General features: G+C 41.9%; 1 protein-coding gene and 1 long non-coding RNA gene across 46 annotated transcripts in view; both read left to right on the top strand.

Moving 5' to 3' along the window:
• Positions 1-111,160, top strand: part of SOX6 (SRY-box transcription factor 6) — a 665,863-nt gene extending 554,703 nt beyond the window's left edge. For 30 of the 36 annotated variants that reach the window (XM_049099117.1, XM_035703772.2, XM_035703769.2 and 27 more), the window contains 7 exons: positions 22,660-22,809; positions 28,031-28,214; positions 31,271-31,458; positions 64,970-65,078; positions 89,999-90,232; positions 93,335-93,551; positions 104,349-111,160. In XM_049099117.1, the coding sequence (XP_048955074.1) occupies positions 22,660-22,809; positions 28,031-28,214; positions 31,271-31,458; positions 64,970-65,078; positions 89,999-90,232; positions 93,335-93,551; positions 104,349-104,652 (1,386 nt within the window). In that variant the 3' untranslated portion in view covers positions 104,653-111,160. The remainder of the gene's footprint in view (positions 1-22,659; positions 22,810-28,030; positions 28,215-31,270; positions 31,459-64,969; positions 65,079-89,998; positions 90,233-93,334; positions 93,552-104,348) is intronic. The other 6 variants (XM_035703767.2, XM_035703764.2, XM_035703788.2 and 3 more) reach the window with 2 other exon arrangements.
• Positions 111,161-145,442: 34,282 nt separating this feature from the next.
• On the top strand, positions 145,443-287,281 carry LOC125753247 (uncharacterized). 10 transcript variants are annotated; one of them, XR_007404602.1, is made up of 7 exons: positions 165,357-165,499; positions 206,139-206,225; positions 218,069-218,379; positions 220,859-220,919; positions 243,920-244,045; positions 282,416-282,564; positions 286,731-287,281. It is a non-coding gene; the product is annotated as an uncharacterized LOC125753247 (long non-coding RNA). The 10 variants fall into 10 exon arrangements; XR_007404601.1 differs by having other exon boundaries at positions 243,895-244,045; XR_007404600.1 differs by lacking the exons at positions 165,357-165,499; positions 243,920-244,045 and adding an exon at positions 145,443-145,572.
• Positions 287,282-288,358: the final 1,077 nt, after the last annotated feature.

Genomic DNA, 288,358 nt, shown 5'->3' with positions numbered 1-288,358 from the left:
ATTTTTATGTTACAAATGGAAAGTGAAGAAGTACCCATCAACATTGAGAATGCTCTAATTCTATATCAGTTCCAGCCTGAATGTTTATGATACTGTGTTTAGATGCTCTTCTCTGGCTCATACCCTGTTTTCTTGTTTGCAGTCATAAACACACCTCAGTGCTGTAGAGGAATGAGAGGGTGAGGTGGCTTTGCTAGGTAGGCTTGAGAAGTCATCATTTCTAATAGAGAGTTGAATAAAGAGTTGATTAGAGTGACCTACTACTAGCTACCCAATGGAGAAAAAGGAATGCACTGATTCAAAGCTTATTTCGAGGATGCCGACCATGGGGCTGTGCTTTGAGGGGAAGTGCTTTCTTTTCTCTTAATCAGCTTTCCCTCACCCCCTTTGACTTTAAGAGTGTGGTGGTCTTGGGAGCACTGTTACAACTGGGATTAGGTGACTTGTGTGCTAATGGAAAGAACTCTACTTTGGAATCAGAATCTTGGATTAGAGTTTCTGCTGTTACTTGCCATGTTGTCCTATTACTCTTTTTATTGTAAAAGAGGGGTAATGATCATTTTCAGAGTTGTTGTGAATAGTAAGTGGGATAAGGAGGTATGTATTAGATTTCATATATATATATAAATATATATATATATATATATTCATCAAATTAGGAAAAAACTTTCCAACATCCCAATAAGCAGTGAATTCTACTCTACCTTTGCTGCCTGAAGTGCTTCTGAGGGAGAGCTCTAATCTACCAGAATGTAAGTCACTGTATTCAGGGATTTTATCTCCTTTGTTTACTGTTGAATCCCTAATATTGCCTGGCACAGTACTTGGTAAAATGAATGAATTAATGAATTTCATCTTTGCTGGCTATCTGTTACCCAAATTGCTTTGAAACATTTTTCTTGGATATATTTGGTCAGATGCCCTGTATTTAAGGGGGCACTACTTCATATAAAGAACTTTTTATTTCTAGGTATGCTTCTTAAGAAAAACAGCTGGTACCAAGTGAATCCTGGTGGAGATTAAAGAAATAGAGGCAGGTCAAAGAAGGATGCAAAATATGAAGACATTTCCTAGTGTTTGGAAATCAGACTTGTATTCAGTGAAACATAAGAAGATTATACCTATACCTACCCACAAATGAAAACATTGGGTAAACTGGATTTTCTTTCAGAAATGTGATCTTTAGTAGGTCTTAAGGTAATACCTGGAAGTTGAGAGAGGATGACTCTTGTCACATATAAGCCCTGTTAATCACTGTATTTCAGTTATATGATTGATAGGATGTTCAGGTATACTCCCAGAGATGGTTTACTAGGAGCCCAGGACCTTGGAATTACAAAATTGATGTACTCCTTTGTCTTTCCTAATGAAAATTTCTACCAACATTCATTTACTCCAGCCTCAATAATAATCTACTCAACAGGGAGCTCCCAGTGTGTGAATACTTGTATTTAAACATACTGCCTGTAAGATGCAGTGATTTCTAAAATAGTGACAGGTATTTTTATTCCTTTTTTTTACCAAACTGGAGTTTCAAGGTATTGTTTGGTTCGTATCACATATTATATATCTGTATGTATATATGTAGTAAGGGGACTACCTTGGAAATCAGAGATCATGTGATTAAAGATACATTAGAAGGTTTGAAAGCAAGACATTCTAGTGTTTTTTAAAAAAATGTTTCACTTCATTTTCCAATCATAGAATAAGTCAGGATATGCAACATTTAGGAAATTTAAATCAGAAAAAGATATGAAATATTTCGACATGTCAGGTAACAGAATAGACTGAGCAGACAAAAGTGTTTTTAAAAAATCACCATATTGAAGTATGATTGACATACAAAAAGCTGCACATATATATTATACGCAATTAGATGAGTTTGGGATAGTTATACATCCATGAAACCATAGCACAAACTATGCTGTAAACATATTCATCATCCATCATCATCATCATCATCATTATCATCATTATTATTATTATTTTGTGTGATAAGAACATTTGACATAAGATCTACCATCTTAGTAAGTTTTTAAGTATACAGTACAGAATTATGAATCATATGTTCTATGCTATACAATAGATCTCTAACTGAAACTTTGTGCCCTTTGACTAATTTCCCCATTTCCCTTCCCCCAATTCCTGGCAACCCATTCTATTCTCTGCCTTTATGAGTTGACTGTTTAAGATTCCTCATGTAAGTCATCTTACACAGTGTTTGTCATTCCATGTCTGGTATATTTAACTTAGTATAATGTCCCACAAGTTCATCCATGTTGTTGCAAATGGCAGGATTTTCTGAATAATATTCCACTTTAACCCATTCATTTTCTTGATCCATTCATTCATCAGTGGGCATTTAGGTTGCTTCCATATCTTAGCTATTGTGAATAATGCTTCAATGAACGTGGGGGTGATGATATCTCTTTGTGAGATCTGGATTTCAGTTCTTTTGTATATAAGCCCAAAAGTTTCAGGTCTTACATTTGAGTCTTTAAACTACTTTAAGTTAATTCTTAAATATGGTTTAAGAAAAAGGTCCAATTTAATTACTTTGCATGTGGATACTCAATTTTCCCAGTGCCATTTATTGAAAAGACTATCCTTTCCCCATTAGGTATTCTCATTACATTTCTCAATCATATTTTGACTGCATATGTTTATTTCTAGTTTCTCCATTCTGTTACATTGCTTTATATATCTGTTTTATGTCAGTATCATACTATTTAATTACTGTAACTTTGTAATATATTTTGAAATTAGGAAGTGTGATACCTTCAGCTTTGTTCTTGTTCAAGATTGCTGTAGCTATTCAAGGTCTTTTGTGGTTGCACATGAATTTTAGAATTTTTTTTTCTATTTCTGTAAAAAAAACACCATTAGGATTTTGATAAGCATTGCATTGCATCTGTAGAACACTTTGGGTGGTATAGACATTTTAGCAATATTAATTCTTCCAATCCAAAAATATTTTAATGATATTTTAATTAAAAGGGATTGAGAAGCTTAGTTGGATGGATTCCCCTCATAGACATGACCCAGTGGAAGAATAAAACTGATTAATAGAGCTAGCACATAGTTAATACCACTCTGCCAATTTTCCTTTCTCCTTTATTTGTAGAAAAATTCATATGTTACAAGTATACATGTTTATACAAAATCCAACTGTAAATTCAGAGGAAATTTGTAACATTTCAAGCTTTCTGCAGTGATTTGACACCATCATGCTTTATTTGGACTGTTCTAGATTATTAGGATTAGGATAAAAACTGGATTCTCTTACATATCTTTTAAGCCTAAATAACACAAATAGTGGATTCTTTTCTAAATATAAGTAAACAAGCCCAAAACATGTATTCTGTACTCTGTACTGCTTGCTGTGTGGGTCAAAAAAAAAAAAAAAATTCATCACTGTCTGTTCCATCTTTCATTCCTCCCTTATAATTGTTGACATCAGTAGGGTCATCTTGAGTCTGATTGAGAAGAATTAATTTGGCCTTTCTTTTTTTAGTTTTATAAATACAAATTCCTTTATATTTATAATCATTTAATGTGGGGTTAGCTACGTATTTGCATTTCCTTTTCATATACTAAAAAATGGAGGCAAAGTAGAGCCAAATAAATTCCCCAAGACTTCCATCCTTTTGGTTTAAGGACTTAACTCAGAATTCTTAATTTCCAGGAAACTGCATTGATTTCCTTCCTTATTATGTACTTCTCTTATGTGTACAGCTGTAATACCTGTAACCAACCTTCAATGTCATAACATATAAATTAATCTAGACTATGAGCCTTAGTACCTTATCAGTGATTTCTCTAATGCTATTGGCCTTGAGCTGCATAAACTAAAACAAAAATAAATAAAAATATATATATAATAATTTATATATAAGTATATATATAAATTATATATAAATATATATTATTTATATATATATAAAAATGTATTGCTTAAAATATATACATGTGTTGACCCTCTCAAACCCTACAAAGTACAAACATACCGTACTCATTCAAAGTCTGTTTGAAATAGAGTTGTTTTTAATCTAGAAAATACATTTTGGGGAAATTTATCACATTTTCACTCTAATTCACTTATGCATTTAAATTAAAGTAAGAATGAATATTACAGCTTTTTAAATTCTTCCTCCTTGAAGTGACACTGTTACTTTGAATATGACTGTTTCAATGATATAACACTTATTGTATCTTAGAGTTGTATCAAAATCTGTTCTGGAGAGGGAGCTTATAAATGATCATGCTCAAGAAATTTGGAAAGGTATGAAAATTCAAACATCAAAAATTCAATCATTCAATTATTCAACAAATATTTATCCAGCACCAAGTATTATTCTAGACCAATGATCCTCAATAGGAGGCAATATTGCCCCTTAGGGTTCGATTGACAGTGTCTGGAGACCTTATTGATTGTTATGACTCGAGGGTGGGGGTGAAAATACTACTGGCATTTAGTGGGTAAAGCATCTGGGGACGTTGCTGAATATCCTACAATGGACAGGACCCCTCCACACCCCGACCAATAAAAATTATCCAGCCCAAAATATAGTCATACTTTGATTGAGAAAACCTGTTTTAGATATTGGGGAAATAGCAATGAATAAAACAAAGTCCTTGCCCTCATGGCATTTACATTCTAGTCAGAGGTGGGGAACGGGGAAAGAAACATATGATAAAGAGTTGGAGTTGCAAATCTTACTCAGCTTAACAGAAATATCCCACCTATCTATCTACATCTGAACCTAACCTGGATGGGCAGATTTTTAAAAGATGAGGCTTATTTGATTGTGCATCCTCAGCTCCACTTTGATCTTCAAAACTAAGAATTTTATTTTATTTTTTTCACTTTTTAAAAAGGTTTTATTTATTTATTCATGAGAGACAGAGAGAAAGGTGGAAACATAGGCAGAGGGAGAAGCAGGCTCCCTGCAGGGAGCCTGATACAGGACTCGATCCCAGGACCCCAGGATCATGACTTGAACCAAAGGCACTCAACCATTGAGCCACCCAGGTACCCTCAAAACTAAGAATTTTATTCTAGAAGTCATTTCAGACTAGAATACTTGCAATTCTTGTCATCTTTTCAGTTGTATTAAACACACCATATACTCTTTCAGTAAAGGAATATTATTTCTGACTATAATAGTATATGAGTCTATCTTTCAGAGTAAAGTAAATATGAAATTTGAGGAGGACTTGGGAACTAACTGTACATAGTTTTTATAGGATACTATTTATGGAGATCCCATAGGATGAGTGGAATCATTCTTGGCAGAAAATCTGTATTTGATGTGTGAATTGAATATTACAAAGGAAATCTGAATTTCTTTCTAAAAACAAAACCAGATATAAGAATAGTATGGATATTATTTATATGTATACCGATATACACATACCAACACATATGTAGTACATATTGTATAGTTTTTTACAGTTTAGTGAACAATTTATATTTCAGCTTTATAATAAATGTGCTTTAATATTATCCCCATGTTTTAGAAGAAGAAAGTGTGGCTCAGATGGATTAACTAACTTGAACCAGATTACTCATCTGTTAAACACAATAGGCTATCACAGATGGTTTAAGTGCATTTTAAAATTTACTTCTTGACTGGGATTCTTTGCTTTAAACTCTGCTGACTGATACATTGGAAGCACAGCCACCTGGAAGCTTTCATACACAACTTACTCCCCTCTTATAATATTCAAGTGAATTAAAAGTAATTTAATTAAATTACAAAAGGGGGAAATTTCAAAGTCAACATGACATTCTCAGGATCCCAGAGAGTTCATGGATTTTCCAAATTTCCAGCTAGCTGTCCAGAAGAAACTTCAAGCCTAATAGAATTTAACAAGGATAAGAAGAACTATCATGAAATCTGTCTTCTCTCATTCTGTAGCTTTCTTTTGAGGAAAATGCTAAGAATGTTTTTGCCGAGTGCCGGAGCTCTATTCTTGTGAGGGTTTCTGGGGCTGTCTTGTAATTTCAAAGTTTTGATGAGTGTCCAGGAGTAGCTGGGGAGTGTGTCCTTGCCCATCCCTAGCCTGCGCTGCCCTCTGAGCGTGTTCAGCAGGTTGCATGCCAGCAGAGGAAGCAGATGTTTGACCATACTGGAATGGAGCGCCTGCTGCATCAGGAGCTGAGGATTCCTCTTGACATCTGGACGTGGCTGGGTCGGGATGCCTGCCTCGGGCCAGGAGGCTGCGGGGGCTGTGGGGCAGAGAGCACAGAGTCTTTGCCGCTCTTTAAGCGATTAGTGCACTGAAGCAGCAATAATGTTGAATTATCGCTTGGCTGCGTTCTTCTCAGCAATCTTGGGACAATAGGAGAGTCAGGAAGGAGCCTTTACAGTAAAGTCATGTTCAGAGAGACAAGACTAATTATAGAGTATTAAAGAGCTTTATTTTAAGTGATTTCGTTTACAAATAGCTCTGGACAGTGTATGGAACTTTTTAAAACTGTAAACCCAATAGCTTAAAAAGACTTCTAATTGAAAGTGGCTAGGATAGAGCCATTATTCCAGCAATTTCCCAGTTTTAGAGTTTGGTCGAGTTGAAGATAAGGCGTCTGCTAAAAAGAGAAAATACACTAATGCCCATAGCCATTGGGGGCAAATTATCTAACTTGAGAGGAAGGCAGACTTTTAGGTAAGAGATTGACTGAATTATGCACTGGCTTTTACAGTTTTACTTTATCACACTGAAAACCGGTCTGCATTTGCTACCCAGAGCTGAAACCATCTGTTACACCAATTTCCTTCATGATATGTGTTATGGAAGCACAATGGATATAGAAATGGGTAGTTTAAAATATATTTTGTGATGAACAGTTAATGCATTATATAGTTTTTCCTCTTAGAATCTTTCATTAGTGAGACCTCTATATTCCAGGCAGCCTTCTTATAAACAGATTATGGCCAGTTGTGTTCACAGTAGTATACTGGAGAAGAACGCAGTGTTGCTCTCACTTAACCTCTCGTATTCTAAGGGGGTTATATTTAATTAACACTGGTGAGAGGCTGACCTGAGAGGCTGTGGAAAGTGATTGAGCTGCATTTTCCAAGCTCTGCTCGAGTCAGCTGGGAGAGAAATTAAAAAAAAAAATTAGAAAGTACTATTTTCTGAAATTCCCTCTAACTAAGCTGTATTTCAACGGGCCATTTAATGCTCAAATGGACAAAGGTATTACTTCAGTCATTGAATTGTATCAAACTCCTTCTCAGAGGCCCAGTTTAAAAACTCTGAAGGAAAAGTGGTTTAGCATCGCATTCTCAATGGAGTATCACTTGCTCTGCTTAAAAAGAAAAAAGCAAATACATTAAAAAGAAGAAGAAGAAGGCAGGAGAAACACTCGCTGTCAGTAAACGCAGTGGAGCGTGTGCCCCATGTGGTCCTTACTACACTGGAATTGCCCTCCAGGGCTTAGGAGTTCCTTAGCCCCCCTACAAAAAGATGCCGCTCTCTGCGGTGTGGCTGTTTACCTGCTCCTAACATTTTCTTCACGTCCAAGCAAGTGTGCTCCAGGACCCAGGGGGCCGTCTCCGGATAATGCACGGTTAAGTCATTGGCTTAGAGCTAACACAACCAGGAGAGAGTGAGAAGCTTTGTTGAGAAAATAGAAGCCTGGTTGTGACTGATTTGGGTGGAAGTCCTTCATTTTCCCACCCATTTACCAGTCATTTTAGTAACCAGCCATTTCTTAATCATTTTAATAAAGAGACATTTTTTAGTAGCAGAGTGAAATAGTCATCCATAGTTCATCTATATCCAACCATTCCGTTCCTGATTTTAGATCCACCTGTGCCACACCTGATTATAAAACGGCACCAAACACAAATAGACTTCACTCTGAAACAGGAAGATGACTGTATATCGTTAGGTGACAATTTGCCACCATGTGTTGGAGTGACATGCTTCCTCTTCACTCAGCAACCAGCTTGCTCTCTGGCATGTTTTCTGTCTATATAACAGTGAATGGCTTGAAAGTTTTAAGAAAGCAGTGCTTCTTGGTTCCTCAAGGCCTGTCAGTTAACAGAGCCATGTGACCAAAAACAAACAAACAAACAAAAAGCTATGTAACCTTGAGCTAACTTCCCTGCACCTCAGTTTCCTCATCTGTGAAATGGAGACAGTGACACTTTCCATATTGTAAGGGTTAAACAAAGTAACACAATCCCGTAGTCTAGCACAATGTCTGCTGCATGGCAAATACTCAATAAACATCATTTCTCTCCACACCCTTATACTAGTACCTCTCTTATTCATTCATTAGTTTAAAAAAATTTTTTTAAACATATACTACATGCACAAGCTGAGCAGGTTATTGACCTCTTATGGTAATAGCCTAGGGAGGAACTCAACTAAATGAGCAATGCTTCAAAGTGATAAGAACAGATAACATGTGGCAAATATCTTGGCATATATGTATATAAATATATCCACTTTCTGGTTGACCAAGCTGGTTGTGTGTCAGCTTTTTGAAATCTTTTTGTTCTAATATCGATGCCAGATGACTGTTCCTGAATTCAAAAAGCATAAGGCCCAGTGCAGCGCTCTTTAGAAAGAAGTGATGGCCAGGCAACAAATACGGTACTTTAAATTGAACTTTACACTAATCAAGAAAAAAAATGCCACCATATTGAAAGAAAGTCCTTCACAAATAAGCAATGAGATTGTAAACTGCATAGATTCCCAGAGCTGAAAAGACCCTCAGAGGCTTTGAGGGCCAAATCTTAACTCTACCATTGGTTCCATGAGCATGGGCAAATTAATCTTCATATGCCCAGATGCCATTAATTGGGATTAGGAATAATACTTACCCCAAAGGGCAGTTGTGAAGAATAAATATGGGAAAATCCTTATGAAAAGTGCTTTATACACTCTCAAGTATTAGGTAAAGCTTTTGATTTTACAGTTGAAGAGACTGAGGCCCAGAAAGATGGATTAACTTGACCAAAGCCACACAGCTTGTAAATGGCCTGGATTGGGGTATGCAGAATTGTGAGGCAATGCTGGGAAGAGCTAAATTTGATTGCTTCTTTTAAATAAATTTATAAAAAATGAATTGAACCAAGTCAAGATATGGCCAAGAGGACAGTATAGCTCATGTCTCTACCAATCTTTGGTGCAGGTGGATGGAGATGAGTTTTTGTAGAAATATTTATTTTTTGCAACCGAATGTACCAACCTAATGAAGAGTACCCTTAAAAAAATATAAAGCACATTCAAGTATAAGACCCTGTACCAGTCCTGATAGTAGTGATAAGGCCAGAATATAAACTTATATTAACATGAAAAAAAGGATTTATTATTTAATTAATTCACTCCTACAATAATTCCCAAATGTTTATTAAGTATCTATTGCATGTGGTAAGCATGCTTTTCTACTCAAGAGACACTAAGATCAGACCTTGATCTCTGCCCTCAGAGGGTCTACAATCTAGTAGACAGTGTGACAATTATTAAAATAGATGTGTATCCAGAATGAAAACACTACGGGAGGAAGAAGTGTTAAGCTCTGCCTGGGGCAGTATTGGCAATCTTCATGGATGAGATGATGTTAGAATGGAATCTTGAAAGGAGAGTGGAAGTTAAGTAGGTTTATGGGGCAAGGATACAGAGTGGCAGAGATAACAGAGAAGAGAAAAAGCACTCCAGACAGAGCACAGCATGTCTGTAGGTGTGGAAGCAGTCGTCAGCATGGCACATTCAGAAAACGACAAACAGTCTGGCACAGGCCAAGGATACCAGAGCAATAGTTGGTGAGTTTGGAAAGGTAAGCAAGGGGTCAGATCACCAAGTGCCTTTTACACCACACTTGGGAATTTGCAATGCATGTGGCAGACATGATTTTATTCACACTGTAAATGGTAAAGCGGTATAAGGTATAGCGAGCAACTTTATGATGTGATATTCCTCTATTAATTTGATCTCTAGTTTACATTTCCCATTACACTAGATTTAATAGTTAGGGAACTATGTTTGGTAAGATTCATAGTCCCTTTAGTACAATGGTACCCTGTGGCAAGTGAAACTATACAAATAGTGTAATGATACATGCAGAATAAACAAAACTGTTTAAGATTGAAGCAAAGCCAAGGTCCAACCATTTCCCTGGGATTTGGGGAAATCTTGTAATCTGAAGTTTGTACTAAACCCAATCATATTTAGCAATTGCTTCTCAGTGAATGCGCCCTGATGCTATATTTCAACCAAATGATGAAGCAAAGAGTAAAAATCTATAAAGAAAAGCTATAGTGCTTCTAATTGTGCAATTATGCCCCTTTCTGGAATAATAAAATGTTCCTTGGCGGAGGTCAGGATCTCTGCCACTGACTTATTTAACAGATCCTCTTAACATCTGTCCTGCAGACTGTGCACTTTATTAGCAGACAAGAGACCCAACAGACTTTGCCTGCTGTGTCCCTTTTTCACATTCACACAGCTGTGGATTAACTCAGACTTTCCAGAAGAGGACCAACCAGAAGGGATAGTAACGTTATTGGCTGATTCTAAAAAGATGGGAAAAAAGAGCAGAAACAAATGTTGCCCTAGTACAATTCAGTGTTTTTAGGGTGACAATTACCAGTCTGTTTTAAAAAGGAATAAAAGCAGCGATTTCACTAAAAAAGGAAAGTCTATTCATATCTGTGTGGGAACCTAATCAGGCTCTTGTTTCCAATGACGATGCCTCCACAGTTGCACCAGGTCTGCGACAAGAATGCTCCTTTTGTATGCCGATAATGTGGAAACGATAAAATTCCCTCTAAGAGACATATGTGTTTACATCATGAGATGTGTTATTTGACAAAATGCTTTGTTCTCCTCATATTTTCCACGCAGAGTTTCATGCTGGGTTGTTTGGCTGGAAATCTTTGATTAACTAGAATTAGTTGCTGAAATAAAATAGACACTTTTGTTTTATGAGTCCTCTTGCTGAGCTGTAAATTATAGTAAAACATATAAGGAGTGACAGAAAGAAGTGATGATTTGAACCTCTGACCCAGGACAGGCACAAAAACATAAGATTATTCCTTCAAAGAGCTGCACAGAGACATAAATATTTCACGGTCCACTCGGAATCGTGCCCTCTTAACAAACTAAAGCTGCGATTTCACATCATGTAATGAGAGTTTTCCAAAGGTGTTACGGGAAGCTTCCACGAGGTATTGAGGTTCTAAAATATCCCTCCCAAATTAGGACCTGGAATGCTTCGAGATTTTCTCTGTCCAACAATGGCCAAAAAAAGAAACAAGAACAGAACAAAGTTCCTGTTCCCTAAATGAATAGCCGAGGGTGGTTTCCCTGTACGAGAGAAGTGCCACATTTTATAAATCTTGAGGCTTCTCAAAGCCATCTTGGCCCTTAGTGAGACCATCCTAGTCTGTGAAGCAGTCTTTGGGTTCTAGTCTGAAGGAATGAGCTGGAAGGGAGACGTTAATAAAAGAACAGAAGCTCTGTTAGTCTAAACACTGCATGTGTTCTAGGGCTTGCTGTGCTGTTCATTCTGCTCAGGATTCCTTTACTTTTTTTTTCTTTTTGGCAAAATAATTTTCTAGGATTCTTTATACGTTTTAGTTAGTGTTGGATCTCATTCCAGAGCTTTCAGGTAAGCAGTCAAAACTAACTGTGATGGGTGTGTTAACTCACATTATTGTGGTGATCATTTCACATTATATACATATATCACATCGTCACATTGTACACGTAAGCCTGACACAGTATTATTTGCTAAGATCTCAATAAAGCCAAGGAAAAAAAATCCCTAATTGTTCCCAGTGATGGTGTTTCATGAAGTAGTAATTTGCAAATGCTTCCCTGCTGCTGTTTATCATGTTGAATCTCTCTCCCTTTCTCCTTCCTATCCTTGCTCAGGAGTTCCTGAGAGGCAGCAGATCCTCTCCGTCTTTGGATCCCTAATACATTTTTGCTAAATTGAATAAAAATGCCAGATGTTTTTCTGAGTAAGATCTTTGGAGTGATATCTCTTAAAGAGGAATATACTGAGAGGAATAAGAGCCTACAAGAATTGAGTCTTTATAGTGTGCCCTTCTTCTAAGTATGTCATGTGCATTAGCTCATTCACTCTGTACAACAGTCTTCGGAGTAGGTACTGTTATGTTTCCCATTTTAAAGATGTGGAAATTTAAGACCCAGAGAGATGAAATAACCTTGCCTTAGATTACATAGTTCTGATGAAGGAGTGTGGCCTCTTAATCACTGTAATGTCCTGCCTGTCACAGCAACGTATAACCCTTATTTTTCTACGTGTATTCTTTAGTCCTTTATATTAAGCATTACCTGCTTCATCTGCTATAAGGATTTTTAAAGGTGAATTATTGATACAGTAATCAGTATCAAATCTAGTGACAATAAAGTGTGTTGTGTGCTTATTACACACTTTTTGAATGATTTTTACCGTGGCTGCTACGGATAAGGTATCATTCCTTTCTGCTAATTAGGGAGTAAGCCATGGGTATTACTGTAGGATACAGATGGCATATTTACATACTGCAAAATATGCTGAACTTCTCCAATTGGCAATATTAATAATTTGCAGTTCAAAAAATGACAGTTAGTGTAGGTGGCTCTGAAACAGGGTAAAACATTTATTTGGATTTTAAAAATATAGAAGAAAATAAAAAAGGAAGTAAGAAGAGGACATTTTGTATTATTCCTTGTCAAGTTTACTTGATCACTTAAAAGTGAATTCAAAATACATCCTTATCTCCCTCAATATTTATTACAAGTGTACATTTCATGTTAATATCATTAACATGAAATTTCTGTTTAATAAATCTTTACATTTCATCATAGGTATGAATTTTGTTCATTAGCATGACTGTTGTGTTCAGTCTTCCATAGTCTCCTGAGAAATTAAAAACCAAGTTCGGTTTAAAAACACTAAAAACATTTACATATAATAAACATGTTTATTTTTAACCAGCAACATTTGTTCTGTCCTTTCATTAAAGTGAAGAAAAATAGCATTTAGAAAATATTATACTTTTGTTTCATGCAATTTTGTTTTTCTGAGTATATATATTTAATAATTTAAATAAAAACTTTTTTTTCATTGCGTACTCAATCATATTTGTCTTCATTCTGTTGTTTTGGAGGCTTCATTATGGATGGAAATCGAAGGGCATAGACGCTGAGCAGTTGTAGAATATTTTTCAAGCAACAGCATCTGGTTTCTTGGCAATCATCGTGGGCCAAGGCAAGGCAGTCCTGGCATACCTCCAGATTTTTCTGTGGGTATTGCTGAGGGATTTCCAGATCTGCCATATTGTTGTAATGGTGTTTCCCGGAAACTCAGAATGGAATCCGATGTCTGTTTGATGGTGTTTGAGACCTACATGATCTGGCTCCCTTGCTCTCTTTTTGATATCTGACCCATCATCCTTTGCCCAGCTCCCTCTGCTCCAGCCACACGGGGCTCCCTGTGGTTCCTCACATATTCCAAGCACAAGCATCTCTTTGCTTAGGGACATTCACCTACCCTTTGCCTCTGCCTGGGGTGCTATCCCCTGGTAGTGGCCTGGCTCCCTCCCTCCCTTTTTACAGGTAGATCTCCACTCAAATGCCATTTATTTTCGCTTTCCTGACCTTGTCCATATTTAAACACCCCCGTTCCCCATATCCATAGACCTTGTCACTTTATATTCAGCAGTGCATATTAGCATCAGATTTACATATCTTCTCTTGCCCTCTCCCTGCCCCAAAGCCATTGCTCACTTCTGTTTTCCCAAGTAATGCCTGGTCATTAGTAACTACTCAGTAAATGATTTTTGAATGAATCTGAACCAAAATTCACCTTTTGGTTACAAAGAAATGATGCTTTTCAATATTAGGAGCCTAGCATATACTCATTTATGAAAAAAGTACTTTATTGAACTCAACACATGTACTCAAATATATATACCCACTGAAACTTCCCTGTGACTTAAAGGCTATGGGAAGTAACATTTAGATTTCAAATCCACCTTCGGGACCCTTTGACGAGTTTTTATTTCCTATTGGTGGAGTCAAGATGCACTAGTTTACGGTTTCCCCCAATGAACTAAGGCCTTTGTGAGGAGAGAGTTAAAGGAGCCTTACGAATGCAAGCTGTACCACTTGGAGTGCATTCAGAGAGCTGGGGCTCTTCAGCGCTGCCTGCCCAGCTCTTGGAAACAGAAGGAAAACAGATTCATTCCCATAATGTCGATTTCCAACTGCCCTCATTATTACCTCTTTGAATATCTTGCTTTAAGAACCAAAGTACTAATTGTTTCAATGACTGAACTTCATTTCTGTAAATAAGGCATTATGTATTTCCATACTTTATTTGGCACCCTGAAAGAAAGATACCGGGAAGAAGCACGGAGAGACAGTTTTCTTATTAAAATTACTGGGGGTCACTTTGTGTGTACTGTGCAACTATGTTCCATGAGGAAAAGCTCTTCTGAATGCATTCCAATATAATTGCTGTAATCCAAGAAGGAATTCTGGTGTTTTGTGTTTTGTTTTGTTTTGTTTTGTCTTGTTTTGTTTTGTTTTGTTTTGTTTTGTTGGTGCAGCAGATGACTAACTGGGCGCTCAACCTGATGGATTCAGAATTTTTTTTTTTAAAGTTCTCTTCATGTGAAGGTAGGACCATTGACCTGAGCCTCTCGCCGATCTTTCTTTCTTTTCTTTCTTTCTTTCTTCCTTCCTTCCTTCCTTCCTTCCTTCCTTCCTTCCTTTCTTTCTTTTTCTTTCTTTCTTCTTTCTCCCTCTCTTCTCTTCTCTTCTCTTCTCTTCTCTTCTCTTCTCTTCTCTTCTCTTCTCTTCTCTCTCTTCTCTTCTCTTCTCTTCTTTTCTTTTTCTTTTATAGCTTCTCTTCTCAACACCCAGCATATTCTCCCCATGCCTCCCCACCCTGTTAGCACAATGGGTTATGTCAGAGGAGCTAGTCAGTGCTTGGGAAAATAGGCAAGAGGATCTCTAGCCAGGAAAACTCTTTTTTCGATTCATTTTTCTTTACTTGACATTCTTGAGCCGGCTGCAGGGGATAATGAAATGAATTAAACAGGTCCTGGCTTTCCAATGGCTTATGGTCAATGCTTGTCCTATTTTTCCTTTGGTTGTTGTGGAAAGGCAAATGGCTGAAGTCTCAAAGAGAGTAAAATAGGTCTGCTCTCACCTGAGACAAATTTTTGGCCCCTTATGTATTTGCATAAACTTTAATTTTAAAAATCTGAAAACACCTTCACATGATTATAATTACCTTAAGCTAATTACCGTAGTTGCATTTTCAAATTTGTACATTTTAAAACAAATATTAAAATAGAATTCTACAACATAAATTATTCTCGGGTGCCCAATAATTATTTTTCAAGTACATATAGGATCCATTTATCTTTTAGTTCTAGGGGAATTGTGGGAAAACAATGGTTTTATGTAGTCCAGATCTAGAGCTCTGATAAAATATACATATTCTATTTGCACTGAGTTCCCTAAGAGAATAGAGGACAAGGAGACAAGTCTGTGTGAACACCAGAGGGGGGCAAATAATGAGCCTGGGTTCTAGATTTCCTTCTATCTATTGCCTTCCAGTTGGTATTCTTATGCAAATCACCTTCCTTCCACTAGGCTTGAGTTTCCCTCATCTGTAAAGCAAAGGGATTGGATTAGATGATGTTTACAGTTCTTTCTCCTGCTAACATTGTGTTATCTGGTGTTCCCTTGCAAGAAAATCAGTGCATGACTTAATGAACCCACATGCTTATAGGTTCAAGAAAACCAAAACAGAGAAAGATGAATTCCATCTCTGGAGTTCCTTTTTGACAGGTGTGAGGAAAGGTATCCTAAGAAAAGGGTGTGGGCAGAAATGATAATGATTCCAATGATAGAGACAAGAAGGAAAATCAAGGAGTTTTAGTGGTTGGTGGTAACAGAGCATCTATTAAATGTCAAGCATGATGTTAGGTGCTAGAGACATAAATAAGACTCAGTCATTCCCTTAAGGAGCTTGGAATCTACTGGGAGATAAAGACATGAAAAAAAAAAAAAAAAACATTCCACAGACTACACAGGAATAGAAGAGATCTGGTGGGAGCACAAAGGAGGCAGGGGTCAGATAAGGCTTTAAGGAAAAAGTGGTTTTTTGACTTGAGATTCAAAAGATGAGTAGAATTTTTACAAACATGAGGAGTTAATAGGGAAAGAAAGAATATGGCAAGAGAAGCAAGGAGGCTGAGTTAGAAATTAGCCCAATACGTGAGAAGGGAGAGTGGTAGCTCTTCCCCCTATTCCTTTTCATCTCCTATCCCTACAGCCAATTTTCTTTGGTGTCAAATATTAGGGGTATAGCTAAACAAGTACCTTCTATGCTGAAAAACAAGGACTTCAGTTCTTTCCTTCCATAAAACCACAGCTATATTTCCTGGATCGTTTTGTTGACATTGGAGGTTTATGAGAAGTAAAAGTATTTGTGATCTCTTTCAAATTATTTTTAAGCTTTCTCTGAGCACACCCCCTCCACCAACCCCCGACCAGTCTGTAATGAGTTGTTACTGACATATTTTCTTCCCTGTGCTGAACAAGCACTAAATCATGCTGCTTAATTACCCCTGTCTCCGTTCCACCTTTTCACAGACTCACAGCTGAACTTGTCCAGCTTTATAGCATGCCTTGCTTGGTAGGCAGAGGAATGGTCATCAGCATTGTTTTGAGAAGGTAACAAAACCCAGGATGTCCCTGGAGAACTGAGCCAGGCTTGGGGCCTAGTGTTAGGCAGGATCAATCAAGTAAATAATGACCTTCATTTCCTTAAAGACACCCCTCACCCACCCTGCTTGTTTCCTCCAACATCTCCAGTTGCCCCCACTGCCCTCAGTAGTGTGTGGTACACAAGAACAGAACCTGAGTTAACCAGGGCTGGAGATATGGGGTTCCCAGATACTATGTGGAGTTACAGCAAGTGAGGTAACTATAAGGGTCGGGGTTGAAAGCTCTCAGTAGTACCTATCGAATCTGTTTTTATAGAATAGCATTTTCCTTCCCTTCCTTTCTTCATTATCCACCAATAGGCTAGTTGTGTTTGAGGGAAAATGTTTTTTTCTTTCTCTCTGGGCCAGATTCCGACAGGCCACTTTAAAATGCCCTTTCTAATTGAAATGACAAAACACAGGAGAATTTACTCCAAAGAGAATCTAGTGTGTGAAGGTGTGCCTGCTTTTTCACTGTTGGTTTCCATATACAGGAGCATACTGGTGCCAATTTCCATTTTGATCAAGTTCTCCCATTTCTACCTATACTCTGCATAGTTATTTTTACTTTATCCACCTATTAAATATGTGTCACTAGAGTATTTCGAATATCTTCTATTATGGCTCAAAGATTGGCTGCAGAAAGGGGTTGTTTAGATCACAATCGTGCCCCTTGCACCTTCAAGGTGGCTGGTGGCACCATTAACTCTTTCCATATTTGAGGACTGTGAGGTGCCATTTAAGAAAAAGTCACTGTAAGACATCTGGAAATACAGTTTGCTATTTGAGAACTCGGAACAGCAGCAACATCAGAATCTCTCTTCTCCTTGGACAATGATTCTTGTCTGGTGGCTAGAGACAGGAAATGGGTTTCATTATAATTCACTGTATAGCTTACTTAAAGCACATGGACTTTAAAGTCAGACTGACTCTGTAATAGATAATAATTCCCATTTTATATAATTATTTTGAAAACTAAATAAAATAATAAGTGTAAAATACCTGACATAGAACCTGACTGAGTTAGCGCACAATATATATTTGTTGAATGAACACGTGAATGAATGGGGGTGATGATTGAATGGCTGGATGAGTGGTTATGTGGTTATGTGAAAATCATGTGATTATGAGAATACAGGCCTCGCACTGTTTTTTCTATGGGGCTCTCTATTGGAGATCTTACATGATTTTATCACACAAAGTAGGTACATATATGTGTATATTTCATGTTATGTTAAGTAGTAGACTGTGACACCACTCATTATAATTTGACATGAATTTGGCTGTATTGGGGGTAAAGCAGGCCTCTATTCCCAAGCGCGATAGTGTTATAAAATGATTCTGACACGATAAAATTTTTAGATCCTGACTATAGACCAGTGTATATACTCTAAGGCACTCAAGAATTTCACCATAAGGCTGAGTTTTGTAGGACCTATTTGTTTTGTGTTGAATGTAAGTAGGCCTAGTTATTAAAGTATCACCAGGATCCAAATGCAAGATATGTTTTTCTTTAGGGCAAGTCTCAGGACACAGATCTCTAGAAACAGTACTAGAGGTAGATGTTTATGGATTTATGAGCTCTTCATAGGACTTAATCTAATTTATTTAAAAGATTGGTCAGTGAATTAGAGGTAAAGCACAGGAAAGATTCTTTGTGTCTTGGTTTTAGTTCATTGCTTTTTCTAGATACTTCTTTTTTGGTGAATAAAGTCTAAAATGATTAATGTGACCTATAAGACTCCACCCCTCTCCAGATCCTTCTCATGCCACTCCACCCTCACTCAACAGTCCTGCCATGTTGGCCGTTTGTTAGTTTCTTGAAATATTCTCTTCTTTTCTACCTCAGAGCCATAATAATCTTTCTTTTTTCTGGAATGTTCTTTATAACCTTTCCAGCTGGATAATTCTTTCTTAAAGTATCACTTCCTTAGAGAAGCTATTTTGATTCTCCAGACTATGCTAAATACCTTTGTTCAATGGTCTTTTGACATTCTGTATTTTTCTTTCTCAGCACTTAACCTAACCATAATTCATAGTTACTGTCTAAGCATTTATTTAATGTCAGTTTTTCTTTCTAGCTCCATTAAGATGAAGACTATTTCTGAGTCTCTTGTTGTTGACCCTCCAAGTATTTAGCATAATGTTTAGTTTATGGTAAGCATTAGATAAAGATTTGTCATTGGACAAATTCATCAATACTGGAAACGTACCTGCAAGGTGCAAAGGTTGGTTCGTTATATAGTCATTTCTACTTTAAATGGTAATGTTGAAATGAGAGCTAGAGTGTTCTTCTACTACCAATGCTAACTAGTTATACTGTTGTCAGCATGTTACTTCTCTTTTACGGCCCTCTGCTCATCAGTAGAATGAGGAGGTAAGACTAGACTAAATGATTTGGTGAGGCCCTTTCAGTTCTAGGAGCTAAGTTCATTTTTCAACTTACCAAAATCTTAATACTGGCTACTTTATTAAAACTGAACTAATAATATTAAAGGTGGAATATTTTTAGCCATAAAACAGTAAAAGCATTTCTTAAAGTGCTCTATAAAATATGAGTGATTTTATAATTTTGAAAAATATTTAGCTAGGCTCATTTTTGACATGTATGCCCTGCATATCTTTTATATATCTTGGATAAAGAAACAATATCCCAAACAATCATTGAACATTTTTCAAAATTGAAATGGAAAAAATCTATATTTACAGAAACAAGTCTTCACCAAAGTTTAAATGTTTATGAGACTTTGGCTAAGCCTGTTATAAGCTTTACTACATTGTTGGTTTTGTAAACCTCAACTGTGTTTGGAAATGAATATTCATCATTATCATCATTGTGACTGTGAACTATGATCTCAGAATCTTATGTGGAATGACACTTTTGTAAACTCTTATGTACTAGTTAATCAGAGTTTAACGTTTCTCTTTCCCAAACCATTAGCCTGCAAAGGAGTTTTTGAACTAAAGCTATTTATTTGAATAACTCATATTTTATGTTCTTCCAAAAAAGGATGCAGTAGCGTTTAAAGAATCTTTAAATTCATAAATAACTAGACTAAGAAGAAAAATTGGAATTACCCCCTCAGTTGCTGCTCAAGAAGTAGAATTTGTGTCAGAAAAGTTGAAGAGAGTTGACTGAAGCTAGCAGTTATTGAAAAGCTTTCTTGTTAACATTCTAACAAATGACTTCAAAAGAACCATTTCTTGTGAAACAATGTAATTTCATTTGGGCTGGGTTTATTTTCCTTTTATTTTTTTTTAACTCAACAGCATAAAATTATTTGTTGCATAAAATAAATATAATCATATATCACTTCTGCTGCTTCATTTATAGAGAATGTCTCTCGTTCCTAACATGCAGTGGTTTTATATAGTACGTTAATTCAGAAAATATTGATTGGTTAGCTCTTATTTGTGAGGCACTATTCTTGCTGCTAGGCACTCAGAAATTATCAGGTTGATTGTGACTTCAATAAGCTTACAGTCTATTGAGCATGACAAGACATAATTGCACAACTAAACACAGATTTTTAAAAAAGCGATAAGCACCCCAAGAAGGGGCACATCGGGTGTTTAGGATCTGTATCTTCTGTCTTCTCCAGGCTGTGTTCTTGTTCCAAGACTTTGAATCCTCTACAGCTTCTAACACAGAGCCTTGCACATAGAACATATTCAATTAATGTTAGCTTAGAAGATGAGCTGTCTGTGAAATCGTTTAGTAAACCTGCACCTATTCAACGAATGGCATTCTTTTTATCTAGGCCAGATCTGAAAGTCTTCAGTCTGAAAAGCATGGTACTTAGATCTCAAGTTATATGTTTTGTAAGACAAAATGTGACAATATTTACCTTTTGTGAGCACCTTCTATCTTTACTTTGGGCTCTATTTTCTGATTTTTATTTCAAAGCTTATTCTACTAAATCTTATCTGACATCCTACTGTCCAGTTTACCCAGCTCTGTAAGTTATATGGTATGTGGCGATGCTGCTTCTTGCTACTATCCTTGATCACAGCTTACAAGGAGCTCTGAGGAGTCTCAGCATTTCTGGGGTCTTTCCTCTCTTAGGCACAAACCACTAGAAAGGGATATAAAGTAAACGGTTATCAAAGCTTTAGAGGAAGCAATTAACATTTTTTCTAAAAAGCGGCTGTATTGTTCAATCTGAAGGCTTTCTGGATTTAGCTGTTTAAAAAATAGATTTGTTCCCGAAGATTTGTTTTTCTGCATTTTTTTTCACTAGTTGCAGTCCCCTGGAGGACTCAAAATTGAGTAAAATTGAATTTCTTCTGATCTTTGAATTATTGAGGGAAAATGAAGGCATAAATGATGTCTAAGGACTCTTGCCTCTCTAAGATTTCATGACTCTTTAATACTCAGTAGGAGGGCATATTGGTCATGACGCCAGATACTGTGTGGCCCACATTTTTTCAGCTCTCAACCATCTTCACTCCATTCAGTATAAAACTTTTCTTCAGTGGCTTTATCCAAGCAGAAAATTTTCAGAAGCTTCACTTGCCCCCCCTTCTTTGAAGACACCTGGCTGAATTTCAAAGGAAAAGGATACCACAGAGTAAAAAGGAAACAGAAGAGGCAGCCTTTTCTCTCTCTAAATTCTAGCAGTTTGACTGACTCTTACTTGTGAATTTTTCTTGCCACTGAGTCATTGCACACACAGAATTATGAAACTTTAATTTCTTTAGAGGCTTGTTATATTAGAAAAATTGTTCCAAAGAAAGCAACAATCATGACATAAGCACATCTGGCTCTTGCAAATTATTCTTTATTAAGCTTTCATTTAATTACATGTGCTGAAAGGTCTGTTTTTGATTACTGTAATTTTTTTTATTTGTCCATCTGAATGATAGTAATGCTGGAAATTACATACAAACCACCTGTTTTTTTTTCCCTTACTAATATGGCAAAGTTTGAGCTATTTTCTCTGTGGTTGATGAACTAGGAAGCTTTCTATTTATTATGATAGAAATATGACTATCAAGGTAATGGCTTAATCTCGATTATAAGAAGAAAAGAAAATATTTGAATGGAGTTTCCAAGCATTAAATAGTGTAAAGATTGAGGTATCTGAATTCTGGTTAACCATAGCAGATTAACACATTCACTTATTACCAATTTCACCCAAAAGCTAATAAGTCAATAGTTAAGGATTTGATACCTATGCTAGGAAAAAGAAGCTTTATTTTATTTTATTTTATTTTATTTTATTTTATTTTATTTCATTTCATTTCATTCCATTTCATTCCATTCCATTTCATTTTTTTGTCAAGAATATGGCTATATTCTCTTGAGGATTATGTTATATGTGGCCTAGAAATAAGACCCTGAGAAAACAGTAACTGCTGTTGGGCCTCAGGGATCTTGAGGGCAGCGTTCTTATCATCCAAAAGGATCAGCATCCCCCTGAGAAGTTTGGTTGATATTGAATAAGAACAATATTCTTATAGGAATCCCTAGGAAAGTTCAGACTAATTTCTTAGTTCATGAATATTAAAATCACATGAATGGACATACTGACATTTGAAGAACTTTTTACATCAATTTTAGGCACTAGAAAGAATGATAGAAAATGATTTAGTCAAATTTCTTTTTGTACCAAAGAAACTGAGTTCTAGAGCAACCAAGTCCTTTGTTCGGGTTCATAAAGTTACTGCTCAAAGGACCAAGAACAGGACAATGGCTCTCATACTAGTGCTCTTTCTTTATATTATTTGGTCTCTCTTATTTCCTCTTTAAAAAATAGTGAAAGAGAAATTGCAAGGCTGTCAGAGAAATAGTTATCTAACAATATGGTAAGTTTTTTGTCTTGTTTTGTTTTGTTTTGTTTTTTTGTGAAACTCAATTTCAGCTGCATTTAAAGAGATAATGTTTGTCTTCCCTGTTTTGCAGCAGCTCTATGCCGCTCAGCTGGCCAGCATGCAGGTGTCACCTGGAGCAAAGATGCCATCAGCTCCACAGCCACCAAACACAGCAGGGGCAGTCTCACCTACCGGGATAAAAAATGAAAAGAGAGGGACCAGCCCTGTAACTCAAGTTAAGGTACTTGCTTTGCAGGATTGTGAAAACAGTTTGGAAAACAGCTTCACAAGAAAAGTAGTGAACCAGACTGGGTTGGGAATAAACAGCAGGAAGCATAGCAGCATAAAGGAACCCCAAATGCTCCTCTTTATGGTAAACTTCATGATTGAGCACTGAGAAACAGGTGTTTCCCTTTTGATAACAATAGTGCCATATTGTGAGATCTTTACCTAAATCTGCAAATTCACTTCTCAAGAGTTTTTCCCCTTTGGATTCTGGCTTTTATTTTTTAATGCTCATTGGCATGAATGGCCATGGTTTTATTACCAGTCTTTGTCATAGACTTGTGACACTTTCTCTCGAAGTTTCTTAAACAGGTGGGAGCCAACTTACAGTATCAGAAAAGGAAGTTCTCAAAACTTTAGATTTAAAAAAAAGGGGGACAGAAAAGAATCTAATGCTGGACTTCGTATGGTTTGTTGGAATAATTCACGTGGGCTCAAATGAGCAGTGAGTGGTGTCATTATCTATTCATGCTTTGATGCCGTGTAGTTGTGAGAGGATAAACAGGCTCTCCCAGGTTACTGCTGGGACATTACTAGATGTCTTTCCTCAACTAATTTTCAGAGTCTTAAAATGTGGCACCCAGGAAGTATTTGGCAACAGAGGGAAATAGATGATATGTTCCAACTTTGTGCTGCAGCTGGTACCTATAGGTGGTACTGGTTGGTTTTTATAATATAGTTCAGAGAAACAATTGTTTTCTGTCATTGACTTATCTACTTAGAAGGGTATGCTAAGCAGAGATGTAATATGCCCAAAAGGGACTACATTTGGAGAAATTTTGCAATTATTAAATTTTCACAAGGGAAACTTCTAAGGCTAACAAACAGCATCAAATGCTATAAAGCCACTGAAATTATTTTATTTTTTATAATGTGCAGATAGGAATTAATTTCATGCCACCCTTGCTTTAAATTCTCCAAAGAAATAAATGAACATTTATGCTTTGTTGTTAGAAATATTGGGATATTACAATAGGCAGCTTACTTTTAATAAGGTAGCATTACTTATGGAAACAGCCTATCTATTTTGTGTTCCAAGAGTTTCTGTTTGTGAATAAGAGTCAGAACACTACAACTCAAACCAAGGCACTTCATTTAATTATAGTTGTTAGCATATGAACATATCAAGCATTATTGACTTGAGGTATTGAGTATTAGATATTTTAACATGAAAAAGTAATTTTATAAGTGACTTGGCCAAATGGAATCTTACCAAACCAAGCCTTTACTGGATGAGTAAAATGTTCCCTGGTTAAATTCAAGTTTACATCTGCTTTTACCATTCCAGCTTTGTGGGCCAACTGAGTTTTATTACTCACTTGACCACATGCAAATTCTTAGGGAGTTCTCTATATAATTTGACTTGACTATATTTTATGTTAATAACAAAGGAAACATTCCTTATAATTATTAGATTGTTTATCAAGACATTAAAGCAGATGTTTTAAATTTAAAAAAATAGCTTCTACCTATTATTGAAGAAGTTCGGAAGATAATCTCATGATTTGGTAATTGAAAGGATTATGGTCACTAAGATATGATTTTGTCTGTAATCACTGCTTTCCCTCTGTACATAACATGACCACATGACATAGGGCATAGTTTGCTGAAGGTAACAAAATTAAACATAGATAACCTATATACCTTCTTTTCCCTCAGAATTTTTATCTACTATAATTACCAACATCAGAAATCAGAATTTTTTTGTTCAAATTTCATTTCTACCACTTTTACCATCTGTGTCACTTTGGGCAAATTATTTAACTTATTTCAGCCTTAGTTTTCTGCTCTGAAAAATGGGAGTTAATATTGTGGGTCTTAAATCCTCTAGCATATAATGAGTATTCTGTAAATATAAGTATAGTGATGATTGTGATGATGAAGATCTGATGATAATAAAGAAGATTATGGTGATAGTGATAGTGGTTGTAATTGAAATATCTAGTTATATACTGAGAGAGATCCTAACTAAATACCTACGAGATTTCCACTTTTAGCCATAATGGAGGAACAGGGATCAGATTTAGTCTCCCAGCTTAAGCAACTGAAACACAGGACAAAATATATAAAACAATGATTTTCAGACATTTACAGTAGGAATATAGGACAGTGATTCCTGAGAGAAGAGAAACAAGTGAGGCAAGTACTATGATTATTCCAGCTTACTGTCTAGAGGTAGTTTCTAGGTCATAGTGCAAGGAAGGGTACACATGGAACATGGCAGCCTCTTTGAGTAGAGGGATATCATTCAGGATTTTGGGATGCCAAGGTAGATAGAGTTTGTGAGGTAGAGTACCAGAGAGGAGAGAGTTGTACACTGAGAGAGAGAGAGTACTGAAAATCTGTAGAAGATCCCCCTGTATTTAGCTGAGTACTGATCAGCCTATGTATACGAGGAAATTCTCTGAGACCAGGGAAAAATACCAGATACAGCAGGCAAAGCAATTGCAAGGTTCACAAAGGACTGAGGTTGGATTATATTCCCATTAGCCACAGTGGAAAGATCTTGGAACATAGAGGGTGTCAAGTAGTGTTGCCGAAAGGGTGTTACCTTAGTAATGGGGCCAAATTATCCCTAAATTAATGACTGCTCTGAACCTACCTAATATGCTTAAAAGCAAGCATGTTGCTTTTGTTCAAATTGTTCTGTGTCTTAAAACAAAGTCCACAAATATCTGAAAGAATACACAAACTCAATACCCAGCAATATAAAATTCATAGTGTGTAGCATCCATACAAGCAAGGAAATACAAGCAATAATGAGGAAAAAAAGTAAATCAATAGAAACAGACCCCAAAATGGCACAAATGATAGAATTAGCAGTTAAGACAGCAAAAACAGCTACCATAGGGTCACCTAACTATAGCCAAATGAAGAGGTAGGCAAATCTTCCTCCTAAAAAACATCCATGAAATTTCCATCAGGCCAGACCATGCTGTGAGAACCAATATCAAGCCTGCCATGATGAAAAGAAATTTACTTGATTGGGAGTTGGTAGATGCTTCCCCTGCTCAGTGCATTGTTGGCAGAAGTAGCAATGATTGAATTATAAAAATAAATAATCAGGGTATACTCAAAGCTGAAAAAAATAGATGTCATAAACTTTACATGTTTAAGAAGACAGAGGGAAAACGTGAGCATTATAAGACATGAAACACACCCATGGAATGTCTGGAGATAAGAAATATAGTTTTTAGATTAAAAGTATACTAGATTAGTACCGATGGGATTAGACGCCACAGAAAAAAAGATTAGTGAACTTGATGATGGAATGATGAAAATATCCAAACTGAAATACCTTAAAAAAGACTGTCAGTGTTGTGGGACATCAACTGGCCTATTGTATGCACTTAAAGCCTCAGAAGGAAAGGAAAGGAAAGGAACAGAAAAATATATTAGAAGAAGTAATGGCTGAAAATTTTCCAACTTTGAAGAACACTCTGAATTCAGATGTCTAAGAAGCTCAATGAACCCCAAATTAAAAAAAAAAAAAAAAACTTGGAGAAAACTAGATACCTAGCAAATAAATCACTATTGTCTAGAGAGGAGTAAAGCAACTAATCAGGCTAAATACCCTGTGGGTGCAGAGTAAGAGATGTAAAATTATAATCAAACACGTAAGATATTTTGACATGCACAGTGGATATAGTCATGTCTCCTATGTCTAAATATGGAAAAATGTACATTCCAACATAGATGTGCCAGATTATCTATTTCCTACCAAGATAAAAAAACAGAACACTATGTTATCACATGACTTATTTTCTCTGACAGTTTAATAGAAAAGGGATCTGGGATTTGGAGTCCAATAAACTAGAATTCAAATGCTATCCTTCCATGTGTGGCTTTGGACAATGACCTCTCACTCTGGCCCTTCCTCCTTTGTGAATTTAGAATAATACTGCCCAACCTCATAGACTTATTGCTAGTTAAATGAGCAAATATATGTGAAAATGTCTAGCACAGTGCTTGGTATACACCCTGGCTTCTCTGTGCATGTTGTTTCTATTTTCTCTTTCTAATCTTCCTCCCGAGAGCCTTTTCTGGCATCTCTTTTTGTCCTCCCTTAAACAATGACCATGGTATTGAAGGAGACAGGATCAGCTAGGGTCAGGCTCTCTTCCCAAAGGAGAGGATGTTCTGTTTCCAAGCTCTATTGTGTTTTAAAAGATGACATTAAAAAAATTCTCAATGCCTCCTCAGAAACAAAACAGAAATTAACATTTGCCGACAATTTTAGAACACAATAAGATAGGTCTCATAACTGAGCATTTAAATGACTATGTTTATATTACAACTAAATTTCTAAAATGACGAGCATGTTGTTATGTGTGTTTAATGGTAGGATAAATGAGAGCAAATAAAGGCAAGGAGTTTAGCTTTCAAGCTCCTGGTTACACTAGAATTACAAGTCAGATACTTGAATACTGTGCCCAGTATAGAAGGACAGGCTTCTTAAAATAGACATTCTGTAAATATACGTAGCAAAGAATATAAAGAGACATCACTTTAGACATGAAAAATAAATTACATATAGCATGGTATGTAAAACATAATTATAATGTGTGCTTGCTCTTTGCAAAAATTAATTTTAAACATGAATAGAGACCAGAATATAGACCATGAGGAGTGTCCACACCCAGAAAGCCACATAGAAGCCATGCTGTGGCATGTGGCTCCCTGGGCAGAGGCCCAGGAGAGCAGAAGAAGCCTGTGTTTTCATTTTTAAAGTACTTGCAATTGTTTGATTTAAAATATATATTAAAAAATTAGCTGCAGAGCCTATTTATAGTTGCAGGAACTTTTCAGAGAGAATAACACAAAAGCACTACAGAGCTGCTGAAATTTTAAATAATTCTTTGTAAATGCCCTAGGTTAATTTAGATCCTTGAAAACACATTAGGAAATTAAGCTGTAATGTGAGCTAATTCAGATTTTAATTTGGCAAAAAGAATGATCCAACTACACAGTTAATGTAAATAGAAGCATAACACAGGGAAATTAATGAGGTTTCCTTCCGATGAATCTTCAAGGAGGTAGATAATTAGCTTCTTTTGTTATTATTGTAGGAGAATGTGGCATTGTCTCTTAGGTGTAAAATAACTGTGGCTTACTAAGTGATAATGTGCTTCATTTGTCTTTTTTTTTTAATAATTATTTATGTTAAACTCTTGTAGGATGAAGCAGCCGCACAGCCGCTAAATCTCTCTTCCCGACCCAAGACAGCCGAGCCTGTCAAGTCCCCAACATCTCCCACCCAGAGCCTCTTCCCAGCCAGCAAAACCAGCCCCGTTAATCTGCCTAACAAAAGCAGCATCCCCAGCCCCATTGGAGGAAGCTTGGGAAGAGGATCCTCTTTAGGTAAATGGAAAGGTCAACAACAGGAAGAGATTTATGAATTAGGTAAAAGAAAGCTAACCTGTTCAGTGATGACTGAATCTCTGTTTCCAAAGTGTTCCTTAGTCCATGGGGGGAAAAAAAGTAAAAGTAAAATCCTTTCTACTGAAACATAACCCCTTTTCGTGTCTTGGGTGATTAGAACTTTTGGAAAAGGTCATAATATAAATCCTGCTGGGATGAGTTCTTTAGAGGCTGAGGAGTTCGATCCAGCAAATCAGAGACTTGGGGATTTCTGTGTTTGGTTAATGCTTTGCCACTGAAGTAACTCTAGGCAGATGAGAGTGATCATGAACCCTCCAAGGGCCTAGAGGGACCTGGCCTCAAAGCTGCCTGCCAAAAGTCCAACATTTCTTTGAAGTTTTATATTTTCTTTTTAAAATGTATGTGAATTTTACATCTTATCCCGTATTAGTTTTGCATTAAAACAAATGTGAATGACACACTTCAATGACATAATATGAAATAAAATTGATATCTGATAAGATGTGTCATAATGATCCTTGGGCTTCTTACACTCTCTGATATATTGCCAAGTATCACTAGGGACATTCATACCCCAGTGAGAAGTACAGAGGGAAAACATGGGTTTTGGCATCAGACAGACTTGGACTCAGAGCCTTTTCTTACTCGCTATGTGACCCTGGGAAAGTGATTTAATATTTTTGAACTCAGTGTCCTAATCTCTTAGAGGGGAATATTATTACCTAGCTCATAGGTTGTTATGAGAATTCAAAAATAAAAAGAGAGAGACAGAGAATTCAGAGAGAAAAATGTATATAAAATGCCTAACACAGTGTCTGGCACTTAGAAGGCATGTGATTTAAAAAAAAAAAAAAACTAGACTGAACCAACACCAACGCATTTACATATACAAGGGGAGTGAAACAATAAATGGGAAAGCATTTGTCTGTAGCAGAGTGCCAAATTAGTATTAACATGTTGTTACTAAGCCTCTTAATGTTCATATAAGACACAGAGATAACAAGGGATTGGGGACTTAGAGCTTCATTTCTTCATCACAATACCGTCCTTGCCTTACTGAGTCCTGGAGCTTAAAATGTTTATTATAATAAACAAAATAATATGTAAGTTTAAAAGTCATTTGTGCCTATCTTATCTCATTTGATTTTTCACAATAATCCTATGAGGTAGTGCATTTTTACCCTCATTGTATGACAGAGTAAACTGTGATTCTTACAGGTAAAATGGCTTGCCCACAGCCATGTAGATACTTACTAGTAAAGCCAAGACTAGAACCTGGGTCCTTTCACCTGAGTCATATATACTCAGTGCCCTTTTTTGTGAACTCTCAGTTGTAACATTTGCTGCACCATGTTGGGTTTGAGTGAATCATCTGATGGTGAGATGTAATTCTTCCTTGTTAAAATTTGGGACGTTAGGATCCATACAGCAGCAGCCTATTCTCATTTTGAGTCAGGACGCCTCTGCCAGGAGCTGGGAGGTTTTCACTCCAAGTCAGTGACATTCGTGTGAAAGAGAGAAGTAAGTCATTTCCAGTATGTGAATATGGTTGCTGGATTTTTGGAAGTTGTTAAATAAGAAAAAAAAAAAGCCAGCTTAAGGATAAATAATAGGCTTGGTCTTGAAATGACTTTAATGGCCTTTCCATTATCCACTTCTGAATTTTGTTTGGAAAGTATTTGTCCACTATACTGGGCATCTTGAGGGACAAAGATGACTAAGTCACAGGCCTGCCTGCTCTTATGAAGTTTATACTTCAGCAGGGAGTCTTTCTTAGTTCATAAGCTAGAAATGGGCTGAGGCAATCACAATTTTGTCCGGACAGTATTGAAGTGTTCAGTTTGGTTTTTATCAGAAAAGCTTCAGAGCAAAAGATAATGGGTTTTCTATAGCCTAAGATGTGATGGTTTGGCTATTAAACAATTTACTATAGATAGCCTTGGGAATTTTTGCTAAACTCATGCATATACACATGCATTGCACACACACACACACACACACACACACACACACATACACACGGTGTGGACTTGACCCATCTGGTTTCCTCTGTCCTGTCTGTCTGATGTGTATGCAGATACATACACATACATGTGCTGTGAAATGTTCATACCAGGATACAAGCAAGTGGATCACATTAAACTTTACCACAGCAGCTGAAATCGATTAGTCGGCAAGCCTTCTCTCTGTCTAAAATTGGAAAAGCTTATGTAAAGTATTAATTTTAACCTACAGTACAATGCAAGATATGGAAGAGAATTAATTTAATTTTATTTTTTCCCTCTGAGTTACATGGAGTATAATGAAAGTAAATATTTATTTTCACTTTATTTGAAGCTTTGTACAGATGTGAAAACCACTCCCACACATACAGCCTCACTATCACAAAGACAGGGAGCTGAGAGCAGTAGGTGTTCGGTTGGGGGTAGGGAATGGGTTGTCATTCTCTTGGTAAATAACTGAGGCAGCATGATGAGTAGAATGCTTCATTAACCAGCCAGTGATTGGGGAATGGAAAGTGCAGTATATTCCTTCCCGCCCCCTCTCTCCTGCAGTGGACATATGAACACACAGATAAAGATGTCACTAAAGGACACATGTGGCCTCATAGGATTTTTTTCTGCTAGGCTAGAAACAGCTTCCCTGCATTAGTATACCCAATATAACAGGTATCCTGAACAGATATCACTGTACCTCTACCCACCCCCTCCTTCCCTGCTATTCCCTCACTAATTGTTAGATCTAGCCAGAAAACACACACATACACACACAAAATTGGAATCTAGGAACTTTCCTTTGTGCGAAGGTAGGTTGACAGGGTCAGGATTAACTGGAGTGCTGGGGTATCCTACAAGGGCTAAGAGCTCAGCACAGCTTGGTTTCCAGGTGTTCTTGGCATAGTACTGCGGTTTTCTTAATAGCAAACATGCCCCTTCCTTGTTGGAGAATGCAGCATTTTCTAGCGGAGTGGGAATGGCAGTATTTTGTTAGTGTCTAACCCCATAAGCTTCTAATAATGCATCCTGTGTATACAGATATCCTGTCCAGTCTCAACTCCCCTGCCCTGTTTGGAGATCAGGATACAGTGATGAAAGCCATTCAAGAGGCTCGGAAGATGCGAGAACAGATCCAGCGGGAGCAACAGCAGCAACAGCCGCATGGTGTTGATGGGAAACTGTCCTCCATGAATAATATGGGGCTGAACAACTGCAGGAATGAAAAGGTAAAACTTGCTTCCTTCCTTCACTGGCTCTGCTGGACCCAGTGGCTCATTCTCATCTGGCTCTTTCCAGGCAGCCAAAGATTCTAGCTTGAGGGCTGTTTTGTATCACATTCAAGCATTACTGCCGATAAACACGTACACCCTTTCGCACTTACTGTGGGGTTGCCTCCCACATACCCAACCAGGCACCCAACCTGGCACCCAACCTACCTGCCTGTTGGCATCCTCTGTCCCATTACAAAAAAATTTAAAATGTTTTATAACAAAGGAGATATATGAGGTTATTAGAATAGAAATAGAATATCAGAATATTTAAAAAGAAGGAAGAAACATATATGCTCATGATGAGGGTGACTATATTACTCTGACTCACTACTGAATTTATTACTAAGTTTCCTATTAGCCAGGGCAAAAAATAAAACAAAGCAACTTACAAAACACATTCATTTATTTTTTTATTCAACAAATTATTTGTCAAGTGCTTATCCTATAGTAGACATTGTGCTAGGCACTGAAGATACAACAGTGAGCAAATCAGACAAAAATCCCTGCTCTCTTAGAGCCTCCACTGTGATAGGGGAGCCCAGGCCATGAAGAGATAAACAATTAAGTAGGTAATGTAATGTCAGTAATGTCAAGAGATGAAGAAAAGCCATGAGAGTAATAGAAGTGAATAGGGAATAGGGAGTTCCAGGGTGTTCTTTTATACGGGTTGGAAAGGACTCTCTGAGGAAGTGACACTTGAAGGAGACCTCAGTAAAGCCATGGTGCAGGCCATGTGAAGAGCCAGAGGAAGAGCATCCAGGTAGCAGGGATGACATGTGTAGAGGCCCTTAGAGTGTACCAGCTACAAGGAGACCCATGTGACAGAGAAGCACAAGAGAAGGAAGTAAAATGATAGCCTAGGATGGAACCTGCTAGACCTTGTAGGCCCTGGAAAAGATTTGCATTTTATTCCAAGGGTGATGGGAATCCTTAGATGGGTCTTATCCAGGGCATAAATATGGTCTGATATAGGTATAAAAGGATCATTCTGCCTAATATGCAAGAATGGACTGTAGGAATTTAAGAATAGATACAGGGAGACCAGTTGAGAGGCTGTTTAGTACACAGGGTGAAAAATACTGATTATCTGAAGAATGAATACCATCTAAAAAGGAGAGATGACAATATTTTCCTGGTGCCACTGTTCTTTGTTTTTCAAACATGAGAACTATATAGGGACAAATGAAGAGCATAGTGGGCAGTATCTTTGGTAACAGTTTGAGATTAAATTTAAAAACTTATTTCCATTCATATGTTTATTCAGTATAAGCTGAATATAATTTATAAGTTAGGACCAAGAATTTCTTCTTTGATTCCAACCCTGCTAATTGTAGCATAGTTCCTATGATAGAGACTCTATTCTTTCCAATAAACTTTTCTATTTCCGAAAAGGAGTTTTAAACTAGCATATAGAAAAAGTCATGAGATAAGTATAAGGTCATGTGTACTGTTACTTGAGTATTTGAATATATAGCTTTAACCAGGGTATTATTTTCTCTTTCTTTGTTTCCTCTTCAAAAGGTATGGGGATGTGATTTTGAATATATTAATTTCCTACAACTATACCAAATGATCACAAACTAGATGACTTAAAACAGCAGAAACTTATTTTCTCACTGTTCTGGAAACTAGTGTAAAATCAAGGTGTTGGCTGAGCCACAATCATTTCAGGAAGATTCCTTTCTTGCCCCTTCCTATCTTCTGATGGTTGCTGGCACGTTTTGCCATTCTTTACCTTACAGCTGTATCACTCCAATTTCTGCTTCCCTCTACATGACTGTCTCGTGTGTGTGAGTCTCAAAATCTCCCTCTTATAAGAACACAAGCTATTGGGTTTAGGATCTATTCTAATCCAATGTAACCTCATTTTCATTAGATTGTACCTGCAAAGACCCTATTTCCAATTACGTTCACATTCATAGTTACCAAGGGTTAGGACTTAAACATATCTTTTGCGGGGAGGGGAGGGAAGGGAGCACAATTTAACCAATTACAGTGGGATACAGAGCCACTGCTCATGTTAAATCAACCTCTCATCTTTGATTGATCTCCTATACTCTTTAGCCATTCTAGCAGATGGCTGGGGCTCGCAGGCTGGGAAAGAGATTAAGGGGATAGATACATGGTGGACTCCTCAAAGTATGAAGTGATCAGTCCTTACATAGATTAGGAGGCTTAGCTCTGGAAGTGTTGACTTCCCAAAGCTTAATGAAGAATTTTATTGTCAGTCCTCATTGAACTGACTTACTAAGGTTAGCATCAAACAATCAATGAAAAATTGGTCACTCTTAGACCCCTTTGCCTTGATTGATCCTCTTGGTGGGAGGTTCAGACCAGGTAGGAGAGAAACTCTTTGAGGAAATATGTGTCTTTTGGTTCCTGTTAATCCATAAAAGTTTATATTCTTGGGACTCATGCACATGCCAGTCACTGGTCCACTCAACTAGGTGGCAAAACCTCTCTTTAAGAACTGCCTGAACAGATTATTATATATACAGTGAGGTCTCAGGACCACAAGAGAAGAAGAGTCTTGCCCCCAAACCTCTTCTTCCATTCTGGTATTAGAGATAAACTGATACTATATTCTCAGTGAGAACACCATGAAATAACATATTAAATCTTAATGTGGATAATGTTACAAGATCCTTTTTGAAGCTCTGAGTAAACAAGTTTTAGCATAGAGATATTGAATGGGAAATTGGATTAACAACAACAGACTGGGGGCCATAAACTTAGGACTATTTTCTACTTTACTTTTTTGTCAGGAGTCAGTCCTAAAATTAGCCTGAGAAGTATGTCAATGATTTATTTGAGTCTTTTTTAAGTTATCAGTTTTTAAGTAGAAGTAATACACGTTCACTGAAAATTCTAATACAGAAAAATATATGGTAAAATTTAATTATCCTCCTCATTCCATTAACTATTAATGATTCTTAATGATTCAGAAGTTTTCTTTGAGTAGTAACCACCATTAGTGATTCAGAAATTTTATTTTAGAAATTTTCTTTGCATATATGAGGAAGTATTAATGAGTTTTGAAATATATATTCTCACTTGGAATAGTGACTAAGTTGTCACCATCTGTGTGACTTTTGGCAAGTTGATTATCCTCTCTAATCTCAGTTTCTTCTTACTAGGAGGATAGTAACCTGAGTTACAATGAAATAAGATGTATGTGAATGCACCTAATATGGCTCCTGGTTGAGTGGGCATTTTCTTACCTTCCCTATACCTTTTAACTAAGTCATGGGTGACCTTGAATAGAGAGAACAAATATACTATCTCAACACAATTAAGAGGTCCTCACACAATAATGGGAGGATCAGAAGGAAACAGATTTTTCAGATTTTGGCATTTTGGCTAACTCACATAGTTAAACTCCTGAGTTGCTACACGCTATGAAAACTTCAGGTTAATTAGGTTAGATCGGGATTTTTCAACATCAGCATTATTGACTTTTTTTTTTTTTTGCTTGATAATTCTTTGTCATGGGGAGGTATTATCTGGCCTCTACTCATTAGATGCTAGTAGCACCTCTCTCTTTGGTGACAAACAAAATGTTTCCAGACATTGCCAAATGTCTTCTATTGAGGAAGGAAGGAGAAGATGGCCCCTACATGAAAAATCACTCAGCTAGATAAAATGTATTTAGAATTAATACATTTCAGAAACTTCATTCTACAAAAAACAAATTATTTCATTTAAATAACCATTCTGTTATTAAATTATGAAAATCATTTGCTTTTGATTAATGCTCTGAATTAAATATTTCTTGGAAAAATGATCTAGAAATTTTTGTTCAGAATGTTCGCATAGAGAATCTTTAAAACATAATGCGAGCCTAGACATTTAGTTTGAGGGAGTAATGAGAAATAAATTCAATATTATTGCAACAACTCTGCCATTCACTGAAGGCCATCTGTCATCCCAACCAGGCCTGGAAGAGAGCATCCTAATCCATGTGCACCATACCTAGTAGTAAATTGGCACTGGGCATACCTTCTTCCAGCAATAAATCTCTGTCTGACACTGTGACCCTGTATTGTTGAATTTGTATCAGCTGGAACTGGAGTTCAAACTTAAGACACTACTAACTTCAAATACTACTGGTTAATTTTAAGTGTCATTCATTGACTTTTCTTAATTCACTTGGGAGGGAGAAGTCTGAGTACTGAAATAATCTTATTTTGCTTTGGAAGACATGGGAGAGAGACAAGATTAGATTTATGACTGAAAAAAATACTAATAAATCCAAAGTCTAAAATGTGTCATACTGAATATAATGGAACCCCTGAGGGTAAGTGACAAAGTAGTTTCTGCAGAACCAGAGAACTCTGATTTCCTGGTTGAAGAGTCTGTAGATGAAGTGTCTGTAGATGACTTTACTGGGGTTGTGTTTTGGGCACTGGAAAAGCCAAACAAATGGAAAAATCCATTATAATCCATTATGTATAAGGAGAGTTCACAAACTCTTCCTAATATGATCTCCCTCCCAGTAATTTCACTGTTTTGAGCATGTATTTTGTGGGTTTATAGGCTTTGTTGAGTTTCAAGAGCTGATATCTGTCCTTGCTTGTTAGGTTAGATGAAGCCAGAAGAGTAAATTAAGAACAGTATTATGGTAGCTTTGGCTCTCTTATAATCAAAATATCCATCTTAATTTTATGAGGTTCCATAGGATACTGCTTTTTCTTATGAGGATCAGATTTTCTTCTGAAGTCAAAGAAGGTAAATATGTAATGTGCAATAAGATAGGTGAAATGGATTGTGACAAATTCAATTTACGTGTCTTCAAAATTGTTCACTTCAGAATTTTCTGTTTTCTTCAATATAAAGATCTGTAAATTAGATGCATGAATTTGTTCTTTATAACCCATAGTACAGTTTTAGAGAATTTTTCACAGTGTTGTTGTCATAAAACCCTATAATTTATTAAGCCTACTGTGTCTCTCTCTTATTTGGACAGTCTTTACAAAGGAGTGTGTCACAGATTTGGGTTCCTTGAGAAGCAAAATGTGAGATAGAAATTAGTGAGCATGTTTATGGGGGTGTGCTCTATTTGCCATCCATGAAAGGAAAAGGACAAAAGCAGAATTGGTCTACGATGCAGTTTCAGTGAAGCCTCAGCCAACTATATGGGGAGCTTCAGGGGTGCCATGGCCATTCAGAATTGTCCCAAACTGGGTGGAGAGGGAGACACTTGTGTCAACCAGTCATCGGAAGAGGGCTACCCTGGGCAGGGGACATGACCTTGGCTGAGGTGACTCTCTTTAGCTGAGGCAATGATGAAGAGGGCCAGCAGCTGAAGGCTAGCTACCTTCAACATTCCCTCCAGCTGAGGGTATAAATCTTTCAGTCCTGAGGAGGGATCTGAGCAAAGTATCACTATGTCCCCTGTAGAGTGTTTTGTGACATTTAGTAACATTAGGTATGCATAAAACATGCTTCACATGTATGATTAAGTGTGGACAAACATTTACTACACAGGCATAGGGGCTCTTGTTTGTGTCTTTGTAACATATAGACTCATATATATATATGTCCATCTGAATATAAGTTTACCCATGGCATATTTCACTTTTTTGGGTAAATCCTGATTTTAGCACTTTAAAATGAAACATTTTTGGCTTGATTGGCCAGAACGGCACCAATGGAGTTGTTCTGGTTGGCTGTGTCACAGGATATTTAGGGTCTGTTAAATATATAGATTGTAGGGACAATAGACTGTAACGGCGCCTTAGGAGCTGTTATGCTCCATCATTTCAACACAGCCTCTGTGCGTGGATTGTGAGTGTCCTGCCAGCAGAAGTCTAAGTTACTGCCCTCAGCTTTAGCTTTCCACACCAAGAACACCATCCATCTTTATCCCTAAGTACCAGTGCAATTAGATCATATTATAGACTAATTGCTTACCAAATTTTGTTGTTTTGACATCTCTGAGATAGAAAGTATTTTAGTCATGACAATACACAGCAGAATTTTAAATAGGCTGCTTCTAAATGTCCTTAGAGCTCAGCTAAGGGCATCTGGCCAGAAGAGAAGTGAGGCAGAGTGGGCTGTTTCAGTGTTAAAGTGCGATCTGTAACTTCTCTGACCTTCCTGATGTTTGAGTACTGAATCGGTAATTGGCTAGAGCTTTCCTGCATAGCTGTTATGTAACTTGGGAATCTGGTTATTTTGCTCATCTTAATAATCTTGATGAGCCAGTAGATTGATTCCCTACTGATCAGAGTTGCTCATAAATAGGCAGATTACACATCTTATATGCACGTGGTCTGAATTGCTCTTCCCCTCATCTTCTGAGAATCTTTTAAGAAAAATGCTCGATCTTATCAGGTATCAAAGCAAGGACACTCCTATCACACTGTCTCTGAAGTACATTGATGGGATTAAAAGTATAGGGTGAAAGAATTGGAGGGGACACTACATTTGGCCCAATCCTTTCAAGTCACTGATGGGAAAACTGAGACCCGGTGGGTTCAGTGGGTTCCTAGTGGGAACCATGGTGGGTTCATGGCAGAGAAGGAATGAAATTACAGTCGCCCTGATTCTTAGACAAATGATGTTCTTATTTATAGAACTGTGCTGGACTCATTTATTAATTTCCTATGAGATCTTTAAGGCTATTTCACATGAAAGTATTTCTTACATGGCCAATCTCAGACCTTTGATGGAATAAAATAGTAAAAATAAATATGAACTGTGAAGCAGAAAAGCACTGAGTGCCCTGCTTCCTGAATACTTGTCACCCCCTGTCTGGGTAAGTCATTCTTGCATACCATCATGTCCATCCGTTCTGCCCCTGGAAAGTTATCAGTCAGGAAAGTGAAGGTTGAAAGCTGCTGATATAGACCAAGTGACAGAAGTGGAACAGCAAAAGAATTGGGGGCCACGTGGTAAATTGGAGGAGCACGGATATTGGAGTTGATTAATCCTGGGACTCAAGTTTCTAGGATTAATCCTAGTAGCATCCTATCCCATTCTCCTACCGTGTTACTTAATTAAGTTACTTAACCTCTGTGAGTCTCAATAAGCATACTTGGAAAATGGAGGTACTTACCCTTTCCTTGAAGGATCGCTTTGAGGGAAAACATATGTAGAGCATACACCTGATACAGGAGTCTCGGTTAGTATTACATCCTAACTTACTTTAAGACCTCATATAGGTTGTCAAATCGTTGTTCATTTTGTTAAATTTTCACTCTTTGATACTCTCCAGCGGTGAATGGGTTAACCTACTGCCCCCTGCGGCCACAAAATGTTTTAGACAGAGTGGAAGGTTATGGAGAAGCTAAGGGCACCTTCTCACAAAGTTAAGATATGCCTTTTTCTTTTTCATTCTTAGGGTAACCTGTATACACTAGCAGCTACCTGCCTAGAATCTGGCCACAACCAACATGATGATGTTCACATATGATTATATTAGGTATTACATTGTATTAGATTCCTAGAGAGCTTTTGTCCTTATTAATTTAATATATGTTTTCATATATTTCCCAAAACCAAATTTCAATCTATGATATTTGAAAATATTTAACCTGATTCTTGATAACTATATGCATTTCTCATGCCCAAATGATATTTTTTCAACCCATGATATATTTTTCAGCAAAATCATTCAATCACTGAGGTGCCTTGTAAACTTGTTCCTATTTGTTCAAAAAGGCAATTGTTCAATTTTTGCAAGTGTACGTTCTTGCTCCTCAACCATACTTTGCAAAAATATCAAAACAGTACATCAGTATTACACTGATGTAATACTGCCCCCTTTTATTGGAAATGAAAAACATACTGGATGTCTTCTGCTTCACATTGTCAATTGCCACAGCTCTTTGTTATTTATACAATTGATTCAGATATTCATTGTTGCATGACACTGTAGGTTCAGACAGAATATCAATACAGCCATACAACAATAAGTGAAAGGGGATTGCGAGCAAATTATTTAGCAAAGTATGTTTGGGATGAATGAGCTTCTTATACAGCACACAGACTAGTGAGGTTTTGTTGTTTCCAAAGGTGTACATAGGACTGGTTAAGCAGGGTGGTTGTTTTTGTGAGCAGTTGACTAGTATATTCAAGTACGTGCCTTTTTCTGTGTCAGCCTATTCCCAAGATAACAACTTGTACCTTGAGGGGTTTGGACATTAGAGATTTTGCAGTAAGGGGACAAATTCTAATTGTAACATCCTTATTTGCAAAGTAGAGCAGTTTTTTTTTTTTTTAAGTACCATTTATGTGGTACTTTTCACATCATGACAACATGTTTTTATAGTGCTTCTGGGCTTCAAAAATGGTGTTACATGAGTCTCTTAAACCTTTCCACATTCAGGGATGTAGATATTACTAGCCCTGTTTTGCAGATCAAGAAACTAAGACCAGCTCTAGATCGCTTTGCTCCAGCACTCTCTCTGTCCAGTGTCTCATTTGTTCCCTACATCTTTGTGAGATTGACAAGGCAATTTTAACTAAAATCTAAAGCAAGACATGCATCTGAGTTTCAAACATCAATTTTAATGAAGCGAAGGCTAAAATCATGAGATAGCTCTGCATATATATATATATATATACACACACAAACACACACACATATATATACTACTCAATGCATATTTCCTTGAAAAAAATATTTGTTTATCCTTGTGATAGTGTTTCTCTATTTCTCCTTGTGCTGTTTCTCTAAAACAGCATATACAGATCAAAAATCTTTAAACATTAGAAAAAATTTTAAGTTTTATTCATGTTAGATTTTACATTTGAACCAATAACATTGGGCAACTATGCAGTGCTGTATATAGATAGGCTCCTGGCTGAATGTAATCATTAAGCTCCTTTTATTTCTGTTGTCAGGGCTACTTGATTGGTTGCCTAGCTACTAGTTTAAGACCTAATTCATAAAAAACAACAACAAACTTGTTTGGCTCCTTACTTTTCTGCACGTTAAGTGGAAAAAACGGTGAGAATTTTTTTCTTACAAGATTTATAAGGCTTAAGATACTTCCTAGGGATAGTGGTGGGGGAAGGAAGCAAATAAAAGACTGTAAGCTTTTGTTTACAACAAGTGTTTTAAGTCAAAAGCCCATGTTCAGTTAATGGATCTCCCAGTGAAAGGGTTAAAATTTGATACAACCCAGTTAATAACTTCACATAAAGAGTTGTTGGTTGGGCATGTATGGAGCAAATTTACTAGCAATGAGGATTTTATAGACCTAACCTACCACAATGGCAGGTACTTTTTAACTCGATGGTCTCCATCGAATCTCTTCTAGAGCTAAACTTAGTCCTTCCAGATCAGCTATTTTCAACCTGTTTTGGTCTCAAGGGCCCTTTACACTCTTGAAAGTTATTAAAGATCCCAAAGACTTTTTATTTATGTGGGACATAGTTATCATATGAGGTATTAAAACTGAAAATTAGACAATAGATTTATTTAAAAATAACAACAACAACCCATTGGATATTAGTATAACACTTTCGAGCATTAAGTGTATTTTTCAAAATAATGAAATAGTAAGGGAATCCCTGGGTGGCTCAGTGGTTTAGCGCCTGCCTTCGGCCCAGGGGCATGATCCTGGAGTCCCAGGATCGAGTCCCACATCAGGCTCTCTGCATGGAACCTGCTTCTCACTCTGCCTGTGTCTCTGCCTCTCTCTCCTCTGTGTCCTTCATGAATAAATAAATAAAATCTTTAAAAAAAATAATAATGAAATAGTAAGAAGGACAGCTTTGTGTTATGTTTTTGCAAATCTCTTTAATGTCTAGCTTAGTGGAAGACAGCTGGACTCTCCTTTCTGCTTCTGCATTCAATGTGTTGTTGTATCACAATGCCATGTAGCTTCTGGGAAATTCCATTGTACACTCATTAGAGAATAGGCAAATAATGTCTTAGTATTATTATGAAAATAGTTTTGGTCTAGTGAACCCTCAGAAAGGGTTTTTGAGATTGCCAGGGGGGATACTTCAAATACATGCTGTTCCAGATCATGGAATACATGCACATATAATATGTGCTTTAATTGCATTCACCCTAACTTTAAGAATAGCCTTTACTGATCAAACATTGTGAACATTTAGAAATGATTATTGGTTTGATTCTGTTTGAAATAAGGGGCAAAAAAAGTCAATAAAATTTATAACTTATATTTATATTTTACCTTAATGCAAAAATAATTTGGAGTGGTTTGCAGTGATACATACAATAACACAAGATAAAAACTAGAGAGGAGATAGTGCACAAAAATTCTTCTAATACATATGTATGTAATTGCTAGAAATGGGCCACAGACTTGACCGTGAGCTTCCTGGTAACAAGGCAAAAAGGAGGTGTGTTATATAAATACATTTCTACTCTGTAAACTTTTCTACTATATAAATAAAATACTTTCTCAGGAGAAACGTGGGTTTTCTTCTATGAGTCTGCATAAAAGCTTCTCAGGAATGTTCCTAAGATGTTCAATTTTAGAACTATAGTAATTTTGCAGGCTGTTTCTTAACAGACCTTGTCATTTATTTTTTAGATCCATCCATTTTTACCTAGCTTTCTTTGTCTTAGTTTGGGTCTTATGACTGACATTGGATTCTTCATCCCATGAACACACTATTTTTCAATTCCATTCCATCTTAATTAAGTACTCACTATCTACAAAGCACAATATTGGACGTGTGTGGGGCCCTCAATCCTGGCTTTACCTTTATTTAGTGAATATCTCAGAGCCCTAGTTTCCTTATCTATAAAAATGTCAGAATTTGATAATTAAATGATGCAATATTTAACCTCCTAGTAAATCTCTTACATGTATGTATTAGGTGTTTAATAAATGTTACCTCCCTTCCTCCCTCGTTCATGGTCTCCATCCTCTCTCCTCCTTCTCTCCCTACTTTTTTTCTCTCTTCTATCTCCTCTCCATTCCTCCCTTCCTTCCTAGCTCCACCGTCCATTGAATAGGTTGTGGATAAGAGCAAAAGATTTGAAGTTAGACTGCCAAAGTTTCTCCATCTGAGAAATGGGAAAGTGCAGAGTTTTCTTTTTTTAAGATTTTATTTATTTATTCATGAGAGACACAGAGAGAGGCAGAGACACACAGGCAGAGGGAGAAGCAGGCTCCCTGTGGGGAGCCCAATGTGGGACTTGATCCCAGGACTCCAGGATCACGCCCTGGGCTGAAGGGAGGTGCTCAACTACTGAGCCACCCAGGTGTCCCAACGTGCATAGTTTCTAAACACAATAGGTTGTTGTGGAGATTGAATAAAATAATCCATGTAGCATATTTTGTCCAGTGCCTGCCATATAACTGGTAGAAATTCAGGCTAGAACAGATCATTGCCAGGTTGACGTTTATCTTTATAGATAATTGTGAGCCATCAGAGGTGCTCATAGATGGGGCATATTTTATCTGAACTACATTTTAAGAGGTATATCATGGCAATTTAAAGAAGGGGATTGGAGGGACCTTTAAAGAAATGTGGAAAAGTGAAAAAAGCTTATGTTTTTGACTCACACTGACTTGGACTTCAGATACTGGTTCTATCACTCACTAGTTCTATGACCTCTCTGAGCCTCAGTGTCCTCATCTGTGATTAATAATAATTAGTTCTATTGGTTACTGGGGAATTAATCAAGAAAGTATAAGCCAAGTGCCTAGGACCACCATACTTTAAAAACAACAACAAACCATTCCCCTCTCTTTTTTGGAGGAACTCCATTTGAAATTTATTTGAATCTCCTTAGATTCTTTAGAGCCTGTCCTGGTGTCATGGAAGTAGAACTTTTCCAGTGGAAAGACAACCAATATGCAGAGAAAGGATGTTACAAATGTGGTGTCAAGTGACTTAATACTGTATCACATCACATAAGGAAATCCATAAAGTAGTTCTTAAGAATTCTCAACCTCTAATTTAGATCAGTTCCACCTAGATGGCCTTTAGAATCGACTCAATCTACTAAACAATTTAAAATACCTGAGTTGCAGAAAATTCAAAACACATGTGGTCAGGAATATTTCAGTTATTTTTTAAAGTGCACATTAAAGACAAATATATATAGTTATGATTCTCAACTGAAACAAAAGAATTAGGTTTGAAATCATTTGATTGCAGAGTTTTTAAAGGTAAGAATTGGACCACCTAAATGACAAATCATCTTTTTAAAAACCTAGTAAAACTTGAGCGTTTAAGGTTGGATTTGGTTTAAAACACAACCTTAGCAAAGCTGAACATATTATAAACTATTTCCCTAAGTTCTCACAAAGCTCCTTGAGACAATACAAACTGCTTCCTAAATCTAACAAAGAACCTGTCTAGTAGATTCTAAATTTTAGGCTTCTCAGAGAAACATAAGCTAGCACTTGAAAACATGCTGTATTATTTTACTATCTGCATCCGTTGAGAAACTGGATCCATCTGCATTTCCCGGAGCTAGGAGGAAGGTGCTCTGCTTAATGGCTATGTGAACTTTCCGCAGGCTTTGGTGTCCCATTTCACAGATGCTGGCTCCAGTACTTCCTGAAGATTTTCCTTAGGGACCTCTGCCCTGAGAATGGGGATTAATGTCTACTCTGTTCTTGAACTTCTAGGGATCCTACAAAAATCCCATTATCAATTTCCATTCCTCCAGAATCATAAGGTGACCTCATTTTCTCTAATCCAACCTCTAGGATTTGTGTGGCTTCCCTGCCTTTGAGATAAAATGCTCCTCAAATATCATACTTTCACTCTATTGTTTCCCGAGAGCTTTACTTGCTGGCTGCAGTTTTAGGAACATGGAATAATAATAATAATAATAATAATAATAATAATAATAATAACCATCACAAAAATTCCAGTGTTTTCCATCGTTTGAAAAATATCTTTCACATTTTTATATTTAACTCCAACCCATTTTAGAGTTTTAATTTTTTTTTAGAGTTTTAATTTTTATCATTCCTCTTTGACCAATAAAGATGAGGTTCAGAGAGCTTAAATCATTTGCTTACATTCACACAGGCAGTGTCAGAGTTGAGGTTCTTCAGAGTTCTGTTTTCAAATCTCACATTCTTTCCCCAATAGCAGATGGACTTCACCTTCCTCCCCAGTTCAGCCTCTGCATGCACACTCCGATGGGTCCTGAACACCAGCTACCAGGCCCACATTAGCTGTGGCTCTACGTGAATGTGTGTGTCTGAGTGTGTGGTTTGTGTATGTGCTACATGTTGTGCATCTCCGTGAGTGCTTATGTGTACCTTTCTCATTGTGGGTATAAATTTGTGTGTTTGTCTGTCTGTCCATCTGTCTGTGGGATTCTCTGCTTCCTGTGCATAACTGTCTGTCTCTGAGTGTGACGTATGTGGGTGTGCCCACGACCTGTGTACATGCATGTGTATGTGTGTGTCTACATCCGTGGCAGTCAATGCCTGCTGTATGTCTGGCAGTGTGCATCTGTGATGTGCCCGTGTATTTGTCAGTATCTTTTTGTATCTGTGTGTCTGTCTGAATCTGTGTCTGTCAGGCTGGGTTTATGTGTCTGTAAGTATGTTGGCGGAGCAATGTCTGCATCCTTCTCTGAATCTGAGTGTTAGTCTGTCAGTCTGTTGACCTAAATGTGTATGTGTCTCTATGACTGTGTGTCTCTCTGTGTAAGTCTCTGCGTATGTGTTCCACTCTCTTCTCTGTATGGAGTTAGGTATTGATATACTTGATTATTTTTACTTTCAGCTTGGAGGCATAAGGCTGAGTACTGAGCATAGATATGAAAACTCTGCACATGGATGTGCTTTATGTATTCTTTCCATCACTGTTTCTCTCTCAGCATTGTCTTAAATCTGGTTGTCAAAAATGTGCCATTGGAAGCACATTGACAGAAGTTCACTTTTAGCTAAGATCCAATTTGCAATCTTTGACATTTGCAACTAAGATTAGAATTTCCCAAAGTGCTGTCTTCCCACTATGGATTGAAATGCTTGCTTTTATTTTTGGTGCAACCCTGATTTGCTCTTTATATCTTTTTATAAATGATGTCAATAGCATTAGTTCTGAAATAACACAAATGGTGTGTTGTGAAATGCATGGCCCTGCAGTGTTAGTTCCCCATACCTTGTAGGCTGCAAGTATCCCCTGTAGTTTTCAACAAGATCACTCTAAAATTGTTTCCTTCTCATATTTAGGACCAGCATAAATTTTGGAAAAGAAAAGAAAAACCATAAATTTAGAGTCCTTTTACCTATGTTGATATTAAAATATCAATATTAAAATTAATCTCAATTTTCCCATCTGTAAAATGGGGACAACAAGGCAAGCATCAAGGTGGGTTTGTTTGGTTTTTTTTTAAGATTTTATTTATTTATTTAAGAGACAGAGCACAAGCAAGAGACCACAAGTGGGGGGGGGGGGGCAGAGGGAAAGGGAAAAGCAGACTCCCTGCTGAGTAGGGAAATCTGCAACAGGGCTAGATTCCAGGATCCAGGGATCAGGACCTGAGCTGAAGGCAGACACTTAACTGCCACGCAGGTACTCCTATACTCCTATAAAACATTTTAGTGAACTCATATTAAAAATCATATCAGCTTATCAAGACCTTTTATCCTTTTAAGAAGATGAGTTTTCTAATTTAATAGCACTCCTATAAAGGGAGGTTAGTGCAAGTTTAATCTTTCTTGATTGTTGTAAAATAATTTTCCTGGGTCTAGGTAGAACTTTGGTAAGAAGAAGGAACAAGACCCTTTGAAATCAGTCATATCTAGACCCAGAACTCAGCTTCACAGACTAATAATCAGTGATCTTTTCGTTTTAACACCGTATATATTGCTAGCTGGGTCATCTGATCCTGTTACTTTTCTGGGCCTTTGTTTACTCACTTGGGAGGTGAAAATGGTGAATATACCATATAAGATTGTGGAAAAACTTAAATAAGATAATGTATGTGAGGTAAGGTAGTTGCAAACAAATTTTCTTCTGGCTCCTACTGTTGTTTGCAACCATATGACATAACAAGATGCTAAGCAGGACACACACACCATCTTATATATGATGTATGGGGCTTGTGGTGCTTGGGACTCAGATAAAATTGACTAGTCCTTTTTCTCCCTAAGGGAAAATATATAATGATCTGGGAGATAGGATAGATACCTAAAAGGGAACCTGACATCATGGGGTCCAAGTGCCAAATGAATGAAAGGAGCTGCAAGGTTAATTAAGCTCACAAAGATCAAAGGATACTCTTCCTATCAATGAGGTAGAAAGAGAGTTTCTATGGAGTGAGAAATACTTGAAATGCCTCAAAGAAAGACAGGCAGGGTGAGTATGGGGAGAAGAACAAGCAGGTAGGATCTAAGCATGAGCCTGGTGGGGCTGGGGTCTACGGGACAGTTTATTCAGGAGAGAAGCAGGCTCTGGGTCAGAGAGGGGCACGGTTCAGATGATGGAAGCAAGAGTTTATGTGTATAAGTGTGTGTGTGAGAGACAGACAGAGATAAGAGAATGAGTAACAATGACGGTAGTGGTAGCCGAGGTAAATTGAGTGTGTTTCTCCTTACAAATAGTCTTGTAGAAAGTCAACCTGTTTGTTATACTGAAACTGTAGAAGCAACTGATAAGGGGTGCCTGGCTGGCTCAGTCTGTTAAATGTCTGCCTTTGGTTCAGGTCATGATTCCGGGGTCCTAGGATCGAGTCCCTCCTTGCTCAGCAGGGAGTCTGCTTCTCACTCTGCCCCTCCACCCTGCTCCTGTGCTCTCTCTCCCTGGTTCTCTCCCTCTCTCAAACAAATAAATAAAATTAAAAAAAAAAAAAAAAAGACAATCACTGATAAGTGACTGTCTTCTCAGTAGGAGAAACATGAGGGTAGTAGAAGATTGTAAATCCAAATTAAAATACGAAGTAAGTAGCATAAGTATCATAGGCATTTAGGATGATGCTTTTATATAACAAATCTCATTTGATTTTCATTAAAATCTTATTATGCAATAGAGATTATTATTTCCTGTTAATCCACCGTTAAAGATTTTAAAAAAAGGACCAACCACGAGAATCATGGAGGTAGCCCTCGGTTCCCATGTCAGCTCCTCCATGGGTAAATCCTATATTTCCCACTGCACCATGCTGGTAAGTTACTCTGCTTAGCTTGAAAGAAGAGCCCAAGTCTCGATCTCCCACTAACATGTGGCCCGAAATGCTCAGTTACTGTTCATCGATTGCTTGCTTGTGGCTGGGACCAGGCTTTGGAAGAAGTGGTTATTCTTATGGAGATAAAAATTTATTTTCATATGGGTCTGTCTCCGCTTTTGTGTGTGTCTGGCCTTCCTCAGACAGAGGAAGCTCACATCATGGGACGGTCGCTTCTTACTAGATCTTAGAAGAATTTTGAAGCCCTTCTAGCCGTCCCAAGTTACTCTGCCTCCCTGCCACTTTGTCTTCTGTTCTGGAGGTTGTTGATCAGGTTCGCAGCCTGATGTTCTCTGTCTCTGCCTCCTTACATGTACGGGAGTTATTTCTCTCCCCTCCTTCCTCCGTCTGACCCTCCTTCTTTCCCTGACTTGCCATCTCTCTCCACTCCCCCTTCCCTTTCCCATCCTTCATCCTCTTTCCTTCCCTCCCTCCCTCCCTCTTGCGCTGATCTGTCTCCCACTCTCACTGCAGCCTTGCATCTTGCTGCAGTTAGGGTGCAGTCTCTGACCACTGGTAAAGATTTTTCTCCAAGCTCTTCGTGTTACAAGGGGTAGCTGCTGTCTGCCTACTTCTCCTGCAGGGCTCCAGAGTGTCCTGTAATGGCTGCATCCACCTAGCCTACTCCTGTGTAACAGGGGCTCCTGAGTGCACATCTCCAAGGGTAGGGTCTCTAAAATTTTGCATCAGAATTAACCCTGTGTGAAGAAGGTAGCATAGCTTAGGAAGGCAGAGACAACCAGCACAAATCAATTCAGAATCTCATGCTGATTTTATTTACTTAAATGGCAATACAGTAAGGTCTTAGACCTGGATACCTTGTGAAAGTTAAATTTATAAAATAAATATGGACTTACAAGGCTTTGGAACCAGCCCAAATCCTGATCTCCCTATCTCAAGACCTGGACCTAAAACCAAGTCAAATCTCTTAAGTTAAGCTGTGCAAAAGAGTAGAAGGAATGCAGCTTGGGTTAGGTCTGAAGACCTGTCTTCTAGGCCTACCCCTGACTGCTGACTATCATCTGGGTGGTCCTGGGGAAGTCTCGAATCTTACTGAGCCTCAGTATATTCTATAAAATTAGGATGACCACTCCTTACAGATGTCATAAGTGTATAAAAGGACTTAACAATTTATAAGATGCTGGTGGTCACCGAAGCTGAGTATGTGCCATGGTATGAGGGGAGCAAGGTAACTGACTCAGTGATTTCAGCTTAGAAGGGAAGTTTTATGCCTCCTTCCTCCTGGTTTATTGGAATGAGGTGGACTCAAAGCTGCCTTTGGCTGATAGCATAAATAAGTAGCATGTCATCACTTTTTTTTTTTGCCATAAATGAAATAATTTTTTGTTTATCATCTTTGTGGGTAGTAATTGGAAGGAAAAGATGTAGAAAGGAAATGAAATCTATCTGAAGTAAATCAGGTTCGTTGTACCAAAGATCTCTGGAGTTTAAAGGAAGCATTTTTTTTTTCTCAAAGAATTACCTGAGGACTAAGAATTAGCTATGCAGATGGATTTACTGATCAGTATAATACGATGAGATCACAACTCTGTGAGAGTTAATGAATTTCACCTGGTTTTATACAAACTGTTTTTCCAGAATCATCGCTGTGAACATATGATTTTAAAAAGTAATGTAATGAGGGGCACCTGGGTAGTTCAGTCAGTTAAGCGTCCAACTCCTGATTTTAGCTCAGATCATGATCTCAGGGTCGTAAGATGGAGCCACGAGTCGGGTTCCATGCTGGGTGTGGAGCCTGCTTAAGATTTTTTTCACTCTTCCTCTCCCCCTTCTTGTTCTCTGTCTCCATCTCTCTCTCTCTAAAAAAAAAAAAGATGTAATGAGACAAACATCTATAGATAATGTTTGAGGGAATATTTAATATTGATCTATCTTCAAGTAGAAACTATATTAAAGAATAAAGTTTGCAGTCACATCAGTTTATCCAGAAGGAGAAGTATGTGACTGTTTAGAACAATGGACACTGAGTCTTAAAGCAACTTGAAGTACAAAGATTGAGCACTGTAAATATAGTAGCGAGTCTTCAAGAGGAAACTAATATTTCAAATCAAGCTAGGTTCCTAAATAGATTATGTTGAGGCCTGTTTGTTTATTTGGTCTGAGCAGTCTAATCCAGCCCCTCCTAACATGTTACCAAAGATGGAACACAATCCACAACTTGAAGCCTTCTATAAATTATAGATTTTTAATATGCTAGTCTTGACGCAGGTCAGAAGGCCCGCCAGCCAGATCAGCAGTTTTCATTTTGCTGCTCTTTTGGTCACTTCAGCTATGGGAAATTAAAATTTTAATCATATAAAAATTGAATATGAGTTTTACTGAATCAGTGAAAGAAGATCTAGTCTTTTTTTTTTTTAAGGCTGTGCTCCTTTGTGTCAAATGCATAAAGTTAAGTAAGAGCTGTAATCTTAAAACTTTTTTTTATAATTGTCATGATCTTCTTTTCTGAAGGCATTAATTGGTCTGAAAATTCAAAATTAGAAATTCTGCAGAGGTTTAAAGACTCTGCTAGATGTAATGTTCGTGTGGGATGTTATTTGTTCCGTGAACAACTGTAGTTTTCTTTGAGGCTGTGCAAGTCCATCATAGTTAACAGTAGGCAATCCTGGGGAGTGAGTGGGCAATCTCTCTGCCCTGTGTTCTGCTCTGGTTGATTTTCCAGTTGTGCCCTGGTTCAGGCGGACAAGGGAGAAGGACAAGGATAGCCACCACCCGGCTTTCAGAACAAGCATGCGCTTGCTTATTGATGGTCCAGGGAGGCAGCCCTGGGAGGCGTTGCTTTTATTTCATTTAGGAATTTCTAGCTGTGGTCTAAGCACATTCCCTCTTTCTGTAGAAAAGGTGGTTTGATTACATCGAAGCCTTTGCTTTTAGACTGGGAAGTCAGATTTCTGGTTTTAAAATAATCTTCCAATTTAATTCCCAAGTTTGAATTATAAGACCAAGTTCTCATCTATCTCATCTAAATCAGATTTTCAGCCCCAATGCTATTACTATCTTGATGTTTAAATTGTTGAAACAAAAAGCTGAAGATCAGTTTCTGAGTTTTCAAAAAATCAAGTTGGTGCAGTCGCTCTACTACCCTCACTGTTGTGACCTAAAGCACACAGCATTTGAGCGTCTAATTTCTGAAGCCACCTCCCTTTTCTTTTTCCTAATACTCCAACAAATAAAAAGCTCTTACCCCAAATATATTTTAAATGTGTTTCAGTGTCTGATTTCTGAATGTGGAGACAGCAGCCCTTTCCTTTTTCCTAATATAATAACATCCAAGCAGCTCTACTACCCCAAATGTATTTTAAATGGAAACTATTTCAAGTTTGTGCCAATTAAGGTCAGCTGTGAGGAGCAGGTGATTTTTGTGTGTGTGTATGGCCGTTTGTGGACACGGTGAAAGGGCATAGCAAGCTCTTGCACCCATCTCCCCGTTCGCCGGCTCTCTGGTGACAAACGGCCTGATACGTGGTGACTACATAGCTCATTTACATCACGCGCATAATGTACTCTCTCTGGGATATTAGCTTCTCGGGGCTGGCAGTGTCGCCTAACACACACAGCGATCAGCACATTTTTTTGAGGCTGCAATAATCAGAGGAATGCAGCAGCGATGTCAGAACAAGGGGAAGTAACGTGGCATAACGGTGCGCCCATCACTGTCCTGTTGTCATTGGCCCTAACCAGTTCGGTTTCCCCCGGAGTCCAACAAAAGAGGCGTGGATCAAACAGAGTAAAACAGCGGACCTGGGGGCAAGAATAAGGCGTCTATTGGTGAGCTCCACATCCAGAGAAAATAGCAACTGCGGAGGGCCCGCAAGTGGCCCGAAAGCTTTGTGGGGCTCGGCACACGCTGATGCAATCTGCAGACAAGACGTGCGGCCTTTCACCAAAGTGCCTGGCCTCACTGCATCTCCAGGAAGCACTGACAGACGAACAAAGCCAGATACGGGAAATGAACTGAATCTCTAGAAATGCGCAGAACCTAAGTTCCTAATAAAATATTGTCTGCTATAGTAATAGCGTGCTGTTGACAAAATTTATTCTTAGCACACATTAACCTCTTCGTGGTTTTCGCACGCCTGCCAAAAGATAACCGTCCCCGGGCAGCTCTCAACCATACGGTTCAGGATTGCAGCCAGAGTTGGGGCCTGCGAGTGTTCTGCAAAGCAGTTTGCGTGCTGCTGCTCTGGGGTGTTTGCAGTGTCCCCACGTTAAGTCTTACACAGAAGTGCAGGAAATAATCGGAAGCCCAGATAGCACTGCAGCTGAATCTGAAATCCGGCTACCTTCCCTTTGCCCTCTCTAACCTCACAGCCCCGCACGCTGCCATTTCCAGTTCCTTTCCAATTACACCTGGAGGAGCGCAGCCTGCGTGGCCCCACGTGGCCCCCCGCGGCCCCACACGTGCCCCCTGGGCTGCAGCAGGTGGCGGCGTCCTGTGCTGCCTTGGAGCGCCCCGGTTCCTGCCCTTCACCTCCCAATGCGGAAACTGCCCCTGTTGAGACCCGATTCACTGCTGCAGGGCCTGCCCAGGCCCCCCTCCTCCCGTCCCCGAAGCGGCTCCTGCCCAGGGTCTGAGAAATGAAGGAAGAACGGTGGGGTATCAGGAGGGACCCAGAACGTTCTCGAGCTCGCTTCCAAAACATAGCTGCCTGGTTTTTAGGAACCGAAAGACACATTTGGGAAATCTGCATGTTCTTTCCAGTAGCTTTAGCTTTTCACCTTTAAATTTTGGTTGATGCACACCGCTCCCTCCCCGTGCACGGTTGGTTTTCTTTTTTTTTCCCCCCATTGTATAGCTAAAAATGGTTCTTTCTACTTCTATGTCACAATTTCTCCCTCTTTTTAAATACACTAACCCTTGGGGCACCTGGGTGGCTCAGCGGTGGAGCCCCTGCCCTTGGCCCCCAGGGTGTGACCCTGGAGACCCGGGGTCAAGTCCCGCATCGGGCTCCCTGCATGGAGCCTGCTTCTCCCTCTGTCTGTGTCTCTGCCTCGCTCTCTGTGTGTCTCTCATGAATAAATAAATTTAAAAAAAATAATTTTAAAGAGCCCTTTCCCTTGGTTTAAAATAAATAAATAATTCAAAAAATTTAATTATAAATAAATAAATGAATACACTAATCCTTGAAAGACACTGTGACATGATCAGAGAAAAGTTGCTGTTTTATTTATTATTTTTTTAAGAGATAGAAGAGTATTATGGCTACATTTGGGAATTTTTAATTTGTATCCTATTTAGTCTGGTGTGCAATGTGACACGAGTTAATTGTACGTTATTTCGTGGTAACTACATGTTAACTCTGTTGGAAGTAATGGTAATTATACTGTAATTGATATCAGTTCTCCCACATCTTTGGAAAACCATACAATTAACACATATCACCACAGTTGGGCACTATCTTTTGTCCTTTGTAATGTTGCCGTGTTGCAGTACTATTTTGAATAGGGCCCTAAATATTTTCTACTTCTTTTACACTCATTTAAAAATTTTCGATTTTAAAATGAGTTTTGCTTTTCATGAAATGAGAGAACTAGTTTCTGATTTTTAATTTTACTTAATTTCAAAGAAAAGTTCTCCCACAAATAATCAGACATAATATTGGGTTATTTTTATTTTTATTTATCTGAAAAGTCATTCATTACATCCCTTGACCTTAGTACGTCCTGTTTCCTGGAAGGAGGATAATAGTAGAATAAACAAAATCTTGACATCAAGGAGTTAATTAGTTTTGTTTTGTTTCTCTCCTGAAGAGAGGCCCTTTTCTTAGCAATAACCTTTGCGTTTATGTTACTTTGTTTTCAGACAGAAGAGGATTTATTCTGTGCTAGTGCCACCATAATGAATGCCAAAATAGGGAGATGAGGCATATTTATGCCAATTCCAGGCTAAGATGTCTCGCCTCCGATTTGGCCTTTCTTTCCCTTTCTTTTGTGTACCCTCCCTTTTATTTACTTTTGCCTGTAGTAGAGATGGAAGTTCAGAAGTAGCACGTGAAACCTTTTTGGCCAAGTGTGACCATGGCTTGGAAGGCTTGTTTGACAAATGGATTATCTTTGGATGATTTCCCTGAAAACATGAATAACTGTTCAAATGCTTTTTTATGACACTGCACAGTGATGTTACCACTGTATGCTGCACTGTAGCTCTCAGGAGAATAGAGTTGGGTATCATAGAATCATGTGATTTCAGAGCTGAAAGAAACCATAGAGATAAGTTAGTTCAGCTCCCTCATTTTACAGATGAAGTAATCAGGGCCTAGCATAGTTTGTAAAGAGCACATGTGATGCAGAGTAGTTCAGTGGAAGGAGCGGGAAACTGAGAGTCTGAAGGCTAAGAAGTGTGTTCTAGATCTGTTACTGATTGGCTGCTGGACTTTGGGTTAGCATCCTAACCTCCTTGGTCTCCGTGCTCTCTGAATAAAGAGGTCTTTACATCTCCTAGCAACAAAGGCTTTCACGTGCTCCCTACTTTACTTTTTTAAGATACATGTTATTTAGTAATACACATATTTCTTTACATTATAGTAAAATATCTTAGGAGATATGATATACTTCTATATCTCATAAATTAAAACAAATACATGGTAACATTTTTTCCATCTTTCGCATTTATGTTTTTGAGAAAAAAATCTTCAGATTTATCAACTTGCCAGCTAAAATCGAAATAGAAGGTATATTTTTGTGTGTTTTTTTTTTAAGATTTTATTTATTCATTCATGAGAGGCACACAGAGAGAGAGGCAGAGACACAGGCAGGCAGAGGGAGAAGCAGAGGGAGAAGCAGGCTCCATGCAGGGAGCCTGACACGGGACTCCATCCCAGGACCCCAGGATCAGGCCCTGGGCTGAAGGCGGCACTAAACTGCTGAGCCACCCGGCCTGCCCTAGAAGGTGTATTTTTGAAGAAAATATTCATTCTTGGTTTATAAAGCTTTGGGGTCTTTAACTTAAGTAAACTGCATCTGTGTTTCCACAATAATATTAAAAGGTATTCATTGTAAATTAAATAGGTACCTGAAATCAAGTACCTAGATTTTGAAAAAAAAAAAAAAAAAGAATTCCCAAGGTTTTTCTTTTAATGTTTTGTTTTGTTTTGCTTTTTGGTCTAAGACATTTGCTTAGCTGGTCATTAATTTTATTGTGACACTCTTTGTTCATATGATAAATGTTAGAATAATAAAGTCTTGCTGATGGTTTAAGTGGAGATAAAATTCACCAGTTTTTAAAATCATGTGTTCAATTTTGATAGTTCATATATTTTTACAATGAAACTTTTTGTGAACTTGTTACTGAAACAAACAGTTAATCAGAGAATATTCAGGAACAAATGTGCATCATGCCTCTCTGTAAATGAATACAAAGTTGGAAACCGCATATAAGAGTTGGGCTGCCACACAACTGGATTTGCTTAAATCTGAACACTTTATAACTCTACTTGGGAATTGCAAACTTATAAATAACCTTGCAATTGGTTAAAACCATATTAAAACCATATGAATGAGACAGAAAGCATTTGGTTAAGGGGGTTCAGTAAGGACTATAATCCTGATGAAACTAATTTAACTCAGTGGCTCCCAAGCCTAAAAGGATCTCATATCTTTAGCATTAACGCTACTTTACCATTTATCATTTGATGATCAGTGACAAGAGTCTAAGTGTACGTTACAGGAGATAGACAGGGCGCTGTCCTTGCCAGGGGTGTGGGGAGAGAACTTGCTTAGTTTGGTGTACTCTTCAAGTCCTGAGGGAAACTTGTCATACATCATTTGAGAATGTTTTTGAAAGCTCCATAAAATATCCACAAGAAGCTCTGCAGACATTCATTCATTTCAACAGGCATGTGCTGCATGCTCCTTCTGTGGTTACAGGGCATAGAGCCCTTGCTGAAGATAGAGGGTGGACCAGATACATTCCCACCTCCAAGGAGCTTCTGAGCCAGTGGCATTTTTCAGCATGCTGAAAGGTGATCTAAACAGCTTAAGTCAAACAATATTGACTTTATATCTTGCCTCAAGTGTGAATCTTTTGGAGTCTTGAAGACTTTGGCCACACCATCACAAGTCCTCTTTCCCTTTAACAGAGAACTTCCTTTTCTTGAAGAATCATAGATGATAGATAGATAGATAGATAGATAGATAGATAGATAGATAGATAGAGTCGTCAGCTGCTGCTAGATCCTAATCGCAAAAGCTTCCAGATAATTGTTTCTGAGGCAAGTAGGACCTCATATCTAAAATGTGCTGCTTTGCTGTTTGATGGTTTTGGAGCAGTATTGACAAGGGCCTTTTATGGCAGAAAAGGCAGAGGCAGCATTGTACTCGTTTCCTAGGGTTGCCATAACAAAGTACCACAATTGGATGGCTTAAACAAAAATTGTTTTCTCATAATCCTGGAGGCTAGAAGTTCAAGAGCAAGGTGCCAACAGGATCGATTTCTCCTGAGGCCTTTCTCCTTGGCTTGCAGATGGCTATGTTTTCACTGTGTCCTCACATGGTCTTTCTTCTGTGAGCACATACTTCTAATGTCACTCTCTCTGCATGTTTCCTCCCCTTGAGGATATCAGTCACTTTGGACTGGGGCCCCACCTAAAGGCGTCATTTTAATTTAATCACCTTCTTACAGGCTCTATATCCAAAGAGTCACATTCTAAGGTGCTAGCGGTTAGGGTTTCAATACGTGAATTTTAAGAAGACACAGTTTAGCCCCTAACAGTTATTTTCTTTGAGATTACGGTACCTAAGGGACTCCCTTGACCAAAGGTTTTATGTCTCTGTTCATATGGTTTCATTGAGATTATTGTCTCTAGAGATGTTCTTGTTTCTCTAGGGGAATTAAGCTGGAATTACTATGATTTTGTTTAACAGTTTATTCTGTTGTCCTTTCATAAAATATTGGCATTAGTAACTAATTTAAAGAATGAACAGCTAATGATGGATTGCTAAGCAATGTAAGGTAAGAATGTATAAGAAGAATATTAGAAGGTTGTGGTGGTGGTTGAGATTTTAGGAAAGATCCTTACAGAGCCCTTTTGAATAATAAGAACCAGCCAGACTTCCTGTATCTCAGTACCAGGCCAACCCTGATTAGGATATCACTCTGTTGTTCAACTGACATGCACACCTTCCTTTGTATTTATCCAGTTTTTAATCCTCTATATCTCACTGTTTTCAAAAAAGACCTGAAAATTAATTTAGGTTTATTTAAAAGTAAAATTAAAGTGAATGAAGAGACGGAAATAATTTTATCAGGATTATCAGGATTTAGCAACCAGAGTGCCTAGGATGTGCCAACATCATGAGAGGCACTAGTGAAGTATAGATAATAAGAGAGAGACACCACACCCTAAGGAGTAAGCTGGGGAGACGTGTAAACAGATATAGAAGCCAATTCTTGTAGCACCCTTTTCTATAAACATGATGTGGTGATGGAACAAGAAGAGGAAGTGATAATCTGTCCATGGAGCTGGGAGAGGGCAGTCAACAAAGGAGTTTGCCTGGGAGAAATACTTTACTTAGGCCTAGAAAGGACTAAGTATGATGCCGTCAGTAAAGAAAGGGCATGTCAGATGCAGATACGCAAGGCCATGTAATATCACAATTCTGTTGTTCAGGGAACTCTAAATAAAGTTCCATCTTATTGGAACAGAGAATTTAAACTTGAATGCATAGGACATAAAGCTGATGAGAAGAACAGGAGCCAGATCATAAGAGGTTGTACAGGCTATACAGAGAAGTTTGGTTTTCCTTATACAGATGATGGGGAGTACTGAAGGCTTGTAAGTACAGAATAATAAGATCCAGGTACTACATGGTTACTAGAGTTGAGATTTAAATTTAGTTCTGAGATGCTTAGCAACCAAGACAAAAAGGAAAGCAGTTTTTGTTTATATAGTTGCCTTGTTGATACAGGAGAATGGATATTGGCCTTTAGATCAGGACACTATCTTCATTAGTGTTTAGCTTTGAAACATTTAGCAAACACTAAATAATATCTTTCGCATAAGTGGATATTTTATGAGTTGCTTTATTTTTGCTAAGCACTCACACATATAATCTCTTATTTCATCATCACAACCCTGCGGCATGAGCATTTTCTATTTTATTTTACAAATGAGCAAACGGGCTCAGAGAGATCACATGGTAATTAAGTTGTAGAGTTATGATTCTAAATTCACCTCAGCACAAATACTGATCTAAATTTTGGTTAAGTGACTTAAATAAAATAGAAAAAAATCTTTCTGAAAAAAAAATCTTTCTGAAGCCTCACCTTTTCCTCTAGTAAAACTGTTAGTGATAGTAATATTCTCCTTGTAGTATTGGCATAAAGGTTAAGGAAAATATTCATTGGAAAGAGCCTTGCACATAGTATATGATCAGTAAGTGACCCTCTTTGCTACCTCCACTCCAATACATGTATTTATGCTATGGGGACAAACACAGTTGTAAAACTTAGCCCTTAACTAATTCATGAGTCCTAGCACAATTTCGGTGTTAAGGGTGTATTAAAAGCTAGACAAATTAATAGTTTTAGCTGACAAAATGTCATTTAACAATGAGGTTCGATAATAACCCTCATTTCTCCCAGCCAGAGTCTTTATTACCATGATTACTGACTCTGCGGCCATCAAAATATCACTATGAAAGTCAATCCCTGTGCCTCCAAAATAACTCCCTCCAAACAGGAATTGCCTTTTTAAAAGTATACGTGGTGACTTTCTAATGTAAAGCCTATATTTTTAATCCTTCACTAAATTACTAAATGTATTATAAAGGATATAAAATAAAGGCTAATAAGTGATAGAGCTTGTCAAATCAATAAAAAGGAAATCATATGTGTGCTTAAGTAATATTTCTTGAGAATCACATCATGGCAAGATATGACCAGGGCAAGGAATTAGAGCAAGTCTTTCAGAGCAAGATACAGACTCTCTCTCTCTCTGTCTCAACATTACTTAGCATTGTCCTGCTTAAGAGAGAGAGAGAGAGAGAGAGATTTTTATTTCAAAATGTGTACTGCTTTTTAAACAAAGCATTTGTGTGGTGGGTAGTGTCTTCTTTTGCCATATTTTGCAAAGACTTTGCAAAGATGCAAGTGCTAAATTGCAGAAAATTCCAAGTCAGACTCAAAAACCTCTTTTTCATAATAAGTTATATCATTAAATTGTATTCTTCTACTGTGTTCTTTTAACATTACTTACTTGTCTTTCTAAAATCTTTCTAAAAATCTAAAATACTTAAGATTTTTTTTGGATTTCCTTGTTTTGATTATTATTATATATTTTGCCCAAAGAGAGATCATCACAAGTAGAGTGTTGAGTCTAAACATCTCTATCACAAACTTGAAATATTAGAAAATTGGTAAATTGGTAGTTCTTGCTTCCTTGGGACACTCACTTGTAAAGGGTTTCTTTGATTTATGTGGATAAATCAATTATGTGGCCTTGTAAAACCTGCAAGTATTTATGGGCACTATTACTAAATGCTGTGTAAGATATATAGAAAAGGTGTCAGACAAACTGTTGGCTTGAAAAACCTTCTGGTGTTTCAGGAGGAGACTTGGAAGGTGCAGGTGAACCAAAGCTCAATTCTTAAAAATAATATGTAACCAGGGACCAATTATATAGGGAAGACTAAGAATTTTTGTATATCACAAAACAGGTGGCTCAGAGAGGTTACAGAGTTCACAGACAACTTGGGCTTTTCAGTATGAATAGAATTTGGCAAGGAGGAAGAGAGTAGGAAGCTTATCCTAGCAGCGCTGAGGAAGAACAAGGAGGCACGATCATGATGTTATTATGGGAAGAGTTTCTGCCCGCCCCAAGCAGAGGATGTATGATGGGAGAATTGTAGGAAATGGAATTTAAAAAGGACTTGAAAGCCAGGTAGAAGAAGAGTTTGAATGGAATGCAAGCAGGAAGGCGTGGAAGGTTTTAAATCAGAGCTCTGAAGCGGATCCCTGTGAGCAGTGTGCCTAGATGGACTGGGAGGGCAGTGCCACAGTCGGGCAGCCCAGCAAGGGGGTGGTGGCAGTGATCTAGGAGTGCGGGCAGGAGCGCAGGGGCCGTCAGTGATGACGGGATGCCAGGGGGCCGGGGAGGGACCAGTGCCAGAGACTCTGTGGAAGAGGAATCAGCAAGCCTGGAGAGGGACTGAGCGTGGAGGGATGAGGAAAGCAGGGAGGCAAATAGTACCGACCAGCTGGTATTGATGTAAAGAGGGCAGGAAGGGAGGCTGTGCAAGTGGAGAGCTGCTTTTGCAGGGAAGTCTTCACTCTCGGTTGGGGTAAGTTTTCCTGGGTTGCAGAGAAGCTAAGGCCTGGAGCTGGGGTGAAGTGACAAGACTTCTTTTGGGGAGTACTTAACAATTTAGGGCTGAGACACTGAGGATAGATAATATCTCAGGACATTATGCTGGCCTTCGAGAATTCCTCTTCATTGTGCAAGTATTTGTTCTTACTCTCAGAAAACTCTGCTTCAGGAGTATACAAGAATGCGACTGGTGGCGCTGCAGTAACTCACTTTCCCTACAAAATGCCTTATTATTACATAGTTGGAAGAAGTCTTTAATATTTAAATATGTCTTTTAGGATATAACAACAAAATTCTTATTTACTTACAAAAGATTCATGCCCAAATCCCCACATAGGAGATGGATGATTCTAAACTTGTGATTACATGAGCATAAAATTTTCTAATTACTATTATCTACATGCAGAGAGATATGTGTATATGTTATGTATATAGTTCTATACAATATAAAATATTTGTACAAAAAACATGTACAAAGATTCTATAAACAGACTCATTGAGCATCAGCGTAGAGTAGACTAACCTAAGGTCTTTTATATGTGAAAGTAACATGAGATAATTATTTTTTGTCCATTTTAACCACAGCATAGGTCATGGCCCTTTAGGTGTATGTTGTGGCTGTGGCTATTATGAATGACCCACATTCAGACAGTCTTTAGGAACCAGCTCTGACTAAAGATTGGTCAAGTACCTCTCATCTAGACCATTGGAATAAAATACATTACATCTTTGTCCAGTCACGTCTGCCTGTCAAACTAAAAATATTTGTTTGTAAAGCAACAAACAAAAAGCTTCTCTCTCAGCATTTACCACTTTCCACTTCAGACTGTAGAAGCAGGGACCGTTTGGAAGTCATTTGAGGTACGGCGTGGACTGGTCAGGCTTGGCAGCCCCGAGGGGAGGGTGCCCGGCACATCAGACATTCCACGTTGGTGTTTTCCTGGAGATGGTTGCCGTCAGTCACCTCCCGGATGGTTTGAAAAAGGCTTGTCTTGCTGGCTAGCAAACTGTTATTTAAGTACACAATCCACTCTACTACTGAAACAGTTTTGCCAAACTTATCCAAGTATTCTAACGTGCTTAAAGATGGTATAAATATCATTTATTGCCAGCAGTTTCCTTCAGACTATCTGGAATGTCTTCCTGCTCCCTGATCTAAGTGTCCCAGTTTACATTATGGCCTTTACTGCCTCTGTTTGATGGAGTGATCAGTAAAAATTTAATGACACTATAAAATAATAAAAATGTCATTAATTTACCACGGATCTCGGATGCGGTGGTTGTAAAGTTACATTAATAAACAGAATATTTTTTACAACAAAAAGCATTGTTACGGGGGAACGTATAAATAACACACATAAATTTAAGAGCAATTTTACTGTTAGCACACACATTATTATGGAATAGCCAATAAGTGTATAAAACATAGTATATAAAATTTTATTAAAATATACTGTGCACATCAAAAATTCAGCTTTTATCTAAGTGCAAAGAAAAGCCATTATTGTGTGCTTACTGTTTCATTGCTGTTCTTTCCCCATATCACAATTTTACATTTTGTTGCCAGTAAGAGGAAGTTGATTTTTTTTTCTTAGATGGAAGCAAGGCTCCGTTCTTTCAGTCACCCCAAATCCATTCTCTTTCTCCACCCATGCAAAAACAAAATTGATCAATCTTGCCATGGTAGGGAGGGAGAAGTTGCTAATTTAATGCAAAGTTGAAAATAATGCCCAAGGAGTTGAATGGTTTGTTCAGTGACTCTGGAAATAAGGGATAATAATGCAGCAGTCTATCTGTCATCAGTGAGGCTGCCCCGTCATTGACTCTGATAATATGTGAAGATGATGGATGCCAGCGTCTTGTGGCTTGTAGCATTGAACATTCATCAGCTCTCACTAAAGGGGGCTTTATCATTTCAATATCTTTACTTAATATGCAACATCTATCTCATACATCATAATTTCAAAGCACTTAGAGAGCCAACAGTCCTACAACACAGCAGGGCTGACTTTCAGACTTTAATTTTTTTCAATAACTTTTATGTTGCCTGCATGTTTTGTGACTGACAATGCATAAGTAAGTGTCTGATCACATCGCTGCATGTAAAATGCACATTTTGCCGTCAACGTGAAGATTGGGGACTTTCCTGGGGAGGGGGAGTTGAGATTCAATTAGCATTGAGCTATTTTGCTTACATCTCCAAAATATCTTACTTGGGAGCTGTGTATATTGTGAGAGCTAGTTCAAGTGCGTGGAAAAATCTGCGGTGAAGAACTTGCCTCTCGCAGTCTATATTTGGTTGACGTAGGGGCATGCCCATTGGCACTTACTGGCCAGGAGTCGAAGCCTCTTGGAACCAAAGAATCTTTGAGCGAATCTCCGTGCCCATGTCCACCTCCTGTATTCACCAGGCTCATGTTCAGCCTCACTGGTAAAACCTTTGCTTAGCCCAGCTGCCTGGAGCTAAGTTGTAGACATCGGGCTCTCTTATCTTATGGTTATGTGGCTGGCAAATAAATATTCTGAGCTATTCTTTGAAGAAGGAAATCTTCTGGGAGGCTAGGTAGAAATTTATATGAAAGGGCATGGCTTTGCAGGGTCCTTCTTTAATCTCAAACACAAGTGCTTAATATTACCAAATATAAAATGCAGCCCACTGCCCAAAACAATTTTTATCATTGATTTATTTTCTGCCTGTTTAACAAGTGTTTCATGGAATATTCTTCCCTGACTTCTACTCTGTCAAAATATTGATATTTTATAAGGAAAGTATCTCTGCAGAAGAATGTTTTTTTTCAATGAAGTCAGAAAAATGTATGACTTCAAAGACACTGTGAATGTGTTGTTGAATGTTCTGAATGTTTTTTGTTATGATTAAAAACAAGCTGATAATACTGAATTGTGAGTGCACTTCATTTTTTATAAAAGAAAAGATATTATCATCATGTAAGCTTTGTTGTCTCAGGATTTTACAAACCATGGCATGTAATTTTCCCTCTTCTCCTTCCTTGTCAAAATATTGATATTCTTTCAGGAACTTTATTTTTTTTTTTACTGAGAATATTTTCCGGTAAAATCAAAGAGAATGAATGACTAGAAAGATACTTGAAATATGCATATTGATAGGTAGCACGGTCTGTTGATTTTCAGAGAAAGTTGTTTTTCCCCCCATGAAAATACAGCTAAAGGTTGTTCTTCCAAGAAGATTGCAGGTGTCACATCAAAACTCCTTTTGCATTTAACATAGGGAAAGCATTCACATGCAAATATTTGAAATGCGAAACAATGTGATAAAACAAAGGTTGAATATTTTGCTTTCCCTGGTACTACTCATCTTCACTTTAATTCTTTTCCTTTACATCATGACAACCAGAAGTGCTACTCAAAAATAGAAATTGGCTGATTAAAAGCAGCTGTCCTCCCCCCAGACAACGTGTGAAACTCCCACATGGCTTGTGGTTTGCTTTCTGTTGTGGCCTGCATCTGGGTTAATTTGTTCTTGTGCAGCGGTGTTTTCACATAAGAAGATATTGGGGAACCATGCCTAATTTGCTTTTTATTTTCATTCTGTTTTTTATAAGTGTCCTATTTCAGAGGTTTCCCCATAGCCCACTATTGTAACCAGTTAGTATTACCCGGTTGGGGAAATTCATGATTATAATTTTGTTGCAAATCTTTCATAGAAACGGTGCTAGATTAAAGCAAGGTTTATGCTGTGCTTTCTTCCAACACAGATTTCAACATATTCCATGATGAAGGGGAACTGGAAGACTTCCTGCACAATTTGACTGATGGGAATTAATTATAGAAATATAATGATATTCAAAAATAATCATATTAGAAAGCACAAATGTAGTGAGACTGTACAAATGAGACACAGCCTCTATCAAGTAATTGTATGTTTGCTCTTTAAGAATATTTCCAAGTTTCTAAACATCTTACAGAAGAGAACACTCGCAGAGTGTTTCCATCTAATGCCGAACATGCTCAGTACAGAACTAGGTCATTGAACAATAGACTGAACAGCAATCAGCACTCTACTGCTGCATAATGCATTAAGTATAACATGCAGAAACCATTCCCGGGGCTGGAAGCTGCTATTTCATGTCTGTAAATTCAAGCTGACATGACATTTAATATTGTTTCATAGTAATGAACAACAAGGTTTCATTCATTCATAAGCACCACACAAAGCCAAGTTTGAGTGTGGAGAGTAGCAAGAAGGTGAGAAGGGGACACGTGCTGTGTTTTTGCAGACAAGAAAACCATCTCAGTGACGCTCAGTGAGCCCTCTGCTACTGATCCAGAGAGCTGCAGAGGGAGAGTTCAGTGCCATCTTTCAGGCTCCCTGTCCTAGAAGAACTGGCTGACAGAGTGGGACATCTTGGAGTTTCCCTCCTCCAGCGGCAGGAGATTTTCTACTTTCCCCACTCAATGGCTGGCTAGGGGTAATCGCCTTTCTTACTCTCTGGGAAGTGGAAACTCCCAAGCAAAATAGGAGCATCAGTGCCGTCATCTCATCCGCCCCCTTTGACACATTTCGTTTTGAAATCCTCTTGCCTAAAATCCTGATTTGTATTTTCCCAGGAATACCAATGCGAACTGTGATCTCTAAATGAGAAAAATTCCTCTCCCGTTAACTAGCAGTATATACCTTAATGGGAATTGCTCTTTCAAGTTTTGCACTTGAGGCTCAAACCTTTCACTTGCATTCCTTTTAGACGCCTGGCGCAAATCCCACTGAGAGAAGATGCGCGGTGCCACCCGGAGGGCTTCCCGGCGCCGGCTTCCTTTCCTTACAGGTACTCTGCTGTAGACACTGTCGGCGCTGTCGGTGGCACCACTAGGCTTTAGTGGAACCTTCCTGAAAGCTTTCCGGAGCCCCCAAGTCGATCAGAAACGAGTTGTTTGTAAATCCAAGTTTTGGCCACGAAGCAGGATAGAAGCTGGAAGGGAAAAGTGGCTGCTTCAGAAGCTAGAATAAGCCTCTGATTATTCTTTCCTCTAGGAAAGAACACGCTTTGAGAACTTGGGGCCTCAGTTAACAGGAAAGTCAAGTGAAGATGGAAAGCTGGGCCCAGGTGTCATCGATCTAACTCGGCCAGAAGATGCAGAGGGTGAGTGGCTTTTCCGTAGCTCTTTTCTGCTGCTCTGGGCATTTGTGACGATGCAACTGAGTTAGCTCTAGGGCCTTCTACAATCTTTCCTGGGAGTACCGGCTGGATTTTTTTTTTTTTTTTTTTTGGCAAAGCAGAGGAAATGTTAGCCTCCATTACATATTATAGCTGAGGATGTTGAGATGTAGCTAGAGCCCACATTACTGAACACGTAGCCATTTGAGGACTTCAAGCTGCTGTTTTCAAGTTTTTGTATCAAGGGACCCTCTGCATTCCAGTGAGTGTTGGAATTCTGTGTGTCATCCATGTCACTGACTTCTTGTTTAAACTTCTTGTTTAAACATATGTTATATGTTTAACATATAAAGGAGGATTTTTTGTTTCAACCCCAAATCACGTGAGTCCCAGGTACAGTCAAACCACTTTGGGAACTAACTGATGGTTTGCAGCAGATCTCACATAAAATCAATGCATCCTCGGGCAGGGCCCATGCCCGAGCACTAAGCGTCACTAAAATCTTTTGAAAGTCTAGATGGAAAGACGAGCTTCACTCTCAGTGGGTTTACCCATAGCACTATCCATGCCTGTCCACTCCTCTTCCCTTTTTGTTTGTTTGTTTTAAATGCACAAGCAGCAAATCAGCAGAAATTGCTCCCCAGAGGCTGGGTACAATTTATGAGTTAGGTCAGCACTTCGGTAGTAATGTTGCCTGGTTATTTACTGTGTCATCACAGAGTAGGGACTGGTTTTCCCGTTAGCTGTTCTTTTGGCAAAATCCCTCCCACCAGTCAGGGAAGATTAATCTGTTCTCTTCAGAGTAACACAATACTTCACCCATCTTGGGACCCAGCTGAAGTTCTTTAGCTTAAAGAGAAGAATCTTACTATTATCCTCTTTTATTGGCAGAATTTCTTCCAGGACCTTAATCCCTTGAAAATACACGAAGACATTTGTAGCCACATCTAAACAGGGTAGGGCTTCTGGTGAAAGCCCGGGACCATCCAGGCAGTTGAGAAGTCTCTGGCTTGAGTACTAAAAGATGGACGGTGTCAGACATTCGGAAGCACTTTAGAGAATTTCCAGAAGGCAGATTTTGTTTAATGCCAGTAGGAGACACAGATGTTCAATGATAGTCCCGGGGACAAGGTGTTAAATTCTGATTGGTGTGGGGGGGGTAGGAGGGGGGAGGACAGAAGAGAGGAAGAGGAGGAGGAGGAGAAGGAGGAGGAGAAGGAGGAGGAAGGGAGGGATAAAGGGGACTCAGAACCAGATTTGCATTCGCTGACTTCCATGAAGAATGTATACCAAGAGTACAGTGACCTTGACACTTAGAAGTGTGGGGTTTTCCTCATGAGGACTGAGGTTCCTTGGCCTAGGAAACCAGTTGTTCAGGCCTGGCCCATCTCAATTTTGTTGCAGGATTATACCACAGGGTATCTAAACCTTTGACCGTACACAGCGAAATAACATTTTTCATCCCTTTGGAGTATTCAGTTCATTCATTTTTCCATAGACTAGGAGGTGTGGAGTTCTATCACCTTACCCTTGTTCCAGAAGTTCTCTTAATCTGTCATTCTTCCTCCAGTTTCTTAATTGTATAATGGGTATACACTTGGTCAGTTACCTCTCAATAATGCTAATGATTTAGCTAATGATATTATGCACTTGATAATTAAAAAGCAGGATTGGAGTTATTAGCCATTATGAAAGGAAAAAATGAAACACTTAACTGGAGGGAAACATATTGTATAGAAATGTCTTTGAAAATCCCTTTCAGTATCCAGATCATCTGGATTCAGATCAATTTCCTGGTTACTTTGGTTTTTGTTCTTGTTGTGTGCTTGTTAGCAAACGTTTTTGAAGCACTTACCTGCCAGAGACTGTGCTAAGCTTTTTACACACATTTTCTCATGTAAACCTTACACAACTCCATATAGAAGGTATTATTATATGTCTTCCACTTTACAGAAGAGACTACTAAAGATGAGAGAAACTAAGAAACTTGCCACAAGTCACATAGCTAGTAAGGGTAGAGCTTGATCCCAGCAGCCAGGCTCCAGGACCCATGCTTCTGAACACTGTGCTATACTGGCGTGCCCTGCATACACAGATATATACGTGGTGCCTTCACTTTTCTGAACAAACTCCTTGTGACCTTCCTCAGTATGGCCCATTTCCTCTCCCCTAAATATAGCAAGTCATGCCATACACCAGCTCTCGTGTTACTCTATCGCACACAGCAGCAATGCCTGATGAGTGTAATAGTAGAAGGGCTGTAGTGGCCCAGGAGCTTAAGGAGCGTGTGAAAACCTCCCTTCAGAAGCTTGCCCAGGGCTGCCATTGAGACCTCATGTGCTTTGGGGGACTGTGAGTTCATGAATGGAGTCAAGTTACCGCCTCTCAGATGGACAGCAGCGCACCGCCTTTGTGAGGACTGCTGGGATGGGCAGCAGCCTTCTTCTGCTGACTTCGGGATATTTCCTGGCGTCTGTTCAAGTAAGAGCTGATTGCAAAGCCTGCTGGAGTTACAGTTCCTATTAAAGTCAGAGCAGATAGCAGGTACACATGATCCGTTCTCTACTTTGCTCCTTCACATTTCCCTACACAGGAGGAATAAGAAGGGGACTGCAGCAGCAGAATAAGTACAACTTAGAAACTCCTTTAGTCAGTTTGTGGTCTAAGCAAAACAAAGCAAAACAAAACTATACATTACCTAAGGGTCCACCAGGTGCCAGAACTAGACACTAGATAAACCAAGGGAAGCAGAACAGATATGTTCCTGACCTCTTGGAGTTTAAAGTCTAGTGCAGGAAGACAGAAGATTAAAAGGGAAATGTATACAGACAGATGGGCAAAATCATCGCTGAGAAAAGTGCTAAAAAGTTCAAGACTTGGTTGCGCCCACAGAGATTCAGAGCGAAAGCTACTTAGGTAAGCTCAGTTGGCAGGTGAGTTCTGCAGCTCAGGTCACCTCTTCTCAGTCCACACATGATCATGTCCATGTTTCCTCTGGCCTGGCATAGCCATTAAAATGTTACCCTCAGCTTTACTGAGATATAACTGATATATAACACTAAACTTCAGGTGGACTATGTGATGGTTTGGTACACGTGTCTATTAGGAAACAATTACCACAATCAAGTTAGTTAACACATCTATCACCTTACATAATCACCTCATTTTTTTATGAGAAAATTTAAGACCTACCTTCTTAGCCACTTTCAAGTATGTAATACAATATTGTTCATTATAGTCACCATGCTGTATATTAGCTTCTCCCCAGAGCCAATCCATCTTAAAACTGGAAGTTTATACCCTTTGACCAACGTCTCTCCCTTTCCTCCTCCCCCTAGTCCCTGGAAACCACCATTCTACTCTGTTTCTGAGTTTGTCCTTTTTAGATTCCACATGTAAGTGAGACAACAGTATTATTTGTCTTTCTCGTTTCACTTCGCATTTTGTCTTCAGGGTCTATCCACATTGTTGCAAATGGCAGGATTGTCTTCTTTTTTGTGGATGAATAATATTCATCCACCAAAACTCCTTCAAGAGTTGTGTGTGTGTGTCTATTGTGTGTGTGTGTATATATATATATATATATATATATATATATATATATATTTTGTGTGTGATCCGTACATAGTAAGCCTTCAACTGCTTCAAAGTATAACAAGACTATATATATATATATGTATATACATATATATATATAGAGAGAGAGAGAGAGAGAGAGAGGGCGGGAGAGGGAAAATGCAATATATATCTTTATCTGCTCATCCATCCATGTACACTTAGGTTGTTTCCTTGTCTTGGCTCTTGTGAATAATGCAGAACAGCTATCTTAAGGGGCCATGCTGTCCTCTCACTTGCGCCCCATCCTCCTATGAGGCTTATGAAGAGACTAAAGTGCGTCAGCTTAAGAGATGAGGCCCTGTTCCAGCTGGGCTTCCCAGGAAAATATCTGCCAGTCGTGAAAATGCCAATATCACTTAGTAAGCAACTTGTGGACCTGCTTCATAGCTCTGAGCATGGAAGCAGCAAGGGAAAGGTCACCCAAAGAGGCAGCTGTGCATGTGTATTAAACACTCATCAAAATCAAATGACAAAACCATAAGCCAGGAAAACAGAAATTAAAAATATAAAAGGCAAATGCCTTCAAAATTTTATTTTTAAAGTCCAGCTGTTATTTGGCTTGAATATGACAAGACAGCATTTCTTGTTCACCATGATATTTATAAAACTACAAATTCATTGGTGCTGGGGGCTTAGGAAACATGTGTAAGGTCTTGTTATACTTTGAAGCAGTTGAAGGCTTACTATGTACGGATCACACAAAATGTGTTAGCTCCTATGTGGGACGTGGGAGGAAGAGAGGACTTGATTAGTGGAGCCTGTCACCATGTATTAAGAATGATGAACAGCTGTTTGACTTTTTATGGACTCTTCACATGGCACCTCTCCTCTCCTTGTTTTCCCCCGATGAGAGTGCTATGCTTCCCCCCAACTCTCCTGATTTCAAGGGTGCCAACTATAGTAGGAAGGGTGCTGGCCCGTTATTGGGAGGTTTGGATTAAGGCTCTTTTACTAAAGGATGGCCTTCAAGTAACTTTCAACTTATTTTTTAAAAGAGGCTTCTGGATTCCATTATCTCTAAAGTCCCTTCCAATTTGAAGATCATTGGTAAGGTCTTCTTGGAGACAGAATGTATTTCTTATAAGAAAGGTGATCTGGGCACAATCACTTCCACTTGGGTCTTTTTTTAATTTTTCAGAGAAATAGAAGAGGAGATTCAGGATCTTTGAGAGGGTGTTTGTGTCACTTGTTGAATCCAGTTTTCGGGTCCCTTGAACTTTTCTTTTTATTGATGAGAAGCTCTCTCTGGTAGTCATTCCCAGTTGCCTTTCACAGATGGGCCCCTCCTTTCTCCATCCTCTTCTCTTCTCCCAGCAATAACAGCTGTGGCTTGCTTTCTTTTTCATATTCTTTCTGACCCATTTCCTCTCTCTCTCATACCTGAGATCTCTAAAGAGATACTTACTTTTTTTCCATTTTGCGGAAGATCTGGAGTAAGAAAACATTTTCCCTACACCTCTTTAAATTCCCAAATTCGATTACTGTGTCCCAGCCTTAGAGGGAGGCTGCACCTTATTTTGATGTGGGGAATAGTAGACAATGAGCTCCGAAAGGGATGAGCTCTGAAAGTGATTATCATTGGCCAGACTTCTGGACGTTGGATTGAAACTGCGGTGATGTGTTTGCTGTCTGTCCTCCACGTATTAAAAACTTGCATTGATTCGAGTGGAAATGGATATGTGCACCAAGAACAGTCCTTTTTCGAACTGTTGCTTTCACATTCCCCGATTTGCTTAGAAGAGTTTTATAGATTTGTACTGAACTGTGAATTGGATCCCAGCCAATATGGCCTTAACCCTTCTAAAAGCTTTATTTATTTATTTATTTATTTATTTATTTATTTATTTATTTATTTATTTATTTTTTTGGTGAACTTCTGATTGCTTCTGTGTTTTATACCTCAGGTTAGCTCTCTTATTGTCAACCTAAGCTCTCTGGCTGTAGACAAATAAGAGACCATGACTTTTCCTTTTTTTTCCCCATCCTAAAAAATGTACCACTAAATATTATTATTACTAGTAATACTAATATTATTTTCTCTTAAAAATTCTGTTTAACCTTTGACTCACACTCTGAGAAATCTCTGAAGCTTTTCTCATTCCCTTTGCCCTCCTCGGATCCTTATTCCTGGTGGAAAGGGAAGACTGACTTGAAGATAGGCAGCTCATTCAAGACAGCAGAGGGAAGCTGTAGTGTGATCTGATGTGGGGTTTAAAGGCTACAACTGCTTATGCTTTGGAATGTGAAAGTCATTATTAGTTCAAACCCGCCGGAATACAGTGCTTCACATTGCAACTTAGATTCTCAGAATTGAAATAAAGGAGAGACATCATCAAATTCACAGTTTCAGCTGAGAAATCCCTTCCTTTATCCCTGACAAGGGATCACCCCTCTTCTATTCAAATGCATCTAGTAACCTATTAACAGAAAACTCCCTACTTCTTAAGAAGCTCATTCCAATTCTAATTATTAATTCTTTGTTATTGATGGCCAGAATTTGTCTCTGCTTCCTTGTAATTTCTTACACAGTGGTCCTAGTCTGACTTCTGGGTTCCAAAAAATTAAACTTACGTTTCTCCACATGATACCGCTTCAGATATTTGCTCAAGGACTAGGGGACTTAAATTCTAGTTGCTCCATCCTTGGCAGGTCACTTTCTTTCCCTGAATTTTCCCATCTGTAGGTAAAGAAGTTGGTCTAAGTGATTTCCAATTGACAGATTTTTAACTGCCTTATTATACTGTCATATAATCGAAATCATTCACCTTTAAGTCAACTAAGAATGTAACAAGTATCAATTAAGGACTACACCACCTTTTAAAGAAATGAAATTATTCTAGAAATATACTATCTCTATTATGAGATGTCTTTGCCCCAGATCAGGAATCCAAGTACTAGAGTATATATCAGGCATAAAAGATGGGAAATTGTACATATTAAAAGAAAAGACTGAGGTAAATCAGAAGGGAGCACTAACCAGAGCTGTGCAGTGGGCTTGTGAGTCTGACTTTCCATACCTGCCTAAAACAGTGTTTCCAGGAATCTTAGAGAAATGAATAGGCAAAGCAGTTTCTATGGAACCAGCAGGCTGGGCTCCGAAGCCAGGATCAGTAACCAGGGAGACCCAAGACCTGGTGAAGACTGAATAACAGCCCCAGGCTGGGAGATAAGCAGAGTTCACAAAGCCCTTGGCTCCGGACTAACTCTGTTGTATGAGTATCACAAAAATGTATTTTACTGTGGATATAAACAGTTTTAGAGGATCCTGTGCACCAGTTTATATCAGCACTATATATAAAGTGCCGCTCTCTTAAACAAGCAAATAAAGTTCTCTTAAAGAAATATATTTGCTGTGTCTTAAAAGCTCCCAAATAACTTTTAATGTTGGTGGAAAACAATTTCCATTGAACTCTCCAAGTGATGGATAGCCCTGATGGGGCAAGAGAGTGAAATGTCAAGATTCCTGTATAACTCCATCTCCTAATACTTCATAAAGGGAGCTCAACCTGCTTCTCAGAGCTGCTAAAGCTAGAAATCCTGAAGAGCTTAGCCTCCATTTACTAAGGACCCTAGCCCTGGCCTAGAGCTGGTTTCTCATTGGGCTGGCTTCTTCTCTAACGAAGTGTTGATGACAGTGCATATAACACCATACGTATACACACACCCACACCCCCCCAGACCCCTATCTAGTTTTCTAACTATCATCTACCCTAGGGAAAAAATGCTTGTCTCTGCTATTACTGAATCACACAGAAGTACTTCCCCAACTTGTATGAGAAACTGGGCCACAAAAGATAAACAACATCTACCATGAAAATTAGATCCAAGATAAGAGCAGCTAGCTTATGTTCCCAGTGGGACTACAAAATCAGTCCATGCTTCCTCAGTGCTATGTATGTCTGCTTCACATACACCAACACGTTAGAATAAATCCTGCCTCATAGAGGTCTAGCTGCCATGTTTGGACTGACTGTGTGGCTCTTGGGATATGGTCTGGTTACCTGTCCCAGAATCATCCTCTCTTGGCAGCAAGAGCCTTTTGACTTGCTGTCTGCAAGCTAATGAATTCAGCCCAACCTTAGGCTGGTGGGATTTAAAGAGCATCAGGCTAATTTGGAGTGCTTTTTAAATTCTTTCTGCTTAAGGTCAAGGCTGCAACCTTCCCCCCAACCACCAGCTGGTCCTTTCCTCTTTCTCAAGTTCTAATAACTGTGCTTCTAAATTATTTCAAAAAGTTAATAACCACCCAGCTCTTTTTCTTTTTTGTTACCAACTTATCTTTTTTTAAACTAACATAATTTTATTTTTGCATATCTCCTTTTACTTTATTGTCTCATTTTACTCCACTTGTCTAAGACTGTTTCCTTGTGCCCACTACCTACCATTTCATACCCTTGAGTGGTGGTTCTTTGTAGACTGAACTGCTGGTGCTGATAGCCAAACCTTTCCAATCAGGGTCTGTCCATACTTCAGGGGCCTCCAATCTTCAGTTTTACTCACATGTTCAAGTTATAATTTACTGGGATCCCTGGGTGGCGCAGCGGTTTGGCGCCTGCCTTTGGCCCAGGGCGCGATCCTGGTAGACCCGGGATCGAATCCCACGTAGGGCTCCCGGTGCATGGAGCCTGCTTCTCCCTCTGCCTGTGTCTCTGCGCCTCTCTCTCTCTCTGTGACTATCATAAATAAATACAAATTTTAAAAAATTAAAAAAAAAGTTATAATTTACTGATTATCTCTTATGTCAGACTCACAAGCCCACTGCACAGTACATATGGTCATGGAGGGAAGAGTCTTTTTTTTTTTTTTTTTTTTAAGATGGGCTGCCCTATGTGCTCCAAGAGCTAGTAATGTGGTTGGGATTATAATATTAGTAACACTTGGAAAGCAAAGCAACCCAAGAGGTTACATGTTCAAGTACATCATTAGAGAAAAAAAAAAAAAAAAGTTTAGAAGAGGAACCTGTGGCACTTTGTGGACAGCAATGACTGTGGCAGGCTCTATTTCTGTGATAGAAATAGAGCTGGAGATAAGCTCAGGTTAATGAGCAAAGACAAGGGGAAGAACTTGAAGTTTAGGGAATAACCCAAGCAGACCCAGTAAAGCACATAGTCATTCATAAGGAAGTTCTAGAAGGGAAGAATCATCTTTCTCACCCTTGTGTTTCCCATCAAGCCCAGTAAAAGCCTCGCCTATTGTTTGTACTCAGTAAATATTTGTGGAATTGAACATGTTATAGAAATCCCTGGGCTCCATATTGTGGATGGCCTTGAATGCCACGCTCAAGAATTTAGACTTTGCCACCAAACAAACAGGCATTAATTTCTAATCATTCAAGATCGGCTTAGATTACAGAGGTTAAAAATAATGCAAAACCAGCAGTTAGTTTAGTGTGGGAGATCTGTGGTTCACCTCTTTATTCCTCTGTTCTCTTTAATAGCCTTTCAGAGGGAATATTCAATGGGTATCTCTTCATATAACATCCTCAGAGAGCTGAGTAGGTGTTAGGAGGGTTTTCATCCAAGTCATATTAAAACTACTTCTTTTCTTCCTGGGTATATTACTCATTTAAAAAAAAAAAAGTGTGATTTCACTTTTTCCACTGTGATTGATGGACATCTTACAGATCTGTTGTACTTTTGCCTCTTGCTAGTGGCCAGTGGTTTTTTCCAATTGTCTTTGTTCAGTGAATACTTACCCCTAGATGTGATGCCCCATGTTAGGTCTTGGTACCAGAGGGAAGGGAGTATGTAAGAATGCATCCGCATTTGCATCATACTGCAGACTCTTACATTTAGGAGGAGGCTGTAAAAAGTAACTCTGAACTAAAACTTAATATCCCAAGTCTCAGCCCTGGAGAGGAAAATTTCATAAGCAATATATTCAACCATTTTAAATTTACACTAAAAATACAAATTGCGGCTTACTGGTTTACTTTCATGGTAGAGAAATCACCCCATGCTGCTTGAATATAAGCTCACTTTTCACTGGGAAGGCTGGTCCCACATGAGGACAAAATGGAAAAGGAGAATGGACATTCTATGTTGCAAATTTAACAGAACTGTTAGTAAAGGAGAAAGAAAAACAACTGTCAAATGTCCCTGAAACTGCCTTGCCCTTCATTTATTACCATCGGTCAATAATCCTAATCCTTTGTCATTCCAAATGAGTCCTTTATAAAAAGCTGATCCATAAATTCACATGACAGTGATCCCTTCCCTTTTTTTCTGGTCAGGACTCAGCAGCATCATCTGGTTACAGTTTCCACATGTGGGAACTGGGGGATATGAGATGGTCTTTGGGGGTTGCGTCCTATGCATATTCCAAAACATTTTAGCTCTTTATCATAGAGACCATTTTGAATATTTTTAGCTTTGGGCCAGAAAAGAAGTTCTATTAAGTAGTAAATTGCGCTCTACAGCTGACTTTTGGTTCTTTTTATAACTACTCTGGAGAACAGGACTGTGAAGTACAGGAAATATCACCAAGTATGGGGAAAGATTAGAAATGGAATAGTTATGAGTGAAACACCGGCTGTATCCTAGGTACTGGAGTGGACATTCTGCTAACTTGTCTGGCCATTACTACTGCTACTATTTCTAACAGCAACTACTGTTTAGTGAGTGGTTCCTGGGTTCTAGTAGATGAGCTAAAAAATTTACATTCCTGTTTAATCTTCACAAGGATCCTTCCAAGCATAAATGATTAGCTCTCTTTTATCAGATGGGGTTACCATTTAGAGAAAGGAAATAATTTTCCAAGTTAGGAAAGGTAAAATGTACAGTTAAAACCCAGAACTAACTATGCAGCATCTTAGCCATACCAACTCCCATTTTTCTCCAAGATGAGCTGAGTTGGTTGTGTTTATTGGAATAGCGTTTTCTGTTGGTTTTCATTAAAAAGCAGGAAAAAGAAATGAGAAATAGAAACTTGAACATTTTTTTTCAGTCTTTCACACTTTACAATTATTAGGTACCTTTCAAATACTTTCACCAGATTCTTGGGGTGAAGAAATTTTGGTGGATCATGGAAATGAGTTGGTTGCCCCAAAATCCTTCTAATATTATTTTCATACCTTAACCTAATAAAAAAAAAATTAGTTTCTACTGCAGCCCACGATCTGCATTTCTCATTCTAGTAAAAGGCAAATTCCCTAAAACAAATGGAGAAGAGAAACCAATTAAATGACTTTTACTGAGTTTTAAAAGGAAGTCCAGATATGATTGAAATAATTCAACTGACTATTTTAGAAATTAATTCTAATGGCAAGTGTGGAACTTAGGGGTTAGTTACATCTGAGTTCCTTGTGATTTTGCCCCTTACTAACTGTGAGACTTGGGCAATTTCACCTCTCTAAACCTCAGTTTCCTCGTGTGGAATAAGGAATGTGAATTAGGTGATCTTTGATATCCCTCTCATGTTCAAATTCTCTTATTCTGTGAGCACGTTTTATGTATTTTGTAGTGACTCTGCTATCCAGTGAAGCTCTATCATATGCCTCTTCAAATGCTTCAGTTGTATATATTTACACATGCCCTACAACCTCAGAATAGCTTCCAGATTTAATATTTCCAAAAAGCTCAGACTTGCCCTACCATCCTTTCAAGATTTCCCAGGAAATGGGGAAGCTGGGATTTCAGAATCGTATGGTGTGGCAAGTCAATAAAAGAAGTCAGATTAGAACCAGTGATCTCAGTCCCCGACAACGATGGGTATATTTTCCCATCAAAGCCTTGTTATTTTACAGAGGGTTCAAGTAAGCAAGGTATTTAATAGGATATAATAAAATGGGATTTATACAAAATCTAATTTCAGAAATTCTCAGATTCTTTTTTTTTTTTTTTTAAAGATTTTGTTTATTCATGAAAGACACAGAGAGAGAGAGAGGCAGAGACACAGGCAGAGGGAGAAGCAGGCTCCAGGCAGGGAGCCTGATGTGGGACTCGATCCTGAGACCGCAGATCATGCCCTGAGCCAGGGGCAGGTGCTCAACCGCTGAGCCACCCAGGAGTCCCAAATTCTCAGGTTCTAAAGCAACATGTTGGTATCTGAGTCTTACCCTAAAATTTTCACTATTGAAGATGTCCACTGCTCTCTACATTTGGGTACTTACCTTATGCCCACTTGTGTAGAATACCTTGGGGATACAGTTATGAATAAGACATAGTCCTCCCTTACCCTTTTGGGTTGCACAGTCTCGGGAAGAAGGTGGGCACAGGTCATAGAAAGTATTACTAAGGACTTCAACTTTTGGGATGAAGGGAATGGTTAGGGAACCATGGAAGACTTTTAAATACAGGAGTAATCTGGTCAGAATTGCATTGGTGATGGATCACTGTGGATGGAATTAGGAAAGGTATTAAGTGGAGACTGGGGACTCAAAGCTGAAAGTAAGCATATCAGTGAGAAGGCTAGTGTTATAATGGTCCAGCAGAGACAGTGAGGCCAAGGCAATCGATGAGTGACAAGGATGGAAACAAGAGGATGGATTTAGGAGTATCCTTGTTAACTAATTCTGAGATGCACTTCATCTTGGTTTGTGCTCCTTAATTTCATGTCGAGTCTATGGTAGTGTATTGAGTTGGATGAAGCCAGAAACTGCTGAGCAACATGAATTATTTAATCTACCACCTTTTCCCAGCCTCTGTATTCTCCAAGGGAACCTACTTGAATATGAGCCTGATTCTTCTGAAAACTTAGGAAGCCAGAACCTATTATTGTCTTACTTCATCTACAGTGGTCTCTGGTTCAAACTTAAATGATATCTTTTTGCTTGGGTTCAACAGCTTGTAAACTTTCCTCTGTGCATACAAATAGCAAATAGATAATAAGTAGGATATTTGATGTTCTCTGCTACTTTCAGGTCATTAAAATAAAGGATTACCTAAGTTATTCCCAGTTGCCCTTGGATCCTATAATTGAAACAAGACGAAGGTCTCTGTTTAGCTATCTGTGTAAAGCAAATATAACTTGAGAATTAAAAAAAAAAAGTAAACATAGGCACCAAAACTGAAAGCAAGAGACTCTTGAAAATACAGACTGGTATATCACTGGTTAGAATTTCCTTCATTTTGCAAAGCCACGAGCCACATGCATCAGCTCACCACAAAGTCATTAAGCCTTTTTAAGCTCAGATGAAAAACATTAACAAATACCACAAAAGGCTTTAGTATAGCCCCTTTGTTCATTCACATATGGCACTTTATAACTCCTGCGCCACTCTGGTCGTGTGTTTGTTTAAGCTGCCTCCATCAGGCTGGTCCTGAAAGAACAAAAGACATCTTGAGCAATCCTAAGCAGGAAATGGGCTAATCTAAACATGGTTTGTGACACTTTAAGTAGAATAGAAAGGGGAGGGATTGATTAGTCATTAATGTCCAATTGGCTCCATATGGATGTTGCAATAATAAAGCCTTTTTTCAGAGCAGTAGCAGAGTTATTGAATTAGAGGTTTATGTTTCCTCAGAGCTGACCTTAGGGAATTCCCTTTTGGTTCTTCTTGTTGATCTTTTAAAGAGAATGGAGTTTCCAACAGGAAAAAAATAGAAGCCTTACCCACGATAACACTTGCTCATAATCCTGCAACTAAGGAATGCATTAATTTAGCATAGTTTTAATTCCTGCTGTAATTTCAGTCCTCCATGCTTTCTTTGCATGCTCTTGCTTCTTTGGTGGGGCAGTATTTCAGAGACCAATTAGACAGTGGCATGAACTTCATAACTGGTAATGGGCTCCTCTAATGTGCCTAGCTGTGGCAGAGAAATGGCATCCTCACAGGGGAAGAGTAATGCTCCAGCCAAGGAATGGTGAGCTTTGAAATTCAGTTATTTCAGATCATGGAATAGTGATTGGGATAGCTTTGGTGTAGGGCAAATGGACCATGTGGCAAGTCTGAAGACCTAGGTTCTAGATCTGGCTCTGCTCCTAACAGCATACCGGCATCTGGTTATTCCAGAGGAAGCTAATGCAACCTCTCTGAGCCTTGGTCTTTGTCATCTCTAAAGTGGGGTGAAAACATCTATCCCTCTACCAATTTCAAAGGATTAGAAAGAGGATTCAGACAATGTATTTCCTGAAAGCCCTTTGTAAATATTATTGTATATAAAAGTACTTGGCACACATGGTATGTCTGTCCTGGAAACTGACTTCCAGCCTAGTCTAGTCTAATGAAATGATTGTTTCCAAAATGCCCAATGGAATTTTTTATTTATGTGTATACAATATCTATCTATCTATCTATCTATCTAGGTTATTTGGTGAATTTCTTGCTATAAAGTTCTATAGTCAAAGTAAGTAAGGTATTTGTTTTTAGTGTGATTAAAGAACTTTAATATGAAAACAGAGAAATGAAAATTTGCCTGTGTCCTTCCCCTACATTGGACAAATGAAGAATCAACACCTTAATCAAAGTACCACAGGCAGTTCACCTTTGGTTCCTCACCAGTGGTTCCTATTCTTACACCAGCTGTGAGCTCAGAAGATGTATCCATATTTTGCATTTGCCTTCTTTAAATCATGGCACCCATGAATAGGTAATTTTTTGCTAACCTCCCTAGCTAATCTTATATAAAAGACATAGAGGGCAAACCATAGCCTTCACCCCTTGTATCCCTTTTCATAAGATGAACACATCACTTTCCTAATGGTTAAGACTCTTGCTCAGCCATAGAATGTCTTTTCCTGTCAAGTAAACAAAAAGGACAGTCCAATTATTATTTTTTTAAGATTTTATGCATTTATTCATGAGAAACACACAGAGAGAAGCAGAGACATAGGCAGAGGGAGAAGCAGGCTCCATGCAGGAGCCAGATGTGAGACTCAATCCCAGGACCTGGGATCATGACCTGAGCCAAAGGCAGATGCTCAACCACTGAGCCACCCAGGCACCCAAGAATAGTCTAATTATTTTCTGTTTTGTTGTTTTTGTAAGAAGAAATCAAATGTGAATTCCAAGCAGCCTTTTTATAATGAAAGTCAGTTCCCTTTCTGGCATAAGCAGGAGTGTAAAGTTTGTAGAACTTTCAAAATCATAGACAGACAGCTGTCAGCCATTCCTACAGCACAGTGAATTAGACTTTTACAATAGTAAGATAGATTTGGTGGGATGAACATGGTGAAATTAATACCTTCCATCTTTCCTAGTTTTTCAAGTCCCTTTGTAAAATGCCTTCATCTTCTATATTTTTGTTTCTGATGTATTCGTTATCATTATTTCCATTAACCCAAATAAGGGACTATTAACTGTATCATGTAACTCTTTCCAGAATCCCACAGGAGAAAATCAACTATTCTGTTGATAGATTGAAGTAGCCTAAAATACTGTGATTGCTAAGCAACCCAATGGTATATATTTATATCTCTTTTTATTAAGAAGCCTTTTTACCCTCCTTAATATATTTCTACAATAAAAATTATTATTAACGTAAATGAGACCAACTCTTTGAGTTCACAATAGCCTAAATATGCCATATACTCAGGTCCACGGAGAAAAAAACCTTTCAGGAAAAGATTACTTTGGTTTGATTGCTTTTCTGTCTTCTTTTGATTCTTTCGTTTTTGCTGTTTTTTTTTTTTTTAAACTAAGAGTTAAAACAATTTTATTTTGAATAGTATCCCATTATATGGCTATACCACAATTTGTCCATTCTCCAGTTATTTTCAGTTTTTGGTTATTATGAATAAAACTGCTATGATATTCTTCTATAAATCTATTTCTGGACAAAATTTTTATTTGTTTTGGGTAAGTACCTAAGTGTGAAAATGCTGAGTTATTGGTAAGTATGTTTTACTTTTTAAGAAACTGTTGAACTGTTTCACAAAATGGTTACACTATTTTATACTTTCACCGCCAATATTTTAGAGTTCCGGTTGCTCCATATCCTTCCCAACGTTTAGTATTGTAAGTCATTCTAATGGGCGGGAAGTGGTATCTATTGTGATTTTAATTTGTATTTTCCTGATGACTAGTGATATGGAATACTTTTTCATGTGCTCATTGGCCATAACTATATTTTCTTTTGTAAAGTGTCGTGTCTTTTGTCTATTTTTAAATTAGATTGTTTTTCTGTAGAAGTTCTTCATATATTCTAGATATAAGTTCTTGTCAGATATGTGTTTAACGAATATTTCTTTCTAGTCCGTGCTTTGACATTTTTAAACAACTTTTTGATGAGCAGAGTCTTAATTTGATAAAGTTCAACTTAGCATTTTTCTTGTATATTTAGTGCTTTATAGGGTATATCTAAGAACCTTTGATTACTCCAAGGTCACTAAAATATTCTCCTATGTATTCATTGAGTTTTTGGTTTGGTTATGATTCATTTCAAATTAATTGTTGAGAGTACTATGTCATAAGAGGTCAAGGTTTATCTTTTTCCACATACTTATCCACTTGTTTTAGCACTATTTGTTGTAAAGACTATCATTTCCTTAGTCTTTATTGGCAATTGACCATATATGTGGGGTTTAATTCTGGACTCTTGAATTCTATGCTAGTGGTCTATTTGTCTATGTTTGTCCCAATACCATGCTGTTTTTTTTTTACTCTGGTTTTTTACAAATGTCATATCTTGAAATCAAATACTTTGAATCCTCCAACGTTTTTAAGTTTGTTTTGGCTGTTCTTACTCCTTTATGTTTTATAAAAATTTTAAAATCAGCTTGCCAATTTCTAAAACAAAATTGTCTTTTGGAGATTTTTTAATTGGGATTGGGTGGAATATATAGATAAATTTGGAAAGAATTAACATTTTAATAATATGGACTCTTCTGATCTGTAAACATGGTATATTCCTCTATTCCTTTAGGTCCTCTTTAATTTAACTGACAAATGTATTGTCTTTATGCAAAGGTCTTGCACATTTTTTTGGTTTAATTTATTCCCAAGTATTTTATTTTCTGATGCTATTATGAATGTAAACTTAAAAAAATATTTTCTAATGTTTGCTGCTAATATATAGGAATACAATTGATTTCTATGTTTTTATATTTTATATTGCAATATTGCTAAATTCACTTACTAGTTTTAATAATTATTTTGCAGATTCCTTAGGATTTTCATTAAAAAACAATTACATTATCTATGAATATAAATAGCATTATTCTTTTCTAATTAGTATATGTTTTATTTCTTTACTGCAGGAGAGTGTTGATAAGCAATGGTGAGAGTAAACATCCCTTGCCTTATTCTTCATTTTTAGGAAAGTAGTAGTTCAGTAATAAATATGATATCCTACAGGTTTTTCTTAAATGCTTTTTATCAGACTGAGGAAGTTCTCTTCTATTACCAATTTCCTGGGATTTTTTGACATGAGTGTGTATTGAATTTTTAAAACCATTGTCTGACTCTATAGTGATGATCATGTTTTTTTCCTTTGTTTTGTTATATGGTGATTACCTTGCCTGATTTCAGATGTTAAATTACTTACTTTCCTGAGAGAAATCCTACTTAGTCATGACTTATTATCTATTTAACATAATGCTGGCTTTAATTTACCAATATTTTATTAAGAACTTTTGCATGTATGTTGAAATCCTTTGCCAGGGTATTGATGCCACCTCATAAAAAAAAAAAAAAAATTGGAGAATTTTCCTTCAACCTCTACTTTCTTAGTTTGCATAAAACTATTTTAATTTTTCCTTAAACATTTTTGAAAGAATTATCATTAAAACCATTTGGGACTGGAGGTTTCTTCATGAGAAGGATGTTGGCTATAAATATAGTTTCTTTATGAGCCATAAGAGTATTTAGGTTTTCTATTTATTCTTGAGTGAATTTTAGTAGTTTGTGTCTTGTTCATTTTATCTAAGTTGTCAAGTCTATTGGAATTAAGTTATTCACAATATTCTTTTATTATCCTATTAATGCAAGTAGTATCTAAAGTAAAATCCTCTCTTTCAATCCGAATACTGGGATTTTTGTTTTCTCTCTTTGCTGATTAGTCTAACGAGGGCTTTATCCATTTTATTGATCTTTTTAAATTACTAACCCTTGGCTTTATAAATTGTCTTTACTGTGTCTGTTTTGTAGTTCATTGATTTCAACCCTTTATTCATTCTGAAAATCTCTGATTTTAGTTGGATTATTTACTTAATTCATATTTAATGTGATTATTGAATTTGATGGGCTTAAGTCTCGTAATTTGCTATTTGTGTTCTGTTTGTTCCCTCAGTTTTTGGCCTTCTGTCTTTCCTTTAAGTCAGTTGAATCCTATTGTTATTAAGGTTCTATTTCTTTATAGCAGTGTACCATTCACAGTAAAATTGAGAGGAAGGTACAGGGATTTCCCTTCCCCACACATGCATAACTTTTCCCATTATCAACACACCCCATCAGAGTGGTCCACTCAATGGATGAACCTACTCTGACATATCATAATTACCCAAAGTCCATAGTTTACCTTAGCGTTTACTCTGGGTATTGTACATTCTATGGATTTGAACAAATGGAAAGTAACATATATCCATCATTCTGGCATCATACAGAGTATTTTCACTGCCCTAAAAATTCTCTATGTCCTGCCTATTCATCCCTCTTTCCCTGACCCATGGCAACCACTGATCTTTTTACTATCTCCTTTTGAGTCCTTTCCTAGTCTTCCATTTGAATTATTCTATTGGCATCTCAGCTCTACCTTTTTTTTTTCAGCTCTACCTTTTTGTATTTTGTTTAGTTGTTGTTTCTAGTGATTTACTATAAATCCTTAATTGAGTCTTCCCATAGTTAAAATTATACCACTTTTCACAAAATAAAGCAATCTTTAACAATTTAATTCCATTTACTACCCTTATCCTTTGTGCTTATGTGCTATTGTTCTCCCACGTTTTACCTCTTCATGTTATAAATCCCACAGTACAGTGTTATATTTTATATTAAATAGCCCCTTGTCTTTTAAAAACATTAAAAATCAGCTGTTTATTAGGAAATCCAGAGAAGAAAACAAAGTTGGGCTTTTTTTTTTGAAGTCATATATTTATCATTGCTGATGCTCTTCCTTTCTTCTTGTATATCTAAGTTTCTGTCAGATATTATTTCTCATCTTGAATAATTTTCTTGAGTATGTCTTGTGGTATGGGTCTATAGGGAGTACATTTTGTCAGCTTTTATTTATCTGAAAATCTATTTTATATTTGTTTTTGGAGCATATACTCACTACGTAAATCTCTGAATTGACTTAATTTCAGCATTCTAGGGATCCCTGGGTGGCGCAGCGGTTTAGCGCCTGCCTTTGGCCCAGGGCGCGATCCTGGAGACCCGGGATCGAATCCCACATAGGGCTCTGGTGCATGGAGCCTGCTTCTCCCTCTGCCTGTGTCTCTGCCTCTCTCTCTCTGTGACTATCATAAATAAATAAAAATTTTTAAAAATGTTTAAAAAAAATTTCAGCATTCTAAAGATGTTCTATAGTCTTCTAGCCTTCATTGTTTCTTATGAATAATCAGCGATCATTTGTATTATTGTCACCTTGTATGTAATGTATCCTGTTTCTCTGGAATTTCCCCTTTGTCTTTGGTTTTCAGCAGTTTGGCTAGTGTCTAGGTTTGCTTTTCTTTGATTTTACCCTGCCTGCATTTATATGAATGTCTTGAACCTGTTGATGATGCTCACCAAATTCAGATAATTTTCAACCAATGCTTCTTTAAATATTTTTTCAGTAATGATTCTCTCTTTTCTTTCTGGAACTTCAATTACATATATTTTAGGAGACTTAATATTGTTCTACATATTGCTGAGTCTCTGTTTATGTTTAGTTTATTTTATTCTCTGTTTTTGAGAGAGATATTTTAGTTTTTTTATTCTCTATTTTTGAGATGGGATAATTAATTTATTTCAATGTATTTTCAAGTTCACTGACCCTTTATCTGCACTCCAAACTTCTGTGATATCCAATCAGTGAATTTTCTTTTCTTTTAAAGGTTTTATATATTTATTTGTGAGAGACGCAGAGAGAGAGGCAGAGACATAGGTGGAGGGAGAAGCAGGCTTCCTATGGTGAGCCTGAGGAAGGACTCTATCCTAGGACCCCAGGATCATGCCCTGAGTCAAAGGCAGATGCTCAACCACTGAGCCACCCAGGTGCCCCTCATCAGTGAATTTTCATCTCAAATATACTTTTCAGTTCTAGAATTTCCATTTCTTTTCTAGTTTCATTTCCCTGCTGAGTTCCCTCTACCCTGTCTATGTATTCATTACAATAATCTTTTAAGTTTTGAACATGTTTATAATGGTTACTTTCAAGCTTTTGTTTGCTAATTTTATTATGTGAGTCATCTCAGTTTTTCTTTCTTTTGTTATCTCTAGGTCGTATTTTACTGGTTGCTTGCACAGCTTGTTACATTGCAGATTATAAATTACAGATTTATTATCAGTTCATTAGTAATCATAGAGAGTATTCAGAGAGAATTTCTCATTTAGTTTCCATTTTGATGTCTCCTTGAATATATTTGTTCATGTCACTATCCTACTTAAAAATTTTAAAGACTTCTTGGCTTGGCATTCAAGGTAGTTAGCAATCTGCCCCCTACTTATGTTTCTAATTTCTTCCCTTAGTATTCTCCTATTTTTTTCTATAAACCCAAGCCATAGTCAGCTTCTTTTATTCACCAAAACCCTACTAATCTTTCATTATAACTCTATGCCTTTATTCATACTAATTCTCTAGCCTGGAATACTTTCAAATCTATAACTGCTAGTAAATTTTTCCTCTTCTTTTAAGATGCTGCTCAAGCACCACTGCATCTCCGAAGCCTCCCTGATATTCATCCTTGTTCATTCCAACAACATCAGTAGCTTCTCTTCTCTGCTTTCAGAGCATTTTTAAATTACCTTTGTGGGTCTTACACTGTAATTTTCCATTTATGTGTCTGTCTCCCTCACTGGACCAGATCCCTTTTTAAAAAGGCACATGTGTTATCATTCTTTATATACCCAATCACAATATTGGGTCTATCTGAAATTCGTCAGAAGTATTTGCTGAATTAATGCATAAATAAATGAGTACTAGGCACATTATAGAATTAGCCAAAGTTCTTCCTTAGGGAGAGTGTGTGTATACACACACACACACACCCCAAACACGTATTCATTCACTCACATAACCCTTGGAATTTACCCAGGAAGGGGGCCTCTCTAGGATTAGTTCAGGACCATTGCCATAGTCTATGATGGTTACACTAGCCTTCTTTCCAACCCACCTGGAAAAACTCAACTTTCTGTCTTCTCTTTAAATCATTTAAATCACAGATTTCTAAGGAAGTCTTTGCCTTCGAAATTTCTATGTTCTCCCCATAGACTATCTTTCTTTGTCTAACTGTAAGTTTGCCTTACCCAAACTATGATATGAGAAGACAAAGGATGAATTAATCAAAGCAAACCCCCTGGGGAAGCTGAAGAGAGCAGGAATTCCTGGGGTGCAGTGGAACAGTGCTTTCCTGTGGTGCCTAGTGTGGTAGTGTTGACCTCCTGGCCTTTCAGTAAGTGTCATTTAGGATGACTATTGCTTGTAATTACAAATACTTAGGTCAGCCTGAAAGCAGTAGTTTCTAGGTGCAGAGCTTTGGGTCAAGGCTTCTTCGAACTGCTTTCCATGAGGAGCTAGTTTGTGAACACTGAACTCACAAATGATTCCTCTGTTCTTAAAAGTAAAAGAGGCTATGTCATAGAATTGTGAGACATTCTGTAGGACAATTCTGGATTCTGACAAAGAGCATTGGCTATTTTAGAATGAAGTGCTTTTTAAAATTTTTTAGCCTGGTGTTATTTTAAAAAATGAAGGAAGCAGTATGAAATCACACTTGATATGTAGCTTTTAATTGTAACAGAAAGTGGATCTTAGGCTTCAAATATTCAGACTAATAGCACACCTTTGGAAAACAATTCTATAGTATTCTATAACATTTTCCTTATGTGTTTAAAAGGCTTACCTAATATACAATCTTCATTTTAAAATTTCTGAATTTATACACACATACCCAGTCATGTATTTCTTCTGATGCAACAATAATTCCTTAACCATTTTGTTTCATGAAGCAAACTTTAGCTAAGCTAAGGAACACTTTCTAAATATTCTTTTGGTTTTGTGTCCTCAATACTTTTTAAAAATTCTGACTCTGATCAGATGTCAAGTCTGGTTTAAAAGCAGTTTCAAATGTTGGTCTCCCTGAATAAGTCTCTTCTCAAATCTTGGTTCATTGATATCATATTCCTAGGTTAGGTCAGGATGTCCTCATTCATTTTTCACTTGACTTTCCTTAAAAGGGAGGAGAGGAGGCAAGAAAAAAAAGAGATGCACACATGCCTTGAAGTGTTTCTATCTTCCATTTCTTAATTCACATTTTTATACTTTGTATTGTGCTTGAATTTCCAAATTTATGGGAGCATTTGTTGTGAGTCCTAGATATCTCATGTGTAATTAATCATTGTCAGTGTCACGTAGACAATATGCAGTATGGGAGAAAGGGGCAAGGTCAATGTAGGGTAGTTGGTGGGGTGAGACCTGAGTCTGTCCCTTCGAAAAGAGTAGAATTTAATAAGGTAGAAGAGAGTGAGAAGGATATGTTAAGATTGAAGTATGGAATGAGAGAGAGAGAGAGTGAGAGAGATGGGGCATGTGTAAGACATATCTGGGAGAATCAGTTGGTATGGAGTAGAAGATCTACTTAAGACCAGGGTCTGAAAATCCACCATGATTTCTGTCAGTCTGTTGGATAGTAAAATTTCCCATTCACAATAAAATACATCTTTTCAATGAATAAGTAAATGGAAGCTGACCATTTGGTTTTGCTAGAGGTGGAGAGAAAGCTATGACAGTAAAAGCGGATCTCAAATGTTAATCACCTGTGGCATAGTAGTTAACTTAGAATAATATTGAAATGTTTTTGCATCTGACATTCTCCACCAGCCTGTCTCCTTTTATGTGTATGCATGCAAGTATATAAATTGCTGAATCCATGTCAGTTGTAAAGTAATGGCACTGAGGGCATCATAAATTACCATGGTGATCCTCAGGAGAAGACACTGTCGTATCTGAATGAGTGTTTCACTTCCAGAGTAATGTATGCCTTCATCTGGCCCAGCAGTCAGCATATTGCCCTGTGTTGATGGATATTGTCAGCTGGAAGCTACACTACATTTCACTGCACAATAAACATGGCTGTCAAACCCATATAAAGTGAAATCAATTTATCCTGTATGGTCAGTGCATTTTAAATGAAATTAATGTACTGTGGGTATGGTGGCAAAAAGGTAGCAGATTAGTTATGCATCTTGGGATCTGAGACTTTTCATGTAAGGGATCATTCTGTCTAGTAGGCCTAAAAGAAGGGCTGTTTATGAAATATATTATTTTTGCATGGTCTTCAAATAGTGGCCCTTCTGCCCTCTTTCATGTATAGAAAAGAATTGATAATATTAGTCAGTTGGGCCCTTTTATCCTATCTTTTGTTTGCTATAAATGATGATCATATTTGTCAAATAATAGTGCACTTTAATGTTCTAATTTATTACAAGCTCTGACACAAACAAATTTCTACTTAATCAAGGTATCTAGAAATAGAGTGGAAGGGCCAGAGATTGATTGGGCCATGTTGTTCCTGTATAATCACTCCACTGAGCTGAAAGGCTTTACTTTTTCCAGAAAGTGGAAATGTTGGTTTTAATGTATATTTTGCTTCTAAACTTTTGGGAGTAGGCTTTCCTGTTTATGCAGCAGAAACCCTGGCTGAGGCCATCAGTCCAACCACTTTACATTTAGCTATAGAAGTTTTTCCATCTATAGAGGGGTATTTAGTTGATGCCACATTGCAAAGCATACATCTTTGTGTCACGTTGGTAGGATTCATGAAAACAAGCAAGACCTATGTTCATTCATTTATTCACTCATTTATCTAATCATTCATTAATTTAACATAGTTTGCTAATTAAAACTCTATATGCCTAGTGCTTTACTAGAACCTAGGGATACAGCAGTGAACAAGAACCAGTTCTTGCCATATTCTCAAAGAGCTTTTAATCTAGTATGTTACTGGTTAGAGTCACCTCTTTGGAAATGATAAAATATCAGAGACTTGGATATACTTTCATTGGGGAATGTTTACGAACTACCCTAAAACAGCAGAAAAATGTATCAGGACCCTTGAAATAAATGCCTTTTAGTCTAGTAGTTTTGCATATAAGTTGAAAACCAATCTTTTACTTAATAAATATTTATTGAATATCTATTATGTGGGAAATCCTGGGGATACAAGAATGAGTACAACATAAACACCAACTTTAGGAGTTTCATATTCCTGGGGATGGACTGGAAAGATTAGTGAGAGATAGTCACATAAACAAGTAATTACTTTGGAGCATGTAGCATAAAAGAAAGGGGAACTAATGCAGCCTGGGGAGCATCATAGCAAATGCTGTTCCTATGGCCTGAATTACCCTTCCCATCTGTCCTTACAGCCCTCCCCTATTCACGGGCTAATCTTTATTCATCATCCACGACAAAGTTTAGACATCGCCTCTCCTAAGAGGCATTAGCTGACTGTCTTGTCTGATGCCATCCTGGTGCCCTGTATACTTCGGTATTACAGCACTTATCATACACTCTTGTGATAATTGCCTGGGGTCTGTATCCCTTCTGATCTGGGCGCTCCTTACAAGCAGGGTCTGTTGTGCCCTAACCCCTGGCATAATGCCTAACTCATTGTCATTCATTCCTCAATTAATATTTTTATTGAATTCATTAATCTGTGAAACATACCACGTTTGGGTAGGCCTTGAAAGCTGAGTGGGGCTTAGTGGGATTTAGTGAAGAAGTAGGAGATGGGGCTTCCAGGCAGTGAGAGGACCACTGGACAAGGCGTAACATTGTGAAAGAGAATTCTATTTGAGGTAAAGAGGCAGTTTGAAGTGCTTCAGTTTGGGACAAAAGAGGCTAAAATGATAGGTGAGAGCCTGCTTTTGAAGGGAAGAATCGCAACAGGAGAGGTTAGCGTAAAATAATGCCAGGCAAAAAAATAAAAAAATAATGCCAGGCATTGCCGAATCTCCACCTGCAGCCGGCGGTAGTGAAAATGCACCAGGTGTATAAAAACATCCAAGGTGAATTTGGCCCCGTGTGTCTTGGAGGCCTCCGTCAGCAGGGCCTTTAGACTTGTCATCTGAAACCATCTTCTTCCAAGAGGTCACTTGAACAGACGAGAAGGGCCTAGGGAAAACAGCTGAACCAGGCGGCAAGCTGTGTTACCTTACCCAGATAATAATGCTTTGCACCCGTCTTGTTCTTCCTGCCCTGACATTACAGGAGGTAAAGCCATGAATGGCTCTGCAGCTAAACTACAGCAGTATTATTGTTGGCCAACAGGAGGTGCCACTGTGGCTGAAGCACGAGTCTACAGGGACGCCCGCAGCCGGGCCAGCAGCGAGCCTCACATCAAGCGACCAATGAATGCTTTCATGGTCTGGGCGAAGGATGAGAGGAGGAAAATCCTTCAGGCCTTCCCCGACATGCATAACTCCAACATTAGCAAAATCTTAGGTGAGTGCAGTCTCGAACGCCACCCCTCACCCCCAGCGAGCGCCCGGAGAGTGGACCACAGGGGCCCCGGGGCTACTCTGACACCCAAGGGAGACTGGGGTTTGCAGAGCTCAGGTGGAGCTCAGCAAGCTGCCTCGGGAGACATCGTGGTCATCTCCTATGTCGCCCCACCCCGCAGCCTGGTGTTTAGGGTTAGCGGTTAAACAGCCACCAAGTGCCAGGGAGGGACTAACACTGCTTTATTTTATTAAAGATTTTGTTTATGTGTTTGAGAGAGAGAGAGAAAGAGAGAGGCACGAGTAGGGTGAAGGGCAGAGGAAGAAGCAGACTCCCCACCTCCCATACGGGGCTCCATCCTGGGACCCTGGGATCCTGACCTGAGCCCAAGGCAGATACTTAACCAGCTGAGCCACCCAGGCAGACCCTACAACTTCTTTCATTTTATTTTATTTTATTTTATTTTATTTTATTTTATTTTATTTTATTTTATTTATGTTTAAAGATTTTATTTATTTATTCATACACACACACACACACACACACACACACACACACACAGGCAGAGACAGGCAGAGGGAGAAGCAGGCTCCATGCAGGGGGCCTGATGCAGGACTCAATTCCCGGACTCCAGGATCATGCCCTTGGCCTAAGGCAGGTGCTCAACCCCCAAGCCACCCAGGCGTCCCCCTGCAACTTATTTTAGAGACAAAATTATTTATGGTGTGTTAAACTGAATTTGGCAACTCTGAGAGACCATGCTAAACAGGGATCCTGGAGACAAGCTGTATTTCCTTTTCCTATTCAGCCTTCTTCAAGCCTCCGAATCCTACCCAGAGCCTAGAGTCTCTGCTTTAGTATTCTTGGGTTCATAGCCTCCCACCCAAAGAACTCACGGGAAATTAGGGTGAGCCCCCAAACAGTGTGAAATTCACGGAGTGTCGAACAGTGCCTCGAATGATGACTTTAAAACTTGTCAAATGAAAGTGCATTTACTTTAATAAGATAGGACTAGTTTGAATTTCGTAGCAGAGAGTCGAGCACGCAGAGCCCAGGCGGCGAGGCCCCTCATGCAGTAAACTGCCAGGGTGATTCTCCTGCTTCACAGGATTAAACTCAAAACCTCGTTCTGTTAGTGTAAAGCTTGCCTAGTGCAGATTATACAGTTTGGAATTACTGCGTTCAACATATTGAACATATTTTATTCAACATGCGGCATTACAGTCAACATGTTTCCTCTTTAAAAAGAAAAAACACAGAAGGCACTGTTCTATTTAAGCTGTCACAATGTGACAAAATCTCTAAAGGAGCCGTTTAAGAAGCTGAAAAACATTAGAGACTTAAACTGTGGTTTTCATTTTTTAAATGTTTTGTTCAAAAGCAATAAATATTTAACCTTAGTAAATATCGGTGATCTGGACATACACAAATACACATGTTTTGTCACTGTATAAATAATTTAACTTGGTTCTGAGGCATGGTGAGGCAGTAACCTCTAAGAAAATTTACAACATGCCTAAGATCTAATCGTGGCAAAATGTTAAAAAAAAGATGTTTTTCCCTTTTGATTTTTGAATTTCAAGATGGGTACTAAATGTTATTACAGCCAAGCAGGGTATTCTTTTTAGAGTTTCTGAGATATGCATGGGGATAGTATTATTCTTTTTGGACTTAAGTATCTTTTAAGCCAAAATGCTCCTCATGGATACATTAATTTTTTTTTCCAATTAACAGACATTTAAAAGAAAATCAGTGTTTCTCTGTCCTTGAAATTGATACCTAACTTTGAAATTTTCTTTTTTCCTTTCCTTTTCTTTCTTTTTCTCTCTTTTTTTTGTTTCTTTCTTTTTTCTATCTCCTTTTCTTTTCTTTTCTTTTCTTTTTTGACATTTTAGTAGCAGCATTTTAAGCACTCAGATGGGCACAGAACCTCTCTGTTTCCATTTTGGCACTGTGGGAAATTTATATTATTGGTGTACATTCTGTGAAAAAAACCTATTAAGAATATAGTAAGTGTATTCATTAAAATATAAACTTTAAAGCACAAGCATTTCAAGAGTAGCAAGAACCTCTGTTGACTGAGGCTTTATGCTACTGGGAGTCAGCAGAACACGGAGAAGCCAATCTGCATAGACTTTCTACACAACTTTTGCACAACAATCAGGAAAGAACAGGGATGGATGTGCTATTAAAGCAGACCAGGATATTGCTGGCTACAGAGAATATTTGTACAACTTTCCATTTGTTTATGTATGAAAAATCTCCACTGAAGAATAGCTAACATCCAGTCAGCACAGCTGTTACCGCTTTATTCACCAGCGAGACACAAAAATGCAATTTGATACATGTAAAAAAACACATCCCTTCTTCGTCAAGTGTTTAGATAATTCTTTATAAACAATATTAGAGAAGTGAATACTTTTCCTTCTTCCTCTATAAACCACATTAAAAATTTTTGTGCTGTCATTGGTAAAGCTATGAATGAACGTTTATAGTCCTTGAAAATGGTATATATAATTCCAACTGTACCTTCCGGTTCGAAAGCAATAACTTCTTAGGTAGAGTTTAGGCTTTTTAATTACCCCAGGCCAGGGGAGACAGTGTGTGCAGTGGGCTTTTAAATACGGAAGGATATAACAACATCTGCTAACACCGTATCACAGGGCAGCTTCCCTAAAGGTGCTTGGACAAGTGTGGGAGATGCTTGAATCTCTACAACCAGGAGAGCCTTTTCTGAGGATCCTGTCAGGCTTGAGAGCATGCTTTGGAAGTTTGGGTTTTTCACCCTTTGAGAGTGATCGACAGATGGGGGAGGGACAGTGGATTCGCAAGGTGATCTTTAAGCAGCAGAGAGGTGTTTTAAAACAATATACTTTTTGTGTAGCACCAGCGTTATCAAACAAAATAACATAATAAATGTATCACATGCAAAATTATTCTTTGCTCTTTACGTCTCTAAAAGACTACTTGGGAGGCTCAGTGGTATGTGGGAATAGGAGCTACCCAGAGCACAGGTGAGTGAAGCAGTGGGAAGGTATATACAGCATTAGCCATCGATATTGTTACCTTGACCACTTGGGTACTGAAGGCTATTTTTATGTTTAGGGTCTCGCTGGAAATCCATGTCCAACCAAGAGAAGCAACCCTATTACGAAGAACAGGCCCGGCTAAGCAAGATCCACTTAGAGAAGTACCCGAACTATAAATACAAACCTCGACCGAAACGCACCTGCATTGTTGATGGCAAAAAGCTCCGGATCGGGGAGTATAAGCAACTGATGAGGTCTCGGAGGCAGGAGATGAGGCAGTTCTTTACTGTGGGGTGAGTGTTCCCGAACGAACGTAGCCACCTGGGCTTTCCCTCCCCAGTAGAAAACTGCAGGATGGCTACTGGCAGTGGATTTGGGAAGGATATTAGGGAAGGGAGGAGGAGGTCAAGATCTACCCAGGGGCTCAGTTGCAGTGATCTTTGCAGTATTACACACACACACACACACACACACACACACACACACACACACAGAGTCTTGCAGCCTGGCTCCTGCTGGATAGCTCAAAACAAACCTGGTCTCCCCTCTCCTCGTCTCCCAAACTAATCTAAGATGTTCGGTGCCCACACACCAAGTTGCTGGTAGTTTATTTAAGCAGACATACAGGGAGAAAGAATAAAAACTAACTTAAGAAATCCCCAGAAGCTTTCCAGCTTCCCTGGGTGGTGCTTCTGATTCTAATCACAATAGTCTGCTTTTGTTGTGGGATCTACCACAAGATAATTGGCCTTGACATTGGTTAGAGGACCTCATTTTTGGCGCAAGATCCAGAACTCCTGTTGCAGTAAATTATTCTGTGGTGGAAGCAATAACAATGTGGATTTTCTTGCTTAAATCAGAAACTAGACATGTTTTTGATATCTTCAAGTCTGATTTCATGTCATTTTGTTTAAAAATTAGGTAATAGATTTCTGGTATAAATTTCGACTTGGCTGACTGGCTGTCTGCATTGAAAAGAGGCCCCTTATAACCACAGTAGTTGGGATAAGTGGGGATGCAGATGCCTGTAGGTTCCAGCATGCCCAGGCCTAGAAGCAGGCCTAGAGGATGACAAACCAGAGGACCTTTCTGGAGGCACTGGCCTGAGGCAGCTGCCATCAGAATGGGAAGATGCTTGGGGTAGGGCTTAAAAGAGAAAAGTAGAGTGAGTAAAAAGGCAGCTGGATTCACTGTTAACTAGGGGGAGCGTGGAGGAACTGTGCTATTCTATGGCAGGGAAACGGGGCAGCTTCCCCTACAGGTGACAAAAAGATGTACCTTAAAGGAAAAGTAAAGAACTGTTTATTTTTAAGGACACTAAAAAAAAATAACACCATGGAATAGATAGCTTCAGAAGCATGTGTTTAGAAAGCACAAAATTAATTTGGGATAGTAAATAGAATACCAAAAAGAAAAAAAAGGCCATTGAAAGCAGTCTGGGTTGTGAATCTGTGCCTTACACTCGGGTGTTCTGGAGAGGGGCATGCTCTCCGGAGTGTGACTGCAGAGGTTCAAGCACGGTGCCACCGAGCTGGGCAAGTTATTGAACTTTTCTGAGCCTCTGTTTCCTCACATGCGAAATGAAGTAAATATTCCTACCTGTCTTGTACAATTGTTGATTCAGTGAGGCGCTGCTTTTGAAAGTACTTCTATCGTGCTTAGTATATTATCAATAAAGGTGAGTTTCTTATCATTACTGTTACCATTAAATGTGGATTTACTATACTAATAAAACTATATTTTGTGTCAGCAGATAATCAGTGAGTTTCTTTACACTGTAGAAGAACTTTTTCGAGGTCAAGGGAGGCTTAAGCCACTTTGTTATTTGAGAATCCCAATCTATTAACAGATGAAGCCATGCCAAGACAGGTTTATCAAATTCTTCTGTATTCTAAATGTTTGCATTTTTAAAAACAATGCTTTTAACACCAGAAGAATAAGTAGACTATTTACTGGTGATTTCGATGATTTGTGAAAAATACGGATTCATAGTGCGCATTGGGAAGTATAGTCGCATGAAACAAAATACTCATTTATTTTAACTGTATGATAAATGTCTTTTTTTAATCCTCTCTATGAGACTGTATATAATCTCTTTTGAGCAGAGAATCAAAGTTTAAGTTTGAGATCCTTTGTGATTCCCACTCTCTTTTTCATGTCATATCTCTGTGTATGTAACGATACACAATGGGTCTCTTCTGCTATAGTCTGGAAGGTGTCAGGGGTACCATTTTTAGATCCCTGATACTTATTTGAAAGGATAAGATGCAGTAATTCTACTTAATTTATTTCCTTTACCAAAGGGTACATCAAAGTAGCTCTGGATCAAACTTGCCTCATCACACAACAATACATGTAAAATTTTAAAAAAATTCAAACAACACCATCTACCATTTATTGAGGGTCTAGTATACAGCCCACTGTATACTAGACATTTTAGATATATAAATCACAAAATCCTCTAACTAAGTTAAAGAAATCAAGATCCTACGGCTGCCAAAAGGTGAGAAAGAGGGAAGGTTTAAATCCAAGTCTCTGCCACCATCATGCCTAACGACTGAGCAGTTGTCCTTACCACAAATTGCCTCAAAATATGCCTCATCGCCCTATTCTGGCACAGTTGTGAGTATGGCTGTGCTATTTGAAAAACAGCTCCTAGAACCTTTGGTTGTTGTGTATGATGATGGCATTAAAGGAACTTTGGAATTTAGAGACTGAGGATCCTGTTCCTGGGAATGTAGAGGGTCCTTTAAGGAAGAATCATTTTAGACTGTGGAATGGGGCTACAGATGTGCAGGCAATGACCATAAAGTCTTATTCTTTAATTTTCAAAGCTGAATATTTCCTGTGCCCAGCTTTGGTAATATTTGCAACATAAAGCCAGGTATTATTTCTACTTAAGGATTCGTATTCTCTTTTAAGTGGTTGTATTTGATAGATTATTAACTCCCTGGGGTTCATCTTTGGAAATTCATCTTCATTAGATGTGAGGTTATTACAAGAGGGAAAAGAAACAAGAAATTCAAAGATTGCTATTGACTTCTTGAGAGAATGGGGGTGAGATCAATTTTTATAGCTGGTTTTGAAAAGACATGCATAACTTTCGAGCCAATAAAATTACATATATTGCTCAACATTGTCATGCATTTTACTGCCGATACAACTAAAAGTTCAGTGAGTTGGATTTTTTTCACTCAGCTATTATGAAATAAATTTATCAATAATATGAAACAGAGTAAGTTTAGCTCTGACCTTAGATTTAACCCCCTTGATTGACAGGTTAAGTGCTAGAGCTTTTAATAACTTTGATGAGTACTATTCATGTTGAAGTGATATTCATTAGGGTACATGCAGCTACAACATTGTCTTTTCCCAAAGAATTCTAGCCAAATGTACTTTCATTCGTTTGAAGTTTATTCAATAATTTATCTGTGAACTCATAGAGAATTATGTAGGTACTATAAAATATCAAGTTTTGGGCTACTTTTTGAATATTAATAATGATAAGTTATTGAATACTTACTATATGCTATATACTGTGATGAGTGATTTGTACAGAATATTGCAAAGACAACAAATTTACAAGATAAGCAGTATCATCCTCACTATGGGGTCAAAAAACACAATGTTCAGAGATGGTAAATAATTTGTCCAAGGCCACACAGCTAGTAAATTGCAGAGCTGAGATTTAAACCAGGCTTATGTGAATGTGAAATATGTGACCTTTTCAGCCTTACACAGGTCTCTCACTTAGAGCCTACAAACTCTTTAGAGACTGTGTAGCATAATGGTTATGGGCACCAACTCTGGAGCCAGACTGTTCTGGCTCAAATACTAGATCTGCTTATTCCTAGCTCTGGGAACTAATACACACCAATATTTATTTCTCTAAAGTCTCCACTTGCCCTTGGGAAACTTATTTCAACTCTCAGTACTTCAATTTTCTCATAAATAGAATGGAGAAATGACCATAATACCCTCACCATTGGGCCCTGCCAAAGATTGAATAGCTTGATCTATCTAAAGTGCTTAGACCAACATCTGGCCCATAGGAAGCCCTGAATCAGAGTAATATTATTATTCTAGAAAAATAATTTGGCTACATGCCAAATATATATTTCGTATTCTAAAGAATTATATTCTAGTGCATTATGCTAGAAGTAATTTGAACATTTGCCATTTTGATCCTAGTCTGAAAGGGGTTGAATCAAACCTATGGGACATATATAAATATCATTGATTAGTATAAACTAGCCATACTATTTTCAGTATTGTCCTCCTGTAGGGAAAGCTGGATTAAGGGTCTCTAACAGGCAATATAAAAAGACTGCCATTATTTCTGTTTCTTACTGCAATATCAACTACAGAGATGTATGATGTGTAGGCTTATCTCATAATGAAACAGACTTCATTGTCTTCATTTATAGATGCTGTAAAAGTCTGAAAGATCAACAAACAAGGGAGATTTGCCAAACTAATGCGGAGTTTTTGCAATTGGTGAAGCTAGACTATACTCCAGAAATATTCTTGTGATTCAGAAACCGTGCAACAATGCTGAGCTCTATCAGAGGCAGCTCTACCCTTACTGAGAGAAGGGGTTCTTAGCTATCTCTGCTCATATCAGCTGCATGTGATACTTTTAACAAACATCTACAACTTTTGTTTTGATGTGCACATTCATTATTTGTAAGGCCCAATACTTGCCAGCTATTCCTGTTTGTGAAATCTGCAGTGTTTGAATTTTGACTTTGCAATTGATCTGTAAAGGAAGGAAAAATGCTTTTTAGGAAAGTAATTTCCGATAGACAAAGCTTGAGCCTGCTGGCTGGATTTTCCATTTTGTTAATTGATTGGTCCGTCAATTGGTAAGGGCTTATTTGAAACCAGTGATGTGCCCAGCACTGTACTAAATTAATATAGGACATGAGGCATTAATTCTGTACACAATGAGCTTTCAGAGAGTGTTATAGTCAGAGAAACTAGATGCATACAAAACATATTAGCAAATAATGGTTTGTTATACATACATATAAACACAGAGAGAATACATTGCATGTGCTGCACATAATGTATAGTGAAGTACTAACTTTGATTTTATAGACAAGAACAAGTAAAGCTCAGAAGAGGAGAGATTGCTATGCATTAGGTACACTAATCATAGGTCATTCTAGAGGAGGGGGACTTGAGGTTTGGGTAGGGCGGTGGAAAGTGGAGGCCAAGACTCCTATTTTAGCATGAAGAAGGGCATGAACACAAGGAGGGAAATTCAGAAATGTTCAATAGTTTTTAAAAAAGGAGGCTAGCCTAGGGATTATTCCTGGCAGTAAAAGTAAGAGAGGTAGGGTGTGTAGGGTGGAGCAATATTTTGGAAACCCTTGAAAGCCAAGATTCAGCAACTATAATTAGCCATGCTCACTTGATTTTTTAGTCTTTTATTATGCTGGTAACAACAATGAGAAAGCAAGACCAGCATGATAGTTAGCTTATGATTTTGTACCCATAGAATCAGTGGTAACTTAGAAGTGGCCTCAGAAGTCATATACTTCAAGTAGCCAGCCATTGTAGGAGCCCTCTCTGAGTTCTGCTTGAACTATTTTACGGCTAGAGACCTCACCGCTTCCCAAGGGAGCTAGTTTCTTTGTGGAACATGTCCTAATGCTAGAAAGTTCTTTTCTCTGAACTGAGCAATGATCTACCTTTCTGCTACTTGGTAGCTTAGTTCTAATCCTCTTTTTGGTCCCTTTTCTAGCGCAAGTCTCTTCTTTATAAAGAAAACCATTCAAGCATTTAAAGATGGTTATATTCATATTCCTTCTCCACTATCTTCCCTCACATATGTCTAGTCCCATTTACATCTTTTCTTCTCTAAAATAGTTTACCCAGCTTTTTCATTTGTTTCCCCCTCATTCACTAGTTTGTTCATTCATTCATTCATTCATTCATTCATTCATTCATTGTATGCAATATGGAATGTGCCACCTGTGTTCCAGGCATTGTCTAAGTTTTAGAGCTGTATCAGTGAAAATTCATGTCCTCATGAAGCTTACATTCCAGCAGGGAAAGTCAGACAACCAATCAATAAATGAATAAAGAAATATCAAATAGTAATAAGTGCCTTAGAATGAGGTAAAGTAGGGAAAGTGTATGGAGGATTGAGCACAATTTTAAAAAGAGTGGCTACAGAAAACCTCACTGAGCAGCTCATACTTGAGCCAGAGGCCTGCAGAGTGAGGGAGCAAGCCATGTGTGTCTCTGGGAGAAGAGTCAGGCAGGGAGAACAGCAACTGCAGAGGTCTGGAGGGAAGGTTGCGATTGGCATGTTTAAGAGTTAACAAGGCCAGAGTGGCAGGAGCAGAATGAGTAGATGGGAAGAGTAAGAGATGTCAGAAGGTAGTAGGGAGTCAAACTGTGAAAGGACCTTTGGCCATTGAAGACTTTGAATCTGACCCTGAGTGAGATGGAAAGACATTGAAAGGTCATAAGCAGAAGAGTACTGTGACCACACTTAGATTTTAAAAAGATCACTCTATCTACTGTGTTGAGTATTGTCTGAAGGGGGTGCGGCTGAAATAAGGAGACGGGTTCTTAAAATAAACCAGATTAGAGTTGACGGTGGCCTGGATAGATTGGTAGCGGTGGAGGTAGCAAGAAGTGGAGGGATTCTGGGTGTATTCCTGATAGCGGACCACTAGGAGTTGCTGATGGACTGGATACAGGGTGTGAGAGACACACAGTTACCAAAGATTAGCCGGAGCAGCCAGAAAGATGGAGTAATCATTAACCAGGATCAGAAGGGTCATGAGAGGAGCAGGTTTATGGAGGTGATCCGGAGTTTAGTTTCAGACCTCTATGGTTGAGACAATATTTTGACATCCAAATCAAATAAGAAGTTATATACTTATATGACTTTAGAAGTTAGAAATGTAGTGCTTACTGGACATACAGATTTGAGAGTTGTCAGCAGCTAGATAATATTCAAAGCTATGGAAAATGGACAAGATCACCAAGAGAATGAATTTAGATAGAGAAGAGACGAGGTACAAGGACTGATTAGGTACTTTAGAGTTTAGATACCAGGTTTATAGGAGGGCAGGGTACATCCAGGGACCTCGAAGGAGCAGTAATGAGATAGGAAGAAGACCAGAAGACCAGTGGAGTAAGCGGTTCAGCAAGGGGAGAAGTGGCCAAGTATATCAAATGCTGCTCATGGCATAGGTCCAGTAAGATGAGGACCAAGAACTGACTTTTGAATTTAACAACGTGGAGATCATTGGTAGTGTGACTTTTACAAGCTGGATTTCAGTGCTGAGAGTGATTGAAGCAGATTGAAGAATGTAGTAGAAGAACTGAAGGGAGTGAATATACAGAGTTTTTCAAAGCTTTGCTTTAAAGGAGATAGGGAAATAGAGCAGTAGCTGAGGGGGCTGTGAGTCAGGAGAGAGTTTTTGTTGTTTTTTAAAGTGGGAAAGATTGTGGCATGTTTATGAGCTAATGGGAATGAGCCAGGAAAGAGGGAGAATTGATCATGCAGATGAAAGAGACAGTTACTGGAGGAGATCCTTCCTAAGTGAGAACAGATAGATTCAGTGCATAAGTGAAAGAGTTCACCTTACATTGGATTATGAATTCATTCAAAATCTAGGAAGGCAGACAGAGAATTAGGAGAACAGACAAAGGTAGATGGATAAATGTGATGGCGGGGGCTTGTGAAAAATCTCTTCTAATTGCTCCATGAAATGGAAAGCCAGGTTATCAACTGAGAGCGAGGATGTGGGAGACGTTGGACATCTGAGGAGAGTTGAGAAAGTAGGAAATAATCATCTAGGAAAGTAGAAGAAGGAGTGGCCTAGGAGAAAGTACAACAGCACCAGAGGCCAGTTTGAAATTCTGCTCAAAAATTCGGAGACTGGTATGCATGGTAGCGTGTTTTCTGCAGCCAAGTTCAGCTGCGTGGGAGTGATCACAAGTAGGCAGAGAGTTAGAGTTTTGCCATGTAAGAGAGGGGAGACAGTGACTAACCACAGAATCTGCGAATCTTGTCACTAACCACAGAATTCATACTGGTCAAAGAGGTTAAGTCAGGACACAAGGGGGAGGGAGAGGGATAGTGAAAATTGGTTGAAGGATCAAGGAAGTATAGATGGGTGGGAGAATTGTTGGACTGGGGTTTTAGAGGAAGAAAACTTGGAAAGATAAGATGTGGTGGTCAGAGAGCGGGGATGTTTAAAATGGAGATGAGGGTGTGGTTACAGCTGGAAATGACAAGGTCTGCTGATACCGGGCGGGGCCAGATCATCACGCAGAGAGGAGGTCAAGGAATGGACATAGCGAGGTGTTGAAATTATCACCTTTGTGGATAGTGAGTCATCAAGAATTGTGGCAGGAAAAATGTTGGAGCGAGATCGACGGTAAGCCCGGAGCTGTAACATCTTTAAGGAATAAGAGGCAGTGACCGAGCAGAAAGTAGATAGGGGGTCAGCGGGTGACACAGTCTGGTGTCCCTCCACCACCGGCGGTAGGCTTTTGAATATCATGTGCTCCGTCTAGAAAGGAAGTTGTACAGATGTTTTATTGGTTGTTTGTTTTTAATGTTCCATTACCAACTTAATGTCCAAGTATTTTTAAATATGTGGATCCCAGTTTGGAAGTTTGATTCTGATTCATATTGTCAAGTATTTTTCTGATCATGTGAGCTTGCCTTTCTCTCTCTGATCTTGATATCCAGTAGAGAATTTTTGACATTGAGAAAGGGTTCAGCTCCCGGCTGTGGTACTCGTATGGCTTTGGACCACCAATTTAAACTCTCTGAAACTTAGTTGGTAACTTCATCGATAAAAGAGGGGAAATAATATTCAATTCTTAGGCTTATTGTGAGGATTGAGGAAGATAATGTGAAAGCATCTAAGCATTGTCACCAGCACATAATAGGAGCTCAATTCAGATTTACTTGATAGAGCGATAAATATAGATATCTTGTTTTAAAAATACCACAAAACTGACCATCTATTCTTTCTGAAAAGAGAATGTCCTTCATGAAAAGAAAGTGTACCACTTGCTATTGTGTATGGTGTGTAGAGTTTATGTTATAGATTAGCTCACCAAATTGGAAAATCTGTAAAATGGGTTAATATTGCAATAAAAGCTTTTACTCTATACTCATTATGTGATTAAGGCAAAAATATTTTTATTGTAATTATCCAAGTTCAGTAAAAAATTTAATGAGGCATTCGCTGCCTTGGGCAGGCTTGCATGAAATTTACTTTGTATTAATTTGCCCAAAAGTTAGAAAGCAGAAGTATACTATTTGTAGAATTTGGTTCTATGAAAGGGAAACTAGTGTTTTCTGAATTGTTTCTATGCAGAGATATAGACTCCTCTATGATCTTCTTGCAATAAAAAAACATCACCATGAACATCATAGAAAATGGATCAATATCAGGCGCTTAGTGTCAACCGGGTACCGACAGGATCTCTAGAAATCAGGAATTTTTATGAGCCGTAGTAAGCACAGTGTATTTGTATATTGAATATCCGTAGTGGAAAGAGTGATAGGATTTCATGTCATGCGACCTGGGTTCCCAGGGTGGCTCTGCTGGTTGTTGAGTGCCGGGCTTTAAGCAAGGCCTTATACTTTCTTCATCCGAAAACTGGGCGCCACAATACCTCCTGGGCTTGCCATGTTAATTAAATGAGGTAATATGTATGAAAATATTTGCTATATTATGTTTGGTCAGAGGTGAAGGAATCATTGTGAGGCCTTGTGGGGGCGGGAGGAGATCGTCGAGGGTAGCACTGTCAGGTGTCTCACACAGCGATTCCAGGTCATTGCTATCATTTTTTCCCTCTCTCAGGCTGGAAGGCATGCAGGGCTTTTTGAGAAAATTATCCTGGAAATGTCAAAGGATAGCTGGTCACTAAGCTACTTCTTCATCGATGCGGGGTATTTTTCTGCTAGACTGAAGTAGATGGAGAGTTTTAACAATATCGTAGAGAGTCAATAAGAACTATTCAAGGGACAGACTGACCAGAAGTCATGAGTCTCCAAAGGGGAAAGGACCTTCCCAGACTTCCCTGACCCCCAGCTCTTGTGAAGGTTTGCAAACCGAAGCTCAGAAAGGATAGTTGCGGTGATATTCTGAAATGAAAATAAATTGTAATTACGGTCCGTTAAGGTTGAGGAGCACTTGGTAAGCACCGCAACCGTGAGAACACCGCTTTAGCCGTAGGCTGTGAGCCAGGCGCCCCAGGTCGGACTCTTTCAACCGGTTATAAGGCCTCAAGGGGAATGAATGGAGGGGCCGAGGGCGGTGTCTCCCTGAGAGGGGGCAGCGGACCTTGGACCTTCACGGAGGGCCCGGGAGGCGTATTTGAACTAGAGGGCCATGGTGACGGAATGATCTCTGTGACGCAGCCCGGGCACTGGCTAGGAGCTGGGCTGAGGCCCTGCGTGCTATTCGGACAAGTGGCAGGGCCCTCGCTGCTCCTCTCTCCTGACTCCTCCAACCCAGCTGCAGCCCAGGGCCTCGGGCGTCACGACGTCCAGGATGATCCTCCCGTGATGATGACCAGAGAAGCTCCTTCAGGGAGCGTCCCCACAAGTTCAGCCGCACAAACGGGTAGACGTTTGCATGGGAGCCAGATGTGCGCTTGGCTGAGCCTGACTCTCTGGGACACACTTGATCCTTTCTCATCTCCATCTTCCCTTTGCAACAGTTCTCAAGCCAGGGTGAAGACACAAGCCTGCTTAGCAGTGGCAGTAAAATAGGCCTCACGCTACCAGTCTTTTTTTTTTTTTTTTTTTTTTATCATCCTGGGAGATCTTAAAAAATGTTGTCGCGTGTAACTTCTGGAATTGACTACAGCATTTGTCTCAAAGCCATCAATACACGGCCCCGCCGTATTGCCTAACGCCCAAGGATAGCATCAGGGAGCTCCCCGCACGACTCCTCTGCCACCTTTTGTCACTGGCTTAGAATGGCAGACAGAGGCCCCCTCTTGCAACGCAGGGTAGGGGGGTGAGTTCCAGTGCCGCCAAGAAGGAATCGATGGGTATTTCCCCCTGTTTTATTCTATCTCTTGAACCCCTACAGGCAGCAGCCTCAGATTCCAATCACCACAGGAACAGGTGTTGTGTATCCCGGTGCTATCACTATGGCAACTACCACGCCGTCCCCGCAGATGGCCTCTGACTGCTCCAGCACCTCGGCCAGCCCCGAGCCCAGCCTCCCGGGCATCCAGGGCGCCTACGGCCTGAAGACGGACGGCGGGAGCCTCGCGGCCAACGAGATGATCAACGGAGAGGATGAAATGGAGATGTACGACGACTATGACGACGATCCCAAATCAGACTATAGCAGCGAAAACGAGGCCCCCGAAGCTGTCAGTGCCAACTGAGGAGTGTGTGTTTGCCGAATCAAAGTACTTGGACATTTCACCTCCCCTCTCCCCCCCACAAAAAAGTTCTTAAAGAGCCCGCATGCATTTGTGGCTCTCCAGTTACATCAGCAGAATGGTCTTCATTGTTTCGTAAAGTGTGAGACAGATTAAGTTTTCCCGGATTTTTCATGAACTTGAGTTTTTGTCGTTATTGTTATTGTTGTTGTTGTTGTGTTTTTTTTTTTTAAACTTAGGTGAAGACATATTAAATATGAGACACCAGGACTTGAAAACTTATCTCAACCCATAGCTGTCTTACAAGTCTTATATTTTTGTCTTACTATTTTTTTTTTCTTTTGGATGTTGATAAAGGTTTAAGTTACTGTTTTAGATGGGGTTAAACATTCTCACTCAGGTATGCTGTGCCGGCCTACAGGTTGTGAATGTGTTTTTATTCTGAATTATTTTAGAGAACAACTGAGGATTTCATATTGTGAAACAGGACAAGTCCACAGCGTGTGCAGCTGCATGTAGAGCATATTCAAAAGGCCTCGGAATTCCATTTTTCCATGTGTAGAGTTAAACTTTGAATGTGCCAAACTTTTTTCGTAACTTTTGAATCTTAATATTTTGAAAAGTCTTAAAGGAGACACTGCGAAGTCTTAGACAATCTTTGGCATCTTAAAATAAAATAGCAAACCACACATTTTTTTTTTTCCAGAAAATGGTAAAGTACTCAGGAATCTGGAGACAAGATATTGTAAGGAATGAACAAGGTTGCCACAGTGCATGAACCCAATCGTGTTTGCCTCTTGACGTGCCATCAGCGTGTGACGCGTTACGACGTGCGCGCACCAGAGCAATCACCACACCAGATACCCACGTGGTGGTCTTCTCTGCCTGAGACCACCTCTCACTACATCCATTATCCCTTTGCCTTTTAACCCTGACATTCAGTCTTAACACATTTTCTCTTAAATAATTTATTCATTCCAGAATGTCAAGGGTCCACTTACTATTTATTTGAAAAAAAATGTTGGTGGCATTAATTTAATAATTCTTGTTTTTCACCCTCCTTCCCTGAAGACCTTTTCAGCCCCTTTTCACCTCCTTCTCCTGCTACATACAAAAGATGTACATAGTGATTTTATGTCCCCAGAGCATCTGGAAGCATTTCTGAAACGAGATTCTATCAAATGCTTATATTGTTTTTAAACATAAGTGTGTATCTGGCTGCAGGGCTGTATATTCGGATACAGGTGTAGAGTCTTACACTTCGACAGGTACGCCCCTGAGGTTCTCTGTGACCTCAAACCTTTTGCCAGACTTTCCCTCTAATTCAGTTTAGCAACAGTGGTAGGATCTGCATCAGTGGCATTTCCCCTAAATGCCATCCGGCAGCAAGGGTCAGCAGTGGTGACTGCCAGGCAGGAGGGTCCTGCAGCCAAGCCTAAAGCCCAAGGTTGTGGCCCACGGAGGAGGCTACGGTGATGCCATCATGGGCTGGCACCTCCACCCTGAGTTGCCTTGTAGCATCTGGCACATCTAGGGAGTGTTTTTGCAAACTCCCCAAGATGCAAGAAGCCACAGGACAGCCTCAAGGCAAAGATAGAGGCAAAGAGTCATGATACATCCAGAGAATGAAAGAAAACCATAGGGAAGGAGAAGGAGGGGAACTACATTCCCTATAGGGGATGTTCCTACTGTTAACTCTGGGGAACGGACGACTCCTGGGGCAGCAGATGAGCTCCTCTGGCTCACTCCCTCCATCGGCGGCCACGTGGGCGGGGGCATGCCTCCCTGTTAAAGGCACTGGTCACACAAGGGTTTCTCTGGAGATTTGCTGATGGGCTGGGAGGCAGTGAGGCTTCATTCCCCCTCTCCTATCTACAGGGAGCTCAACCATGCCATTTTGACCTTCCCGAAACCAGGACTGACTGCCTATGGTGGGGGAGGGAGCCTCACCCGGAGTGGTTCGGTGCGAAAATGTCAGTTAATGGGACAGTTCACCTCATGGGACAACCCAGAATCTGATCACCAGGACATAGGAACGGCCCCATCAGATTTCTTGAGCCATTTTGTCACTTGGAAGAAAATAGTGTACCTTCATATTTATTTAAGGAGTGCTCAAGGCCATACCTACTAGCAATAAATAGGTCTAGCCAAGACGTTACTGGCTGTGTCATTAGCTGGGAGTGCTCTCCATAAGCTGATTAAGGTACTGATAGGAATGTTTTCTTCTTAGTATTGGTCGGGGATTGGAACTTTGTTTTTGTACATTTATTTCAAATGAGGAGGAGGTCATTTTCTCAAAAAATGAATATTTATTATTGTCTTACTGATTTCTTTTGATTATATACCTCTCCTCCTCACTTCATACTCCTGTTTTTTTCTCTTTCTCTTTGACTTGTGCTTTTGCTCTCTCCTCCTCCTCCTCTCTCCTCTTTTTTTTTTTTTTTTTATTTTGCCGCATAGGTAGAGTGCTGTATGGCTAGCATTGTATTGTATGTAATTAATTTTGCACAAAGGCAAACATTTAGAATAGTAGGTTAATTTTGTTTGTTTTTATGACCATGCCAAAATAATATTCTGGGCTGGTGGAGAACAAAGGACTGTTCTTTAGGACTGAAACTTGATTTTGCTTGTAGTTTAAAAAAAAAAAAAAGAAAGAAAAAAAACAACAAAAAACACACACACTCACAGATGTTGTTTCGTAAGTGTTATAAGCACTGGATATAAATGGTATTTTTTATCACTTCTGACTAATGTGAAACTGTTGTACGAAAACGACATGAACAAAAGTCATCTGTTTCGACTCGTGTGGGCTTGCCTCACAGTTGCCGGATTTGAGTCATTTTTATGTCTTGTTATTTCATTTATTTATGCAAAATACATGTGTGTATGAACACTTTGTTTTAGCTCCAGCTCTGCCTCAGTACTGGGGTGCAGTTACTTCTAGCCATGTTCTTAAAAGTGAAAGGCTATTCAGGAATGATCTGATTGTAAACGTCTCTTTCATTGGGTCAAACAGTGATGCTGTATTTGAATCTAAATTCTGCCTATTAGAAGTTTATTCTATTTATTAGCCAAGTTTGGCTCTAAATATCCTTGGAAATTAAGAATGACAATCATAGGGATCACTTCTTTTTATTTTCAGTGGGGCTTAAACAAAGTTTTTATGACTTTACCATCTCATTTTAGATTTTTCTAATTATGTAAATATAACATAGAAATAGAATTTATTTTTGGTTCATGAATACTTAGCGAGATATAAGTTATGTATTTCCTTTTCGTTCTCTATCCATATATGTTGGTCCAGACTAGAAGTTGACAAGTCACTGTACCTCATGGGGATAGTGAATTAGCAGCCACAGTGAGAGAGCAGCGTTCCTTCCACCTGTCGCTGGGGCAGTAAAACCCTTCAGTCGGGTTCCCATGCAGTTTGGAATCCACTGTCCACAGACTCAGACTTTTACTGATTTTTTTTTTTTCTTATAGAAAGTCAATGAATTGAACATACTAAATTTCCAGTACAGCTGGGGGAGAGTCAATTTGCTTTTGTTAATCCACATAAATCTTATAAGGTAGTTCTGTGACCATTTCATAGCAACAAGCGTGAATGCCATTCTACAGGCAAAAATCTGCCTCTGAGATTGACCGTTAATAAAAGTCCTACCATGCCAATTAGATTAAAGAATGCTCATCAACTGTTTTCAGTGCTTCCTATTTCACAGTATCTTCAAATCAAAGAAAAATGATCTCCATGGCGTTAAAGAACTTACAGGACCAGGGTTTTTCCTTGTCACTTAGAATAGGGACACTGGCACAGGATCCTCTCCTAAAAAAAATGGACCACATGGGATAGGAAGGAAGGAAGGAAGGAAAGAAAGACAAAAAAGAAGGAAGGCAGGCAGGAAGGAGGGCAGAGAAAGAAAGGAAGGAAGGAAGGCAGAGAACAGGAGAAAGAAAAGGTCAATCCGTGGACAGGAGCAGCCAGGCAGGCAGTCTCTCCATCTCCTTGGCAGAGGCGAAGCAGAACCTTTTCCAGGAAGGTGGGAACATTTGTCATTTTCACATGTATTCAGCTCGATCTTTTAGGAGCACATCAGTTTGCTTCATTTGGTATTTGATACTCCCCAGCCTTGTCGTTGGGCCTGATTCGATATGCCAGGGTCCCGGGCCAGTCTCCCAGGCCAAGTTCTAAATTCAGGTGTGGGCTCACAGTGCTGTTGAGCTTGTCAAACTCTGGCCTCCCCTGCACATTAGCCCCACCAGAGCCTGGGGTGTTTGAAAAGGGTGTGATCACTCTAGGGCTGAAATTAAAGGCTTCTTTCTTTCCCTCATGAAGCCGGGCTGCTGCTTCGGAGCACACCCTCCCGAGCCAGGAGCTCAGGCACTTAGCTGAAAGCGGGGATTGTTCCGAGGAAGCCCAGCTACCCCCAGGAGGAAGGCAGCCCGGTCAGTGGAACACCGCGAGCAGAGGCTGCTTCTCTCAATCTACTCATTTTGCAAAGAGCTGACCTCTAACTACTCATTAGAGAAAGGAAAAAGAATCACTTAGTAGTTTTAAGCCGTATGAGAAGTCCTGTACCGAGTGCCAACAACTACAAAGAATGCAGCTAGAGGAATGTATTGAAATTATTACTGGGTCTTCCTTCATAATGAGAAAATGACAAGAATGGTTGCTGTAGCCTTGCCTGATTCTGTGCACGTTTGTCTAAGGACTGAGTTGGCACTTCAAGCTCACTTCTCAAAGTATAATAATATTGTATGACCTCATTTGTCCTTTTACAGAAGCACTTGCATCATTTCCTTAAGTCATCTGCCCCCTGACATGTTTTCTTCCTTAATAAACAACTTCTATCTGTTATTCCTGCCGATTATGTCCTGTTTCTGATGCCATATACTGTTGAGCGGAACCCTCTGCTAATATCATTGAAAATATTGATATGCAAACACATTTCCTTTCCACCCCCTGCCATCTTTCCTTCTGGGGGACAGATTGCTTTCCAAAAGCTCATGAACAAGTATTGGGAACGCTGGTACCTTTGGGGCAGGGCTAGAGGAGGCGGGGAGCGGGGAGGGGGGCCAGGGAGCAGAAGGGTAATGTTTAGGGCAGATACTCTTCCGGCCGGTGTCCGTGGCTATATGAATGCTTGACGGCAACTCGGTGACATATCTTGCTATCTTGCTCAGTAGTTTCTTATTCCTGAAAAACCACAAGCATAAGGTGAGGCCTCAGTGCTGGTGCTCTTGGAGTATGGGGAATGTGCAAATATTTAACTGTTTTGTATGCTGCACATTGCAGATCTGCTCATGTGCATTCTCCGTTTGTCTTCCTTTGTCATACGTGTCTTTGCTTTTTTGGAAGTGCAGTCTTTATTGTACCCTTCTCCAGCTTGTAGCCAATTAGAATGCTTAGCATTTATGTTCATTCATTATTGTATTTGCCATGTAAAATTTTTATTACCTTAGACAAGCTTATAAGCTGTTACTACATAACTTATCTTACTGTAACTCTTTTATTTCCCGACCTTGTAATTTGTTTGTGATGTATATTGTGAGATTGTATTCTATGTTAATTTAATCAGCACAATTCACTGACATGCTGGACTGACATGCTGGCTGCTGTTTCAAAGTGTAAAGTTCGTGTAGGGCTGTTGTCAAGGTACTGTGCTTTGGTTCCTCTAGCAACCCTGCGGGTGTGGCCCGTAGGATGCTAAGGGCATTTACTACACCCTCCAGCAAATTTAACTGCAGATTTTCTTTGTAGAAATTCTATGTATAACGCAGGTACCTACTTGGCCCATGGCTGGTAACTATTTGGGCAATTAGAAAAAAAAAAAAACAAAAACCATAAAAACTAGTGTCTATTGCTGCTTTGAATATGTTTGAAAGTCTGAAAATGTAAATAATTTATCAAAAAAAAAATCTTGTACAGTCCAGTGTAAAGTTTTTAAATGACCTTAAGGGTTGCCATCACATCTCTCTCACACTCTCCTCTTGATAATGGAAAAAAAAAGTTTGCTAAGGATTAAAGAAATGGGAAAAGAAAAAAAAAGAATCTCTTCAAATTCAAAGGAATGAATCATTGTTCTTAGCTTTGTTGCATACACACGTTTCTTGGATTTCGTTGTGCAGTATTGACGTGAGATAAACTCGACATTGAATAACCTTTCAGTGACACTTTTCAAAGTCTTCCCGTCCTCTGCCTCATAATTAAGGGAAAAGACAAAATTGAAAGACACACTGTCTTTATCTATCCTGGTGTATGTTGGCACCTTAGCTACTTTTTTTTTTTCTTTTTGCACAAGGTGCTTTCCTGATATGTTAAACATGCCATCTTTGGGTGATAATGTATATGCCATGAAGGGGCCTCGGCCCCTCAGGGGAGTGTCTATAAGAACTGCCTATTTATGCTCATTTACCTCAAGACTGTCCTCTCTACCCTTAATCTAGTCGTCATCACTCCATCTTTTGTACTGCTGTTGACACTTACAAATTAAAGATAAATTTTGTTTTATGACCTCTGTGTGCGGCCTTGTCTGTGCCCTGCAAACACCAGGCTCCCTCCCACCACGGCCCGGCTGCGGGAGCCTGCGGGGCTCTCGGGCCCTGCCCCGGCTTCGGCCCTGCGGGGAGGCAGGCCTCACAGAGCCCGCAAACGCCTCAGCCTGGAACGATTGGCCTGCTTTGGTCCTTGTGCAGCGCACCTGCGGGGCAGGAAATGCTTGCGGATCTACGGGTGGGAACAGGATCCAAGGTGGATTTTCATCAAGAGAAGATGAGAATGTCACTCCCCATTTGCCTGACTTGTGTGTGACAGCGACACAGTTTATGGAAGCTGTGAGCATCCCGGGGTAGGAGCACGTCTCCAGGGCCAGCCTCTCACCTGACACCACCTCCTAGGAGCCCAGCAGCCACCGTGGAAAAGGCAGCCCTTCTGGAACCTCTCGGTGTGGTGGCCGAGGTTGGCCCATTTCCCGGGGGCTTCCCCGCCTGATGCCCAGACAGGAGCAGCGCGGGGAGGGCTTCGGGAGCTGGGAGCTGGAGGTGGCCCCGAGGGGAGCCTGGCCCAGCCCGCAGAGGCCAGCACGGGGCCAGAGAGCGGGCCCAGCGACGTCTCTTGTGGCATTTCCTGGGACAACTGAGCCACCAGAGCAAGGCAAGGATGCGCAGAACTCTTCTTTGCCGCCACCAGATTGTAAGTCCGGCCCAGCTGCTTAAGTCCCGCACACCCACCTTGCCGGGACCCTCCCTCCGGCCCCGCGTGGGTTCCTGAAAGCCCAGGTGAACTTAGGGCACTGCTCTGGGGCCACAGCAAGCTGGCTCTGCCGCCGGCCAGCTCCCGCCCCCCCCAAGTAAGGCCTGAGTGCTCTCCTCTGTCACACAGGGTAGGGACCCCTGGCTCGGGGCCCCGGGGAGCTGCTCGGCAGGTGGCAGGCGGGCCCAGAGGCTCCGACCGGGCTGTCCGCTCGGGGAGCACCCTGGAGGAGCCCTGAGGCCCGGCCTCCCTGCACCCCGCCCGCCCCGGCCGCGGCCTCCCTCCCTCCCACTCCGGCTTCCTCCTAGGGCACAGGCCTGCGCCGGCTGCCCTCTCCGCCTCGCCGCCAGTCGCCGGGCCCCTGGAAGCTGGCCGGGTAGGGGCCTCCGTTCTCCCGGGTCCAGCAGCCGCAGAGCCGCCCCTGCCCTGGGGACCTTCCGGCCGTCGCTGGGATCCAGCGGGGTCCCCTTGTCCGCTGGGGAAATTCCCAGCCTCTTGCAGGCCGCACCCGGACACCACCGCCTGCCCAGGCCTGGCCCCCCCCCGCCCCCCCGGGACCCCTCTACGACCACCTTTCCTGCATGGTAATAATTTACTTCTGTGTCTTGTCTTTTCTGCCAGATGACGAGCTACTGAAACCAAGGCTGTGCCTTGCGGCCCCGCTTGCAGCGCAGGGCCCGGCTGAGCGCGTGCACGTAGGAGTGGAGGCCACCGGCCTCCTCGTGCCAGTGAGTATCAGGGTCAAACAGGGTGGGGCTGAGGGAGCCTTGCGGGACCTTGGTGGGAGCCACTTCGTGTGGAGAAAATCGGTAGTTCAAACATGTCTGTTCATTTTGGGGTGAGCCATTTCCCATCAGCACGATGGCTTTTCCCGATGGAGCATGAGGGCAGTAAGAGCCCCCCCTTTGCCCCCCCCATGCTTTGGGGAGGACCCACCCTATTAGTGGCTCAAGTTGTCATGCCTAGAGCACTGCCTTCCTTGTGGGAATCCAGAAAGAGGAAGTTTTATCCATTTGCCCAGTCTTCCCTTGACATTGCAGGGCCCAAGGTTACCCTCCACTCTGCCCACAGTCCAGGGGGTACCTCCAGGACTTCATCCTGGAGGAGAGGGAAACATAGCTGCTCTACCTGCTGGGGGCAGCAAGGGCAGGAACCCCACAAGGTGTCCCCTAATATTCTCTCCCTCTTTGACAAAAGAAACCCATGGCCCAGGTAATAATGGCTCTTTGCCTTACTAGTGTACCCTGGAGTCTTGCTTTCTCAAGATGTGACCACAGATCAGCAGCATCAGCACCACCTGAGACAGCACCATGCAGGCCACACTGAGTAGCAGCTCTAGAACCCCAAAGACTAATAACCATTATCTCTTCATAGTCAACAGCACACAATGGGATGGAGAAGCTAAGAATTTTTGTCCTCATTTGACCCAATGTCATAGAAGCTAAATGGCAGTGCTAGCACACATACCGGTTCTAACTCTAAGCATAGTTGATGTGTTGCATATGGCTCACGGGAGTCCATGGGGATTGCCTGGAGTGGCACTGCCCTGGATCTAGACCCCAAGTACCACCAGGAGTCCTGGGCTGTGTCACTGTGGGAGCACTGAGGCATCTAGGGACAGTGGCCTGTGACAGTTCCAACACTGTAATTCCCTGTTCTGGCTGAGCCTTGGTACCTGGCCAACAGAGACCCAGGCCACTAGGGTGACTCTCGTAAGCCTTTTATTCTACAGCCCCCTCTATCAATTGTCCATCTACTTTTTTTTTTTTTTTTTAATTTTGGTACCAGGCCAAGTAGCCACTGAGTGGATCAATAAGGAAGTGTTTGGATTCTGGGAGTGGGAGACAGAGTGAGATACCCAGTAAAGAGAATGATTGGGGAAGGTGTCCAAGCTGCATGTCACCCTGGCACTAGGGATCCTAGAATCATATGTGGAGTATTTATTGCCAGACTTTATAAACCCACTCCCTGGCAGGCAAGACCAACCCTGCCCAGTCTCTCATCATCACTAAGGACTGTGAGCTCTGTCGCTGGCACCTGCTCTGATGGTTTATCCAGTCTCCACTCCCTCCTCCATGTCTACCCTATCCCGTCTTCACTGTCTGATCTAGATCCATGGCTTCTAGATCTCAAGACTCGTCGGACTATTAAAGTGTTCTCCCATCACCTGGGTCAGTTCATGCCTCCGTCTCCATCGCCCCGCCCCCCCCATACCTGTCACTCACCATCTTTCCTTTAAGGTCCAACTCAAAGTCCTTCTCCTTCAACAACCACTACAAAATCCGAAGAGCCTACCATGTAGCAGAAATATTACCAACATTCCATTTGGCTTTTACCAACAGTTCTGAATATTAGATATCCTTTGACCTATTTCACAGAAAAGAAATTGAAACACAGAGAAGTCAAGTGGCTTGGTCGTCGTCTCCCAATTAGAATGTCTTCTTCTGCCTAAAAATGAATCTTTCTCTCCTTCTAGTTCACTTTCTCAATCTCTTTTTCTTCCCATTATCACCACTTAGGGAGCCTTTTTAAACAGCCCTTCCATAGGCTCCCACCCTTCATGAAGTTTAAATACTACAAATATACTATCTGCTGTGTACTCTATGTATATCAGTGCTTTATTCATTAAAAAAAATATTTTTTTTCAATCTTTTGAAAAAGAGCCAATTTTTGTCCCTTTGGGAACATGATCTTGACTCTGTTGAGAATGCAAGCTCTGTATCAAGTTCACCTTGCGGTTTGGCTCTTATCATTGAGTTTGTAACTGGCTTCCTACTACATTGTGAGTTCTGTTCTGGTTACCGTGGCTTAGTAACAATTTCCCCCAAAACTCAGTGATATAACACAACCATTTATTATCCTCACAAAATCTGCAAGCTCACAAATTTGAATGGGGCACAGACGAAGAAGGCCTTTCTCTGCTCCACGTTGGCTGGGATCTCATCTAGGAAATTCAAAGGCTGGGACTGGAAGAAGTAATAGGCTTCTTTGCTCTCATTCATGGCAGTCAATGCTGGCTGCTGGTTGCAGCTACTGGCCAGAACACCACTGTGTGGTCTCTTCCTGTGCCTTGGGCCACCTTACAACATGGTGGCTGGGTGTCAATGGTGAGCAGCCCATGAAAGAAAATCTTCTTTTAAAAAAAAAAAAAAAAGAAAAGAAAATCTTCTTTTTGTGGCCAGCCCCTGAAGTCCTGCAGCATCACTCCCTCTGTACTCTCTATGCAACCACAAAATCACACACTCAAGGGGAGGGGAAATTAACTCCACTTCTCAGAGGGAAAGTGATAAATATGGTTTTGAATAGTATATGGGACAGGAGATGTTGTAGTAGCTATTTTTGGAAAATACAATCTGTTGCACTCTGTTTATCTATGACCCTTGAGCACCACCTCCAACTACCACTCCATCTTCATAGGGCCTTGCACATGGTGCACTTTTGGTATACATGTATGAAATTTATTTGAATGCTCTAAGTTAAGAGGATGAAGTGTCTTGGTCCATTCCTGCCATTACCAGTGTGATGGTACCATGGTCTAGAGAGCCCTGGAGAGGCCAGCTGTGGGCAGGTAGCTTACTGATGCACCAAGGTACCCTAGAACAAATGGTGAGTAGCGAGCATTACAAGTAAGATCCTGGCAAATCTTCTCAGGGGCAGTCCAGTTATTTCTGGAAATACCCAAATCAGTTAAATTCCCCTATATATTATATTTATCTATCCATTTATTTACCTATATGTAGGTAAATAGATGTATGTATAGGTAAATAGATACACTATTATTTACCTCCCTATATGTAGGTAAATAGATATATAGATACACACATCCATATACAGAAAGTGAGAGTCAGTCACTCAGAGTATTTGTAATAGAATTTGACATATATTCATTTTTCAAGAAGCCTGTCAAAGAAACTGATGTTGTCACTAACCAGCACAATACTGATCTCTCTCCCTTTGGCAATATTCTTTCTAAATGTATTGATATTTTTTGTCTACACTACTATCATCAATACAACAAAAGATGGTTTTAAGTGACAATAATCAATACTGGGAGCCATAAAGTATATACAAGAATAATTTAGCTTTTTCATACTCAGCAAATAATAGTTTAATGTTCTAACAGTCTCAAATATGACTTACATCACTAATGAAACCCAAAAAGTTAAATTGAGGAAAACAATGTCAACCTTAAAACAATCTATTAAGTTTCTAAGTTTGGATTAACATTAATCAGCTGATAAATATTATTATATACCCAAACTAGGTCCAAAGGAACAAGAATATTTAGTATTTATTTTATTTGAATATTATTAGTACTTCTATTTTAAAGTATTATTACATGTTAATTTTAATAAAAACTCAGTATTTTCATTGTAACTGTTATTATATGAAAAGAATAAATGAGGCTGGATTTTTACAAAATGCCAAGTATAGAATTTAGGTATATTTTTGGAAATGAAAGAAGCACTGATGTTATTGATGAATAATGGAGTCAGGTAAGAAAGGACAAAACAAATAGTTATAATATGAACGCAGAAGAATAATCAGGATTCTGATTCAAGGACATAACCAGCTGTTCTTTCATGATGTGACATATTGTGCTGATTAACCCTTGGGTTAGAATATATTTAATTGCAGAAAGTACTCACTGGGATAAAAACCCTTTATGAAATCATTTAGGTGCATTTATTACACATTTCTAAAAATTTAATCCACTTTAAAATTTAACTCTCTAAAAAGGCACTCTTGTTTATTAATACTGAAAATAACAACACCTGCTCAATAGATGGGGTTGAGCTACGGGAGACTAAGTAAGTCCCCAAGCAGCCACCTCTTCTTAGGCCTGGTTATGGGGGCACTTTTGGTTTTCCACCTGCAGAAGCAACCCAGACCCAAGTGATGCCAAGAAAGCAGGTAGTTGATGTGCTGGGGGACATCAGCCAAGCATATTTGCCCTGGAACAGAGCGATGGAAAAGACAAGTGGTCTGGACCTTAAACTGTGTCAGATAAGACATACCAAGGGATAAATACTGCAGCTATAAATACAACTCAAGAAATTGGATCATTTTTCAGGCTGTTGAATTTCAAATGCCTGCCAAACAGAGTGTAATATCTGGGACTCTATTTTTGCAACTCTACTGCAAGGAGTGGCTAAAGTCCAATTAATTTAACCAAGAAAATCTGGGAAACGAGGACCAGAAGAGTTAAATTGCCCAATCAAAGCTTGGAATTGAAATTAATTTCACAAAATTTAATATGTTTTGAGGAAACTCTATTTAACCCTACATTTCAGTCAGCTCCACAATGATAGACCAAAGAGATACAGGAGACACTAAAGAAGGAGGAGACCATCGATACCTCTCCATGCAGTCCTGGGGGGCAGCCCCCGCAGATGTATGAATCACATCAGGTTTTCTGGTTGGCCTTCTGCGGAGGGAATAGAGAGACCCCAAGTCATCTGGGAAACCCCCTCTTCAAAACAAAACAAAAATCCACAAAGCTTTGGCAAGATCAGATATTACTTTATTTATTTATTTATTTATTTATTTATTTATTTATTTAATAAAGATTTATTTATTTATTCATGAGAGACAGAGAGAGAGAGAGAGAGAGAGGCAGAGGGAGAAGCGGGCTCCATGCAGGGAGCCCAATGTGGGACTCGATCCAGGACTCCAGGATCACGCCCTGGGCCAAAGGCAGGCGCTAAACCGCGGAGCCACCCAGGGATCCCTGATATTACATTATTTAGATTTTGTTGATTTTAAATGACAGAAGTCCAATTTAAATGCTTTCTGTAGCCAAAAGGGATTTAATGGCTTATATAAGTGAAAAAGTGCAAAGATAGCATGGCTTCAGGCACAGCTGAATACAGGTGTTCAAACAGGGCATCACAATTTTATGTTCCTGTGTCTCTGCTCCGCTCTGATTATCCTCGCTCCCAGGGAGGCTCTTGCCACGAGATATTCCTTTGCAGCTCCAGACTTATGGTCTCACAGTTCTAATTTCTACAGAAAGAAGGCTTCCCAGTTTTTCAGTTTTAAGAATTAAGGACAGATTTCTTACCCTGAGTCCTCACTTTGTATATCTACTTCGCAGTCAGAGTTCACAGCTGAGACATGCAAAAGATTAGGATCATTTTCTCTTTCCTGCAAGAGTTATTTTCCCTGTAGTTCAGAATTTTATCTAGTTACATTCATTTATGAAGTTGTCTATGTGATTAGTAAATCACAAACTTAACTCTTTCCATTTGCACAGAGATTCTCCCGATATGTTCGAACACACTAGTCATTTATCAATTTTATCTTCTTGAAGAACTATTTTCTATTCCAATAGAGATCAGTTGCTTGATGGTCCTGCTGCATAATTTTGGCCTTGGGCTCCTCCTTCTCCATTACACTGCACACATATTTCTCCTGTGGTACATACTGTGTTTTCTAGACCCCATGTCTTTCTTTCTCATTATTTATTCCCTTGTTTTGGTGGAGAACATCCTCTAGGTACTTCTTGAGAAAAGAGTGTCTGGGAAGTACATGTTTTTTTGAGACATCATCTAAAAATCTTTATTCGGCTCTCATACTTGTTTGCATAGAATTTTAGGTTGGATATTATTTCTTGTTAAACTCTCAAAGGTATTGCTTCACTGTCTTCTAGCTTCCAGGAGAGCTATTGAAATGTCTGAGCCATGCTGATACTTGATCCTTACACCACCACTCCTCTCCATTACTTCTAGGATCTTCTCATCCTCAGTGTTTTGAAATTTCATGATGACCTGCATTGGTGTGGGCATATATTTATTCATTGTACTGTTCTAGGTACTAAGTGGTCCCTTTTAAACTGAAAATTCATGTTCTTCAGTTCTGGCAAGTTATCTCGAATTGTTTCTTTGATGATTTTGTCTCTCTCAGGAACTCCAATTCAGACGTTGAGACTTCTGAGGTGGTCTTAATTTTATCTTTCTTTTCCACATTGTTTCTTTGTATTTTTGCTCTATGTTTTTGGGAGAATAGCCTCAACTTTATATTCCTCATATCATTTGAGTTTTTATTTTTGTATCATATATTTTATTTCCAAATACTTTTTCCTTTGTTCCTTGGAAGTTTCCTTTCTCACAGCACCCTGGTTGCGTTTTATGGAGGCTATAACCTTTCTTATCACTCTGAAAATAGTAAGGATACTTACACATTTCTTTTACTCACATGGTCACCATTTCATCCTAATTGCTTCATTCATTTATTCATTCATTCAACTTTTTGAACACTTACTATAGTAAGTGTTATATTGAAGACTATATATATATATATATATATATATATATATATATATATATAGTGTTATATTGAACACTTACTATATGCCAGGTGGCTAGGAACTTGGGATAATTCAGGAAACAAAACAAATATCCCTGACTTTGTGTAGCCTACATTTCAGTAGCTTATTTTGTTGTCTTTCTTTATATATGTGCTTGGCGATGTTGCTTTGTGTTTGGTGAACCTTGCTAATGTTTAACTAATTACTTGCTAATTGGCTTGGTGAACCTCAGCTCTCTGTCCATGTTTAAGAGTAGGAGACAAAAATCCCAGTGGGAAGTTGTATGTATGAGGGGGAGCTTGTCATTCCCCATCTTTACTGTAAGTGACACGGCCAAGGGTTTCCTTGGAGAACTTCTGACGTCAGCATGTCTGGATCTTCTGTAAGATTCAACCAGGGAGGGCCGCCCGGGTGGCTCAGCGGTTTAGCACCGCCTTCGGCCCAGGGCCTAATCCTGGAGTCCTGAGATGGAGTCCCAAGTCGGGCTCCCTGAGTGGAGCCTGCTTCTCCCTCTGCCTGTGTCTTTGCCTCTCTCTCTCTCTCTCTCTCTCTCTTTCTCTTTGTGTGTGTGTGTCTCTCGTGAATAAATAAATAAAATCTTTAAAAAAAAAAAAAAAAAAGATTCCCCCAGGGAGGATCTTCTAGTTCCCTGCCTCATAAGTTTAAGCTTGACGGCCAGCCTTCTGCAGACAGAGCAGGGAAATATTTGGTGTGTTAACTCTCATCCAGTGCTTCATTTTCAGGCCGATGTCTAGGATTCTGCGTTACCCTGTAGAGACCAAGTATCCGGTGGTTTCTGCTGGCTTACACTATGGCTTTCTGGGCCGCTAACCCTGTTACATGGCACTGTCTACTTTCTGCCATCTAAAGTTTTAGTGCAAAAGTGTTCTTTACTGTTCCCTTTGTCCTCTGGGTTTTTGCCTTTAAAAGTATCCCTTTAGAAATATTTCAGTCATGTTTTAGGAGGAAGCAGAGCTAAAGTGTATGTGTTCCTTCTGACATTTTTACCTGTCCTCTGAATCCTTAGTGGATTTTTCTAGAGGATGAAGAAATTAAAGCTCTTTCATACCTACTATGGGCCAAATATAGAGCTGGGAATTTTTTAAAGTTTTTTTTTTTTAATTCCAGTTAGTTAACATGAAGTGTTATATTAGTTTCAGGGATACAATATAGCCATTTCTCACTTTAAGACAACACTCAGTGCTCATCACCGCAGGTACACACCTTAATCCCTGTTGCCTATTTCATCCCCACCCCCCACTCACCCACCTAGAGCTGGGCATTTTTACTTACACTACTGAACTTAATCCTCATGACAATGGATCCTTTGGCGGTGAAAAGAAAGGCTTGGGGAGATTGATTTGATAATGATCAATTTAATTCAACTTAGAAGTAATTGGTTAAACAACTATTAACGTGTCTCAAACTGTGCTAGGTGCAGAAGGTGAATGAGTTAATGTTGACATTCGGTCATCTGAACCCAAATTTGGGAGCATCCTAGACTCTTACCATTGTCATTTTCATCCTACTGCTTTTACCTCCCAGTATTTCTCACCTGTGGCCTCCTCTGCTTCCCAGAGAGCACTGCCTTGGTTCGGGGCTTTGAGATTGCTTTTCTGGACTTGGCAGTAATATACTACCTGGACTTCATACTTCCAATCTTGCCACTGCATCTGCAGCCAAGGTGATCTTTCTAAACTGCAAATTTGATCACATTACTCTTTTGCTTAAAACCTAAACACAGTGGACTTGCTACTGCATGCCAAAATCCTACATAGCTGCCTGGTAGTTATCTGCACTCAGGGAAGAACCTAATTTGTCTCTGAGTCCTCAGCACTTAGCGCAGGGCCTAGCATCCTAGTTAGCATCCATAAATGGTCACTGAACTGGACAAAACATAATAGTTCAAGACGTCATGAGCTTACACTCCACCTCTTGGGTGGGTTGGAATCCACCAGGATTCCAACTTAGATCTGATGATGCCAGGTCTCCAGATGGCTTCTCTGTTGAGCCCAGTGATGGCACCCCTCCCGTTACTTGTCATCTTCCCTCTTCTTGCTCTTTGGATGCCCGCAGGGAGGCCTGCCCACTGTCCTCCAGGCCTTCCTCTGCTCACATCCTTCATCTTCTTCTATTCCATTCCTAGAGAAAAAACAAAGTACCGAGCCCACTATTTTATCCAAATACCAGGAGGGTGAGAGGGGAAGGAGACACAATCCTTTCCTCTTGGCCACAGGAGGAAATCCACCCCCTGCACCTTGGGGTGGCCTTGGAGACTGAGCTCAATTTTATGTTCTGAATCTTCCAGAGTTGTCCATGCATTTAACCTCCACCCTAGGAGCAGTTGATTAGATCGTCAGGGGACAGGGGAGGATAGAAAAAGTTTATTTGGTTTTAGCATTACCCATATAGTATTAGGTGGGAATTTCCAAGAAATTATGTGGCAATGACGTTATAACTTTCACACGATGGCTGGAAACAACATTATAAAAATATTACCTAACACGACTCCATATGGACATATGAAATTTCATTCCATTTTACACATGTAATTAAGTGGCCCACATAATGAAGTACTGTGTGTGCAAAGAAGGAGATGCCTTTTGTAGGTGAAAGATAGCTGGGGCAGGAACAACCCTCACATTTTAAAGGGAGAATAATCAAGCAAAGGTGGCTAAAAATTATTGCACTTCATTCTATAAACAACTTAAACTTGATGGATTTTTCCTCTTAAAGCAGGTCTTCTGGTTGTAAGCAAGACAAATACATTCAATATCCTTCTGCTAAAATACTCTCCCACCCTGTTTACTAAAGGTGGTGAGTAGAAAATGTTTTTGAGCTTAGAACCAGACCAAGCTAGGTTCAAATCCCAGATTGCCACTTACTGGCAAAGTGACCTTGGAGAATGGGCTAAGCCAGGGCTACTCAGAATGTGGTCCTTAAAACAGCACTATCACCTAGGGGCTTCCCAGAAATTCAACATCAAAGGCACCACCTCAGGGGATCCCTGGGTGGCTCAGCGGTTTAGCGCCTGCCTTTGGCCCAGGGCGCGATCCTGGAGTCCCGGGATCGAGTCCCACGTCAGGCTCCCAGCATGGAGCCTGCTTCTCCCTCTGCCTGTGTCTCTGCCTCTCTCTCTCCCTCTCTCTCTCTCTCTCTCTCTGTCTATCATAAATAAATAAATAAAATAAATAAATCTTTAAAAAACAAAAAAACAAAGGCACCACCTCAGCCCTACTGAATCTGAGTCTCTGATGGTGGCAACCAGGAATCTGTGTTTCAACAAGCCCTTTTATTTTTTTTTATTTTAAAGATTTTATTTATTTATTCATGAGAGACACAGGGAGAGAGAGAGGCAGAGAGAGAAGCAGGCCCCATGCAGGGAGCCTGATGTGGGACTCGATCCCAGGTCTCTAGGATCAAGCCCTGGGCCAAAGGCAGCACCAAACTGCTGAGCCACCCGGGCTGCCCCAACGAGCCCTTTTAATGTGCACTAAGAATGAGAGCCACTCACCTGAATTATCAACATCTCAATTTCCTTCCCTGTGGTGGATCCTTTATTGCAGAAAACCCAATATCATGCAGCTTAGAAAGAACAGGAATTGCATGATACACATAACCAAAATTCAGAGTTGGAACTACCTTCCTGAGAGGCTTGTTCCAGAACCTCAGTGTCACGCAGAGTCCCTTTATTTTGAGGTCCTGATATCCTGGCATAAAGAGGCCTCAAAAGGGAGATTCAGCTGAGTTCTAAAGTTAGGTTTTTGCATAACTCAGTCTGAAAACCAATATTCATGTTATTTACATGTTTCCTGAGCAGCTATCCCATGTTAAGCATTGTATGGATATTGAGACACATTGTTAAGCCACTCAGCACTCCACCAATATTAACTGGCTTGAAGTTCCCCAACACACTGTGCCATGTCTTGCCTCCCTGCTTTTGAATGAATTGTGCATCTTTTTCTGCATTGCTCTTCTTTGCCAGGACTATCCCCCTTATCATTTCAGAAACTACTTGGACGTGGACTACATTCTAAACTTTTCTCAACAGCCTTGCCAGCAATAATCTCCACTCATTGTGCTCTCAAGGCCCCTACCATGTGCTCTTCCCTCTGCCTGGGCCCCATGGGGCCAGGATGTGTTTATATGGTCTGCCTTCCACCCTAGACAGTGAGCTCTTTGAGGGCACAGCCCTTGTCTCATCATTTAAGCTTCTAGTTCCTGGGAGAAGGCCCAGTACAACACAGATGCTTAACAGTCATATTGAACTGAACTGATCTTTCTCAGAATTGTGGTTATCAGTGGAAGGCCAAGCTTAATACTGTGCAGGACACTATGAAAGATATAGGCCATTAATCTACAGCTTCCCTGGAGCTCACAGACCAGTTAGTTCAATAGCAGTTTGAAGAGGTTTAGCAATGATCCAGACTAAAGCAATACTGTCCAACAGAACTTTCTGCAATTACAGAAATATTCTCCCCCTGTGCTGACTCATATGGTAGCCACTAGCCACAGGTGGCTATGGAGATCTCAAAATGTGATCAGTGGAACTCAGGAGCAGAATTTTCCATTTTAGGGATCCCTGGGTGGCGTATTGGTTTGGCGCCTGCCTTTGGCCCAGGGCGCGGTCCTGGAGACCCGGGATCGAGTCCCACATTGGGCTCCCGGTGCATGGAGCCTGCTTCTCCCTCTGCCTGTGTCTCTGCCTCTCTTTCTCTCTCTGTGTGACTATCATAAATAAATAAAAATTTTAAAAAAGATTATTAAAAAAAAAAGAATTTTCCATTTTATTTAATTTTACTTAATTTAAATGTAAATAGCCATCTGAGGCCATTGGCTGCCGTCTTGGACATTGCAGACATCCAGGGTACTTAGAGGAATGTTGTGAAAGGGGAGTGCAGAGGTTATTCTAGAAGTAGCAGCATATACTGGAGCATGTCTGGGAACCTTCGGGCAACTCTAGCAGCACCCTCCAAAGCAGGCGCAGTGGCTGCCTGCCTCGTAATTCTGCCCTCAAGGCCCAGGGACTGCCAGGTTCTCAGCATCACGTGACACGGTAGATGCCAACAGCTACTTGGAAGCTAGATGCCAATAATCAATTCTAAAGGTATCCTCTGGGGCTGAATTGGAATACAATGAATTATGCCAAGAGACATCCATATTTCTACCCTTCCCTTTAAGAATCTGTTCTCCCATCTGAGGAAAATTCAAGGGGGCCTATGAGTTACAAAGGTGCTGAAACAGTTTTCTTGGGTAGAACTTGGGAATCCACAGAGGCAAACACTTCAGAAGAGTCTGTGTGAGATGTGCTCAGTGAAGTCTGAGGGTAACGCTAAACTCCTGGGGGTGGGTGGATGGGAAGCTATCTAGTCTGAGTGTCTTGTTGGGACTCCCTTAAATAGTCATCAGAGAAAATGTCTTTTGAGAAGAACCTCTCCCTCCAAGGCCTCTCAGCCAACTGCACAAGCAGAAGCCAGTTTCTGAATGCCCCCCATCCTCCATGGGGAGGACCTGAGCTGTCTGGACTGGGTTCCCCAGATAGGACCCAAGGGATGGGGCTTACCTTCTGACAGCCAAGAGGTTGAGCAAGGTGGAAAGGTGAGCAGGGGATTTGAGAACTGAAAAGACAACAGGGGCTAATGGAGGACAACTTGGAACTGACAGAGGTCTGGGATAGGGAAGCTGGGTGAAGGTGGGTAAAAACTGGGGGCAGAGATCTGGGAGACAAGTACGAATAAGCCAGGAGCTAACAATGGACATGAAGGTGGTGTGATATGGTGATGGTACAAATCCTGAACAAGTGAGAACAATTGTCAGTTCCGAGTACAACAGTAGCTTTGGGGGATGGAACAAAAATAAAAACAAAATGATAATGAATGTACACATTGACTATGAGAAGCATACAGTGAGTTATATTGATTGTTTTTCAAAACTTAAACCAACCTTGCATTCCTACAATAAATCTCATTTGATAACAATTTGTTTTTCTTTTTATTGTCATTAGACCTGATTTGCTAATATCATATTAAGGATTTTTGTATTCATATTCATGAAGGATACCAGTCTGTGTTTTTGTTTTCTTGTAATGTCTTGTTTGGTTTTGGTATCCTGGTAGTGCCAAAGTCTTAAAAAATGAGCTTGGGCAAGCTTGCTTTTACCTTTTTTTTTTTTTTTTTTTTTTTTAATATTTTAAAGAATTTACCAACAACATTTCTAGCTCTAGAATTTTCTTTGGGGGAAAACTTTTAATTACAAAATCAAATTAATTAATTTTTTTAAATCAAATTAAAAGAGAGGGAACTATTCATATTTTCTATTCTTTTTGAGTAAGTTTGGTAATTCACATTTTTAAAATGATTTTGTCCTTTCATCTTTTTCAACTTTATATTCTTTCCTGTGTGTGTATGTGTTTATTCAATCCATTTAAATTTTTTAAAAAGGCAGTTTACCCATTTCTCCTCCCATCCCCACTCCCCATCTCTGGAAACCATCAATCTGTCATCTGTATACATGAGCTTGGTATTTAGTAAAATTCCACATAGGAGAGGAACAATACAGTATTTGTCTTTCTGATTTAATTTACCTAGCATAACACCCTCAGGATCCATTCATGTTTTTGCAAATGGCAAGATTTCAGTCTTTTTGTGGCTGAGTAATATTCCATTTATTATCCATTCATCCACCAATAGACATTTAGGTTGTTTCCTTTCTTGTCTATTGTAAATAATGCTGCAATGAACACAGAAGTGCATATATTTGTTCAAGTTAGTTTTTTCATTTTCTTTGGATAAATACTCAGAAGTGGAATTGCTAGATCATGTGGTAATTCTATTTTTAGTTTTTGAAAAAAAAAAAAAAAACTTTAGTTTTAGTTTCTGTTTTCCATTATGGCTACACCAATTTATAATCCTACCAGCAATGCACAAGTGTTCCCTTGTCTCCACATCCTCACCAGCACTTGTTATTTCTTGTCTTTTTCTTAATAGTCTATCTAAAAGATGGGAGGTAATATCTCTTGTGGTTTTGACTTGCATTTCTCTAGTTATTAATGAGCATCCTTAATGAAAAGATGTACCTGTTGGCCATCTGTATGTCTTCTTTGGAAAAATGTCTACTCAGATCTTCTGTTCTTCTTCTTTATTTTTTTAATCAAATTGTTGTTTTTTTTTTTTTTTTTAACTGTTAAGATGTATGAGTTCTTGGGACACCTGGAAAGATCAGTTGGTTATGCGTCTGCCTTTGGCTCAGGTCATGATCTCAGGGCCTGGGATCAAGCCTTGCATCAGGATGCCTGCTCAGTGGGGACCCTGCTTCTCCCTCTCCCTCTGCCCCTGCTCTGCTGTTTCTGTCTCTTGCTCACTCTCTCTCAAATAAATAAGTAAAACCTTTTAAAAATTGTTGTATAAGTTCTTTATATATTTTGGAATTAGCTTCTTATCAGATATATGATCTGCAATGATTTTCTCCCGTTAGGTAGGTTGGCCTTTCATTTGTTGATGATTTCCTTTGCTATGCAAAGCTTTTTAGTTTGATGTAGTCTTGCTGGTTTGTTTTTGCTTTTGTTGTTTTTGGTTTGGGTGTCTGATTACAAAAAATAACCACCAAGACCTATGACAAGTTGCTTACCACCTAGGAGTTTTAAGGTTTCAGGTCTTTCATTCAAGTTTTTAATCCCTTTTTGAGTTGTGAATGGTGTACAATGGTGGTCTACTTCCCTTCTTTTGCCATTGAAATTTATGTTGCTGATCAAAACTCAGAGTCTTTGCATATTCACTTATTATCCTTCCCTCTTTCATTCTTGATATTTGTAGCTTTTGTTTTCCTTTTTTCCTATTCAGTCTCATTAGGAGCTTATCAATTTTATTGATCTTTTCAGGAACCAACTTTTGGTTTTATTGATATTTCTCAATTGCTTGTCTATTTCATCGACTTTTACTCTCCTCTTTATTATTTACTTCCTTCTTCTTACTTTGGGTTAAAAGCTTTTCAGACTTTAAATATGTGGTTCCCTCTTAATGGAACTCTCTTCCCCAAATCTTCTCTCATTCATTCTTACTTACCTGCCCTTCAGAGAGACTTACTCATCACTTTCGAAGGGAAGCCTTTGAAAGCCTCCTCAGTAGCAGAGACTGTCTGGGATTGGCTGAATCAATGGCAGCTTTGGCTATCACTTTGCTGGTATGGAGAAGAATGGGAGTTAAGTTCACTAGAAGCCAAGGAGCAGACTATTTTAGGGCAGTAGTTAGCCAACACTAGAATCACCATGAATCACCTGGGAAGCATGTTAAATGATACCCTATTTTTGTTTTTGTTAATTTTATTATTTATTTATTTATTTATTTACTTACTTACTTATTTCTGAGACTCCTTTCCAAAATCTTTTTGGACTAATTTCAATATCTCCTTTCCCTGGTCACAAAGGGTCCCTACTAGAGAAAAAGCCAGATGCATCAGAACGGCAAATATTGGCTCACATTTGCCTGAGAGTTCTGCATGTTTTAAACAGGTACTGTCTTTGATTTTTAAAAATGCTGCATTCAAACACTGTTTATCTTGATTACTGGGGTTTTGAGACACTCTCTTATATTTCACTCCTAAAGTAAGTGCCTCACCTGCCTCACCCTAGGCCTGTCCCTTAGGGAATGCACAGATAAAGAATGTAAAGTCCCAACAAGTATGGGACTCAGAGGGGTCCTCAATGAAATGCAGCTCCCAAGATCACTGCCATAAATTCAGTAGGGCTAAGTGAGTGGTGCACTGGTAGCTCCAAGGCAGGAGTGCCAGCTGTCTTGGGGAGAAAGAGCTGGTGATATTTGAGCAGGTCTTGAAGACACAGTAGGAGTTCGTCAGACAGAAAATGAGGAAGGGTCTTCCAGAAAAACTTTTTGGGGACTGGCAAGACATTCTGCATGGCTAGAGTCAGGACGGGTGAAGTGGTCTGATGACAGATGAGGTGGCTTAATGTGGAAGTCTGCTGACCTCTGCAGAGCACACTGCCTTAGCCTCAGTTTCCAAGATCATACGATGGAAACCATAACCTCCTCTGGTAGAATTGAGTGGGATGGTGACTGTGAACTCTGGGATCTGTAAGGGTATGCTGGTGAGTCATTGCATAATGAGACTCCCTCACGATCTGTGATTATTCTATGCTCCTGCCAGATTTGGAGATGACCTCTGCATATAAGTTCATATCAGATGGGGAAGCCATTATGACCCTGAAAAAGCCACTTCACCAAACAGAGGGGAGAGGACAGCCACAACCCGGCAGAGTACTGAGAAGTGGGCTATCCCCTCTTCCCTTCTCACCCTGAAGCATCCTCCCCGGCCTTCTCCAGGTGTTGTGACTGTCCCCAGAGTCTAGTCCTGGCACTGACCTCCATGGGCTCCATCACCACCATCCTGTCCTTGCTGCCCATGCCTACGGCAATGGCCGGACTGACTGTGCAGCAAAGGAAGGGGACAGGGACGTGCCCTCTGTGTTTCTCAGAAAGGAGATGCCACAGATGGTTCAGCAAAAGCTGAAGGAAATCATCGCAAGCACAGTGAGCACTGAGAGCAAATGTGTTGCCCTTCACCAGCTGTGCACGGCCACCAGTGTGTTACCCGCACCCTCCCTCGGGTGTCACTCAGGTCCATTTGGTTGTCCGGCACATCCTGGTGTGACACTCAGCTGTTGAACGGCTCGTTCACACGGGCCCCCTGTGAGATGTTCAGCACTTGCTCAACGCCACCTACATCATTGCCCTTCATGTTCAGGACTGACAAACTCCAGGACCGAGGCACTGCAAGGAGTTGGGGGGTCAAGGGGAGTGGGTCAGGAGAGGACCCTTGTTTTCTTGGGGAGTCATTTTCCTGTCTCAGGGAAGTTCAGTCATATTTTGGGGGGTTGGAGGCCATATTTGCACTTCCAAGGATTCCTCTTACCCCTGTTTCCTTCCCTGATTCCTTCACACCACAGCCTGCACCACAGTCAGTTCTGGAACTAATTTACATGCACATCACTTTAGAGTTTCTGAACCTCAGGTGAACCTCACAGAGATGAGGAGACGGGTCTCAGATCAGTGAACTGCCCTGTCCGAGCTCACGACGCAGTACAGAGAACATCTACTGATTTTGCCACCTACTGACCTATGGCCACACCATCTACTCTTTTCTCAGTTTCGGCCCTCTACCTTCTCAGGGACTTGGCCTACCACTGCCTAGCTCCCTGAGTGTGTTTTCTCACCTGTAAAATGGAAGCTATTACAATAGATAGCGTCCATGGCCAGATGATGGGAAACCCAGAAAAGCTGATAAATCTGTGTTTCAAAGGTATGTGCCTTAAACATTGTTTAAATGTATATTCATTTAGCAGGAGGTAGTTCATGGGATGGGGGTAGCTTAAGAAATGATGCTGAGATTTCCCTTGGCAAGGAGATGACAGGTCTTGGCTGGTGCTCCACAGGGCTCTGACCTCTAGGCCTCTCCGGGATTACCTGAGGAGGTCTCGGAGGTTGGGGGCACCTGTACGACAGAAAAACAAGTCCACACTTCTTTCTGTGTGGGGGCCTCAATTAGCTTTACTTTGCTAGTGAATTCTAATAATTTTTTAGTGTCCCTTAAAGATGGGCACTAGAGATGGGTCTGGCTGAACTTCACTGAGACTTCTGGCTGTGAGGATTTAGGTAAGAAGATGCTTGGGAGACACAGAGCAGTGCTGGGCACATAGTAGATGCTTCATTAAAAAAAAAAAAAAAAAAAAAAAAAAGAGGGGAAAAAAAAAAAGGTGGTTGAGGCTGGAGTGCAGCTTCCCAGCCCAGAGCAGAGGAGTTCAGTGCCTGCCCCAGGCTCTGTTTTCAGAGTCCTGCTCGGCCAGCCTGGCCTTGCCTCCCACGGCGAAGAGACCGCTCTGATTTTCCAAACGAGAGACTCTCTGAGCCCCCAGGGCCAACAGAGATCCTGCTTCCCGCCCGAAGGTGGATGGTTTGGCTGCCGAGTTCCCCGAAAATTGGTTCTGCATGTTGCCGACATCAGGCCGAACGTTTGCTCAGCACACAGCCGAGAGGGCCCTCCGGGGAGGCTGAAACCCCACACCAGCCCCACCATCCGCCCCCAGCCGTAGGCTGCCAAGCCGCTGCCCGCAGCCAACTCCCAGGGCCAAGTGGTGGGAGAGCAGGGCACCGCGACTGGCAGGGCCGTCCTGGAGCCCCTCCCGGTCCCCTCTCCCCACCCTTGCCCCCCAGGGGGCAGCCCTGCCGCCACCTGGTGGCTGTATGGGGAACTGCACCAGCATGGCAGCCCGCCTCATGCGCTGGCCTGGGGACTCCCAGCTACCGTGTTGCTGGAGGGCTAAACCCACAAAAGATGGTCTCTCTCCCATTCCAGGAACTCCCTAGGGCTGGGAAATGTGGTTCCCGAGGCCAGGCTATTTTTAAACGTCAGCATCCACCATGCAGATGCTCTGTTTATGGCTGATGTTCCTAGCCTGTGAGAGGAGCTGTGCATTTAACCATAGGCAGATGCCAGGATGGAAGTAATTAGGGTGGGCTGGGCCTGTCTATTCCCAGGCCTGGGCAGCTGGGCAGGGAGAGGGCCAACAGGCCACCCTGACACTGAGGTTTCTACTCAGCAAGGAGACTCTGAGCCCTAGCTAGTCTCTAAGAGGCCATGGTCCCTGGGCTCCTCTTGATGACTTAGGAGATTGGGGGGGGGGGGGGGGGAGGCGGGGAGACTGCTTACTATTCCCTTTTTAATTATTGTCATCATGACTGTCAACAACCTCTGCTAGCAGTAGCGTTTTATAAAAGGGAAGTATAATTTCCCCCATTTTGTTGATGAGGAAGTTGATATTCAGAGCTATTAAGATACTCACCCAAGGTGATCCTAGGCACTGAGGTCTTTGGTGTTTTGAGATTTTTCCAGTGGGGGAATCTGACCAGACATCTTGCCTTCCATGGCTTCTGGTCACTCTCAGGACCAAAGTCCCTCAGGAGCTATTCACTTTGTCCTATGAGCCCCTGAGCTTGCCTTACAGCTTGACCTACCTTACTCTGCCCCAACCCCACTGTCCCCACCCCAGACATCCCAGACTTGTGCCAGCCCCGTGTCACTGCCTTTAAAAACTTTTCCATGACTTCTCTCCTGAGTCCTCTTCACTGTTGCCACACCCTCAGTGTGTCCTGATCTCAAAATACCTACAATCTGATTGCAGTTCTGATGACCCCTTGACTAATGTTGTCTTTGTCCCTCTTAGCATATGGCTGGCTCAGAAAAGGTTTTGCTGTCATTCAGTGAGTGAGGATGTGAACACTTCCCAGCTTCTCAGCCCTGTGCTGAAAAGGAGAAGGTGCTGTGTGAATTGCTGAGGACTCTAAGGTCTCTTTTGAGAAAAGACTTTAAAACAAGGCAAGGCAGTGTGAGTGACCTACCAGCCAGGCCTGTGGATGAAGGTGTGAGGCTGCCTAAAGGAGGAGGATGAGCAGAAAGGTGATTATACAGAGAACAGATTGAGTCTTTAAAAATGAGTACTATTCCATGGGAGGTTAGGAGGAGATACTACATCTGGGTTCAGGGAACACAGCAGGGATCCCCAACACATAGGCTCCAATCTGTGCTCTCAGAGGCTACACTTCAGAGGTCAGACCCCAACCCATTCTAGGAGGAAGAAAGGAGTTAAGGGGAGGCAGCAAACGAAGCCTGAATATGGACTAATGAGAAGTTTTCCACCCTACTCTGTCTTGGCAATTCAAAATTGCCTTGATTTCCCTGATTAGCCCTTTGGTCCCCTTAGGAGCCAAGCCCTGGACCGAACCCCCAGCAGCTGGCTTAGTCCCAAGACTGAGCCAAACTCCCGTTTCTCCTACCTGTCCAAGTGTGCCTGAACCCGGCTTGGAATGCCTGACACCCTGCCCATCACCCCTGTGCCAAGATTTCCCAGTACCTGGGTCCTCAACCAAGCTCAGCTGCAGCCTGGCCCAGGTCAGCCTCTGTGGCCTGCCTGTCCTGGATCTAATTCCTCTCCTCTCCCTCTAGTTCTCTGGGTCTGGTGCCAGACATGCTTCATGCCTGAGAGTTGGGGCCCGACTTTGAGCAGCCTTGAGCACCAAGCCACAGAGTGTGGACATTGTGTAGTGGCTGGATATACAGCCTTTCTGGGCCTCTGCAGCTGCACTGGGGCCATGCCCACTGCAGACAGGGAGGCAGCTGGAGGCCTGTAGGGCAGCCTTGGGGTGGATGAGGAAGCCTGAGTGGAGGACGGTTGTGTTTTGAAGGCCAGAGCCCACCATGGTCGAGTGTAAGATACAAGAGAGCCCTAAGGGAACATCAGGTCCATGCCCTTCACTGCATGGATGATGACATTCTGGATCAGAGAGGACAGGGCAACTGCCCAGTGTTACACAGCACATATACCCAAGTCAGTAAGAGTGTCTGGGCTTCTTAAGAAGCTCTTTTGAGGTCCCTCACTTTTCTCCAGGAGGTAGCAGGAGGTGAAAGCATGAGGTTGGGTTGAGGTAGTTCTGAATTTCTGTCCTGGCATCCCCACTCACTAGCTGTGTGACCCTGGACAGGTCATTTAACCTCTGAGCTTACGTGTTTGTGCCTTTCAGATGGAGATAATGCCACCTTCTCACAGGGCTGTTTGGATTCAAGGAGGTCAGAGCCTCTATAATCTCTCTCTTAAACATACTTAGCTTTTGGGGAATCCACAGATGACTAGAAAGAGCCAGTAGCTAGCTAGATGAGCCAGACAGGGGTGCCCAGAAAGGGGACAGGAGGCAGCCAGATGGTGGGCCTGGCTCTGGAGTCACCTGGCTGGTCCAGAGGCTGTAAGAACCCATGCAGGGGGCAGAGGACATGGCTGCAGGCCCAGAAGTCACTCTCCGCCGTCTCCCCCACCTGGGGCTCTGCGAGGAAAAGCTACAAGGCCTTTGAACTGCGCAGGCCCTGGGCTCCTTGCCGGGCTAGGGCCAGGGAGGCAAATATTTGGGCGGCCCCTGGGCCGTGTGTGGGGCTTTCTGTCCTCACGCTGGATCAGCAAGTGCTGGGGGTGCCCAGCTGCGAGGTGAGGGCCCGAAGCCGTGGGCGGTGGGCGGACAGGACGTCTGCGGCCCCAGGCGCCTCCAGCGGAAGCCCCTGGCGGAGGACCCAAAATGCCACCGGGGCCGCACAATCCATCCTGTTGTGATCCCCGGGGCTGGCGTCACCCGGGCCTGTCCGAAAAATGTGTCGTGCAGGGTCTGAACTCATACTTGTGCGTCTGCCACGGGAGCGAGGGGGGAGCGGGGCGCGGGGGCTGCCGAGGCCCATAAAAACAACCCCGAACGTTTCGTTTGCTTTTTTACTTTTTGGTTACAGACCACTTGGCTGGCCGTGCCAGCGGGGAGCCGGGGCCCAGCGCGAGCGCAGAGTTATGGGGCAGCGCTAAGTGCTCTGTTTGTACGAAACTGCCAAAATGTTAGTACAAAGTGGTAGGTGTTTGTGCTGCAGATAATAACTGATGGGCTCCCGGGCGGGGAGGCGGACGCCTTGTTATTATGGCCTCGGCTCTTCTGAGGAACGCTGCAGCCTCCGGAGAGCGGCAGCAATATTTTTCTGAGCACACAGGGCCGGCCTGGCAGTTAATGGGCACGCCTGGGCCTCATGAATCAGCCCCGAGAGGGGTGGAGGCCGGGCCGCTGGTGTTTATCTGATTCTTGGGGTTTGCCCTCACTGGCCAAAATAGCCCATTCCTCCGAACGTTCCAGAACCCACTGTACTATGGAAGGAGTAGAGATGCCTGTTCAGAATGCCAAGAGCCTGGGTGTCCTGCTTTGGGGAGCCCGAGGAAGCTGTCATCTAGAGGGGCTCCTGGCCTGGCTGCCGGGGAGTGGGGGGCTGGGATCCTGAAGCATGATACTCTGCTGGAAGAGAATGTTTCCATGACTGTAAGGCTCTTCTGGATGGGGATGAGAAGATGTACCTGAATTGTGGTGTCTGGCAGTGTCCCTCTTTTGCTTGAGCTGTGTCGCTCTGACCTGTGTCACTTGTCAGATTCTCAAGGAGGTCATAAGCCCACCCACAATAGTGTGAAGGTTTCCGGGTGCTGAAGTCTCTCCCTTGCAGGGGTTGTATGTTTGTGTGCCATCTATACAGAGGCTTTGTTCAGCTTATTCCTAGAGGTGGAGAGAAAATTAAGGCATTTGTACAATGGGCTGGACATTGATCGATTCATTCATTTAACTTACTGGGTGCCCACTCCTTTGCCAGGTTCATATTTGAACACTGAGGACAAAGCAGTGAATCAAACCAGGAAAAAAAAAAATCCCTGTCTTCACCGAGCCTACATTCTAGTACACTGTGACAAAGCACAAATGAATGCACAGATATGTAACACATCAGCTAAAGGCTAAGAGGAACAATAAAACAGGGTGAAAGAAAACAACGGAGTAAGCAGAGAGGGGGATGGTGGGAGACATCAGGGTCAGAACCGCGATCAAGAAAGCCAGGGTCCCTGCAGTGTCTGGAGCTCCCAGTCCAGATGGCAGAGAAGTGAAGGGAGTCATGTGTCCAGGGCATGTTACTCCTTGAATGCTAGCGAAGACACTGGGCACCTTACATGTTGCCTCAAGACCCTGGTAGGAAACCAAGTGAGGGTGGCCATTACCAGCCTCTTGAGATGAAGGAGGAAGTCAAGGTTCGGAGGGACTGCTGGTGGGAGTGGAGGGCTGAGATATTCCCACCCCTCTGCATTTGCTTCTGGCCGTGGTGGCAGCGAAGCTTGCTAGCCTTGGAGTCAGCCAGAGTGAGCTTTGAATCCTGTCCCCCACCTCGTGCTGGCTATGTGGTTTGTGGCAGGCACATTATTAGCTCCTGTCTCCTCACTCCTCATAGGGTTTTTGTAAACAATAAATATTTCTCTCTATAAAATATATGCATGATGCCCTTAACCTGATGCCTGGTAGATGAGGCTCCCTAGCAATGGCTAAACTAATATTAGCCTTCTGATTTTCTTCTATGCACGACGGCCCTGCACAATGGAGCGTTGGGCCAGCTCCCCTGGTGCCAGAAGTTGCACTTGGCCCTTGGCATTGAGCAGCCTTCCACAGTGCTCTGCAGCTTCTCAAGGGACTCCTGAGTCCCTGGCTACATCCACCTGGACACATACTTCGCCAGCTCCGGTGTCCCAGAGGCCCTGTATCTGCCAATGACTCTGATGGCACAGCCTCTCACAGAGGGTGAGAAACTCCCGGATTCCAGCTCAGAGCTTTGTGCTCTGTTCCCAGCCAGTTCTCGGTCATTTCCTTATACAGCCAGAAAAGCATTGGGTGACAAAGACTAATAAAGGGTCTTGATCCTCATTTCTGCTCCCAGTTGGTGAAAGGTGGGGTGACTGAGGGCAGGACATCCCATGGCAAGGAGTCATGCTGGGTAGATCCACTTCCAGCTGTGAGGAAGCCACCCTCCACTGATGCTCTATGAGGAGCCCTGCCTCTGTCCTGGAGTAGGTTTCTCACCTGAGAGCAGGGAGGAGGGTGTTCCCAGTTGTACCCTGGAGTTGACCTGTGTGAGACTGTGTTTATTTGCTGAATTCTCTTACTGTCTCTAGATAGAGCCTCTAAAGGTCATTGCAAATTCAAAATGTGTGCCAGTCTAGAAAACTGCTAGAAAGCCCATTTTCAGTCCAAGAAGTTCCTAAATCCCTTAAGTGGGGAGAAAGGGGTGGTGTGGAACAGACTAAACATCATCTCATGCTTTCTGTCCCTCTTTTTCAATATTAGTAGACTTTTTTATCTGGATATATGGCTGCTCACCGAAAGGCAGTGTGCCCCAGTCTCCACTGTAACTAGGTGTGCTTATCTGACCAAGTTGTGTCCCATTGGGTTGAGTGGAAGTGCTATGAACAATTTCTGAATTATGTTGTTAAGAGGAAGGGGAGGGGGGCTCTTGGTCCTCCAGGCTGCTTCCTGGAACACAGCAGTAGTGGCAGCCACGTGGACCATATAGTGAGGGTGATACACAAAGGAGGGCAGAACAACAGATAGAAGAATCTTAGGCCACTGGCATTATGAAACCACGACATCAAGCCTGGATTGCTTGTTGCATGAGAGAGAAATACACTTATTTGGGCTACTGTTATTCAAGATTTTGTTACAGCAGCTGAACCTCTATCCGACTTAATACAGAGAGGTTTTGTGGGTCTCTTAGCCATCTCCAAAAAGCTAATGCTCAAGAATGGCATTAGCAAGCATGGCAAGGCAAGAGAACGGACCTAACTCCTGGAATGAAAAATACTAATGCTGCCAATAGCATCTTCTTACCTTGACACCAACACATCCCTCTACATTTAGCACTTTATGGTAGCCTCAGGGCATGGATTGTGGATGAGACTCAGAAGGGTGGAGTGATTTGCCCAAGATCACATGTGAATAAGTGACAGCCAAAATCAGAACTCAGGGTGTCTGATTCCTAATCCAGTCCTCTTTCCCCTACAGCAGAGCTTCCTGTCCATCTATAAATCTATAAATAATGTGTGAAGTGTGGTGTGTGTGTGTGTGTGTGTGTGTGTGTGTGTAGGGAAGGGAGGAAAGGAGAGCTATAATTCTGCTCCAGTCTTTAAGTGAGAACATCAAACTAGCATGCTAGGGGCTCCTTCCAGGGACAGCTGGAGAAGTCACACTCGTTGACCCCAGTCTGCTGCCCTTCACCCTCTAGCCTGCAGCATCTACCCTCTGTGGCTTCTAGAACAAAGATGTTCACTCATCTCAGTGACACCTTCAGAAATATGTTTTCCAAAAGGCAACTAGTGGTATGATTCTGCAAGGAACATGTGTAGGGACCCAACAGTGGCTATGGTCTCTAGAGATGAGTAGATGGTCACAGAAATCCAAGAGGCCAATTCTGGCTTCATCTGCACATTGCAATCATGCTATCTGCCTCACTGCACCTCTGTGAGAATTAAAGGAATGATGCATGTCAAGGTGCCACATTAGGTAAGGGCTATCTGAGTGAGTGTTCATGAAGTTAGTAAGACTAGAAAATCAAGGGCTTGTCTAGTTTCTACTCAACTCAGAGAAATGGAAATAATTGATGTGTAACTGTAAAGGGTGTGTCCCCTCCAAGCATCTTGGCTGCTTTACATGTCTGGGCAGCGTCCAAGGTGGTAGGGCGGAGGTGGGAACTTGGAGCCTTTGGCTTGCTACGTGACCTTGAATGAGTCATTTAGCTTCTGCCTTCATTTTTGCATCTATAAGAATCCCCTTCTATAAGAATCCACTGACTGTAGATCCACTCTGAGGTGATCATGAAAGAAAATTTGCTAGAATCCTTAATTCTGTTTATATATTTTCTAAATTATCGGAATAAGATTTTTCCTATCCCTCAGATTTTTATCTCTCTTTATGAGTGAGATTGGCCACCAATTTTCTTTTCTTTTCTTTTTTCCTACTATTCTTTTGTGGTTTTGGTAACAATATTACTTACAGAGTGAGTCTGGGCATGCAGCAAACTGCTAGTTTGTCCTCCAGCTCTGACATCTACATTTTCCTGGACACAATTGCAGAGTCAGAGACTACATTTTTCAGCCTCCATTGAGCTGAGTGTGGCCCATCCATGTGATTAAATTAGCACCAAAGCAATGGGAGTTTAAAATAAAATCGCTTGCCCCGGACTCTTTCTTTCTTTTTCTTTCTGCAAGCTGGCAGACAAATGTGTCCATGACTAAGCTTCAACCATGCAGATTGAAGACAATATCCTAAGGAATGATTAGGAAACAAAATGAAAGAGATTGCAGTCCCTAAATAAGTTGGTAAAGAAGATCTGCTTACCCAGTCTAGCAGCGGTAGTAGTTTTGGTTGGTTGGCTATGTTTTTGTTATTGACTTAACACCTTAGCACAATGGGAATATGTTGGAAATGGGTTGAAAACTATTTTATGGCTTAATATGTGGTTAATTTTTGTAAATGGTTTTTATGTGCTTGAAAAGATGTGTTCCCACTAATTACTGGTCATAGAGTTTTAACCAAGCTAGTTGATTAGGTTGTCCAAATGTCTGTATCTTTCCTAAATTTTTGTCTGCTTGATGTGTCAATAAAATTAGAAAGATGTATTGGACTTTTCCACTATGAAGGTAATTTTTCATTTTCTCTCCATATTTCTAACAAGTTTATTTTGTTAGGGGAATATTAGTTAATAGCCTTTATAACTTCCTGGAGATCGAACCCATTCTAATGTAATGACTCTAGTGCTTTTTGTCTTCAACTATATTTTTACATCAGTATTGCTACCCCAGATTTATTTAGTTAAACTTGTTCTAATATATTTTTCCACCCTTTTACTTTCTTTTGTGTTCTTGTTTTAAATCTAGCTCTTTTAAGCAGCATATAATTATATTTTTTATCCAATCTGGTAAGTTCTGTGTGTTAATTGATGAGTTTAGTCCTTTTAAATTTGTTGTGGCTATTGATATATTCGTATGCATTTATTAGTTTATACACTCTCTTTGCCTCTCTTTTTTGTACTTTCTCTGTTTTTTTTGAATGGTTATGTTATTGTTGCTTTAACTTTTATTTTTTTACTTCTATGTTTTTGCAAGTTATACATTTAATTTCTATTCTTTTAGTTATCACATTTGCTTTTTACCTTATATACTTAACATTGTCAAGCAATTTCTAAATGTTTCTCCTCTCCTCCTTGTTGTTCTCAAGACACAACACAAAACTGTGCAACTGCTTTAATACAGTCACCTTTCTGACTTACGTGGCAGTGTCACTTTAGGTCTGTCCTTTCTGAATCTCATATATTACATATTCTTATACTGTTATTGTTGTTATGACTATTACTATATTATCCATAGAGGGAATGTCTAGTTTATGTTTACCTACATTTTTACCAATTTCCCTGTACTTTGTTGTTGTACTTTGGAGATCTTCCTTTTTCCTGAAGTTTATTATTTAGAAGTTCTTTTAGTGAAGGTCAGCTGATTGTAAACTCAGTTTTTGTTTATCTGAAATGACTTTGCCTTCATCCTTGAAAGTAGGGGTTTTTTGTTTTGTTTCATTTTGGGGCTGGGTTTTTGTGGTTGTTGTTGTTGTTGTTTGGCCTCTTATTTTCTCCCAGCACTTTGATGATCTTAGTCTACTATATTCTGGCTTCCCTTATTGTTGAGATTTGACTGTCAATCTAATCATCATTTTGTGGGGGGATGACCTGCTTTTGTTCTTTTACTGCTTTCAAGATCTCTTTTTCAGTGGTTTTCTGCATGCTCACTGAAATAGGTGATTTATTCATAAGCTCATTCAATAGGTGTGGATTTATTCATTTAGTCTTATTTATACATTTATGTTTTTGCATCTGTAGACATACAACTTTTCATCCATTTCATTTTATTTTTTTTAAAGATTTTATTTACTCATGAGAGACAGAGAGAGAGAGAGAGAGAGAGAGAGGCAGAGGGAGAAGTAGGTTCCATGCAGGGAGCCCGATGCGGGACTCAATCCCGATCCGGGTCTCCAGGATCATGCCCTGGGCCGAAGGTAGATGCTCAACCACTGACCCACCCAGGCGTCCCCTTTTCATCCATTTTAGAAAACTTCTCAGCCATTACCTCTTTGAATATTGGCTCTCTTTAATTTCTTATTACTCCTTCTCATTTTATCCTTCATATTACTTACCTGCTCATATCTCCCATCTCCCCACCTGAGCTACATTCTCATAAATTTCTTCAGCTCAATCTTCCAGATCACTAATTCTCTATTCAGTTGTGTCTGACTTACTGTTTAACCATCCACTGAATTTTCAACAATTTTGTCACTTATTCAAGTTCTAAGTTACTCATTTTCATATCCACCTATCTTTGATAGTTGCTTGGCCTTGCACATTTTTAGCACCATATTTGAGTTATTTAATGTAGCCTTATTTTATAATCTGTATATTACAATTTCCAATATCTAAAGGTTTTTAAATTCTAAATCTGTTTTTCATTTTGCTAATTCTCATTCATTTCATACCTGTCTGGTAATTTCTATTGTGAGCTCATTTTGAACTAAACTTATCTGAGAATCTTGTCAGATCTAAGTTGGTAGGTTATTATTTCAGGGAAAATTGATAGACATGTCTGTTGAGAGCAAAGGAGCCCTAGAGATCTGGATCCACTTTAGTCCCTGTCAAAGGCTCCTTGATTAAAGATGGAGTCTTAGGCTCAAATCTCTGACCTTGCCTTTTATACAGGGTTTAGTGTCCTTATCAGTGTTGATATCTGCCTTCAGGGAAACCTTGCCTTTAACATGTGAGTTTCAGTTTGCTAATCTTGTTCTCTCTCTTTTTTGGCCATATCTGACCATGGAAATTTCCTTTTTCTTTTTTGAGGGAGCCCAGCAATGTATTAAGAATTCTGTTTGTTGTAATTAGTGCAAAATCCAATGGGAGGGCTTTTCAGAGTTTATTAGGGCCTTTACTGTTAGGCAGAGAAGCAGCATACACATTCTGCACTCTGAGTTCCTTTGATGGGAAAAGGACAGACAGGTAGGCCAGGGTTTTAGAAGCCACATGGGCTAGAGACAGGGCAGGGTGCTGGATGCTGGGTGGTTCAGGCATAGGTCATACTGACATGGACAGCGGTACTTCCTGGGTAAGGTTGGCAATGAGGAAAGAATCAGATGGCAGGCCTGGAGGAAGAAGGAGGGGTTGAAAGCAGAACATGCCACAGGGATTGGTATCCCTGCAGCTGGGCCAAGACAGAAAGGCTTTGAGGTTGTAGCAGTTATCCCTCTTAGGCATCAGCTTTGCTGCAACAGTGCTGGGGTGGAACACTTGGTTTAAAGAGGTAGGTGCCAGCCACACCAATGTGCCTCTGTAGATACAGAGGAGGCCAGCATAGTACCTGTCCACTGGGCATTTGATTAGCCTGGGGGCCTCCTCAGTCAGTACAATAAGATTTCAGAAGAGAGGGGATCCCTGGGTGGCGCAGCGGTTTGGCGCCTGCCTTTGGCCCAGGGCGCGATCCTGGAGACCCGGGATCGAATCCCACATCGGGCTCCCGGTGCATGGAGCCTGCTTCTCCCTCTGCCTGTGTCTCTGCCTCTCTCTCTCTCTCTCTCTATCATAAATAAATAAAAATTAAAAAAAAAATTCAAAAAAAAAAAAAAGATTTCAGAAGAGAATGAGGTCAGTGTAGGCTGGAAAGGGCATAGGCTTTTGTTCTTGTATACCTTTGCATCTGTTCCGTCTATGGTGATTTCTCTCTCATTTCTACTCTGATGATCTCCTACATATCCCTTAAGGTCCAGCTCAATGGCAATGCGTCAGTGAATACTTCTCTGACTGTCCCAGGGAGTTGGTGGCTCCTTTTTGTGTGACCCACAGCACTTGCTACAACTCTCTTTTCTGCTTATCTCAACAGTTACAAAGTACTTCCTGCTCTGCCAATGCATCACTGGACTCTGGGCACAGAAACCAGGCTTATTGGGCAGCCCAGGTGGCTCAGCGGTTTAGCGCTGCTTCCAGCCCAGGGTGTGATCCTGGAGACCTGGGATCGAGTCCCACGTCAGGCTCCCTGCATGGAGCTTGCTTCTCCCTCTGCCTGTGTCTCTGTCTCTTTCTCTCTCTCTCTGTGTCTCTCATGAATAAATAAATAAAATCTAAAAAAAAAAAAAAAAAAAAAAGAAAGAAAGAAAGAAAGAAACCAGGCTTATTGAACAGCAGTGTGGCCTAGGGTAATGAGTGTGGACTCTGCAACCAGAGGCCAACCCCTCTATTTAATGCTGGGCACCTTGGCACAATTGCTTAACATCCCTGCACGTACTTCCAAGTTCCTCATCTGAAAACTAGACATAAAATAATGCTTCCTCAAAGTACTGCTACAAAGGTTTAAAGAATTAATACTTAGAGCCTGCTCAGCACATAGGAGGTGCTCAGTACATGTTGCCTGTCATCATCCTGCATCAGCACTGCATACACAGAGTTAGGCACGGGCACAATGATGAGCAATCTGAGTTAGTCCTTTTAGACAGAGTCAAATTTAGCCAAATTCCTGGAAGGGATTTCCAAGTTGCATGGAACTGAAACTCACCCAATCTAGTTCAATACAAGGAGGGTTTCTCAGGAGGGATAGCTGGGTTTGCAGGATGTAGAGGGTACAGGATCCCACAGCCCCTCCCCAGTTGCTTTCTCTCATCTTTGTTTCATGCTTGGGCCTCATTCCGCCTTTCTGCAGGTCCACTCATTTCTATTTTCCACATCCGGGGCTTATAGCTGGGTCTGGTATGAGCTCCACGGCCAATGCATGCTAGAGTCCATAGCCTGTCCCCAGAGCCAATAGACTCAGTGTCCCAAATCAATCCTCAAGAGACACATTCTGATTGTCCTAGTATGCCACAGGTGCTGCAGCTCTGAGATAGCTGACGTCAGGGAGAAGAGGATGGTGTTATCCTGGTACTCAAATGGCACAGGGAGGTGGATGTGGTCAGGGAAGCTACTGTGGGGACCCCTAACCAACACAGGAAAGCATGAGCACAGGCTCGGAGTCAGGACCCCACCCTAGAAAAGGAAGTGGAGAACAAAGCACCATGTAAGCTCTGTCTCAGGGTAGCCAAAAGGAGCTATGAGCTGAGAGGCAGGCCTTATGGACCGGGTCATGGAGGAAGGCCTGAAAGTGCTTTGTGTTGGGGCACGGTTCCACCATGGCCTTTCTGGAACCCACCTGCTTTCACCTTCCAGCTTTGGGGCTGAGAAGCCCCTACTTTCCTCAGAGGGCCAACCACACAGTGTGTGAGCAGCTGTGGAGGGAGTTCCGTGACCTGTCACGGAAGCATCATCCCTGACACCACCGCAGCCAGCAACTGTTCTAATGCCAGATGCGTCATTGGTGTCCCACTGAGCCTCTAGCCTCCAAGCTGCTGAAGATGCTAACCCAGCCAGCCCGGCTCTGGGCCCCCACTCCTTCAGCACTTTAGCCTCTTTGGATCCAACTCCTGTTTATTGGAGACTGCACAGGGCAGGCCACGCATTGCCTGAGGCTCACATATTAACCTGCGGTGTTTATGACGGTGATGATTATTTCTATCATTCAGAGAAGCAAACTGAGAAGCAGAAAGTTAAGAGGTTGTCCGAGGTCACAGAGCTCACAAGTGGCAGAATTGCAATTTGGACACAGACTGATAAACATGAATTCTGTACTTCATTCCCACACTGCCTCTCATGGGTGAGAGCTGGAGGCCACCTGCACTTAGTAATTGCCTTTTCAGTTCATTCACTAAACAGGACATGTTTGCTGAGCACATACTACATGCTAGACATGAGCACTGTACAAAGGTGAATCAAACGTGAATTTTGCTGTTAAGTAGCTCACGATTTAACATTTGCCAAGATTGCAAAGGCAATGAAAACACCCTTGGGGTACCTGGGTGGCTTAACCAGAGTCTGCCTTTGGCTCAGGTCATTAACCCCAAGGTCCTGGGATTGAGCCCCTCATCGGCTCCTTGCTTCTCCCTCTGATGCTTCCCCATCCTTGTGCTTGCGCTCTCTGTCAAATAAACAAAATCTTTAAAAAGAAAAAAGAAAAGGAAATGCAAACATCCATAAGAAAAGTTAAATTGAGCACTCACCCTCAGAGAACTGGTTCTCTCTTTGGTGGCTTCATGTGGCTCAAAGGACCAAGTCTATGTTTCTTGGCAAGCATTGTCAAGGTCTGGTTCCACTGCTCGCTCCAGCCTCATTGCCCGCCCCCCCGCCAACTCTCCCTTCCAGGGCCCAGCCACGCCACACTGCTGTTAGTTCCCTGAAGTTGATGGCTCACTGTCTTGGCTCTGCCTCATTACCTGCTGCTTCCCACAATGTCCTTCCTCCCCTTGGTCCCTTACAAACTCCTGTTATCCTCTTGGAAAGAGGAGGCCCTCTTCTTTGAGGACACCACTGCCGTCACTTTCGAAAGGCAGAAAACCACTCCCTTCTCTGATGCCTCTCTGTACCCTGCACAGTGACTGTTACAAGCGGAATGGAGAACCTCAAAAGATTCATCTGCCTGAAACCTGTGAGTTGACCTTATTCAGAAAAAGAGTCTTTGCAGATGCAATTAAGGATCTTGAGGTGAGATAATCCTGATTTAGGGTGGACCCTAAGTCCAATGACAGCTGTCCTTATAAGAGAAAAGGCAGAGGGAAATTTGACAAGGACACAGAGGGGGATGACCATGTGAAGATGGAGACAGACTGGATAGAGGTCTACAAGCTGGGGAAGCCAGGGAATGCCAGGGATTGCCAGTAGCCACCAGTAGCTAGGAGAGACACATGGAATGGATTCTTCTTTGGAGCTTCCAGAAGGAATCAACCTTGCCAACATCTGGATTTCAGAAATCTGGCCTCCAGAACTGTGAGAGGATACATTTCTGTTGTTTGAAGCCACCCAGTTTGTGCTCATTTACTAGGGCCGCCCTAAGAAACGAACAGAGTATTTTCTGCGCAGCACTGAAGACACGGACTCACAGGCCTGTCCCATCCACTGGGCTGTGAGCAGGATCTGGGTCGCCTCCGTCTCTGCATTTCCAGCCCGGCCGACTGCGACACGTAGCTGGTGCTCCGTAAACGCCCGTTGACTTGAATTGCCAAAGGAAATTCCTCTGTTAGAAGTCACTGAAAAGGGATCGCCTTCACGGAGTCAAACTTTGCCGGGTAATGAAGGAGATGGCCTCTTAGCACCGGCCCACAGAGACAGACTAGATTTGGTGGGTCAATTAATAAATCATCAAACGCCTCTGGCTCTGAGTCCACATCCAGATCTATGTGCGATGCCTGTCTGCTCCTCATTAAAGGATTTCAAGGAGAACAGAATCCATCTGGGAAAGGAATACGTGGGTCCTACAGAAGCCATGACTGCACGGGCCGCGCCCTTCCGGTGGCGGGCGGCCTCGCGTCCGGTCCTCACACAGAGAAGTGGTTCCCACGGTGGCCGAGGCTAAGGGCAGCGGAGGCCCAAGGTGGGCGCTGGGAACTTGAGGGATGCTGCGACCCCGACACATCTTCGCACATCCTTTCAGGAAACCAACCTCGGGACTTCCTCAGGGCAGCTCTCTCAGCTCCTCAGGGGTCACGCCACGGCCCGCGGCGCTCTTGGGGAACGGTGATTGGCCCAGGGATGGGCACGTGACTCGCCCAGAACCAATGGGAGGGAAGACGCTATTGCGGAGAATTCTGGGACCGAGAGGCCCGCTTTCACTCTCGGCCTGTGGAGGCTGCGCCTCGGGGGGCGGGGGTTGTCGGCGCCATGGCTCCGGTTCCAACGGTGAGAAGTCTGGAAGGGAGAGAGGGCCGACCGACCGACCGACCGACCGAGAAGAGCGAGCCCTGAGGATGGGGTTGCAGCGCCCGCCGGGCTGCCGCTGAACCCGCGCTCAGACTTTTCCGTTTCGCCAAGCCAGGTAATTCCCTCAGCAGTAGTCAGAGGCTTGACTCTCCTGAGGATGATGTTGTAGGTCCAGATACTCAGAAATCTAAGTAAAGGAAATAGCTTCACATAGTCAAATGATGGCAGGCTTCGTAGCTGGGGAGACTTGGCTTCCGATTACGGCTGTGTCAACGAGCTGTGTGACTCGGGTGAAAAAATAACGGAATTTTTCCGAGCCTCGGGTTTTCACCTTTGTGAGGTGGAGATGATACCTGCCTTTGGGGTTCACAAAGGCTCGAGGCGGCCCACGCAAGTCCCTTGGCTTGGTGACTGACCAGCTACGCCTTACACACGCGGCACCTTAAGAGGAGCATCTCCCCGTCCTTTGCCCTTCTCCGGCAATCCCACTTCTCTGGACTTTGGAGTTGTCCTTAGAGGCATTTTTACATTTGTTTGTTTGTTTGGGCTGTATCAGAATATTTTTTCTATTAGATTGTTTATTTTTTCTTATTATTAAGGGTAATAAATGCTCATTGAAGGAAACAAGAGCATATGGAAAAGGGAGGAAATAAAAATCACCCAGTGCCCCACGAGTCAGAGTCAACAACTGTTGCCATATGCAATACTGAGGTTGTTTATAACATACAATTTTGGCCACGTTCCTTTGGTCTTCCAAAGGTTAACGGAGGTGGTTGTGGAGCAATATGCATAAAGACCGTGGAGCCTATTGGGAGAGGAGGAGAGGATGGAGAATCGGACCATGTTCCATTTGAGGAGATGGTGCCAACTGAGATTAGTGGGTAGGACAGGGGCCCTGTATTGATCTGCAAGTGACAGGGATCCAAACAAATGGTAGTTTAAAAAACATAAAAAGGAAGAGGAGGACAATAAATTATTTCATTCTCATGTACAGACCTTAGAGGTAAGTAAGGCATTGGCTGATACATTTTTCTGCTCCTTTATGCTCCTTCCAGTTCATGCTTCTCCATCCCTAGAATGTGGTTTTTGTGTGAATGATCCAAGGTGACAGATAGAGCTCTGCACAGCATATCTGCATTCCAAGCAGAGGGCAGATGAAGTGGTGAATAAAGAGGGGAAACGGCACCCCAGCTATTGTTTTAAAAAGGCTTAAAGAAGTTGTCACCCTTCTGCTTACATCCTGTTGGCCAGAGCCTAGTTTTAGGGCATAATACCTTTCCTCAGGAGTACCCGGATCCTAGGAGGAAGGACGGAGGCATAGAAGGAGAGAAGGAAATTTCTTAATGGAACTTAATGTTCTACATTTAAGAATGAGAGATTCAGAGTAACTTAATGGCAGTCTTATGCTCTGGGTTACCTAAAAGTGTTTTCATCTTTATTTTATGAGAAACAAGATGACATACAAATAACTTAGAGACAATTTGTGTTGAATGTTTTGCCCCATCTCTAACCATGTTCTTGTTCTACTGCCGTGGTTCGAGAAGAAATTGAGGGAGCTGTAGCTCCCTCATGTGATTCTCTGCCTGTCAAAGGGCAGGGGGTACACATGTGAATAGAATCCAATTAGTCTCTGTTTCTAGAAAACAGACTCCACTGGGGAAATTCTTGTGTTGGGTGCGGGGTAACCTTGTCATCCATTGGCCTTGGCCTTGGACCTGTGAACTGGTTTGGTATATGGAAGATCCCAGAATGTCTGCCTTGGAGCAATTTGTAGTTGGCCAAATACCCAGGGAACAGAGCTTCCATTCTATTGCTTAATAATCTCTCTTCCTAGCCCTATGATGTGCTTCGGTCATCAGGTCTCATCTGATTGACCTTATGGCCACAATTCATTGTCTGTTCTGCCTGGAGACAAGCACAAGCAGTGCAGAGTTCAACTGGACAAGACCCCAGAAGTTCTTGCAAAGCTATTTTGGACCTATTACAGCTCACTGGTAGGTGAGAGGAGGCTCTTGGAATGTCTCATTCTGGGGGGATTCAAGGCCTATATCCACTCAGCAAAAATTTGAACCTATGCTGAACATTCAGCTCTTCCCCAATACCCACCCACCCTCCACATTCACTTATTAATCAACTGCAGTGTTCCAGGGAGTGTGTGAGGTTGGACAGGAATGGTTTGGTTCTGACAGTCATTCGGTGATTGATTAAACATCACTAATTCCTGCCCAGAGCTGGGTGCTGGAGGAGTAAAGGGAAAGACAGAGCCTCTACCTTCAAAATCTAGCAAACTGATGGAGGAGCCAGACATGAGAAGACAAAAGAACACTCAAGTATTATTGGGCCTGTGATGAGACGGGAAACCATGAAGACTCAAAGGAAAGAGTTCTTATTTGAGTCTTTGGACTGGAGGAGGAAAGGAACTAAAAAGGCTGCATTAAGAAAATGATACTCAAGTTGAGGCATGAAAGAGGTGTTGGTATTTCCTGGGTGGCTGAGGAGGAGGAGGAAGGGAGAAGTAAATGGCATTGTTGCAGAAGGAACAGTCTGGGTGATGTCTGTAGCATCTGGGTATGGCTGGGGCACGGGAATGATGCTGGCTGGGGACAATGAGAGGCAGGACAGGAGTAGGGGAGCTAGGAGGAATGAGAGGACCTTGTGGGTCTGGGTAGGAGTCAGGGCAGCAGGGAGCTCTGAAAAAGAAGAGGGCTAAGGATGGGTAGGGGCCCCCAGGGTCAGTGGTGCCAGCTCAGGGCAAGCAGGAGGCCAGGTTACTGGGCCTGGATGTAAGGGCTGTGGGAGGAGGGCAGGGCTACAGGGCCAGGATAAAGGGCCAGTTCTTGTGGTCTGGGGGTCCAATGGAGTGTCTGGGAGCTGCAGGTGGGTCTGTGGATGGAAGTCTGTGAGGACTTGCACTTTAGGAAGCCAAAATGAGTCCATAAAAGGAATGACTCCATGATCAGCTTCACCCCACCTGGCCAGCTCTTCTGGACAGAAAGGATAGATCTCTGACTGGTCTCCTTTACTGTCAGATTCCTGCAGTAGGGACAGCATTACATGGACATTTAGGACCTGGGATTGAATTAGAACTACAGCCTACATGACTTCACTGAGCCTCAGTCTCCTCATCTATAAAATGGGAATAGTAACAAAATCAGCTTCAAGGTACTGTGATGATTAAATGATTATTTGGTACGTGGTTGGCAAGGAGACTCAGCCTGGCAGACTGTGAGGTGCTAATAGAATCCAGGTCTTAGAGAGGCAGCCAAGAGACAGGGGGCAACGCTGACTTCCTGAGGGTCAGCAACAGCCACATCCCTCTGCCGGTCCCATCCACTCAGGAAAGCCAGCCTCTGAGGAGCTGGCGGTGCTGGGTTCTGTGTGCAGGCTGAAGGCTGTGCTGATTGAACTGCCTCCTTCACTAATCAGGCTGCTGCTGTAGACAGAGTAGCTGGGCCTGGGACACACTCGGTAATCAGTGTGCATTCTTAGCACTGCAGTTGAATATTTTAACTAGGAGCTTTCCTCCCTTGGGCTGTGTGAGGCACATTCATGCATCAGCATGGGACAGGGGTTGCCAGGGCAGAAGGCCAGGAAGCACAAGAGACAGGCTTGTTTTTTAGGACTTTAGGCAGTGAAGTGAGTTCCAGATGGGCAATACATTCACCTGTTTGCTTCATAACTCAGATATCCAAGTGGCCAGTCACTCTCTTTGGGCTTATCTACTTAAAGGTAGAAGGTGTAATAGTAGCCAGTTACCTGTCTGTCCACCCATCTACCACCTCATCCATTTCTTCTATCCATGCATCTCCCTGATCCACCCATCTACCCATCCATCTATCCACTGACCCACCCACCCACTCATCCATCCATCTATCCATCCATCAATCCATCCATCAATAATCTGTTCTTCTTGGGGCTCTTACAGTCATTCTTACTATTCTAGTAAGATACAGTGGCCATCACTCTGATTGCTCAGAGGAAATTTCCACCCCATCTGCATTTCCCTGAGGCTCTCTGGGGAGTATTTACTTGTGGTGGTTGTTGCTTGTCACTACTTGTGTGAGCTGCAGTTGTGGGCTTCTCCTCTCATACTCCCCTTGCTTCTCTGGCTCCCTCTCCTCCCTTCACAGCAGCTTGCTCCAGGCATGGGCACAGCGGCCTTCCTTACTCTCCTAGGCTCCGCTAACATAAAGTTGTCATGGGGGAATGAATTACATTGAGGAAATTGTGTCCCTCAGAGGAAACCTAAATTTGGACCCCCATTTCAATATTCCCCCAGCCCACTATATGTGGTACATCATAAGAAGCTCTTTGCCTGCCTCTTTCTCCCTGGTGCTAGGGGCCGCTGTCCCTGGGCTGGGCGAAGGAGGGGTGCTGCTGCTTCTACTCATCTCAGGGGCTTCTCTCCTTCTCTTCTCTGGGCCTAAGGCCATTGAAACTTCTCCCTCCCAATCATTAGGAATAACAAAACATAACCAAAGGAAAAACTGCCACTTTTAACATTAAAGAAAAAAGTACAGATATATGTCCATGGGGCAGACTCTTAATAATTATTTTGTAAAGAAGTTTTTTGATAAAAATGCAAAATTTCTCTAACCTATACTATTATATCAACCCTGGGGCCTTGCCTTTGTAAAACCAAAAGGCCACAAGTTTGGGGGTTTTTTCCCTCCAAGAAAGAGCAGTCTTTCCCCCAAGAAGAATTAGTTAGCCTGGTCTAATCAGTTTAGTGTAATCTAAATTCTAGATTACAAAGCTGACTACATCCTTCTTACTTTTTTTTTTTTTTTAAAGATTTTTAAAATTTATTTATTCATGAGAGATAGAGAGAGAGAGAGGCCGAGGCACAAGCAGAGGTAGAAGCAGGCTCTATGCCGGGAGCCTGATGTGGGAATCGATCTCGGGTCTCCAGGATCAGGCTCTGGGCTGAAGGTGGCACTAAACCGCTGAGCCACCCAGGCTGCCCTCCTTCTTACTTTTATCCTGCTACCCTCTCACACACTCATTTGTCCTCCCATCCAGTATTTGCGCACTTTTTTTTTTTTTTCATTTCTAAAACAGATATTTACTGTGCACCTTCTAAGGTCCAGGCTTTGGGTATTGAAGACATAGCTGTGAATAAAACTGACACAGCTGAGTCTTCATGGAGCTTACAGGGAAGTGGAAGAGGAGATAGTAAATAAATACATAATGCATATTTGAACAGAAAGAAATGCTGGAAAGGAAAAGTGCATCTAAGCAGACTTCCATCTAACTGGCCATTTATTTCTTGTCTCTTTTTGCTCATTCATTCCTCCATTGGCAAATACTGATTTAACATGTCTCATTTGTTTGGCACTAGGCCAGGTGCTGGAGACCCAAATACAAAAAAAGACTTTGGCCCTTCCTTCAAAGAAGGCACAGAATGATGGGTGGGAGGAAGTAGGTAAATATCTAACAGTGATACAGAGGGGCTGGAACCAGAGCAGAGGTGTTTGGGGTTCACTGGAAGTCAGAGGAGGAAACAGCCACTGCTTGAGGGAGCCAATGTTGCAGGCTTCCTGGAGCAGGTGTCATCTAACCAGAACCTGGAGGATGGGAAGGATGTTGCCAGGCATAGAAGAGGATGGGAATTTTGAGGGCAGAGAGGAGAGCAGGCTGTGGGATCTGGGGTTCTTCTGGAGTTGGGTGGAGTTGCTAGTTGCCAGAGAGTGTATACAGGGAGAAGTGGCAGAGGAAGCTGGGGCAGTGCCTTGGCTTTCAGGACTCCCCCTACCCCCAAGAAGAGCCTGACAACTGTGCCTGCAAAGGGGCACAGAAACGGGGCTAGGGCTGTGAAAGACAGAGGCAAGAGAGAAAGAGGCTGCCTCTGCGGAGCAGGAGAAGAAACATGTTCAGAAGCCTTTGGAGGCCCCGACCCCTGCACTCAATACCTGCTGGGGTGTGTTTGGCTTCTGTGTGAGAAGCCTGTTGCTGAAGGTAAATTCTCCCCAGTTGCCTGCACTTACCTCCCAGCATGCTGATGAGTGTAGAGCCTCAGGAGATGCCAGAGCCTGTTATTCAGTGTTTGTTGAGTGGAGCAAGGCTAGGTGGAGGCACTGCCAGTTAGAGGCAAGGATGCCAGGGCCAGGTTTGGCACCTGGCGCTGCAAGACCAGCAACAGGCCTAGGTAAGGAAGAACTAGGGGCAAACCAAGAGCCAGGACCTCTGTCTAAGAGGAAGGTGAACATACTGGAGTGAAGACCAGGGAAGGCAGTGTTCTGAATATGACAGGTCAGTTCCCAGAATTCTTGGAAACACCCAGTAGAGTAGCTCATGTGGCAGGGTGGTAATGTGAAGCATTTACTTCTGCATTTTGACCTGGAACCTTCCCTCTTTAGGCTGCTAGACATGAAAGAATGCTTTCTGGGTAATGTGATTTCTTTTTTCTACATGAGAGGAGATTAAAGCAAAGCAAAACAAAAACATATTTCCTTGTGCTGGAAAAGGAAATGCTGGAGCATATGTTAAGGTACAGCCTACATTAGGGGAACAAAGAGGGTTAAAAATGCAGGGTCATAAAGAAGATGGAGTTGACTTCATTCTCTGACTTCATTCTCACATAACAGTCCTTAGACAAGACTATGTGGGCAGTTCTGTTCCATGAGGACTCTCAGGGGACCCAGGTCCCCTTTCCTGCTGCTCTACCACCCACAGAACAGTCTCCTCCCTGCACAGTCAGATGTGGGCACAGATACACCATGCCTCAGCATGTGGGAAGGGAAGGAGCACCCTAGGAGGTTAGATTGTTCAACAAAATTTCCCTTCTTCTTGATCTACCTCCATAGAGGGGAGTAGACTTCCTCTCCCCAGATCCAAGTTTAGGCCAAGAAGCATCCTGAGTTTCTGTTTGATTTTCTGGGAGCTTGTGATCTCAGGCATGAGCTGGCTTCTCAGGAATATGGGTGCTGAAATGAAACACGTGAAAGAGACCTGAACTTGTCCCCCAGCTGGAAACAGAGCAGCTGCACAGAGCCTGTCAGCAAGATAAAAATAATATTCATGTTTGTGTGCCTCTGAGGTTTGGGGTGGTTTTATGCAGTATTATTGCAGCCAAAGCAGATTGATATAATGTATGGACTGAAGGCAAACAATTTTCTTTTAAACAGGCATGAAGTTCAAAAAATCTATTTCTCCCACATTTTATTTATCATGTGACCATACCTAGCTGCAAGGGAGGCAGAAAGATAGAAGTTAGTCAATCCTGTGCCCAATTTAAAAGAGAATATACAAATGGCATTAAGCACATAAAAATAGCTCAGTAATCAGTAGAGAAATGCAGATTAAAACCATAATGAGATGCTCCTAAAGTCACAGTAGAATGGCTAAAATAAAAAGGGTTGATCAGACTATGTGTTGATGAGGAATTCTCACACACCACTTGTGGGAATGTAAAACCTACAGCCACTTCGGATGATAGCTTGGCAGTGTATTAGACGGTTAAACATACGTCTGCCATATGATCCAAGTAATCCACTTCTATGTATTTACCCAAGAGAATGAAAGCCTAGATCTACACAAAGACTGATATGTGAATGTAGCAACTTCATTTGTAACAATTCCAGACTGGAAACAGTTGAAGTGACCCATCAAAAAGTGAATAGATAAATAGATTTTGGTACATCCATACAGTGGAGTACACTTCACAGTGAAAGGGAACGAACATGGATGAATCTCAGAGCAGATCTACTGAGTGAAAAGAAGGCAGACAAAAGAATACATACTGTATGAATCCACTTATGCAAATTTTTAGAAAACAACATATAATCTGTGGTGACAGATCTTTGGTTGTCTGTGGATGAGGGACATGGGAAGGGAGGAACAAGGAAGGGTCTACAGAAGGGCATAGAACAGCTTTTGGAGTGATAGAGTCATCATCTTGAATATGGTGATGGTTTCATGCAGATAAATATGTCAAACTCCTCAAATTGTGTACTTTATATACAATTTGTTATATATCAAGAATATCTCAATAAAGCTGCAAAATAAACAAAAAAAGCTCTTACTATGGGAGGAGCAGAGATTGGATCTTGGCAAACAACTGGTAGTCTCTCCCATGGAGGGGAGAAGGGGTATTTAGATGCTGGTGTGGGTCTTGAGTCCTCCCTGGGGCTAACTGCCCTTTTGAACAGGTTTGGGGGTTGAGAGTAGGAGAGTCTCATGTCCCATCCTGCATTGAGCCCTGGGTGGCAGGAGCCTTGTTGGAGTTCCTGGGGCCCGTGAAGGAAGCATGGGAAAGAAGTGGCCACAGAGGGGAGAGGGTAGTAGTCACAGCCACAGGGCTTGAGAGAGCTGCTCCCAGTCTTCCTGACCCCAGTGGGACTAGAAGGGCAGGAAGATTTTTACGAACCCTTAATCTTAATTAAGAATTAAGAAACAGATGTCAAGATGAGAGGTGGTAGCAAGCTGCACTCTCAGCCCTCACTTCCCTGGGCTCCAGTTGCACGATATTTGGAGTTTGGGGTGGGTGGTCAGGGTGGGGGAATTGAAGGAGGAGGATCACCTTTGTTTTGCTCTTGTGTCAAGACTGAGCATTTGACTGGACACGTCTTCCTCTGAAGTAGAGAAGGCTCATATGTCCCAAATCTTTGCTCCTCCCATTGTGAGCAGGCCTTCCTGCCATATCTTTGACTTATTAGAACCTGACCCAGAGCCTTAGAACTATCTAGCCAACCCATGGATTCCTAAGAAATACCAAATGGGCATTGTCCTAGGCTACTACATTTGGAGATATTGTATTAACACATAACAACTAATGAATAACAGTGACTAAACCTAACCACTCAGCTGTGAACAGTTATTTCAACCAACACTGTCCCCTATCTTGGCCCTTTCCTTAAGTTCTGGGGATCTTCTGGACAGTAGAAGCCAGAGAAGGCATGGCCCCACATGCACCGCTATCACTCTTCTCTGGGAGTCTAAGGGGGCAGCTGGCTCAGCATAAGCCACTGCAAAGGAAGCAGAGTCATGAGAAAGCAGGGAAGCAGCGAGGACGTGAATTCCACTCAGGGAAACGCACGACTTGATTACTACTCAACATTTGCGGTACCCAGATACTCTAATTAAGAAAAAGGTCAATAGGTTAAATAAGTAACTTAATCAGAAAATTATGCAAAGTGCCACAAGTCAAACGTATTACACAGCCCTTAAGATCGATACAGTATGCAAATCGATCGCCCTCGATCAGGGCAATTCAGCTACTGGAAGGTGGAAGTAGAGGAGGTTCAGGAAATGCAGCCTGAGCTGGAGAATGTGGGTACCTGGCACCCCGGAGTAGGGTGAGGAACCTGGTGACTAGTGAGGGGAGTGTAGTTTCTCATGTGGAGAATGGTGAGGGGCACAGGGCATAGAGTATGGTTTTGGAGATGCACAGACTTGGGCTGGAGTTCCAGCAGAGCTGTGTGGCCTTGGGCAAGCCACTTAGCCACTCCTCCGCACCCCAAGTTTCATACTAATACTGGCTTGTCAAGTTCTAGGAAGGTTAGATTATCAGCTCTGACCTTTGTATGTGTATGAGTAAGTCAGAGCGAGAGCATGAGAGTGAATGTGGGTTAGGGGTTTGTGGTCCTGTGCCCAGTGAGATTTCCTTCTTGTCTGCCACTTGCCTTCCTCTTGCCAAAGCCCTGCAGCCAGAACACTTGATCAGAGACCAGCAAAAGGCCTTTAAATGCATTTGAGGGGATCCCTGGGTGGCTCAGCGGTTTAGCGCCTGCCTTTGGCCCAGGGCGCAATCCTGGAGTCCCGGGATTGAGTCCCACGTTGGGTTTCCTGCATGGGGCCTGCTTCTCCCTTCTCCTGTGTCTCTCCCTCTCTCTCTCTCTATGTCGGTCATGAATAAATAAATAAATAAAATTTAAAAAAAAATAAGTAAATGCATTTGAGACAGGTTTTTCAGCAGAGGGTGATAGGCGGCATGTCTGGAAACATTTTTGGTGGTTATAATGGGTGGGGGTGGGGATGTGCTACTGACATCTAGTGGGTGGAAGCCAGGGATGTTTCCTAACCGTTCTAATACACAGGACAATCAATCCCCCATAGCAGAGAAGTATCCAGTCCCAAGTGTCTAGTGTGGAGGTTGAAAACCCTGACTTAGGAGGAGTGAATAGCTCATGAGAGAAAGCATGGGATGGCTGAATGATCCAGGGCATAATAGGCGGCAAGAGCCCTCTGTGGTGATCGGAGAACCTACTGACAATAACCTGTCAGAGCTTTGGAACATCTGACCAATTAGTCCTGGTCACTTGGCAGGGGCCCCTTCAGAGCCTGGGCCCATGAGAAGAAAAACAGACTCAGAGAGGATAGATTTGCTCAAAGCAGTCCTGCCAGCAGTGCTGCAGGGGTCGGCCACTAGATAGCTCTTCCAGGCCTGGGCTGGCCCTGGGGGTGGTGGTGGGGCAGCTGTGGGGAAGCTGCCCTGGTCTGGCATTCCCTTGCAGCCTGAAGGAATGTTGTAGAAATGGACCCTTATTTGGGCTTGTTTTTAATTCCCTAGGAGCTTTGGAGCTGCCTGGCTTTTCCCAGGCTTTCCTGCAGCTTGAGGGAGAGAAGTAGGACCTTGGGGACTGTCCCAGGCCTGGTGTGGAGAGAAGGGCACCCATCCCCCACCTACAGTATAGAGCTAGAGGTCCAAGCATTACTTTTGGTTTGCAGGAGGCCTGTGTTGCTGCTGGGGTCTCCGAGAAGAGATGTTTGCCCTAGAAGCCGCCTCATGGCACCTAAGGTCCCTGAGGAGTACTCTTCTGTAGGGTGACTGACCTGGGGGTCCTAGCTGGGTCCTTGAGGGGACAAGGGCTGGAGGAGATCAGTTAAGGTCTGGAGAAAATTGCAGAAAGGGTGGTATTGGGCCATGAGACCTCTTCCCTTCATCCCCTTCCTCTTCTGATATCTAGTCATTTCAGGCTGCACACCTTTCTGGTTCTTTTTTTTTTTAATTGGAGTTCAGTTTGCCAACATATAGCATAACAACAGTGCTCATCCCATCAAGTGCCCCCCCTCAGAGCCTGTCACCCAATCAACCCCACCCCCCGCCCACCTCCCTTTCCACCACCCCTTGTTTGTTTCCCAGAGTAGGAGTCTCTCATGTTCTGTCTCCCTCTCTGATATTTCCCACTCATTTTTCTCCTTTCCCCTTTATTCCCTTTCACTATTTTTTATATTCCCCAAATGAATGAGACCATATAATGTTTGTCCTTCTCCTATTGACTTATTTCACTCAGCATAATATCCTCCAGTTCTATCCACGACCTTTCTGGTTCTTAACTCATAGGCAGTTAGAGCTGCCACGGAGTCCTCTTCAGTGGTACAGTTACAGCTGGGGAAACTAAGGTCCACAAATGGTTAGGGTTTTGTCCACGGCCTTGGAGTGAGTCCACAGGCCAAAAATGGTGCCTAGGACTCCTGACTTGAGTCCAGTACCAGAGTGTGAGTCTCCCCACTGCCTCTGCTCACCCTTCTCATGAAAAGCAACCTTCCAGAAGGGACTCTGTGTTAGTTATCTACTGCATTGTAACAAATTATTCCCAAACCTCAGCAGCTTAAAACAATGAACATTTCTTATATAGTTCCTATGGGTCAGAAAATCAGGCAGGCAGAGCTTAGCTGGGTCCTCACAGGGATCAGGGTCTCTCACAAGGATGCTGTTGGCATGTCAGCTGGGATTGCAGTCATTTCAAGGCTCTATGGGGGCAAAAAATCTCTTCCAGCCTCACTCACATGGTGGTGACAGACCTTGCATCCCCACTGGCTATTGGCCAGAGACCTCCTTGCCAAAACAGCTCTACACAGGAACTCACAACATGGTACCTCAGCAGGAGGGTGGAGAGAGAGCAAGTAAGAGGATGAACAAGGTAGAAATAGAATTTTTAAAACATTCATTCATTCATTCCATATGCTGTACTTTTCATCCCCTTAACTTATCTTACAACTGGAACTTTGTACCTCTTAATCCCCTTCACCTATTTGTCTATTTCCCCCTCCTCCTCCCCTCTGGTAACCACCAGTTTGTTCTCTGTATTTATGAGTCTGTTTGTTTTTATTTTATTGTTGTTTGTTCATTTGTTTCAGTTTTTAGATTTCACATATAACTGAAATTATGTGCTATTTGTCTTTTTCTCTATGACATATTTCACTTAACATACTACCTTCTAGGTCCATCCATGTTGTCATGGATGGCAAGATTTTATTCCTTTTTATGGCTGAGTAAGAGATGTAGGCCCAGATCTAGACCATTCTATTGTCTATATATACTACCTATTTTTTTTTATCCATTCATCTATCAGTGGCATTTACATTGCTTCTATACCTTGGCTACCATAAATAATATTGTAATAAACATAGGGGCGCATATATCTTTTTGAATTAGTGCTTTTGTTTTTTTCTGGTGAATACCCAGTAATGGAATTACTGGATCATTTGGTATTTCTATTTAAAATTTTTTGAGGAACCTCCATACTGTTTACCACAGTTACTTAGAATCTCTTCTTTTATAACCTATACTTAGAATGACATCTCATCACTTTTACCATATTTGTTAGAAGTGAGTCATGAGGTCCAATCAACACTAAGCGAGGAGTTACAAAAGGGTGTGATAACAGGAGGCAGGGATCACTGGAAGCCATTTGAGAATCTGCTTCCTGCACAGCTAATTGTTCATTTACTTTCAGACTCTTTGGGGAAATCCCAATAAGTATGATGATTTAAGTGGAGCTGGAGCTTGGGGTGGGATCCTCTTCTCTTGTCCATGCCTCAACCCCAGATCTAAAGCCTCACCTGAGATGAAGTCCAAGTTTCCAGTTGTACTACCTAGATTTTAAACTCATCAAAGAAAGGCCAGAGCATTTGGATATGGGTCAGAAATGTCAGGTCCCTACTCTTAGTTCACAAATGTTCTTATCTGTAAAACCACGTTGGAGGATTTCTGATGAAGCATTCTTTTATGTTGAAACTTTCTCTCACTCTAAGGACAGAAACTCCCATGTTCCTGCCTTCCCTTAACCTTTCCTGGAATGCCACACCTAGAAGATGGCTGCGTATCAGGGAAGGGTTATTGCATTTCCAAATGAGTCTGGAGGGAAGGGGGGGTCATTGTGGTATGAAGGTACTGGAAGCTGGGCCTAGATCTCTATAAACGTGACACCCACCCAGGCAGCTGCCCTAAGTGGCCTAGCAATGGTGCCTGGGCTCCCTAGAGGTCAGGGAGGGACCCAGGCAGAGAAAAGTGAGAAGCTGCATGCTCAAGAGGGCATGCCCTTCAGAGGATAGAAGGCTTTCTTCCCCCCCAGAGCATGAGCCATATCCCAGATTTGCTTCTTTGTCTCTGCCTGGCTTCCCCTGCCATTGCCTAGTCTTGGCATTTCTTGCCTCATCTCCTTACCCACACCTTGTGCTCAGCCCTTTCTCAGCACCCCAGCCGCCGACTGGGGTGCTGAGACTACCAGCCCTTGGGACCACAGCTAGTGCCTTAGCTGTGGAGGATAATGGTGTCTTGGGGAGCATGTGGGCCTGGGCTACCACATTCAGGCTAGAACCCCCTGCTTGCTGGTCTGAGGGCAGGGAGGAGGCAGTAAAGGCGCTGCAAGCATCTCAAATTCATTTCTAATTCACTTTCCTTCTGAAGTGGTTTTGAGGAAGCGCGATATCTGAAAAGGCAGCTAATGTAGGCCCTGTAAATAGTACATCCAAGGGCTGTAATGGAGGGAGAGAGAGAGAGAGCAAAAGATGGATTAAGTGCCCACCTTGGGCTTGGAAAAAAAATCCTTTTGATCTCGCAGCACTGCACAATGCCCTATTACCTTGTTGGCTTGCATCAGCCAGAGAGAGGATGTTTCTTATTGTGATTGCTACAAATTGGCACCTGTTTCCCAGAGAGTAGCTTTCTCCTGAATTAAGTAGAGCGCCCGGCTCCATCCCAGGTGATAAGGACCTCCTATTAGTGGGTAATGTCAGCCGAGCCACCTCTAGTCCGCCTTTGCCTGCCTTGAGGAACCCTGGCTAGCTACACTCTCTGAGTGCTGCCTCATAGGCCCAGGGCGGCTGGGGGCACCTCTGCAGGAGCTTCATCTTTCCTAGCCCAGCCATGTGCTCATCTCTTCCCCCAGATCTTTCTAGTGGCTACAGTGGGCCACACAGAGCTACTTGGAAGCATAGTGCTGACCTTCGAATTCATCGTCTTTCTCCAAACTTGGCCTTCCTAGATTCTCCCTTGTATTTAATTATTTAATTAATTCAGCAAATATTTACTGAGCACCTACTACCTTCCAGGCACTCTGATGGGTGCTGGAGATACAGCAGTGAATGAGACAGCTCTGCCCTCACAAGGCCTATGGAGTAAAGTAAGGATCCTTATGATGACATTGGCCTCATCAAGATAATCCAGGATAATCTCCCTCTTTTTTTTTTTAATTTTTATTTATTTATGATAGTCACAGAGAGAGAAAGAGAGAGAGGCAGAGACACAGGCAGAGGGAGAAGCAGGCTCCATGCACCGGGAGCCCGACGTGGGATTCGATCCCGGGTCTCCAGGATCGCGCCCTGGGCCAAAGGCAGGCGCCAAACCGCTGCGCCACCCAGGGATCCCATAATCTCCCTCTTTTAAGATTAGCTGACTAGTAACCTTAATTCCATCTGTAACCTTATATCTCCTCTGCCATATAACCTAACAAGCTCACAGGTACAGGGATGAGGATGTGGGCATCTTGGGTATAGGAGATGATACTTTGTCCTACCTCTGAACTGGTCTCCCTGCCTTTACACTTGTCCCCCTATAATCCAGATTTTAAATAGTAGGCAAAGGGATCTTTTTTTTATTTTTTAAATTTTTGTTATTTGTATATGGTTAACACACACTGTTCTGTTACAGTTGTACTTTTCAGTGATTGAACATCTCTATATGTTATGCTGTGCTCACTACAAGTGTAGCATCTGTACCATATGGTGCTATTACACTATCATTGACTATATTCCCTATTCTGTGCCTTTTATCCTTGTGACATATTCATTCCATAACTTGAAGCCTGTACTTCCCACTTCCCACTTCCCTGTACCCATTTGCCCATCCTTCCAACCTCCTTCCAGCCACCAGTTTGTTCTCTGTATTTGAAGGTCTGATTCTGCTTTTTGTTTGTGGTTTATTAATTTCCTTTGTTTTTTTAAATTCCACATATAAGTAAAATGAGATGGTATTTGTCATCCTTAGTCTGACTTTTTTCACTTAGTATGATACCCTCTAGGTCCATGTTGTTGTAAATGGCTTTTTAAATGGCTATGTAATATTCCAGTGTGTATGTGTTTGTTTATACAAATACCCCATCTCTTCTTTCTCCATTTATCTATTGACGAACCCTTAGGTTGGCTATTGTAAATAATTGGCTATTGTAAATAATGCTACAATAAAGGAGGTGAGAACATACAGTGAGGGAAAGATATTCTCTTCAATAAATGGTGCCGGGGAAATGACAGCCACATTTACAAGAATGACATTGGACCACTTTCAAATACCGTATACAAAAATAAACTCAAAAATGGGTGGGAGACATAAAGATAAGACATCAAACCATAAAAATTCTGGAAGACAGTACAGGCAATAATTTCTTTGACATGGACCATAGCAACATTTTTCTAGATATGTCTCCTAAGACAAAGGATATAAAGGCAAAAATAAACTATTGTACTGACTTCTCTGTACATAAATATAAAAAGCTTTTGCACAGCAAAAGAAACCATCAACAAAGCAAAAAGACAACGTAATGAATGGGGAGAAAATACTTGCAAATGACATATCTGATAAAGGATTAATATCCAAACTGTAATAAGGATTTGTAAACTCAATACCAAAAAAATTCTATTGATAAAAAGGTGGAGGACCCCCAATAGACACTTTTTAAAAGAAGACCTACAGATGGCCAACAGACACATGAAAAGATGCTCAACATTGCTTACCGTCAGGGAAATGCAAATCAAAACTATAGTGAGGTATCACTTCATACCTGTCAGAATGGCTAGAATAAAAAAAGGTAAATAACAGGTGTTGGTGAGAATGTACAGAGGGATCTTTTAAAAACATGAATCAGGTAATATCATTTTCTTGCCTAAAACCCTCTTGTTCTTAGAACAAGTTCAGAATTCATTACCTCCACCTGCAGGGCCTTGCAGGCTCCAGCCCTCTGCCCTTTTCCAAGCCTCACCTGCCACCGGGCACCCTGCAGGGCCTGAGCTCCTGGGAGTGACATGATACAGGATTCTTTCTGTATCCTCCTGTATTCTTTCTGGTTCCTCCTCTGTCATGTTTTAAGTTCTCAGCTTAAATATTTTGAGAATAGGTTCCCCTTACCTGTGGCTTAAGTGGGCACATCACAACTCTGATCATGGTCTGTAATTATTATGTGTTGGCCTGTGGAGGCTATGATGGCAGAAGCCTGACTTCTTTGTGTTCTGCTCAGGCTCCTGGCCCTGGGGCCTGGCACACAGTAGGATCCCAATGAATGTTTATTGATGAGTGAATAATGATACTCGCCATATATTACTGAGTGGACAAAAGCACTATGCCAAAGAATATGTGTAGTTCATAAGTGAGAAAAAAGCCCTATATGTGTGAAAGCCCCATATGTTTGCGCAACCAGAAGACTTCAGGAAGAACCAAATTTATTGCAGGGATGACCTCTAGGAGGGGAAGCTGATGGGGATACAGAGAGAAATGACTTCCCCCTTTTTTTTTTTTACTTCATACACTTGTTTAAAATATACTTTGTTATAAGTGCATCTAAACTATCTTTAAAGGGGAAAAGAGGGCAGCCCTGGTGGCTCAGTGGTTTAGTGCCGCCTTGAGCCCAGGGCGTGATCCTGGAGATCTTGGATCAAGTCCCACGTCAGGCTCCCTGCATGGAGCCTGCTTCTCCCTCTGCGTCTCTCATGAATAAATAAAATCTTTTTTAAAAAATAATAAAAAAATAAAGGGGAAAAAAGTAAAAGTAAAAAAACAAAAAAAATTTCTTGTAATAAATATGATCAAATGCCAGAGAAAGTAGACAAAAAATATATTTTTTAAAAATTATATCTCCTAAATGCCTCCCAGGGCTGTCCTCTGTCTCTCAGCATTGCTCCTGTGTCCCCCATGACTGGCTGTGATCTGCCCTGAGCAGACTCCAGGGGATCTGTGAAGGATGGGTCTTCAGTCAGATCTGAGCATTCTACGTCCTATATCACAGCCCTGGTGTCGCCCTATCTGCAGAACACAGGCTGAGACCCTGAGCCTAGTAGAGAGAGAGAGAGAGTGTGTGTGTGTGTGTGTGTGTGTGTTAAGGGGTTGTGGCTCATTGGTCCTGGAGAGTCTGGCCTGACTTTCCAGCCCTGTTTCTCATGTCCTTCTTACACTCTACAAGTAAGAACCCAGAGCCAGGGCCCTCTGCCATTTTGCCTTTTTAGGTCTTTGTAGCTGCTTTGCTTTCCACTGGCAATACTCTTCATGTTTACCTGGTAAATGACTATGCATCCTTTACTACCTGGATCTGCTGTGGAAGTTTCCATTCTGTACTTCCTGACTTATTCCTCTCCCCCAGCAGTGTTGGTCTCTCTCTTCCTGGGAAGCTCCTAGAAAGGATAGGAGAAATGTTCAGGGAAAAGCCTATGGCTCCACACTGCCCACTACTTGGTTCCAAATCTCAGCTTTACTACCTACCAGCTGTGACTTTGGGCAAGGGACTTAAACTGTCTGAGCCTCAGTGTCTGCATCTGTGACGTGAGTGATGACACTCACACAGTAGTGGTGCTTTTAAATGCAGGGACCTATCTGAAGCTCTCTTTTCAGGGCCCAGTACCTGCAAGGGGCTCAGCAAACAGTAGGCCTAAGGAGCATGTGGCACAATATGTCAGGACATGCAGTGGGATGTCTTGGAGGGCAAAGAAGCTTTTCAGAGGAAGCAGTGTCTGTGCTGAGTTCTAAAGGAAAAGGAGATGGCTCCAGCTGGTGGGTGGTACCAGGAGCATCAACCACACACAATGGGAGTCCAGAAAAGTGGAGTCATGGAGGAGAGAACGTGCCCAGTGGCCCAGAGGACTAAAGCCCCAGGCATCAGGCCAGTTCCCCGCTGGAGGGATGTGGGGGCTCGCAGCCTTTGTGCTACTTCAGTCCAAGCTGTTTGGGGTTTGGCGTGAACATACAATAGTGCCTGAAGAGGTGGCTGCAATTTTCCCCTTGAGCTCTCAGATGTCTTGAAATTGGTCTGAATAATTTTTTCCCCTCAAATTGTTCAAAACGTTCTGTTTCTGGCCCAAGTGCCTGGGTTTCCTGTTGCCTCATGGAAAGGGTCCTGGGGCAAATTTGGAGGTCTTGGGGAACTTAGTGAGTCAGGGCACCCTCATCCACGTGCCCTGCTTCTCTGCCAAGCCAGCACCCCAGGGGCTGGAGGGGCTGGTGGCCGATGGGTTCTAGCAGGCTGAGCTCTGAGGCCCCACACTCAGGCTGCGGCCAGCGCCTGTGGGCAGGCTGGGCTGCAGGCCAGTGAGGGCCAGCAGGAGCTGCCGGGAGCCTAGCCAGCTGAAGCCTGATACCTGGCTCCTGGCTCCATGGGTAGCTGCCCAAGAGGGTGGGATGGAGGCGTGGGCCTTCTCAGGCGGCCCGGCCTGGGGGCGGCTCTGCGGCTCTGTTTGTGTTGGCTCTAGTGGAGCAAAAGTGAGGAGCTGCCGATAGCATCCCAGAGCCCAGGCAGCCTCCAGAGAGATAGGGCTCGTGCTTCCCCAGCATGGGTGGGCATGCCGGCACACACTCGGCGGCATGCACTCTCACACACACACCATTCATCCATTAGCCCCCTTCCCAAACAGGCCTTGAAACAAACTCAGATGTGGACGTTCCCCTGAAGGAGAAGGTGGTAAGGAAGGGTTGTGTGTGAGCAGTAGATGTCCTAGGCCAGGGGACGTCACTAGGATTGTGACATCTGGGGTGGGCTGCAGGGATGTGGGAGCTGGCAGGCAAGAAGCTTTGGAGGGTGGGAATGCTCTGAGTATAGAAAAGTCCTTTCACAGTCCCAGCCAGCGTGTACCTCCCAGCGCTCTGTAGGTCTTCACTCAGAACTCTGCTGCCCGGTGACAGCCAGGCCACTGGCTTGCATGGCACAGCTCTGGGGCAGCGCTCACCCTGAGTGCCATGGAATAATGTCACTAAGAGTAAAGATGCTATTTTCATACAGTGGGGTCTAAACACACCCCCTGTGCGCAACAAAGTGACACAGAGAGCCCTGGGGACACACAAAAGGCTGCTGTGGGGAAGGGGAGACTAGCTCCCCCCCCCCCCCCCCCCCCCCCCCCGAACATGGGGCTTTTATGCCATCCTGCAGGCGAAATTCAGGAAGTCAGGAAGTCAGGAATGTGTGTTCTTGTTTATTGTGCAGAAGAAAGGGGGAGGGTGGGGAGAGGGATCTTGTCCGTTGAAGCTGATAACCAGTGGATAGTACTGAGTTCTCTCCAGGGTGACTCGTCCATGGTGGCTTGTCTCTTCCTGAGAACCTGCCGCCTTCCTTTTCCTCCTTAGACCAAACACACCCAGGCCTCTGATTCAGGCCTGCCTTCTGCCTCGCAAGCACAGAAACCATCTCTGGCTAATTTGGTTAAAATGGTGATTTATTAAAGGATATTGGGAACTAACAGAATCCGGAGCCTGGAGGCCTACCAGCCAGAAAGAACACCCAAATCACTTTGTAGAACTGATGGATCTGGAGAGAGCCCTGTGGCTGTTGCTGCAAGGTGCTGATCCTACAGTGAACACTACGTCCATCACTGCCAGGACCTGGTACCACATTTCCCAGAACTTTAGTTCTGGTTCTTCTAGAACCTGGAATGTACTCCAGGCAGCATCTTTGTTACATTATTTCCTTTACATTCCAAGTTTGATGTGGGTGAGTCTGGTCACCAGAGTGAGGTCACAAGCTTGAGCTTTGGCTGCAAGGAGGCTGGGAAGGCAGGGGCCTGGCTTCCATATGAAGACGTGATCTTTGCCTGAAACCAAGACTTGGGGTTTCCTCCAAAACACAAAGGTGACAAATGACCACCACAGAGGTGTGCAGAGCCCATCTCAAAAGAGCAGCACAGAGGTCTTTTTCTTCCTTTTCTTTTCTCCTCTCCTCAGGGCATGGACAGTAAGTCTGAGATGCACAGATGCCTCAGCTTCCCCTCGTTTCCATACAGCTCCTCTGCCAAGACCTGTAGTCAGATGTCCTGACCTACTTTACCCTGGAAGTTACATCTGTCCTAGGGGATGAGGTTCAGCCCCAGCCCTCCCCACTCTGGTCCTCTTTCTTTTTATTTTTTTCTTTTTATTTTTTTGAGTATTTGTGAACTTGGGCACCTTTCAGCTTTGAGCATGGATAAAAGGCTTTCCTCTGCTCCATTCTATAGCTCAGGGGCAGCCTTGGGGTCTTTCAGGAGAGCAGAGGAGGAGGTATGCCCTCAGAGTCTGGTGAACCACAGCTGGCTCCCTCCTGATTGATACTGACAATAGCACACTGGCCCAGGTGAACATTCATCTTTCCTGATGGTCACGTGGAGGATGGCTAATAGCCCTGTTAGGTTGACTGACCCAACCTCCCCGTGTGGTCCCCCAGGGTAGACCCTTCCCTCAACTGGCTCACATAAAGATAGTCAGTGTTCTGGCGGGGAATGAGTCTCCCTGTATTAGAGGAATGTGGCCTCAGAGTACATCAGGTGTGGAATTGAACACCTACCCTCCTCCAGCACTTACTGGTGTAGTCTGTTCCTTGGTTTATACCACTGTCCCATGATACAAAAAGGGCTTCTTTTTTTTAAACAACCTTTATTTTTAATTCCAGAATAGCAATGCCCATGTTGCTCTTTATCAGAAAGTAATGCATATCTTGTTCAATTTGAGTAACATGTAATACGAAAATCAAGAGGTGAAAAGTCTTCCTATTTGGAACCCCCTTTAGATAACTGTCATTAAAAGTTTTTTTAAGTCTACATATGAAACTGTTCTAATATATATCTAAGGATGAAAGGAGTGTGTGCATGGGAAGATATTCCAATATAGTGTGGATTTAAAAAGGCAGTTTACATTAGGGTCTGATTGTAGGTGAGGTGAGAAGGGCTACCTAACCGAACGCCTAACCCTCCGATGGAGCTCCCTGCACCAGAGCTATCTTAGCTCAGACTGACCAGCCAGGCACCCATCTGGAAGCTGATCTGAGCAGCAGTTCTCATCTTTTTAGCACAGTTGTTCCTAGAGTCCAGTAGCCAGCAGGGCCAGGGACGGCCAGCTATGGTGACTCCTGTGGAAGGAGGTGAAGGGATCAGTGGGCACACTGGCTCTGAGGGGCCTGGCCCTAGGTCACCCTTCTCCCCCTACCAGGCCAACCTCAGGGAGGAGCTCCTCTTCCTTGGAGATTCTAAGAAAATGGCAGGGCCTATTGGCCTCCCAGAGGTATGTTCCTCTGGGGCATTTACAGTTGCAGGGGCCAACCTGGGGAGTCTCTCAGGGCCCTGGGGCAGGACAGAAGGTGAGAGGAGAACAACTGCTTACCATTAGGACCTCACTGTCTTCTTCCCCAGGAGACACTGAATGAATATCTGCTAAATGAATGAATGAATGGAGACATGTCACCTTGTTGGTACAATCTTCATTGGCTCTAGCTATATTTCTAAGTCTTGGGGAGCCTCCCCACCCTGTCCCCTTCAGGAAGTGGCCTGTTCCTAGGAAATCACAGAGTCCCAGGCTCATGGAACCCCTTGAGCTCACCTGTCCTGTTCCCTCCCATGCAGGCCTTTGCCCTGTGATTGCAGCTCAGCTTCCCACAAAGGACACAGCAGACCACCCTGCAGAGAGAGCGATCCTGTTCTTCATAGAGATGTGTGAACAGACCATCGCCCTAGAGGTTGCAGGGCCCTCTGCCCTGACTGGGAGCCCCCCACTCCAATAGTTCAGAGGTGTGGTGTGGTCAGGGGAGGGCATCCCTCACAATCTTGAGGTTCCTTGCCAAGGGTTCCCACATGATGTGGGAGGGTCTGCTGGTCCCTTGCCCTTACGCCCGAGGAGTCTCCCTTCCCTGGTTTTGTTCAGCAAGCCGCCTTCCCCTTCTCCTCCTACCCTTCCTTCTCTCCCCCCTCCCCACAGTTCCCAGAAGTAGGACCCAGGCCACCAGCTGCAGCCTGTCCAGGTTCCCTATCGGATTATGAAGCTTAACATTTTTGTGAAGGAAGAAGAAAGCCTCTCTCTGGGAAGTGATAAGAACATTCCATCCTCCTCTGGCTCCAGGGAGCCTGGGAAACAATCACCAAAGGGAGAGAGACTCCCCAGGGACAGACTCCCCGGGCACAAGGCTGGGCTGCCCTCTGCCTCCTCCCCCTTCTCTTCCTCTCCTGCTCCCTCCCCTCAACAGAGGGCTGGTCTTGCCTGTGGTTAGTCAAGGAAATCTGGGGGCAGTGAGCCTAGGGAGTAGGGCAGGCCTTGGGCCCCAGACACCAGGCCCTTCTGTGTGGCCGGCCTCTTCCCAGCCCAAGGCTGCCTCTGGGAACTCTGGGAACCAGCTCTCTTGAGGGAAGGTTGTAGTCTGGGAGGCAGGGAGCTTCCATGCAGAGGAGTAGCAGAAGAGATGGCTGCGGTAGGAGCTTATTAGCAATGGCGGGTGGCCCCATTCCTGGGAATGACCTAGAGTTCCTGACGTGAGAGGTAAGATAGCTAAGCTAACACCAGATGGGCACTGAACCTGAGAGGAGCTCCTCTGGTTGACACTGTGGTTAGAATTTGTCTCCCCAGTGCTCCCATGTCTTTCCTCCTCTTCCTTCTCTCCCTTTTAATGACAGTGTTCTCTAAAGCCTCCCTGGTGCCAGAGAGAGAGAAAAGGCTAGGCTTGCCTCCTCTGTATTCCTTCACCAAGGAGAATCTTGCCCCAGGGCCTTTGCACTTCTCTTTCCTCTGCTTCTCTTCCTTCAGTATCCATGCCCTTTCAACTTACTTCAGATCTTTTCTTACCCTTACTCTCTCATTGAGATCTCTCTTGCCTTCCTACATAAAATGGCAACCTACCCTCCCCCATAGCAGTTTCCCTCCTCCATCTCTTAGCTTTTATTGCTAATATATATTTTTACTGATTGATTACACTTCTTGTCAGTCTCTTCCCACTAAAACATAAGTTCCCTGAGGGCAGGAATTTCCTCCCTTGCTTCAGTGACTAGAAGACTGCCTAGAACAGCAGGCCTTGTGGCTCGAGGACTTGGCGGAAACCAACTGATTGCACCAAACAAAGGCGGGTAAAGTGGAGGATGGGTTTTGAAGGAATTTAATGAAGAGACTTTATATAAGCTACAGGTATGGTTGAAGAAAACCAACAAGAGTGTGAAGCACCCTGGTGCTACCAACAGAGGGCTACTCACAAGCTCCAGGTGGGAGACCGCATTTACCAGTATGCTTTGGTCTGTTCTTGACCTCTGATCTCATGAAGCCAGAAGACAAGAGCACCTGGATAATGTGGTCCATGGAGTTTACGCCCCTGGGACCTGGAGTGGGGTAAAGCCTAGATCTGGAGAAGCACTTGAGAAGATTCATACACAATAAATCTGTTAAATAACGAATGAATAACCTTAAGAAACCCACATATTAGTGGAGAAGACGTGTCTTACTCATGCTTTCATTCATTTTCTTCACGTATTCATTCATTCATTTAAGGCAGAGGTGCTGAGCATTGGGTGGATATTAGGACTTATCAGAGACCAGGGTGGAGCTATTCCTAGCCCCTCATGAGCTGCCTCCCCTAGCAACTTGCTGGGAAGATGGACACTGAGGGCAGGTTTCAGGACCTGGAACTGCTGCTGCTGCCTCACCTGTTGGCTCACCTGCTGGCAGCATGCTGTGGGAGTGGCCATAGAACACATCTGGCTGAGGGTGTGCTGGGCCCAGTGCAGGATGGGGCAGGCAAGAAAGCTTTGGTTCATCAGGGGACTTGTTAAGTCAGGCCAGGTTGTGTGAAGGCACTGGGTGTGGGGAGACATCAGTTGTCATTTGTTTTTCTAAACCCTAGAGATTTGAAGCTTGGTGAGGAGGTCACAGAGATGGGCAGCCTATGGGCCCTTTAATCTTCTAATCATACTGGGGAGCACTCTGTGCCAGAGCTCTAGCTTGTCCTCCCTTAATCTGTCCAAGTTGCATTATTATGCCCATTTGACTGTTGAGGCACCTGAAGCACAGAGAGATTCAGTAACTTACCTAAGGTTCTACCGCTATTAAGAGATAGAGTTGGCATGCGCACCCTGGCAATTTGTGTCCAGTCTATGCTACTGTCCTTTATGCAGAGACCTTTGGTGGAAGATCCATAATGGGGGGGAGAGGCAGTCCTCTAAAGATCTAGGAAGATTCTTGGTGATTTCCTGCCCAATTGTGGAAGGGAACCTCTGCAGAAGTCCTAGAGGGAAGGGACTTGATCAGAGACAAGTATGGACTCTAGGTTGTATGCTCCTCCTGGCTGATGAGTCAGAGCTGAGTAGGAGTCCCAAGCTCTAGAAGCCAGTCCTCACTGACACCATCTCTCTCTCATACTTTTCCTAAAGTGGCCTTCCCCTGGCTACCTGGCCGCCTTTTTTTTTTTTTTTTTTCTGGCCTTTTATCTTGCCTTGCCCCATTCATTCTCCATGCTGTATGTTTCCAGAACTCAAACATTGTCATGTTGATGCCAGGATAAAAAGTCCAGCCTTCTCCCCATGGCCTAATGCCTGCATGATCTTCCCTGTACACCTCACTGGCCTTGTTTCTAGTCATTTCTCCCTTGGCTTCTCCACTCCAGCCCGCTGGCCTTATTGCTGGTTCTGGAGCACACTGCATCATCCCGTCCTTGGGACCATTCCATTTACTATGTCCTGTGCAAGGAATACTGTTCCCTCAGAACTTCAGATGCCTTATTCCTTCTTGTCAGTCAGATTTCAGGTCAAGTGTCAACCCCTTGAGGTGTTTCCTCACCCTACCAGCTGAATGGATGTCCCCCCTTTTATCACTCAGCCTCTCTTCATCCCCTTATCTGGGGTTTACTTACTTTCTCACCTTCATCACTATCTGAAATTATCTTTTTAAGTTTTATTTGTTAACTTAGTATCTGTCTGCCTTCATTAGAATGTGAGCTTCAGGAAGGGAGGAAATTTGTGTTTTGATTATTGTTGCATGCTCAGTGCCTATAATAGGGTGTGACATAGGGTCTCCACTAACTACATAACTCATCAAGAACTTGCTCTGCCGTTTCTTATCACTGGGCTTTTGAACATGCAGATCCTTTTGCCACCTTCTTCACTCAGCTAATTCCACTCATACCTTTGTTCTGAGCTCAAAGGCCACTTCTTTAGAGAGCCTTCTCTGCTGGCCCATGTTCTCCTGACCCCCTACATTTCCGCCCTCTCAGAGCACCAGACTTCCATTGTTGCATCTCACTCCTGACCTTGCAAGGTGAATTTCTGTCTCTCTACTAAAAAGTAAACTCTGTGAGGGCAGGGACTAACTGCTTTGTTTACTTCTGTTTTCCTGGTGTTTAGTACAAAGCCGGACACACTAGATGCTCCAAGGTTATGTGTTGAATCATTGAAGGGACAGCTGGGGCCCTCAAGTGGCCATAAGAGTAAGGGCACAGGTCTCTCTTATCTGCTTCTACCTTGACAGGTTTGAAAAGCTCTGCAAGGCATTTTTACATACATGACTTCAGTCTTTCTAACACACTCGTGAGATAGATAGGCATTGTGATCTTCCTTTATAGACAAAACAACAGAGGCTTGGAGAGATTAAGGAACCTTCCCAAGATTATATACTTGAGAGCAGCAGAGCTGGGACCCAAACCCAGGCCTCCTGACTTGAATCTTTTTCCTGGGATCCCTTGCAGAAAGTAAGATGCAAGTTGGATCCCAGGTAAGGTGGGAGATAGCCCTACTCCCACCCTAGCTTCTTCCTTTCCCTCACAGCCTGTTTTAGTTATCTGCTGCTGTGTAGTAAACTACCCCAAAACTTAGTGGTTTGAAACAATAACGTTAATTATCTCACTGTTTCTCTAAGTCAGGAATCCTCAGCTTCAGGATCTTTCACAGATACAACAGTCAGGGTGTTGATTGGGGCTGCAGTCATCTGCAGGCTCAGTTGGGGAAGGATCCACTCCAGGCTCACATGGCCATTAGCAGGGTGCAGTTCCTTGCTGGCTGTTGGCCAGAAGATGTCTCCAGTTCTTTGCCACAGGGATGTCTTCATCAAAACAAGCCAGCTGAGAAGGCAAGACAGAGCCAGAGAGATGGAAGTCACAGTTTGTATCACTTAATCATGGGAGTGACATCCCGTCACAGTTTTCTGTATTCTATCATGAGGAGTGTGTACCTTGGTCCCCCCACACCCTGGCTGTGAACACCAGAAAGTGAAGGCCACTGGGAGCCATGCCAGAAGCTGCCCCTACACAGCCCTGTTCTCTCTGGCAGCTCTCAGATTTTGAATCCCTCCCTGCAGGGCAGCTAACTTCGTCCTATTCACAAACATCCATGGGGATGCTGCATGCACTCATTCGCTTACTGACTCATTTATTGGATGTTTAACGTTTATTCTGAACTTACTGAGTGCTAAAACTTTTTATTTCTTAAAAATTATTTATTTTAATTATCTTTAGCTAATCATACATGTACTTAGTTTATTATTGGAGTATAATTAACATACAGTGTTACATTAAAATGTACAACATAATGATTCAGCAATTCCATATATTACTCAGTGCTTACCACAGTACCACGGTAAGTGTAGTCACCATCTGTCATCATACATTATTACAGTCTTATTGACTATATTCCCAGGGCTGTACTTTTTATCTCCATGCATTACTTCTTTTGTAACTGGAAGTATGTACCTCTTAACCCCCTCTATTTGTCACTCATTCCTCCATTTACCACACCTCTGGCAATCACCGGTTTGTTTTCTGTATTTTTCATTGTTTATTTGTCTTTTTTTTTCCGTTTTGTTAATTGAATTCCATATGTGAGAGAAATATGGTGTTTGCCTATCTGACTTATTTCACTTAGCATAATGCCTTCAGGGTCCATCCATCTTATTAGGAATGGCCAGATCTCATTCTTTTTTATGGCTGAGTAATATTCCATTGTATATATTTATAACACATCTTCTTTACCCATTTATTTACTGATGGACACTTTGGTTGCTTCCATGTCTTTTATAAATAATGCTGCAGTAAACATAGGGGTGCATATATCTTTTCAAATTAGTGTTTTGTCTTCTTTAGGTAAATACTGTAGTTGAATTACTAGACAGTACAGTAATTCTTTTTTAAACTTTTTAAGGAATCTTTGTGATGTTTTCTGTGGTGGCTTCACCAACTTGCATTCCCACTAACATGAACTGGGTGTTAAATCTTGATTACTGGAGTTGCCAAATTAAATAAGGTTCATTTTCTGCCTTGAAAGACATAGGTCAAGAAATAAATGAGATATAGTGCGTGCTCATGGAAACTTTGGGAAGTAACAGTGTTAATGCTCATTTAACACTGTGTACCAGGCATCAGTCTAAATGCTTTCTATGTATTCTCTCTTTTAACTTTCACAGCAACCTATAAAGTAGGATTTATTATTATCACTCCATTTTATAGAAGAAGTAACTGAGGTACAAACAGGTGAACTGTTTGTTCCGGGTCACCCAGCTAGCACGGCAGGGCTGGGATTCAGGCCTGTGCAAACTGACTCCTGAGTCCATACCCTTAGTCCCTTTGCCATCATGGGGATGGGCTGTCAGAATGACAGGTGTTGGGGGGCATCCTCAGAGTTCTTCCCTGTTCTTAGGAGCAGTCTGTAAACAGATATGTTTTTGTGGGCCTTGGTGAAGGGCCTGGGCCCTCTGGATTATCTGGGATGGGAAGAATGGCTGGGAAGCCCACTGGCAATCTAGGGAAGAGAGTTGTTTTGGTTTAAAAGATTGACATTTTAATAAACTGCTCTTAATTAACAGCACTTTGAAATTCTGAGTGGTGTGCTCTCCATCTTAAAACACGCGGGCGGGTGGTTTCTTAGAGAGTGTGATGCTTGTGGGTGATCTCCTTTTTTGAAACAAACCCAGACCCTCCAGTCACAATGTATTTTTCATTCCAAAAATGATCTTTACTGCAAATGTTGCTTTGGTTCGAGCGAATTAGAAAGCCTTATTACACAGGCAGGCACTTCAAACAGTGCCCGGCTCGCCGCGCCGGCTGTGGCATCAAAGGCTCGGCTGGAATCCCTGATTACCACCCAGGCTGTCGGCCACTCGGGAACAGGCGGCATCTGAAGCGGGGCCCTGGCTCCAGCACCAGCAGGCTCAGGGCATCCAGAAGCCGGGCAGCAGCCTCCATGCCAGGCTTGGTGCTTCCCCTTTCAGGGATGTGGAGGGGGTGCTGTGGGCTGAAGGGAGAATGGCTTAGCTGTCCTTGACTGAGCACCTATTGTGTTCCAGACACATGCTAAGATCTTTGACATGCATTATTTTATTTAAATTTTCCAACAGCTACCTACAGTAGTTGTTACACTGGGAGATGATACCCCTCTTTTTCTCCCTTATTCTGACCTAATTAAGAAATAAGACAAAAGAGCCAGGCAAATAAGAGACCACAGATCATGCTTCTTACTGACACTACAAGCTGATATTGGAGAAGGTGGCTTCTATCTGCAGGCAAGCTGGCTTCTCATTCTGAACCTCACAGTTATCTAGTTCCTTCCACAGACACATGCACACTTACTGGGACAGGCTGCATTAGTCGATAATATGGATCTCTAAATTGTTAGCAGAGAGCAAAATGCATGCCCTCTGCGGGCAAGCCAGCTCCCCAGAGAAAGAGAGGGGCTGGAGGGAGCATGGCCACATTTGTCCTACCAAACTGACCTATCAGATAATTCTTCACTTTTTAAGGCCAGGTGAGTGAGAACAGAGGAAGGGGTCTGTGGGCTCCTCCATAAGTCAAGAAACCTCAAACCTGCCAGCCCCTTTCCTGGCCATTGGTATTATTTTCTTTGTTCTTTTGACATGGAAGGAAGTCTGAGTTTCACAGCTGCCAGTTAGTTGGTGGTGAAGCCAAGATTCTGTCTGACTCTACTTCCCCTCTAAACCTTGAGCTCCTCAAGTTAAGAGGAGGTAAATTCCACTCATTCAGTGTCGTAGGAACTAGCACAGGGCAGTCATGAAGGTATGTCTTTGAAGAGAGCAAAGCAGATTGATCCTTTCATCTAACTTATTGTCTCTATGCTGGGGGCTGTTCTTGCTGTCAATGGCATTAAACTGGTGAAGTAGGTGAATAGTGGCCCATCCCCCAAAAGGCAGGCCCTCATGCTAATCTCTGAAATCTGTAAATGTGACCTTATTTGGAAAAAGGATTTTTGCAGATGTCATTAAGGGTCTTAAAATGAGATCATCCCAGATTACCTGGGAGAGCCCTAAATCCAATGACAACTGAGAAGAGAAGGCAGAAGAGGACAAGGCCATGTGAAGACCAAGGCAGGAATGATGTGGCCACAAGCTAAGGAATACCTGGAGACTCCAGGAGCTGGAAGAGGCAAGGAAGGATTCTTTCTTGGGAGGAAGCACAGCCTAGCTGACACCTGATTTGGATGGCTGGCATCCAGAACAGATGAGAGAATAAATTTCTGTTCCTCTAAGCTCACCAATTGGTGAAAAAGTACCACCTAGGCAGCTCTAGGAAACTACTGTGCTGTTATTGAAGTATAGAAAGACACTTTGGGCCCCTTCCTCTCATTCCTGACACACATGGGAGACATGGGAAGAGGTGGCCAGTCATCCCATCAGGACCTTGGTCTGAACCACTTTCCTCTGGGGATGCTTGACTCCCCCCCGCATCTGAGGCATGAAGGCAGGAGGCCTATCTGCAGTTTGGACATCATTGTATATAATATATTACTGAATCAAGTAAACATAAATGAAAATGAAGAGCCACACTTGCACATGGACCCCTCTACACCAGGTTCTAGAGATATGGGGGCAGGAGGTTTGGTTAAAAGCTGATGAGTTTTCCTTATAGCCCTGGCTGTTGAGATCTCTTGGTATCCAGAAAGGAAAGATAGAGAATTTCCAACTGTTTTTGGGAGGGAACTTCAGAAGCCACAAGCTCTCCTTGCCAACCTTCCTCTCAAAGAGACATCCAGCTGCTATCCCAGTGCCTCAGAGTTGGCACAGCGTTAGGCCACCCTTCCTGGGGTACCTCCATCAAAGTACTTCCCTGCATGGAACCCCCATCTGTCTTTCCATGATGGCTATTCTCACTCTCATTTCATAAATGAAAAATGGAGTCTTGGCAACTTTCTAGGACCACATACAGTTAAGTGTTGAAGCAAGTACTCTGAGAAATTAGAGAACCTTGACTATCTGTCCTGGTAGTTAAAAAGAACAAAGCATAGTACACAAGTGAGGGTTTGTGCTTGTCACCATTATGCTGCATTGTTGGGTATTGTAACAAGCGCTGTCATAACTGATCCAGGGCTTAGCTGTGGTCCTTGGAAGACCAGGTTGGTTACTTAAATCAGTATTGAGCTTCTCTCAATACTTCTACAGTATGTATTTTGGGTGGGATTTTTTTCAAAATATTTCCTGACTTTTGGCCTCCTGGGTCCATCTACAAGCACAGATTCTGCCAAATATGGATCATCCATCTGAAACCTATTGGCTCTTTCATGGTAACCTTGGGCATACTATGTATCAATAAATATTTAAATATAAATGCAATTAGTTATGGGCAGCGGGGAAATAAGGATCATATTTGAACCTGTATTCTGGCTGGCTATTCACCCCTCCTCCCACCTGGGCTCTTTGCAGAGACCTGGGAAAGCATGGTTGGGTCATTGGTGAGACCTCTTTCCCCCTACTAAAGTCAAATCTAAACCTTAGCACCAGCCGCATATGCCATCTGAAGTGAGGGGTGTTCTGTAGCACAGTGATACACAACAGAAGCCTGTGTGATCTGTTTCACTTCTGCAATGAGATGAGCATTGTATGCAGAATGTAAATCAACACCTGGTTTCTTTCAGGAAAATCTTGCTGGGAAAAAGTCCGCTGAACTGAACAGTATGTGTAGTGACGTATGTCGTTTATGTCTTGCCCCTAATCTCGTTGCATACCAGTAAAAACCAGCGCACAGACTAACATGGACCACACTAGAGCAGCACTGCTGAGTGCAGAGAAGAAATGAAAAGAGAGAAAAAAGGCAGGGTCTGCCCTAAGGAGGGGCAAGTGCTGGTCCCCTGCAGACCCTGCCCTGAAGTCATGGGGAATGGGGAACGCAGGAGAGAGGCCCCATGGGGGTCAGATCTCTCCATGCAGCAGTCCTGCTGATTAGGAGTCTCAGCCTATCTAGCAGTGAGGCTATTCTCTTGGCTGCTTTCTCTTAGCAACAGAGTATGAGGAAAAGGCTGGTCAGAGAGATGAAGAGAGGGATAGAAGCTTTCCTTTCCCTGCAAAGATGTCTTTCAACGGTGCTATAGAGCCTTAGCAACAAGAGTGGAATAAATTCTTGGCAATCATACTGCAGCCTTTACATGTTCTTGAATTTTATTGTTCTTGATAAATGTAACAGCAGAAGGCCTGCAGGCATCTTCGAGTCTTCCTGGAAAATGTGAGGTTTTGTTTCCAGGGTGCTGGGATGCAGGTTTTTGGATTGGCAAGCTCCCAGGAAGGGCTGAGATAAGCACACCTCAACCAGTTCTGCTGGTTGGGGTCAGAGAGGAGGGTGGCAAAAGACAGCAGGGAGACCTTGGGGGCCTTTCCCTGCCACCGGTGAGAGTGGCCAGTTGAGGGGTTAGGATGCCTGGGTTTGTGTCCTGAGAACACATCATGACACTCTTGAGCTTTGAGGTCCTGCTGGGGGTCCTGCTGTGACAGGGCAGGCCATCCCATGGGGAGTGAGAAGACAGAGGGATCCTGAGGCTGCCTTGAGATCCCACCTCTTTGCACTTGAGCTGGTCGTGAAAGGGTGCCAGAGAGGACCCCAAGTTGCCAACCTGCTGAGGAGTGAGGGTGAGTGCTCAGGGAAGCCTTAGAAAGATCTGGCCCAGGCTGGGCTCTGTGTGGGCAGTGCTTGGCTGCCCAAGGAGCTCAATTAACTGCTTCTAATACAACCTTACCTCTCAGGGCCTCTTTTGTGGTGGGCTCCACAGGGGGACACAGAGCTGAGTCAAGCACACGGTGCCTAAAGCAATACTAATGAGAGCTAATACTGAGTGTTTACCACACACAGCGCTTATGCTCAGAGCTTCATGCACATTATCTAATTTAAGTCCTCCAGTAGTCCTCAGAGGAGTTGCTGTGTGATTCCCTTTGACGGTTTCAAGTATTGAGACTTGGTGACTTAGCCTGCCTGAAGTCACCCAGCTGGTAATAGTGGAGCTGGGACTTGAATTCCCCAGTTGGGCTCTGGATCAGTGGTTTTCACCTTGGCTGCCCATCTGCATCGTCTGGAGAACTTTTATGGTATACCCACGTCTGCATTTCTCCCTAAACCAATAAAACTGGAATCTCTAAGGGTGAGGTTGGGCACTGATAATAACTTCACCCCAACATTGCATGTGGTCAGCTAGTTTGAGAACCTTGTCTCTAGGACCTGTGAGCTTAAGCACTGCACTGCCCCAGCCCTGCTCATGTCCACTGCAGCCTCTAACATGACACACCATGATGACCTCTGAGCACTTGCTTTTTCTCAGCGGGCCATGCTGGCCTCAGAATGGGGCTCTCATCCAGGTCTCTGACACAGGAGGACCATTTCTGTGTCATAAGAGAGGTACCGTCTCAGCAGGGAAGAATCATGGAGAAGACAGGAGAATCTGGGGTAGAGTGAGAGATCAGAGAGGCTGGTGGGAGCTTAGCAGGAGCCCCTAGTCTTTGTTCATTTATATGAACTTGTTTGCCTAGGTACTGGGGAGCTCTGAAGGGTATGTGAGCATGGCAGTGACCTCGCAGAAAGCCATCGCTTGCTGAAGCCCCTGTAACTTCTCCTGTACCTTCTTGCCCCAGGGGTAGGCTAGGAAATGGAATTCATTGAAAGATCAAAGTGTAAACATTAAGAAAACCATCTCCTTGTTTCTCCCCACTTCCCTGTCCACACTAGCAATGTCAAGGTCCCCCAGCCTACACACTTAGTGCTTCATTCCTCTTGATCTTTGTCCCCACGGTTTCCTCTGCCTGGAAAGCCCTGTCCCTTCATCAGCCATGTGAACACATTTGCATTTATACTTCAAAACCTGTTCCTGAAGCCGTTAGGAACCCTCCCCGATAGACTTCACCCCTTCCTCCTTAACCCTCCTATAGCATGTGCATAATTCCAGGGCTGCACGGATCACCCTGTCATTGTAGTTGTCTGTGTGCCTGGTCCTCTGCAAGACAGCTCCTTAAGCAGAGTGTGTAGCACATAACAGGCACCTAAATCATGATCAGTTTAAATTTCTCTCCAAGGTCAAGAGTCTTGGGATAGCAGAATTTTAGGAAATATCCCAAACCTCCTCTTGTAATCCCTTTTGTCTAGCCTGCCAAGCTAAGCAAGTTTCTCCATTGTCTTCACTGCCTTGGACCAAACAATTGTCTAGGAAGATCTCTTTTGAAAGACAAAAGGATTACCTGGTGATTTTGGTATCAGTAACTTTCTGACAGCCATTCACAACCACCGAGCCCAGCCCAGCTTGTCAGAGTAGCTATGCCAGATCCTGGCAAAAAAAGAGACACAAACATAGTATATTTTGAAGCAGATATGAGAGCAGGAGAGGGCTAGGCCTGAGAGTGTGGTGTTTTCGTGAGAGGTGTGAGTGTTTTACTGAGGCCAGGGGTAGCATTTTGGGGGCTGCCAAGTGGCCTGAGAGAGGTCATTGGCTGTGTGTGCATAGAGGAGAGGGAGGCTTACGGGCCCCCCTCTGATGAAGAAGGGGGAGAAGGAGCCATCTAGGACTCAACTGAGGCATCGTTTGAATGGGTCAGGGATCCACCAAGGTTAGCGAGTGGGCTGTGTGCACATGCGCTCTTGTGCAAGTGTTAGCTACCAGGTCTCCCCCACAACTGTGGGCAGACCCAGGCTCCCAGAGCCAGCCAGAGAGGGGATTACTTTCTGGTTTAGTAGATTAAATGCTGAGGTTTCTGTGAATTAAATCCCAAAGCAGCTTTGGAATGTTTTCACTATCTCCACTGAGAAAATGAGATCTTTTTCATCTGGTAACACAGGAATAATAATACCCAGATCCCAGGGCTATAGTGAGGATTAAATGAGATCCTGAATGTCCAGACCCTGGCCTGTGCCTGGGACACAGCAAGGCCCTAATCAATGGTCATTCTCAAGTGAACCAAGGCCTAAGGGGGCTGGTTAGGGGCAAGCCTGAAATAAGAGAGCTTTATAATTTAGAGACAGTGGCCCATGCCCTTGGCTTTGGTTTCTTTTGGTCTGTGAGCCTTCAGTTCTGGAGCATCTCAGGCTTGGGGGCAGATGTGGGGTCATTCCCAGGCTGCCTATGTTCCAGAACAAGACCTGAAACAAGTTCTTGAATCTCCCTGAGCCTACTTGCCTCATAATATTAGGACGTACAGGGTTGCCCAAGGATGGATGGATGGATTGATTGATTGATTAATTTTTTTGCCCAAGGATTTAATAATCGCATCTGCCCCTTGCTCAGCTCCCAGCTTCCTCTGGAGACCTCCTCTAGACTGTTCTCCAAAGAGTGGCCAGTTAAGCTCTCTAAAACTGAAGTCAGAACTTGTTTTCCTGAGCATACAACTCAGAGTGTTTAACGTCTACTGTCCTTGCCATGGGCTGGCAGGCCCTGAATGATCAGCCCTCTGCTACCTCTCATCTCCAGTTAGATGCCCCCAATGCACTGGGCCATCAGCCAGCTTCCTTGCCATTCCTAAGCGTAATAGGCTCCTTCCTGAGAGCCTTTGTACTTGCTGTTCCCTCCACCTGAATGCCTTTCCCTCAAATAATGGCATGACCTGTCTCTGGACTTAATCTCTGCTCAAGCCTATACCACCTCATCCTGGAGACCCCTCCCCCCATCTCCCTATCTATACAGCCCTCTCGGTCCTTCTGTGTTCCTTTATCTGGGTACAGTTTTCTTCATGGCACTGAGCTCTGGTTGCCATTGTCTTATATGTTTGTTTATTGTTGGCTCCCAGGCTGGAATGCAGGCTTCAGGGGAGCAAGGACTTGGCTTGGCTCGGCTCACTATTGTAGGACCAGCAACTCGGTAATTCTTTGCTCAATAGCTGTTTGGTGAGGGAATAAATGAATGAAATGAGTGCCTGCAAAGCACTATTCCCACTGCCCAGTGAGCCCTCAGAATTATTAGCAATGGAGTGAAATGTCCTTGAATCTGTAGCCCTAGAATTTAGTTCTTGCCTTGTCAAACTTACTGTGGAACCTCAAGCAGTGAACTTACCCTCTCTGGACCCCTGGGAGAGTATTGGACAAAAAGCTCCTGCCTTAGCCGAGGGAGATCAGGGATCATAGAAAGGTCAAGTTGATAAGGGGACAGTTTGCCAAGCAAAAGAAGGCCCAAGAATATAAAGTATAGGCCTGTTTTCTCTGAAGAAAGCTAGTGTCTAATTTCTTAGTATGCTGCCAGCTGGGCTGTGTCAGGTGTTGGTGTATAAGATAAAAAAATCCCTTTGACTGAAATGGTGATATTTTACTGAGACCACTTGGTTTTGCTTTCAAATAATTTCTTCAGGGCTCCCAAGTGCCTCCTCTTTTCTTACTCATTAGCAGTCTACAGAACTTAAAGGGGGACTCTAATTAGGGAGAAGTTTCATATCATTTGCTAGGGAAAGAATGAGGAGGGGCTACCTTATAGGCCAGAGAGAACTTTCTGAGTCTACATGGAGACCCTTTGGCTCCAGGCCTTTGACTTGAGTTTAGGAGCAAAAACTAAAGCCACAGGTCAGGAAGATGAATCTACTATTTAGTATAGGCAATCATCATTATTTTTTAAATATAAATTCTGGAAGAGTACACAGGTCTGGGGCATCTGGGGTGCCCAGGGATGGGTCTGACTCTTGCTTGTCAAAGAAGTGCAATTATTGACTCTGCTATTAATGAGGAATATGGAGTTTACAGGCTCAGGGTAAAGGAAGAGCAGTGGGGACAGCCTGAACTGGCACAGAAGATTCTGGAGACTGTTCTGACATACCCTAACTCGGACCCCATAGGGAAGGGGACAGGCCCACTATATAAGTCCCTCTGGAAATCTGTAAAGGGAAAAACTAGGTTCTTTGGCTTGCATTAGGCCAGTGTGTGTCAGGAGTAGAGGAAGTTTGCTTAGAGTGCTGATGTCTTGGGTCATATCAATGTAGTATACAGTGCTGAATGAGGGAGGTGATAGTCCTGCCAACCACCATATTGATCGGCCCCGCTGTAATTAGGGTATTTGACTGTGGTTCCCATAATTGGCAAGGATATAGAAAAAGTGTAATGAAAGGGAAAAGGTGGTAGAGTGATATGATTATTTTTTAAAACTACTTAATTAATTAATGGTCAAGCAGTAGAACCAAGAAGGGTAAGGAGCCTACTGACGATGACCATGCTTTGGGCAATGCACAAGACAGTGTCAGGGAGGTGAGTCCTGGTCTCTGCAGGCACCAACTTTCTCAGGTTCCTCTGCTGCCTCTGCTTGCCCTTCTGACTCTGCCAGGGTGATGCTTGCATGTGATATTTGTCCCATGGGTGGGAGGCAAAGGCTATTCTTAGTTGTGGTCCTTGAAAGCCTTCCTGGGACCTTTTTTACTCTGTTGGGCTAGGATGTGAAAGCAGTGGCTTGGAGGGCAATTTGAGAATGATACGGACAAAGCCAACCCAGAATAAGATTACCGGGGGGCTCCTGACTCTAATCCCAGAAGCAAAGGATTCTGCATCTCAGCCTCTCCTGTGTCTCCTTTGGTCTAATCTTACCATCAGCCTAGCTGAGACAACTCTATCTGGAGCCATTGGAACCCCAGAAGAGATATGTTCCTGAGCCCTACCTGCAGCCAGTAGCACGAGTCTGGGCCCAAAAGGGGACTGGGCTGTGATATCAACACATGCAGTGATGGGAAAGAGATGGTTTAGATCTTGGGTATCTGAAGCCCATGAGCAATAATCCTCTTCTTGCACTTCCCGCACCCCCATGGCTTTCCATATGGGAGTAGAGTCAGCAGCCCCTAAGGGATCTTATTCTGGATTGGCATCATCCACATCATTCCCAAATGCCTGGGTCCTAGGCCTGCCGGTCACTGATGGAAGGTGGTCAGAGAAGAGAACAATATGATAGACATCAGATCTATATTAACTCATCAATTTATGAGATGGATATTCTCATCTCCATTTGACTGATAAAGAACATGCAGCTCAGAGAGGCTAAGCAGTCTGCCCAATGTCACATAGGTAGGGAGTAATGAAACTGATTTTTGCATCTGAATCTTTGTGACTTAAAAGTCCGTGTTCTGTCCTTAAAGAGATAAGTGATTGAGGAGTGTGGCCAGCTAAGCATCTGTCCCTAGGTCTCGGTTTGAGACAGGATACCCCTCCTTGAGATTGGGAATTGAGGTGTCAGAGACTGTTCCTCAACTGTGAGGTGTCAGAGACTGTTCCTGCCTCCCACCCAGTAAAGGCTGATATGGAAGTCAGAGGCCAGCTTCCTTTTGAAGGGGTCTCTGCAGGGGAGTGGGCTATGGGAAGAGCCTGGGGGAACAACATAGTGGCTACACTCCTGTCATCAGACTGATTCCTTAGTAGCGAGAAAAGCCACAGCCCCAACTTCACTGTCACGGCACAGATGGCGAGACATTGTCACTGGCTCTACTGCCTTTCTCTGTGGCCTTGGGCACACCACTCATATGACCTGAGGGGTGTGTCTAGCTCTTAGGTTCTATACCAGGATCTCCCTGACTTGACAGTGCCTGGGAGTCATCAGGGGGCTTGTTAGAAATGAGATTCTGTTTCAGGAAGACTGCAGCATCAGGTCTGAGCATCTGCCTTTCTGACTATCTCCCAGACAAGGCTGATGCTCAGTCCAGGGATCACACTTTGAATAACCCCATTCTCACGCTCTGGACTCTGAGCCACCCTATGTAGAAGGTGCCAGGGCCTAAGCAGTTTTCTTCCTCCTCATAGAGCCTGGGCCTTAATAGACTGAGCTTGTGCCATGGGAGCTTCCTGAGGGAGCTCACCTGCTCCCCACTCTCAGCTCTTTTGGGTGCAAAGTGGTGAAGAATGTGGACCCCAGAGCTAGATGTTCTGAGTTCAAATGCTGACTTTGCCTGTGCCTTGGGCAAGTTACTTCACTGTGGCTTGGTTTTAGCATCTGTAAATTGGGGTTGATAACACCTGTCTCCCAGGGCTGAGGTTTGAAGGAGTTGTTATTTGTAAAGCTGTATTGTATAATGGTGAGCCCATTATAAATGTTAGTTCCCTCCTCTTCATTGTATCTGTCATTATCACCCTCTTTTTCTTCTCAGCCTCCTCCTGGCCCAGTCCTGCTCCTCCCTGACCCCAGTGCCTAGCACAGAGAAGCTGCTCAGAAGTCAGGTGCCTGCTGTTGGGCCGACAGAGCGGGGTCACTTCTCACAGGATGCAGATTTATGGCCTAGAGGCCAACATTAGGGCTGAAGGAAGGATTCATTGGAGATTACTGGCTCGTCCCAGCAGGGCAGAGCTTTTCTCATCTTATCTGGTTGCTGACAGAAAACAGAAGGTGTCCCAATTCCAGCCCCACCCTGCTCTCGGCCTTTGTGTTCTGGACCTTTGCCTGTCTCCTGGGCTTTGCCCTGAGGGCAGACGTCTCCCATAAACCAAGCCCAGGGAGGGAGAGATCTGTAAGTGCGAGGCGTGGGGGTGTGCTTCACAGCTGCCAAGACAAGGCCCCCGAAGAGGTCTGGTCCATCACGGACTCTCCTGTCTTCTTGCCAAATGCTGAGGATGCCATGCCCTGCCGGGGGCTCGAGGGGTCGGTGCCCCACTTTGACAGAATGCAGTCCTCCCTTTAGATCCCTGCCTAAAAAGAAAAATGCACACACACACAACAAAAGCCCTGCTGCCTAACATAAAATACTGCTTCCTAATCCCAAGTGTGGCCAAGTGCACTGTTAAGATATTTAGAAGGCCTTTAAATTATTTCCACTTTAGAAATGGTTTTATGTCTCCCATTTTGTTCACTTGGTTGGCTAAGGTGTAATTGCTCCGCTGGCCCAGACTTTGCTTCCTCACCAGTGAGGACCCCAGTTTTGCGTCTTGATATTAAGAACAGATACCGAGAGCTGAATGGGGCATTGTTTCCTGGCCAGATCAGTAGCTGCTGCCTGCTTTTAGCAAGCGAGCGGTCCAAGATTGGCAGCCTGACCTAGCCCATGTTGTGGCTTGCTTTGATTACTTGGTTCCATCCAGCTCCAATCAGGAGCTGATCACACACGTCCAGATTTTCATTTGCTTTCCCTCCCCCTATCCATTTTCTACAGTTGCAGGTTAAAGAACTGGGTTTGAAGATTGGCAGCCTGTGCTGATTTTTAAAGAGACTGTGTTCAGGTAGCTGATCTGGAGGGCCAGGGGGTGCCCCTGGGTGCCCACCCCCATTAGATCTTTGGGCCAAAGCAGAGGCCTGGAATCTACGTATCTTCTGCTCTGTTCCCTTACCTGTGACCAGTAAAGGTTTTAGAAACTTCTCTCAAACTCTGAACAGTGAGAAGCACCATTCTTTCCCCAGAACATAGAAATCACTTGATATTTTACTCTTTTCATATTTTAATCAGATAGGTTGAAATACAGAAAACCACAGCATCTCATTTTAAAAGGATTTAGGAAAACATTCTACTGGTTACTTAAAAACTTTTTAAGTCTTCATTATCCTGCCCCAGTGCCTCACAGTATTCCCCTCCTTGCTCATCATGATGTTTGGTCATAAACGCCAAGAACCTAGATAGAACCCCTTGAGCAGTGGGCCCAGGCTGAAGAACAATGACAGGATGTTGGCTCACAAAGTGTCAGCATTTGCCAAATAAGTTTATCCTTTATTTATTATTTTCATTGTGGCTTAAAACATGCAGCCCCCAAAGCCAAGTCTCTAAACCAAAACGTATGGTGGGCCTGCCTCGGCCCAGAGTGCACAGTAAACGCAGAGGCTTTCCCCCTCCCTCCTCGCTAGTGATCGGGACAGAAGATAGTATGTTTTGAATTTACTGAGAGATCTACTGCTTTGGGCTCAGTTTTAGTACTTTTAAAAAGCAATCAATAATGGCCAGTTTGTAATAAGAAAAATTTATGAACTGACAGGCAAAATGTAATTACGGAGGGGATTCTTTGCAAGAAAAAAGAGGTGATGTTAACAGACATCCCGACAATCTGTTTGCACTCATTTCATTCATATAAATGATGAAGTGCTTCTGGGTTAAAGCAGCATTCTCCAAAGGCTTCCCGGGAGCCTGGAAAAGTCACTGCCAAAGTTTTTGCTAACAGAGGGCAATGAGTCTTTGCATTAACTTCTCATTGTTACCCGCAAAATGGGTTTTTCATGGTGTTACTTTTATGACTCTGACTGTTCCCAAGCAGCAGCTTACACACCTCATCTTCTGGGTCCCTGAGGAGACGCAGGCCCTTGTGAGCTTTCTGGAAACCAGGCAGTGTTGCAGTCACCCTGAGAGCCTTTGGTCCCTCCCAGGCCACACTCCTATGCATCTTTCTCCTTTCAGCCACCACTGCTGAGGACAGACATGGAGCTTCCTGAGTGTTAAAGGTGCCTGGCAAAAGGGAAGTCAGAGGTTCTTGGGAGAACAGCAGAAGTTGTTCCCAAACTGCCGGATCCTGATCCTGTAGATCATTAAATCAAACCCTTGACAGGTCTCAACAAATGCTTAAAAGGTAATAATGGTGACATCTGACACCTGCCAGTCACTTTTTAATTCATAAAGTGCCACCAATAAGAATGTCCATTTTGATCATCCTAGTAATCTGAAGGGACATTTATTGTTATACCCATTCTACAGATGAGGAAGTTCAGGCTCAATGAAATTACTTGACTTGCCCACAGTCCTGCAGCTTATTAGTGTTTGAACCAGGATTTGGGCCCACATTTCTCTATCTCCTAGGCCTATATTCTTTTGAACATGCCAAGAAGAGAGAGACCAGTTCTTTTAGAAAGAATGAAGAACAGAACTTTCTTGTCAAATACCGTACAGTGAAATTTACTTAAATATGTTGACTTTTAAAGAGACCAAGGTTGCCAGAGGTGAGAACCGTTTTTGCTGTTTTTATTTTTTTTCTTTCAGAATGTGATAGATTTTCCAAGTGCCTCCACATCTTGATTTTGTTTCATTTGCCACTTGCCATGGCTCTGTGGGGGAGGTAGGGCAACTTCACCATGCCCATGTTGTGGAAGAGAAGCTCAGAGAAGCAAGGCTACCTGCATGGGTTCAGAAAGGGCACTCGTGGGAAACTGGAAGGTCCTGACTATGTCTCATAGCTCATTGCCATATAAAGGGGTCCTCTTAATTGCTTTTATAGAAAAACCTCACTGTACTAGAAACAAGTAGTAGATTCCTTAGTTTTTGCTTTTTTTTTTTTCCCTCCATGTTTACCTCTTAGGTGAAAGTTGAATGAGGGGCACTGGGGTGGCTCAGTTGTTGCATGTCTGCCTTTGGTTCAGGTTGTGATTCCATGGTCCTGGGATTGAATTCCACATCAGGCTCCCTGCCCTTCTATGTGTGTCTCTCATGGATAAATAAATAAAAGCTTTTTTTTTTTTTTTTTTTTTTTTAGCTTTGGAAAAAAAGTTGAATGAGGTCCAGCAGTCATATAGGGCAAGAGGCATCCCAAAAAAGGACAATAAGTAGAGTCACCCAGGAGAGGTGCCAGGGCCAACCCAGCCCCAGGGCAGCATGACCCCCATCTTGACAGCAGTCCCAGTCCTGATGCTGTGGCTTTGGCAATGCTGAGTCAGGGAAACAGAGGGTCATATTTCACAGAGATTTTTAGGAATATAGGTAGAGATAGAAGGAGTCTGAGCCTTCATTTACCTGAGAATCCACATGCACAGCAGCTTGCATTTCTCTGGGTGTGGCTGCTGGTTCCAAGTTTGGATGAGTTTGGCTCTGTGCCACCCTTCTGGACACATTTGGGTGACAAGGATAGCCAGAAATAGGTGTGGCTGTGGGGGAGGTTGTCAGGATTATCCAGTCAGCCTTATCAATTAGAAATTTAGTTTCTGGATCTCTATCTGCATCTCTTATTTGCCTATATAATAAAGCTATAAACCTTGTAGCTTAGAGGTTTAAAACGATAATTTCTTCTTCCTCCTGTGTCTGTGGGTCGTCATCTGGGTGTTGGCTAATCTCACCTGGGTTGGCTTCAGAGCTATAGGTTGGGTTTAGTTCTGCTCCCTGTATCTTTCCTCCTCCAGAGCCAAGGAACAACCTAGGGTAGGATGGTGATGGCAGAGGCACAAGACCCCAGCCAAACTGCTCTGCCCATGAAGTCACTTCTTCTTCTTGGGTCACTTTTACAAGTATTCCACTGGCTGAAGCCAGTCATGTAGCCAAGGAGGTCTGCCCTGCCCTTTCCAATGAGCTGAAGGGAGTGAATATTTTCTGAATTATCCAAACTCTTGATACCATCTGACTCCAGCATCCTGTTTTGTTAATTGACTCCAACTCAGAGGGGGAAGAGATGTAACTAAGCATTATTGAAATTCCCCTGAACTCCCTGCATGGGTGAGAATGGGGTATGGGAACTGAAGGTGGAGAGGCTTGGAGAAGAGGATCCAGCAGGTGAGGCTGCCTCCCTCTGGGACCAGCACGTCCTTGGGAATGGCTTGGGGTGTTGGAAGGCAGGAGGACAGGACAGGAATGAAAAGGAGAGGCACTAGAGCATGACTGAACTGGGTTCTAATCCTAGCTTCCCTGTTTCTGAGCATGCTACTCCCTCTCTAGGCCTTTGGCTCCCTATACATCACAAGAGGACAATGCCATATACCTCAGGGCAGGCAATCGTGCAGGGACAAGAGGCAGAAAGCAAGGACCCTGTGGTGAAGGAGTTTGGCCCAGATAGGAAGGAGGAAAAAACAATAATATTTGAGAATATTTGGATTTCTTTATAGGAAGGAGGCTCTAGGAGAAGTCTGTAAGTAAAACAGAAAGAGGTAATGAGAGAGGTTGTGGGTGGGCTTCTGTTTCAGCTAGTGAGAAGGTCTTCTCACTTCCCTTCATTCCTTAAGGAAATATTTGCTGAGCTGCTACCAGGCACCAGCCAAGGTGCAGTGACTGCATCAGTGCATAAGACAGATGAAAACCTCTATCCTCATGGTGGAGTGGGGGCTGCATTTATTCAGCATTTACTGTCTTTTGGGCACTGTGCTGGGCTCGACATCCCTCCCGGTGGCTGCTTGCAGCAAGTCAGAGGCACAGCTGGCACTGTTTGACCCCAGATCCTTCCCACTCTATGGCAGTCCTGACCCTAGGATGGCAGTTTGCAAGCAAGTCGGAGATTCTCAGAAGACAGGGAGACCAGAAGTAAGGGGACGGGCAACAGCATATTAAGGCAGTTTCCAAAGACAGATGGGGGCTGTTTGCTGATGTGAGCAGAGACACCGGGCTGGGTTCCAAAGTGGGTGTGTGAGCATGGGTGGGCATCCTGGCTGCAGGCTAGTCTCTCTCCTGGCCTGTCCAGAGAGGCCAGAGGGGCCCAGTGGCCCTTTCTTAAGTATTAGGGAGCAGGGGTGACTCCAGGGGTCTCTGAACTACTTCACTGTTAAGACCAGCCAGCTCCCATCACTGGTGTCAAATGCACAAAGATAATGGGACCAAGACCTGCTTGAAATCAAAAAGAAATCTGGAACAGATGTTACTTAGGAAACCCCTCTCCACCCCCATCCCCTGCCTTTTTTTTACTTCGAATGGTAGGGTAATCTAACAATTATTGGCAGAACTCTGGCCCGTATAAGAAACAATCAGCTGCCTGGCCTGAGACTTAATAGAATCCCCAGCTTCTTTCCACTTCCTTCCCTGCTCAAGTTAGACATGCCTCAGGACCTGGATATGTCCTGCCCATGGGGTGGATGGGCCCCACACCTCTAATTCAGGCTAGCCTTCAAGGCTGTCTCCTCTGCGCCACTTGGCCCATTGTCTTTCTCTATTCCTGACTTTTCTCTCTAATCCCTCTTCCTATGAATCATGTGAGTTTGCCAGGTATACACATACACATTCATACAACCAGCATGCAGCTTCGAGTCTTGGCAGTTGCCAAGTGTTCATAATGGGGGTCATTCCCAGCCTTACAGGGCCAGCCAGAGACTTAATCCTCCTTGACCACCATATCTACGTGGGCCTTACTTAATGAACAGGGATCTTGGTGCCTGCTGGACCTCAGCTCTTACCACTCTCTCTTGCTCTCACCACTTCAGCCACATTGGACTCTTTGTTGATCCTTGAAGCATAGACATGGTCCAGGCCCAGGGCTATTACCTCTCCCTAATATACTCCTACCCTGGATACCTGCACAGATTGATCCCTCCTCCTTCTGGTCTTTGCTCAGTTGATAGTTTATCAGCAACACCTTCTCTTCAGCTTCTTTATAATACTACCCACACCACCACTCTCCCTTTCCCTGGTTTTATTTTCCCCCATCACTTACTACCACCTGACATATGGTATATGTTACTTATATTTTTGAAATTTTATTGTCCCTCTTTGCACATTGGGGTGTAAGCTCCAGAAAGGCAGGGGATTTAGTTGCTTTTGTTCAGTTTTGCACCCCTCGCATCTAGATCCTGGACTAAGACATTGCACAATTCCAGGAGGTACCTTTTATATAGAATATAATGCAGAATATGATGTAGTAGTTCTACCCAAAATAGTACCTGAGGTTGGCCCTTTATAGATTTCAATGGCATGAAAAAGCCATCTATCTTTGGCATAATTAAATCTCTTGGAAGTAGGATGTAATGCCCATACTTGAGTTCCTCATTCAAAGAATATAGAGGGACGAATTGGATGACACAGCTTTAGAAATTTAAATAGAAACTTTTCCCCTCAAAGCCAGTTTCTTGCTCTTTCTCCATCTTTACTCTGAACCAAGAGATTTAATAATCAGGACATTAGAGGAATGGGCTGGAGACCCATGAGAATGACAGTTAATGCAGACAGACTCAAGTTAATTCATTAAGTCATCATCAGAAAACAGTTCCCTTGGGTCTCTTGCATTTCTGCATGCTTAGTGAGTAGAGGCACCAGATTCTCTTCTGAATTCTCTTTCCAAGGACGTTTGTACAACTAACAGCCTTGCTGGACAGAGATAACGTCTCCTTCTGGATGGAACCGAGATCAGGCAGGATGGGTGTCCATTATAAAAGACTCGGGTTCCCTAAACTGAGGGTTTGCTCTCCTGTGGCATTTCAGTGGGTGTACAGCTATCATTTGGCCTACTTTATATGACTTCATGAGATCTGGGGCTTGGGAAAATGCACAAATGCTAATCCTCTGACTACTCTGTTGGAGTCTCTTTTCTTCTGGCAGCAGGCATGTAACAGTGGCAGCCCGACTCCTAACTTGTCAGCTCACAAGTTAGATAAAATCTCAGACCCTTCACAGTCCTTGGCACTCATTCATTCCTTCATCTGTTTAACATTTTAAACATCTTTTATTGAGTTAATTACAAAACTAATACCTGTTTGCTGTGAAAATTTTAAATAATAAAGAAATATAAAAAGCCTTAAAAAGCAAAAAACTCCTTTTCCCACTTGTCAGCAGTTGCTACATATTTCTCCAAGCTCTTGTGCATACATACATAATCTCCTTCTCGTATGTGTGCCATCTCTCTCTCTGACTCATGCTCACGCTCATTGATTGAATTTGGGTTTTTAAATTAAGAAAATAAGCAGTAGAGGGGCTATCATGGGTACTGTTCTGTATCAGCCTGTACAGATCTACCCCCTTCCTTTGAACAATGCATATTTTTCCATCCTCTGGATCTTCCATCCTCTGGATCTTCCATCCTCTGGGTCTGCACAAGTGGTTTCCCAGGACTGAGTCCTTATACAAAGCATTGGAGGGGTGGCTGGGTGGCTGAGTCAGTGGAATATCCAACTCTTGGTTTCAGCTCAGGTCATGACCTTGGGGTTGTGTGATTGAGCCCCATGTCTGGTTCTGTGCTTAGCATGGAGTTTGCTTGACATTCTGCCTGAGTTTCCCTCTACCTCTCTTACCCCTGCTCATGCTCTCTCTTTATCTCTCTCATCTAAATAAATAAAATCTTTAAAAAACAAAGCACTGTAGATACACAAAGTGGAGAATGTTCAAATATTCCATTTTAACCCAGGCAATTTGAATATAAATATTTATTATTATTTTTTAAAGTCATGCTTTTTTTTTAAATTTTTATTTATTTATGATAGTCACAGAGAGAGAAAGAGAGAGAGGCAGAGACATAGGCAGAGGGAGAAGCAGGCTCCATGCACCGGAAGCCCAATGTGGGATTCGATCCCGGGTCTCCAGGATCGCGCCCTGGGCCAAAGGCAGGCGCCAAACCGCTGCGCCACCCAGGGATCCCTGAATATAAATATTTAAATCAGAATTATGCAGTGATGATGAATTTCTGTTGAAAAATATTTTCAGCACCAAAAGACACTAGGCCAATTCAAATCCATGATTTTTTATAGTTAAACTATTAAGTTCTCTCTATTTTTTCAGTCATAACAGTATGTTACTAAAATAATGCTTATTTTTGTTCACTCCTTTTCCATGAAAACTTCACAATAGAGATCTGGTTTATGGATCAGTTTTTGATCCATACTAAGTTACATGATTATTGACTTGGGTTTGGTAAGTTTTCTTTTCCAGACCTTATTTCTATCAAGTTCCATTTTCCCTGGTCAAATTGTATGTATCTACGTGTTACCATTTTAATTTTTATCTATTGTCCATATATTTTATATTAATTATTTTTATAGATAATATTCACTAAGACATGGAAAAAGACTTCATAATAATTATTTACAGCAAATCCTAGAGAAAGTTGGGACCAATTCCCTTTGGGCTTCCACAATGGCTTTCTGGCCCCAGCCTGGTCATCTATTGTATGGCTCATCCAAATGGCCTCTGTTTCCTATCTCTTTGCCTTATGGAATGTTCTTACTGTGCCCTTGGCTAGGCCAGTAGCAAATGGAGGTGGTGACATGTAGGGTCGAATATCCTCGTGGCCAAAATTGGGAGTCCAAAACATCTTACTTTTGGTACATGAATGAATATAAGAATTGTTCCTGCTCTCTAGGTATAGAGGAATAAGGATGGATATAAAGAGCAATAAATCACCTGAGCTAAGGGCTAACAGAATCGAACTCAGTGCTCTGGGAGGATAGATGAAGACTCAAGTACCTCTTCAGGAAGTTAAGATAGGAATAGCAACCATGTTCACCCACTCACCCTAATACCGAAACATGTGATTTTATAAAGTGTTTCAGGAAAAAGGCTAAAATATAGACTGGGTGGGGGGAAGCTTTTTTGGTTAACTTTCAGTAAGCTAGAACTTTCCAATTACCTATAATCCCCCCCCCCCCAACCCCTTGCCCTTTCCTGAACACTCTAGTTAATCAAGGTTGAACTGTGCCTCCCAGGGGGTCTCAGAGAAGTGCCCTTGAGCTTACTGAACATTTGGCTTCGGGGACAGGAAGACACTTATGTAGTGCTGTGTCTTTCAGACACAACAGGCTAAGTCATCTTCTTTGTCTCTTTCTAAACTGAGTATCTATTAATACAAACCTTGCCCACTGCTGGGGCACAGAGGGCTGGGCAAGAGAGGCTGCACGTGTGGCTGAGAAAGCTTTCGAGGCCATTATCTCCTGGGGCACAGCAGGAGCCAAAGTGGGTGTCATTAGAGGCCTCTAAAGGGCTGGTCTGCATCCCCCCAGAGACATAAAAGAGGGTTAATTACGAAGAGGAGCTGGCTGGACAAAGGACCAAAGACAAGAAATTGTAAACGGTAGAAAAAAGGACACAGTGAAGACAAGATAAGGTGGGAGTGGGAGCAGATCGCAGTTCCCTAAACAATCAATGCAGTGGGAAGTTTCTGGGCCCCTCTGTAATTGTGGGAGCAGGAGGAAAAAGGAGCTTTTAGAATACCATTAAGATAGGAATCTTCAAACCAAGGCTGGCCCTAAATCCTGCAGAGCCAGACCTGGAAAGAAAAGGAGCACCCCCAGACTTCAAGCAGGGTTCTTTCTGTACATCCCACAGGTTCCCTTATCTCTTTCAATATTTAAGGACAATACTGTGCGTTTTTCATCTTTTGAAATCAGCCAACTTAATAAGAGTAATTGACTGTATTGCCTCTCCTGGCTTGCTCGTATGTGACATTTGTAATAAGACCCCCTCTTAGCAACTACTTCATAGATGTGCCTGGGACAGACCTACCAGAACAGCCATAGCCTGACCCTTCAGACTGTGTTAGGTACCAGGACAAGGGCTCAGCCTGAGATCATTGCTTGTTCCTGTGCTGTAAGCAAACCTAAGACACAAAGAATCCTGCAATCAAAAAAGACTTGGATTTAAAAAAAAAAAAAAAAGACTTGGATTTAAAGTTCAGCTTTGCTACTTGTTATCCGTGAAAATGTGGGTAGTCACTTCACCTCTCAGAGCCTTTGTCTTCTTCTCTGTAAAATGGACACAATAGTAGCTGCCACAAGGGCTCGTGGGATGATACAGGGAAGTGGCTCTAAGACTCTTCTCACTTTTTCACAGCTGTCCTCCCCTGCTGCCTGTGCCCCAGTCACACTCATTGCAGTAAGGGCGCTCTTTTAAGGGTGATAATGGTGTCCCCCTAGCAGTGGTGATGACCAGAACAGGGGCACAACCTGATTTAGCCCCCAAATCAAGATATTGTATAACTAGAACAATCAGGGTAGTTAGAGATGCTCCTCAGACACTGGGTTTATTAAACCAGGACGTTTTAGAGTGCTCTCTCTCACTTACTCAGCTGGTAAATGTGGCAGTTCACATTCGTGCTTGTTGTGTATATAGGTGGACATTTCTCTCTGTGGAATTTCTCAGGGATTGGCCAGATAATTAATTTCATGGCATATGTCATTTGCCAATGCTCCTGAGAAATCTGAAATACAGATAAATGCTTTTACCAGAAGTTATATTAGATTTAATATTTGATTAAGGGGTTGATAGATATCTAACGTTACATGGCAAATCTAGAGATAAATCTTGAGAATTTCTGGGTAACTCTGAGTCTGTCAAATTTCTTTGTAACCCATGGCGTTTTATTTCTTTTCGTACAGGCATTCAAGCACTCAAGACACCTTTACTCTTTCCCCCATCCTTGGCATCTGCCTCAGGCTCTGAGTTTCCCATGGGGCAGATAGCTTGAGGTAGCTGTGCCTCAGGTCATCCTCTCTCTTCTCTGCCCACACCTCTCACTACACCCATAATGTCCTCAAGTCTGCCCGGTTGCCTGATGTAGGGGGTTGAGTGGTGGTCCTCAAAAGTTATGCCTACCTAAAACCTGCAGATACGAGCTTATTTGGAAAAAGGGGCTTTGCAGGTATAAGTTAAAAATCTTGAGATAAGATGATCTTGGATTATCTCAGTGGATCCTAAATCCAATGACAAGTGCCCTTACAAGAGACAGAAGAAGAGAAGACATGGCCAGAAAAAACAAGGCATGGGAAGAGGGAGACAGAGTTTGGAACAATGTAGTCACAACGAATGGGGACAACTACCAAGAGTAGAAGAGGCAAGAAAGGATTCTCCCCTAGGGCCTCCAGAGGGATGCTGCCCTGCCAACACCTCGATTTTAGACTTCAGGCTCAGAATATGAGAGCAAAAATTTCCATTGTTTTAAGCCACCAGTTAGCAATAGTTCATTGCGGCAGTCCTAGGACACTAGAACACCAGCCTAGCCTGCTTTCCACCCAGGACTGGTCTCCTAATCCTCTCTCCCATATTACCCCAGAGAGGTGATTTATATGTACTCTGGGGTCCCAATCCTGTCTCCTTTACATTCACTTTTAATTTTCCTATTTACCTCAGAAAATTGTTCTTCTCACAATGTTCCATCTGCTCACCTGGTTCTCACTGTCCACTCTTTCCTTTGTGGCATCCCTATATTCAGCTTTATTTAGTTCCCTTTAGCTTTTAATATTCAGGGTTTCAGACACATGCCTCTCAGCATGTGAGAAGATATCTGTGATTTGAGACTGCAGTTAACAGGTGACTCCCCTATTCCTGTGCTCATGGTAGAGGTCGTCTAGAGCATCGTCTCTCCCTTTTCTCATTTCTCCTCTACAGCATCTTGGCAGGGGGATTTTCTAGCACCTGTTCATCTGCTTACATTTATTTATAGGTGAGGAACTCACCAACCTCAGGGCAGCTTGTATGCTTAGATTCTCTCTGCCTGTTAAGACCTTAAATTGGCCAGATATTGAGCCAAACTTGCTTGTTTGCCTGTAACTGCACCCTCTGTTCTTTTCCCCCCTCTGGAGTTACAGGGGATAGGCAGGCCCGCAATATTTGCAGAGAGCTGTCATCATCCCTAAGCCCTCAATAGCCCCTCTTTCTCCAGGTTGTTTGTGCCAGATGTGCTTCCCAGCTCAATTGGGGCACAGTGCCCTCTCCTCTGCAGTGTCTTCTCTAGCCCAGGCACCTCCATCATGGCTCCTGACAATGAGAAATGTTCTCTGGCCCCTTACACCACAACCCTGGGTGAAGGACTGGCCAGCCACTGCCCTTTTGCCTGTTTACCTCTCTTCCTTTTGGGAAGAGTCTATGTCCTACTCCTTATGATTCTGACAAGGCTGATCAAGAGTCTCAACCTTTTCACCACAGGGATCCTAGCAGAGTACCTCATATCCCTGGATGCCCACTTGCAGGCATTCACTTGTGATCATGAATTTTGGTTATCATGTAAGCCCGAGCCCATCTTTCCCACTCCAGTGGGAGAGGCCCTAGGAAAGACTGCTGCTGGCATAATGGAAAATGAGAAAGGTGGAGAGATTCATTCTCTGGTGATATACTTGAAGCATCTGGATTCAACTGTGTTGGATGCTGACACACCCCTGGATTTTTCAGTTGTGTGAACCCCAAAATTCCATCTTTGCCTGAGTTAGTTTGATTCACATTGCTGCCTTTGCAATTAAGAGTATTGACCAGTATATCCAGTGCAGACAGCGTTCCCCTATGGGTCTCTTAGGGAGGACTGGCTATGTTTGGCTATGGCCATTGCCAAGCCTCCTTGCTTCTTTCTGACTGCGTTCAGCCATGGTCACCCAGCATCCTTCTTTCATGACATCCCAGCAATTATTTCATATTGATCACTGGAAGCCCAGCCTTCAGTCTTTGTCTCCTTTGCCCCATTTCTGGGCTCTGCTCCATTAGATAGATCTCTTACACAGAGGTATGTCCCTGTGTCATCACCAATGTCCTGTCCTCCTCATACTCAGGAGTCCTTTTGGCCTACTTGATAGTTCTGCATTCTTTAGATGGGACCCACACAGCCAAGACTCCAAGAAAGACTATGCACACATGTAAGAAGGATCACCTTCACTCAGTCTAATTTAAACAGAAGAATAATGGCATTGAAAAACAATCTTTAGCAGTCAATGCTATAGTGAATTATGCAGCAAATCATAAGCATCACCCCTAAATATTATGTCTACAGGAAATGGCCTTATGCAGCTAATTGTTAACTGGGAAACTTCATTAATTCAACCAGGTCAACATTTTAAATGATACTGTCATATAAATGCGGTGTGAAGGTTTACGTGCAGATCACTGTAAGGTATCCCTTTTTTTTTCTTTTTCTTTTTCTTTTTTTTTTTTTTGTGTGTGTGAAGCCGACTAATGCTGCATTATGTTTTATTGTGCAATAAAATTATGTGCTAAAATTATGCTCATAAATGTACGCAAATGTAAACCAAGCTATTAGTTATGTTTTCACAGATAAAAGTCATTAGCATAGCTATCAAACTCTTCTCCCATTTGAATAACAGAATTATGTCTAGAGTCTCTGGCTGGCTTGCTGGGGTTCAGTCCCGGGGAGAACAAGTGTAAATCTTGCTGCCTGTCGGTTCTGTGGGAGCAAGTATCCTGACCTGACTTGTGCCTGCCGAGGCAACCTTATGCCGAGCCTGCTAGGGTCACTGGAGGAGGAGGGACCCTTTCAGCATCTCTCAGCATCTTCCATCCCTGGGAAGTCATTCTTAACACCTCCCCACCTACTTCCTGCTAATTAGACTTATCGAAAAACAATTGCAGATCTTTTGAGATTTCAGGAGGCTGACAGCATCTTTTAGCAACAGTCACAGGGAAACAAAGTTTCATGTATAATTCATGAGGTGCGTGGTCATCCTGGTGGGAAATTATCTCCTGACAGACTCTGCGGTGGTGGTGTCCTGTCAGAATGGCCTACAGTGTATAATTAAAACCTGAACAGAACAAATTAATGCTGATTACTTTATAAACAGTTTGAAAGCTTGAATTCTGTTCCCTGTCTTGCAAGAAGAAAACAGATATTTCAGAAATGTGTAGATCTCCCCCCACCTCACTAATAGTTCTACTAATAAAGGACCCTTGAATAGATATTACGGTTCACATTCTTTGTCCTCCAGTTTGCTGCCATGAAGCACAACTGCACTAAGTCGGAGGCACCAAACCAAAAATTTGGCAGGTGCTAAATTTCTGTGGTGACAGTGTCTGCCCCTCTTCTGTACATGTATATTTGTCTGTCTGTCTGGGCTGACAAAAGCTCTAGCATTACAGAATATGAGCACGGTAAGGGCCCTAGCAGGTCAGCTAGTTATACCCCTTACTTTAGAGATTGGGTTGCCAAGACCATTGAAGGAAGCTTCTGGCCCAGGGTCAGGCAGAGCTATGATGAGATACCAGGGTTGCCAATCCAGAGCTCGTTCCAGAGCCCTGTATTTGGAGCAATGGCAGCTGTAATATTAAACTTACATTTTTGAATACTGATCAAGCGTCAGGCACTGGGCAAATCTCATTGAATTCTCATGTTCCTGTGAGGTACATACTATTATTATCCCCATTTTTCAGATGAGAAACCAAGGCTCAGAGACATTTAGGTGCTTCCCAAGGTGCCTCACTTGGCTGAATGCCTAGATCATTTTACTTCCCCCCATCCTCATAGATGTCAACTTCATCCAAGCCCCCTCCACTTTTGCCTAAACTGTGGCCCCGGCTTTCTAAGCGGTCTCTCTTACTGTCTCTGACTTTCATCTCTTCAGATCAGTTCTCCACATCTCAGCCAGAACTCACTTTCAGAAACCGGAAATAGATCATTTTACCTTTAACATGAAATAATCAGTTCAATAAACCTTTATTGAGCTTCTGCAGTTTGCTGGGCACAGGGTCGGAGTGCACTGTCAGTGACTAAAACAGACATGGTGCTTGCCCCTGTGGAACTAAGTTAAGTCAGGTGGAGGGGACAGATGGCGGGCTCCCTGCTACTCTTGAGTCAAGGCCCAAACTCTTCAACATGCTTGAAAAGGCTCTCCTAACCCTGGGCCCTGCCTCTTTCTCCAGCTTTACCTCCAACAGCCCTTCCTGCCTTAGACCAGTTTAGAAAAGCAAGGAAATAGGTCTCAGCTGGCTTTTTTTTTTTTTTTAAGATTTTATTTATTTATTCATGAGAGACACAGAGAGATAGAGAGGCAGAGACACAGGCATAGGGAAAAGCAGGCTCCATGTAGGGAACCTGACGTGGGACTCGATCCCGGGTGTTCAGGACCAGGCCCTAGGCTGAAGGAGGCACTAAACCGCTGAGCCACCCGGGCTGCTCCCAGCTGGCTTTTTTCATTACAAAAACCTGAGTTGAACCTTATGCCCCTCTGGCCCACCTAGCCCACAAGGAACCCATAGCTAGAGTCCTCTTTTCATTAAGGGAAGTAACATAACATGACCTCATATCACATCCCTCCAGGCCTAACCACAGATGGAGATGATGTAACTGGGTGAAACAAACACAGGACTGAGCCAAATAGGAGTTCAAATTCTAGCTGAGCCTCTTAGCAGTTGGCCGATTTGGACATGTTACCATCTGTGAGCCTTAGATTTTTCATAGGTAAAAGGGGGCTTTTGGTTTGATGTAGTCCCTCTTGTTTGCTTTTGCTGCTTTTGGTTTTTGTCAGATGAGCAAAATCATCACCAAGACCTATGTCAGGGGGCTTGCTACTTATATTTTCTTCTAAGAATTTTTTGGTTTCAGGTCTTCTGTTCCGATCTTCAATCCACTTTGAGTTAATATTTGTATGCAACATAAGAAAGTGGGTCCAGTTTCATTCTTTCACATTTGGCTGTCCAGTTTTCCCAGCACTATTCATTGGAGAGACTGTCCTTTCTCCATCCTATATTCTTGCCTCCTTTGTCAGAGATTAATGGGTTTATTTCTGAGCTATCTGTTCTGTTGATTTATATATGTCTGTTTTTATGCTGATACCATACTGTTTCAGTGACTTCTAGCTTTGTAACATAGTTTGAAACCAGGACATTTCTTTTCATTGTTTTATTCTCTTGACCTTCAGTATGCACACTTCAGGGAGTACAGACACCTATACTGCAAGTGGAAGCTTGCCCACCTTCAATCATCTCCATTTTACAGAGGTCAGTGGCAGTGTGGCCTTGTCTCTGATGTCCAAGGAAATCCCTGGCTAACTCCAGACTCAGGGAATTCCACTTTTCACTCCGGCTTTGGCAAGGAGTTGGGGTCTGGCAAAGACAAGGCTTGGTTTGTTGCAGTGTTTTCTGACTGATGATCTCTGAATCTTGTAGAATATAAGAAGTAGCACTCACATGGGCAGAGAAGACCTTGAAGGTGAGAAGTACCATGAAGGATATCTTGGAGTTAGGGTATCTTTGGCTCCATTGGTTCCAGGAACAACACCTGCCCAGCTAGATTGTGGGGAATAAGGGTGGCTCATGGGCCAACTTAATTATATAGTTGTTCTGGATGTGCCTTATACAACACTAGGGAGTGCCATTCATATCTTATTCATTGTATAATAAATGCCATTACCTGGCAGATGGTAGGTAAGGCATCTCAATAAAGGAGTGCCTTTCTCAGACTTGTTTGAAACATTCCATAGGCTGGTGATGGTGCTGATCAGATATTGATTCCTCCACCCAGCTCCTAACTATAGAATCCATTCCTTACCTGTCCTCCTGGTCTGAAATGTGGTGGTTCTTCCCCTTCAAAGCAGTGCCTGGCCCTGCTGTCCCAGACCTTATAGGCTGGGTTCAGACACTGCTTAGGTAGAGCCATCCTCTGCCTGAGGAGAGAGTAGACTCAGGGTCCAAACACTCGAATGAAGTTCCCAACTACAAGATTTCAAAAAAACCCTTTTCCCCAGAGACAGTCTGGGGAGTAAATGCTAGATGTCAGTGCCAGTTCATCCCCCAACTTCCCTAAGAGTAAGAATATCTCACTATGCCTTCTAGAATGTGGGCATTCTAGACCTGATCAGGGAAGCTGGCAACTGACTTTATATCAATGTCTGGGGCAGCAGTGGAAGTTGCAGGTGGTGGTTGCAGCACAGACAGCCTCTCCTCACATTCTGTCTTCTACAGTTTTAATTCATGCTGTCATTTTTACATTTCTTGGCACTGAATCCTTACCAGCACTTTCAGTGAAATCTTCTGATATTTTATTCCTTTTTTTTTTTTTCTTTAAGGGCATGAGATCTTCGGCACACCAGCAATATTTAGTGCCAACACTGTGTAGTTTTAGAGGAGTATGTGAGCTCATACGATTGTTGAGGCTGATGGGAGAAAGCTGCAGAAGGGGCCAGAAGGATATCTGTTCTCTGTCTTAGCGAAGAGCAAGCAGAGAAAGGCACACACTTCAGACCAGGAATGGAGATTAAACACCAGGGAGAGTTTACTAAGAGAAAGAAATGCAACCTGCACAGTCTGTCTGCATGGAATGCTTTCAAGCATTCCTGAATGCCACCTCTCTGTGAGACACTGTATTCAGGGACTGTGGATCCAAAGATGAGCAAGACTCAGAGCCCCTGCCCTCGTGGAACTTATAGTGGATGTTGGGAGAAAGAAGTAAACAAGTAATTATATGTTTATAACTCTGAGAGAGCAGAGGTCTTTTTTTTTATATATTTTATTTATCCATTCATGAGAGACAGAGAGATAGAGAGGCAGAGACATAGGCAGAGGGAGAATCAGGCTCCATGCCGGGAGCCCGACGTGGCACTTGATCACAGGACTCTGAGATCATGCCCTGAGCCAAAGGCAGAGGCTCAACTGCTGAGCCACCCAGGCATCCCAAAGGTCTTTTTTAAACAAGAAATTTAAAAGCCATAGAGGAGACTGATACACTTGAAGACATTAAAAGTTTAAAGTTCTATACAATAAAAGATACAAATAAAATTAATAATAATCAAAAGATTGGTAGAAGAGTTATGACATATACCACACATGAAGAATTTTCAACTGTAATTTATAGAATGCCTACCAATCAAAAAATAAAAAATGGCAAAGGATACATGTTAGTGATCTATTGATACTTAACAAATTGCCTCCCCGAATTAAACATTTATTATCTCATAGCTTTTGAAAGTCAGGAACACAGGCATGGCTTCATTGGGGCTTCTTGCTCCAGATCTCTCCCAGGCTGTAGTGAAGATGTTGGCTGGGGCTGAGTCATCTTCAGCTTGACTGGGGAAGGACCCATTTCCAAACTCATTCACATGATTGTTGATGAGATTCTGTACCTCACTGGCTGTTGGCTGGAAGCCATATGGGCTTCTCCAGAAGACAGCTAAATACATGGCAGCTTTCTTCACCAGACTGAGGAAGAGTCAGAAAAAAAAAAAGAGAGAGGAAGAAAGAGAGCAAACAAGATGGAAGTCACCATCTTCTGGAACCTAACATTGGAAGACAAACTATCATCTTTGCATTTCTGTTCATTAGTAGCAAGTCACTAGGTCTTTAAGGGAAGGAGATTATATAAGAGCATGATCACCAAAGGATGAGGACCATAGGGGGCCATTTAGAAGTCTGCCTGCCACAGGATACAAATGGGCAGTCCATAGAGAAATGACTATAAACTTAAGATGCCCAGCTTCACTAGTAATGAGGAAAATGCATATTCAAGTGATAAAGAGAAGTCATGCTTTATTCATCGCATTAAGGGCAATTAAATACTGATGACATCTTGTTTTAGTAAGGGTTTGGGGAAACAGGTATTACTATGCAGTATTGGTGGAAGAGAAGATAGTTACTGGACATAGCTCCTTAACCAACAAGAGAACTTCTAAGACTCTAGTGCAGAAAAATACAGGTGCCCAAAGCTTTATGTTCAAGAATGCTCATGGAGGGATCCCTGGGTGGCGCAGCGGTTTAGCGCCTGCCTTTGGCCCAGGGCGCAATCCTAGAGACCCGGGATCGAATCCCACGTCGGGCTCCTGGTGCATGGAGCCTGCTTCTCCCTCTGCCTATGTCTCTGCCTCTCTCTCTCTCTCTCTCTCTGTGACTATCATAAATAAATAAAAAATTTAAAAAAAAAGAATGTTCATGGAAATAGTGTTTGTAATAGTGAAAAATGAAACCACAGGTATGCCCACCTGTGAAGATGATTAAGTAAATTATTAGACAACTAATGTATGGGATTCAAGGTAGAGATAACAAAAATGAGGTAGATGGAAAGATCCTCATAACATATTTTTAAGTAAACAAAAAAAATTGCAGAATAGCTAGTGTCATGCTAAATACAAACAAAAGCACCTAAAAACCATCATTTTTCCATATGCACATGTATGTGTAAAGATACCTATTGAGAGTATGGAAAGATACAGACCAAGGTGATGCTAACGGTTACCTTGGGGATGGGGGAAGAGTTAGGAGGGGGGACAGATGGCTACGGGGGGTTTCCTTTATCTATGTAGTCTTAGCTTTTACAAGAAGAATGTGTACATATATTATTTAATTAAAAAGTAACTGAAGAGAATGGATATTTTTGAAACACAATTATCATCAATAGAAGTAACATAATCAGAGTTCTCTTGAGATTGGAAGTCCTTCCTCCAAGGAAAAGAGAGCATGTTGTAGCCATGATTCTCGATCTGAGCCCTGAATGTCATTAAGGGATATAAACCAGATTGGGGGACAGCCTGGGTGGCTCAGCAGTTTAGCGCCGCCTTCAGCCCAGGGCGTGATCCTGGAGGCCCGAGATGGAGTCCCATGTCAGGCTCCCTGTATGGAGTCTGCTTCTCACTCTGCCTGTGTCTCTGCCTCTCTCTCTCTCTCTCTCTCTTTCGAATAAATAAAATCTTTAAAAATTAAAAAATAAACAAACAAACAAAAACCCAGATTGGGTTACAGAGACTTGCAGCCAGACCAGCCTCATATTAAATAGAAGAAAGTCCAATAGGCAGACAAAATTGAAGGGAAATCTTCTTCCCCACCTCTCTGACATTATCTCCTCCAGGAGAAATATAAAACAGTTCAGAAATGCCATAGATCCTCAAGGTCTATGGGCACTGTAGCTTGGGATCAGTTAGTGCCTCAGTAAATAATGGTGAGATCAGATGTGTATTTAAATCACTTTCCAGTCTATAACATCCACAAGGCTGTCATTTCTGGTGAACTGAGGTTAAAATATTGGACTATTTCATACTGGTCAGTAAACAGCCACTGTTACATGGACCAGACCCCTTCCCATCCACCCTTCCCTCCTGACACTCCCCCGGACTTATACCCCCCCACAAATCAGCAAGAAAAGAGGAAATGTCTGGCATACCAGGAGCACCAGGACCTTGCTTGACAGGCCAACATCAGTTCTGGTTGGTCAGGGCCAGGCTATTGCAGTTGGTAAATATCTATGTTTATATATATATATATATATATATATATATATATATATATATATATATAAAGTTTTAAGTAATTCAGGATGTTCAGTGCACAGCATGAGGTGAGAAGGATGCCAGCCTGTGTAGAACATTAAAAGCAGGTACAGGGTTAGTGTAAATGAGAACACCTATTTTCCTCTCCCTTAGGTCATGGTGGTGATGGGAGGAATAGAATTAGAGATTAGAAAAGTTCTTATAATAATGGGGCCTATGAAATTTTGAAAAAGTTTCCTCTCCGGCTTAACATGCTTCGACATATCAGATCATAGATTCCAATGCTATTAACACATCCTAAGATTTCTTTGCATGGGCCAATATAGATAGAATAGCAGTGTAGCATAGGAATGCTGCAGTGGAAGCCCGTGTGGGCATTGAGTGCCGGGGAGCCCAGACAACAGAATGGATCAGGGAAGGCTTCCTGGAGGAGGTGATGCCTGTACCTACTTGGCCTTTGGAAGACAAATAAGAATTAACCAGCTGAAGAGAAGGAAGAGTATTTCAGGCAATGAGAAAAGTGACCAGTATGGGGGAATAAAAAAAAGAAGCCTTAAAAGAAGTTTGACAAGACTGGAGAAAAGAGTATGGATTGTGGGCTGGGAGGAGGTGGGGTACAGAGGCCAGGACAGACATAACTAATTCAGAGACAGATGCACCTTTCTGGGCCTAAGGAAAAGTGCCACATTTCCCATATTTTCTATGCTGCTGAAAGTATCTATTCGTCTTAATTCTTGATTCTCCTTCTCCAAAATCAAACTGTATGCCTTGCCGCCTCCTACCTCAGGAAACAGATTGACTTGGGCACAAAAGCACGAACAGAATGGGAATTTTAAGCAGCAGCTGCATTTGAGCTTCCCTGGCAAAGATGTAGCCCATGGCTTGAAGATACCTAACTTGGGATCCCAGGCTCTTGCTTCTGAACGTCAAGGGGCAGACTGGAGTTAGCTGAGACAGAGGAATAATCATGGAATATAAACTCCAGGTCCAAAAGGTCTGGTCTCAGGGGAGTGAGATGGACACCCTGCTCCCACCCCAGAATCAGTGTCTTGGAGGCAACCGATCACCTTCAGCTCCTTCACCCTCTCCTACTGATGAAGGTGCTGGGATGGGCAGGACTCAGCAGGCTCTCGGGAGGCCTGGGGATGTGATTCATGTCTTCTAAGCAGAGTTACATGGTGAAAATTATTATTTTTTTTACTTATAAATTTATTTTTTATCGGAGTTCAATTTGCCAACATAGAGAATAACACCCAGTGCTCATCCCGTCAAGTGCCCACCTCGGTGCCCGTCACCCAGTCACCCCCACCCCCCGCCCACCTCCCCTTCCTCCACCCCTAGTTCATTTCACATGGTGAAAATTTTGATCTCATGTCTGTTAGCAACTTGAATGGTTATTGGCATGGATACTGTGGATAAGGTGTTTACATTCTTTGAGCCTCAGATTCCTCATCTGCAGTAGGAGGAAAACAATCACCCCACAAAGCCCCTTTGTGGGTGCCCTGGGACCAAGTGTAGTGGAAGCAACCTTCTGTAATACTTATCCACAATCTTTCTTGTGGCTCCTGGGGATAGAGTCATTTTCACAGGAAACCTGTGCTGTTGGTCTTAGAAAAACTTTTGATGGACTTTTGGATCATATGAAGGAGACACCCAGCTCTTGCTCCCAAATGGTGAGGTTGAGATGAGTAGATAAACTGCTCTGTGCTGGGAATGCTTCTCTGTGCATCCATCATTTGCTGGCCTGGCACCAACATGGGAGTTGGCTGGTATAGGGGAAATGGCTTGTTTTATTTGTTTGTTTGTTTCTCCTCCTTGCAGGTCCAGGGAGAAGTTGAGGTGCCCAGGTGGAGCAGCGCCTAGAGGATGACTTGAATACTGATAGTGGTACCATTGAGGATATTGGAGGTAAGGAATTTCTCTCCCTTCTTTATCGAGTCTGAAAAAGTTTTGAGAGGTATATTTGAAACACGTGGCCAAAGGTGCTCCACGGTAGGGGGATTCATGCAATATGGTGGCAGGTGGGGAAGGGGTGCTAAGGAAAGGGGCCTGCAGGGGCTTCCCATGGAAGGCATGCCTGACAGTCTTCAGGAGCTGTGATGCCCAGTATTTAATTGAAAGTTTTTTTCTTTTTTCCTTTTTTTTTTTTTTTGTTTTCATGTTTTCTATTCTGATTATTCTCAAATCCTTACCAACATTCTGCTAAATGTTTAGTTTTTCCTGGTCTTACTAAGTGTAGGAAAGTTAAGACAAAGCCTTAGTCCCTACATGGGGTAAAGAGTCCTACTGATAATGCAGCTATAGCAGGATGAGGCTGATGTGAAGGAATGGCAGGCAACCCCAGGGACCAGACAGTGGCCAGAAGGCCCATCAGGAACGTGGGAACCTGCGGAAAGGACAGGCTTCCTCCAGTCGCCCAGGGATGGTCCTTGAACTCTGGAGGGAGTTGTTTGTGTTTAGCAGAGCTAATCTGTCACCTCCTCCTCTTTCTGGATTCTGAGAAATAGGCACAGGGTCAAGGTGCAGTGTCAGCAGCCCAGCTGACAGGCATCCAACACCAGAATCCTAATCCACATTTTAGCCTAGATGTCAGCTGCCTGAGGGGAGAATTGTGTTCACCACAGAGACCTTCACGGAGCGGCTTGCATGGAGAATCATAGCGCCCTCACCTGGCGTAAGAGGGATTCAACAGCCCTAACCCCTGAGGCCACCAATGGAAGTCACATTCCCACCAAAAGCACCAGTCCCTAGGCAGGGAGTTTAGGATGTTCTTCCTAACATCTTGAGGGAGAGGAAGAATGGTTCCCCCTATAGGTGTTAAGATTAAAGACCATCCTTGCAGGAGGGAGGACCCAGAGACCTATACTTAAAATGAAGACTAAATTCTGATAGGCAGATGTGGGACTGATAAAAGTACACGCAGGGGAATCATCCTGCCTCTGCCACTTACCAGCTGTGTGACCTTGGATATGTCACTTAACATCTCTGGGACTCAGTGTTCTCATCTGTAAAATGAGGAATGACAACATCAATTGTGTTGGATTGCATCTGCATCATTGTAAGGATTAAATAAGTTAATACATGTAAGACCACCAGATCACAGTTAACTCAGTTGCTTTAACTCTTCATGATGCTTACATGTTCAACACAGCCCCTGGCACACAGCTGACAGTTGGTAAACGGTGGCTCAATCTTTCATTTTATCTTGGGGGTAAAAATCGTCACTAGCTACCCTGACAGTGAGTGGGAGTGGTCAGGGGGAGAACAGTGGTTCTGGGAACAGTCTACTTTTCAGAGAAAATATAATAGATTGTTGCAATAATAGTGTTTGGGGAGAAATTCCTGTCCCAAGTGGAGCCAGTGATTTACTCTCTGGTTATGAGTATATAACGTTACTAATGTAGTGTGTGTGACCCTAGTGCTTCTAAACTTTCAGTGTCTGTGGGTTTTAGCAATCCCTGGCCTCTCCTAAATGTCGGGAGGGGGAGGGCTGTCTCCCTTGCCTACTCTCCCCCACAGCCCCTCCCTGCAACGCTCTAATGAAATGGCAGCCCTTGGGTGGAAATTCTGAGCTTTCAGGGCCCTCACCCACGGGAGGCTGGCGCAGCTTGCCCGCTTCTTTACTGAATGCAGGATGAGGCAAGAGGCCAAGGCCATTTCCTCTCTTTTACTGCATCATAAAAAAAGCATCTTATTCTGTGTGTGACACCTCTCAAGTGTTCATACCCAGGCCATGATTAGCAGATAATCTCATAAAGGCCTGTGGTCCAGCTGCCAAGACCCACCTGGGGAGAATGTGAAGGCCTACAACAGAGACCCCTTCCTACCGCCTCGAAGACTTGTTCCTTGAAGTCACTCTTTTCCCATCTGGGGAGAATCTAGGCTGTCCTGCTCCTTGCTGGCTTGGCTCCCCAGCTGCCATTTTACTTTCTCAAAGAGAATCTTGCTCCCAACCACCCAGACCCTTCTAAAGAGAGCAGCTCATTCTCTGACTAAATTACAGAAGTATTGAGCTGGAGACTTAGGGAGTTGTCCAGTAGTAAAACCCTTTCGTTGCAGTGATGGGTCAGAGGAGACTCAGAGACATCAAATGACTACCCCAGTGTCACACCACAGAGGAATGGTAGAAGTGGGTGTGGAAACCAGATCTCCTGACACTCATTTGAAGGAGCCACTGTCTACATTCCTGCTGACCATAAGTCAGGCATGCCCTGGCTGAGTGTTTACTGTGTCAGAGCCACCGGACTCAGAAGTACCTTTTGAGATGGGGCCTGAGCTCCCAGGCTGGCCCCATCCATCTCAGAAATCATCAGAGCTACCTTTTGCCTGTTTAGCTCAGCAGGGACACTCAGGAGGGGATAAGGGGATTCATGGACTGGCTGGCAGCAGAACCCCCAGAGGTTCATTACATACAGGTAACCAGCACAGGCCACTTCTCTTCTAGCCTGGAAGGAGCATGCTGCAGAGGGAATAGCGTGGGTCTGGGACAGACCTAAGTTCCAGTCCTGACACTGCCTCTTTTTGGCTGTGTGACATTTGGCTATACAATTCTCTCTGAACTATGTGTCAAAAACAAGAGTAAAAGGTACTGGCATTATAGGCTGTTTTGAGGGTTAAAATGGCTTCTTCACAAATATACCAGCATGGAGCCTGACACAGGGCATGCGTTCCATGTACAAATATTGCCACTATTATTATCATCCCTCGGGCTATACAAATCACACCCTATCTGAACTTGAAATTTTTCAATATTTTCTCTGAAATAGTGAGGTTTTTTCCTATCCTACAGACTTAACCAAAAGTTTATGGAAGAGCACATAGTGGGCTCTGCAGTCAGCTTTAATGTCCTTCCTTCCATCTGGCAAGTCCATGAGGGAGTTCCAGTAGACAGAAAGAAGGGCAAGTTGACCAAAAGTTAGGGCTCAAGTTGTTATTTCTACCATGGGTGCTAAACATCTATACTTGTGTCTGTTTCTGATATGTTTCTGTGTCTGTCTCTATATTTCTATGTCTATCTCCATGACATATATGCTTCTAGTTTTTCTCTTTTTTTTTTTAAGATTGATTGATTGATTGATTGATTTATGAGAGTATGCACGCATGTGCAGGGGGGAGGGACAAAGGGAGAGAGAAACTCAAGCAGACTGTCCTGATCATGGAGCCCGATGCAGGGCTAGATCCCATGACCCTGAGACCATGACCCCAAGACCACAACACTAGCCGAAACTGAGAGTCAGACACTCAACCAAGTGAGCCACCCAGGCACCCCTCTTATTCTTGAAACAAAGGCAAACTGTTCAATTATATTTAAAAAGAAATGTCTATGCTCCTTATAAATAATTAATGTATTAAAGTTTAGACATGAAAGTAGTAAAATAACCCAAATAATACTACTTAGAGATAACCTATATTGAGAATAAACATCATCACTTCCGGTTTTGTATTTGCATACTGAAATAGAAAAATAAATATCTAAAAAAATTTAAATAAAAATGAAATCATAACTCTAAATACTATTATAAAATGTAAAGTATTACCTTAACTTTCTGGAATTTAACAAGAAAATATACGAAAGTAAAACTACAGATTATTGAATACAGACTTCTTTATTGCATTTTTTTAAAATACAAGTATTTAATAAAAAATCCTTTTAAGGTTGATGGAAGTGATTATAGAAAGCATCAAGAGATGGCAGTCATCATGTCTTTTGAAACTCTGCATTTCTATGTTAGTAGCAATTGTGTTTGGGCTATGGAAGGTAAGACATTAACACCCTTACACGTCTTCAACTCCCCTCTCCTCAAAATCCGGATTTTGTTATATGATTATTTGTACATTGTTCAAATGCTCTATAACTAGAATAGTTCCCATATTTCATACAACTGTTCAATCTCAGCTTTCCTGACTGACTTACTTTCTATGGTAAGTGGGGTGAGAGCAGGTAATAAACCCCCAAAAAGGAAAATATATGATGAATTAGAAAATGATACATGCTGTAGAATAAAAGCCAAATATAAAGCAGAGGAAAGGAGGTCCAGAATGCTGGAGTGGGGCAGAGCACATGTTGCCCTAGTAAATAAGGCAGTTAGAGTGGGCTTCACTAAAGATACTGTTCATTACCAGGATAGATACTAAGTAGACCTACTGCCCACCACTAGTGCCCTTTCATGGTGTTCTGTTTCTAAGTTATTTCTTTCTATATGTCTTAATTGCCTGAATGTCATTGTCACATAGTTTTGTTTAAGAGGGGCCCATAGTGCTCGCTTCGGCAGCACATATAATAATAAGAGGGGCCCATAGATGCTATTTGACTGTTTCCTCTGCTTTGAGAAGATCTGTTGCTTTTTATATTTAACAGCATTCTTGTGTGGCTATAACACCTGGGGTGCATTTTCACTCTCTTATTGTGAATACTGCCTTTTGGCCTTAAATGTACCTGTGGAGAAAGCTGAGGCCAGCTTGATTTTAACCCCTCCTAATGATTTGCTTTTCCTGATTCAATGTTTGAAGAGTATTTTTTTTTTTTAACTCATAGATCTATCATGAGCTGTCTGTATTAAATTTTCCTGGAACATGGTATATGTTTCAATTTGCATAGTTAATTTTTTTATTTAAATAGTTTAAACATTTTTACCTTTGGGTTTGGAAACTTATTTTTTTATTTATTAGGCTTTTAAAAAAATTCTATTAGTTACCCTGTATTTGTTTCTAATATAGTTTGTTTTAATCTGCATTTACTGTGATTTTTCTCAAACTCTCATCCATCTAACTTATTTTTAGTGGAATATACCTGTTCCCTGCTCTAATTTTTATATTAGTTCTATAATGATGGTATGTGTCCTCAATTTGTTTCCTTAGATCCTACATTTCCTTTGTTTGTTTTCAACCTTATTATCTTGTCTTTCAGTGCTTGTGTTTTGAATTTATATTCTTATTAAGATGTTCTATAGCCAGATAGTATGATGAAGATTTCCTTTTGTTCCTTTGCTACGTTTTCTCCTAGGTTGGTTTTCTGGCCCTTTTCGCTCCCTCCTTCCCCCACCCTCCTTTCCTCCCTCCCTCTTTTCCTTTCTTCTTCCTTCCATCCCCCCATCTTCCTTCCTCCCTCCCTTCTTTCTTTGCCCCCCCTTCCCACCTCACTTTCTTCTTTCACAATATATTTGCATAATTCTTTCATAAATAAGAGAAAAATTCTTGTGATGCTCTTTCAACTCGCCAACATAACATTTGTAGAAGCTTATTATAAAGTGTCTGATTCCACTTCCTTGCCTTAGAAAGTACCACCTGGGGAATACATTTGAATCTGTTTGTTTCCTAAGACTCTGGAAGAGACTTAGGGTCTCCATTTCTAACTGTTTTGCCTGTACCTGGTATGGTGAACTGAGGCAATGGATTAGAACAGAGGCCTTCATGGAGCATCCTGTCTGGCTCATCGATGAGCTGGGACACAGACCAGTGGGGCTAATGCTAGGGCTAGAAGCTGTAGGAACCAAAAGAAACTGACTCAAGGGAGCCAGATTCCAACTTCCAGTATCCAAATTGAAAATTTGGAATCAGTATCTATGGTGGCTGAGAGAGCTTATATTCTGGAAAGAAACTGGTAGTTAGTCCAGGCTCTGTAACTTAGTGGTTTTATAATCTTGCTCCTCTGCCTTCCCATCTGTACAAAGGTAATAACGATGGTATCTTTCTCATAGAATTGTGAGGATTAGATGAGGTAATGAAGCAGCCCTTAGCACAGGCAGCTTTCATAAATGCTAGCATTTTCTATTATAATTAATGAGACACAAATTCCAATAAGCATTGATCTCACAGAATATCTGATCAGAAGGCAGCACTGAGCAGCAGAAATATGTATCAAAAGTGACACATGGGCACCTGGATGGCTCAGTCAGTTAAACGTCCAACTCTTGATTTCAGCTCAGGTCATGATTTCAGTGTCCTGGGATTGAGCCCCGAGTGGGGCCCCATGCTGGCTGTGGAGTCTGCTTAAGATTCTCTCTCTCCCTCTCCCTCTGCCCCTACCCCCACCTGCATACACTCTCTCAATCTCCTGGAAGGAAGGAAGGAAAAAAAGAAGGGAGGGAGGGAGGGAGGAAGATAGATGACACAAAGTTCATTTGGTGCCAGGAACAGTATTTAAGGCTTTGGTTAATCACTCACAGTAGGACCCCAGGCTGAGGCTGGGAGGCTGTGGGGCTCAAACTCCTTCCTTCATGGTGCTGAGGAGAAAAGGGGAACCTATGAGAGCCAGACAGGGTGGCTGGCCACAGTCCAGTGGTTTTTAAAATACGTTCTCCAGAACTGTGGCATCAGCATCACCTGGGAATTTGTTACAAATGCAAGTTCTCAGCCTCCACTCCACACCTACTGAATCAGAAACCAATTAATTGAGACCGGGACATTTGTGCTTAAACTAGCCCTTCTGGTGATTCAGAGGTACTCTTAGGTTTGAAAACCATTCTGACTTCTGCTATCAGCTAGTATTTGGGAACTGAATGGACAGGTTGGAAAGGCAGTGACTCTAGAGTGCCATGGCCAACATCTCAGAAACTTAAAGTAGGCTTGAAGTGATTTTGTGGGCAGAATTAGGCTGAGTTGCACTTGTTAATAGTCAATGAGCATTTTAATAGGTATATAATTAACTTGTAAATTTATTCTTCTAAATGTATATCTTCTCTGTATCCTGTATATAGATGTGGATACTGCTATGCTTAACCTATTTTTTCGTGGGCTATAATTTCGATTATAAAATGATAAAATACAGAGAAACACTTGACTCTCATAGTTATGGTAAAAATCTGCAGTTTACCCTTAAACCAGAGTATCATCTGCCATCTGGTGGCAGCATACCCCGCTGACAGGCTCCACCAGTCATAACTCTAAATCAAAGATCTCAGAGCTAGGAATGAGGGGAAGGGGTGGGGAACATCTTGAGTCTGAAGAAATTAGGGGAAGATTCCTGCTCATATCAGGTTATTATGGTTCCTTCTCAAAGAAGTGAGGTGGAAATTGGGGAAGAATATGGGCATTAGCATCAGACAGAACTAGGGTAGAGCCACTTTTGGAAAGATCCTTAACATCTTGGAGCCTCAGTTTCCTTATTTTCAAACAGGGATGAGAGTAAAATAATACTTCAGTTTCCAGATTAGTGTGGGGGTCAAATGAGGGAATTTGCAAACAGCTGGACCTGTTTGGAAAGCTGACGAGAGCTTCCCAGATGTGAGTTGTTTATTATTTACATTTGAAACTTGGTCTTTATTTGTGGAATGTAATGTTCTCTGTTAGAGGAATTCTAGATATTAGCAAGCAGGTGGAGAAGGTATTTGATGTTTGGGTTTGTCTTGAAAAAAATTTTTAAAGAACTTAGGAGTGAGAGAATTTGCCCTGAGATTACTCTGCCTGTGATTGAAGAAGGAAAGAGGAATGACCAACTCTATGCACCAACAAGGTGGGGAGCAATAAGACCTAGAGTTCCTGCCCATAAGATATTATGGTGCCTTTTGTCCTTGTGTTGTTTGGACTTAGGAGAAGAAAGGAGAAGGCTGGATGGAAGTTTGCAGAGACAATGGTGGGAATGAGGAAAAGGGGCAGGAAGAAATAAAGAAATAAGACAAAACAGAGGGCAGGAAGGGAGTCAGCAACCAAGAGAATAAGAGAGAGAAGAAAGAGTCCTTGGAGGAAACTAAGTTAAAAGAAGCCTCAAATAGAGGGAAGAAGGAAGGACAATGCCCTGGGTGCTGTTGCCCGAGTGGGTTCCAGGCCTTTCCAACTGGCAGCACATTTTGTGAGTCCACTTTTGCCACTGAAACACTTTTTTCTTCAGGGACCTTGTGTTTTTGTACATGTGAAGTGTTTGGATCCAATGTGCTTGGTGAAAGAGAAGAGTCATACATCGCTGGAAAAAGAGACCAGATGTCTTTGAAATCATCTAAATTGTCTCTATTTAAAAAAAAAAAAAAAAAAAAAGTTACTCTTTCCATTGCTGCCAGATCTGAAAGTCCAATTTGCCAGGATAATATATCCGGTGTGGATAAAGATTTCCAAACTTGAAGTGTTTGTTGCTTAGCAACCTGGAGGCGTGAAGGGCCCACTTGGGCTCCACCATTGAACCCCAGGCTTCACTCAGCAGTGGGGCCAAGCTGAGTAGGAACAGGGCTCACTCAGGCCTTGAGCCCACAGTCCCTCCCCTTGCAGGTTTCTTCTCAGGTACTTGAGGCCAATAAAATGTAAATAGAGAAGGAAAAAGAAGCAGAAAGAGACAGAGAGAAAGGGAACCACCTACAGAAAAAAGTCCCAGGGACTGACAGTTAAAAAGAAAACACCAATTGTGCATATGACTTGATCCTGGGCTTTGAGCACACATTCTTCAATGATGTGAAACAAGAATATTTTTGTACTTTCAAAGGGCTGTTTTTTAATATTAACTTTAAAGAAAAACTACATATGTTATTATTATTATTATTGCCATATTCCCTGTCTGGAGTTCCAGTGGAGACTTGGTGACATACTCATCTGTGCTCCACCGGGGGCCAGGAACATGAGGGGTGGTCCTTGCAGTAGTTCCCCCAATATCCATTGCCCTTTCTCTTGTTAATCCCTCTGAATTTTGATCCAGTTTCCATCCTCCTGCCTCTCTGCATAGTCCTAGCAAAGAAGTGACTCTATACCTAGAACCTGTGGTCTAGATGACCCTGAACAATCCCATCTTCCAGCCATAGTACAGCTTCAGGGACAGGGCTCTGACTGCATTCTGGCTACTGAACTACAACAAGAGAAGTGTGCTGGGGGTTCCTTGAAAAGCTCTTCCTTGGGCATCTGGAGACATTCCTGGAGGTGGCCCTTTTTTTTTTTTTCTCTCTGGATACTTGTAGCAATTTTGGGGACCATGAGAGGGAGAGAGCCTTAAGATGAAGCTGATTCTGGGAAGGGTAGGGTGAAGGGAGAGGAAATAATGAACAAACGAACAAATTCTTGATGGCATAGTCAGGCTACTAAATCAAACTGTTCCTGAAGCCCAGGTTCTTCAGTCTCCAGTTACATAAGCCAATAATTGTCCTTTATTGTTTAAGCCAGTTTGAATTGAGTTTTCTATTACTTAGGATCCAACATTTTTTATTGATGCGGTAACACATTGAGTACCTACTCTGTGCCTGACACTCTATAAAATGGTCTTATGTGTATTATTGTCACCTAAGCCCCATGGTAACCTGGCAGGAAGGGCATAACACCCCCATTATTCAGCTGAAGAAAACTCTAGTTCTAATACTGCAGTGGTTTGTAGCAGAGCTGGTGTTTAATCCAGGGCAGTCTCACTCCAGAGTGCAGGCTCATCCCCATGCTCAGATTCTCAGCTGGCATGGGAGGCGATCTGCTCTGAGCAGACATAGGAGGAAGAGTAGAATGGAAAGTCAAGTGTGAGCTCTGAGCTGACAAGATTGACAAAGGTCAAGACAAGGGCCTTATTAAGCAGAATCTGCAGTGGGTTTGGATGACCTGGCTGGTTCAGAGTCCTCATGTGGTAAGCCATTTTTAATACCACATGGCCCCCCTCCGTGGCCAGGCCACACCTTGCTTTACCAGCCCCCTGGACACCATGAGGAATAATGACTTAATGACAATCAGTCATCCCTATAAACATTTGCAAAGGCTTGTGAAATTTTATTGTATTTAACTCATGTTTCCTAATTTCGTAGCTTCCTTTCAGTCTCCCTCTTCCAAGTTAAGACATATTAGCAAACCCCTGGCATGACAAGACCATGGATGGGGTCATGAGGGTACTAGTTAATGTTCACAGAATATTTACTTTGTGCCAGCCACTCTTCTAAGAGCCTTCCATATACAGCTTGTCTGTTAATGAGTTAGTATATTGTCACCCCTCTACTGTAAATGTGAACGTGGAGAGAGCTTAATAAATACCTTCCTAAGGTCATGGCTAAACGATATCCTGTGCTCTCAACCACTAGCCTATATTGCCTTTTCATATAGATAGAGTGAGCAAAACCTCCTGCCAAGGTTCTTTGCCAACAGGATGTAATAGACGGGGCATGCCTGACTCTAAGCACCAGAATTACCCCATTCAGTATGGAAATGAACAAAGTGTGGCTATAAAGTTGTGAGACTGTTTTTTAAAAACACACACTACTTTATCATGCATATTACTGCAACACTTTTAAAAGTTCTCTCCCCTCCATATCCTCACTTTTGAAAGACAGCAAACCAGAAAAAAGTATAAATAAATAGCTTTGAAAAAGAAAACTGATGAGAAAAGACTAGCATTGCTAGACATTGGATAGACTACAAGGAAGTATTAATTAAAACAGCATGGTCCTATGGATGAAAATAGATAAGTAGATCAGTGAAAAAGAGCAGAAAACTCCACCATACTATTATTTGGTATATAATAGAAGTAGTATTTCATATGTGGAGGTTGGGCAAAAGATGGTACATAGATAGAGACATGTTGATTTGGATTCTTTCCTCTTACCATATACCACGTTAAATCTTGGATAGATTAAAAAATAAGATATAAAAAGCTACAAGAAGATCTCAGGGAAAATTTAGGCACATGATCAGGAAAGGCTCTCCTAAATATTGCATCAACAGCCTGAACACCACAAACAGGGAAAATTTAGGCACATGATCAGGAAAGGCTCTCCTAAATATTGCATCAACAGCCTGAACACCACAAACAAATTTATAGATTGCACTTTATAAAAATTAAATATTTTGGTATAACAAATATATTGACAAAAGGTTCATTGCTTTGACATATAAAGAACTCTTATAAAATCAGTAAGATAAAATAAAGAACATAGCAATGTAAAAAAAAAATGTCAGGCCACTTTCACAAGTTGTAAATGAAAGTATAAATTCACACGTGATGAAACACAATGAAATGAAAAACATCAAAGACCTTAAAAATTTGACCCAGCAATTCCCCTCCAGAAATTTATTTTAAGAGAATGGCTGGACAAATACACATAGACGTTTGTGCAAAGGATATTCATCACATTATTCACGATGATTTTAAAAATTGAAATTAAGCTTGCTGTCTGCAGAGAGAATAGGTTAAATAAATGATGGCATCTATCCATTTAATGGACACTTAACAGTGATTAATGAAGATGATATACATGTGTATATGCTGACATCAAAACATGTTCTTGATCTGTTTTTAAGTGGAAAAAGGAATTAGAAGTGTGTATCAAAATATGATCATATTTGTATATAGATATAACCCTCTTCTTCCTTGAAGTATAAAAATGCCTAGCATGCTATTTCCCTAAAAAAAATGTTATATACATATGTATGTGTGTTTTCCAATATTTCCTAAAATAAATATACATTTCTATGTAATAACTTAAATACATTAGCAAATTATTTTGTATATATAAAATATTGCATAATAAAAAGCAAAAACTGGAGATGTGCCTATAAATAACAAGACCATTTCTTCCTTTTTCTGGCCTGAGTGACTTTTGAATTGGTCCATCAGGTTGCAAGGAAAAGCACAGGTTTTGGGAACCCCACTGACCTGGTTTGAAGTTTCAGTTATCACATACGAGTTGTAAGATTATAGGCACACTTCTTAACCTACTTGAGACTCAGTATTCTCACCTGCAAAATGAGAATAATATTCACCTTGCATGATTATTATGTGTAATACATTAAAGTAATAAAGCCTCTAGTTCAGTGACTGGTACCTAGAAGGGTCTTATTAAGTTGCAACAAATATTATCCTCCTTTAGTTAATACTCAACTTGAATGCCTCTCTGGATGTCTTCACCAACTACCTCAGACAGCTGGTTCTTTACTGGCAGCTTCCTCATAGCTCTTTATGGACACCTGTGCATGGACCCACTGGATGTGAGCTGGAAGCCAGGGATCGAATGGGGCCATCTCTGGATCTGGTACCAAATGTTTGGTACATAACGGAGACACACAAATATTTGTTGAATGAATAAAGGAATAAGTGAATAACAATTAAGATCAATGACAGCAATGCTGAAATAAGTAAACATTTCCCTAAGAGAACAACTTTTGAGGCCTGCATTCACTGGTATGTATATTATGGTGCATTAAAAAAAAAAAAAAACAAACAAAACCCTACCTGAATGTTGTTTTGGAATCCCATCTCATAGGAAATGGGACCCTAAAATAAAAGATATATCAGGTATATTATAACAATAGTGATTGCAAATATCTATTGAGTATTTAACTGTGTTAAATACTGGCACTGTGCTAGGCACTATTTATTTATTCCTCTCAAAAGATAAACAAGAAACTAATGATAAGAGATTATCAGTCACTTGCCTCCAGTATCTGGAAGTGGCAGCAGTAGGAATTGAACTCATGTCTTTTTGGCTAATTTGGCATCCTAGCCTCTTTTTTTTTTTTTTTTTTTTTTTTTAGTTTTATATCTCATACAGCCATTTTTTTTCTTTTTTTCTTAATTCAGTTTGCCAACATATAGTATCCTCTTAATCATGGGTCTCCCCAGTAGGGAAAGTCAGGTAAAGGCCTTAGGAAGAGGAATGTTGAAAACCCTGGAGCTGCTGGGCCAATGGACCTCAAGGGCACTCTGGAGAGGCCTACAGCAGTGGAAGGTGAGGAAGAAGAAGGATGTGAAAATAGGTATAAGAGGGAGGAGTGAAGGAAGTGGAGATGATGGGGAGAAACGAGATGGGGCCTGACAGAGTGGGAAAAAACCCTCCATTTACTACCCTGGCCTGCCATTTTGGGAGGCAGCCTTTTCACTATCTGGACAAAATCTTGAAGCAGGCAATTCTAATGACATAACCATGGTGGGGACAGCGGGTCTGCAAGTGAAATTTTGTTTTCTTTTACAGTTTTCAGAGATCAGCCATTATTGAAATAAGTATATCGATTTGTTGTGTTGAATTAAAGTGCATCGACCGTCTAGGAAAACGTTGGCAGTAGGAAGAGGTCTTTTACCTCGCTTCCCCACAAGCCCTAACCTTCCCCCCACCCCCAGCCTTTTCGGTGTTGGTGTTCTATTTCTGCTAATCCTTGCTAAGAAGTAACTGGTGAGCAAGAGGTTAGCTGGTGGGGTCTCAAGGTGAGACCTTTCCCAGGGGCATTTGCATGTTAATAGAGGATACTGGGAACTCAGGAACAGCCTCCAGGTCTCAAATGAAAGAAGTCCTGAAGGTGGATGAGAGGCGTGGGCACAGCCCCCAGGGCCCCCGCTGTGTAGGCCACGTTGATTCGGCCTGTGTGGATGGCCGCTGCTCTGGGCTTCTCTCCAGCTGCTTTTACAAAGAAGTGGTTTGGAGAAGAACAAAGCGATTGTGTTTATCCCCAGGCAAGTGTTCCCTTGCCAGGGCTATGTGCACAGTGCCCAGCTCAGAGTCTGGACCCGGACTCTGCTTTGCTTAATGGTTATTCCTTGGATGAATGAAGAAAGCCCTTTCCTCCTCCCGTCTCCCTCCCCCCTCACACCTTTAGCCTCCCATGGCCACTGGCCCCTGAGCCCCTGAAGCCCAAGAGCCCAACCCCAAGACCTGAGCAGCTTCTTCCTAGTGATAAGAACATCGCCAAGAAGAAATTCCTACCGTTTGCATTTTATTACTTTTCCTCCTTATAACTAGAAAACCTCAAAACTTGTGCTGAATTGCATGACCTCACTGACCACGTTTCATGTTCCTCGTTGAACTGTGGTTACAGCAATCTCCTTTTTAACTACGGCCAAACTGCAGAAAAGAAAATTCCTACGTGGACATGTTCTCATGCACAGGCACATTTCAGGGTCCTGGGGAAGGAAAACGGGTGGGGGCGGGGAGGGAGCAATAAGGACAAGACTACTTTTCTGTTTGGCTGAATTCATCAAAAATGTCCAAACCCCATACCGAACATTCATCGCTAATTAAATCCTAGCACCATAATTCAGAGAAAACAATTACAGCATTTAGAATTTTTAAAGGAACTATTATTGCTGCCTTGGCCCTTTTAAAAATTATGCTCCCCAAAGGACAAAATGTGATCCATTAATATGTATGTATTATTACTTTTTTTGTAAGGGAAGATTGCTGATGCCTGTGAATATGGAAGCATTTATCGGTTGCCGACAGCCGCTTAGTTGACTTGCAGTTTTAAGTGCAGTATTTTCTAGAATCTAAAAGCCTATAACATTAATTACCTTTTTGCCTTTAGCTGGTGGCCTGCTAGTTTCTGTCCCATGTTCTCATCTCTTACCTTGTTACACTGGCAACCTGCTTATGGAGTGAAGGGGTCGGTCAGACCCAGGAGTCAAAACAATGACTGGGAAAGATCACACAATAATCCATTCAATTGAGGGCAGTTCCTCCCATTTACCCTTGGTGCCCCATGAGTCCTTGTTTTACATTTTCCAGGTGAGGCCCTGCTGTGTGTTGGGTCCTTTGGGGCCCCTGAGTGAAAGGCATTCTGAATTTCTAAGTCAAGTCCGTGATTCTTCTGTGTCGAATATGCCCAGCTAAACTGGGATCTGACTTTTTTCTCTTTCAATTTTATCCTTCTTCGTCTTGATAATTTAACAGAGTTCCTGAGAGGTGGGTTCTCGGAGTCTGGCACCAAGGATCACAGTTGGCCTCTGTTAAGGTATGCTGCTTGCTTGACTTGTGTGTGTGCGCACAATACATTAATGTATTGTGTGTAACGTGTGTATGTGGGCACGAGGTACATGTATGTATGTATATGTGTATGTATGTATGTATGTATATACATATAAAAGCACGACTCAGAAATTTCCATTCAGCTCCCTGATCAGTCTATTGTCACATGCATTTGGCATTCATTATCCATGAGCCTCCGGCGCCTCTGGTCCTGTGCCCTGGCTAACAGTGATTTGGTTTATAGAGATCATATGGCAGGGAAACAGACCTTGAAAGACAGAGCTCTGAGAAGCACACTTGATGAATTTCCTATGATTTGAGTCTGGGTTTATTCTTCCCTGTGGCGGGGCAGACACCCCAGAGCACACACAGCCGGCCTGGGAGCCCAGCGAGGAGTGGAGGCTATGACAATAAGCACACTGTTTTTTTCTTCACACGTCTCGGGTTGCATTTCCTATCTGGGAAAAAAAGAAAAGAGAGCCTTGTAAAGGATCCAGAATCTGGGCAGGAAACCACACAGAGTGAAGGTTGCCATTGTCATTAGCAATTAATGTAACCACCAGGGCTGGAAGGAGAAAGCCCTGCCAAGGCGGAGGGAGCAGGGAGGGGGCGCCCAGGCTGTTGGAGGGGAAGGGGCTGCTCACCCCATTCACCAGAGGAATGAGCAGGACGTCTCCGTAGGCATTCGCAAGAGATAATACTAGAAATTTTTATTTTAAAACAAGGTGCCTGGTACTTGATAAGTGAGTTGTAAAATGTCTCTGCCACCCATTTGCAGTTTCTGTGGCTCCAGGTCCCAATTCCTTAGTCCTTTTGATAAGTGATTTTTTTTTTCTCTTTCAGTCTTTTGAGACTCCTTTCTTGAACAGTATTTACTGAGTGCCTTCCCTGTGCCAAGTACTTGGGGTGCTGGGCATGAAGCTGATGCTAATCTGCAACATGTGTTGAGTATATGTGTACCAGGCATGGAGCTGGGTATTTTTTACTCATTACCTCATTCAGGCATCACTACAACTCTGGGAGCTAGGTTTTCTTCTTACCCCAATCTACAGATGGCACAGCTAAGGCCCAGGAAAACTCATTATCTCTCTCCAGGTCATAAAAGTGATTCGTGGGCTAACCAGGAATACAGCCTAGGCGAATTTGTCCCTTTGAACCTCTGCTCCTAATCCTTGTTTTATGCCCTCGAAGAGCCCACAGCCTGGGGCAGTTTCCATCAAATTAATCAGAGATTGAATACAAGGTGATGTGGGCTGGGATGAGGATAAATTTGGAGTCTTCAGGCATCCAGAGACACCTGATCAGCCTAGGCAGGCACTCAGGGAAGGCAGCCTGGAGGAAGTGAGTTTGACATTCCTCCTGCCCTCTCTTGTGTCTCAGTAGTATGTTGGCCAAACTAGTCAGTCTGGAAGTGGACATTAATGTATTAGTATCTCTGCATAGCTTCCTACATAGGCGTCGGAATGTTCTGCAGATCTGTCTAGCCACTGAAGAGGTCTGCTTCTTGTGTCCTATGCGAAGAAATCCCAACGGTGTTGGTAAGAGCTGGGACTGCCAATGTTTCTTCTACACTTGAAATGGATTCCAACCTCTCTCCTTTTCCTGCTTCCCCCTCCCTGCTTTGTCTCTCTTCCTCTTCATCCCTCCCCTTTCTGCCCCCACCCTCTTTCTCTTTCTTTCTGGTAGTTTAAAAAATGCCACTTTTCATTAATGTGACCAAAATGTCATCAAGTAGTTTAATGCTCTTTAATGTCCTTGTATCGTTTACGTTTTGCGAACAGTGTGGAAATGAATCCCATCTGTGGGTTCAAGAACATCAAAAAAGTTGGACAGGCTATTTAGACGTGCTACTTCACATTGCATTAGCGTGTACAATGTCAGGGGGCTGAGCCAAGCACGGCCTGTCCCAGCCTCAGCCCGCCCCTTCCCCAGCCTGGGAGGGACAGATCACTTACCTCTGAAACCCAGAGGCAGTCTTGGGGATGGGTTCTGGAAGGCTGCCCAGAGGCCCCAGGAAAAGTGTGAAGCCTAAATAAAAAATGAGAAATGATTCAGGAAAATCTCTCTCTTCCTTTCTGGTGCCAAGATGCCCCAACAATAGCTTTTTCATCACTTCAGTGAGAGGCTGGTGTTATAATGCTGTTTGACTTCTTCAGAAGTGATTATCTAGTCCCTGTGTCTCTGTCTCTGTCTCTTTCTCTCTCTCTCTCTCTTTCCCTTACCCTCCCCCACCCCAACTCCCCAGGGAAGGAAGCTCTGGGGCCCAAATTAAGCTGACAGTTTGTAAGAAGGTGGCTCTAAATCAAAACTGACCAGAAAGCACCAAGTTCAAGGCCAGCTGAGCTCATAAAAGAGGTGCTCTCTAGATGGCCTTGAGAGGATCTCAAAACCTCAGTCAATAGGGTAGTGATTCCAGGATGACCCTGTTGCTGCAGCCTTAAAGGGAAAGATGCTGATGTTGGAGTCACACCTCTTGAATTCTAGCTCCTCTGGCTTTCTAGAAATATGGTCTTGAGCAAGGGAAGCCCTGTGTCTGTTTCCTCTCCTGCAAAATGAGGATACCAATTATATCAGCCTACTTAGATGAGCTAATGATGTGACGCACATAGACTACTAGTGGCTGGCCTTCATTAGTTCATAATGATGAACCATCAATTGTTAATAATATTACTTTGTTGTCTATCCTGCTCTTGCCACCTCACCTCATCCACGCTTTGCCCCTCTGGTGTGCTTCCAGGTGGGGTCAGCCCCTTCTTCCCTGCCAGCTGAACTCTTCAACCTGAGCGCTTACTTTACCTTCCACTGCAAGGATAGCAACTAGGGGGAAGGACAGGGGACCTTGACTCCAAAATATCCTGGCTTTTTTCCAGGTCTGTGGAAACTGCTCATTCTGATGCATTCCCTGGAAAGAAAAACATGGCTTTTGATTTCAGAGAAACAAAAAAGCAAACAAAACAAAACAAAACAAAAAACAAACTAAAACCCAAAAAAGCCAAATCTTCTATTCTTTCTCAGATATGGGGAAAAGCAGAGAGTGGATTTTGAACTGTTAATCATTACAGCTGAATGAATAATGATCCACCTCTCTCTAAAAGCTCTTAATTCCTAGCCAGTATTGTAAATAAACCCCCTTATTTTGCATTTGCTCTTATGAATGAATACCTTTTCATTTTAAATATAAACATAAGCAAATAGCTTGATTGTTATTTCACAATTTTTAAGACAAGGTCATTCTGTTTTAACTCCTAAGTTAAACAAACAAACACATCCTTCAATGCATTTGCTTCTAAGTTCTTTATAGGATGTGCTTTATAAGATGAGTGCCCATCAACCTGTTGGTTATTTATGCTAGGGTGATTGGGAGATTGCCAAGGGGTGTTCTATCTGGACTTCCCTGGAGGCTTGTGAGCGCAGCTGATAGCAGCCACTGTTCCAGCCTTTGTGTGGAGACCCAGTGGGAAAGATCCTGGATTCTAAGAATTAGCAGGCCTGGCTCTAAGATCTGAATCATCCCTTCTTGCTGTGTGGACTTGGACAAGTCATGCAGTCTCACCCAGCTGGATTTTTCCATCAATGTAGAAGGGTGTCTGCCTTCTAGTGCCTTCACTGTCTTGTCGCTGTGATGGTAAGATGTGTTCACCCTTCAGGCTTCAGTTAAGGTCTTTCCTGGCCTCCTGAGTGGATAAAAGGCAAGCCTTCCTTAGCCCATCTACTTTCCGTCTGAACTCTCAGGACGCTATTGCTGGCGGATGGTGTAGCACTTTAGCTCACAGCAGAGTCTTGGGAGCCAAGCTATGTGGGTTTGATTTCTGGCTCTGTGGTTTGCTGGCTGGTGACCCTGGATAAGTCACCCAACTTCCAAGACTAAGAATAGTATCTATCTCAAAGGACTATTGTAAGATTAATTGACTTAATATGTGTCAGGCACTTAGCCCAGTGCCTGACACATAGCAAATGTTCTGTATAAGTACGTCAGTTTTTATTCTCTCTTTATTTACTGTGTCTCTTTAGTCCTTCATGGGGAGTTCTCTGAGGACAAGGACCATGTCTGTTTTCACTGCCATTGCTCACCCACCACCAAGCACAGTGCCCGGCACTTGGAAGACTCTCATGATTATTTCTTGATTTGTGTTGAAGTGAAATCATGTAAAAATGCTTTGCAAACCACCATGCAAGGAATTTTTTTCTGACTAGCTCTGGGAGGAGTTTATTCGATAAATATCTTCAGGGTTCTCTCTGAATTGGTGCCACTGTTGAACACGTGATCAGTTGACTAGTCAGCTTATGAATTGCGCTCGTCACCAGTCTTCCCTACATTTAGTTCTTGTCTTCCTGGTTTGTGCTGAGTGGGCCTGCCAGAAAAAAACCTTTGGGTTTGCTAATACATATGACCCAACTGATGTTTACTGAGTGTCCCTTACAGGGTGGCCCCAGGCTGGGAGAGGCTACAGACAGGAAGCAGTGTGGGACTTGTTTCCAAGCTCATAGTCTAGGCAGGGAGGCAGATGCATATTGGCTTGGCCATGCATATTGTAATAAATGAAGACTTGATTCAACCCAGGCCAAAGCCCTTCTTCAGGATTTTATATACGGTGACTGAGAGCTGCAAGCTCTCCCTTTCCTCTGGGGTCAAAGGCTGGTAAAATGTAAGCCTGGAGATGTCTAGAGACCACTCTTACTCTTTTCCATGTTGCCTGGGGAGAGCTCATCTGACATAGCTATGGATGAAGACAACCCACAAAGTGAAATAGGGTGGGGAGTGAGGGAGAGCTTTGAGGATGCTCTGTCATTGCAGCAAAGCCAGCCTACTCAACTAACATAAATGCCATCTCGCCTAAAGGTCTTTCTAATGCCACATACCACGGCCTGAAATTCCCACCCTTCGGAAAGCTTGGGAAATGAGTTAAGGGATTCCAAAGCCACGGGATGTGCAGGAATCTTAAGCAGGGTTCTATTTGTATCTGTCTTGTTGTTGACATCCTAGTCCCTAATGAGGTCATTTGAACATCTGTAGCATATCTGCCAAGAGCCAGTTAACTGGAAATGACATTAGTCACTGTTAGCACAGTGTCTCTTCCCCTTTCTCCCTTGGATCTGTGCCTTGGGGACACTCCGACACAGCTCAGAGGTTCTTAGGGGCCAGACATCAAAGAGAGGGATATAGTCACCAGCAGACCCTTGTCAAAACATTCAGCATTTTACTTGCTGGCTCCCAACCTTTCTGATACTGAAGATCTCTTTTACTAATCCTTCTGTCTGAGTGTTGAAAGATCAAATCTTCAAACATAAAGTACTGATTAAATCATAATATACTTATTTTCCCATTTACTATTAATCTGCCTTCATATAGTACTGACCAGATCATGCTTATGACACAGAATTGATTTAATTTCAGGCCAAAGAAATTTTAGCTTGAGTGGGCTTAACTATCATAAGAGGAGTGTTTCTGGTAGGTGTTTTATTTTATTTTTAATTTGCTTTCAAAAGCGAACAATGGTTGTTATCCCTTTTACATGAATGAAATAGCTTGGGAATCCCTACCTTTGAGTACCTTAAAAATATGAGATCAAAACTACCTGATAGTCTGCCACTGATGCCCACTTAAGTTAATTGGTACCTGTGGGGCATGGGGCCTAACATACAACACACTTTGCACATTCACTGCATACCAGGCCTGGGCCAGGACCTTTAAAGTCTTAATATCTTTTGCAGTAGAACCACAAGAGTGTCCCAGCAGGGCCAAGCTCTGGGATTTTTAAGGTAGCTCCTAGCTCTTGAGATAAAGTGGCTAAGGAGACCAAGAGCCTCAAATACAACCAGTTGACCTTGAAAGCCTAGTGCCTACCATAACCAGACAGAGTACTCAGAAGGAATGTAGGCATAGCTGCTCTGAAAGGAGCAGCTGGGTTCCCCTCCCAGGTTGTGTGTGTATGTTTGCACTGGGGAGTTGGTTTCCCCATAAATTGCTTTCCTAGAAGTTTTCACTATTTCCATCAACACGAGTAACCATGCAACTCAGCTGTGACTTAATGGAAATGTTGGAAGGGGCCATAAATCTTCATCTCAGAGATGAGGAAACCGTTAACAGAGGAGCTCTGCCCGAGTTCACACATCAAGAAGGCAAAGGTCAACATTTCTCTCCGAGCTTCTGGTTCCAAAGCTTGTGTTGTGTCCACAAAGACTGTCTAGCTCAATTATGAGCTCAGTGTGCAGATGGGGAAACTGAGGCTCATAGAGTTTATGCCCTGGCCCAGGGTTATGATCAGTTCATAAAAGAACCAGGGATAGAACCCAGGCCTCCCAGCTCTAATTCCAGTGTACCTAAAGAATTTGCATGTCTATTACAGATGAATGGGAACTTGGAAATCCATTCATTTAGTCATCCATTCATTCATTCCACCAACTAACTAGCCTTCATTACTCATTAGAAATGTTGACACCTTTCCCAGAGCCCTCCTTCAGCCATATCTCTTTGGCTAAAATTGCATACCATGCTGAAGCCTAACCCATAACTTTATCCTCAGTGCTTAAAACTATGTCCAACACAAAACATGTTTTTGGTAATATTTGTTGAATGAATAAATGAATGATTAAGGAATAAATGATTGGCTTAGACCCAGGAGGATCCACCCCTTATGGTTGGGGATAGGCCGGTCTTTTCTAGAGGAGGGTGCATATATGAGCAAAATTGTGTTCTCAGGAGGGAGAGTAGATGGATGTTGCATAAATGACTAGTAGTGTCTATTACATCAGGCTTGTCCAGTTTCTATTATTACGGAGTCCCTGAGTGCTTTTGGATGAGCTCAGCATGTCCCACTTTGTTTTGTTTAAACAAAACAGCCAGCAGGAGGGTGTGTACTCTTTGGGACTGGGGCTTGGCCAGAGTGGGAGCACAGGGTGTCCATTCTCTAGGCCCACAGCAAAGCCAAGAAATGAATTGTGACTTCCTGGGCCAGCGGGAGCTCAGGACTAGGCTCCATTTGTTATCTCCCTTGGTGACAGGCTGGTCCCCAGTGATGTCATCTGAGCATCTGCAGGCACCTCTGCCAGGAGCCCACTGACTGGAAATGACATCAGCTACCAGCAAAGTGACTCGGGCGCCCGGCAGACACGTCCCGCTGATCCCCTGTCTGGAGCTCATCTCCTGCCTACCTGGAAGTCTTCTGGCTGGCACTTTGGCAAACAAAGAGGCATTTGAGAGGGAATTAAGTTGACTTTAAAAGATAGCCTCAAAGTGTTTCCCAACACATTGATGCTTACATTGAATTATAGGTGCTAATAAAGCTGTCAGAGCCTTGGCGCAAGAACCAAACTCAAGCTGAAGGATCCCTGGGAAATGAGAATTCATTTGGGCCTGGAAAGTTGGTCCTTGGTCCAGCTGGAGACTCACACACACACACACCACAAACCTAAGAAAGGGCTGGAATTATCCATTCCATCTGCCTTGTGGATTGGCCCAAAGGGCTCGCCATAGACTTAAAACAGCTTTGGGGACTCCTCCATGTCCTGTTGTACCCTGGGAAGTCCTGATCTCTTTCTTTCTAAAACACTTAGTGTGGCCATCAAGTCTGAGTGACTATCAGAATTTGTAGTCAAGAGGAGCCATGTTTAGAGTGTTGGGGAGAAGGGTACACCACAGGGCACTTCTGGGTCTTGCCTAAGATCAAGGACTTTAGTATCTGTAATTTTATTAAATGCACACAGATACGTCCTAGATCTATCTCACAGCTCTACTTACTAAGAACTTATTATATGGCAGTTCCTGGGCTAAGCTCTATATATTCAAGACACCTTGAAAGCATCCAATAGTCCTATGAACAACTACATATGTGTGCATTCCTTTCAACAAATATTTATTGAGAATCCGTAACATGCTAACCCCGGAACTAGACTTTTGGGATGCAATAGGGAATAAGACAGACAGGTTCCTGTACTCTGTCACTTGGGCTTGGTTGTGTAAGCAACAACCATTAACAACTGTAAATGCAGTGAGTATTAAGGAGAAATCTGGGGTGCTGTATGAGGATGTTTTGGATGAACCTAAGGTTGAGGTGACAAGGAAGCCTGACGAGGTAAAATTGTAGCTAAGAGTCAATAAATGGGACTTATGGAAGCCATAGGGTGTGCCAGAAGAGCTGGGCTGTGCTGTGTCCACTGTGTGAGTTTCCTAGGGCTGCTATAATAAATTACCAGAAACTGGGTGGCTTAAAACAGCACAGATATATTATCTTACAGATTCTGGAGGTCAGAAGCCCAGGATTGGTTTTACTGGGCTAATGCTGAGGTGTTGGCAGGGCTGGTTCCTTCTGGACACTCCAGAGAAGAGTCTTCCCTTGCATCTTTTAGCTTCTGGCAGCGGCAAGCATTCCTTGGCTTGTGGCTGCATCGCTCTGGCCTCCACCCCTGTGTCCATGTTCCCTTCCCCACTTCTGTAGTCAGACCTCCCTGGCTTCCCTCTCCTGAAGACACTTGTGATTACATTAGGTCCCACCCAGATAATCTGGGACTATCTGCTCATTTTAAGGAATGTAATCACTTATGCATAGTTCATTTTTCCATATAAGGTAATAGACACAGGTTCTGGGAATTAGGATGTGAATATAGATGGGGACCATTGTCTATCACAGCCCTCAAATGGGAAAATCCTGGGAATTTGTTTATATAAATAGCATAGTATAGTGATTAACATGTGGTCCCTGGATGCTGATTTCTAGGTTTATAACCTAGCCATAGTGATTCTTTGCTGTCTGATGTTGGACACTTTATTTAACCTCTCTGCCTCTCAATTTTTCCCATCTGTAAAGTGGGGGTCACAATAATATCTACTTTATAGGATTGTAATGAGGATGAAATGTGTTATTTCAAGTAAAACATGTAGAATAGTGTCTGGCATGTTGCATGTGCTTAATAAATGTTAGTTTTTATTATTATGTATTATTATTAAGTATTTTTTATTGAGATATAATTAACATACAGCATTGTGTTATATCAATTACATATAATTATATTTACATTGTATTGTATATCAATGAAATATGTATATACATTGATTTGATATATATGGTGGAATAATTATCATCCTAGGTTAGATAACACCCCTATCATATTACATAATTGCCATTTCTTTTTTGTGGTAAGAACATTTAGATCTAGGCTCTTAGAAAATTTCAAGTATGTAATACAGTATGAGTGACTATAATCACCATGCTGTATATTACCCAGAACTAAAGTCATCATGTAACTGGAAGTTTGTACTCTGACCAACATTTCCCCATTTCCCCCATGCCCCAGGCCCTGGTAATCACCATTCTGTCTCTGTTTCTATGAGTTTGGATTTTTATATTCCATATAAACTGTTTTATACACTATTTGTCTTTCTCTAACTTACTTTGCTTAACATAATGCCTTCAAGTTCTATCTATGTTGTCGTAAATTAATTGACCATGTATGCATGGCTTTATTTCTGAATTTTCTGTTTTGTTCCATTGATCTGTGTGTCTTTATGCCCATATCACACAGTTTTGATTACTATAGTTGTGTAATATAGTTTGAAATCAGAAAGTGTAATGCCTCCAGCTTTGTTCTTTCTCAAGATTGCTTTGGCTATGCAGGGTCCTTTGTGGTCCCATACCAATTTTAGAATATTTTTTTTCTATTTCTGCGGAAAATACCATTGGAATTTTGATAGGGATTGCTTTGAGAAGTATAGACATTTAAAGAATATTCATTCTTCTAATCCATGAACACAGGATCTCTTTCCATTTTTCCTATCTTCAATTTCTTTTATCAATATCTTATAGCTTTCAGTGTGCAGATCTTTTACCTCCTTGACTAAATTTATTCCTAAGTATTCTTTTTGATGCTATTGTAAACAGGATTAACTTAACTTCTCTTTTGGATAGTTTGCCTTTGGTGTATAGTAATGGAACTGATTTTTGTATATTGAGTTTGTATCCTGCAACATTACTGAATTTATTAGTTCTTTTTTTTTTTTTTTTTTTTTAATTTATTAGTTCTAACAGTATTTTGGTAGAGTCTTTAGGATTTTTTTTTCTTTAGGATTTTATATATACAATATCATGCCATCTGCAAATAGAGACAATTTTACTTCCTCCATTCTGATTTGGATGCCTTTTGTTTCTTTTTCTTGCCCAACTGCTCTGGCTAGGACTTCCAGTAAGTATTACATTCAATAAAAGTGGCAAGAGTGGGCATTCTTGTCTTGTCCCTCATCTTAGAGAAAAAGCTTTCAGCTTTTCACCCTTGAGTATGATGTTAGCTCTGGGCTTGCTGTCATATACATATTATTTTGAGGTATATGCCCTCTATACCCAGTTTGTTGAGAGTTTATTATCATGGAAAGATGTTTAGTTTTGTCAAATGCTTTTTCTAAATCTATTGAGATGGTCATATGATCTTTATCCCTCATGTTGTTAATGTGCTGTACCACATTTATCATTACTATTGTAATTTTATTATTAACGTTTTTTTTAAGAAACAAGGAGGAGAGTATCTAAGAGGTCAGAATGTAAGCAGGATTTGATTGTGGGTGATGCAGAGACTACTTAAAGCCCATTGTATGAATTTGGATCACCATCCTAATGGCATGGAAACATTTTAAGGGGAGTTGAGTGACACAATCTGATTTGTCCTTAAAGAGATCATTTTGGCTGCATGATTGAAAATAATTTGAGACCCATTAGGTCTCTTAAGTAAGGAATGATGGTGGGTATCACCATCCACATTTACTGAGGGAGGAAGCTGAAGCTCAGAAAGATGAAGTTACTCATTAACATGGCCTTAAGCTAGTTTGAGCCTTTACTTGTTAAGGTCACTGAGTTAACAAAAAGTGGACGTTAATAACTGGTGGTGGCATTTGAGACCAAATGTGTCTGATTATGAAGTCTGGGCTCTTTACTCCAGTGCATGAACACCATAGTCATGGCCATATGAAAGGCTTGCTGCTTCCAGACCCACTAGGAGCAGCTTCTTGAGGACCTGATAGAAGACCCCTATATGGGGGAAGCCTTTACTTTCCTGGTTTGTTCCAGCTCAGCTCCTCTCACATTGGCGGAAAAATGTTTCTCCAACTGTAATAAACTGGCATCTCTATCTAACAAATCTTCCAGTCTACTCCCAGGCTTACTATTTGCCTTATCCTTCCAGGTTAGGTTCTCTTGGTCCTTGACATCTTGGGTTTTGTTCTGAAAGCCTGTCCATCAATGATTACGGTGGCAGCCCTGTCAGCCATAGCTAACATCTTTATTTGGATGAGGTCCCTCATATTACACTGCATTCTTTGAGATGCTAGTGATAGAAATTCAAATCAAGCTGACTTAAGAAAAAAGGGAATTTTTTTAAACTCATAAAACTAAACCTGTCAAAAGGTATGACTGGATCTAGGTGCTCACATGATGTTGAGAATTCACCTTATTATTAATCTTTCTCAGCACTACTTTTCTCAGCACTAATCTGAGGGTGATTTATTTCATGGCAGTATATCCACTCACTCTAACAGCTCCTAGCTAACATTCCATCCCAGTGTAAGTTTCTTTTGTAGCATCCAATGAAAGTTTCAATAGGAGTTCATTAGGTGTACTTGAGTCACATGCCTATCCTTCAACCAATCACTGTGGGAAGGGGAATAAAATCTCCTCATTGGCTGAGTTAGGACCATATTTCCTCCGGAACTGGATAGGGTAGGATCAGTCTTATTCAAACCAGGTGGACTGAGAGAGTTGGAGAGTGGCTACTCCCCAAAGGTAAATTTAGGTGTTGTTAACCAAAGAAGAGAATTTGGTGATGAGCCTGTAAAAACTTAATAAATATCTGCCGTTCTTACAAACCCCAAATGCTTTTCAGTCTTTCCACCTCAGTCTACTTGATCCCTTCCACCTGAAACATCTTCTCTTTACATTCTACCATAGAAATCTTCATATTCTCAGGCCAGACTCAATTTCTTTTCCCAAGAGAATTTCCTTCATCTCAAGGACAGGCTTCCTCTTACTCTTCCCTTGGACCCCTCTATGCATTGTTTTTTTTTGTTTTTGTTTTTGTTTTTTTGTTTTTGTTTTTGTTTTTTTTTGTTTTAGGCTAAAGAAGCTTTGAATTACAGTTATCTGGCCCCTTCCCACCTTTCCTGACTGGGCATGACCTGAGCAGGGACTAGAACATCTGCATGGAATTTTTGCCCTTGAACCAGGCACGGAAGACATACTCACATGACATTTGAAAAATCAGTGATTGCCTCTGATAGAGTCATGATAAAAAATACTCCAAAGACACAATTAGTAATAATACTTTAGTAATGAGTTGAAATAAGATATTTCATTACTCCTCACCCCTTCCTCTTGCCTTTCCTGCTTCTCTACCTCCTCTTTCCCCACTTCATAGAATTAGAGACTCTTCATGATGAGAAAAGCCTTAGGGAACATTCAGTTTAGATCCAGGGCTAGCCTAGACCTAGGTCTTCTGAGAACTGGTTCACTGATCTTGCCATTCTGACTCCTTTTTTCTTTTCTTTCTTTTCTTTTCTTTTCTTTTCTTTTCTTTTCTTTTTTTTCTTTTCTTTTCTTTTCTTTTCTTTTCTTTTTTCTTTTCCTTTCCTTTCCTTTCCTTTCCTTTCCTTTCCTTTCCTTTCCTTTCCTTTCCTTTCCTTTCCTTCCTTCCTTTCCTTTCTCCTTCCTTCCTTCCTTCCTTCCTTCCTTCCTTCCTTCCTTCCTTCCTTCCTTCCTTCCTTCCTCTCCTCCTCCTCCTCCTCCTCCTCCTCCTCCTCCTCCTCCTCCTCCTCCTCCTTCTTCTTCTTCTTCTTCTTCTTCTTCTTCTTCTTCTTCTTCTTCTTCATTTATCCTACAACAATCTTGTAAATAAGGTATCCTTTTTTTCTGCTTCATGATGTGGCTAGTGAGGCTCAGAAAGATTAAATGGCTTGCCTTCCTCTGGGTTTCATTTTATAATCCTGCCTTTTATATTTGTCTCATTCCTTTGATCCTCTTAATATGTATGCACCTTTATTTTATTTCCTTCTAGCATGTTAAAAGTGTTTAGGTGAGCCACTTGGAAACAGTTTTTTAAGGAGGTAGTGTGTAAGTAAATGTTCATGTAAAGAATAATGCGCCCAAGGACTCACGGGCCAGAGCTTACTCCCTGCTGCCAGACTGTCCGCACACATGGGAGTTGAGAGTGGAGGTCCCCTGGAGGAGCACAGGAGGGTAAGGTTACACTTGGAGCCGAGAAACAATATGATTCACTTCCCATCACCCTCAGATGCCTTTTTCTTTCCCCACTAGACATGAGCTCATGGAATTCTATTTCACGTTCCTTTCGATAGATTTTCCTTTTCCTGGAGTAAGGTTAAATGGAACCATCATAGGGACGCATTCATCAAGAGCAGCGAATGGACAGTAATAGGATAATTGTGCCGGCCCTGGTACCACAGAGATGATAACTAGCATTGCTTTAAGAATGTGCAGAGGCCGCATTTACGTTTAGGGCAGCCCCTTTGAAAACTTTGGCAAAGGTCCCCAGCGCTGTTTTCCTTCCCGCAGTGTGATGTGAGAACACTGTTACAGTGCGTGCCTTGTTTAAGCACAAGCCAGGCACTGTGCAGCCTGGGAGGTGGATTATGTCCCAGATGATGGTGGAAAGCCTTGGCAGGGATGGATTCAGTTCTTCCAGGCTCAGTGTATATATATTATGATAATGTGTGTTGCCCACAAACTCTGTGGTTATCATACCAATGTAAGGAGCAGTTGAATGTGGAAGACTAACAAATGTTTTGATTATTCATATTCTTGATCTTGACACTCAAGGCCCTCTGTATTTTGGTCCAGACTTCTTTTCCACTACTGCCTTACATATACCTTAAATCCAGAGGTTTCATTCTCTGTACCAACTGTGATCACTTGGGAGTGGCTGCCTGGGACAGTGTTGAGAAGGATTCTGAGGTCATCCTGACTCAGCAAGATGAAGCTCTGTGATTGATTAGTGAAGTCTGCCATGGGTGAGGGTGGTGAGTTAGCAGCACACACGTGTGCCATCCCCATCTCTGTCCAGCACATTCATGTCATTAGATAAGCTACAACTATATACCTCCCTGCCTTTTCTCATCTTCCTCTTTGTTAGGAATTGCTTCCTTGTGGATATCTGTTAACATTCTTCATGGATCATTGCAAACTTCAGCTTTTTGTATAAGGCTATTATTAAGTCCCCCTAAGCAGGCTTCTTCTTTCTTCATCATACCAGCGGTCCTTAGTAACATTCTTAATTAAGTACCATTTTCTGGCTTGAATTAGAGAGCTATATATGTATACCTTATTTCTCTTGCAGGATTTGTAAACTCTACGATGGTAGAAATCAAATCTTTTTTATCTTTATAACCCCATGGCCAGTTGCTCAAAGAGAGTCTAGAATTTGAGAATGGATCTTAGCTCCTTTGCTCTAGGGTCCCCATTTTACAGATGGGAAGACTGAGATTTAGGAGCAGTTAGTTTCCAAAGGTCACACTGAAAGTCAGAAATACTGGTTCTGATGCAGACCCTCTGGAATGTTAGAGCTGGAAGGATTCTCCAAGGCACTTGGTTTAGCTTTGGCAGCCAGGAAGCTCTGAGTGGAAGAACTTCACACTTCCGCTGGCTACTTCCTTATTCTGGGCTTTGATAGTCTAGGTTCATTGTGATCACTCTGTGGAAAACATGAATTTATTGTGAGCCACAACAAATCACTTTTGGAAACAAGCTGGGAACAAACAGTGAACAAATAAAAATAATAGGTATTCATTCTTCTGTGGAAAATTATTGACATTATTCTATGTCCTAGGATATAGTAGTATACAAAACAGCCCAAAAAAACTATGCCCTTTTGAAGTTTAAATTCTAGGAGAATGTTTGTGTGTATGTGTGTGTTTGATTCTACTTCTATTAACTCATTAAATATAAACTATATGTGATAGTTAATACTGTCGTTATCCCCATGTTGCAGATGAGGAAATAAAGGCCCAGAGAGATTAAGAAATTTGCCCAGTGTTGCACAGATAGAAAGTGATGAAGGAAAGATTTGAACTCAAGTGGTCTGGCTATTTACAGACAGAAACTGAGAGTCAGCAAGGGTAGGCCACTAAGTCAAGGCTACATAGCTGATTTAGGGGCACAGTCGGGCTATCTGACTCCCAGCTCTGATTCTTCTCAGGCCACTAGTCTGCCTTTTTTTCCCAGACTTTGGGAAGGAATGGGATAGACAGCATCAATGGGTACGATGGCTTGGCAAGATGTGAGAACACACAATTTCTCTTGCAGAATAGACATGGGCTGTTTGTTTCTTACACTAGCGAGATGGCGGGAGGGTGGGGGACAGACTTCCAACACACCAAATATTACCCTAATTGGCTCAAAGGCCATGATTGTATCAAGTTCCAGAAATTATGAGTGAACCAGACAGTTAGGCCACCGCAGCTGGTCGGCAAATTATTGGCTCAAGTGTTGTAATTATTAAATACAGCAGCAGAAAGAGAGAGAGAGAGAGGGCGCAAGAAGCTCAGACACTTAGTCCGGGATAATTGATCCAAAAATTATGGGTTCCAAGAAGGCCAACACTTGCTTAAATTTAGATTTGGACTCAACTCCTGTCACACGCACACAAATGACTACTGTTTCCTGGACACCCACTCAGCACACACAATCGGCCCCTCAGCTCTGCCAGCCCGCAGGAACAAAAGGGATTTTGATTCTGATTATTTTTAAACTTTAATGACAAATCCTTTCCTTCTCCACATTAAAAAATAAAGGCTGTGCGTAGTACCATTAAGGGACTGCTTGCTGCCGCTTGATTCTCGGAGGCACTTACGTTGTTTAAATTTTAATTTCTGGGTTGAAATTTTTATTGAAAACATCACTATCTTTCTAAACAACAAAAAAAAAAGTTCCTTCTCTTGCTACTGTACTAGTTTGTTCTTTTACCTGCTCTCACTTCTTCTCCACGGGAGCCTTTCCTGCTTCTCCAAAGCTCTGTGACTCCCAGAAGCCTCCCTCCAGCCCAGTGATCTACACTGTCTTCCTATTTTCCCTGGACAAAAGGTTTTGAGTCATTTTTTTTTCTTTTATAAATGAGAGTTTGTCTTGGGGGCTCGCTGAGGACTTATGTCTGCAAATCCTTGGACCACTGGGGCAGTATCTCTCTAAGGTTCATGTGACTATGCGGATGGTGGTGAAGTGATGAGGAGACCCCACTAACTGAGCACTTCCTGTGTGCCAGGTGCTGTGCTAGGCGTTCTTCCTGTATTCCCATGCTTCAGCACACTGCAGGGGAGCTATTTTTATCCTGTCTTCTAGAGACGGGGTCTGAGAAATGGGTGCCTCAGGGAAGGTGACATGTAATCCGTTAGCATTCTAGAACAACGTTGGCAGTGACAAAGATCACTAGAAGGTGAGGTGGGAAGGACTGAGTGAGATCCGAAGACAGTCATCTTTCAGTAGGTGCTGGAGTAAACCAGGGAGTCTTCATGACAAAGAGAGCATTTGAGCTAAACCTGGAGAGCAGGGTAGGCTTTTGATATACAGAGAAAAGGCCAGAAAATGTCCTTATTAAAGACAAGAAAAGTGGAGGTGTGTTTGGGATTAACTGTTTTGGCCAGTTGGGAAAATGAGGAGAGGAATTAAGGGCAGAAGATTTAAAGATACAGTGGTCAGTTCTTGGCAGGCCTTGAATATTAGCCTAACAGTGATGGTCTTTTCCCCTTGGGCAGAGGAATCCGCCAAGGGTATCCTTCAGGGGAGGAACAACATTGGAATTGCAATTTTGAAAAATCAGTCCAGCAAAGGGTGATTAGGAAAATGGAGGAGGTAAGACAGGAGGCAAGGAGGCCAGAAGAATGGCTATTGAGTTAGACTGTTCCCAGCTCTATTTCTGATCTTGCCATGCTCTTCTTTGGGTCCCAGCCCCTGACCTTGGACTCCCAGGTTGCCCCCTGGTCCCAGCCTGCCCTCAGATAGCTCTCTGCTGCCCCCACCTGGCCTAGGCAGCCCCCGACACAGTTCACTTGCTGGCCTGGCCTGAGGATCCAGCACCCAAGCCAATATCATCACTATGAATAATACAACTGCTGCTACTGGAGTTGAGACTCAAAACATGTACAGTGTGCTGGGCATTATTCAGTCCTTTACAGGTACTAGGTGCTTGACCCTCATAGGAATTCTATGAAGTGGCTAATATCATTACTTTTATTTCTCAGGGAAGGATACTGAGGTATAGATCTGCACTATCCTAGAGCTTTCACAGGAAACTGTCTGGAAGTCTGAAATCCTCACGTTAGAGTCACTTCTGTATAGATCCTGTAGGAGGACCTGGTCAGAGCCCCAGTGAAATGAGGGTGTGGCTATTTTAGGGACCTGACCTGACCTGACCTGGATTAAGCATGAAGAGTTGGTGGATGGGAGAGAATAATCATGTCCAAGGTCCTAGTGCTGAGAACTGGGACCAAAGGGAGAGACAGAGCTTGAGCTTTCAGGGGCAGTGAAAGGCAAGAGTCCTGGAAGACTGATATAGAGAAAGCCAGAAAGAAGTATGAGGAATGCCAGAGCAAGGCTTCAGGCCCCTCGCTGTGACTGGCAGGTGAGTTTGGGGCTAGATTTCTGTGTGTGTTGGTTTCTTTCAACAAAGTTCTCACTGCACAAAGTAATCTTTCTGACTTGACAATAATTTGGGGTTCAGGCTCTGACCCTGAGAAGATTCCTCAGGAAATCTCGGGTTAAGGAAATCTTCAGGTTAAGGAAAACCTGAAGCATCTTCCAAGCTGAGAGTGTGCCCCTGAGGAGGCTGGAGACAGACAGGGCAGTCTTTAATGGAAAGATGCAGGGCATGGGCGCAGCTGGCAGTCAGCAGGAGGGAGCAGCCCAGAGAGGTGTGTGGGGAGCCATACACTAACTTCTCCCACTTTTCAGTTTTGCCTGGGGCCAGCCCTGGGCCAAATGATAGCATTGCTATAAAACAATTCTCAGGAAGGTTGGTTTAGAAGGCAAAGCGTACTCTTCCACAATTAAATACATCCTGCCAAATTAAAGACCTCTCTGGGATCCACTTGAAGTTGTGATCATGTTTCAAGTGCACACAAAGTATCAGACCGCGGATGGGAGTAAGAGCTGGGCATGTGTGGATGTGCACACATTCTCAGTGTCACATCTTCCTTGTGTCCAGTAGGACCTCTCACTTCCCCAAACACTCCTTGGCTTCTAGCTGCTGGCAAAACGCAGCAGCTGCTGAGCCCTCCCAAGATAGGCTAATGAAAGGATGTGAATAAGAGTGGGAAGGAGACCATTCCACGAGTGCTATTCAGGTTATTGTTGGCAAGAAACAGACCATCTTTAGACAAGAGAGGTTTATTGTTTGGATGTGTGTAGACCAGAGCTGGAACCTCCTTATGCTTCAGACCAAGACAGCCTACAAGCCCACTTCTCTCCTGGCCTCACATGGGCTGTGAGGTCCTGTGTTCAAAGCTTCTGCTTCCATCTGCTCCAATGAGATCCCAAGATCAAGTCGGACACATAATTGTGTCTGCATGCTGTAGCCCAAGTTGTGGAGGGAGACCATGTGATTGACTTAGCTAATTACTATTGGTTCCCCTGGAGAATGTCATTTATGACAGCCTTGTGGGGGTACTGTCCACCCAGTGGATAAGCCATCTTGGATGGGATGTCCACCTCTGAGCCAGTTGCTGGTCACATAACATTAAGAACAGCTTATGGCTTCTTCCCTCAGCAGAGTCGCAGACAGGTTGGTTTTAGATAAGAGACAGTGTAGAAACTAGGAGTCAACACCACAAAGACATGCTGAAGACAGGGATCCATTTGATTTTGGTCTCTACACAGGTAGGAGAAGGAATGGAGGAAAGCAGAAAACACATGCACAGAAACAAAAAAGTAATTTCTGGAACCACAAAAAGTCAGAGCTGAAACATACCTTAAAGAGAACCTGGTCAAACATCCCTGTGTTACAAAGGGGGAAAACTGAGAGTCAGAGAAGGAAACTGGCATGAGATCATAAATCAGTTCTTCCTTTATTTCTGGTTGTCTTCTCTCCTTTTAGCCACCCATCTAGGAAAAGTGATTTCTTAAAGCAGATGATTTAATGGGTCAGCTAACCTCTTTATGTATAAAAGGCAGGTCTGAGCTGTTCCTGGGATTCACTGAGAAATGTTTACGTAAAGACTTGTCCAGGGAGGACATTTAAAGTAGGATTAGGAGTTAAGTGTAAAAAAGATCAAACCAAAAGAAATGAAAGAAAAAGTTAGGGCAGCCCGGGTGGCTCAGTGGTTTAGCACTGCCTTCAGCCCAGGGTGTGATCCTGGAGACCCAGAATCGAGTCCTGCATCGGGCTCCCTGCATGGAGCCTGCTACTCCCTCTGCCTGTGTCTCTGCCTCTCTCTCTCTCTCTCTCTCTCTCTCTCTCTCATGAATAAATAAATAAAATCTTTAAAAAAAGTTAAATTTTGATTACACAAACTGAATTAGGAATGGCTTTATAATCTTAAAACCAAACACCAAAAGATTGATATGCTTGACTACATAACAATATAATACTTCTGTATGTGAAAATTAACATAAACAAATTAAAGCAGAAAAACTGGGAAAATTGGCACAAATGTCAAAGGATTAATATCTTTAGTATGGAGATTTCATAAAAATTTGTAAGGAAAAATATGTAAGTTCTTAATGGATAATGGGGAGAGGATATGAACATGCATAAGAAAGAGGAAATATGTGATTGATAAACCTTTGAACAAAGTATCTGCTGTATTGTTGAGAGCAACAAAAATGAAAACAGCCAGATGCCCTCCCCCACCCTCTTTCCTAACCAAATTAGTAGCTCCTTCACACAGTACCTAGTGCAGGTATAAAGACAAGGAAATAACCACCTTCCTGCACTGTGGAGAGGAACTGACAATAACATACTCATTTTGGAGAATAATTTGGGAATAGGTATCTGGGAATTTGTCATAAGAAAATAATCTAGAATTCAAAAATGTTCATTAAAGTATTATCATAAGGAATAATTAGGAAAGCTTCTCGTACCACCACAGAGGAATGTTTAAGTAACACATGGTTCCTCTATATGCAAGAATATACAGCTGTGAGATTATCTCCAACAACCTGTGGCAATGCTAACCCCACGGTGTTCAGTTGAGCCTGTGTACGTGCAGTGTGAATACAGGCCTGTACAAAACAAGGCACAGCAGAAAAGCATGCATGCCAGAATGTTTGTTTCCTCTGCTTAATGGACATTCTGGATCATTCTATTTTTATTTTATTTTATTTTTTCCTTCTCTCTGCAATCAAAATAAACATGTATTATTCTTATAACATAAACAAAATAAATCAGAATAATGGGTTGTGGGAATTCATTTCAACTTGAGTGCAACGAATAAAAGAAATTGAGAGAGCAAAGAAAGAAACATGCAAGGCAGTGTGTTGAGTCTCCCATGATGTGCCAGCCTTGCAATTGGGCAGGAACTGATCCCACTCCAACTCTGTGGCTGGGCCCTGATTGCTGTATGTCAGTCAGTATAACCCACCTCCCCACCTTGCTGTAATTTGGTTTTTGTAACACAGGCTAAAGCCAGAGAGACTGTGACTGTTATTCTGGGGTCCCAGTAGAGTGAAACGAAGCAGTTTGAACTGATAATTTGTGGGATCCCTTCTCTCTGAGGAAGCACGTGGCCCCAACTGCTGCTAGTCACCATCCTGAAAACTTGAGGGAAGCCAACCTGAAAGCAAAGCCAACACCAAGAGGAGGGCAGGACCTAGAGGGCTGCAGAGGGACATCGCTGCTACTCCCCTTCCTAGAGCTTTTCTATTAAGTGGACTTACAGTGAATTACATTGGTTTGAATTTTTTGGTTTACATTTAATACTATTATTTAGAACTCTAAGACTGTCTGATTTAGGGGAGGCATCAGAGATTACTTACTTCCCATGAACAGATTATACTGGAAATAGAAAAGAATGTAGGAAAAGGTGGGGCATGTGTCTGACTTCACTACTGGGAGAAAGGAGCCTGAGAAAGGGACCTGGAAACCTATATAAGTCCTGGAAACATGTGATGTAAGGCAGAGGTAGAAGCACCTCCAGGAGAAGCCCTTTAAAATGAGGATCAGCACAACCCAAACACAGCTTTATCACTTCTCATCTTACTCCATCTTATTGTCCTAATGGTCCTGCCAAATCATGCAAACTGGAGGAAGAATGATGTCTCCTGAGAGAGATGTTTTTGTTTTCTCTTGACACACTAGCCAGACCCTAGATGGTCTCTGGAAGTTGGGGTGTGCTCAGCTGGTTATCTGGATGAACCCTGATGCCACCAAACATACAGTACCTTCCCTCATATTCGGGTGCTCTGCTGGTGACTAATCCACCAAAGAGCACCCAGTTAGGGATGAAGGCAGGGCAAGCTTTGCAAGATCTGTGTAGTCCCTGACTTTGTATTTGAAAGAGAAAACTCTCAGTTCTGGATTTGAGGAAGAAAATCCTCAGCTCATCTAAGCAATTCTCACTTTGAAATTAAATACAAGTTGCTGCCCAGGTTTTGCTAGAGTTGAAAACACATACACACACACACTCACACACACACACAAAATGCAAACAGTGATTTCCCCATTTGATACTAGAGTTTCTAGGAGACATCTGTGTATCTGATAGGTCTTCTCACTTTACTAAATCACCCAGATGAACTCAACCATTTATTTAGACATTCATTTACCAAAGGCTTATTGGGGACCTACTGTGAGCCATACATCGTGATAAGGCTCTGGAATATAAGAATAAATAAAGCAAATAAAATATATTTATTCAGTCTCTATTATGTGCCAACATCATAGCAAGCACTTGCTTATGTTATTCGTTATGTTTAATCCAGTGAAATAAGCCTATAGCTCAGCACTATTATTTATTTCAATTTTACAGATAAGGAAACTAAACATTCAATAGGCAACTTTGCTATGACCATACAGCCTCCAAAAGGAGGCTTATATCAAGTGCCTAGCATAAAGAAATTCAACCAACTGTAGTTCCATCCTTCACTCCTTCATACTAGAAATGACAGCATGGTTACCCAGATTAGTTACAAGACCTGCCACATGTTGATAATTTCCAAGATTGAATAAAATATTTAGCCTTGCCTTCTGATCCATTTTTTCTACATTGATTTACTAAGTTGAATAATTTTAGTACTTTTGTCTACCACTCTAGTTCTATTAGTCAGGATAGACTAGGGTATGCTACAATAACAAATTATCTCTGGAGCCTCAAAGGCTTAATAACATCGGAGCTTATTTTTCACTCACTAGATGATCAACACTAATCCTCAGGGGGCTTTACTCCATGTAGTCAACTTAAAAGCCCAAGTTGACAAAGACCCCACAGTCTTTTAACTATATAATCTGGAATGCAAGGTCTCTAAGAGTCCTGTGGAGATGGAAGAGAGAGATGGAGGATGAACATATGTTTTTCACTGCTGTCAATTGGAAGCGACATGTGTCACTTCCACTCATGATCCTTTGTTCTGAGCTAGCTGCATGGTCCAAGCCTAACTGTAGGAGAAGCTGGGAAAGGGAAAGAGGTTGTGAATTTTCATTGAACTCCACTTGCTTTGTTACAGTAGTGATGGTTATAGAAAAACTTAAAAAAAAAAAAAAAAAAAAAAGATGTGGGATCTCTGGGTGGCTCGGTGGTTTACGGCCTGCCTTTGGCCCAAGGCGTGATTCTGGAGTCCCGGGATTGAGTCCCGCGTTGGACTTCCTGCGTGGAGCCTGCTTTTCCCTCTGCCTGTGTCTCTACCTCTCTCTTTCTCTCTGTGTCTCTCATGAATAAATAATAAAATAAAATATTTAAAAAGAAAAGATGTGGTTTTTTTTTTTTTTTTTTCTGGTTAAAGTCTCAACTTCTCCTTGATAAATGAAGTCATTCTTCTTTGTATTAGTTCTCATGACAGTCATTGGCTTCAGGTTGGAAGGTCTGAAGGTCATCGCAGAAAGGTCTCTCGTACTCGGGGTCTTCAAATAACAGAGCTAGAGGAATCTCAGAAAGAACTTCCAGGTCAACCTTTACATGGAAATTGGTGCTCAGAATTTGTAAGTGACCCACTAAAACATACGTGGGTTTGGGTTTTTTCCCCTGCCTTGACTCTTGCTACTTTAAGAAGATGGTGACAAGAAAGCTTCTATCAGTTCTTGGCATGAAGTAGGCTAGAGCATAGATTGTCTGTTCATGGAAGATAGTCCTCCCTATCCACATTAACTGTATAGGTAAATAGGCTTTTTCTGTGTGTGTTTCTAAATCAGTTTCTCTAATTTGGAGACCCAAAGCATGCTGTACCAGAATCATCTATGGTATTCATTTCCTACCCTAAATTACTGAATGTGTGAAAAAAGGCTCAGGGATCTTTAACAATGCCTTAGTCTTTGACATTAAGCCCAAGAAAACCTTATCCTTTTGTTTATTATGGTCCATTCATGAGCACAGCAACTCCGGGTCTGGGCGGGATGAAGATGGGATGGCTGTGTGTGATTGCAAAGACTGGCCTTCAAGAGCCACCATCTGCAGGATTCACTGAGGAGAAGCCTGTTGGGTCGAGGTGGCCCTAAAGTAGTGGAGTCACCTAGGGTCTGCCCTTCCTTGAAGAATCACATTGGCCTGTGCCAGAGATGAGACAAGCCAGACATTATTTAGCATGCACCAGTAATGCCAGGGACAAGGAAGTAGGCCAGTGCTTTGTGGTGGTGCCATGTGGCAGGGAGAAGTTTTGCCAGCAAGGCTAGTTGCTGAAGAGCAAACATAAGAGCACTTTCTCAGAAGTAGGTGTCTTGCAGACCCCTTTTAGACTGAGCCCTCAAGGTTCTTAGAAAAGTGAAGGGTGGAGTGCCCAATAGTATGATGCTGAATATCTTTTTATCTGGTGGCTGGAAACTGTGGCCTGTTTGAAATTGAGTTTGGGGAAATGAAAGAGATATGAAGGAACCTGGCCCAGGGAGCTGTGGAGAAATTCATCTGATTATAACCAGATGGGCAAGTTGAGATCCCGACAGGCTTACCTGAGCTAAAACAATGTACGTAGCAGAGCAGGCTTCACACCCAAATCTCCTTACTTCTACTTCAGTGCTTTTGCTATAGAGCCAAGTTAGTCGCAGCAAAATTTCAAAAGTCTAGAAAGTCTCAAGGTTTAATTCCAGCCTCTTCTTCTTCTCTACTACCCACTTCTTGTTTCTTTTCTTACCTTTCTCATCTTTCTTTTCCTGCATCTAATTCAAACAGACTACCCGGAACTAGGCAGGGATAGCCATGGGCAGAACAAAGGTAAAGAATATACCTTGGAGGGATTCCTGGGTGGCTCAGGGGTTTGGTGCCTGCCTTTGGCCCACTGTGAGATCCTGGAGTCCCAGGATCAAGTCCCACATCAGGCTCCCTGCATGGAGCCTGCTTCTCCCTCAGCCTCTCTCTCTGCCTCTTTTTCTGCGTCTCTCATGAATGAATGAATGAATGAATGAATGAATGAATGAATGAATAAATAAATAAATAAATAAATAAATAAATAAATAAAATATAGGAAACTTAGGGACATTTGTACAACAAAATTGTAGTGATGATATCCAAGATGGCAAATTAATACAGATGAACTCATTTGGTATGTATATCTGATGCCATGGCTCAAATCTGGCTCCATAGGCTTCCTTAAATCATCAAGGTCAAGTCTTAGTTTAATAGGAACTTCGTTTACAAGTTCATACTCCTTATTAGACATAGAAAACCATGTACATGAAGTTATATATATATGAGAATGATGTGTGGAAATCATTTAACCTCTCTGAGCCTAACTCCATTGTCTGTAAAATGAACATACTCCTAACTATCTCATAGGATTAAGACAATGTAATATTGTGCCTCTTAGAGGGTCTGACATATGGTAGATGCTTAAACGGTCTTTGATTTCCTTCTTTTCAAGCTCACTCCTGTTCATGAGGAATGCTGACACAGGAAGAATCTAGGAAATAGAAACCCCAAGCCTCTTGTTGCACTCTTGCCAGCCCACCTGGGTGCTTGGCAAATGTCTCCACACTTGACATGGCTAATTCTGAAAGTCAGATACTATGATAAAACAGTGTGGGAGGAAAAACTGTTGACCTATTTCCTGGAGAATAGAGAAAATTCTGCCAAAACAAAGATGTTTCCAGAGAGTGGGTTGGTTTTGATAAATAATTAACTTGGTTTGGTTTCATTGTGTCTGGAGGAGTAATTACAAGAGCATGTTCACGCCCCTGGAGTTTTGTTGTCACATTTTCCACAATAAAACCGCCTTTGAAAAAATGTGTTCAGAAACTTGGCTATAAAGTGGTGCTCTTGTCTGAAGAATGCCATGAAAACTTTCACAGTTTATGCGCAACATTTTTAATTGGATCAAAAGATGCTCTATTGTTTCCAACTGGCCTCAAATAAACCAAGGAAAATGAAACCGTATTCCCTCAGGAGGGATCTCATGGCCACCAAAGTAGAACATCCCTTCTGTTGATCTATTGAGTATATTGCTCCACATAACAGTTATTGAGTATCCCGTCACCTTGACATATCTTTCTCTGTGCCAGGTGCTGGGGCTGATTGGGAGGTGGATATAGCAGTGACTTTCACTTGATGTTGAACTGAGGAGATGGTGTTTGTTGTAAAAGGGTGCTGAGATCAAGATACTGATTCAGATTTAAGCTCCATCACTAACAAAACCTAAAGGTCTCAACTCTGTTTCCTGTGAAATGAGATAATTGGATTATATGGCAAATATATTTGAATTCTTAGGCCAAGTCTGGTGGTAGTGACTGCTATGTTGAGTAGCATTCTGTGGTCATGTCCATGCTTGGTGGGAAAGAACATCACAAAGGAACAAAAGAATGCTTCAACTATTCTGTATGAGATAATGAGAGGTACGGAGGGAAGGAAGAAGGAAAGAGAGAAGTATGAGGGAGGAACTAAAGAGATGATATGGCAGGAATCATGTGGCATCTCCCTTCTGTGACCACTTTAGACTACATTTTCCAGCTTCCTCTACAGTTGTGTAGGGCCACATGACTAAGTTCTGGCCAATGAAATGTGAGCAGAAATAGTGTGTGCCATTTCTCTGCTTGGCCCCTGAAACATCCTGTGTGGTTCAGCAAATTCAATTCTCCGTGTTGATTTCCTTGTCTCTTAATTGGATACAGAAGATCCAAAGGAGAACTCCGAGATGGAAGCACTAGAGAGATTCAGTTCTTGGGTCACTGCCTAAGGCTTCCCTCTAAGTACCCAATTGGGTACGAATCCCTTTTTTTATTTTATTTTATTTTTTTTTTAAAGCCACTGAGATATTGAAGTTGTTTGTTACAGCACTTAGCTCTTACAGACTGTGGGAAACCAGGTAGGGAGTGGCCAGGGGATATCCCTAATGGTGGAATGGTAAAAATGGTTTCTGGAATGGGTGTGCCTAATACCTAATTTGAAGTCATTTATCCAGTCATGATGGAAACCCTCCTTCATCTCAGCCCCACCTCTAAATCACAAGTGCTTGGTAAAATCCATTTTTAGTGAAATTTCATAAAGAAGATGAATGTCACATCTGAGCTGATACAGAAAAGAGACCAAATCAACAAAAGTAGAAGTCCCAAGGCAAATATGACCAAAGTACACAAGGCCCCTGGGAATTTGCAAGAGACTCACACAAGATATGAAATGAGATTTTGACTCATTTTTTTGTCTAGACTGTAAGGAGGCAGGGAGGAGACTCCAGTTGACCTCAGGGTTACCAGGACATCAGCCTCAAAACAAACCAGCAATACAGCCAGCACCCAAGCACAGGTTTCCCTCTGCCCCTGCCCAACTTTCAGCCTGGTTCTCATTTTGCCACCTTCTCCTCTGCCTTCCTCTGCTTTTTTTATGACCACTCAGACCACAAGAATGCCATGCTCTAAGGAATCTTGTCTGTCAGGAAATCCAAAGGCCCTGCATCCTTTAGTGACAGGGTTAGACTCTGGCTCCAAATTTTGGATAAGTGAAATAAGATGAGATCTTGTGGAGCAGAGCCGTCTATTTCTCATCCTTGGGGGATGGAGCTGCTTATAAAACAGGATTGGGTTCTATAAAATTCTTTGGATAGATATTTGCCTATTTTCTTAAACTATATTTAGATAAGGTTGGATTGGCTGTGATTAACTCCCAGTGAATCAGCGCCAGTGGACAGTGGAATGATTTTCATTGGATCAAGTTTCTCCACAACTCTCAAATAATACATATTTTTAGATGTGAATTTCAGATTCAGAGTCTTCTCCTTTTGCTACTATTTCAGGAGTCTTGCCAGGTGGATGTGTTAACTTTCCAGGCCAATGGCCGAAACCTGAACCATTGTTTTCATTTGGGATTGTTTGTCAGACTGTTGAAGTCTCAAGATGTATCCCCTAAGCTGTTCACAGTTTGTGTGTTCTCAGATCCAGGATGATTTAGTTACACATTAGAATCCAACACCTTCTTGCTCTTCCAACCCTTCCCTGGGCAGTCCAGAAATCAAGGATGATGATAATTCTCAGAAATCCAGGCTTCGTATTTACTATGTCATGGATTTCTGGCACTGTGAGAGCACCCGATGCAAACTAGTTACTTAGCCACTGGGCAAAATAATGCCCAGAGAGGCAAAGTGATATGAAGGAGCTCATACAGTGAGTCTAAGTCACAAACAGAAATTGAAAAAATGATGGTATGTTTTTGAGTAGAATCTAATTTTATTAAAGTGCAATATAAAACAATACAGGCTGAGCGGAAGAAGAAAAAAAGAAAGGTTTTAGAATTAGAATATAAAGTACATCAATGAAAGACATCCCTAAAACCTCCTTCTTCCCAAATGAACAAGCATGAAAACGAATTAAAGCAAATCTAGCAAAGATTAAACCATTAACCCAAAACTAGAAAAGTATTCCAATATCGTATTCTGAGTGTTATGAAAAGCAGTTTTCAGATGTAGAACAATTTGGACAGAATTGAAAGACAATGCCTGGCAGGAAGGAGGAAAAGCTATTTCAGATTTGGAGAGATTAGGATTGAAATGCGGATTGTTCCAGGGGAGAAAATGGGGACTACCCCCTGGGAAGAAGCTTTTTCCCATTGTTGATTAAAAAAAAGCACTACAAAGCCTGGGCTGAAATTGCTGCCAGTTTTTCCTTTGACCTCTGGCAGGGCAAATGGTATGAGAGGCATGGAAGAATCATTTCTTAGGATTCCTTGTTTGGGCTGATCCAGCAACAGCAAACATAAGCTCATTAGGGTGTAGAAATCAATGCATGGCAAACCCAAATGAAAAGCTTGTGAGAAACAAGGACAGAAACAAGGACAACACTTTCTTAGAGCCAGTCACCCTGAGAGAAGAGCCAGCCCAAGTCCAGAGCTCTCCTCCCCCGATTCCCCTACAAGACAGAGGAATTGAGTCACCAATATGGTGGTGCTATCCTCAGTTATTTCCAAAAATTATAGAAAAAAAGGAGCAGAGACAAAATTCTCTAATTGTGGTTATACAAAGCCCTAGTTCCTCATCCACACCCTTTGGGCACTTGTGTGGCTAGAGGAAAAAAAAAACAAAAAACAAAAAAAAATCCAGTGTTCCAGCTCATATTCCAAAGAAAAGATTCACACAGTGCTCAGGGCAACAGGAAATCCACCCTAACTTGGGAAAGGAGCAGCTTCAGATACAATGAGTCTGTTCAAAGATGAGTGGAAAGAATCCCCTGCAATAGGAAACCACAATAAAAATCAGCAAAAATAAATCCACGAATAAATGGAACATAACATGAAAAATATAAATGGAGTATATTTTGAAAGAAGATGTATTCAAAGAAATAGAACATTTTAATTGAACCACTTCACACTCTCAAGGAAAGCATAGACTTTATGGAATAAGAGATAAATTGAATTATGCAGCTCATTAAAAAAGAAAGAAAGCCCATATAGATAAAGGAATTGAAGTGAAAAATAATATATAAACTTTAATAAAAAGCATTCACTTCCAAGGACGAAAGCTAATATCTAAAAATAATAAGTTGATGGTGTGGAGACAGCACTGAGAAAATACTAGGATGAAGTACAGATCAGAAAAGATGAAAGTATTCACGGATATGATAACATGACCCAGATTGCAAGCCTTGCAGAGCAAAACATGATATTTAAAGAAAAGAATCACTGTACCTGGAATAGAAAAGTGGTTCTAAGACCTAGGAGAAGAAAATTTCAGATTTGAAGGAATAGCTGACTTTCTAATTCATTTTTTTCTTTCCTGATTTTCACTTTGTTGCAGGGATTTTTAACAGAGAACAAAAAATCCCTCAAATAGAGTCTAGTGAAGCTATTAGGTTCCAAAGAAAACTAGACATATCTTTTTTAAAATACTAAGATAAGTTACCAAAGGGGGGAAAAATTAGAGTGAGTTCAGGATGCTAGAACATAATTGTGGGAGAAACAAAAATCCTATAACTAGTTATCACTACTGTATAAAACCAACAGAAAAGTATTCTCAAATATAAGAAGTCAGGAGAGGGATCCCTGGGTGGCACAGTGGTTTAGCGCCTGCCTTTGGCCCAGGGCGCGATCCTGGAGACCCAGGATCGAATCCCACGTCAGGCTCCCAGTGCATGGAGAAGCAGTGCCTGCTTCTCCCTCTGCCTATGTCTCTGCCCCTCTCTCTCTCTGTATGTGACTATCATAAATAAATAAAATTTTTTTAAAAATTAAAAAAAAAAAAAGTCAGGAGAAATAATGTACCCATGTACACTTCCTGCAAAGTCCACTTAAAAATGTAACTTAGACAGCCAGGAGCTTTTTAAGAATAGTAAAAGTAAAAGAGCTCAAGAATGAGAAAATCTGAGTATAAAAAGGTTGAATTGAGCATTAAGTATGATAAACATATAATTATACCTGAAGAATTGTAGTAATTATAGTTAGAAATGGTTTGTAAATGTTATAATTTTTAAGAAAAATAATGTTAAAACTTTTAAAAATGATAATAACAGCATATCAAAAATGACATTATAATGGATTGGGTAGAAAATCTCAGAGTAATTACATTTCATTTCTTATTTTTTTCATGGGGGGGCAGGTAGAATGATTTAATATATTTGGTTATGAAAAATATAGTTGATCTTATTTGCAAATATAGATATAAAAATCCAAAACAAACATTATCAATTCAGTTACATTAATTGATTAAATACTTATTGAGCTATTACGTTCATGTTCTAGGACTATAACAGTGAATATAACAGATAAAATTTCCATCTCCCATGGATCTCGCATTCTATACCATGGTGAAGAATGATTTATGCCAAGAGGGCAAGCATGGGTTAATACTATAGCATCCTCTAATGTAATTCAGAATCTTGGAGAGGTTTCTGGTTCCATGTGTAAGGAGCTTGGAGGTCACCACTCCAACCTAAATAAGGAAAAAGCTGAATGGACTGAAAAGAACTCTTTTAGGATACCTAGGAGAGATGAGGACATGGACAGACCACCGTTCCCATGTTTGGAGAGGCAGACAGGTGAGTACTGGAAGTAATGGCTTACCAGAGCAGACACTCACAGGGCAACCTTAGGGGGAACAGGGCTGGGGAAGGAAAACCTGAACTATAACTAATGAATTGCTGAAGGCTCATTGTGCACAGCTCTGAGCTTTAAAGAATCCAGGGTGAGCCAATCATAAGGGACTCTACTCACTGTTTTACAGTGAGTCTCTGCCTCTGTACTGTGAATTTCCCAAGTGTTTCTCAGTTTTTCCTCCCTCCTTATGTGGGAGAGGATTGCTAGAGTGGGCTGGAGTTGGGTATTTCCCTTCTCCCAGGTCAGTCAAGCACTGATAATAGTCTAGCAGGTTAGGCTTTAGTTGACCAGCTTCTACTGAGGGCAGGGCTTGTTAAAAACAGCAGAATGCTTGCTTTCTTTCTCCATCCTCCTGCCAGAAGCACAAAGGGGTTTTTCTCCAAAAAATTTACTTTGGGAACCTGATCAAGCTCCTAAAGGTGAATCTCATAAAATTAGAGTCCTAATCTCAGGGCTGTGATTCCCCTCCTCCCACATCTCACACCTATTACACACCTGTATGTTACTGCAGGCCTTATTGCACATCAACTCTGGCTATCAAGAAAAAAATTACAAGGCATACTAAAAGGCAAAAAATACAATTTGAAGAGACAGAGCAAGCATCAGAAGCAGACAGCGGGGTTGCTCGAGTTATCAGACCAGGAATTTAAAACAACTATGATTAATATGCCAAGGGCTCTAATGGATAAAGTTGAAAGCATACAAGAACAGATGGGCAATGTAAGCAGAGAGTAATCCTAAGAAAGAAGCAGAAAGAAATGCTAGAGAGCAAAAACACCGTAGCAGAAATAAAGAATGCCTTTGTTGGGCGCATTAGTAAATTGGACACAGCTGAGGAAAGAATCTCTGCGCTTGATTTTGAGAAAGAGGTGACTGCAGAAGAAAGGCACTCCCGAGTGCTCATCCCGTCAAGTGCACTGGGTGTTATTCTGTATGTTGGTAAATTGAACACCAATAAAAAATTAATTTATTAAAAAAAAAAGGAAAAAAAAATAAAATAAAAAAGAAAGGCACTCCGAGATGCAATTTGCTGACTTTCAGGATGGGTGGAAGAGCTGTGAGCCAAGCAATATGGGTGGCCCCAAACTAGAGCCAACCTCCCAACACCTTGATTTTTGCCCTGTGATACCTGTGTTGGACTTCCAATCTACAGAACTATAAGATAGGAAATTTGTGTACTTTAAGCTGCTAAGTTTGTGGTAGATGGTCATGACATCCATATAAAATTAGTACACCAACCATCTCCACTATGATTAAAGAATGCTGTGAATATAAATATTAGAAAGGAAATGGCAATCATTGCTTCAAGATCATATAGTTGTATGGCTGGAAAACTCAAGTACTCAACAAACTATTAGAAAATATCAAGTGTTCAGCTAAGAGGATCATTTAAAGATTTATGTATAGAGACAATAGCTTTTTTATATTTCAGCAACAAACAGCAAATATAATGTGATAAAAATCCCACTTACTATAGCAAAAGGCCATGAAATGCATAAATTTAACAAGAAATGTGCAGGGTGTGTTTCAAGAAAGTGTTCAATACTGAGCAACATGAAAAATATAAATAAATGAGGAAACATCCTTGTTCTGACATTAATGATCTTAATATTATAAAGAATCTCTTAAAAAATTAAACCTAACAAAATCCAAAACAACTTGTCTGCTATCTTGGTAACAGAAATTTTTTTTTTACTAGAAATTTGTTAAAATTACTCTAAAATTTATCTCGGGGAGATTTAATACACAGATTAGGAAGAGCTATTAATATCATACAAAGAGTTTGTTTAAAAAATATATAAAGTTAGGGGGCCTAGGTGGCTCAGTTGGTTGAGCATCTGACTCTTGATTTCAGCTGAGGTCATGGTTTCAGGGTCTTGAGATTGAGCCTTGGAACAGTTTTGCACTGAGCAAGGGAGTCTGCTTAAAAGTCTTTCCCCCCTGCTTTGCCTCTTCCTCTTCCCCTCCATTTGCTACTTGTGCACCCAAGCATCATGCTGTCTCACTCAAAAAAAAAAAAAACAAAAACCCTATATATGTATATAGAAAGAGAGTTATATTAATTAGAATAATGTGGTTACTTTAGGCTAGAAAGTTAGCTCAATTAACTATATTAGCTCAGAAGTAGATTTAAATGAATATGGGAATGTATTTATTATTTGATAAAGTGGTATTTCAAATCTGTGATAGGAAATATACACTGTTTAACAAATAGTATTAACAGTGAAAACAATGAACAGTAAAAACAATGAAGATGAATTAATACTTTGCTTTATATAAAACTTAATTTCAAATGGCAGTTATTTAAATTTAAAAATTAAAGTTATGAATATTAAAAAGTGATATTATGTAGAATATTATTTTCTTAGGGCCAGAGAGGCCATAGCACAAAACTCATAAACCATGAAGGAAGAGACAGACTATGCTAAACATTTTTCTTTATAAATTTATTTTTTAATGGTGTTCAGTTTGCCAGCATAGAGAATAACACCCAGTGTTCATCCCATTAAGTGCCCACCTCAGTGCCCGTCACCCAGTCACCCCCACCCCCCACCCACTTCCCATTCCACCACCCTTAGTTCGTTTCCCAGAGTTAGGAGTCTCTCATGTTCTGTCTCCCTTTCTGATATTTCCCACTCATTTTTTCTCCTTTCCCCTTTATTCCCTTTCACTACAAAAATCAAAAATTAAACTGAAACACTCCCAAGTAAGAAAAATATCAAATGATCCAATGGTAAAATAGGTACAAATACAGACAGTCATTTAGGAAATAATAAATTTGAATAGTCTATATAAACATCAGAAGTACTATTTCAATTTAGCCTCCAGTAAAATACATATACTGTCAATGACACCCTCTCATTGTTCCATATCGGTTAGGTAAAGAGGAAAAATAGAGATAATACCCGGGATTGGCAAGGATGTAGGGAAATGGGGCCATTCAAGTATAAGCTAAATAGATGGGAAAGTTTGTACAATCCTCATGGATGATGGAATACATGAAGATTTAAAAGTATATGTCCTGTAATCCCTTCTTTTTTTTTAATTTTTTTATTTTATTTTATTTATGATAGGCACACAGTGAGAGAGAGAGAGGCAGAGACACAGGCAGAGGGAGAAGCAGGCTCCATGCACCGGGAGCCCGACGTGGTATTCAATCCCGGGTCTCCAGGATCGCGCCCTGGGCCAAAGGCAGGGGCTAAACCGCTGCGCCACCCAGGGATCCCTCCTGTAATCCCTTCTAATATGAATTTACCCTGTGGAGCTGATTAGAAAGAATTCAATTATACAGGCACGTTTATTGAAGAGTTGTAAAAATAGTGGCAACAATCTGAATATCTATGGAAAATGGAGTATGTAAGTAAAAATTGGTATAGTATTCAGTGGCATACAAAGATAATTATATGGATTTATATCTATCAAATGGTTTCTCAGACTCCATTAAAACCCATCTTACCCTTAAAAACATGTGAATAGTCTATATAATATCGTTAGTGAAAAACAAGCATCTGATATTGTGGGGTATAGAAAACTATTTACTTAAACCTGATGGTTTCTCTGGATTGTGACCGGTTTTGTTGTGTTTGTTTATTCATTTGTTTTTCAGATTTTTGTTGTCTCTTGTGTACCTTTAATTTTGGATTTTCCACAATGAAGGTGCACTCGCTATCTTTGTAAATAAAAATATTCCATCAAATTTAAAATACAGTTGGTGGATATTTAAAAAAGAAAGAGCTTCAGATGCCTCATTGCAAAGCAATGATTCTGTTAAAATCATTTTGTGAACAAAACATTTCATTTACTTGGAACAATCTTAACGGAAAAATGTTTAATTTTCTCCTAACAGAGTTCCTGTTATGCAAACATTTTAAAGTAGAAACAATTCCTTCAAGTTATGAGTTGTGTTATGAGCAAAGAATTGTGCTTAGCGCTGATAAGACTATTATATGATTTAGGGTCTTCTTTTCCTCTCCCTCCCCCACTGAAATATTTCCACTAGTATCATGGTAGAGAGGCCACTTTCCGGTGGCCCAAATGTAATCACAACATGGACCACTAGATTTAGTGATGTAAGGAGCCAAAATATTATTGAGGTGAAGCCAAACATGTTTCCATTAACTTCATTTTCTAGATAAGAAAAATCATGCTCAGAAGTTAAGTGACTTGAGCAGAGTCAGTCAGCAAGTCATTGATAGCTCTGAGGTTTATTCTGAAGCCATGATTTGCACGTTGCTTTCTGATGTGTTAATCCTAGAGTGTCTGTAGGGTTGCCTAAGGGACTGCACAGGTAGGGAGGGGTCCATGTAGATGGTATTCAACCAGAGAAACTGCCTTAAACCATTTTATATATTGGGCTTCCAGCCAAATCTGAAAATCAGTCTACTAAGTCACACTATTCCTTCTCAGCAATTTGCCCTTTGAATACAAACCAACTCACCAGTGATCCAGCCCAAGGCACTTTCAGACTAAGATGTATTGTTATCATATATCCACAGCCTGATTTCCTCAGAATCCAGCCTAAAGTCTTGGGCTGGTCGTCCAAGGCCAACTGATGGAATATCCCTTCTTTCTTAGTCTTCTCAATTTTTGGGGGGGAGGGGCGGGTAAATTCTGCCCCTGGATATGCCATAGCTCATAGATCTTTAGGGAATATGTCTCGTGTGTGTACATGGGTTTCATACACAGGTGAATGCTTTTATCCATGGTAGCTGAGAGTAGAATGAGTGCAGGCAACCAATCCTATCCAGGGTTACTGTTCTGGTGGACATTTCAGTTAAAGTCACTGATGAAGTCATAAATAATCATATCCTTCCTACACCCCCATGCAATCACTATTTTTGAAAGGGATTTTGAGAGTAGATAAAGTGCCTACTGTGTGCCAGGCAGGGTGCGTCATCAGAGTGTTAACTGGAATCCATATCTCATAATTCTCCATTTGTAGCAAAGAAAATATCAGATCCAAAACCTTTTGGAAGAAGCTTGAAAAGGAGCAAAAGTAGGGAATGCACATGTTCTTTGGTTGGAAGTGCTGGAAACTCAAAGAGTCTTAGAGACAGCAAAGTCCTTAATGCATGGCAGCTCTTAAAGTTGCTTTTTTAAAAGGTCATTGTTCAAAGGTAGAGCATGTCATTTCTGTTTCCATTTAAGGCAGAGTCCCACAAATTATGGCCTATGGGCCAAAGCCAGCCCTTGGCCTGTTTTTTGTAAATAAAAATTTATTGGAAGGAAGGCACAGCCTTTCATTTGCATATTGTTTACGTCTGCTTTTGTGCTACAATGACACAATGACGGAGTTTAATAATTTTAACAGAAATGTATGGTCTGCAAAGCCTAAAATATTTACTATCTATAATATTTACTATCTGCAAGACTTTTTAGAAAAAGTTTGCTGACCCCTACTTTATTGTACTTTTCAGCTCACTTCAGCACTTTTTAATTGAAATTTCCCACTTTCCCAAAGCCCAGGAATGAATATTAATTCTATCGCTGGTTTTTTAGACTTTTGGCAAGTTGGTTATTTGTACACGTAAATATTCTGGCACAGTTTCTAGCACACGTGAGCCCCTATGTATATATACCATAGTGATGGAATGATTTCTTGGGTTTCACACCATTTTTATAAGGTTTGCCTGTGGCTGTGGGGGAGGGGTGGTGTCAGGCTCTTTCTCTGCAAATTCTAATTCAGGGGAGAAAACAGGAGAGCTGTGTGGTCCAGGAGTCTGCTTCCTTTGCTGTTACCACTCATGGATTCGTTAAGGACTAGTTAGGCTTGGGGAGCAGGTGCCCAGACAAGAATGAATCTTTGACTTTATTGTGTAGAAGCTCTGAGGTCTGAAAATACTAAGGTAAAGCAGAAGTCTTAGGTGTATTTCCCATGTTGCAAAAAGTCCAACGTGAGGCCCCCTTTCAATAGTGAAAACCAAAGAACTGATTTTGTTTCCATTTTTTTGCCCTGTGCTGCAAGATAGTCTTGGTGAAATAAGATGCCGTTTCATGGGACTCATGTTGATCCTAATGATTGCATATTTACAGTTTTATTTTTCTTGGTCATGATTTTTCATGTATACTTAGGTTTCCCTATTTTTTCATTTCACTTTATTTTTATTTCAGTGTTTGCATTTACGCTATAGAGTCAGTTCAAACACTTAGTGGTAAGAAATGGGGCATGAGCGCATACAAACAAATATTCAGATAAATAAATAAGCCTAGTGGAAAGTGTCCAAAATAAGGTCAGACAGCCTGCAAATATGTTCAGTTTCTGTACTTTGGGATGGAATTTCTCTGACTGGTATCTGGTAATTCTGGGTATCTTATGTGAATCAGAAGTTCTGATTGTCTGTTCCTGCCATTGTAGGATTTCCTGGGATCTTTAGGGGAAAACATGAAAAGTAGTTCTTAGCAATAAAAAGCTTGAGCACCACTATATTAAAATACATCTTTCAGCCCCTGACCATGGCCACATTGTAGATGTATTTTCCTTGGCACAGTCCATGAACAGCTACTTTGCAAACACACGCAGGCAAGTGATGGAATTCCTTGGAGGAGTGAGCCAAGGCTCATGGAGAATATTAGAGAGCTGAAAGGTGCCATTTAAGATTTTGGGAATAAGAGTGTGGATCTAAAAATTATACATGGAACTGGCTTTGGGAAACAGGTGTGATGTTCACAAAGATTGTGCCCAAGTGCTCCTTGGCCCTTAGCACTTTGCACCTTCATCTTCTGGTTTGTTGCTGTCATACCTCAACTTAAATTGACTCCTTGTACCTTCACGGTGTCCCTCCTTCTGCCCTGCATGAAAACCTATCTGTCCCTTAGAATTTTGCTTTGTTTGGGCTAATCTGATGAGCACATCTGTGCAAGTCATGAAGAAATGGGTCTTCTTACAGGGATCCACTCAGATGTAACTCTTGGGACATTTAGTCACTCTGACAACCAAAATCAACTTGGGGTGGAGTGAAAGTAGGAGTGCACAACCAGCCATTACAAGATCTGGGTCATGTTCCAGCTCAGTCATTGATTATTTGAGTTAGTTATCAAAACTCTTCAAGTATCAGGTTGCTAATCTATAATATGGGTTTAGGAATCCTAAATGGATGGAGTTGCTATAAGCAATAGGTGGCTTGCTATGCATGCCAAAGCATATCTTATAAACCCAGAAAACCTGCATAAATATAAGATACCATTATTATTATAAATAATTATAGCTTTAATTTTATACATTGTGATAGCTGATACCAGGTCAAAAAAAAAAAGTGAAAGACAATTAAAAATGATGTTTCAAGGGGCATCTGGGTGGCTTCAGTCAGTTAATTGACTCTTGATTTCATCTCAGTCTCTCAGGATTGTGAGCTTGAGCCCCACGTTGGGCTTTGCACTGGGTGTAGGGCCTGCTTAAGGTTCTCTCTCTGTCCCTACTCCACCCTCTCTCTCTCCCTCTCTCTAAAAAAAAAAAAAAAAAAAAAAAAAAAGAAAAGAAAAAGAAAAATGATGTTTCAAGTGCAATTCTGAAGAGTGTCCTATATCTTGGGAAACTGGGCACAACTACCATAGGCAGGGCAGAGATGACTTTCTACAAGGCTTATTAGTTAAATATGGGATTGATTATTGTATAGTTGCATTGGTTCCCAACTATTTGTTTGTTTTTAAAGATTTTATTTATTTATTCATGAGAGACACAGAAAGAGGGAGAGAGGGAGAGAGGCAGAGACACAGGCAGAGGGAGAGGCAGGCGCCATGCAGGGAGCCTGATGTGGGACTCGATTCCAGGTCTCCAAGATCAGGCCCTGGGCTGAAGGCAGCGCTAAACCGCTGAGCCACCTGGGCTGTCCCAGTTCCCAGCTATTTGAACAATTTTCCCAAAGTAGGAATTGGAGCTAATATTAAAGTGTACTGTTTATATGACATTTTTCAAGGCATTATCTTAAAATCATTTAATTCTCATAACAATCCTGAAAAGAAGAAATGAAAAGTCATGACATGAGGAAATTAAGACTTGAAAATGCCAATTAACATTTTCTCTCCAGTGCTCTTTCCAGCAAGTTTATAATCACCTGGGTTAGCTTAGAGGCCAGTCCCTCCACATGGTGAGTCTTCTGGCCCATCTTGGGCTTGTCAGTTCATGAGTATCACATGATTGACAAATGACGCAAAAGTTCAGCGTAATCACTGAGGACCAGATGATAGGACCAGGAGTCAGAATAATATTAGAGGGCTAAATAATAGGTTCAAAGTACAAGATATACATAATGTGACAAGATGAATGCCATGTCTTTTATTTAGCTTTGGAAAATCAATTGTTTAATTATAGTATTAAAAAAACTTGTTTACATATGTGTGTGTTGGGAGATATTCTAAGAATTTAGATGGACAAAGTCAATAGAAACCAAAGGTGTGTTGTGATAGCTAAAAAAGTTAAAAGAAAAAAAAATAAAAAAGTTAAAAGGCTATATTTACAGAAACAGATTACTCAAATTAAAGGAGGTGAAATGGCACTGTTATCTATACTGAACAAATTCATACTAGCCGTACTTTATTCCGATCTAAACTACTATTATGTACTGCTGGTAGGCTAGAGATCATCATCAAAGAATCAGAAGTTATATGAAATGAGGAACAGTTGGGATGGTTACATTCAGAAAGAGAAGCAAGAATGCACTTGTTACTTTAGTGTATATGATTGATTTTTCACAAGGAAGAGGAGTGATGCTCATTGATCAAATGGTAGAAAAGCCCGTGAGAGAGTATGTTATAGATGTAGAATTTTGCTCACACAGGAAATAATTTTCTTCTCCAATTTTTTAAAATAGTAAAGTTCACTTTTACTGAAATGAAATAATATTTGCTCATTATGAATTTTTATAACCCACAAAAACAAAACTATAAAAAAAATTTAAAAATCAGCCATGACCCAGCATCTAGAGACAATTGCTATTAACACCAGGATTGACTTTGTAAGAAGAGCCATGAAAAGCTGAGGATGTTTTCTTGGGAAGTTATGGTAGTTTGAACAGATAGAATAGGAAGTATCTGAATGCCTGTTCTAAATGTTGAGATTCCATTCTTCACAAGTCTATATAAAACAAATTCAAGCTAAAGCATACCTCCCAGAAGCTTATTTGGATCATTTCCACAAGGACTTTCCATTGGTTGACCTAGGGTCAAGACAAGTGTTGAGCATTCCAGACCCTAGGTTATGACCAGCTAGCATCTGTCAACCTGAGTATATTACACAACACCAAGTTTAGAATCCTGTAACATCTTGCCTTAAGCAAAAATTGCTCCCTTCCATCTTAGCATTGAAAGACTGAGAATTCCATGATGTCCTAGCCTGACCAGAGTGAGTATATAGCACAGCTGGGTATGGGTCCTGAAGTCAGAGCAGGCAAATGTCATGACCACCCAGGAGGGCTTGGGAGGCATCAGGAGAGGCTATAACTGATGGACAACTTTACAGCCTGGACAGTGAATACCAGAGTTAGCATGTGAATGAGAGTAAAGATGGAAAGCTAGCAGGAGCTAAAGCGGTAGCAAAAAAACAATTACTAGAGGAAGATAATCTGGGCAGGCCAGTGGGATCCCACAGAAATGTGTTTTGCTAACATGAGACTGGCTTCCCCCTCTCCCTCCCAATAATAGAGCTTTCTATCAGGATTCCAGATTCTCATATTAATCTGTAAATAGCAGATATAAAATGGAGAAATGTGATTTAGAGCAAGGATTGAAGAAAGGAGTCCTTGTAAGTGGAATTGGTTTCATATGGCATTCTAATGACACAGGAAAGTATGTGTGCACCCCGTTGGCTTGTGTACCAAACAAGAGTCTGGCCTTTAAGTAACTGAAGCTAACCTGGGTGCTGAGAGATGGTGGGTACTGAGCAGTCGCCCCCCCCACCCCCCAACCTCCCCTCACACTACCCCAAGGCATACCAGCATCACCATCAAAACAGCAACACAATCTCACCCTTCCAATTCACACTTTTCAAACAGTGGTTCAGCTGACCAAACTCTAAAAAAAAAAAAATAAAAAGGAAATAAATTAAGAGAAGGGAAAGATTTAGTCTACATTTGAATTATTTCTTCCAAGGCTTACATAGAAATGCAGACTCTGCTTAGAGTTTCCATGGCATATTCATGGCTTTGTTGGTGTTATTGTTGCTGCTTACTTATGAGTCAGAAGTCTTAATACGTGCATCTCATTTTCCCTCTCGTTTCCCCAGTCACTGGCAGGACCAGGATCAATAATTGGTTGCCTACTTAAAAGGGAAGGTGGTATTTACTCTGGTTCTCTGCTTCATCATGATCCATGGCTCCTCGTGATAGCAGGCAGTGCACCCAGTGGCCTATGATGGTGTGGGAGATACACACGGGCAGGGAATCAGAAAAGCTGAGAGTGGCTGATTCAGAGGACCTTGTAGTTTTAGAATCGCCAAGTCCTGGCACCTCTTATTGGAAAGGGGCATTGAAGGTCATGCAGTATCCTCCTCAAGCTCTTTGCATGAAAAGGATTACCATAGAAAAGAGAAGGACAATGAGTCTAGCCAATTTGCAGTAGCTCTACCAAGAGAGATTTAATCCATTTCACTTAAATTTAATTTATGACTACTTTGGATTGGTAACATTGTTGGTAACGAAAGCCTAAAATATGACTTAGTCTTTGATTCCAAATGATATCAGATTTCCCCATCCTGCAGAGTGGTGGGTTTATATTTTGTTGTTGTTGAGCTTTGTTTTAAGGGCTGAATCAAAACTTAGCCAATCTTTTTTTTTTTTTTTTTTAAATACATATCAGCTGAGGCTTCAGAGCCTTTCCAATAGACGATAATAATGAAGAGAAGCATTTAGTAAGGTAGACTACTTAGCAAGGCACTGAAAGCCACATGCCATTATAAAGAAGCACGTCTGGTTTGGCCGAAATCCTGCCTTTGTCTCCAGAGCTATTTTGCTGTAAATTTAGAACAGAAATACCCTTTCTGGAATAAAAATGTAGCTTTGTTGGCTACAAGTGCATGTTTGCTGCCTCACAATTTTAGAATTAGACGATAGACTTATTTAGTAGACATCGGAGGGCAAAAAAGCAAAAGCCCGTAATTTAAAACATTCCACTCCACCACAGTCCAAGAAAAACATGGACCGGTGAACAAAACCAGCAGTATTGTAATAAGAAAACAACTAGGTGCATTTTTTCCAAAACCTAAAAACCAGGAATCTAAATGTATGAGTTACTGGCTAAAAATGCCATTTTCATGTCTCAGTTTTGAGCTGGAAAAACAACTTAGACACCGTTTTAAAAAAAATGCACAAGTTCTGCTGCAGCCTGAAGTGTGGACAGCAGCCTCGCATCCATCTTTATACACTCAAGGGCACTTTCTGTAGCCCGGAGGAATCCTGCACTAAAAGGATCCTGCTTTGCAAAGATTCACAGGCTTGCAGTCAGGCCCGCGGTGACTTCTGAGGCCTCCTCCCCACGAGTTACTTGGCAATACCATGAAGGTAGTTCATTTTACCCCCAAACACTTTGACTATCTGTGCGAGGTCTGCAGAGTTTTCCAGGGCAAATGACGTGGTGATTTTTAGTAATGCAGGTGGGCTCACCCGGGCTGGAAGGCAGGAGGGATTGGCATTTCTTCAAGGAAGAGAGCTGAGACTAACATATGAGCCTCTGCTTGGAGACAGTGATAAGTGTGAGTCAACCAACCCGTGAGACCAGCGGTGTTAGTATTTAAGTGTGTGTGTGAGAGACAGAGAGAGCAGACACAAATTTCTGAAATTGGCTAAAAGTGATTTGAAACTCCCAACAACACATATGAAAGTTTACTGAGCAAAATCAGTCTGCCTGAGAGCTGAAATTTGGTTATATAGCTGGTGTCGGAGTTGTAGACGAGGCCATCGTCAGTGAAGACAGAGTTCTGGTTCCGTTACAACACAAGACATGGTAACGTAAAATGATGAGAAAAGTAAAAGTTGTGTGAGGCAGGAGGGAGAAGAAAAGAGCTTTGTGAGAAGAGGAAGTTCTCAAAAGGAGAACTTTTCCCCATGGGTGGTTGGTCCCTCACCTGTGGATGCCTCAGGGAGCATCGGGCAGGTAACGGGTGCGACAGCTGAGTGAGCCTGTCTATCATGTGAGCATCTGTGACGTCAGAACAAGTACCTGTGGTCTCTGAAGGAGTATGAACAAGGGGTTTGAGTCTATATGTTTAAAAATCAGGATATCATAACAATCATAATTTATAGCACACCCACCAAAGCAAATCTCCTGCTTAAGAGTTTTGACAGAAGGAATGTGTGGGGACGATGAACATGAAGGGACCCATTGATGGGCTCTACTTAAACGTAGGCTGTCTCTTCTAATTCTTGCCTCACTGTTCAGGGAACAAGTTGGGGTTATTTTTCTTCCTTTGGAATCTTTTTCTCTTTTGTTGAAGGCAAAAGCGAATAGTGCTAGTCACTTGGCATTTCAATAAGAGGGAGTTTATTACCTTTAACCAGTTGTTATGGCAAGAATGCCATACATGTCAGTGGTGGCTAAGTTCCCAGGTGCCCAGTTGGCTTTTCTGGCCCCTAGAGAATTTCTTTTCTGTCTGCACGGCCTGCATGTCTGGAGACTGGACCTCTGGAGCGCAGCCAGAAGAGAAGCACAGGCTGAGGCGCCACTGTGGAGAGGCAGGCCTCTGCTTCCTGCCTCTGGCGACCCCCATCACTTTCTTCATCACTCAGTTATGGCTTCATCAGAATTGAGTGTTGCCTGCAAAATAACTCCTCTTCCCGTGCTACCCACCGGCTGGTTCTGGTGGAGGCTACACTCATTCCTTTGATTGTCTGCATAGCAGAAAAGGGGGAGGAAGGCCACTACAGCCTGGAACTGAGGCAACAGATACCATTTTGGGCTACGACCCGATGATACCATAAGCATCAGGGAGATGTAGGGGAGAGAGTTGATACAACATGTTGCATCAAGACCTCACCATTACCTCTTTTGTTTTAAGACCAACCACAGCCATTTCTCTGGTTGAAAGCCAGCCTATGGGGGCATAATGTGGGGGACATGCCATCCCAGACATTCACAAAGTTGTGTGTCAGATATTTGAGGGTGTGTCTGTGTGTGGTAAGGACTTGAAACTGTCTTGCTAGACTATTATACACAGCACCTTAATACTTCTCTGCAGAGCTGTAAAAGGCTTGCCCACTTCCACACAGCTTTATTAAAGCTGGAGACGAGAAAAGGGAAGTACATCCAGAGCATAAACTAGAAAACAGTCATATCTGGCTGGCAAGCCATGTTTTGCTCAGAGACCCTACACCATCCTGCCTCCAGACGTGCCTTTTTGTGACCCAAGCCATTTCACCACCTGGCACGTAGCATGAGACGATCCACCATTCATCTGACTAGATCCCCTAAAGAAAGTGGGGAGCCCTTTCCCACCTGCAAGAGGGTTCCTGTCCACTGTATAAAGCCCTAGCTCTTTGCAAGATAGCTGGGATAACTGTTAGGCCACACTCCTTGCCCGAGTTTTCAAGCTTCACTAATTAATCGCTTTGAACACATTCGTACCAAAGATGTACCCAAAAACTGGTGCAGGCAGAACAGATCTTTGCTTGAGGCAAGTCACTTCTAAGTCTGAGTGAATTGAATAAAGGGCTATATGAGCCCTTGTATTCTAGGCAGTTCATAACGGCTTCTACAGAGATTATTTATCTGGATGCCTTAATAAACTGACATTTTTGCATTACACTTGTATACCTTTACTATAAAGAATAAAACTCTAGGACTGTCTCCATAGAAGCATTTAATATACTTACCTCATTTAGTTTTTTCCCCTGTGAAGAAAAGCTGTTAATTATTCCCATATAAAAGATTAGGCAATTGAGGCTCAAAACAATGAAATGTCTTGTTCCAATTTATGTAGATATTAAGTATCTAAACCTAGCTCTGATGTTAAAAGGCATGCATGTTATACTCTATCACACAAAAAATGGTTGGAAAGGTAGCAAGTGGTCTGTTCGCTATGACTGTGACTATTAAGCCTTGGCTATTATTATGTGAATATGCTGTCTTTTAGACTGTAAGCTTTATGAGGGCAAAGATCAAAGTTCACTCTATCTTCAGCGCCCAGCACAGTCCCTAATACAAAATGGGCAGATGAATATTTATTGAATTGATGAATGAACAAATATTTTACCCAGCACACTAAACAATAAATTGTATGTTTTTGTAGTGTTTTAATACTGATGGCCATGTATATTTCCATAGTACTTTAGTTTTTCAAAGACTTTTCTGTTTCTTTTTCCATAATAAAGTTTGCCTTACCACAAAGTGAAAGTTAAGGACCCAGACACTGGGAATACACACTGGTCTCCTAACCCTGGAATAAGAAGATTCATTGTGAAGGAGACAAGCCTTGCAAAATTGCTTCTGCAGCCTCTCTTTCTGGGCCATATGTTCCAGGTTCTTTGGAACATTCCTGGTTGCTGTATCTATTCCATTGTCCCCATAAGGATATTCTTACTTGTCAACCATGTGTCCTGATTTTTCGTTTAGGAAATATGGCCACCATATGCATGTTATAAAACTTGAATCCCTAGGCTAACTTCACCCTCTGTGCAGGTATCGCCAGAGCTCATATCCTGCTAAGTTTTCTGCATGTGTTTCAAGGAACTGCTGATTCCAGCTCTTGCATTGACCATGAACAGATACATTGAGTCTCTTTAGATTAATAACTTAGTTTTCTATAGAAAGATGATTTCAAGGATTCATTAGAAAACTGCATTTTTTAAAAGCACATTTGGGAGCACCTAGATTGCTCAGACAGTTAAGCGTCTGCCTTCGGCTCAGGTCATGATCCCAGGGTCATGATCCCATGGTCCTGGGATGGAGCCCCATGTCAGGGTATCTGCTCAGTGGGGAGGCTGCTTCCCCTCCTCCCTCTGCTGCTCTCCCTGCTTGTGCTGTCAAATAAATTAATTAAATCCTTAAAGAAAATAAAGCACATTTGAATGATTTTTTTTATCAATTTAACTTATTTATTTTTTATATAAATTTATTTTTTATTGGTGTTCAATTTGCCAACATATAGAATAACACCCAGTGCTCATCCCGTCAAGTGCCCACGTCAGTGCCCGTAACCCAGTCACCCCCACCCCCCGCCCACCTCCCCTTCCACCGCCCCTAGTTCGTTTCCCAGAGTTAGGAGTCTTTCATGTTCTGTCTCCCTTTCTGATATTTCCACTCATTTTTCTTCTTTCCCCTTTATTCCCTTTCACTACTTTTTATATTCCCCAAATGAATGAGACCATGAATGAGACCATATAATGTTTGTCCTTCTCCGATTGACTTGTTTCACCCAGCATAATACCCTCCAGTTCCATCCACATCGAAGCAAATGGTGGGTATTTGTCGTTTCTAATGAATGGCTGAGTAATATTCCATTGTATACATATGCCACATCTTCTGAATGATATTTTAATGTAATCAACATATGCTTTTTATTCAATATGAGCATTTTCTGGTTTTCCTAAAAGTAAAAGGTTGTATGATTCTGATGGGGATCCATGAAATAAAATATGCTTTGACATTATGTCAGATTTGTTACTTTGCACATTTCCCAGATAACACAGAGCAAGTCAAATGGATATATTTTGATGAACTTGATTATCTGATTCCATGGGTATCCTGGGTGAATTTTTGACAGCCCTGACAGAGCAGAAAAATCTTTGTGTAAAGTCAGAGCAGACATTGTTTTTGGCTTAGTTTCTAATACCAGCTTACTCTGTGACTGGGGAAACTTTGTCTACTCTTGGGGCTCGGTGTTCTCCCTTGTAAATTAAGTGACTTGGTCTGGGTCAGTGGTTTTCTTCCTATGACCTGTGAGCCTGAGTCCTTGGAGGTCTAAGGCTCTGCCTGGGAAAACTCTCTCTTGCTCTTACTTCAGTCCAGAGCAGCTTGGTACGTGTGGGTTATTTACACATACTGATCCACTGTATAAAATATTGTTTGGGAAAAAAATTCTATAACTATAAAAGTTGTATAGTCTTTTGGTGTCTGGATCTATATTTCTACCTCACTTCATTAAAATATCTCTATGAGGTATATGGGATCTACTTGGCTGGAAAAGAGGCTTAGGCATATGTAAAAGGGTTTAATAGGACAAGAAATCTTTTAGTATAACCTGCTGGAGAAAAGGAGGCTGCGGTTTAGAATATTGTGAGGCTGGGGTAGAGTAATGAGGTAATCGCTGACTGACTTAGAGACCTCTGAGAGGAGGATAAATGTCAAGGTAAAATTTCAACCTAGGGAGGGGTCTCTGGTTCTGAGCATTGGTAGGAGAAAGAAGCTGAGTCGTTGGTCACAACATGGAAATAGCCTTAAAAGTGAACCATAGGGGTACCAGGTTGGCCCAGTCAGTTAACCATCTGTCTTCAGCTCAGGTCATGATCCAAGAGTCCTGGGATAGATGCCAAAATAGGGCTCCCTGCTCAATGGAGAGTCTGCTTGCTTCTTCCCTCCCTCTGCCTCTCCCCTCCCCCTGCTTGTGTTATCTCTCTCTCTCTCTTAAATAGATAAATAAAACCTTTAAAAAATGAAAAAACGTAAAATACACCACATATAGAGATATGTGTTGAGAGCTGGTCTTCCAGAACATGAGCCAAACATTGATGTGGTTATATGGATGCAGGGATTGAAGGGGTCTAATAGGGAAAGTTCTAGAAAACTGGAGGAAACTGAGAGCACTCCATCACTGAGATGATCAATCCTTGACCTCTCAAGTTGTAAGCACTAGTGTTTTCCATCAAGTCCATCCCCCTGAGGAAATTCTCACCAAACTGGCAGAGTATTTGTAGGACCAGCTCCTCTATGTGGTGGAGCCCAGAATTAATCTTGTTGCACTCACCCCATTATTCAGTGGTCCTAGAGGTCATTCATGGTCCCATATGGCCTCTGAATTGCTGATTTACCATAATTCCTGACACACTGATCCACTCATACTGGAGTTCTTGTTGTATTGACCCACTGAGTAGATTTTTTTTGACAGAAACTACAGTTTCATTCAAGCTTAGGCTCATGCATTTGAACATCTAGAAGGTCTTTTGGGGATCCCCTTAGAGAAAGGTTAGTCCTTTTTTCTTCTCTATTTCTTTAGTCTATACTGCTGAGGTCCCAATATGTCTTGAGATAAGTCTGTCCAACTTATAACCATTAACATCTCATGCTGAGATGCTGAGAAAAGCAAGATGTTGACTGGAATCTTAAATATCTGCTTCTAGAATTCTGTTAAGTCTAGAGAAGGGCTCTTTCATCTGGCAGAAGCAGGCATGTGGAAGGGTCACTGAGAATGGAACTCAGTTTCAGCCCTGACAGGTTGTCTAGGACACCTGTTTTAGTGGTTCCAGAAGTCTGTGCAGCTTTTCTGACCGCTGGGGGCCACTGTGGCTACTACAGCCTGAAGTGAATTAAACTTTCCCTAATTTATGTCTTTTTAGTCCTTGGCCCCACATATCGTGAGTCCATGGTGCTCTGTCTTGCTCTATTAGTGTATAGCTATGCTTATCCCTGTTGTGGCTCTTTTCCAGGAAATTTTGATCTCTCTCTGGGGACTAGAAGCCATTTCCAGGAGCTGAAGGCTAATTCAGAGGATAATCAGACTCAGAAAGGTCCCTGTGTCCTCTGGAGAAGAGTAGGCTAGAATTCTAGCATCTTGGGGATAATGCCACATTACCGTGTTCTCTTTCTTCCAAGATTCTGTTCCCTGAAATAAAGCTTCACCAGCAGAGCCCATGACAAGTTAGTTGATTTTCCCAGAATATGCCATAACAAATTTTCCTCCCCAAGGAGAGGTGGTGTGACAGCCTCGTTATGTGTTCTGACCTTCAGAGGTGCACACCTCCCCCAGCCCCGTCCCCCACCCTGACCTTCTTTGCTTCCCTTCCATCTCTTGATTCTGACAAGAACTGAGTGGGACAACATCTCAGCATACAGTGTTATCTCTGCACACAAGTGTGTTTTGTTCTCCGATGGCAGATCCTTCAGGATAGGGTTGACATCCCCTTCCCTATTCTAACCACCACAGTCTGGCTGAGCTCAATACTGAACACATGCTTATTGTTGACTGAGTGTGCGATAGCACAAACCTATGTGCTTTGTGCCTTTAAACAGCACCATTATTTCACTTGACCTTTCATGATAATTATGGAAACTGGGAAAGGCTGATGAATTTGTCTAGGAAGTTGAGTCTGGGTCTTTCTATCTTTATGTATTTTAGGGCCCTTCCCTTTCCAAGTGTCCTCTCCATTTGGTTTCCCCAAGTGTGCTTTTTCGCAGGTGGCATGATCTCTTGCCTTGCAGCTTAGGGATCCTAAAATTACAAACATGGTCATCACATACTCTTAAAGCTTAGGCTCAGAAGTGGTATGGCATAGTGCTGCATTACATCTATTGAAAGGAGTCATAGCCCAAGCCAGCTTCGTTGTGGGAGGAGACTGTACAAGGGCATGAATACTGGGAGGTGTGCTTCACTGGAGGTCATCATATCTTTGAATAGTGGATCTTTTACTATGAACTGTCATCAGTTTCTTGGATTCAAGGATCTGAGTGCTATGCTACTGTCGTAATTTCTTGGCTGGTGAGAAGAATGGCCAGGTATATTTAAATCAGCAGCATAAGGCTCTCTCTCCTGAGTAATCCTAGAGTTTAGAAGGAGGAACTAATACTTCTCAAGAGGATCCTCTTAAATCAAAGTGATGCTCGTCAGCCCTTCAGATGCAGATGAAGATGATCCTGGGCATGTGTCCAGGTAGTCCTTGATCCCACATATCGTGAGTCCATGGTGCTCTGTCTTGAGCACTATGTATGAATACATAGGTCATGTTACCCCTTATGGTTGGCATATTTGACATGCACAGCCAGAGATTAGATAATGGCAAATTAGGATCTGTGCAGCCTTTCCTTATAGTCCTCCAGTTAGCCCCCAAACAATGACTGGTAGAAGTATGTGGTAAATGAAAAGGGCAGGAGCATTCCAATGAGCCAGGCCTGGATTTGGCTCCTTGCATCCTCACTAAACAGCTATGGGCACTAGAGTCCCTGCTTCAGAGTGCAATCTAATAAACATTAGATTTTCTTTTGGTCAGGTACTTTTGTGCATTAGCATAAACAACAACAACAAACAATTAGAGACTACACAGTGAGTCAGGTAACATTCTGGTTGCCAGGAATATTTTTACTTGCTGGCTGGAGGATGTAGGGGGTAAAGCAGGGAGAGAAATAGAGGATTACTCATCTACCTATTTGTAGCTTTGGGAAGCAAGATAGATGGTGAGGTCATTCACTGTACTAAGGACTACCCGAAGGAGGAGACCTTTTCTCTCCTCTCATGGGATTTCCTGGCTATGATAACACCATCTCTGAAACAGTGGCTTTTTGCTTTTGAAATCACATTCTAGTCAAGAAGTGGATATATCAGCCTTCACTGGCTCCCTTTACACACAAACAAAAGAAACCTCTGTTTTGGGAAGTCCCTGAAATTTTAGGTTGTTACCATGGTCTCACCCAGTGAAAGCTGACTAATGCAGAAACTAGTACCAGAAGTGAGGTGTTACCATAACAAAACAAAATGAAACAAAAACAACCAAATTAGGTGGCACTAGCTCATAGCCAGGCAGTGGGCAGGGAAGACGCTATTATTGAAATTGGCAACAGAGTGAGTCATGTCAGGCAGTGCCTCAACATTTGGTCAGACTATTTCCCAGGATAACTTGGAAGACCAATAATTCACCTAATGATACTGTGGCTTTAGATGCAGAGCTTGGCAGACAGAATGAGACTCATGTGGCTTGCTTGTTCTTAGCTGAGTGTGACAGATACTATAGGACAAAAATGAGTTGAGAAGTACTTGTCTGGTTTTCAAGCAGGAATCAAAGGGAGAGACTCAAGAACTTTTGGGACTTGTAGGATACAACTGATTCTCATCTACAACGTAGAAAAGTTAAACTGAAAAATGTGCTGAGCCAAAAAGGCTAATTGTGTTTTGGCTTCAAGGGCCAAGTTCAAATCCAGGGTGTAAACTACACACCTTTTGTGAAAACCTTTAAATGAATTAGGTGATGCTCAGCAAATTATTTAAATTGGACAAAATAGTAAATGGAAAGGAAACTAACAGTTTTCTCTCTCATGAAAGCATGATAAGTTTGAAGCACTTCTAATTAATTCTGGAAAGAGAGGTATGTCTTGAAAAGATTTCTGAGCATGGCTGTTAACACATAAATTTGATTGGTGAAAAAGCCTATAATGTTTTTGAGAGATTTTTATTTCCAAAACGGCCATAGTCATGAATTAAGAGATTGTAGCTATTAAAGATACAAAATAACTTTAGGGCCTCCAAATTTCTACCACTCAGCTTCCAAGGACAGAATATTCTCTAGTGTTCTCTATAAATGTGTCCAAAGAGGATAATGGAAAAGAAAGGAATGATCAAAGTATGGAGCCAAGAGCCATGGAGAGCAATGCTGGCATGCAGGGAGTCTTGGTATCTAATCAAAGAATATTTCCTACTCCCAGATATGGGTTTACAGTATTTGCTCAGTCATATTTCAAAATTGCTATGGACCAGTATCCACTTGGTGCCAAATTTTTCCATCTACTTTAGAAGTAGGAGAGCTCATTGCAGTTATCCTAGCTCCATTCCACTGACACATGTTGAGTTTGGGAAAAGAAAAGATAAATATCTTTTGTTTTGGTTTGGTTTTAGTTCATAGGTCTCTGGATCAAGACAAGCCTAGCTACATTTTGATCATCTTTTGGTATAGAGACTATTATGAGAACCCAGGCTGTTGACTTACTCTCATGAGCCTTTTGGCTTTCTCCTTTGATAACTGAGTATGTTTTATGTGCAGAAAGGAGGAAAGCAAATATTTGTGAGCAGGATACTCATTGTGGGATACTATTTCATTGTTCCTAACTTTTTATTTCTCCTTTCCAACAAGATTATATATCTCTACCTCTTGCCATGTGATTTGCTAAGCTTCCCTATGGAATAAGTATAGTTCTTTGCCCTGTTTTCCGATAAGTTATATAATTTCTGCTTAATGAAATAGGAGTGAAATTGTCATGTGCCATGTATGAAAGAACAGAAGCTTTAAGAAGCAATGCACGTTCCCATTAGCTCTTTTGATCTGTTTTCTTTGGCATGATACCAATATAGAGGATGCTTTCCCAGTCTGATTTCTAGGATTGAGAAGCCTTCCCCCTTCCCCCCAGCCCAAAATGTAGTCAATCTACAGTCCACATATAATGTAAGAAATAAATCTCTTTTGAAAGAAGCCTCTGAAATTTGGGGACTTTTGTTATTGTGGGCTTCCTACCATCACATAGCTTACTGATACATCTGGATATTAGACTAGTAGCTCTTTGGGGCCCACAGTGGTCCTGTCCCAGGCCTCTGGGTTGCAACGGTAGAATTTCATTAGTTTCTATCTGATTGCTTTATTAATCATAGTTTACCTTTTGCCCTTCAGAAATTCAAGCAAGTGAGGGATGCCCTTTTGCTGAAGGATACAGTCATAATTTGACTATATCCACTGTATTACAGTATGAGTACTTTAATACAAGGGAAGTAGTGTTAATGGAGTGACATAAAAACTTAATTTCACATGTGTGTATGTATATATGCATCTATTTATCTATCTACATACTAATTATAGAACATTTTAGAAGTGTAAGAAAGAAGAAAAACATTTTCCTATTGTGCAACACTACTATATTTTAAACTTTTTATTTTTAAATAAGTCAAGCTTACCAAAAATCTGCAACAATAGTATAAATAATTCTACATACCCTTCTTTCTCAGATGCCCTGAATATTTACATTTTATCACATATATGTCATTGTTCTTGCCACATATATGTGTCTATCATTTTTTTTTTCTGAACCAATTTGGGATGAGTTGGAGACATGATCCCTTTTTATTCTGAATTACTTAAGGATATATTTCCTTGAAAAAAGGATAATCTCTTTCATAACAAAAGCTAATTTAGCAAAATTAGGAAATGAACCTTGGTACTATGCTATTATCTAATTGATAGTCCTTAATCAAATATCTCTAATTGTCTCAAAAATGTCTTGTATGGCAAAAGAAAAAAAATCTGCTCCTGGAGCTAATCCATGATCATGCATTGCATTTATTCTTCATGCCTCTTCAGTCTCCTTGAAATTGGGACAGTTAGTTCCTCTGTGCTTTTCTTTTCTTTCTTTCATTATCTTGTCACTCCTGAAGAGTCCTGGTCAGTTTTGCACACCATCTCTCAATTTAGGTGTAACATTTCCCCCCCTCCCCTGTGATTCAGATTCAAATTAAGCATTTTTGGCATGAACGTCAAAGTGGTAAAGCAATGACCCTCTCCTTACATTATATCAGTCACAGGATATGCATTCGTCCCATTACTAAAAATGTTAACTTTGATTTGTTCACTAAGGTGGTATCTACAGAGTAGACACAGGTGGTTATCTACGGGTGTAAAGTTACCCTTCTTACACTTTGAAATTAATAAGGATTTTGGGAGAAGATCTACCTGTGAGACAAAGTAGGTATTTTGTTCCTCATTAAAATTTCACCTGCATTAGTTTAAGCAGATATTGATAATTCTTGCTTGAATCACTTATTATTATGGTTGTCAAATAGTGATTTTCTAATTTGTGATTTTTTATTCATTTGTTGAAATCATAAGAATTTCCTTTTTTTTGTTGTTGTTGATTTTTTTTATTGTTTATGATAGTCACAGAGAGAGAGAGAGAGGCAGAGACACAGGCAGAGGGAGAAGCAGGCTCCAAGCACCGGGAGCCCGACGTGGGATTCGATCCCGGGTCTCCAGGATCACACCCTGGGCCAAAGGCAGGATCACGCCCTGGGCCAAAGGCAGGCGCCAAACCGCTGCGCCACCCAGGGATCCAAATCATAAGAATTTTCTATTCTCTTCAGTTTTTTTTCATTAAATTCATTAATTAATATTCCCCCCATACATTATTTTTATAAATTTGAAATTGCACTATGCTGAAATTAATTATGAGCTCGTGGATTCTTATTTATTCCATGGATTATAACCCATTACTATTATTTTTTCAGATTCTCAAACTGTCCTAGATTTGGCCAGTGGGAGTCACTTGAAACTGGGTTCTGTGCCATGTTGACACCCTGCTGCCATTTTTTTTGGCGCACTTCCATACTGTTGGGGACAAGATGATTTCTGAAGCACATCTTACATCTTCCCAGTTTCAGCCCTGGAATCAGCCATTTTTCTAAGGATTCCTGGCTCCTTCCAGTGGGGGAATGGTATTTAGAAACCAAGATCTGGATGCTAGGTGTTATTGCTGCTAAGAAAGATGTCGTTTCAACATTTAATATTTAATTTAATGTCTTGGTGTTTCTCCTTGCATTTTTTCCTGTATGTTGTTTTTTGCAAACTTGAAATTGAACCATGCTGACATTTTTATTCCCTATTTTTCATTTTAACAGTATAACATGAGTATTTTCTGGTTATTCCAAGCAACTTTTTAGATGATTAAATAATTTTCGTAAGTGGATAATGCCAAAAATTACTTCTGCACTTGGCATCATTGGAAAATTAAGTTATTTTCAATTTACTTTGTAATTCACAATAAGTAATAATGATTACATTTGTTTTTAAGATGCCTTCACAAGCAGTCTCTATTTTAATTCTCAAAACAATCCTACGAGCTAAGCATTTTGATGCCCTTTTATAGGGGAAGATTCTGGGACTATGTGGGCTCAGAGATACTCCATGATCCTAAGCTCATTGGAGTCAGAAGCAAGCCTAGGTCCTCTGACTTACATTGTGGTCACCTGCGTGTGTGTATGCAGTTGTCTTCCTAACTTAAATCTAAGCTACTTGATGGCAGAGGCCATGTTTTAATGTCACTGTGTCCCCATAATTCCAGTACACCACAGATGCTCAATAGAGGTTTATCACTTAGTTCAGAAAAGTCTGAAAAGCCTTTGACCCAAGCAAATTCTTGGGAAGCTTTTTCACTGGGAGTTAGTTATAAAAGCACATCTCCCTCCTTTGTGGACATTGGTGACCAGACATCTTAATTATTGCAATTCTTTGCAGGAGATGTCATCAGCAAGGGAGGGAGAGAAGAGCAATCTGTTTGGATAGGGAGGGGTAAACCCAATAAATTTGCCAGCTGCATTTGCTATCTTAGCAGCAAAACAAGCCATCCCACACTGCCTTTAACTGAAAGATAGAGGACACGATAATAAACTATCCCGTGGTAGAGATCCTTATCTGCAGCAGATTATGGGCCTAGAGAGATCACATGGGGACAAATGTGTAATTAATGATATTGTTCCAATTAGGGCCTGGTTCAGCTGAAAATTAAAAGCACAAAATCAAAATCCCTCCACCCTTAGCCACTTCCTTGCAGACTTCCGGACCAAGAGGCTTTTTGATGTTGATTGTCTCCTTGCAGCTTTTAGTTGAGGACAAGCCAAATTGCACCACTTGTGCTAATTATCCCTCTCCTGAGATTGCAGATTCCTAGTTAATAGGGAATCGGTCCAAACTCCTTATTGAGTGTCCAAGGTGGCTGCTCGGTGCTAGGGACCTGGGCCAGTATAGATCTCAGCAGTTACTACTGTGAATATTTCTTCCTGAGTCCATTTACCAGGAAAGTGAAGGACTTTAGGGCTTTGAAGAAAGAGCAGGAATAATAAGTGCTCCTGTAGGGAAAGACAAACCATCTCCTTCTCTGGGTCGCCTTAGTCCATGGCTTTGCCATCTTCCTGGTTTCTTCCACCTTATCCTTCCATACTTGCCCCCAACATCTAAGCATTCATCAAGACCTGTTGCTTGTACTGTTTAAATATTTTTCATATCTTATTTCACCTGTCCTCACTGTAATTTTTTACTTCATTCAGTCAGGTGACAAGAAGTAGAACTCATACCTGAACTCGGAATTAAAGTGCCAAATCTCATGCCTTTTGCAGTCTGGGGTGTGCTTTATTTCATTCACTAGTTTAATTGCAGAAAACTCTAGCAGGATTTAAAATAGAAAATACTGAGCTGAGAAGTTTTTCATGAGCCACGTTCTGGTTGGGAAGGCTTAAGGAACAGCTATCCCTTTAATTATGGTTATGGCCATATTGCTCCATTGGTATCTCATAGGAAAGTGAGAAAGAGATTGTGTTGGATCTTTCCACTGGCTCCTCCGGACCTTTCTTTTATTTATTTATTTATTTATTTATTTATTTATTTATTTATTTATTTATGACAGTCACAGAGAGAGAGAGAGAGGCAGAGACACAGGCAGAGGGAGAAGCAGGCTCCATGCACCGGGAGCCCGATGTGGGATTCGATCTGGGGTCTCCAGGATCGCGCCCTGGGCCAAACCGCTGCGCCACCCAGGGATCCCTCCTCCGGACCTTTCTGTCAGTCTCTGTGTAGCTCTGTGCATGGGAGACTAACTTCTATGGATTGCTTTGCTCGGACTCTCTTGCCCTCTGTCTGTGGTCGGGTTTGGTCAGTGGAAAGCACCAGCAGGAAAATGGAACATGGGACCTGGCTCCCTCTCTACTACAGTACTGTGGATGATGATATTACTTTGTGAAGGCTACAGCTCTGATCAAGTGACCCTCTTTGACAGCTCTAACTCTCCCTTTTGGCTCCCCTAAGTGCCCCCTGACTTGTTCTTTCAGACAGAGGAGTGGCCGTGGCTCCCACTGTTGCTACCCCTGAGGGGCTGCACCACTCTTAATGGGTTTCCTTTGATCCATCCCACACCTCTATAAATAGTTGCTTCATTAAATTCTCCTTTATTACTTGCTTGATTGTGCCATCTCTTTCCTACCTGGACCCTAATAGATTTAGGGCTTTGAGTAACTCAGATCTAGCCACAAGGAGTAGAGGTACATGGACAAGGAAATGGCATGCTTGATTCTAATCAAATTCTGAGCCATTAATATGGGCATCAAGAGCTTCTGCTATGTAAAATAACTGTATTAGCTGATGATAATAATAGTAGCAGGCTTTTATTATACTCTTACCATTGCCAGACACTGTTCTAACAACTTAATATGTATTAACGTTTTCTATTCTCACATCTTATAAGCTAAGGACTATTTTTATCGCTATTTTCTAGATGAGGAAACTGAGAGAAAGTTTAAGAATCCTGCTTAAGGCCCTGCACTTTAGTATGTCAATCAAAACCAAGCAGTGTGGTTCCAGAGTCCTTAACTTCTACCCTAGACTTCTCCAAATGGACAGAAAGTCAGTGCCAATGGACACATAATGAGAGTGCATTTCATTGCCCAAATTATACAATAATCTGAATATAACTTTTGAAGGTAAAATCCCTGATGTTTGAAAACTATTTTTAACTTTGGGATTTCTAACAGAGATGCTAACACCCAGTAGTGCCATTTTTAGAAACCTATAATTTATTGAGGCAGATGGAAATGGATATTGCTAGATTTGAATATTAAATACTACACAGGCAGCGCAGTACCGTGAAAAAGACTCAGAAGACGTGCTCCCTTCCCCACCTCCACCGTTCAATAGCTGGACGACCTTGAGTGATCACTTAATTCTCTCGGAAACTTGCTTTCTTGCCTCAAGTCTGCTAGGTCTCTATTCCACCTCTCATCTGATAGACATGATCGTCATCAACATGACTGCCATTGAACGCAACATCAACAACTAATATTTGCTTATTGGCTTAATTTATAATGCCCGGACCTATATGTTATTTATCATATTTCAAACAACACATTCTGCCTTGGGTTGAATACTTACAAGGATTAGGATCTGGTTACCTTCTCAGGGGGCCAGTCTTGAAGGGTAGCCTGACCACTTGCAGGGCAGATAAAGCACCTGCAGGAGGTCCAGGTAAATATGAGGAGAACAAAAAAGTTTTAATTGCTGGTGAAGTTTTAGGAGGTGAGAAGTGACAGGTTGAAAGATACAAAGGATGTTTTAGGGTAAAATCTCCAGTAGACCCCCTGAATTGAACACCTGTTACCTGCAAAAGGTTTCATGATTACTTGGATCACTGTTCTTGACTTTCTCCTCCTTTACTCCTCCATACCTTTGTTTATGCCATACAATCTGTCTAAAAGGACTTTGCCTATTCAGTGAAACCCTCAAGGACAGATTAAACCTCTGAAGCCCCAGGAATTCAACCAGAGGTTTCTCTCTCCCTCCAGAATTCTGTGTTGTTCTCTTCAGGCATTGTTGATAGCATTCATGTTATGTGTTCTGTTATTTGTGTACATACTGTTATTTGTGTACATATTTGTGTACACCTCTCCTACTAGGTGAACTCTGTGCATTTGAGTGATGAAACTGGGCCTTCTAGTCTTTGTCAGATAGGTAGGGTAGAGGTCTACAAAGCCGGTTTCTAATGCTTGGTGCACATGCGCACCTGCACATACCCACAAACCTGGGTTAGGAATGCACACAAGTCTAGTTTAAAAATACCTGAGATGGCATATTGGTTAGTGGACCTTTGTAATCACAAATTAGTCTTTGTTCTCAGTCCTAAGGCACACTGGGAGTTGTGTTGGCAAACAATGAAGAGCTGGGACACCTTTTTATGCATAATGCTGTGTCTGATACTTTAATATTAGATCTGTATTAGCGTCCAGGTCTGCAGCTAATGCCAACCGGTATAAAAGGTAGTGGCCGGTTCCAAAATGATTCTGTTGCCGAAAATCCTGATAATTGCTGGTTTCACACACACATTCTTGCTTGCCAGCCACTGTTAAGGGTGACTGTGTCCCTGGTGAGGCTTGCCAGTGTATAGATGGCCAGACACATTTTTTAATGCTTAGTCTTTCCACTCTGTAGAAATAGTGAAATCATTGTAAGCAAAGAAGACTCTGGAATTATTGGGAATCTAGAAATGAGGAGTGGTATTTCACCTCATCAATGGATACCGGCCTCTGAGTTATCTTTTTTTAACTGTACACAACAGAAGCCAGTACCTGACAATTTTATAACTGTGAGAGCAGATGGGGGGAAAAGGGGGTAGAATGTGTGAATCTTAAGAGGACACCCAGCCCACACCTGAAAACTTAGCTGTACTTGATAAGCGCAGAATTTTTGGTTAAAGGTGATCAATATCCTCTTGTTTAAATAATTATTACCTTTTCTCTTGAAAAACTTGTAAAGAGGAAAAGTTCATATTCACATCTGCAGGGAGGGACTCATTCGGGGACTAAGGCTAGGAACTGAGCCTGGTAGAGTTATGAAGGGGAGGCCCCTCTCTGAGCCCAGGACAGATGGATGGATGTGCAGTAGAAGGAGTCCTGTGCCTGGTTGGGTGGGATCAGAAGCCCCAGGAAAAAGCAATGGGGACTCTGGGGGCTTTAGCAAGTTGTTCTAACTTTGTATTTGTGCGCTTATCTGTGCAGTTACTGGTTTAGGCTCAGATTCTCCACTGGACCATCTGTGCCTGGAGGGTAGCACTGGCTAATCTGGCTTATCTTTGTATCTAAGAACCTGGCACACGCCTGGGGTGTAGTAGGCCCACCGTGACTACTCATGGACTGAATGAACCTGCCTGCTAATCAAGTCTTTACCTCTACCTTTGCTCAGCCCTCAGCATGTCCCTGTGGCCTCCCCTCATCAAGTCTTCACCCCTACCTTTCTCAGCCCTCAGTGTGTTCCTGTGGCCTCCTCCCCTCATCAGCCGACTGCAGGTTGGGAATCAGTGTCCTATCTGGGAGGTGATTTACCAGCCACTCCTCTTGAAACCTCTTCATCTGCACCAGATTTTTTTTCCCCCTGGGGACCTGAAATGCTCGAAGAGGGGCGGGTGAGGTGCAGGACTGTGCTTGCCAAGCCAGCTCCATGGGTCCTGTGAAAGGAGCTCAGAGGGCCTCTCCCTTCCCTCCGGCCCTCAGGTGCAGGATCAGAGGACCTGACAGTCACCTGTTTATCAAGCAGCTTTATGCCTTTAAAGGGGGAGCTGGGTGGCATGTACATGGATCTCTGGAAGGCAGGAACCTGCCAGCTGTGCACAGCTCCAGCTGAGCTGTCCTCCAGCACTGTCCTCCTATGAGAACAGTAAGCTGTGACCTGGTGGCTCCCTTCCCGCCCCTACCAAGGCAACTGACTTGAAATAAGTACCAACCCTGGAGACTCAGCTGGCCAAAGGTGGCTCTTCCATAGCTCTACACTCAGCTTCAGCCTTCCCACGTAAGCCTTTGTGGTCAGCAGAGAGAATCCTGGCCATTTGTGATTTCTAATAATAATAATGGTGATTATAGTTACCATTTATTGAGAGCTCATAGTCCATGCCAAGCAGTGAGTTAATGACTATTAACTCATTCCTTTCAACTCAGGAGGAGCACTATTATTAGACTTGTTTTTGGGTGAAGAAGAGGGAGGCTCAAATCGTAACTTGCCCACAGCCACAGCACAGCTACTAATTAGTAGAACCAGGACTTGAAGCCTGGAGTCAGGTCCAGGGTGCTTGACTCTGGTTAAGCTACTCCATTCTGCCCCTTGCTTGGATCTTTTTTGGCCTGGACTTCATCTCTCTTCCTATCTAAAGAAGTCAGGTTTTAGGTGCTCTAGGGCCTCCCATGTGGCTCATCCCTCTTTGCAGTAAGGTCTCAGCATAAATGTGAGCTCTTCAGGATCATTTGCTGTAACAGATACATTATGTCACGGTGCTGGAGGCCACACTCGCTGTGGAGGTTCTGGGGGGAAGTATGTTCCATGCTTCTCTCCTAACTTCTGGCGGCTGTGGCAGTCCTTGTCTTCTTGGGCTTTCAGACAATCACTCCCATCTTCACATGACTATCTACCCTGTATGTCTACATCTCCTCTTCCATCTGACCAAATCTCTTCTGCTTTTCTGCTAGGACATACATCGTTGGATTTAAGCCTCCCCTGGATCATCCAGAATGATCTCCTCATGTCAAGATCCTTACTTTATCTCATCCACAAAGACCCTTTTTCCACATAAGGTCACATTCACAGATTCTGGGCCTTAGGACACAAATATGTCTTTTGGGAGCCACCATTCAATCCACCACATCAGCCAATCCGGAGTAGGTCCTGATGTCCCCTCAATCTCATCACCCTGTTTTCTTTCCTGCATGACATTTTCTTCTGTCTGGAGTTTCCTTATTTCTTATTTCTTGTGTTTTCATATATCCTATTCTTAGCCAGAGTACCGCTGGCTGTTTAGTGAGGACAAATCTTCACTCTGCAGAAGTGAATCTTTGATTGCAGGACACTTAGCATGTCACACTCCTGGTATAACCTGATTGCCAGAGCAGGCATAAGGTGTGTGGAGGGAATCATTTTGGTATCCACCCCCACACCCCATCCACCACATCTCCTACAGATATGCAATGTGCCCCCTTGGAAGGCAGTACCAGCCCAGGGTCGGAACCACCAGGCTCTTTGTTCATCATTTATGTTCTGACATAGGAACAAAACTATGGGGCCAGGGACCTTATTGGTCTTGCCCATTGTTGTATTCCCTGAGTCTCCAACAGTGGCTGGCCCTAAGCAGGCACTCCAAATATATTCTCTCTAAATGCACACAGAAGATAGGGATGCTCTTTCTGGAAATGTGTGACAGATATTTCCCATTACATTGCTCTTGTTTAAGAAGGAAGAGTTACATGATAGGTCAATAATAATGAAAAATGACCAGAGAAGTCTCTGTCCTTATTCCAGCCTCCCTTACTCCTCAGCCCCTTTGCCCCAACCCCCTTCTCCTCAGCAGGGTTACATGGGGACTCAGAGCCATTCTTCCCACTTGTCCTGATCTCTGCCATATGGTTCCTTTGCTGTCCTCCATAAGTCACTTAGGGTCTCTTGTCATCCCCACAGGCCTTCTCCCTGGTCACTGCCACAAAATAAGGGGGTGAGCTTCAGTCTAGCATCTCATGACCTTGCCATCTGGCTGAGCTGCTGCTTCTCCACCCTTGCTGGTCACCCAAGCAAGCAAGCTATTTTGTTCACCCCCTATGTGAACACAGGTAAGTCACTTTACCTTGATGATCCTCAGAAACCCCATCTAAAAGTCAGAAATGCAACAACTTGATGGATATATTGGCAACCTTTGCCACTGATACATAATAATTATACAAAATACTTATTTTCTTCTCTTTGTCTTTAATAAAAGAGAGACTGGAAGGGAAATAGGGAGGCTCCCATCTCTATGGGGGTTACAAAGACATCCCCAGTTTGCTTTAAAGGGAGTGGTGGCGTTAGGGTGGTAAGGCCTATAGGAGCACATACCTGTATGGGATGAGACTGGATTCATGCAGAAATGAGGAAGGCAGTATTGCCCAGTGGTTAAACAGAGGGGCTTCAGGGGCAATAGTCCTGAATGTGACCTTGGGCAAGGTATTTGTGAGACAGAGAAAATAACTAACTTGCCCAAGGTCATACAGCAGGACACAGCCAAGTTGGGAACTGGCCTTTGCGAGAGCACATGTTTATGCTTTTCCTAGTGCACCATTCTGCCTTCCGTGTAGAGTCTCTCAGGAACAATCGCTGCTGTAAGCCCTGGGGCTGAAAAGCAGTCAAGAATGGTTCTGCTCTGCCCAATATATGACTGTTTGAAGGACTGCTTCAGGTTGCTTGGTACAGTAGGAAGCAGAGGCGCAGACGAGAGAAATCAGTATGCACTCCCCAGGCTATGTGGGAATCTGGCTGTGCTAATCACGTGTGTACACAGGCACGCACATACCACCCTGACCACCATCACAGAGACGCCATTCCAGCCCTGGGCCAGCTGGAGAAGTCAGCACGGGCCCTGGCAACCACTTACAAATCAGCAAGGCCGAGGCAGAAAGCTACGTGCAGGTAATCGAGAGGCGATTGTGCAAGGATCATCGCCTCCATTTAGGTGTCAATTGTGTAATTTCCAGCTGTTCCTCAGCTCAACAGCTGGAGTTCAATATGCTCAGGGCTTATCTGGAGGCCCCCAGCCAGGGAACTCAATATTAAGCTGGCTTCCAGGATCTAGGAAAAGCAGCTACTCTTGCAGCAAACCACAGAGGAAAGGCCCCCATTTTTCCATCCATTTAAGCAATGGTGGCTCTTTGGGAACAAAATTGGTGCTGCCTGTAAGTGGTTGGCCCAGTGCAAACTGGAGCTAGAGAGGGGATGATATCTTTATACAAAGGTACAAAGCATGCTGATCCCCTTGCAGGGGTTATTCTATTTCATCCAGTCCTACGATGTGATAACATCATTATTATTTCCAGTTTACACAGAGGAGATGCACGGTTTGCCCTACATCAAACAAAGCACGATTTGCCAAGCTGATTGTTGAAGCCAGATCTATGTGACCCGAGCAACTAGGCTAGGTGTCTCCTGCTAAAAGCACCCCTTTGCAGTTTGGAAATAGGCTGCCAGGTTGATCCAATTCTGCCTCTTAGGAAGCGGGCCTAGAATGAACTTGCTCCAGGAGAGGAGGGAGGAACCCCGAAGCAGAGATCATGCGGGAATGGTAGGAGCAGAAGCCAAGTGTGGATAGGAGGGAGACACTAGTTAGAACAGCAAGAAAGCATCTTCTTTTATGGTGTCAGCAACGTCAGAGTAATTTGGAGTAGAAATAGTGACTTTATTTTATTTTTTTTTATCCCACCTTTGGTTCTGCTTTCCCACCCTGTCCCCTTCCACAAAACCAAAATGCACCCTTTCCTTCCTCCCTCTTTCTCCCACCACCTAATTATCTTGTCAGGCGAGAGCAAGCACCTGGGCTACACTCTGCCCCTGAGCCCATGCCAAGCCTAACTCATGATTTATAACATTTTCTTCCGGAAAGCTCAGGGACTACCTTCGATTTCTTGTTAAAGCAGAACTTGAGGAGTTTACTTATAATAGTTGTTAGCTTATAAGCTGAAACCTAAGTAAATACCTGGTTGCTCATTCATTCTCCTGTTCGTTCATTAAAGATTTGTGAAGGACTTATGTATGTGCTAGTGATGTGGAACAATCACCTCAAGTTAGAGATGTCAAAAAAAAGGCACCCAGATAGCAAAGGGGTTTGGCCTTTCACTGCTGATGGGGCAAATGTTGCAGGGCATGGGCAGATGGGCAATGTTGTGAGTGATGAAAGTAATGGGATGATTGGCCCTCCAGCATGTCATTTCTGACTGTGAGACCTTCTGGGTTCATGGCTCTGGGGAAAAGTGTATCTGTCTGATGACCAGATCTAGAGATAAGGACAGCTGAGCTGGGGAATGTGGGTTCCACGGAGGCCTCTGCCACTGATTGGGTGCACCCTGGGAATTCCCTGGGCCTCATCCCACGTGAGTTCTTGAATGGTCACTGCACTTCCACCATGGGCTAAGCCCTGGGCTAGGTGCTTGGGACACAAAGATAAAAGGGTGTATGCAGTGAGAAAGGGCGAAACATGCTTGTCAGTGTCATGTGTCTCTTCTGTAAAAGATCATTGAACCAGCTGGTCTCTATGGCCACTTTTATCTCTGATATTTTGTAACACTTGGGGCAGCCATCTCAGGAACAGGACTTCTAACTCTGGCCAGGAAACCGGGTCATTCTGAATCCTGGCCTCTCACTGACACTGCTGATGGGAAGGCCTAGGGGGTCCAGGACTGCTTGCCTAAGGGCGAATCCCATCCCCGTGTCCCCGTGTTCTTTTACAATATGGCTCTGTATTGTAAGCACTGCAACATGTGCTCTATTTTGGCTTGGCTTTGAATCATTATTTCCTGTTGGACCATCCAGAAGTCCATGCCTTCTAATTTCTTATTAGATGAGAAAAAGCAAAGACTGTGTACCCTCCCTGTCTTTTCCCTGACTGTCTTTTCCCTGACTCCTGGTCATCTCTAGGTTAGCTCCGAAGTCACTCCAGAAAGAGCGACTCAAGAAGAAGCAATTTTGTGGAATGGGGTGGCAAAGATGTGTGTACAGCCAGACTTCAAACAGTCCTTCACTGAAGTAATTAAAAAGCCACTTGCTATGCCTATGACCATGTTAGAAGGGCTCTGTGCTCAGCCTGGAGTCTGCTTGAGATTCTCTCCTTCCCTCTCCCTTTGCCCCTGCCCCTGCTCAAAACTTGCTGTCTCTTTAAAATAAACAAATAAATCTAAACAACAACAACAACAAAAAGTGAAAGAAAATGCATTTGAAGTACAATGCAGAAAATAAGTACCGTGAATGCATGAGTGTATAAATAAGGGAGTTTGGAACAGTAGAGAAGAGAAGTAAGAACAGAGAATGGAGAGCCAATATATTGAACTATTCTTAGGGGGTGAAAAAAAAAAAATATTGAAGATTTTCTACTGATCATATTCAATAGGCTGGATTAGCAAGGTTCTCTTAAAACTAGGTGATACCTCCAAAGCAGTACGCCGGCAACATGGTGAGCAACCAGCATGCTAAGGTAGCAGGAGATCCCGAAACAAGAAAGACTCCATCTAGACCCATGGGATAGTGCATTATTTGGTGCTAGAATATACTCCCATATTAAAATTATAGCTGCATAAAAATATTTGTGTATGTGTATGTATGTATATGTACATACAATATTTATATGTCACATTAACACAGAATCTGTGTTAGCAGATCACATCATAGCCCAGCACAGTTTGTGGGCCTCACCACTCACTAAATGTTTCTTGAGCAAATGGCTCTGAAAACAATTAGGTTCTTTTCCTATCAGGCAATGATTCCTCCCGTCCTCAGGGTGTAGCCTACCTGACAGTTGAATAAGGGATACAATTATAACTTTCTGTTCCAGCTCCAATGTTTTTATTTCATCTGTGTGACTCCCTGACCCCAAAGCCCCTTTAATGCCCACAGAATTCCAGGATCCACTGCAATTTGCGCGTGATCTAATAAAAACAATAGTTCGCAATTGCAAAAATCGGAAATTGTTTCCACATGGCTTTGGGGTGCAAAAATTGTTTTCTTTATAACAGGCTTTATTGAACAACAACAGCAGTAATAGTGATGTGATTAGTAATAATAACATCCACTGTATCCTTAGAGGCTACCGTGAGGTAGGAGCTACACTAGATGTTTTTCATATATAAAAAATCGTCCTCCTATTTTTAAAAGCATTATTGATATTATTGAACTGAGCACAGTGCTCAATATGTTATGAGTGTCATCCCATCTGATCTTTGCACCTCTGTGAAATAACTGTCATCTTTACCTCATGCAGATGGTGGAAATGAGGCTCCATGTGGGCTGAGTAGCTCACCCAGAGTTACCCCGACAGTGAGCAGCAGAGCCAGAATTCACACCCAAGGAAAGCCACCTCCAAGGCCCGAGCACTTTCTGGTGTGGGACGCACAATCGGGCAAGTGGTGGAAAGTGTGGAGGGTCACAAGTCACGGATGCTGGTGGTGGCATCGCCGTCATGGTCACTGCCACCCCGGGCAGAGTGGAGGAGGTCAGGTGAACAGGTGTCCAGACTGGTGCAAGTGAATGGTCCAGACCCGAGCAACAATAGCTTCCCTCCCTCTCCCTGCGAAGCGTCAACTGTGACTAATGTCATAGTGTGAAATGTCTGGATTTTCTTTCTTTTTGAGTGATGTGCAGATATTTCTAAACCAGTTTTGATGGGGATTCATTTCTAGTGGCTATAGAAATACTCATAGAAACACTCCCATTAGACTTATGCCTCTGTTAATCTCACATGTCGATCCTCACGGCAGAAGTTACGATGATAGACCAACGAATAATAAAGCTGATAATAGTCAAGTGGCAAAACCCCCAAACTTTTTAATACTGTGAGCTTTCTGTCTGAAAGATGTCATTTCTTTCAACGGCTTCGAGTTTCTTCAAGGCAGAAAGCCATTGAAGCTGCAGCGTAGCTGAACATCTGTCTTATCATGTGGGCAGATATTGGGATTAAATTAACTAGAAATGAATAGAATGATGTATGACAGGGTGCAGATGTCCCAGGCACAGTGTGATAATTTCATTGCAAAACTATGTAATGAATTCCATACATTATGGAAGTACAAATGTACCACTTTAGGTAATTGTGATGAAAAGGTATAATGTGCAGTGCATAAACAGAGCGTGAGCCCAGGGGCATTTCTCCTCTGCTATTTCTCTTTAGTCATTTCAGAATGACTTTATTTGGTTTAATGCAAGCCTATTATTATTATTAGAGCCTTATTTTTTTGGTTGGCCCTTCAGCATTTCTTGCCTGGTTGGTATAAAAAATATTTGGAGAGGAAGAATAGAATTTGGGCGGGTCAGGGCTTTGGCCACCTGGCAAATGATGGCTGAAGACAGCATTTACAAAAATATTTTGATGTCAGAATTTCAGAGCAGAAGCTTACTCTCCTCTCTTTTCTGTCTCTGCATCTTTCTCTCTTTCCCTCTCTCCCCTTTCTTTCCAGTAGGCTGGGGAGATGGTTTCAGCATCCCCTGATATTCTGTGCATGGGGGTTCAGGGTAGCATATTGGAAAGAAATGTGATTTTAAAGCCAGAAGAGCGAGTTTCCACTTCTCACTCTGCTCTTGACTGCTGTGTGACCTTGGGCAAGTCACTCCACCTCTGAGCTACTATCTCCTCCACAGTAAAATGCAGCTAATGATATTATGTCCTCATGTTGCCAGGTACAAATGAGGGAAATAGAACATGAGTTCTGAGAAGACCGAGATTGTGTCTGTCTTGCTTACTGCTTCATCAGCAGTGCTTAACAAAGTGATCACATCACACAACATAAATAACCAATAATTTTTTTTAAAAGAAACATGTTGATGATTTATGTGGAAGTACCCAACAGGGGATTCCTGGGTGGCTCAGCGGTTTAGCACCTGCCTTCGGCCCAG

Source organism: Canis lupus, chromosome 21, assembly GCF_003254725.2.
Source record: "Canis lupus dingo isolate Sandy chromosome 21, ASM325472v2, whole genome shotgun sequence".
Classification (NCBI taxonomy): domain Eukaryota; kingdom Metazoa; phylum Chordata; class Mammalia; order Carnivora; family Canidae; genus Canis; species Canis lupus.
The sequence above is the reverse complement of the archived record's forward strand: the minus strand, read 5'-3'. Positions and strand labels throughout refer to the sequence as shown.